Source organism: Lynx rufus, unplaced genomic scaffold (assembly GCF_022079265.1).
Source record: "Lynx rufus isolate CCGP_SWC_20201006 ecotype Redwood Valley unplaced genomic scaffold, mLynRuf1.p SCAF_3, whole genome shotgun sequence".
Classification (NCBI taxonomy): domain Eukaryota; kingdom Metazoa; phylum Chordata; class Mammalia; order Carnivora; family Felidae; genus Lynx; species Lynx rufus.
In genome coordinates, this window is record NW_025814845.1 from 63924812 (window position 1) to 64213169 (window position 288358).

Genomic DNA, 288358 nt, shown 5'->3' on the forward strand with positions numbered 1-288358 from the left:
AAACAGCTCTCAATATGCTACACTGAACCACTCCACCTGTAATCTTCCCATCAAATGTTTTCTTAATGATCCTCCTTCATCTTTATGTATTTGTATACATGAGCACCACGTTATGAAAGAGGGCCCAATATTTACTCTCAAATGCTTGATCCAGGAAGGTAAAGACCCAACAAGACTTGGTCATTGCTATAGCCCAATCACTAGCCCAGTGCCTGCCACAAAAAAAGGTATCCAATAATATGCACTGAATGGATGCAAAAAAAAAAAAAATTTGCAGTCCCTATCCCAAAACACTATTTTGGAAGCACAGTGCTGGAAAAGCAGCCTCACATATAAAAACATTACAAAGTGAAGCCGAGGGAGAAAGGAGAAAAAGAGATAAAAGACTCCCAAATAGTAGTAAAATACATTTTCTATTTTGTATATTTCTATCGTCTATTATCCACTTGGCTTGGCTATTGATTTTTCTAGAACATTTTGGGCTGGATAATTCTTTGTTGTGAAGGTGGGGGCATGCTGTGCTATGCAGCATCCCTGGCCTCTACTCACCAGATTTCAGCAGCACATCTCCTCAACCTCAGTCGTGACAACCAAAACATGTATCCAGACATTTCCAGGTGTCCCCTGGGGGAGGGGGGTAGGAAATTCACCCCCAGTTGAGAAGCAGTGGTCTAAACTCAAAGGGAGCTAGTCATTGAAATGACCCTGATTCCCTGGCTGGGGTAACTTATTTTTTTCCAGGAAACAGTCTAATGGTCAAAATCTGGAGAACCCAAATTCTAGCTTCCATGTGGAGGCAACTTGAGACATCTAATTGCATTTTTAAGTAAGTTTAAGATATACCAGTGGGGAAAATAAATTAAGGAACATGTCTAAGAACTCAGACATTAGTACGCTAGCCCCAGGGGAAATGATCTTTGAAATTAAACAATGCCATTCAACCTTCGAGAATAGTCTCAGGTGACCTGGGAAACATGTTTGGAGGAGAAATGAGAGTCAGAGATGGGTGAAATTGGCTTCACTAAAAAAAAAAAAAAAAAAAAAAAAAAAATACAAATAGCTCTACATTTATAGAAATGCTACATTTATAGAAAGGAACCACTTGAACTAAAGGACAAATGTACAGTGAAATCTCAGTACCTGGAATGAGTGTGGAAGAGGTAGGGCATGGGTCAATGAGAGTCTGTATCCTTAATTTGGCCATTTTCTAAGGGGATTTTACTTACACGCTCGGTTGGTCTCATTTTGTTCCCCTCGAAAGACTTGAACTGGCATTCCAGTTTCCTAATTACAGCTATTGTAAATGACTTTGGGTGGGCTTTCTAAACCTTCCAATAACATGTTCACTTTAATTACTGGAAATGAAAGGCTCAAAACATGGTGACTTACCCACACTGTGACCTTCTTGACTATTGCATCAATATTTTTGTACTAAAGAGGAAACCCCTAATGAGTCTCCTCCACCAACGTGTGCATGATGCTGCATTTGTCCCAGGAGCACAAGCACAATGGTACACAATGACTTTCTAGAGCATTGGCTTCTAACCCTGTTGGCAAGGTGACCAGCATGGGGTGAACAGTATTATACATAGAAGTTGTAGCAATTCGCCAAATGAATCTAGAAAGATGAGGCCCTACTTGTTATCCATTTATATACTGATACCTGAAATCTCACTTATTAGAGCTCTGTTTTTCCAATCAGGCTTTGAATCATCATAGACAAACTCTCAAGGGATGCTAGGGTGTAAGTGTCAATGCAAAGGGGCAAATTGAAAATTTCATGTATTATACTTGTTGGTCTGTTATACCTTAGAGGGAATGAGTTCACCAGATTCTTTCCTATGAGCAGATTTTTGATGATGGTTTTTTTTAATTTTCCTATAAATTTCAAAAGCAGATTTTGATAGGAGAGAAATGAAGACTTACATAATGAGGACACTGGACACTCACAGCGTTGGGAAAAGATCTAAAAAACATAGGTCACATCAGGCTCTCTAAAAAGCAGGCTGTGAGATGGAGATTAGCACACAGGAGGTTTACTTAAGAGGATGCTCTCGGGAACTCCACTTGTGGAAGGAAAGGGAAGGGTGCGGGGCCAAGCAGAGGAGGGAGTCAGGCCCCGGTACAAACACAACAAAGGTCTCAGCCCACCAAACGGGGAGCTCTGAACTGGGGTAGACTGGTCCCCATCTTGGGAGGAGCTAAGAGCTGCCCTGGAAAGGAGGTATGACCCTGGACAAGATGACTATTTTTAGCCAAGGGCAATTTCCTGAGAGGGCCGACAGCTGACAGTAGTCAGCCAGCTGCTCCCCTAGCAACCAGGACATCTGTGCAGAGCCCTGTGGTGTCCACTATAATATACTTTACTTTGATACACTTTGCCAAGGGCAGATACTGGTTGTGACTGACTTACTCTAGTTGAACATGATCCCTTATTAGAACTTAGAAGTTTGCTGGCCTTTTATGATAGAATCGCTAGACAGATAAACCAATGGGCCATTGCTCAGGAATCTAGGCATTTATTCTAGTGTCCCTCCTTAAATGACCTCCTTGTGAGCTTAAGATGGATGGCTGACCATAAGGTCTTGAATTCTTCATTTTGAAATGAGGAAACCCATATTCATGTCCTTTTAGGTCATGGGAACCCTGGCTAATTTAAAGAAAATGGGCCTGATTTTATTAGGCACATCATTTAGAAATCAATGAATATACTGCCTACTTCTTCCCTCCATCCTCTGAGGAAAGAACATTTGACTGAATAACATGGTCAGTTCTTGATTACCTAACAGAGGTAGAGAGAGTTTTACAGGTGATCTACAAAAGCATAACACAACATTTTATAAAATGGTCAATTTAGAAGACTGAGGTGGCTAAACACATCTTCCTTAAATTAACATTAACAGCCATTTATAGAAATATTCCAAATGGGCAGAAAGGCAAAAGCAACGCAGAAGGAAGAGTGACTTGTGATGAAAAACTGGCCCTCGTAAGGCCTTGGTCCAAGAACCCAAACGGAGAATCAGCGATTGATGGCTCATCCAGTCCAGCCTACAAAAACACGCCGGAAGGGCAGCTGTTCACCCCATTCTCAGTGATGGGAGGCTCCAGTTTGCAAAATGAGCACTGAAAAGAGACTCCATATGTTCTACACTCTTTTTTAAGAGAGAGTTTACCTCTGAGAGTTATTACAACGTTGTCTCAGTCCCACTAAAGTAGGTTTAGAAAAAACAAACAAACAGATACACTGTAACTCTACCGAGCTGATTTCTGCCATGTAATGTCTGTAACTAAGATTTATATTTTAAAAACAGCAAACATATGATGCTTACTTGATTAAACTGGCACAAAGCCAGGTGCAAGAGAATGGCTTAAGCATTGGATTGTAAAAGTTAAGGAATTCAGAAACCGAATCTCTGAGATAGATGGTAATGTTACAAAATTTTATTCCAAGCGCCAGTTGTTCCTGTATGTGTGTGTATGTGTGTTTCCCACTCAGCCAGGCACTACAAAACAGGCCAGCTAGTTTTGATAAATGGTCAAAAACAGTTGAAAGCTAAGCACCATTTAAAGGAATGACGCCTGCGTAAAGCATCTCCATTTGAAACCTGCCATTTGTACCACACAGGCACACTGGATGACTTCTTACTCAGTGATAGATGTCAGGACTAGACCTACTCATATTGCTAACAATTTGGAAGTCATTTACACGTGAATTGATGGGTCCCCAAAGTACACACTACTTGGATGCTTTCTTAGACATTACAGTCGGCCAATTTTAGGATTTCTAGACAAAGCATAAATTTCCATTTGGCCTTCATGCTTTAGTAAACTAGTATTGATACATGTACACTGAAAATAGTGGCATGCCCCCAGGCAAAGTGTGGCATTCATATTTTTAAGTGCATAATTATAAAACACGACCAGCTAAAGGAAAAAAAATTATACCCCTGAATAAATGATAAAATTACAGTGTTTTCTTGTAGTCCATGAATACTGAAAATTTCAATTAACCAAGTGAAAAGCCATTGAATGTGCCAGCAGGATTTATATCCCAGACTAATGACCATCATCTGCATCCTATTTAGCTAATGAAGGTTTGGAACACTTGTGGATAATTAAGGGAAAGCTGATGGGAGGAAATTCGAACCATGGAAAGATCAAATCTATTTATGTCTGCATTTAAAACTAAACATATCTAATAGTTCACTCAATCAAGCATAATGTCTGTTCATTTGGGATAAGATAGATGCTCTTAAGTTAAATAGGCAGGTTAGCTCCCAAAACACGAAATTCATTCCTCATTCATTCATTCAATACTTATTAAACACCTTCCATGTGCCTCTGCCCTTGTGGATCAACACAACAGCACCATGATTTCCCTAATGTTTTCCCCACCACCTTCCCCTCCTCCAGCTTAATTAAGTTTATAGCTCTGTTTTTCACTTCACCCAAGTAACTACCGACCACCTGTCATGACCGCCACGATATAGCTGCAATCCAGGGACATGATGGGAAAATACAGGGTGTACAATAGGGCACTTGGCTTTTTCTGAGACCTGGCAGAGCATCTCAGGGGTAGGGCCCAGACTCATTAATAGGTGAGTGTTCGTGTGAGGAAGACTAAAGACTGTTTGAGGGACGACAACACTTGATATTCAGAGGTAGCCAAAACAGGAATCAAGCTCAGTGCAGCTTTATTGAATCTCACTGAATAGTTTACAGCCCTCTCATTCAACTGTTACTATGCCACCTTAAATCCCTCACTGGGTCCCCGTCATAATCTGACAAGTTTGTGTTTAACAAAGGTAATGCTTCCAGAACCTCCAATCCTAGGATCTATGTCAATGCTGAAAATGGGACACCCAGTAGGCATGTTGCAGGAAGTCAACTAATGGTGGTAACTCAATCTTAGGTGCACACATTTGTATTTTTCAGATCCCTTCCATGTCTGAGAGGAAAGCCATATTAAGAAAAAAATCAGCAAATTCAGAACCTACACATACCCAATTGGGCATAACTTATCTAAGTCCGTGGGTCTCAAGTGTTAGTGGCATGAGAATCACCCAGAGGTCTTGTTAAACAGGTTGCACCTCCCAGAGGTTCTGATGTAGAGGGTATGGAAAAGGGCCCAAGAATTTGATTTCTAACACATTCTCAGGTTAGATTGATGCTCCTGGTCTGGGAACCATTCCTTGAGAATCAGTGGTCTCAGCTATACCCACAGCAAGTTAGCAACAATGATAACTATGCCTTTTTTGACTTCACAAAAAGGAAAAAGTGTCTTTGAATTTCCATAAGTATAATTTTAATTAGTGGCAATACCAATGCCTTCTGACATTTACATAAAAATTCCAATCTCTAAAGCACCTTGACACACATCGTTTCACTTCAACTTCCAAACAACACTATAAAGTAGTGTTATTAATCTCATTGTAAGACACCAAGAAACAGAAAGGTTAAGTGACTTGCCCGGGTTTTCTTAACTAGTAAGTAGTCAAATCGAGATTCAGGTCACTGACCTTCAGAAGTATTTCTAGGGTAGAACTGTGCTATGAGAATCGTACTCTGTAACCATCAGAGTACAATAAGAAATTCATTTAAAAACTAACAAAGTGAGGTTGCTCCAGTCTGACAATACCAATGTCAAAGGTTCTTTACTGATAAACACTAATTTCTTCTTACTCAGCATCATTTATAAAAGCTAATGAGCCTTTGCATTCATAGTGAATTATATACGAGATTTTTTTAAGCTCCCTTAAAAGGGCTAGGTGGAACATAAACTGAGAAATGTATATATAAAGTCCAAAAATAAAGTTAGGGTTGACAGCAACTGTGAACTCTAGGAACTCTAGGAAGAGAATACCATTGGGAGAAGAGGTATTACATTTTTAGTACCAGCTCCCCCCCTTCCTGCAGGGAGCGGACCTTCGATATTTCCACCAGGTTAGTATCTTTGAGGTAGATAACCAGTAGGAAGCTCTGAATATACAGCAAGCAGAAGGAATTCCATGGCTTACAAATAACATAGAGGTAAAATGATGGCACCTGAGGCTGTTGTCCACAAATAGCCCCCACTAGAATCACCATGAAGAGGCCAGACTCCCTTGGCTGCACCCTCACACCCCTGACCCTGGCCAGGAAGATCCTGTGAGACCAACAAGATGGTATGCTCTGGGGCAAAGGGAGGAGAAGCTGTCAGAACACATTTCATGCACTTCATGACAGTATTTGAACATAGCCAATTAGTGCCAGGAGGAGAGAGCAGAACAACAAAGAGCTTCAATGAAGACACAACAAAATACAACATATTGGGGCAAATGACACCCACTGAGTGATGTCGAGCTTCATCTCTCAAGGCTGCAGACCAAATCTCTCTAAAGCCATCAACTTAATATAACAAGGCCAAATGACCCTACTCAGGGTCATTCCATTGTTCTTCCCGGAGCAGAATATCCTAATCGGACCTGATACCTACTGAAAGGAAGAGAGATAGAAGGAACTGAAGCAAATGAGAGGAGCAGAATATTTCAGTACATTTTGATTTTAAAAGAACAGTAAGGGAAGTCTACATTAAAATTCTATGTCTATTAGCATCTATAATTTTTGAATCAGTAAGCTGTGATACTTTAAATATTTTAAATCAATTATTTAAATTTAAATACTTTAAATCAATTATTTTGAAATATTATTACTCAATATTGGGGAATTTAGATGCTTAAGATCCCTCCAAATCTTGACTGTAATATCTACTGTCCCTTATACAAACCCCTTGATAGAAGTTGACCCATACTGCTTATCAGAGGCCAACTCTTCATCAAGTTTGTACCCTATGCTTTAGCATAGTGATGGGTGTAAGGATGAGGACACAGTAGGGACATCATAAACGTTTGCTGAATGTATAGTGACTGAGGTAAGGGAGGCAAGAGGGAGGAAAAGGAAGAAGCAGGGAAGGAGGAACAAAGGGATTGAGGTAGGGAAAGAAGAAGACTAATGCTAACGTGGGGACAATACATTATAGTGAAAAAAGTGTTATCAGTTGAATTGTGTCCCCCAAAAAGAGATGCTAATGTCCTAACCCCTGGGATCTATGAATGTGAATTTATTTGGAAATAGAGTCTTTACAGATGATCCAGTTAAGATAAAGCCATTAGGGTGAGTCCTAATCCAATATGACTGCTATCCTTATAGAAAGGGGAAACTTTGGACACAGACACACACAGAAGGATGAGGAAGTGAAGACAGCCATGTGATGATGGAGGCAGAGACTGGATGGATGCAGATGCAAATAAAGGCACACCAAGGATTCGTGGCCACCACCGGAAGGCAGGGAGAGGCAAGGAAGGATTCTACCCAGTCTCAGAGAGATCATGGTCCTGCTGCCACCTTGATTTTGAACTTCTAGCCTCCAGAACTGTGAGACAATGAAATTCTGTTGTTTTAAGTCACCCAGTTTATGCTTTTTATGGTAATCCTAGCAATCTAATACCATAATATGTACCGGGATCTCTATTCACTAATCATCTATCACCATGGTTGACAAGCCTTTCCTATAGAAGGACAGATAGTAAATATTTTAGACTTTGTGAGCCATAAGGTCTCTGTCACAACTTGGCATGAAAAAGTCATAGGGAATATATAAATCAATAAGTGTGGCTGTATTCCAACACAACTTTATTTTACAGACACTGAAATTTGAATTACGTATAATTTTCATATGTCACAAAATATTATTCTTCTTTTACTTTTTTTCCCAACTATTTAAAAATGTGAAAACCACTTTTAGCTTGCAGGCTGTACAAAAACAGGCAGTGGGCCAGATTCATCCCCTAAGCTATAGTTTGTCTGCCTCTGGGTATGGACCTAGGAATCAAAAACACCTGACTTTAGTCCTGATTCCACTAATTACTATTTTCGTAACTGATTAAATCATGGGCTCCCATCTTCAAGAGAACATAATAGAGTTTTTTCTACCTACATAGAAGGTTATTATGCAGATGAAATGAAAACCATATACTTTAAAATACTTTGTACACATAACGGCATTGATACGTGGATAGATTTATTCTGTCTTACTCTTCAGAAATAAATATTAACACTAAGCTCAGGGTGATGATCAACTGACTGAGTCATGGGACAAGGGCAGGGTGGAAACAGACATAAGCCCCTTCAATCACCCACATCTTCAGATGTATCAGGGAAGTGGACAAGGAGACACATACCACACACAAAGCTATGAGCAAATGGACTTTCTGAGGTAAACAGCAAGTCCAAGGCAAATGTTCAACATCTCTGGTCATATTTGACCCTGGGTTACTGCTGAATCAAGAATTTCTTCTTCTAGGGAATGTTCTGGACTAGAATGTTCTGATGCTAAGAGGCTGTGCTGTAACTCAGTTCCCTAGATCATCATTCTAAACATTCATCATCCACTAAAGCTGCTCTAGCCATCTTGAGCCCATTTCTATAGTGCCAACAGCTGACAAGCCATAAATATTACCCTGCATGCAGAATCGTCTTCACACTCACCACCATAAGGAATTGGAACATTGCCACTGTGCTCTGCAGGGACTGGACTTGAGCTGACAGCTCCAGATTTCCAGATCTGCCACTAGGTAAACCCAAAGAGAACACCAAGGAACAAAGAAATTCACAGAAGGAAATACCATTTTGCTCACGCTGCATAGGTCTGTGGACTTCCCTGGAACTGTTATGCCCTTGAGGAGCTGGGAGTGTATCCTTCCAAATTATTAGCATAATTCACCATGGTCATGAATCTTTAGAAAGTCGGGATCTTTACTCCAAATTAATTATTCCAATTATCCTTCATCTCTAAGACTGCATTTCCTTAATGTAGAGAGAAGTGTTGTCACTAAACTTATTCTCATTTCCTGCCTACTCATACTCATGTTTGAACTAAACAGAAGAGAATCCACATCCTCAGCCAACTACTGGCTGCTACCAATATCTATACTCTCATCCTCCCTGTTGCATTCCTCCTCATTCCCACCTCGGCCCTGGCACATCACCACTTGCCTTCCCAAGAACAGAGAAGAAAGTCACTGTTGTTATGTATCTCTTAGCAACCTGACACCTTTTTCTAAAAGACACTCACATAAAAGCATGGCTAGGCCTAAAGTGTGCTTCCGAGGAGGCAGGGCAACTTAATGGAAAGGGAATGGGCCAAAATCCCAGCTCTGCCCCGTCGTTATGTGGACTGGGGTTCATCACTTAAATTCTCTGAGCTTCAATTCCTTATCTGTAAAATCAGAACAAGACCATTTACCTTAGACTATTTTGCAAGAATTTACGAGGATGTGTGCTCAATAAAAAGTAACTAACTATCTTTGGGGCACCTGGGTGGCTCAGTCGGTTGAGCGTCTGACTTTGGCTCAGCTCATGATCTCGCAGTTCGTGAATTCGAGCCCCATGTCAGGCTCTGTGCTGACAGCTTGGAGCCTGGAGCTTCTTCAGATTCTGTCTTTCTCTCTCTCTCTCTGCCCTTCCCCCACTTGCAATCTGTGTCTATCTTTCTCAAAAATAAACATTTTTTTAAAAAAGTAACTATTGCTATTATTTCTGGGAACTCTAGACTTCTTCTCCAGCTCTGTCTCCAGCCACACTTACTCTACGGACTTCGCCAATACCCACGGGCTATATCTGTGCCACTAAGCCCATTATGGTGAATGGGGAAGCAAGGAAAAAGTTACAAATTTACTTGAAGCCTGGGCTCAAGAAGAGCAAGTAGCTGGGAGCAGGGAGGAGGGATTGGCCTCCTTTGAATGATCTTCAGGTTATTATAAACTGGAAAATCTTCATGCTCTTGGCTAAACTACATGGATAATGACTTATGGTATGAAGTATATTCATCTCAAGCTTAGTTGTAGGTGCTTAATGATACGAGTCCTTCCTTCAAACTACACAGGAAAGATGGGGTTGAAACTGGTACCAGCCTTGAACAATGACATTGCAGGTGCTTAACTCTTGGAGGGGATCTGACTAATGAAGTGGTGGGAATATCTTCTATCATAAGGCTTTAACACAATGTCTTTCTCTTTTTCATAGTAATTTTGTTTACTAAGATATACCTAAATATATCTTTAGGAAAAAACAAAAAAAAGAAAGTCAAGGATGTTAATTTGTAATCCAAGCTGATAAAATACTAACATGTAAACTTAGAGGGTGGGGTAGGAGGGGAGGGAGAAGGTCAAGAAAGAAAGACATTTTCATAATTACTGATGATTACAAATCATTTAAATGGACACACAACAAGCATGGAGGATGGTTCCTGTTTAAAAGCCTGACGCTGTCATTAATAAATGAATGGTGATGGGGCGCCTGGGTGGCTCAGTCGGTTGAGTGTCTGACTTCGGTTCAGGTCACAATCTCGTGGTCTGTGAGTTCGAGCCCCGCGTCAGTCTCTGTGCTGACAGCTCAGAGCCTGGAGCCTGCTTCAGATTCTGTGTCTCCCTCTCTCTCTGCCCCTGCCCCGCTCATGCTCTGTCTCTCTCACTCTCAAGAATGAATAAATGCTAAAAAAAAAAAAAAAATTTAAATGAATGGTGATGCACCATATTATCTCAGACACTGTGACAGTTTGACAACAACAACAAAAAAACAATGGCTCCACAACTTTACTGTGCACCAGAAACAAAAATAAAAGATCTAGCTTGCCATAAGCACATTTCATAATTAGACCACTGCCAGACGCAGCCCTTGTCCTCATTGTAAATTGCTACATCTTCATTTCTTCAGAGAGTTTGAGTTGCACCTGCACAAGTTCCCCCAAAGTGAAAGGCTAATAAGAGATGATTAAAGTGTTCCCTAGGGCTTGAGGAAATCCCATGCTTTTTTTTTTTTTTTTTTTTCATTTATTTCCAACTGCCCTGGGCCCATTTATTCAACAAACATTACAGAGCACTTATGTTGCAAGCATTAGGCTGGGTTCTGCTGGGAGGATATTGATGAATGAGATGTGACATGTGCCTTGGGAGACAACAAGCAAATCTGTGAAGCTTCCCATATTCTTTGGAGAAGTTCTAGGAGTTGTTTCGATACTAGTTTGCTTCTCTTGCATGTCTTCCATCCTTCCTGTGTGATCTCTTTTTACTTTGTGCCACTTCTGTGCTTTGTAAATATTTCTACAATAACCTTTGCCACACTATATTCCATTTATTTGATTATGCCCCTTACCCCAGAGCAGTCTTTGGAAGCAGAGGCCAAGCCATATTCATATTCCTATTCTAAATGTCACAATGGCTGGTACATAGATTTTCTTTTAATTTATTGAATATGAACATAATCCATCTATTCTATGGCTTCAACTATTAGTATATGATGATCATTCTAAATATGGATGCTCATCCCTGACCTCCCTCCCAAGCTTCAGATTCATTATTTTATTAAATATCTTTGTCTATTAAATATCTGCACTGGAATGTCCCATAGGCATCTCCAACTTGTCCAAAACTGAACACATTGCATTCCCCTACTGAAAAACTGTCTCCAATTGTTCACATCTTATTTAATAGTGAGACCATTGTATTCCCTCTTTCGACCACAAATCTCAATCTCTTTTTTGATTCTTCTCTCTTCCTTACTCATCACAACCTATTGATTCAACTACAGAAAACTCTCAAGTCATAAAGCTCTTTTCAAAAGCCTAAGACTTGCTATAGTTAGGCACCAACTGTGTATAAGGGTAGTTGAAGCCACAGTTATAATTGAGAGTGCCTAGGAAAATGTGTGATTATAAGAAATAAGGAACTGGGACAAACCACTAGGGAGCACTAATATTTATTAAGATGAAGAGAAAGAACCAGCTAAAGAAATTAACAAAAAACAGAAGAGTAGAAACGCCAGAATGTCACAGAAAAGCACTTCCTAGAAGAAACCTAGGAGATAGCACTTCCTCAAAGAAATTCTCCCTGATCTTCCAAATCAGAACCATGCTATGTGCTCTCACCTCATACCACACTAATCCCTGTCAGACTGCTTATCACAGTGCACTGTAACTGTCTACTTGTCTGCACCCCTCATAGAATATTAGTTCCCCCAAAGGCAGGAACTATGTCAGTGACAGTACCATGAATGACACATAGCTGGTGCTCAATAAGTATTTGTTGAATTCCTTGTGTTTTGCCACATATATAACTCATCAATTTCACATGGGAAGATTCAAGAATCTGAGATAAAATGAAAAGCCTCATAGCTATCACTTGGCCTTCCTTCCCAGAGCAATCACTGCAATCACGGACAGATGGCTCTGAATAGGTGAAAACAGGTTTTATCCAATGTTACCCAGATAACATATAATAGAGTCATTACTTCCTTTGAGAGATGGAAAGTTAAATACATCATTTCAAAATTGCGTCAGCAAATGGTTTTCTCGTTTCTTTTTTTTTAAGGTTTATTTATTTTGAGAGAAAGCATGTGCATGCACAAGCATGTGGGAGTGGGCAGAGAAAGAATCTCCAGCAGGCTCCACACCATCAATGCAGAGCCCGATGCAGGGCTCAAACTCATGAACCACGAGATCATAACCGGAACTGAAGTCCGACACTTAACCGACTGAGCCACTCAGGTGCCCCATGCAAACAGTATTCTCTTTAAGTCAAGGGAACTTTAAGCAATTGTGATCAACTCATTTCTTAGCAATCTTGAATTTTTGGCTATTATACACTATACATGCTATCTTGGGCCCTCTATTTGGGAAATCATTGTAAAACAGGACAGAAGATTATTTATCATCGTAAGACCTCAAGTTGCTGATATAAAAGAAGTATTTTGACGATAAATCCCTAGACAGATGAATGGAACAGTACCTCCAACAGATTGCTAATGTTTTGTTTTTAGATTTAGAAATAAGAGAATTTGAAATAAAGAGGATTATAAACAGAAAACGTAAGTACAGGCTGTAGACAACAAATGGCCTTCAGGACATGAGGTGAGTAATTAGAAGAGAATGTTTTCCAGCAATTTCTGAGAGTTGCAGGGAATTGAAAATTTAGCTACCCCAGGCCTATGCAAACACAATGATGACCAGGAAACTGCCTTCTGTTCTCTCATCTTTTTTGACTTTACCCGTAAGTGCCATTTGCATACAAGGGATGGTCACAACAAAGACCTTTGAAAGAAATTTGCTCAGTTTCTCAGCCTTGCCCCTTGGGCACTTAAGGAAGAACAACTAAATCCTTCCCATTAACAACATACAGACTGGCTCTCCGTGAGGCTTGTAAACTCTGATTGAAACCATATCCTAAAGTAGATAAACCAGCTTTCTATAAGTTAGAAACTTTTTTTTTAATTCAAGGTATAATGAAAATGGTTTCCTAGAATGGTCTGCCAGAAGACGAAGGAAATCCAAATGCCCTGAACGAGCTGAGCTGTCTTGTGCCCCATGTTGCAAGGACACTGTTTACTCTGGGAAGCCCATGGAACAACAAACAATTCATATCTCAGGGACATCAAGTCTCACTGCATACTTCTGATCACAAAGATTGAGGCTAAAGTTCAGAAAAAACATTCCTATATTGTTTAATTGGACACCTCAACATTTTTAAAGGGCTCTCAGAAGACAGCTGTATGTTGTTCAAAGAGGGCTGAGTTGTATGGGCTGTTAAAGAGAAACTGTGCACCACAAAATATCAGTGTAATTAATATTGTTAAAAAAGTATAAGATTTGTAGGGGCGCCTGGGTGGCGCAGTCCGTTAAGCGTCCGACTTCAGCCAGGTCACGATCTCACGGTCCGTGAGTTCCAGCCCCGCGTCAGGCTCTGGGCTGATGGCTCAGAGCCTGGAGCCTGTTTCCGATTCTGTGTCTCCCTCTCTCTGCCCCTCCCCCGTTCATGCTCTGTCTCTCTCTGTCCCAAAAATAAATAAACGTTGAAAAAAAAAATTAAAAAAAAAAGTATAAGATTTGTAGCCAAAATACATAAAAATGCACTGCTTTGATTAGTGACCCATTGTAGCTGTATGACTTTGTACAAGTTACTGAACTTCCTGGGCCTCTTTGACTATAAAGTTTACTTGACTCTATAATGAAAACAAACAAAAAACCCCACTTCACAGCATGATGAAGATTAAATATAATCATATATGCACTTTATTGAATGGTGGACATTCAATAAATATTGTGCTCTCTTCCACTCTGAGACTGTTTTAAAAAAATCAGACTAGAAAAGGAAGTTTATCTATCAAACAACTTTTGACATAGCACTAAATTCTAATAAATTAAAATGGGTATCCCATAATAGCAGATATGATATTTTATCACATAAGACATCAATGATTATAAGACATCACTAAAAAAGAAAAAATACTAATTATATGTTCCCATTGATTATATAAAGCATTACAATTTGAGAAATGTTAAAATAAGTAAATATTAATGTTAAAATATGACATATTTTCATAAAATTAATGAAATAAAGTACCTAGGATTGCAGATAAGCTTGGAGATATAACAGAAGCGAGAACCAGGAAACAGAAAATTCCATAGTTCCTTCTGTAGCTTACTGTCTTTATCTTGAGAAGAAAGAAATCATGAACATATAGGCCAAAGTGTCAAGCAATTCCTCAGTTGGGAGTTCCTTTAAATACCAGTTTACCCAGTTTACGCAGAAACAGCCTTTGAGGGAAAAGGCAAATGGAAGAAGTAAAGGGCATTTTAGATGGTTTTACCATCTGCTTTTTAAAATCATAATTTCCATCTTAGTGTTTCCTTATGTTTGAATTTAAGTATTTCAAGTACATAGTTCCAAATCTATAAGCAAACTACATGGTAGCTCTTTGGCTTGTAGGCTGACACTTAGAGCTCTCCTGACCACTGTTAAGTAACCTATAGCGACATTTAGTGGTGGCTCCCTCAAATTACAACTAGGTGTCCCAAAGGGGCAGGACAATTGCTGGCACAGAATGACTAAGCAAAATTCTCCTTTATCTCAGTGTGAGTGATGTCTTCATAATCTTGCCTGACAGGTTATTAAGAGGTCTTCGGGAGGTCTTCTGCTAGAAGTGGTGGCCGTTAATATCATTACAATCTTATATTGTATACACTTCGGTATTCTCTGCATATCCTTCATTTCATTAATACAATTACAGAGCTAAACGATACCCTAGGGATTACCTAATTCAATTCTCTCATTTGCAGATTATAAAGCTGTGATCAAATATGCCAGCCCAAGGTCATACAGTTAGGTAGAGGCAGATCCAGGCCCTAAACCAGGCCTCCCAATTCTGAATGCATTGTCCTCTCAATTAAATTACTCTGCTGTTCATAAAGTACAATTAAAGTATTGGTTGTGCATATCTTTCAACAGTTATTCATTGAGCACTTAATATGTGGTGAAGTGTATTAAAAGGAGATTTATAATGGTCAGAAAGTGTGAGATGAGTTAGGGACTGAAAGATAAAAAACAAAGTCAATAGGGGCACATGGGTGGCTCAGTCGGTTAAGCATCCTACTCTAGGTTTCACCTCAGGTCATGAACTCATGGTTTTATAAGTTCCAGCCCCACACCAGGCTCTGCACTGACAGTGTAGAACCTGCTTGGTATTCTCTCTCTCGCTCGCTCTCTCTCTCTCTCCCTCTCTCTGCCCCACCCTTACTCACACTGTCTTTGAATCTCTCAAATAAATAAACTTTTAAAAAGTCAATGAAAATTAGTAATTAACACTTATATGGCTCTGACTACCCAAAGAAGTGGGTACAGTTATTATTCCCATTTTACAGTTGAAGAGATTGAAACAGAGAGAGTTTCTGATAATCACTGACTCTTAAAAAAAAAACACATAAAAGTTACATAGAAAAGTAAATGCAATCATAACATACTACATGGTTTAGCTGTAAATGATAGTAACATAGGCTCAATAATATCAACCACAACTTTAGAACATAACCACACTTGGAAGCCAAGGGGAGAGTGTGTGTTGAAGAAAGGGGCCAGGGAGACAAATACAGGAGATATAAGAAAACTAAATAATTAGTTTCTATAGCAGACATCAATGCAAACTACCTAAACTGAAAAATCAAGACAATAACAACAATATAAAATAGAGATATGTGTATGGAGGTAAATCCAGACCAAAAAAGTTGAAATAGTTGCCTATGGAGAGTAGGCTCAGAGGTGAGAAGGGGTGGGATAGAGTAGTGCTGTTTTAATTATAAGGTTTATAGAACTATGTGATATTTTAAAATAGATGTGCGTTTATGCAATGATAAAATATAAAGCAAATTTTAAAACAAAGGCGTAATAAAGGCAAATCAGTAAAAATACTGCTTTCAAAATATGTATAAAAATATGTTTCACAAGTATCTCTAAATTTTTTACACAATGATTTTATGTCACTTGTAAAAGATATATAACATCAACCAGACAGTCTACTCAAATAAAGGCCTTATTCCTATAATTAAAAATGGGCAAATAAATATACATTGATATGCTTTAAATTGAAATAAAGTATTTCTGGATATATATGTATTTTGATTCTCCTCTTTAGCTGAGTTCTTAAATTAACCAACCAGTGTCCTAGCCCTGTTAGTATAGAAATAGTGCCAAGATATGTCATTCGGATCCCCTCTTTAGAACTGAGGCATTCACTCCCCCAGCTCCTGGGAATGCTGGCAGCTGATAGCTCTCAGCCAAGTCACCATCTAGTCACTGCCTTCAGCAAAAAAAGTGTCATCTAGCCCAAGGTCACCTTTTCCAATAAAGGTCAACATGGTGGTATAAAGACTTGACCTTTTTGACTCAAAATCAAGACAGAACAACTTTGAGCTCACTCCAGAGCTCTCCAGGAGACCAGCTGAGGCCTATGTTGGAACTGCCCAGTCCTGCTTCCATCCTGCCTCCTTTCCACAGGTTCTGGTCCCATCCCACACTCCCCAGTAAATTCCCTCTACACAAATCTCCACGTCAGAGTGTGTCTCTAGGGAATGTGACATGATCTAGCTAAATGAGAGCCATCTTGCTCTAGGTACATTACCATCATAATTTGACTTAAAATACTTTCAAGAAAAAGTCCCTTATCAACACCCAAAAAACAAAGAATCCAATTAAAAAATGGGCAGAAGACATGAACAGACATTTCTCCAAAAAGGACATACAGATAGCCAACAGACATATGACAAGATGCTCAACAGCACTAATCATCGGGGAAATGCAAATCAAAACTTCAATGAGATATCACCTTATACCTGTCAGAATGGCTAAAATCAAAAACACAAGAAACAACAGTGTTGGCAAGGATGTAAAGAAAAAGGAACCCTCATTCACTGTTGGTGGGGATGCAAACTAGTACAGCCACTGTGGAAAACAGTATGGAGGGTCATCATACAATTAAAAGGCTGAATTACCATATGATCCAGTAATTCCACTACTGGATATTTACCCAAAGAATACAAAAACACTAATTCAAAAAGATATATGCAACCCTGCTTATTATATCATTATTTACAAAAGCCAAGTTACGGGAACAGCCCAATTGTCCATATGAAGGGACAAAGAAGGTGTGGTATGTATGTATGTATGTATGTATATGTATGTATATGTATACACACACACACACACACACACACACACACACACACACTCACACACAAGAATATTATTTAGCCAAAACAAAAAATCTTGCCATTTGCAGGGCACCTGGGTAGCTCAGTCGGTTAAGCGTCTGATTTCAGCTCAGGTCATGATCTCAAAGTCCATGAGTTCAAGCCCCGCATCGGGCTCTGTGCTAACAGCTCAGAGCCTGGAGCTGCTTTAGATTTTGTGTCTCCCTCTCTCTCTGCCCTTCCTCTCACTCATGCTCTCTCTAAAATAAATAAACACTAAACAATTTTTTTTTAATCTTGCCTTTTGCAACAACATGGATGAAGCTAGAGAGTAAAATCCTAAGCAAAATAAGTCAGTCAGAAAAAGACAAATACCATATGATTTCACTCATATGTGGAACTTAAGAAACAATACAAATGAGCAAAGGGGAAAAAGAAAGACAAATCAGGAAACAGACTCTTAACTATAGAGAACAAATTGGTGGCTACCAGAGGGGTGGTGAGTGGAAGAATGGTACCCTAGCCACCTAGGTGGCTCAGTTGGTTAAGCATCAGACTCTTGATTTTAGCTTAGATCATGATCTCAGAGTTCGTGGGATCAAGCCCTGGGTCAGGCTCTGTGCTGACAGCATGGAGCCTGCTGGGATTCTCTCTCTCTCTCTCTCTCTCTCTCTCTGCCCCTCCCCCACTGTTTTCTCTCTCTTTCTCTCTCTCTCTCTCTCTCTCAAAATAAATTTAAAAATTAAAAAAAAAGATAGGGCACCTGGGTGGCTCAGTCAGTTAAGCATCTGACTTCGGCTCAGGTCATGATCTCGCAGTTTGTGAGTTCGAGCCCCACGTTGGGCTCTGTGCTGACAGCTCAGAGCCTGGAGCCTGCTTCAGATTCTGTGTCTCATTCTCTCTCTCTCTGCCCCTCCCTTGCTCATGCTCTCTTTCTCAAAAATAAATAAAACATTAAAAAAAATTTTAATAAGAGTACAGTTATCATGATGACCACTGAATAATGTATAGAATAGTTGAATCACTCATTATATTGTACACCTGAAACTAATATAACACTGTATGTTAACTATATTAGAATTAAAATTTAAAACTTAATTAAAAAAAAGAAAAATTCCCTTGGCTCTTTTACCTTTTTATTTAACTGCCCTTTTCAGAGAATTTTAGATGGTGCATGCCATGTACATTGATCTTATCTCATCGTAATGACAGAATTTATCTTTAAGATACTTTAGTATTTGTTATAATATCCACTATATGCAAAGTACAGTGAAAAGTGAGGAGAGAGAAAGCAGAGAATACATAACGAAGAGGCGAATGAATAAAATACTTTTTTCTTCCTTTATGAGTTGATAATTTGGTAGAGATCAAAATGCACAATAATTGCTGTACAAACTAGAATGTAAGAAACAAGTAAACAGTGCTATGAAAGTTCAGAGAGAATTTGATTTTGTTGGTTTTGTGTTTGGTTGGTGGCAGAGGAGTGACAAGAGAGAAGAGGAGACAAATGAGGCAATGTTACAATTTTCTTTTTTACCTACTCAAGATCAGCTAGCCTTTCAACAGTGGGTTGAAGTAGAACAGATGAAAAAGTTAGAAAAGGAATTTTGGGCAGATGTAACAGACAAGAGTAAAGGCTCAGAGGTGCAAAGAATGGTGGCAGTGCTGGGATACAGCTACCAATCTAGTTTGACTGGAGCACTGGATGTACAAAAAGAATTAATGAAGTCCATGTTGGAGGGGGGAACCTACCTGTAAACATATCTTCTTATTCTGTCACACCCTCCAATTCAGACAAGAGAAGAAAAGTGGCTTTAACCACACTAGAGATCATCACACATCTTTGGAGATGTCATAAAGAATGCTGGTGACTGCCCTTTGGGCTCCAGGCCAACTAGGCAGCCATGAAGCCTTGAGCTACTACAGATGCATTTGTTTTTCCATTGATCCACTAAAGACATCCCAGAGGGATTCTCAGTCAAACCTCTTCCAAAGAGTTACTTTTAATATACTATTACACTATAATTTGCCAAAAAATAAAAACAAAACAAAACCTATAGCCTCTTCAGGGAGAAAAATGTTTTAAACTTCTTCAACTAAAGTTTTACAAAGTTATCTTTTAGTATTTCTAGACTTTGGTTTTTTGCTATCATGAAATGATTTTTTTTAATAGAGAGTACTTTGATGCTTGTTTATTTGTATTTCCAAGTAATTAACACTAATTTAAAGATGCCCACAATTTAACTGCACAAAAGCAGTTTAATTCTCTAGGTATGCATATGCTTCTTATTAGGTGCCCTTCTCATTTTATAATTCTACTTACTTTCGTCTAAATTCATAGACAATCAGAAATCCATGTTCCAATTTTTGTTTATGAGGTAATGAAGAAGAGGGTCGTACCCTCTACAGTTTCTGATCACTAGTCATCTAATCTCAGAAAATAATGTTTTTTTTTAATTTCAGACCATGTTTTTAATAGTCACAGCCACATTTCTTATATGAAGATGTCATATTTATAACTTTGAACCTTGATACACCTCACATTTCCATAAATATATCCAAAAAATTGTTTCTATCCTAAAGTAGACTTTTGAACATAAACTGCCTAGGGACCATTTCAGGCCATTGTATGGCAATGCTTTTAGCTGACCACTAGTTCAATTCCAGAAGTGACACCATCTTTACCTCTGTCATAGTATCTTTCATGTGCAATTATTTGCCATTATGTTCTATGTGCAATTATGTTCTATTTTTTACCCCATTTTGAACCAAAATGCAACAAAAGTCAATACATTCATATGCTAAAATTAATAACAAGTAATAAAGATCTCATCAAAATCATGATATAAAAGACAAAGACAAAGTGCCCACTGCAACTACTGTTTAATGTTATATTAAAAGCCCAAAAAAATGTTATATTAAAAGCCAATGCAATATGAAAAGAAATCAGAACAATAAATAACAGAAACAAAGACAAAAATGTCATTGATTGCAGATCACATGATTGTCTGCTTAGAAAAATCAAAGTAAGAAAGTCAATAGATTCTTTATAGCCCAGAAATTAAATTAATAAATTCCTAACAATAAGCTTAACAAGAAATGTGTCCAACCTATATAAATAATACTACTAAACTTCAATGAAATTCATAAAAGAAGAATCAATGGAGATAAAGATTATGCTTTTGGATTTTAAAAAAAGCAAACTTTAGCTTTATCAAATATGACAAACCCCAACTTCAGTCAGGAAATGATGAGACTTAAGCTTGTCAATTGTATGGTCTATAGAAACGAAAATAATTAAAGAATGTAACATGAAATAAGATAAATAGATCAATGAAGATAGTATCTAAAAGGGTAGGAGTAATCAGGATTTTGGAATATATTTCAGCTCTCTAGCACTAGCTCTCCATCCCACCCCATGGCATCTTAAAATTTTGAAGTCCATTGATCATCTTTCATGCACATTTTCAAGAATGCATTGTCTGAAAATAGGCAATCATACTAAATCAGAGATAACTGTATTTCAACATAGCAGTACAGGCAGATATTCAAATGAGGGCATAATTTAAAAGAATACACCTATGTCATAAAGCTCATGGCTAGTTATTTAAAAATAAAAGCTACTAGGGGCGCCTGGGTGGCGCAGTCGGTTAAGCGTCCGACATCAGCCAGGTCAAGATCTCGCGATCCGTGAGTTCGAGCCCCGCGTCGGGCTCTGGGCTGATGGCTCGGCGCCTGGAGCCTGTTTCCGATTCTGTGTCTCCCTCTCTCTCTGCCCCTCCCCCGTTCATGCTCTGTCTCTCTCTGTCCCAAAAATAAATAAAAAACGTTGAAAAAAAAAAATTAAAAAATAAAAAAATAAAAAAATAAAAGCTACTGGGGCGCCTGGGTGGCGCAGTCGGTTAAGCGTCCGACTTCAGCCAGGTCACGATCTCGCGGTCCGTGGGTTCGAGCCCCGCGTCGGGCTCTGGGCTGATGGCTCAGAGCCTGGAGCCTGTTTCCGATGCTGTGTCTCCCTCTCTCTCTGCCCCTCCCCCGTTCATGCTGTGTCTCTCTCTGTCCCAAAAATAAATAAACGTTGAAAAAAAAATTTTTTTTTTAAATAAATAAATAAAAGCTACTGTTATTTGAAATGTAGAGCAAAATTCATTGATCTCTGCTTGAGAGAACAGAATTTATAACTAGAGAAAAAATTAAATAAGACACATGAGAGTCATGTCTCCATATATCGCAACTCCATGAAAACCTGAAATAAACAAGACAAAAATGAAGACTTAAAGAGAGAAAGCCAAATGTGAGCAAAAGATTAAATAAATATGCACTCAAGAGAGACACTAACCCATTAAAACATGGAACAAGTAGCAAAAAGATTGGACCAGGTTGATCCCAGTGATGGAGCTGTCTAGCTTCCAACATTCCACGCCAACACTGCAAACTTTATTCTCTTGTTGGAAATCTCCTCCATTTCACCAAGGAAGGATCAAGACTTTTTAATTAATTACTTAAGTAAAGGGACCAACCTGTTGCTGTTCCAGTTTTCCACTTGTACAGAGAAGTTCACCACGGGGGCAAGAAACTTGTTATAAGATGGTAGATTTGGTCATTAATTTCACATTTTCACATCCAGTTACTCCTACCAGATTCTTTACTCCTAGTAACTTAGGAAGAGGTTTCCAAACCCCACCATCAGAAGTGTATGTAACGTCCTAAACTGCCCAAAGATACAGTTTAACTTCTTAAACTTAACTGAAAACAAAAAGAACACAATACCAATTCTCTCTTTAGAAATAACTGATAATTTCACTTGGTATAATAAAAAAGCAGATCAGATGAGCTGAATTCAAATGCAATTATTAATAGAGAAATATATAAATTATTCAATTATAATTATGAAAAGATACAAAAACAAGATAAGTAAAAACGGAAATTTAGATGTTCTCCAAAGACACACCTTAGCCTTGGATTACTATTAACTCTCATTGTCAGACTCTAGGCCAGTTTGTTCACAGGAGCTGGCCAAGAAGGCCTTCTTTGGTGCCAAATTCTCTGGCCAAATGTCAGCATGGGGACATCCCTGTGTTGGTAATCTCTAGCCAATTTACCAGCAGTCCAGAAACTCCACATTCAGTCAGAATGGCTCATGTCTGCTCTCAACAGAAAGCCACAAGTTTACCATCTCAGCTATGCACTGGCAGACCTTCAATACAAAGTTCTTCAGTATATGGTAGTGACCATGACTTACATCCTCAGAGGCCTCATAAGTCCCTAGTCTAAGAAAAGGTTTGGGTTTATTCCACAGCTCAGCATATGTCTGTCTGACTGCACAGTGGAACAGAAATCTTGCCAAATAACCTGGCACTCTTCACCCTGGCTTTCAGAAGACTAAAAACCATAGAGCCAGTTTAATCAAACTGCCAAGACAATAAATTGGTATGTCTCCAAACAACTTCTTACCTTGGAATGAAAATAGACCTGGATAATTTCCCAATCTTTAGTAATTAAATATATTAATAAATTATTTTAAAATATATAGAAGAAAAGGAGTAAAAGACTCTAACATTTCATAGGTTGGTGGTGTAGAAACTACCAATCCATATGTACATAACATTTGTTCATCAGGGAGATTATAAGAGTGATTGAGATTATTTTTTATTCCATATAAATCCAGAAACAATCAAAATTCCAATTTCTCTAAATCTCTTTCCCACTAGCCACACAGTGTGTAGAACAATAACTATATAAATAAGTACTCAATGAACATCAAAATGTGTTGAATGAACAAATAAACAAATGTTGATCTCCCAGAAGGAGCCCAAGTCTCTCCTCCATTTTCCTACTTCCACTCCAAGAAGAGCATGTGATGGCGATGGTGGAGACAACGATAGTATTGGGTCATACAAGGTGAAGTTTTGTGTATGACAAAGGTTAAAGGTCTGCCTTCAAGGTGATATGGTATTTGGAATCCTAACTTCTTTTAGGATTCTCTCTCCTGCCTTCTTCCTGTTGGATTCCCAAGGCTTGTCTCACAGCAGGGGTACCATTCTTCTCCTCCTTCATTTACTTGTCTTCCTCCATCACCTTCACATCTCCTCTTCAGAAAAGCAAGCATAAAGTAGTGTTAAATCCAAGATAAATGAGTTCTATAAAAGCTGCCTTAGTTCTTCTGTGCTAACCAGCCAGAGGCATGTCCTCCTTTTTCCTTGCTTCCCCTGACCATCAGGAGGGATGCAATAGTACAGAGTAAAACTCAAAAAGGAGGCTGCGGAAGTAGTAGACCATGTTTTCAGTCAGATCTACTTTGGGAAAAGGTGTCAGACATATTCCCATCCAGTAGACCTGGAGATTACAAGATGGTTTGTGACCTAAAACCTCAGGGAATAACAAGGAGAATGCATTTGTCTGGAGAATGCATTTATATGTATATATGTATCTTTACAGCTCTTTAATTTTTTATAAATGGCTGGTTAAGGATTTAAAGTGGTGATCATTGTGAAAATCATCTTGATATAATCAACACATAAATTTATAGATCATCAAGAATTGCTTTCAAAAATAGGATTAAACCATTACTGCTCCAAAAGAGTTCAAAGTGGTGAATACAATATAACATCTATGGGGCATTACTGTAAAACTGTGCTGAGTGAAGTAGGGAAGAGGGTGAAAGCCAGACCCTGTGTGAGGCCTGAGAACAAAACAAAAGCACATAGTCTATGAACAAGCCCAGTAGCATAAAGTTCCTTCACAATAATGTACCCAAGTCATCTATATGACCCAAGTGAACTTCACTACGAGTGGGAGCAGAACTTAGGAGAACTCTTCAGAAGACCTCAATCTTATCTATAGTTAAGCCATGTTCACACCTGCCTTGGTCAATTACCTTCCCTACATTGGGACACTTAACATTCACTATTGACAGCTAATATCAAGTATTTTCATTACATCACTGTTGGCAACTTATTTTGCACAGAAATAGATTTTATAGGTGTCAAATTATTTAACCTCAATCTTTCCTTTAAAGAGGTCTTTTTAAAAAGCCAAAGCTTATCATGAGTCTAAGAATAGCTACTTTCTACCAGGGACTAAGTTGTAGGAGAAATTAGGCAGGGCAGCTAGAAAAGAAGACATTCAGACCTCTAATCCAGTTCCCTTAATGCCCCTCATTATTTTATTTAAAAAGAATTCTGCAAACAGCAAAGTCATTTTCCAATGTGATTATAAAAGTGAAAATTTACCCTCTTTTACATCCTCTTAATTTCAATTTTCTCATCCTACAGTTTGTCATAAGCCAGGACTGCTCTACTTCTAAAATCCTAAACTGTTATATCATGCTCTATCATCACAATCATCTGCCCACTAATTATTATTCCATTTCTCCAAACAACTTCTGCTCTTTCAGTTGTCCAAAACTCTCAAATACATATTTCCATTCATAGACTATTATTCCAAATTCATACAAAATCCTCTTAAATCTTTTCACCTGAATGATTTACAGAATACAGACTCACCATGTCTAAATTAAATATCACTTTTCTCTATGACCCCTGCCTTCTCCTTGAACCCCATGCTTCACATAACCAAACTTCTTATTTATTTCCTGCTTTGCACCATATAAAGGAGGCTATGGGCATTTTTAAGGCATTTTTGAGACACTTAAAATTTTAAATTGTTTTGGCCCTTTACAGTGCAGGTATTTTGGGGGTTTTGCTTTGTTGGGGTTTGTTGTGGGTTTTTTGTTTGTTTGTTTTTTAAGTGACAAAGTGGAGAGATTAACTTAAAAATAGCTCAGACATTTGACTGTGGAGAGGCCTTCTTTTTTTTTTTAATTTTTTAATGTTTATTTATTTTTGAGGGGGGGTGAGACAGAGAGTGAGTGGGGAAGGGGCAGAGAGAGAGAGAGAGAGAGAGACAGACAGAATCCAAAGCAGGCTCTAGGCTCTGAGCTGTCAGGACAGAGCCTCATCTCACAAACTGCAAGATCATGACCTGGGTGGAAGTCAGATACTCAAGTGACTGAGCCACCCAGGTGCCCTGAGCCCTTCTAAACATTAAAAAATAAAGACTTTTCAGATTCCTCTTCCTACATCCCTTTCTGGTACCAAATTGAAAAGGAATGAGCAGGACCTCAAATAATAGCTAATTTTTTTTAATTCTTTGATCTATGTTTTCCAAATGAATTAATTTATTTCATTTTCACAACACACTCTATTTGATATAGTTTATTATCCAAGTAGATGTCTATTTTAATAGATACAGTTTATTATCACTAGTGAGGCAAAGAAGGATTAAATAATTGCCTAAGCTCACATAACCAATGAGTGGCAGAGCTGAGGTTCATATCCAGTCGGCTGGAATCCAGTGCCCATGTTGTTAACTGCCATATTCTGCTGACTCATGCTGTTAAGATACAGTACATGTTTTCCCTAAATGGAACCCATTATTCTTCCACATGAATGAAGCCAATCACACTATGTCTTTATGTAGTATACTTCCATTAGCAGATATATACCTAAATCCCTATGATAATGAGAAAACTAGTCACTCCAAAGCCAACTGATCACTGAAACCTCCACAGATAAAAAGAATACTATCAGACAAAGTGAGGACTGAATTTCCTGCAACTATAGGTATTTTATCCAAGAAACAAAAGAGCAAGTAAATGGAGTCAAGAAACACAGTTTAAATAATTCAGAGGAAAAGGTAAAGACTTAAAGACACTGGTGAGAAAGATTGAAGATGCTTTTCATTTTAACATTAAATTTGGCAAATATGCAAACTATGTAGGTCTGCATAAAGACAGAGAGAGAGAAGTTGTGATTATTTTCTCTTTCTTTAAGCATTATGTAAACACCTTCAGAAAATAAAAGTGAGGGTACTGAATGTGAATTTCACAATAATATGATTTTCTAGCTACTTTCAGAAAACTGAATTAACCACATATTCAAAAACAAAGTAAATATGATAGAAAATGCTGTGATTCTTTTATCATTATGGTCATTTAAAAATGGTATTTAAGTACCTTCTAGGGAAAGAGGGGCCAACATGGCTGAAACTAGGGGGATCAAAGTTCCCTCATCTCTCAAAGAAGTGTTGAAGCCAAAGGACTTTGAACCCCAAGAGTCCAGGAGGAAAAGAGACAGAGTCACTTCGAGGGACCCACCAGGACAACCTGACAGGCCATAAGGCTACTTCAATGAACAAATCACAGCACACCTGGTGGAGGGTCCAAAACATCACTATGAGTAGGAAGGTAAAGTAACCAAAGTCACAACAGAGAGCAAGTAACACTCTCCAATAAACACCTCCTGAAGGGTCAGGCCCTGGACAGTGCATGACTCCTCTTTAATATAGTAGTGCTCACAAGTGCAGGGCACATAACAAGCTTTTAAAACACATAAGGGACAGAAAACTAGCCAAAATGATGAAAAGGAAGAAATCTCCTCAAAGAAATTCCAAGAAGAAATGACAGCCAAAGAATTGCTCAAAACAGATATAAACAATACAACTGGGGGCGCCTGGGTGGCGCAGTCGGTTAAGCGTCCGACTTCAGCCAGGTCACGATCTCGCGGTCCGTGAGTTCGAGCCCCGCGTCAGGCTCTGGGCTGATAGCTCGGAGCCTGGAGCCTGTTTCCGATTCTGTGTCTCCCTCTCTCTCTGCCCCTCCCCCATTCATGCTCTGTCTCTCTCTGTCCCAAAAATAAATAAACGTTGAAAAAAAAAATTTAAAACAAACAAAAAAAAAAACAATACAACTGAACAAGAATTTAGAATAGTCATAAGATTAATTGCTGGCCTTGAAGATAGCATAGAAGACAGCAGAGAATCTATTGCTACAGAGAGCAAGGAACTAGAAAATAGTAATCATGAATTTAAAAATGTTATAAATCAGGCGCAACATAAAATAGAGGTGGTAACAGCAAAGAATGAAGAGGCAGAGGGGAGAATAGGTGAAAAAGAAGATGAAATTATGGAAAAATAGGAAGCTGAGAAAAAGAGAGGTAAAAAAAAAATTCTGGATCATAAGGGGGATAATTAGAGAACTAAGTGATTCAATGAAACAGAACAATATCTGTATCATAGGAGTTCCAGAAGAAGAGAGAGAGAAAAGGGCCAAATGTGTGCTTGAACAAATAATAGCTGAGAACTTCTCCAGTCTGGGGAAGGAAACAGACATTGAAATCCAGGAGGCACAGAAAACTTCCTTCAGACGTAACTTGAATTGATCTTCTGCATGACATATGATAGTGAAATTGGCAAAATACAAAGATAAAGAGAGAATTCTGAAATCAGCTAGGAATGAAGGGGCCTTAAACTACAAGGGTAGACACATAAGGGTAGTAGCAGACCTATCTACTGCAACTTGGCAGGCCAGAAAGGAGTGACAGGAAATTTTCAATATGATGAACAGGAAAAATATGCAGCCAAGAATCCTTTATCTAGCAAGCCTGTCATTCAGAATAGAAGGAGAGATAAAGGTTTTCCCAGAAAAACAAAAACTGCAGGAATTCATCACCACTAAACCAGCCCTACAAGAGATCCTAAGGGGGACTCTGTGAGTGAAATGTTGCAAGGACCACAAAGGACCAGAGACATCGCTACAAGCATGAAACCTACAGATAACACAATGACTGTAACTAAATCCATATCTTTCAATAATAACACTGAATGTAAATGGACTAAATGCTCCAATCAAAAGACATAGGGTATCAGAATGGATAAAAAAAAATAAGACCCATCTACTTGCTGTCTACAACACACCCATTTTAGAACGGAGGACACCTTCAGATTAAAAGTGAGGGGATGGAAAACTTTATCATGCTACTGGAAGTCAAAAGAAAGCTGGAGTAGCCATACTTATATCAGCCAAACTAGATTTTAAACAAGAGATGAAGAAGGTCATTATATAATAATTACGGGGTCTATCCATCAAGAAGAGCTAACAAATATAAATGTCTATGCACCGAATTTGGTAGCACCGAAATATATAAAACAATTAGTCCCAAACCTAAGTAACCTTATTGCTAACAATGTGGTAATTGCAGGGGACTTTCATACTCCACTTACAACAATGGACAGATCATCTAGACAGAAAATCAATAAACAACTGCCATGAGGGAGGGGCCAAGATGGCGGTACAGCATGGAAGTTTTGGGGGGGTTTTTTTTGTTTGTTTTTTTTGCGTCTCTCATCCCTGAAATGCAGCCAGATCAACACTAAACCATCCTGCACACCTAAAACTGCTTTGAGGATTCACACAACAATCTGCACAACCTGAACCACAGAAACTCAGCAGGTATGTAGCGCAGAGAGGTGAACTGGGAGAGAGAGAAGCTGCGGAGGGCAGGGAGCTGTTTTTGCTTGCAGAGAGAGGAAGGAGATGGGGGGGAGAGCATGAGAAAAGCACCCGCCCAAAAGCAGCTGGAGAGAAAGTGGAAAAGTGGAAACAGCCACAGGGACTGAACAAAAAAGGGAGAAAGGAAAAAGGAGAGGGTTTAAATTCCATTAAGACTCTATAAACAGGGGGAGCGCAGAGTCTGAAACTCCATAGCTCAATACCTGGGAGTGCTCTGGTGGGAAAGGTGAATCCCCAGGAGCAGTGAGAGAGGTCTGAGGGGTCCTCAGGACAAATGGGGAGAGGCAGTTCTCCTGCTGGGAGGACATTTGGTAGAGACTGTGTGGCCACCCCACAGGCAAAGATCCCAGCGGACCCCAGAGAACAACCACATTTGCTGGTGCTGGAACAAGGACGTTAAGTGGGAAGCCTGGTGCCAGATATGTGTTGTTATTTTCCATAATCCCTGAAACACTGCTGCTACATGATCGTATGAGCTTTTTCTGGGGTGGGCTGGCACCCAGGCACAGTCTCTGGGCATCAGCAGCAACATGGTCCTGCAAACATTCCTGGGGGTGGGTGAGCACCCAGCCATTGCTTGGTAAGACCCTCGCCCAGAAGATCTGAGGGGGTCAAAGCCACAGTTCCTCAGAAGTGAGGGGTTGGGAAACACAGCCAAATCTGAGACAAAACTCAGGAGGGAGGTGCTGCCTGGCAACCTGATGAATTGGTCATGAACAGTGTAAAAATGGGGAGTGGGCAGAAGCCAGAGACAAAGGACAGGTGTGCAACTGCTTGTCAGGGAGAACAGAGATCCAATGCTAGAGACTTGGGTAGCTGGGTGATGCCATTTCCACCCCTCCCACTCACGCACAACACACCTAGCAGCGCCATCTAGTGGAGAACGGAGCCATTACACTAAGCCTTGCCCGACAGGGCAAACCTCAATCTTCAGGAACACCAGTATTCTCTCAGCCTGCTTAGTTCAGGGACTATAAAGTGCTTCATAGTTTGACTTCTAGGGGAATCCGATGTAATTTCAATCATATTTCAGTATGTTCACTGGTCCATCTATTCAATTTTTTTTTCTTTTCTTATTCTTGAATACAGAAAGAGAAAAAAAATTATTTTTATTTTCAATTCATAATATTTTTCTTTAATGTTATCTATTATATTATTACTTTTTTGTAAATTTTTCAAATTCTATTTTACTTTCACCATTTCATTTTATTCTATTTCATTGTATTCATTTTTTCAAATTTTCAAATGTTTTCCTTTTTTTTGTTGTTTTCTTTTCTTATCATTCCCTTTTTCCCTAATCTATCAAGCTCCTTTCAACAACCAGACCAAACCACACCTAGGATCTAGCATCATTTATTTGATTTTTCTCTGTGTGTGTTGTTTTTAATTGTTTAACTTTAATTTTTTTTACTTACTAATTCCCTTTACTCCTTCAAAGTGATGAAACAAAGGAATTCACCCCAAAAGAAAGAGCAGGAAGAAATAACAGTCAGGGACGTAGTCAACACAGATACAAGCAAGATGTCTGAACCAGAATTTAGAATCATGATAATAAGAATACAAGCTGGGGTCAAAAATAGATCAGAATCCCTCTTTGCAGAGATAAAAGAAGTAAAAGCTTGTGGGGATGAAATAAAAAATGCTATAACTGAGTTGCAATCTCAAATGGATGCGACCTCAGCAAGGATGGATGAGGCAGAGCAGCGAATCAGCGATATAGAAGACAAACTTATGGAGAATAATGAAGCAGAAAAAAAGAGGGGGACTAAGTCAAAGAGCATGATTTAAGAATTAGAGAAATCGGTGGCTCATTAAAAAGGAACAACATCAGAATTATAGGGGTCCCAGAAGATGAAGACAGAGAAAAAAGGGTAGAAGGCTTATGTGAGCAAATGATACAGGAAAACTTTCCTAACCTGGGAAAAGACACAGACATCAAAATCCGGGAAGCACAGAAAACTCTCATTGGATTCAACAAAAACTGACCATCAACAAGGGATATCATAGTCAAATTCACAAAACACTCAGGCAAGGAAAGAATCATGAAAGCAGCAAGGGTAAAACAGTCCTTAACCTACAAGGGAAGACAGATCAGGTTTCCAGCAGACCCATCCACAGAAGTTTGGCAGGCCAGAAAGGAGTGGCAGGATATATTCAATGTGTTCAATCAGAAAAATATGCAGCCGAGAATTCTTTATTGAGCAAGGCGGTCATTCAAAATAGAAGGAGAAATTAAAAGTTTCCCAGACAAACAAAAATTAAAGGAGTTCGTGACCACTAAACCATCCCTGCAAGAAATTTTAAGGGGGACTCTCTGAGGGGAGAAAAGATGATAGATAATACATACATACATACATACAGCAACAAAGAATAGAAAAGACAAGAGAACACCACCAGACACTCCAACTCTACAAGAAACATAATGGCAATAAATTCCTATCTTTCAGTACTCACTCTAAATGTCAATGGACTAAATGCTCCAACCAAAAGACATAGGGTAACAGAATGGATAAGTAAACAGGATTTATCTGTATGCTGTTTTCAAGAGACCCACATTAGACCTAAAGACATCTTCAGATTGAAAGTAAAGGGATGGAGAACCATCTGTCATGCTAATGATCGATGAAAGAAAACCGGAGTAGTCATACTTATATCAGACAATCTAGACTTTAAAATAAAGACTGTAACAAGAGATGAAGGAGGGCATTATAACATAATTAAGGGATCTATCCACCCAGAAGACCTAACAATAGTAAACATTTATGCTCCAAATGTGAGAGCACCCAAATATATAAATCAATTAATCACAAACAAAGAACCTCATTGATAATAATAACATAACAGTAGGGGACTTCAACACCCCACTTAGAGCAAAGGAACAATCATCTAATCAGAAAATCAACAAGGAAACAATGACTTTAAATGACATACTGGACCAGATAGACTTAACAGATATTATCAGAACATTTCATCCCAAAGCAGAAGAATACACATTCTTCTCCAATGCACATTGAACGTTCTTTAGAATATATCACCTACTGGGACACAAATCTGTGCTCAACAAGTACAAGATTGAGATCATACCATGCATATTTTCAGAACACAACACTATGAAACTCAAAATCAACCACAAGAAAAAATTGGAAAGATAAGAAATACTTGGAGACTAAAGATCATCCTATGAAGAATGAATTGGCCAACGAGGAAGTTAAAGAGGAAATTAAAAAGTACATGGAACCCAATGAAAATAACACCACAACTCAAAACCTCTGGGATGCAGCAAAGGCGGTCTTAAGAGGGAAGTATATAGCAATTCAGGCCCTCCTAAAGAAGGATGAAAGGTCTCAGATACACAACCTAACCTTTCTGCATTGAGCAGAAATCAATGCTATTGCACCCAAAAAAAAAAGTAAAACAGATCAATGAAACCAGAAGCTGGTTCTTTGAAAGAATTAACAAAATTGATAAACCCCTAGCCAGTTTGATCAAAAAGAAAAAGGAAATGACCCAAATAAATAAAATCAGGACTGAAAGAGGAGAGATCACAAGAGCAGAAATACAAACAATAATAAGAGAATATTACCAGCAATTATACACCAATAAAATGGGCAATCTGGAAGAAATAGACAAATTCCTGCAAACATATAAACTCCTAAAACTGAAACAGGAAGAAATAGAAAATTTGAATAGACCCATAACCACTAAAGAAATCAAATTAGTAATAAAAAAAATCTCCCAAAATGCAAGAGTCCAGGGCCAGATGATCTTCCAGAGGAATTCTACCAAATATGTAAGGGAGAGTTAACACCTATTCTCTTGAAGCTGTTCCTAAAAATAGAAATGGAAGGAAAACTTCCAAACTCTTTCTATGAAGCCAGTATTACCTTGATTCCAAAACCAAAGACCCCACTAAAAAGGAGAACTATAGACCAATTTCCCTGATGAACATGGATGCAAAAATCCTAACAAGATATTAGCCAACTGGATCCAAAAATTCATTAAAACTATTATTCACCATGACCAAGTGGGATTTATACCTGGGATGCAGGGCTGGATCAATATCCACAAAACACTCAATGTGATTCATCACATCAATAAAAGAAAGGGCAAGAGCCACATGATCCTCTCAATAGATGCAGAGAAAGCATTTGACAAAGTACAGCATCCTTTCTTGATAAAACCCTCAAGAAAGTAGGGATACAAGGAGCATACCTCAAGATCAAAGAAGCCATATATGAATGACCCACCACTAATATCATCTTCAATGGGGAAAAATTGAGAGCTTTCCCCAAAAGGTCAGGAACAACACAATGATGTACACACTCACCACTGTTATTCAACATAGTATTGGATGTCATAGCCTCAGCACTCAGACAAGACAAAGAAAGAAAAGGCATCCAAATCGGCCAGGAGGAGGTCAAACTTTCACTCTTTGCAGATGACATGATACTCTATATGGAAAACCCAAAAGATTCCACCAAAAAACTGCAAGAATTGATTCATGAATTCAGAAAAGTTTCAGGATATAAAATCAATGCACAGAAATTGGTTGCATTCCTATACACCAACAATGAAGCAACAGAAAGAGAAATCAAGGAATCGATCCCATTTACAATTGCATCAAAAACCATAAGATACTGGGACGCTTGGGTGGCTCAGTTGGCTGAGCATCCGACTTTGGTTCAGGTCATGATCTCACAGCTCGTGAGTTCGAGCCCTGTGACGGCTGTGTGCTGACAGCTGAGAGCCTGAAGCCTGCTTCGGATTCTGTGTCTCCCTCTCTCTCTGCCCCTACCCCACTCATGCCATGTCTCTGTTTCTCAAAAATAAATAAACATTAAAAAAGAAAAAAAAAACATAAGATACTTAGGAATAAATCTAACCAAAGAGGTGAAAAATCCATGCACTGAAAACTATTGAAAGCTTATGAAGGAAATTGAAGAAGACACAAAAAAATGGAAAAAGATTTCATGCCGTTGCATAGGAAGAACTTATATTGTTAAAAAGTCAATACTACCCAAAGCAATCTACATATTCAATGCAATCCCTATCAAAATAACACCAGCATTCTTCACAGAGCTAGAACAAACAATCCTAAAATTTGTGTGGAACCAGAAAAGACACCGAATAGCCAAAGCAATCTTGAAAAAGAAAACCAAAGCAGGACACATCACAATCCCAGACTTTAAGTTGTACTACAAAGCTGTAATGATAAAGACAGTATGGTACTGGCACAAAAACAGACACTCATATGTATGGAACAGAATAGAGAACCCAGAAATGGACCCACAAATGTATGGCCAACTAATCTTTGACCACGCAGGAAAGAATATCCAATGGAATGAAGATAGTCTCTTCAGAAAGTGGTGCTGGGAAAACTGGACAGCAACGTGCAGAAAAATGAACCTGGACCACTTTCTTACACCATACACAAAAATAAACTCAAAATGGATGTAAGACCCAAACGTAAGACAGGAAACCATCAAAATCCTCGAGGAGAAAGCAGGCAAAAACCTCTTTGGCCTTGGCTGCAGCAACTTCTTACTCAAAATGTCTCCAGAGGCAAGGGAAAACAAAGCAAAAATTAACTACTGGGACCTCATCGAAATAAAAAGCTTCTGCACAGCGAAGGAAACCATCAGCAAAACTAAAAGGCAACCAACAGAATTGGAGAAGATATTTGCAAATGACATATCGGATAAAGGGTTAGTCTCCAAAATCTATAAAGAACTTATCAAACTCAACACCAAAAAACAAATAATCCAGTGAAGAAATAGGCAGAAGACATGAATAGACACTTCTCCAAAGAAGACATTCATATGGCCAACTGACACATGAAAAAATGCTCAATATCACTCATCATCAGGGAAATACAAATCAAAACCACAAAGAGATACCACCTCATACCTGTCAGAATGGCTAAAATTAACAACTCAAGCAACAACAGATGTTGGCAAGGATGTGAAGGAAGATTTCTTATGCACTGCTGGTGGGAATGCAAACTGGTGCAGCTACTCTGGAACACAGTATGGAGGTTCCTCAAAAAAAATAAAAACAGAACTAACCTAATACCCAGCAAATGCACTGCTAGGTATTCATCCAAGGGGTACAGGTATGCTTTTTCAAAGGGGCACATGCGCCCCAATGTTTATAGCAGCACTATTGACAATAGCCCAAGTATGGAAAGAGCCCAAATGTCCATCAATGGATGAATGAATAAAGAACAGGTGGTATACATATACAATGGAGTATTACTCGGCAATCAAGAAGAATGAAATCTTGCCATTTGCAACTACATGAATGGAACTAGGGGATATTATGCTAAGAGAAATTAGTCAGTCAGAAAAGACAAATATCATATGACCTCACTCATTGAGGACTCTAAGATACAAAACAGATGAACATAAGGGAAAGGAAGAAAAACTAATATAAAAACAGAGAGGGGACAAAACATAAGAAAGTCTTAAATATGGAGAACAAACAGAGGGTTGCTGGAAGGCGGAAGGGCTAAATGGGTAAGGGTCACTAAGAATCTACTCCTGAAATCATTGTTGCACTACATGCTAACTAACTTGGATGTAAACTTAAATAAATTATTTTTTAAAAAGAAAGAAAACAATGGCCTTGAATGATTCCCTGGATCAGATAGACTTGACAGATATATTTAGAATTTTTCATCCTAAAGCAGCAGAATACACATTCTTCTCAAGTGCCCATGGAACATTCTCCAAGATAGATCATATACTGGGTCACAAAACAGCCCTCAATAAATATAAAAAAGAACTGAGATCATACGATGCACACTTTCAGATTACCATGCTATGAACCTTGAAATCAATCTTAGGAAAACCTCCAAATGCATGGAGGTTAAAGAACATCCTACTAAATAATGAATGGGTCAACCAGGCAATTAAAGAAGAAATTTTAAAATATATGGAAACAAATGAAAACGAAAACACAACAATTGAACCCCTTGGGATACAGCAAAGGCAGTCCTAAGAGGAAAATACATTGCAGTCCAGGCCTATCTCAAGAAACAAGAGGGGCCCCTGGGTGGCTTAGTCAGTTAAGCATCCGACTTTGGCTCAGGTCATGATCTCATGGTTTGTGAGTTTGAGCCCCGCATCGGGCTCTGTGCTAACAGTTCAGAGCCTGGAGCTTGCTTCAGATTCCCCGTCTCCTCCTCTCTCTGCCCCTCCCATGCTCATGCTCTGTTTCTCTCTGTCTCTCAATAATAAATAAACGTTAAAAATTAAAAAACAGAAGAAGAAACAAGAAAAATCCCAACTACAAAATCTAACAGCACACCTAAAGGAACTAGAAGCAGAACAACAAAGAAACCCCAAACCCAGCAGAAGAAGAGAAATAATAAAGATCAGAGCAGAAATAAAAAATATAGAATAGGGGCGCCTGGGTGGCGCAGTCGGTTAAGCGTCCGACTTCAGCCAGGTCACGATCTCGCGGTCCGTGAGTTCGAGCCCCGCGTTGGGCTCTGGGCTGATGGCTCAGAGCCTGGAGCCTGTTTCCGATTCTGTGTCTCCTTCTCTCTCTGCCCCTCCCCCGTTCATGCTCTGTCTCTCTCTGTCCCAAAAATAAATAAACGTTGAAAAAAAAATTAAAAAAAAATATATATAGAATAAAAAAAAAAAGTAGAACAGATCAATGAAACTAAGAGTTGGTTTTTGAAAAAAAAAAATTGATAAACATCTAGCCAGACTTCTCAAAAGAAAAGAGAGAGAACCCAAAGAGATAAATTCATGAATGAAAATGGATTTATCATAACCATTCCCTCAGAAATACAAACAATTATCAGAGAATACTATGAAAAATTATATGCCATTAATTGGACAACCTGGAAGAAGTGGACAAATTCCTAAACACCCCACACTACCAAAACTCAAATGGGAAGAATAGAAAATTTGAACAGACCCATAACTAGTGAAGAAATTGAATCAGTTATCAAAAATCTCCCAACAAGAGTCCTGGACCAAATGGCTTCCCTTGGGAATTCTACCAGATATTTAAAGCAGAGTTAATACCTATCCTTCTCAAGCTGTTCCAAAAAATAGAAATGGAAGGAAAACTTTCGACTCACTCTATGAAGCCAGTATTACCTTGATTCCCAAACCAGACAGAGACCCCCCTCCCAAAAAAAGGAGAGCTACAGACCAATATCCCTGATGAACATGGATGTAAAAATTCTCAACAAGATACTAGCAAATCAAACCCAACAGCATTTAAAAAGAATTATTCAACATGATCAAATGGGATTCCTTCCTGGGCTACAGGACTGGTTCAATATTCACAAATCACTCAATGTGATACATCACATTAATAAAAGAAAGGACAAGAACCACATGATCCTCTCAATAGATGCAGAAAAAGCATTTGACAAAATACAACATTCTTTCTTAATAAAAACTCTCAAGAAAGTCAGGTTAGAAGGAACATAAACATCATAAAAGCCATATGTGAAAAGCCCACAGCTAATATCATCCTCAATGGGGAAAAACTGAGAGCTTTCCCCCTGGGATCAGGAACATGACAGGGATGTCCACTCTCATCCCTGTTGTTTAACACAGTGTTGGAAGTCCTAGCATCAGCAATGAGACAACAAAATGAAATAAAAGGCATCAAAATTGGCAAAGAAGAAGTCCTACTTTCACTCTTCACAGACGACATAATACTCTACATGGAAAACCTGAGACTCCACCAAAAGACTCCTAGAACTGATACATGATTTCACCAAAGTCGCTGGGTACAAAATCAATGTACAAAAATCGGTTGCATTTTTATACACCAATAATGAAGCAACAGAAGGAGAAAACAAGGAATCGATCCCATTTACAATTTCACCAAGAACCATAAAATATCTAGGAATAAATCTAACTAAAGATGTAAAAGATATGTATGCTGGAAACTATAGAAAGCTTATGAGGAAATTGAAGAAGACACAAAGAAATGGAAAAATATTCCATGCTCATGGATTGGAAGAATAAATATTGTTAAAATACCAATACTACCCAAAGAAATCTACACATTCAATGCAATCCCAATAAACATTGCACCAGCATTCTTCTCAAAGCTAGAACAAACAATCCTAAGATTTGTATGGAACCACAAAAGACCCTGAATAGCCAAAGTAATATTGAAGAAGAAAACCACAGCAGAGGCATCACAATCCCAGACTTTAACCTCTGCTACAAAGCTGTAATCAAGGCAGTATGGTATTGGCACAAAAACAGACACATAGACCAATGGAATAGAATACAGAACCCAGAATTGGACCCACAAATGTATAGCCAACTGATCTTTGACAAAGCAGGAAAGAATATCCAATGGAAAAAAAGACAGTCTCTTTAGCAAATGGTGCTAGGAGAACTGGACAGCAACATGCAGAAGAATAAAACTAGACCACTTTCTTACATCACACACAAAAATAAACTCAAAATGGATGAAAGACCTAAACATGAGACAGGAAACCATCAAAACCCTAGAGGAAAAAGCAGGCAACAATCTCTTTGACCTCAGCCACAGAAATTTCTTACTTGGCACATCTCCAAAGGCAAGGGAATTAAAAGCAAAAATGAACTATTGGGACCTCATCAAGATAAAAAGCTTCTGCACTGCAAAGGAAACAATCAACAAAACTAAAAGGCAATTGACAGAATGGGAAAAGATATTTGCAAATGACATATCAGACAAAGGCCTACTATCCAAAATCTATAAAGAACTCACCAAACTCCACTCCCAAAAAACAAATAATCCAGTGAAGGAATGGGCAAAAGACATGAATAGACACTTCTCCAAAGAAGACATCCAGATGGCCAACAGACACATGAAAAGATGCTCAACGTCACTCCTCATCAGGGAAATACAAATCAAAGCCACACTGAGACACCACCTCACACCGGTCAGAGTGGCTAAAATGAACAAATCAGGAAACTATAGAAGCTGGTGAGGATGTGGAGAAACAGGAACCCTCTTGTACTGCTGGTGGGAATGCAAACTGGTGCAATCTCTCTGGAAAACAGTGTGGAGGTTCCCCCCAAAATTAACAATAGATCTACCCTATGGCCCTGCAATAGCATTACTAGGAATTTACCCAAGAGATATAGGAGTGCTGATGCATAGGGGCACATGTTCCAATGTTTACAGCAGCACTTTCAACAATAGCCAAATTATGGAAAGAGACTAAATGTCCATCAACTGATAAATGGATAAAGAAGATGTGGTTTATATACACAATGGAATACTACTTGGCAATGAGAAAGAATGAAATCAGGCTATTTGCAGTAATGTGGATGGAACTGGAAGGTATTCTGCTGAGTGAAATAAGTCAGTCAGAGAAGGACAGACATCGTATGTTTTCACTCATATGTGGATCTTAAAACTTAACAGAATACCATCGGGGAAGGGAAGGGGAAAAAATAGTTACAAAGAGGGAAGGAGGGAGGCAAACCACAAGAGACTCTTAAATACAGATAACAAGCCGAGGGTGGATGGGGGGTGGTGGAGAGGGTAAAATGGGTGATGGGCATTGAGGAGGGCACTTATTGGAATGAGCACTGGGTGTTGTACATAAGCCAATTTGACAATAAATTCTATTTTTAAAAATAAGTACTTTCTAGAACTCTTGATTTCCAGACGTCTGCCTTCATACAGTATATCATCTTCCTTTTGCACTGGTACTGAAAGGTACAAGTATCACTTACATCAAAAGTCAAGTATGTTACATCAGAATTGGTATCATAAAGGTGAAAAGACTCAATCTGACCATGAATATATTCTAATCCAAATGCCAATAACTGAATTATTACAAACTCTAAAACACAGGATAAAATATTTCTAAGATTTAGTTCTCTGAGGTCCTTTGCACTGGATAATTCCTTTATTTAGGAACAACTATTTTGCCACCATATTATTCTGAATTTGAATGAAGAATATTATAATGAAAAGCCTACTCTTCAACGTAGTCTGGTGACACGAAACAGCTATTTTCCTGCATTTTCTGTTGAATCTACATGCCTTTGAGATAAATGAAAAAGAATGCTTCAAACTAAGAATAGAAAAGTAGATGCATAGAAAATATAATGAGCAAAGAGAAAGCCAATTAAAAGGGCCCCTGGAAATTTCTTCCAGTTAGTGCTTTAGAAAGAAAATTTACTACAGGATAGCAGAGATACAAAGATAAATAAAACATGATTTCTGCCTTCAATCTTCACAGATTTTTAAACTTTTATCTGGAAATGAAGTTTCCTATTTATCAAAGTGCAAACCATCCTAAAAGACACCTGGCAATTGTCTATTAATCAAAGTAAGCTCTCCTCTCCCCAGAAAATATAGCATGCCCTGTCCTTTGTTGGTAGAGCAGGGCAAGAGATATCTGGTTTCCTTTGCCACTTAAGCTCTCTTACTTGGCCTGGTAAGGAAGGAAACTAAATCCACTGGGTGATACCTATAAAATACCAGCACTGGAGGATACTTCAGAGAATCTATTCAGCTACCTCATTGGCTATATGAAGAAACAGAAGGAAACCAAGACCAAGAGAAGTTAAATGACTTTCTCAAAGTCACATAGTTATTTAGTAACAGTGGAAGGGACTAATACCTATTTTTTTTACTTATGCCAAAAAATTTTCATCCAAGGGCTTCAATTATTCACTTTTCCTAGACTTATATTATCATAAACGGTTGGCTGCTAACTGCATGTTTCATTAAAATTAGCAAGTAATATCTACTCATAGATGGCTTCCAGAGAGATCTTACCAAACATAATGCTAATCATGCTATTCCCCTGCTTTAAAAATCCTCTTATCTCCAAAAACAGAAAATTTAACACAGGACAAACACAGGTTCTTTCATGCATAACCCCCAAGCCTAGACTTCCAGATCTCCTACCTTAGACTTTATATTTCAAAAACATCAAATTGCTTGTATTCTCAAAATGAGAAAGATTGTTTGACACTGCCTTGCTTTGCACAGGCTCCTCCCCCCACCTGACATGCTCTTCTCCCACTTCTCTCACTTCTCTGAAGCTTTCAGAAAGAGCTTCTACTCATCCCTTAAAACACATCTCTTTCCTAAAAACTATCCAATCTAACCTTTCAAGATGGAGTTAATCACAGCCTCCCTTGTACTTCCAACAGTCTGTGTTGTTAAATTAATCACATTGCTTAGCAATTACCCTCTCTCCATCTCTCTCTCTTATGGACTGTGATGCCTCAAGGGGACAGCCTGTAGCCTTGAGTCTTTACATCCCCAGATGCAAGCACATAAGAAGTGTTCAGTTAATATTTCTTGAATAAATAAATGGGATGAGGCTAAAACAGGTGTCATTATTTCTTTTTGTCTATAACAGAGAGATCTAGTTCAAAATACAAATGATAACGATCAAGCTAAAGATTAACATTTGCAATTATTGTCCATTTTAAATTAGCAGAAAAAATATTTAAGACCTGATTTGTGGAAAAGGGGTTGCAGCAAAAACAACAATCTGTATACAATGTGCATTGATTTAAGCAGTTGTGTTGTTTTTTGTTTTTTGGTTTTTTTTTTAAAGAAAACCTTTCTTGGAACAGGTGACCTTTATTACCACTTTGCTCTAATTGCAAATACTTTTAGTACCTGATGCCTATTAATTTGTCATCCCTGCCAGGAGCAAAGCCAAGAAACCACAACAAAAGAAAAATAGACCTTTAAATGCCAGCAATAAAGAACTGGTTCTGAGTAACAATTACCTCGGGTAATGCAAGAACACTAAGTAGCCAGTACAGTTCACTAAATAAATTTCATTCTTAATTATGGAAAATAAGAAGGGTAAAATAAAAACTTCATCATTCATTGTACATTATAGGAATCCAAAGGGAAGTATAGATTACTTCATTTTATTTTATGGAACAGAACAGTCAGTTTCACAGAGGCAATCTCACCCAGCAGAAAGGGCCCTGTCTGCATATTCATTAAAATCTGTGTGCAATCAAGGGGCAGAGGATCCAAACATAATCTGCCAACAACTCTCTCCAGCCATTCTGGAGGTCACTCCAATGATGGCAAGTCAATGGAGCTAAAGAAATATCTAGCTAGTGCTTAATTCTTCCTGAAAATGGATGGGACGTTAAATTTGACAAATAAATAAAATATTTGTAAGTATCCATATTGCTTTGGTGATACAGTATACCAGAAGATAATATTCTATGCATGTAGTTATACTCCTGAAGTGAAAGTTCTTATGGGTTCTTGACTTGGGTGATTTCAAACCCACTGACTGGTCATGGGATCACTTACCCACTCCTAGAGCTAAGGACAAGGGGACTAGAGAGAGGCAGTGTTCAAACCCATCCCATTAAATAGCTCAGGCAGGAAAAAGGGGGTTTCCTGAAGAAAAATTAGAGGGCTGTTACCAGAAGAGAGAATGGATGAAAGGATGCTGGGCAGGTGAAAACACACAGTGTACATTTCACAATCTGAGAAAGTTAAGAACTGCTAAACATGGGCCAAGGAACAAGGAAATAACAACAAGCACCTCAGGTACTTCAAGTCTGCTGAAACAACATGTAGATTTATCCCATGAGTGTCAGGAGAACAGAACTAGGGCCGAAAGGTAGCACTTTAAAGAGGCAGCTTCAACTTAAAATAAGGAAGAAATTTATCACAAGAGATGTTTAAAAATAAGTAGGCTGCCCTGAGAAGTGGGTTTCCCATGCTGAAAGGGCCAAGCAGAGATGCTTCCTCCAAGGGCCTTGACCCCATCTCTCTCATCTTAGAGGGAAATCTTCTGCTCTGCCTTCTCTTCTCATCCTTTTATGTTGTTCCCCACGGACAGAGGACAGATTCAATGCTCATGTTTAGCCAAGGCTGTCTCTAGACTCTCTTTCAGAGCTGCCTATACACAGATGGCATGCATTCTTCTCCCTACTCCTGCTTCTCTGTGGGAGTTCTCCCAGAATAGATGCTGACCCTATGGGGTGAGAAGAAGTCCAGTTATCTGATTACATAGACTGCATCTGGGAAGTAAGCTCAATCCAGGAGATAAGAAACAGGAAGCCCACTTTGATCACATGATTCTGAACCAACTTTGCCAGTATTAGAGTTTGATTCTTCTCTGACTTCTATATATCTTTCTCAAGTGTTTCAGAATTTAAAAGGAAGAGGAATGTGGGGCTCCTGGATGGTTCAGTCAGTTAAGTATCTAACTCTTGATTTGGGCTCAGGTTGTGATCTCATAGTTCATGAAATCAAGCCCCACATTAGGCTCCATGCTGACAGCATGAAGCCTGCTTATGATTCTCTCCCCCCTTCTCTCTCTGCCCCTCCCCCATTCGTTCTCTCACTCTCTCTCTCAAAATAAATAAATAAACCTTAAAATTTTTAAATTAAATTAAAAACCAAAGGAAGGGGAATGTGATTAATTGGCTCCCTTAAATTCTAACATTTCTCAGAAGGGATTCCAACATGGACTAGGAATGGTTTTGGAAGGGGGATGTTGTTTGACATCAGTAGAATTCCTTCTACTCTTATATAAGTCAAGAAAGGTCACTGAAATAACCAACATTATTGGCACATATTTATTACTCAAAAATAGTCTAAGACTTCTACCTGATGACAGACCACTAGAAAATCTAGCATCCTTCTTTTATTAAGAACTGACACTATTTGCTGCAGGCAGCATGATTTAATGGAATTCACTGTCTCTGAATACAGAAAACCTGATTCCTACCTTACCTAACAGCCATACGGCAGTTATCAAGTAACCCTGTGCTCTACTTACCCTTTGCATGAAATAAAGTAATAATGACAATGTTTTACTACAGTGTTGGAGAATTGCTGATTGGTGCTTAGTATTTATAAAATATTCATAATATGTTAAATGCTTAATAGGAATTTTTAACTTCTAAAAGTGGACAGGTTATTATTAAAAAATGATTTGCTATGTTCTCAGACTAAAATTCGGGGAAAATATGATGCATGCAACGGATCTAGACTATCCAAAGTAATCTTAAAAAGAAGAATAAATTAGGAGGATTTACAGTACCTGACTTCAAGACTATTAAGCTACGGCAATCAAGACAATACCTAACTGGCATGATAATCAACCAATTAATCACTGGAACAGAATAGAGAAAAGAAACAGAAACATTCCTTTAATTTTTTTTTAATGTTTATTTATTTTTGAAGGAGAGAGAGAGAGCATGAGTGGGGAAAGAGCAGAGAGAGGGAGACACAGAATCCAAAGCAGGCTCCAGGCTCTGAGCTGTCAGCACAGGGCCCGACGCAGGGCTCGAACTCACAAACCGTGAGATCATGACCTGAGCCGAGTTGGATGCTTAACTGACTAAGCCACCCAGGAGCCCCTCCCTTAATTTTTGATAAAGACAATCTAATAGGGAAAGAAATGTCAGAGCAAATGTTGCTATAATAACTGGATATCCATATGCAAAAAAAAATGCACTTTGACCTCTACTTCACACCAAATACAAAAACTAATTTGAAACGGATTGCATGCTTATCATAAAAGTTAAATAATAAAGCTTTTACAACAAAAGGTAGGAAATATCTTCAACACTTGGAGGTAACTCGAGGTTTCTTAGGCAAATCCTTCCAATAAAAAATGGGTAAGATTTCAACAGATCCATCATTAAAGCAGTTTTATGAAAGGCCAGTAAACACGTCTGCATTCTCATTAGAGAAATACAAATTGAAAATCCCAATGAGATGCCATTTTACATCCATCAAGATGACTGAAACTAAAAAGACTGAAAACACCAAATGTTGGCCTGGATATGAAACAACCAAAATTCTTCTACAGTGCTGGTGGGAATATAAAATAGTACTTCCAGCGGTGTGCAGGAGAGGGCTTGCACTGGCCCCAAGAATCAATCGTGTACACTCTTCCCATCTTATCCCTCAACAACTTCACATTGGCAGCTTACAATTGGCCATGGTGGAAGTATTTACACCATGGAATTGGCAGTTTTGCACTTAGTGTTATGAGTGATCCTTTCTCCCCCTCCTCTTCCCCCTCCTCCTCCTCTCCCTCTCCCTCCTCTTCCTCTTTTTTCTTCTTGTTCCTCTTCTTCGTCTTCTCTTTCTCCTTCTTCTCCCCCTCCTCCTCTTTCTCATTTTTCTTTTTTGGAGAGCCAGTTGATAAAGCACACTACTAGATACAGCCATTTGGGGATGATTTATGGCAGTTTCCTATAAAACTAAATCTATAACTCCTCTCTGACCTAACAATTCCAGCAAAATAAAAATAAAATCTCTACAGGAATGTTCATAGCAGCTTTATTCATAATACCTAAAACCTACAAATAGTCCAGGTGTCCCTTAATAGGAGAATGGACAAACTATGGTATAGTCATACATAGACTAGTTCTCAACAAGACAAACAAAAGAACACTAACATGAATGAATCTCAAAAACATTATGTTGAGTGCCTCAAGTCTTATACAAGAGTATATGCTGTATGATTACCTTTATATAAAGTTACATTACAGGCAAACTTATCTAAGGTTTAAAAAAAAAAAAAACAGAGGTGGGGTGGGGGTGGGGGTGTGGGCAAGAACTGACTAGGAAGGAACATGAGGGTACTTTTTGGGTCATGATAATGTTCCATAATTTAATAAGGATTTGGGTTAAACAAGTACAAGCCTTTGTCAAAACTCAGTGACTATATACTTAAGATTTGGGCATTTCACTCTACGTCCATTACCTCAAAAGAAAAATATGTAAACAAATAATGAATTTTATGATTTACTTGCTGAAATGTTTAGGGGAAGTCACGGCTGCAACTGACTTTGAAATTCATCATAAGAATAAGATCGGTGGACAGATATAGAGGTTAGAGGGATAGAGAGATGGGTAGAAATATAATAAAGAAATATAATGAAATGTTAATGGGAGAATCTAAAACATGGGTATGGGTGTTCACTATAAAATTCTTTAACCGTTCTATGTGTTTGAAAATTTTCATAATAAAATATTGGAGAAAATCAGTAAAAGATAAAATTTACAGTTCTTATTTACTGTTTGCCATGGCCAAGTGCTATGCTAAAAGCTTTATAAGCATCATCTAATCCTGTAAGTTAGATGCCGTTATCAATTTCATTTTACTAGTAATTAAACTAAGTCGTAAAGAAATAAAGTTACTTGCCCAAGGTCACATAGCAAGTAAATGAAGAAGGACCCCAGCTCAGGCCTTCTCTTAACTGTACATTATAGAAATTTCCTTTCTGTGTAGAAGAAACAGAAGGAGAAAAACAGAACAAAAAAAAAAATCAAAAAGGAAAGCAATCCCAATTGGTAACAAACAAGAGACAGAAATATTTGGGCAGAGTCCCTGCTCTACCACTTTTTAAGATTAAACTATGAGCAGGACTGGCTACATAATTCGCAGAGCTTGGTGCAAAATAAACGAAAAGTATTCCTTGCTCAAACATTACTAAGAACTTCAAGAAGGTGACAGCAGGGCTCTGAAGCAAGCACCGGGCTCTTCTGAGACCCCATACTGTGTGACCACACAAGTCGCGCACCCACGCCGTGGGCACAGAGTCCAAGAACAAGAAGTGCTCGATCTGATTAGGATGACTACGAGTTCCTCAACTAATCCAACAGCCCTTTCTGTGGCCACATTCTTTTTCCTGTCTACCCCTCCTGGAGGGTTTTTATACCCAAAAAGCAGAAAAGGTGAGTTCAAACCTTAGTGGTCATGGTGTCTAAATACTGAAGCTGCCGTAAGGCTCCACAAAAGACTGTTTTGTGTGCTTGCTAAAATTGAGACACCTTAGTCATAGAAGGTACTGATCTTCCTCTTCAATTGGTCATCACAGACGCAGTGGGGAAATGGTGATGGATCATCCAACAGGAGTAAACAGGTTTCAAAGAGGTAGGCTTTGTCACCAGTGGAATGAATCGGTTATCCATCATTCCCGTCCAACTGCAAAACTGACCGGGCAGTCAGAGAATGTCTCCTCCATTTATGTAGCTGCCTTTTACCCTCAGGATTTCTAACCAAAGAGCTCATTTGTACTTTAGAAAAGGGAGACTATGGCACCAAGTGAAAGTACTTTAAAAAAAATAAAGCTCGCATCCATTTTCAGGCCACGACGATTCAGCAGTGGCTTAGCTGCTTCCTGCCTGGGCTGTCGCTGTAATCAGTAATTCTCAGACAGACATAAAACACAGTAGTTTCGCTATGGATAATAGGCTGTTCATCCACTGAAAAGACTTCTATATTTTTTCGTGTACTGTACAAAATGCTTCATTTCGACTAGAATCAAAATGACAAATCCTTTTACATTGGAGTTTTGCTGGCTGCCTCGGGAAGCTGAAAAAATACTGTCACCAGAGAATAACTGCAGGATTTTAAGAAGCCCCAGCTAAGGAAAGATGTGGGAGATGCGACTGGCCTTCCTTTTCATTCTAAACCAGACACTGCAAGGGTTATTCAAATTAGAATGATCACCCCATAAGCTTTGATAACTCTACATTCAAAAATGATTTCCCAAATTACTAAACTTAAGACTCCCTATTTAAGAAAGGCCACCAGAAGATGCAGCATAACAATGGGTTGTTTTGAGGATTTCCAGAAAGCCCTTAATTTTAAAAGAGAGAAACCACTTAAATTGGGAATGGGGGAAATCTGCTGATTCCCTAGCAATTTCTGGGGCTGTTGCCTCATTAAAGGCTACGAAAGCCACTTTGCAAAATGCAGAAAGCCACATGCTTCCATGGTGACTGAGAGGTTCGGCTGCATTCCTTTTGCAATGTGAAAAATACTCTGCATTTTTAGCAAAAAGAGATTCACCTCTCCTTTGCAGACTTTGCCTTCAACATGTCTAGAAATATGTCAAGAAATTTCCACCTCACAGGGATGGCTGGGCTGACCTGTTTGAATCAAAGTCTCTCATATCTTAGTAGGAGCTAAGAACAAGGATAGGTAAAATCAGCATGGGTTTTTAATTTGGAGACTCTGCCAGCATTAGGGTAACTGCATCCAGTGAATCAAATCACTAGAATGAAGACTAGGGTGGATTTCCTGCCAAGTGTGTTTACAGCACAGATCAATGCACACCAACTGTGGAGTGGCATGTTAAGATGGCTGGAGACATATGTACGTATTTATAACTTCAGCTACCTCCGAGCAAAGTCAACCTCTCCCCCCAAATAAAGTAAACGAATGGATAATTTAGCAGGACTGAGATGCAGTAGATAATGTGTCTGACTACACCAAAACCAGTTGTTCACTACTCTTGTTTTTAGTCAGAGACTCAGTGATGTCTTCAGAAACCACTTATCTTTTTTTTTTTAATTTACTGATATTACTATTGTCAATTAATCTATGCTGGAAGGCAGTGGGAATAGCATCATTTTACTAAGATGGGGAAATATCTATTTTTTAAATAAATATGTTGACCTCGGGGCACCTGGGTGGCTCAGTCGGTTGAGCGGCCGACTCTTGATTTTGGCTCAGGTCATGATCTCACAGTTCATGAGATGGGGCCCCACATCAGGCTCTGCACTGACAGCATGAAGCCTGCTTGGGATTCTCTCTCTCTCTCCTCTCTCTGCCCCTCCCCTGCTCACTCGCACGCTCTCTCTCGCTCTCTCAAAATAAATAAAGTCTTTTAAATAAATAAACAGATCTGAAATCCATACTTCTAATATTTTAAACATATCACCATATGCATCTCCCAGTTATTCTCCAAAGTGCTAAATGGAGATGAGCTTTGAGATCAACTAAACCAGGTTTGAATCCTGCCTCCATCAGTTAGCAGTTAGTGGTGAGATTCAGAGCAAGCAAGTACTTATAAGGCCAAAAACCTTGGTATTCCCTCTTGTACAATGGGAGGGAATGATACTATCTCATTGGTATGTTGTGAAGATTGAGTAGGAGAACGTATGTAAGACATCCAGCGCAGGCCTCACATAGAAGGTGTTAAACACACATGTGGGTCGCTTCTCACTGCCTCCTTCCCTTCCCCTCACCAAGTCGTGGACATGCACTTTAGCTGCCAGCACTTGCATGCTAATGACAGCCTGAAGGTGGCTTGAGAGCAGTTTTAACAACCTCAAGTTATTCTACTTGTTAGGAGTTACAGTGAATAATACATACAACTTGTTCATCATCCAGAAGGCTTTCGCATTGGAAAATCCCATTAGCAGCTTTGCATAACAAAAGGTTTACATAGGAGCCTCCAAAATAGGTTGATCACTCAGCTCAAAATACAGTATGTCATACTTCTGCCTTTCAAACAAGTCCCAATGAAGTGTCCAACTGCCTTTCACCAACATTTAATCCATATTTCTCTCTAATAGATATTACTAATTTGCAAGATTCCTCTTCAGAAAAAGTGAAGTGCTCAGGCCGGAAGGCCAGACTTCCTGGGTTGGAATCTGGGCTTCTCCACTCTGTGAAGTGTGTGAACTTGACAAAGATTTGACCCCTTTCTGACCTTGGTTTTCACGACTGTAAATGGAGACAACTGCAGTATTTTCACCTTATCAAGTTGTTGGATTATGTGAGTTTATGATGTAAATCACAAATGGCCTGACCCAAAGTACGAGTGCAAATACTACTGTTTTCAATCTAACTAACACATTGGGTAGTATTCTTTCTGGGGACCAGAACATTGGGCTGTTTTCCTCAAATAGAATATGGACATCATCTTTCTCAGAAAGTCAATGTCTCCATCTGATGCCCTACAGATCACTAGGAGGATAGAAATAGGAAGCGGGGAGTGGAAAGTGAAACTGAAGATATCCACAGATCTTCTCTGACTGAAAGGCATATCCCAATCTCTCTCTCTCTCTCTCTCTCTCTCTCTCTCTCTCTCACACACACACACACACACACAAATAACATTTAGACCAAATACCTCCTCCTAGAGAGAAAGCACTTGAAGACAGAGAGATTAAGTGACCAACCCAAATTCCCTATTTGTTTCAATTTAATGAGAAAAAAAATATGAAGTACTTAAAATGGCCCCTTTACTAATGACGATTTCCAAAACTAAGTGACCAAGTTCTAGAAGATCTACTTCTGAAACCTTAATTTTACATGGGATTCTACTGCATTAAACATAGATTGTGATTAAGCAGATTGGGTAGACCTTAAGATCCTGCATTTCTAACAAGCTTGGGGTGATACCAATGCTGCTGGGCAGCAGAGCAAATTTTGAGAAGAACAGATTTAAAGGCCCACTCCAATATAGTCTGTTAGTCACACCTGCAAGTTTCTTTCCTAAGAGAAAACAACCAATACCCATAGAAAACTGTCCTGTACAAATCTTTGGCTAGAAAGATTGCTTACTTTGGGCTTTCAATATCTGTATGGAATGTTGCTCACTTGGTGAGAATATACTGCTAATGGGGCTCTAGGGCTTGAACTTGACTTCATCAGCCATTACTCATTATAGTCCACTTTCTAAAATATTGACTGAGTGACTCTTTTGTGTGCAACGCTGTTCCAGGAATTCAGGAAAGAAGCCATATTCAAAACAAAGGTCTTACTCTCACAGAACTTGCACTCTAGTGAGGGAGGCAATAAACAAGGAGCCAAGTAAATAAACAGCATGCCAGGGAGTGATGATGCTATAGAGAAAAATAATACAGAGCAAAAGAGATGACTGCCATAGCAGGATATGTATTTAACACAAGATAGTCAGAAAAGGCCTCAATAGTAAGTTGGCATTTGTACAGACACCTTAAGGAAATGAGTGATGGAACTATGTGGGTATGTTGGGGAAGAGCATAAAAGGCAGGAACAGCAAGTTCAAAAATTGAAGCTGGCAATAAAGGAGTCAGGTCCTGGGAATTAGAAACAAGGGGCAGAGTAGTAGATGACGTAATGTTTTGAGTTGTGTTGCGTATTACTTTGAGTTAAAATCACACCAAAGTGAAAACAGGAACAAAACAATACTATAATAATTTTTCTAACATATGATGAAAATTAACTTTTGACAAGGAGAACACTTATTATCAGTGGGCTTTAGTTAGAACCCAATGGTAGATCACCCTCTCTACTAGAAAAACAGATAAACCAGTGCCCTCCCAACAGTGGTTACAAGAGGAAAAGTAATAAGGTCTTTAACATGAGAATAATTCCAAGCGGTTAGGTAATTACTGAGGTACTTTGGAGTATGGGAAAGTGAGTGCTTTTGTCATTTGGTCAATGGGGTATTACAAATTAGTTTGTCTATCAAAATTATCCCTTCTAATGGATGCACCTGACTAAATGCATATCCATCCAAATGTGCACCTGGAGAATTGTGAACAGAAAGCTTGCTATGCAGCCAGAGCTTCCGCCGTCAGTTCCAATAAGCACAGATGTGTCCCTGAGTGAACATTCAGATATTCATATTGGTGAGATCGCATATTCAAAAAGTATGTGGACCACTGTTCCTGGAATCCACGTTCTCCCAGAAGACTCAAATGAATACCAATGTGGATATACCACAAATCGCAAATGTATGACAAGCCTGCACGCACCATTTCTGCACTGTGCTACACTCTCCAGGGAACAGCCTGCACCAACAGGAGGGGGTCAGGGAGAAGAGAGGAGAGGAGGAGAGGAGGAGAGGAGGAGAGGAGGAGAGGAGGAGAGAGAAGAGAAGAGAAGAGAAGAGAAGAGAAGAGAAGAGAAGAGAAGAGAAGAGAAGAGAAGAGAAGAGAAGAAGCCCAGGGCAATGGCAGGACAAGAGCAAAGGGTGACCATAGTTACAGCCAAGTTCTGTGTACCACTTTAGTTGTGTGGAACTTGAACTTGATGCCCACCACTGATCAGGCATTATCTCATCTATGTATAGACAGATGCTCAAGGGTCTCCCATCTTAAAAAAAAAAAAAATCTTCTTTACTTGGTTTCCCATCACAATTAAAATAAAACCCAAATTCCTTTCCATAGCCTCAGAAGCCTACCTGACATGAACCTGGACCTTTCCCACCTTTTCCCTCAGGTACTTCATTCCAGCCACACTAGCCTCAGGCTCTTCTAGGAGCAAACCAAGAACATTCCTTCCTCAGGACTTTTGCAAGAGCTGTTCCAACAGCCAGCCAAGCTTCCAACAAACATCCACAGGGCTCGTTCCCTTGCTCCATGTTCAAATGTCACCTCTTCAGAGAGGCCATACTTGCCTTGCTATCTAGGATAGAACCCACATGACTCCATCACCCCCCTCCTACATTGTTCCTCATGCCACTGGCATAAGATATTACCAGATATTTGTTTACTGCCTGACTCCCCCATAGAATGTGGCTGGATGTTGGTTCTAGAGCATCCTTAGGATCTAGAAACACCAGACACACATTTGTTGTCCAAGAAGTATCTGATGAGTGAACAACTGAATGAATAAATGAATAAATTTAATTCCTTGATATACACTACACTGGATTTCTGTGTATGTTTTATCAAAATAGTGACTGCAGGTCTATGTTCACTCTCCAACCATATGCTTCCTTTATTGAGTGATACGTTTTTTCAAACTAAAAGAGAAAAAAGATGATACAGATATTAGTGCACAAAACAACACACTGGAAGAAAGAGAAGGAAATAGAGCAGAACCAGTTCCCCCAGGAATGTGGCCAAGATAGATAATCCGAAACAATAGACTAAATAAGCAACCTAAGAGGATCACCAAGAGGGACAAGACAAACAGATACCATGGTTGCAAAAATGTTTTCCAAGTTGCATAAATAATAACTTAGCAAGAGGAAGTGCTCAGTGGATGTTAGATGAAGAGGCTAGTGATAGCGTAGGATAGGAATTACTTGGTCAATCTTCATAATCTATATAGCCCAAAACAGAAATCCAAATAATTTTTTTCACAAGGACGATTACACTACAAATACAATTTTCATGACTGATGGCTAAATATTCTTAACATCATTGATTCTTTTCAGAGGACGCCATGTTCCAGTTCTAAGCAACAACTTTTATTTATTCAATCATAAGCTATTATGTGGTCGTAAATTTAAATGCTCACAGGAGTCAGGCAGCCAGTGTAAAGGAGGAAGTCTGGCTGGGACTTCCCGGAGGTGGCCTGCCACGTGCCTCCTGATGGGACAGCAGCTACTCTGTTTTAGCCAAGGTGAGCACCTGTGTTGTTGGGACACCTGGATTTTCCGGGAGCATTTCTTGATTTTTATTGTTGGCAATGAATTCATACATTTTATAAAAGCCATGCACACAAAACACAGTTGCAGGCTTCAGTGTGTGATCTCTGATGAATTATTCAAATATTAAAAACAACTGGAAGAACAGATATAATATATCTACTTTCCAGCCATCTGACCAAATTCCATAAAAATATTTGCTGTCAACACAAACCCAGGTCTTTGTTAGTTTTAAGGGAGGGAAACTTTGAGGGAAATCTGAGAGTCTCGCATGAGATAGCAAGTAAGGGATTTATAAATGAGACATTAGTGATAAAATGATTTCATTTTTATCCACAGACTCTTAAGGTCTCAATCACATTTGAATGACTAATAATTCAGTTATCAGGTATTCGTTAAATAATCACCAGATTCTGATTAACATATGAAGCACTTAAAAAGCAAAATAAAGATGTGGCTGGCCTACTTACTATCTAATCTGATGGTTTGACTAAGAAACAAGCTTACAACTAACATATAAAACATATAAGTATTTGTGGTTTCGCTATTTGCAAATAACTCCTAAAGGGCCATGGCACGCAGAGATCCATCAGCTCATTGACAATGAACATGGTGAGTGGACCCAGCAATGGCCTAGCATGGGCATCTCACTGCAGTTTACTGCATCATAATCACACACAAAAAAATCTTTACTAAGCGTCTAAAAGAGGTTCATTTAATTTTTCAGTCATACTTTATTGCGCTCTGTGATCAAATTTAAATGTCACTCCATTAACAGCACATTGGGAGATTTATGTAAGTATTAGTGTTTTCCTCATGGATACGAAGATGTACCTCACCTGTTTACACCCGGTGAAAGCAGCCCTTACCTCAATGAAGACCCCCTGTGCTGGGAGGCTTCCCCACCCTCCCAAAGTCTCAGTTTCCACCCGGCTTCACCATCTCAATCTGCATGTGGGTCCTGGCTTCTGCTTCCCTCTCAATCTAGTCCCTCACCATCATGCCTGCAAAATGCAGCCATCTCTTTCTTGACTTCCTAGCTCGGCCTGCAGGCCTGATGGGACACTGCATCAGGTTAGGTCTTATTGCAGACAATAGATACTGCTATAGCTTGTTTAAGCAAAAACATATTTCATTGCCAGGTATTAGGTGCTTAGCAAATTCAGTAGAAGCAATGGAGAGATAGACTAAGTTAAGCTTCCAAGAACAGCTCCCATAATCACATAGCCTCTGTTATGATCTAAAAAACTTCTGTCACCTGTGCTGAAGCACAGCCTATCAGAGACCTGCTGATGGGACCAAGCTTCCTCCATCAGCATGGGAGAGCCCAACGGCTGCAGAAGCCAATGTAATCAGGAAGGTGAGACCTCACACCTTGCCTCTTGTTCCTTTTCTACATCAAGTCACTTACTAGTGATCCCAGAGGAGAAATCCAGATCATACCTGGGAGAGAATCTCCAAAGTTATAACCTTCTGGCCTCTCCTGTAGTGGAGAGCATAGTAAAGGGAGCATGGAATAGACGTCCAAAGTAGCAGTCCACATAAAACGCTATAGGTTCCCTGCCAGGGATTATATTTCTGTGGTTCTCATTATAATTACTGTTTGTTTTTGGTTTTTGGTTTTTGGTTGTTGTTGTCGTTTTGGTGAGAACCTTTGTATCTCTGAAGAGAAAATCAAGGTAATCACCAGTAGAAAAATACTAATGCCTGGCATTGCAAACGTAATGGACATTTATTGGTCAACTAAGAGAAGGTACAGGACCACTTGAAGACTATCCTAGTAGCTTCCCTTGAAAAAGTGGGCAAGTGGAATGTTCTATTCCCTGAGATGGGATATAGAAAACCCTTATGTCTAAGGGTCAAAAAATTGGAGGTACCAGGGGCCTGGGAAAGAAGGGGAACTCTGGGTTCATAAAATGGTAGATTCCTAACCCTAATGTAAGAAATGACAAGCCCATGCAAGCTACTACCTTGATGTCAGCACTCGCCATCCTGCCCACAGCAGGAAAGGCCATTCATAATTCTCCTGGCCTTCATGAGATGGGGATCATTGTGGATGTCCCAAGACCCGGAAAAATGTCTATCCCCTCACTAGGGCATAGCACTCAGGTATACACTAAGCTGATACTCCTATGAAAGTGATGAAATTCACATAACTCTGCTTACTGAGACCATGGTATCAACTCTACCTGGTTCCACCACTGTCCTAAAATTTTCCCAGTATATTTCTGATAAGATTCTTTAGAGAGTTCTTTTGGAATGCTTTCATTCATCTTAATAGTCTTTTTTTTTTTTAATGTTTATTTATATTTGAGAGAGACAGACAGACAGTGTGTGAGCAGGGGAGGGGCAGAGAGAAACAGAGACAGAATCTGAAGCAGGCTCCAGACTCTGAGCTGTCAGCACAGAACCTGATGTGGGGCTCAAACTCATGAACCACAAGATCATGACCTGAGCCAAAGTCAGAAGCTTAACCAACTGAGCCACCCAAGCACCCTCCATTCTTCTTAAAACTCTGTTCCCACTTCTGCTCCATTCCTCTCTTAACATAGTCTTTCTTATGCAAACTACTTCCTTCAACTTCCCTCCCCTCCCCCATTTTCTCTAGCTCAGTTTCCTACACCTTCCTAGCTAGTGCCAGTTTCTCTTCCCCTTCTAGTTCTTCTAGCGCACGGGTCAAGGTCTGTTTTTATAAGCAAACCTTTACTGGAACACAGCTACACTCATTCTTTTATGTATCATGTACAGTTGCTTTCACACTGTGATGGCAGAGTTTAGTAACAGTACCTGGCCCCCAAAGCCTAAAATACTTGCTATCCAGCCCTGTACAGAAAAGTTTGCTGACCACCGTTTTGGAGGATCTATCCCCTTCTACCTTCTGAAAATTCCTCTTATCAATGTCTCCTTTCTCTCTTTATCTTCAACCTCTCTGTGTCCATGGTTTCCTTCTCTTCAACCTGCAACATTTACATCATCATTCAGTCACTCTGCAACAAACCCCAGTTGAACACCTACTAAGTGTCAGGTATGAGACACAATCCCAGTCTTCAAGCCACTTATGGTCTAGTAAGGAAAAGCAAATATGTAAGCAGCCAGGTTTCCTTGAGTATTTCAAAAGCCAAGAAGAAAGTCCAAGCAACACCCATTTCTACCTGGGGATTTCAGGAGAGTCAAACGTATCAGAGACGTCCAGCAGAACATACAAATAAATAGCAAACAGTTCATAAAGGTGGTGAACCATCCTCACAAATCTTTAGCATTCTAAAAAATACATCTTCTCATACCATCCTTTATCCTCTATCTACCATCCCACACTCTCCCCTTCCCTTTATAGCTGACATCCCTGACCTGCAAGCTACTCTAATTCCTTGCTGCCTGCTTCCACCGGCACCACTTGGCTGAAGCTGCTCCCTCCAGGGTTACCAGAGCCCTTGGCTAATCTGTTTACCACCTCACCTTACTTCTCATCTTACTCACCCTCTGTGCAATATTTGACTGCTGTTCACTCTTATCCTCATTCTCCTGCCTAAAAGCCTCCATGGTTCCACCTAAGTTTCAAATCCCTCAAACTATCATACAGAGCTTTTGACAATCTCTGTGTGCCTTTCTGCCCCTGGAATGCCTTTCAAATCCACAAACATGCCCCATTGTGTTGTATCCCCTTGCCTTATCATGCTCTGCCCTTTGTCTGGGGTGATCTTTGCTATATTTTCCTATCCTTTATCTCTACCATCCAAACTCTTCCAAACTCCTCCTTACTCTTTACAACCCAGTTCAAATGCCATTTCCACTGTGACCGTAGTATCCCAGCTTGATTTGGTTGGCTCTTCTCTCCTCCTTCCTGTCTACTCTCAGAGCACTTGGTACATAGCTCCAGTGAGGGTTCAGGGCACCAACTACTTGCTTACAGGTATTACTTGCTCATTTTACGATGTACAGGAATCATGGCTCATACCTTTTTAAATCCCAAGTACTTGGACTAAATCCACATAAAGCTATACTAAATAAATGATTACAGTAGGAGCCAGGCTTGGCAGTTTCAACCAGGAAAAAAAATGCAAATTCCTAAATATATCCAGACAAGTTATTTTTCAGGCACACATCTCTTAAAATTCAATAAACTTTCAGAATATGCAAATGAAAATAAAGTTTCCCTTTGGCACAGTAGAGTGACAGTTATAAGACAATGACATAAAAGTACTCCCTAAGGAACCATCACAGGATAGCATCAGATATTCAGGCTTGTCAGTAGGAAGGGCACCACCTCAGTCATATTTTTTTTCCAGTTTTAATACCAAAGATGGCACAGTTATCAGCTTATTTTCACCATCATCTCTGTCTTTAGAACTATGGGCAGAAAAGTATTTATTATGAATGAATGTTCAGCATGTGACAACAGAGGAGTAATGGGTTTTAGGTAAATAGGTCTGAGAGATGTGGATTTATGGTCCCATTGGGCTCCACCTTCCCCAGGATAGCAATGGAGATGCTCCATCCTTGAGAATACAGAATGAGCCACTTGCTCAAGTTGCAGGCAGAGTCCGTCCCAGATTCTGGGACCCATCAGAGATTTTGGAGTCGACAAGGACCCTAAGGCAGGAGGAAGAAGCACATGTCAGTCTGCATGCTTCCAGGGACAACTCTGGGTCAAATTAAGGCCCAAGTAAAGCACATTGCCAAATTCTGTGGGGCAGAAAAGCATTCATCATCTCCAAGTGAAAAATGCTTCACTTTCTGGCTCCTACATGTATTCAGCTAGTCAAGTGTCAGCACAGAGCCTGGAACTCATATGCTTTGTAGCTTTCACCGTGACAACCGCATTTCCAAGCCTATAGTTGCAGGAAAGACAACATTTGTAATTGTCTTGTTGGCTGAGGGTAAAACAAATACACATTTAGATCACAACGGATAAATGCTTCCTCTGAATTAATCACACATGAGAGGCAGAGCACACACTTCTATCAGGGAAATTGAATCTCATGGTGGCAAACCCACCCATGAAGAAAACAAAATCCTTTAAAACAGAGGAAAATTTTAGAATATTCACAGTATCCTTGAAGTGGGAGCTCTGTTATGGAATAAGTCCATAAAAAAGATAGCAAATGGAGAAGGCTGGGAATGCCTGAAGGTGCATGGCAGCCTCAGGGCCTTAGCTTTCCCAGGAATCCTTTTCACTGCAGCCAGTGAGGTCACACTGGTTACAGATTCCATGCAATTCATTTTAAAATGCTGGGGAGCCTGGGTGGCTCAATCCCTTAAGCATCAGACTTCAGCTCAGGTAATGATCTCACAGTCTGTGAGTTCGAGCCCCGCGTCAGGCTCTGTGCTGACAGCTCAGAGCCTGGAGACTGCTTCAGATTCTGTGTCTCCCTCTCTCTGACCCTCCCCCGTTCATGCTCTGTCTTTCTCTGTCTCAAAAATAAATAAACATTAAAAAAATTTTTTTAATGTATTTTACAGGCCCACTGTGTGCTTGGCACAGAAGACCATAAAACGTACTTTCATAGCCTATTGGCAGGAGTGAAAAGCAACATAAGCCCTCTGGGTGAAAGCCTTTCACTATAGAAGCCATAAATAAAATTTTCCTCTTTTCTTCTAACACGTGAACGTGGAAGGTACATGGTTGTTCTGTTCAGAGCAGAACTTGGTAAGTTAGACTATGTTTGGTGGCAAGCAGAAAAGCAGGGAGAAAACAGATTTTGTAAAAGGCACATTCTGCGTGCAGAATTACTATATAACACCAGCACTGGCCCTTAATAGTGGAAGGTGAACAGAGCAATCCATCATTAAACAAACTCACTGATAGCTGGGCAAGCATATCAAGGGTGTCCAGAAGAACGTACAGAGCCCTCCACTTGAAGCCGGAGTCATATTGTTTAACCTTGAGTTTTCCCAGAGGTAAACAAGAAGGAGGCCTTTCATACTGGCACCTTCAGGAAGTGCTGCCTAAGACCATCCAAAAGCAAAAGTTCCCTCTCCTGTAGGTCCTCTCCTCTTCCTTTGCTCTCCTTCTGAAAGAGCGGACCCAGGCCGGCCGACTCCATTTTGTTCTGTGTCTTCCATCTTGAGTGACTATGTCCCCGACATGGCCCCCTTTCCGGGAAAACCACAGAAAGAAATTCCAGCTCAAACCTCAGACCATGCCTCCTCCCCTTGAGCACCTTCCCGCTCACCCATTCAAACTTCCCGTTCAAACCACGCTTGGCAACCTGCGCAACGGGACTCTGACCCTTCCCCAGCCAATCGGCTAAGGCCACAACCATTACCCCACCAACCGCCCCTAGATCCCTATAAAACCTTTGTGCTTTTGAAACTCTCTCTCTCTCTCTCTCTCTCCGGCATCTCACCACTGCGTTGGTGCAGGTAGGGGACTGAGCTCGAGCTAGCTTGAATAAAGGCTCTTTGCTTTTGCATCGGACTTGGCTCCCTGGTGGTCTTTGGGGATCACGAATTCTGGGCATAACGCTTCTTTTCCCTTCCCTTCTCTTCTCTCATAGGTACAGTTCCCAGGAAACAGATTCTGAGATGGGGAGTCCTGTGCAGGAAACTTCCTGGAAGTGGGCTGGGAACCACAGCTGTTAAGGGTGTAGGAACCTGGCAGAACTGAGCAGAAGGAGAAGCTGAACTCAGTTGCAACCAAAGCCTCAGCCAACTCCGCTGGGAAGTGCAAATCTGGGATGGCTCTTCAGAGACTCTGCAATGGGTCTTGGTAATGCCACCTTGACTAGGAGGGGTTTGACCTTGGAGTAGGCACCTCCCTACAACCAAGGGCAATCTCTGGGAGAGGACCCGGCTATGAGCCTTCAGCAGCCAATACACTCCCACAGCTAGGAAATAAAGGAAGACCCAGGGGGCCCATCCCAGCTCTATTTCCCTTCTCTTACTCTCTGTACTTTTCCCTCTCCTTCCCTTCTCTTCTTTCTCCATGGCCCTGAGTCCTTACACTCCTTTGTTCTCCTTGGTCTATGGGATAAACTTGTAATAATCCCATTCCATCTAGCTCCACTAGAAAGGAGTGAGAATCTACAAAAGAATCATTTTTCACACTGACAATATCTAACTTCTCTTAGCACATCTGTAGTAAGTTTTGAAGGAAAAAAAAAATCCTCTTTTTATCTAAAGCCCACAGTACCAAACAGGCACCATATGTTACCCTAGCCTTAGTGTGTGCCATGGCCCCAGTAGGAGTTACTAATCTACAAATCTCCACCTCTTCCTCTAACTTAAGACCTGAGACTACATATTCTCTTGGGTTGCCCTCCTAGTTCTGTATGTGCTATGGTCATGGTTAAAGAAAAATGTTAACATGGTAAGTATCTTACTGGAATTGAAGTATGAAAAAGTAACATTTTTTAATTTTTATATTTTGAGAGAGAGAGAGTGCATGTGTACATGGGTGCACATGTGCAAGCAGGGAAGGGGCAGCGAGGGGATCTGTCAGCACAAAGTCCAACGAAGGGCTCGATCCCATGAACTGTAAGATCATGACTTGAGCTGAAGTCAAAAGTCAGGCACCAACTGAGTCCCCCAGGTGCCCCAAAATGTAACAATATTATAACATCTCTTATATATTAAGTACTACTACTAACTACTTCAAATATATGTACCATTTAATATTTACAACAATCACACAGGATAAATATATTATCCCCATTTACAAGTAAGGAACTGAGATCTAGAGAGGCTATGAACTTGCCTGAGGTCACAGAGCAGGTAGTGCTAAAGATCAGATGTGGTAGAGATGGCAAACTATCCACTAAAATCCATATTTTTCTCATCCATGATGATGGGTGTTGAGTCTCTTTGAGAAAGCTGCCCAGCCACAGACCACATGTCCTGCCCCCCTTGTTCCTAGGTAAGGTCATGTGGCTAATTCTAGTTAAATAAATGTGAACACAGTGATGTGTGTTGTTTGTGCCCTCCTTATACTCTCTTCCCGGTCTGCCCACCAGCTACAGTGGGCTCTGAAGCCCCAGTGGAAAGCAGAGCGATGAGCTGGAAGGAGCCCAGGCTCCTGAATCACCAAGTAGAGGAAGGCCACCCATCAGTCATGGACACCACATTAGACTATTATGAGTGATGACTAGAGTTCTGTTGTACAAAGTCACTGAAGTTTAGGGGCTTACTTATTATAGCAGCTATCATTATCTTAATTAGTACACAGGATGAAAGCTAGACTTCCCTTTATGTGCATTTATTCATTCAAATAAATGAATGGTAAAGTTTAAATAACCTCTCCCAGCTAGGTATATACTAGAGACTGGGGATATAAAGATGCATGTGACATAGTCTCTTCCTTCTAGGGGCTCATGGTGTAGTGAAGAAAAGAGATGATTTGCAACACTATGGCAATACTGAAGGGCAATGACTGGTTCTGCCTGCCTCATTTATGGAGGTTCTCCCCCTATGTAGGCACTGAGACATTTGCATGACAGTCCTATTCTTATTTGTCTTTTCTAAATTTGTTACAATAATACAAATTGTTTCCATATGGATATTTTTTTTTAATTTTTTTAACTTTTATTTATTTTTGAGACAGAGAGAGACAGAGCATGAACGGGGGAGGGGCAGAGAGAGAGGGAGATACAGAATCGGAAGCAGGCTCCAGGCTCTGGGCCATCAGCCCAGAGCCCGACGCGGGGCTCGAACCCACGGACCGTGAGATCGTGACCTGAGCTGAAGTCGGACGCTTAACCGACTGAGCCACCCAGGCGCCCCTCCATATGGATATTCTGATAAACATAGACAAGTGTTATGAAGAAGAAAAAAAAACCTCCTTCAAATCAATTCTGGGGAAGGAAGTGGCTAGAATTTAAAGTTAGACAATATACTCAATGAGTTATGCAGTCTTGTGAGAGAAAGAAAACCAAGTAGAAGAAATGAGACCAAAGAGATGTATATCTGCACATTCACACATTCCTCAAACTCTGAAGCTGGCCCAAGACATTCCCTTGCATATTCTAATTCTGTTTCCTTTGGTAGGAAAAACCTTTTCTTGCCCTTCTGGGCCTCAACCATCTTTCCATCCTTACCCATTCCTCCACATCTACTCACATGTCTCCACTGTCTCCATTCCCCAGGTAGTTCAGCCTCTGCCATGTCTTTCCCTTTTTTGAGCAGCTCCACATTTACCATTTAGTAGCAATTAAGAACTTAATTGTTCCCTAAGTATTTTGTTTACTTACCTTCCAACGTGACTGAAAATGTCTTAAAGACCTAAAACACGACCTGATTTTTTTTTCCATGTGCCTAGAAATGTAGTGAGGACTCATGTGATCAAAAAAGAAATGTCTAATGAGCAACTGACCGACTCTTCCTGGATGATCTCCTGGGACCTTGTGACAGGAATGATTTTAAAGCCTCGAAGAGCTATTGGCTTTAGCAAATGTTACACAACACGCAACTCAATAGGACACTGAGGAAAGACCCAGGATTATGAGCAAGTCAATCTTAGTTCTATGTCTGTTTCAACCTTGCATGGCCTTGGGCATAGCACTTACATAGACATCTCTGAGCCTCAGTCTCCTGATCTTAGAAAGGGAAAAATAACACCTTCCTCTTAGAAACAAAAACGGTTACATAGAAGAAAACCTTTTGAAAACTCTAAGGGATTTCCTTTTGTATTAAATTAGTGGGTAACAGAATCCAGCCATTCTTGTCCCAAGTAAGTCTAATAAGTATCTTAATATTGATTAAAGAGGGATTACATCTTAGAACAAAACAGCCCTCCCTTCTAAATCCATGCTTCTCCCATAAGCAATCGACTAAATAAATGAAAGATGTGATGCAGTTAACTCCGTGCCCTTTGCTTTCACAACCTAATTTTGCAAACTGCTGAAAAGGCACTTCTTCTCTAATGGAACCAGGAGGGCAATGGCAGACTGTCTGGTCACAAGCCCAAGCTTGAGCAATATGGAGAGGTGTCTCCTGTCATCACGCTGCTCATTAATTGTCCCATATAAGGCGAGTCATAGGGGGAGAGGGCTCTTCGAACATGCAGCAGGGAGGCTATCGAGTGAGGGGAGCCCAGTACTGGGGAGAGGGGGTCTCTTGCTGCTCAGTCAACAAGCTCCAGGCCTTACCAGGGCCTCAGGTCTCCCACTGAGAGCTTTATTTTTCTGTCAGCTGTGACTCCCCTCCTCTCATTAATGAGTGTCCTGGGGTCTTCTTTTCAGAATCTGAGGCAGCATCCTTGAAGACAGCTCTCCTAATTGGTGGAGGGGCGCTGGGAGGTACGCACTCAAACAGAAGCAAATGTTTACCCAGTTCCTTTCCTCACGCCCTCATTCCAGCAATATTCGCAAGACCCTGGGGCACGGTTTCCTTGCATGTTGTCAATACAGGCTGCCTCCCTTGCCCATACCAGAGGCCTCCTTTGTCTATACCCACTGCATCCCTTTTTTATATATCGTCTCCATGGCCTCTTTGCCACTGCAGACTACATTAGTAGCAGAGGCTCCAGGGGCAGGCTTCCAGGGATTGAATACTGGGTCTGTGTAAATTCAGTCAAGTCACTTCATCCTCTGCTTCTCAACCTGTGAAATAAAGGTAACGGTATTTTCCACATAGGGTTATTATAAGGATGGAAATGGAATGGAACCGAAAGCATTTCCAAGCCCAGTCCCCGCCACAAAGTGAATGTTCAATAGCAATTATCATCAACTGCCTTCTCTGACCACCTATAACCTAGTTCCTGTTTGTATCACTCCCACAAAACCACTCTCTCAGGAGACAATTTCGCATCCTGCTCCCAAATTAACCCAGCCATTAGACTCTTCATCTAATTTTCTCCATTACTTTAAACATGATACGTCAGTTCTATGACACCAGAATACTGAGCACTTTTCCCATAAGTTAAGATTGTACTTGGGATTTCTGTGCAAAGATGCAGAGCACTACGGACAGCCTGGACAATTCACAATTTCCTTCCATTGTATTCAAATCTTGGTGTGATCTGAAAATATGAATTTGTATGAAAAGAAAGGAAGAAATTCTCACACTATCAATGATGGGGGAAAAGCTGCAATATGATTTTTCAGCCATAATCAATCACTTTCATGGTCTCCCCATCCACTTTCACAAATTTAAGAAAAATGTTTTCATAAGATCAGTGTTTCAGCTTTTAGCAAAAGGGAAATTTAAGAGAAAAAAAAAGTCTTTCCATTCAGCAACTTATTTAGCCATTCCCAATTATTTTCCGTTATAATTAAAGTGATTACTGCTGGATTTTCAGTTTCAAGATGGTCCAACCTCTCCCACTTTAAAAATCACCCTAATACTCAAGGAAGTAAAAATCAGAAACAGGAATTGAATCTCTGATCAGACTCTGAGACAATTTTAATTCTGAACTAAATTATAAGACAGCAGAAAGCAATAGAGAAGTAAATGACTTGCCAGAAAGAAGGAAGAACACATCTAAATGCTTACAAAGGAAGATAATGAAGAGAAGCAAATTACAAATACCTACTGGATCCAGACAGGCTAGCACAGAAGGTAGGATAAAGCTGCGTCTGACCACCCCTCTACCACTGCTGCAGGAAGAAAGTGAGGGTCCACACTCAGAGACAAGAGGCAAGAGGGAGTGTGGAGGTGAGGTGTGCAAATTAAAACAGGGAGATTAAGTGAAAGTCTGCAGACCTAAACAGAGGCAACATCCAGAAGACTGGAGAAAACTTCTCTAGAAAATCTTAACCACCCCCAGACGAAACACTACAGATTCTGACATTTGAAGGTCCCCAGTGAAAAACCCATGTCATCGTAATGACCCTGCAACAAAGCCCATCATCTGAAAAGTCCAAAGAACAGACACAACTTCCAATCAGCTTTCTAAAGATTCACTCATAAACATGAATGGACAGCCACAGACTCCAGGCATCTGAGGAAAGTCTGTAACACTAAGTGAAACAAGCAAACAAATAATGAGGAAAAAAAAAAAAAAAACTCAGAAGAAACTAAAACAATGCAGGAAGAAAATCAAAACTACAAAGACACTTTTTCAATATTCTCAGGGGTTCTGAAACTCTTCTCCCAACATGCCCAAGGGATATGACATATTCATGGCAAAGAGGTTCAAAAGCGCCTTCCTCTCCTCCAAGGGTGCATATTAGCATCTCTACCGGTGGAGGGAGAGACTAGAGCCATGCAATGAAAACATACTGTAAAAATAAACATAAAAAAGAAAATTCTTCTAGATATTAAAAATACTGCTAAAATTTACAAATAAAAAACAGTGAAAGAACAGTAACATTAGGTCAAGGAATTCACCCAGAAAATAGGACAAAAGTACAAAAAGATGGTAAATAGGACAAAAAAACTTCAGAAGGTAGAGGTTTAATCTAGCCACTAGGAATTCTAAAAAGAGAGAACAGAGAAACCATTAATGAAGAAATTCTCAAAGAAACAATTCAAGGAAATTTGCCAGAACTGAAGGACATGAGTTTCTTGCTTAAAAGACACAGCAAAATGAGTCAACAAGAAACCCATACTGAAGATAGCATTGTAAAATTTGAGAATACCAGAGATAAAGAGATCTTAAAGGTTTGTAGCAAGGAAAAAGAGGTCACAGGAAAAGGATCAGAAATAAGAAAAGCATCCATCTTCTCAAAAGCAACATTATAAACTAGAAGTCAGCATAGTAATAGCTTCAAAGTTTCAAAAGAAAATAATTTGAAACGAAGGATTCTAGATTTAGCCAAACTATCAAGTGTCAAAGTCCAGCAAATATTGTCAAATATTAAAGTCTCAGAAAATTGACCTCCGATGGCTTTTCAGGAAGCCAAGGAGGATTAAAAAACAAACTAAGAAAGAAAAATGATATACATCCTGGTCACAGGAGAGAGAAGCAAAGTGAATTAGGCAAAGGACAGCAGTCCTACAGCAGGTCCAGGGAGCAACCACTCCAGGGCAGAGCAGAGTAACTGACCTCTTTAAAAACAGAGGACAGGGGACGTGTGTGTGGCTCAGTTGGTTAAGCTTCCGACTTAGGCTCAGGTCATGATCTCCTGGTTCGTGAGTTCCAGCCCAGCGGTGGGCTCTGTACTGACAGCTCAGAGCCTGGAGCCTGCTTTGGATTCTGTGTCTCCCTCTCGCTCTGCCCCTCCCCAGCTCGCTTGCTCTCGCTCGCTCTCTCTCTCTCTCAAAAATAAATAAACATTAAAAACAAAATTTTTTTAAAGAGGATAGAATAGGGGCGCCTGGGTGGCGCAGTCGGTTAAGCGTCCGACTTCAGCCAGGTCACGATCTCGCGGTCCGTGAGTTCGAGCCCCGCGTCAGGCTCTGGGCTGATGGCTTGGAGCCTGGAGCCTGTTTCCGATTCTGTGTCTCCCTCTCTCTCTGCCCCTCCCCCGTTCATGCTCTGTCTCTCTCTGTCCCAAAAATAAATAAAAAACGTTGAAAAAAAATTAAAAAAAATAAAAATAAAAAAATAAAGAGGATAGAATATAACAGATTGTTAGATAGGTTTGACCCTGAGAAAAATCTCAGGAAAGACATTTTACAAAGCTGCTGGAGGGTATTGGAAGAGTTGAACCAAAGATCCAAAGGCAGTGAAACAGATAAAAATAATGAATGAGGCAATTACTAATTTCAGGAAAAATAAAAGGTTATAAAATAAATAGGTGAAGAGGAGTAAGGGAACACTTATCTTGTTGAGCACTGTGTAGAGAATTGCTGAATCATGACATTGTACACCTGAAACTAATATAATACTGCATGTTAGTTATAGTTCACTTTTTTTAAAAAAGGAGAAAAGGTGGGGCGTCTAGGTGGCTCAGTCAATGGAGCGTCCGACTTTGGCTCAGGTCATGATCACAGTCTGTGAGTTCGAGCCCCGCATCGGGCTCTGTGCTGACAGTGCAGAGCCTGGAGCCTGCTTCAGATTCTGTGTCTCCCTCTCTCTCTGCCTCTCCCCTGCTTGTGCTCTCTGTCTCTCAAAAATAAATAAACTTAAATTTAAAAAAAAAAAGAAAAAAGGTTATAAAGTAAAGCAAATGGAATCATAGCCTATTTGGCTCAGTAAAAAATAATATTTACTTAGTAAAAATAATAAAAAACCAGGAACAGGAAGTTAACCCAAATTTGTGAAATAGCAGTCTTGAAAAGATATAGAAGGTAAGAAGACAGGGTATGAGACTGAAAATTCTGGCTTCATAAAATAGGAAGTCAGAGTACATGAAAAGAGTTGCAAACCGTTAACTGCCTCTGGAGAATGGCATTGAGGGAGGGCACAGATGACTGCTATTTTTTTATATGTAAGCCTTTTAGCATTATTTGACTTTTAAAACCATGTGCGTGTATTTCTGTGATGAATTTTTTAAAGCAAAAAAAAAAAAAGGATAAAATTACAATACAGTTAACCCTGTGCCCTTTCTTTTCACGACTTAAATATTTCCAAAATACACTGGAGAAATAAAAAACCTTTTCCATTCATGGAAGCAAGCAACGCAATTGTACTAAACTTATTTTATTTAAAAGATGTGGTTATAAAGTATTAAATCTTTCCCCTCATCCATTCTTACGGCCCACAAATCACCAAAATACAAAGCTCTTTGTGATCTTTTTTTTCACATCGTTATTACTCACTCATACTTGTAGGTGTTTAAAACCAACTTAGAACACTGGGAATGTTTTTATGACACAGTATCACAATAAACACATAGGAAACATCCTCCCTCTTATTCCATTTTCCATTGCTAAAACATGAAACAAATGCAGACATTTGTCCTGAACTATCTAGCATATGAGCCTAAGACTCTTAGCAGTGATATTTATGATTTTTATCATGCTATCATTAATTAGGATTAATTATAAACTGAGGGCTGTCATAAATAAACAAACACCAGGAGCTATCAATTTTCTAATGTCATGAAGAATATGAAATTAGAAAGGATTCTCCCAGAATTTATCAGAAGGGTAAGGCGAAAACAACAGTTAAATCAGGAGTTCTGAGCCCCTTTTCTCCCTAGCACGCTTAAGGGATAGGACATATTCTATTGTGGCTCACTAGTGACCTCACCTCTCCCACAGGGAAGTATTATTAACATTTATACTAGTGGAAGAAGAGCCATGGGTAGTTTGAAAAATGCCCCCTAAGTAATTCTAGCAGGGCCCTGTGTCCTGCTATCCCCACTCATGGGCATGTTTCCTCTTCTCTCTTTCTCCTCCCCACTTTGCTCCTTTCATCCAATGGAGATATCTAGTTTAGGGATCAAATTAAAAAGAAGATAGATGTCACCATAAGGCAAAAGATAAGAGCTCCAAGCAACAAGGAGACAGAGTATTTATAACTTGCCTCCAACACCACTCAGACCTCCCCTTTTCCAAGTCTTTGTTGATTTTCTAGGCTTAATGTTGAGACTGGAATAATTTCAGAAAAAGGGAACAGGGCGTGTCAGAGACAACTTGTGACAAACTTCCCATCACTAGGGATGCCCATATTTCCCTTCCCCAGTCGCCATCCAAGCAGGGACTCAACACATTCTTACCCCATTTCTCCCTCACATTTCCCCTAACCTGCTTCCAAAACATACTTGTTTGTGTGCTTTGGTTAATTGAAATAGTAAGACTAGCCAACATTGACTAGACTCTTATTAACACTCAATATTTTATGAAAAAAAAAAGTTCGCACATGTCATTTGAGATTCTGTGTCCATAACATTTTGATATCTGAAGAAAATAACAATAAGGAAAAAGGGCTTCAGACTCTCAAAGATTCTTGTTCTAGCCCAGGGTAAATCACACATGATTTCATACAACTATTCATTTCTTTACCTGGTAAACAAAAAGAGCAAGGGGGCATTTAGTTAGGTCTGAGGGCCTCTTCCCTTCAGACTCCTCTGACCCCATCATCTTCATTGCTTCAGAGTAGCTCTGACCGTACTAGACTATGTTGATGTCCATTGTAGGATTTCATTTGAAACACTTTCGAAAATGGCAGGAAAGGTTCCTTCCAGCTCCAGCCTTCTGGTAATGCTATGGCATAGGCTCTGAGAACTTCACTACAACACTGTCTTATCTACCCATTCACATCCCAGTTTAATGTTTCCACTGTGCTGACTGTATGGCCTATACACACATGTCTACATTGGAGATGTCAGGTCCAAATTCCTTCGAATACAATACAGGGCCTTTCCATTTGATCTGGTTAAACATTTCCTTTCTCCTCACATTCTGCCCCTCTCTGACTACCCCCTTCCCATCCCAACAACACATATCCTTTTCTTTAGTACCTAAAGCTCCTGTCATTACCATGTCGTGCCATGTTCCCTCATGTCTCAGTGCCTTTGTTCATGCTTGTTTCTCTACCCAGCATTCCTTCTGTCTACCAATGTCACTTGAAAACTCATATTCATCTTATAATCACCTCCTCTAAGAAGTCTTTCCAAACTTCTTCAGGCAAAATTACTCTCTTTCTTGTATTCACTATATTAAAAAGCATCAATTACAAAATATAGTTCACTATTTATATATCTATTTCCTGTACTAGGTGGTGAGTTTCCAAAGGACAGAAAATTACTCATATTTCTATCTCTAACATAGAACCTGGCACAGTTCTGGAAAAGTTACCCAGTATTTCCTGAGTGACTGTGTGAACAGGATAGAAGATAAGAGATAGCTAGTGTTAGTGCACTTCCTGGGTATAGTCGCTAGCCTAGCATCGCATGCAAGGAGGAACCTCACAAAAGATCTGTGATAGTAACTGTAGCAAACATACCTGGTGCCCTGACTGACCTTCTTTTGGGCTTGCCTCTGATCTCAGAGTTAGTTGGTTACGTGAGTTAGATTCGCTTTATGGTGACCACCTCTCTCCTAGAGAAGATGCAACAGTGGATACTTGACCCCCGAATCCACGGGTCCTATTGTATATTGCATCACCTAGAAGGACCCTGTCTGTTAGGATTGAGAATGGCCTCATTTTGGCTCAAATATGGCATCAGTCCATGTCTACAACTGGCAGGGTTGGGATGCCATTCCCCAGGATTCATTATATGCACTGAAACAATACTGTGCACCCCAAAGCTGGTGCTCTGTATCTCAAAGCTGGAAAACAAAGGTCTGGCCACCAAGGAGTGCAAGGTTGACTCTTGTCATCATTCCCAGTGACACAACTGTTTAACTGGGATTTCTCGTTTCTACAACTTTAACCTTTGCTAAAATAGAGGCTCTGGTTCTTGGAAGCCAATACTTCTCCATGAGACGCTGAGCTTAAAGCTGTAAACCCGCTGGTCACTCAGGCTCTTCATGCCACTGGATCACAGGTAAAGAATGGAGTTCCCATACTAGCAGAGAAACTGGCTGTGACAATCCTAAGGAGAGAGAGTCGCTGCTACACAATGGGTAAAAAGGAGGAGTAAGTGGGGCGCCTGGGTGGCTCAGTCAGTTAAGCATCCGACTTCAGCTCAGGTCACGATCTTACGGTCCGTGAGTTCGAGCCCCGCATCAGGCTCTGGGCTGATGGCTCAGAGCCTGGAGCCTGCTTCCGATTCTGTGTCTCCCTCTCTCTCTGCCCCTCCCCCGTTCATGCTCTGTCTCTCTCTGTCCCAAAAATAAATAAACGTTAAAAAAAAAATTAAAAAAAAAAAAAGGAGGAGTAAGTCTGGATATCTTGGGATACACTGGGGTGTTTCTACACCAACTGATCACAGAGAACAAGCAATTGTAGGAAGCCAGTCAACCCAGGCTTCGACCTCCCCACCAGGGGTGAGGGTCTGGGTCACCCACTGAGCAAGCATCCTCAGAAGTGTTGGTTTTGGATGAGGGAAGTCAAGAATGGATAGTGGAGGAGAGAGATGATGGCTATCCATTGCAGCCTCAAAATCAGCTGCAGCAAAAGGGCCTGTAGCTGGTTGCATTGATAAATCTTTTCTTAGAGACAGGGACAGCCTAGTCTTTGAAGAATCAGTGACAGAATAGAATTCATGAAGCAGATTTGTGGATCTGAGCAACACCAAGAGCGTGGTAGTAGCAGACAGAAGACTTTGGGCACTGGGGTGAACAGTGCCACTCGTGCCTTCGCTCCCTGCCTGCTAACAGCTTGCCCCCAGTATGCATGACTGAGCCCGCCCACACCACTGCAGGGACCTCAGTAGCACAGCTGTATATTGGATTACCCTCCGTCTCTGCCTCACAACCCCCACCCCCTCACTGCTGCCTGCTAGCATCATCTCCAGAATAAACTACGTTCACCCAAGTCCTCGTTTGGGGCTATGTTTTCAGAGGAATCCAAGGGAATACCCTGATCATGTTTAAAACTGGCATTTTCAAACCAGCTTTATAACCCTGCATTGTCTCCCCAATAGACTAGCTACTTAGGAAAATATTCCAGAGGTGCCTGAGCGGCTCAGTCAGTTAAGGCTCCAACTTTGGCTCAGGTCATGATCTCATGGTTCATGAGTTCAAGCCCTGCATCAGGCTGTATGCTGACAGCATGGAGCCTGCTTGTGATCTTCTCTCTTTCTCTCTCTCTCTCTGTCTCTCTCTCTCCCTCCCTCCCTCCCTCCCTCTCTCCCTCTCTCAAAAAAACACTTAAAAAATAAATATTCCAGAGTACTTCATTTCTTTCAAAGCACATTTATGAGTAATAGGAAAAGTGATAGAGTGGTTATCATTCCCTGTATTTTTCATTTTTTAAACAAATGCAGGAGACTTGGAGAGATTATATGTCTTGCCCACTGCCGAAGGGTTTATAAGTGGTGGAGACAGGGTGCTGTGTATTGATACCCATAGTAGCTATTGTGGGTGTCCGTACAAAGCTCCTTTATAGGTCAGTTTACCCATCCCTCAGAGGCTGCAGTGTTGCTGCTAGGAGCTCACAGCTACAACCTTTCTCCAGAGAATGCCCTCTGTGGAGGTTACATACTTATACCCCATGCAGGGGCCACCACAGTCAATGACTGAATGAACCAAAGTTCAGCCACCCTGTCTCAACATGGGGCTTCTCTGTGGTGTCATTCATGCTCCAGAGTTCCCCAGGCAATCAGGTCATGGCTAGAGGTGAGCTAAAACACATCTATGCTTATCTTCTCCCTCTGCCCTGTCCTGTGCCCTCACTTCTTATAGAGCCCTTGCTCAATACATCACTTGCCCATTCTTGTCTCTAGTGACCCTCACCTAGGGCAAGATTTGTGTTTTATAATTGCTAGTCCAGTGTATTCCCCATTGCAGAATTCCACACGGTTAAACAAATGATAGCCTCTAGGGGCACCTGGGTGGCTCAGTCGGTTAAGCATTAAGCACCAACTGCAGCACAGGTCGTGATTTCGCAGTTTGTGGGTTCGAACCCGAAATGGGCTCTGTGCTGACAGCTCAGAGCCTGGGCCTGCTTCGGATTCTGTGTCTCCCTCTCTCTCTGCTCCTTCCCCACTCGTGCTCTGTCTCTGTCTCTCACAAGTAAATAAACATTTAAAAATATATAAAGAAATGATAGCTCCTTACTTATCACTACATACTTGTTAATGCTGGATAGATATTTTCCCTCTGTCTTAGAAAACTCACATAAACTCATATCCCAGCCTATCTTGTAGTATGCTAATAAGGAGAATGTCTGTCTCACATAACCACAAAGATATTGTATTTTTAGGGATAAACTTTGAAATAACTCAATCGCTATATTACAGCAGTTTCATTTTATACTACATTATATCATTTGCTAATTATGAAATGTTACTAATCTAAGGTGGACAATAAAGAACCTCACAGGTCAACATAATTAACACGTCTCATTTTATAGCAGTATATAAAATAAACCATCAGCTCCGAAGGACCTGCCTAGAAAATGATAAGACTATTATCTCCATTTTCCCACTTTATTCTCTTCTTTAAGGTCTAAAATGAGGTAAATTTCATGGACTTTAACTGTCTGAAAATTCTCACAAAGACAATGGTTCGTTCTGTTGGCAGTCATCCCTGAGAACTGGCAACTGTATAACTCAAGGTCTAACTGGAAATCAGAAACCACCTATATATCTACATCAGAGACTTTAGTAACAGAGAATTGATGGCACAGTTAATGGAAGAGAGGCTGAGAAACCCAACAGAAAAGCAAGATAGCCCAGAGACTGGCAATAGCAGAAAGCCACCACCAGCCCTAAAGCTGGAGGAATCACAAAAGAAGGCAGGACTTGGGGTCTCCTGCAGGATCTGGGGTCCTGGCTTCTACCACCCTCTAACCCTAATGTCCCCTATAAGTTGACCCTTGCCAAAGACCAACAGACAAGGAGGAGCCTGGGAATCAATCCAGCGTGGCAGGTCCGATCCCCTGTCACAGGGAGCAAAGCAGAAGATGAGCAAGGAAGGTACACACAGACAACAGTTCCGGGGCCAGGGCATTGACATGCACACATTGCAACAAAGCTCTTCCACAACAATCAAAGGCCCCCATGTGAGAAGCAGCTCGTCAAGATCATTGCCTGGAATTCTAACACCAGAGAACAAAACAAGGGGGAATATAGTCTTTGATTTTTCAGCTAATCAAATTATTCATCAAAACCACAGGGAAAGCCTTCCAATTCAGTTTTGTAGCAGCCCTTACATATATTTCAGAAACGTTCTCACTAGCATCCTGTGGAGTAGCTTTAGGAACAGACCAGGCAGCTTTGCAAATGTAACTGGTTTGTTGTTGTTGTTTTAGTCACCTAGCCTTCAAGCCCTTCTATAAAATGTAAATACTTGAAGCCTATCTTCTATGCAGGCTTGAACTTAAGGGATTACTGAATTTAAAAAATATGTTTATACATTTTAGGATGAGAATTATAATGTGCAAACTAGGTATTATAATTAATGCTTGCAATAATACTCATCATTAAATAAAAGAAAAAGTTGATTCAAGCATAAAATCTTTGAAGCAAAAAATTAAATTTAACAAAGAAAATCTATTGTGCAAACTGAACAAGCACTCAATAATGTAATAAATCCAATGATTTCTTTGAATTATTTTTTCATTTTTTTTTATTTCAAAGGTGATATAATCAGAAACCAAAGTATAATCAGAAGCTGTACTATGAGTGAGTGGGATTTGCGGAAAGCAGAAAACTTGGAAAATACCAAAAATGTCATAATCCCACCAGCACAAATACTGTTAGCATATTCCTATCTGAGTCATGAATCATTTATTGAGAGCTCCAAATGGGAGGCATTATCAAGAGCTCTGTGCTAGACAATGGATGATATCCATTTGATTACAAGTTTAAATCAAGATCACAACTGTCACTTGTTCATAGCACAGAGAAGTGATGGGGAAGAAAAGTAGGAAAAAGAATGCATTTGTTACCCTTCCCACCATATTCAGTGACTCAGGAGTCTGGGTCCGTGGAAAGCTACCACTACTCAAAATATCACAGAATGCAAACCGATTTTCTGGATTCCCAATCATTTCCTATCCCCAGTTAGAATCACATTTCACAGACTCCATAAATAGCTCCTTAAGAGAAGGAAATTCCAAAGGAATGAAAACTAAAGTTCCATTAAAGAACATTTTTCTCACCTTGCTTCAGTCTACAGACTTGTCCTTAAAAATGTTTAAATCTAGGGTCAGACTTTGGTTCAGGTCATGATCTCACAATTCATGAGTTTGAGCCCCACATCAGGCTTTCTGCTGTCAGCACAGAGTCCTCTTTGTATCTTCTGCCCCCACCTGCCCCTCCCCCACTCACATACACTCCCTCTCAAAAAAAAAATAATAAACATTTTTTTAAATATTCAAATGTAGCAAAATTAAACTCTTACTGCTGAAACTGTAAGACCCAACAGGGTCCCCTCAAATCTAGAATCTGTACCACACAATTTAGCACCAGATAACTGTATACTGTTTCCATTTGATACTTTTATATGTGTTGTTCTCAGTTTCCATCAAGATTGTAAACTAGGTAGCCACCATCAGATCTCACATTTCCCTGCTATCCAACAACCCACCTCACCCACCAAGCACCTAGCACGTGCTCAATAAATACTTTTCATACAGCCCTTTCATAATGATGGCGCCAATAGTGAGGAAGGAAGGCCTTGACCCTCCCAAAGCTGAAGCCAAAGCAAAGGTTTTGAAAGCCAAGAAAGCAGTGCTGAAAAGTGTCCACAGTCACCAAAAAAAAAAAAAGAAAAGAAAAGAAAAATCCATACATCATCTACATTCTGAAGGCCCAAGACAATGAATCTCCAAAGGCAGTCCAAATATCTTCAAAAGAGCACCCCCAGGTGAAACAAGCTTGACCACTATGCCATCATCCAGTTCCCCTTGACTACCAAGTCAGCCATGAAGAAAATAAAAGACAAAAACACTCTTGTGTTCATTGTAGATGTCAAGGCCAACAAACACCAGATCAAACAGTTTGTGAAGAAGCCCTAAGATGTTGACGTGGCCAAGGTCAACACACTGATCAGGCCCAATGGAAAGAAGAAGGCATATATTTGATCAGCTCTTGACTATGATGCTTTGGATGTTGCCAACAAAATTGGGATCATCTAAACTGAGTCCAGGTGGCTAAATCTAAAGTATTTCACCATTAAAAAAAAAAGTAATATTCATATATTTAAGTCTGATTTCAAAATAAAACCCAAACTATTAGATAATAATTGCAAATTACATTCTGGAAGACATTTCACCAGATATTCACACAGCTTTCTCCCTTATTTCATTCAGCCTCATGCGCATATAACAGCCCCTCCGAGAAGCCTTCATTGACTACGTAATAGAGAACTTCCTACCACTTTCTATCACCTTATCCTGATTTCTTTCTCTTCTTAGTACTGTGACTGCCTGATGCAGTGTTGAATATACTCCCCACTATAGTGAGAGCTCCACTGTCTTTCTTAATACTCACTGTCTTATCCTCAGGGCCTAGAACACAACCTGGTTCATAGTGACACTCAGTAAGTAAGTATGGAACAATTTGTGAATGAATTAAATTTGTACCTATACACACACATACACACAAATATATATAATTGGCTTCGCAAAGGTTTAACTATAATACAAACTTCTATTTTTTAATTTTTATTTAGGCTTTATATATGAAAGCCAAATAAATTTGACTCCATTAACTGACCACTGTAAAAAGCCCAAATACCACAAATGTATAAAGTAAACCATTCATCCACTCTAAAGGGAAGCATCCTGAAGAGCTTGGGGCATAGTCTAGAAACTTCTGTTTATACATACAAGCCTAACAAATGATAACCAATGAGTAAAAAGCTGTAAACTTTTAATCTTTTTAAATATAATCCACTGAAATTTAATGTTTTGTAAATATAAAGAATTCTAAGAAAAAGAATCATTTTTTAATCTTTAGGTTTTAAATATTTACTCACTGAGTCTGTTTCCCCACCTGTAAAATAGGGATTAAAAAATAACCCATGGGATTGATACATGATTTAAATGACAAAATATATTCTAAAGTATTTAGCACAGTGTCTACATATTAAAATTTAAAAATAGATGATAGATAAAAGATAAATAAGTTCAGGGACCAATGAAAACCCAAGAGAAGGACCTACCCACGACAGTGGAGGATAAAGAAGCTGCTTAGAAATGATGGTACCAAATTCTGAAGGATCACCAGGCATCAGTCAAACCCAGGAACTGCAGGCTGAAGGTCATTTTAGGTTGAAGGAAGAGTATGTTCCTGACATAAGAATTTTAACAGCTGGCAGCCTAAGAGAGGGAACCATGTTTGCAGAAACATCTTGAAAGGCTACTCTGCAAAGGGAAGGTGAAATCACAAGGCAAGGAAACTCAAAACAAGGTGGAAGTTGAACAAAAGGTGAAGCAAAACTGCAAATGGGTGAGAGCAGAGACCTAAAGAGTGAGAAAACAGAAAACCTGGCAACACAGTGAAAACCCTGTTTATAATTAGTTCAGTCTACAAGCGAGCTCCATTTTACATATAACCACAAAATACTGTCACCCACTTTGACTATTCAATAAATTTCCCAGGAAGAAAGCTATCATATAAATCTTATAAAGACTGAACTTCGGGGGCGCCTGGGTGGCTCAGTCGGTTAAGCGGCCGACTTCAGCTCAGGTCATGATCTCGCGGTCCGTGAGTTCGAGCCCCGCGTCGGGCTCTGGGCTGATGGCTCAGAGCCTGGAGCCTGTTTCCGATTCTGTGTCTCCCTCTCTCTCTGCCCCTCCCCCGTTCATGCTCTGTCTCTCTCTGTCTCAAAAATAAATAAAACGTTAAAAAAAAAAATTTAAAAAAAAAAAAAAGACTGAACTTCGATAATTTGGAATGTTGCAAGAGTCAGTCACTAGGTTAGTTTTCTTTTGCTGCTGTAAGAAATCACCATAAACTTAGTGGCTTAAAACCATACAATTTATTATCTGACAGTTTTAGGGATCAGAAGTCTGAAATGGGTCATCAAGCTTACGTACTTTCTGAAGGTTTTGGAGAGAATCCCTTTCCTTGACTTTTGTGACTTCCAGAGGCTGCCCGCATTCTCTGGCTCATGGCCCTGCACCGTTCCAACCTCCTCTTCCATTGTCACATCTTCTCAGACTCTGACACTGCTGTCTTTCTCTTAGAAGGACCTTGGTGATCACATTGGGCCCACCAGGATAATATAGTGTAACCTCTCCATCTCAAGATCCTTCACTTAATCATATCCACAAAATCTTTATGCCATGTAAGGTAACATATTCAGTTTCCAGAAATTGGGATATAAGCATCCTCGGAAAAGCCATTACTCTGCTTACCATAGTTTCCATTTTGGGAAATCATGTCACTGACAATAACATTCTTCATGGGTTTTGAGTGGCTAATATAAAAGCTCTGTATCAGACTGCACTATTCGCCATCCCATTCTCAATGATTCTAAAAAGAGGTAAACATATCCAACAGCTTTTTATGTGTCTGGTGTGGTCCTGCCCAAGAATTTACATTTGCTTCATTTATTAATTCACTTTCCTTTTATTTCTTCTTATACAATTAGAGAATTTTATTTAAAGTGTGTGTAAGTAGGTCATATTGTCCATACAAATAGTAAAGGAGTCATTACAAAATGTTAAATATTTACTGCCAGAGGGGGTTATTGGATTTGGTAGGACTGAGAGCCCCTGAGTTAGAGGGTTGATCATTATTTTTAGTGCACTGAGTGCTCCTGGAAAATCTACCAGCTGTATTACAAGTCTGGTTGCAGCATTAGCAGCAAGTCTGCAGCTGAAGGTAATATTCCATCAGAATTAGGCCACTAAAGTAAGCAGATGTGCTTAGAGTGTAGTGCAAATCTAACTAACCGATTTTTCCCTCTCTTTCTTACCTCTCAGACACTGGACACTTCTTGGCCGACCCTCTTGGCTCCTGACCCTCTGCCCTCAGCCCCAGGGGCATGAAGAAACTGACTGGAGAGTCAGTGAAGGATCACAGACCACTGGGGTCTTTACAGTTTCACTAAACATCACAGAAGGAAAAACATGGCTCCACTGATGAGAACCCTTCCATTAAAGCAAGAGGAGGCAACATGGCCAGGAAGAGGGTAAAAACAGAGAAAGGACAGGAGGACAGGGCAACTGAGGCTGGGAAGAGAGACCCACGAAACTGGGAATAAGGGCCTGTCAGTCTATTTCAGGTTACGGGGTACACCTGAGGCTATCTGTTAAGCTACGGATGTGTAGAGAATTATGGGGAAGAACACACAGTAAGGAAGCAGAAAACAGGCTGGAGTGACCTCAGATGAACTCCCAGAGACTGAAGCAGCATTTCACTACAGCTCTAGCACTGAGATACATGGGTCCACTGCAGCAGCAGGGAGCCCTTGCTCTCCATTTTGAGCTTGAACTTCATGCAGAAACAGTCTCTTCCTCTTTACTCTTACCTCTACAATAGTTCATTATCCTGGTCTCACAGTCTTTAGGTTTCTGCCTCTCCCTGTATGCATACATATTTCCTGATTCTCTCTCTCTCTCTCCCCCCTGCCTACACTCTTCCTTCTTCTCCCCCGCCTCCTAACACTGGCTGGGACAGAAACCATGTAGCATAGGAAAACCAACAAGCTATATCTTGCCATCAAATTAATTCAGCTCCCCCAAGTCAGTCTATACATGGCTGCTCTGAGGTCATGAACCTATCCCTACCCAGTAGGAATACCAGGATAGTAGAGTCATCTCAACATCCACAGCACTTGATGATCTAACTGTAGGCTGAGCCATCCCATAGTACTATGAACACAAGCAGTTTCTGGATACAAGTGCCTGGATCCTGACTCTATCCTTTAATAGCTCTAACTTGAACAAGTCACTCAACTTTAAGCCTCAGTTTTCTCACCTATAAAATGGGAAGAAGGATGGGAAATAATAGAATTTATCTCATAAAGTTGTTTTATATATTAAACTTTTTTAAAAAGCATGAAAGGTACTTAGCTCCATACCTGGCATAGGGTAAGTATTCCTAAGTGCTGGCCAAATTTCACCCTGTTGGCCAACAAGACCATTTTATACATCATCAATTTTTTTGCATTAATTTTATTTATAAAATATTGTATTAAATGTTTTAAATCATGCATTAAAGTACTTATCATGATTGCTAAGTTTTTTGGCACCCTCTTAAACTTTGTATCTACCTTACTTCTCACATCCTAGATCTAGACCTGGTCATGGCAGTGATGCTGTGGTCCTGGAACCATCAGCTCAGGCAGCAGCCCCCAGGAACCCTACAATTTGCATATTAATGTCTAGATTTTCCTTGCCACTCCTCCTTTTGTGGCCTATCATATTTCTCCCTCCTGTTTTATCCCTATGTTGGTTTGTCTTGTGATCACATTTTTGATGTTTGAGAATATTTTTGTTTGCAGCATTCATGTTTTGAATAATGTCTGGACTTGGACTTCCATCATTATGTAGGAAGCTAGGATATTCATGTATCAGATTCCTAACTTTGGTTCCATTTTAAAGGATAATTATTCTTAGTTTAAACAGAATGCAGAACTACTGTAAGTCAAGGATCTGATGGGAAATGCAAGACTTATGAAACCAAATTATTTTACCAGAAAGCCTTAAATATCATAATACATAAGAAAATCTGTTTCAACCAAAAAAAAAAAGTTTAAAATTATTCTTTACTAAAGGTTAGCATGTTACTAAAACAAATTGAACCCTAATTAATTGCCAAATAGAATGTGTTTGCAAGAAGACATCTGGAGTTGATCTCAACTGAAATATCTATATGAGGACTTAAAATGCCTCAAAAATAGAAGAAGCATGATATCCAATAGACTAGAGGCCAAAAACTGAAATATCTCTCAGGGTCATGAAAACATAAAGAGCATAAGTTGGAGGGTATCAGGACAACAATGGGACAAAGTGAGGAGGAATGTGGTGAACTGGAGGTGCCTTGCCCTGTTCAGAGGAGAGTGGCTGCTCAGCTAGGGTTGATTATTGTCATTTGGAAATCATGCTAACTTTCCAGATATTCCAATATTTCAGGACAAGCTCCAAATCTAGGTATTTATGTAAAAACACTCACATTTAAATATATTGGCTCAGTATTTTTAAAAGTCACTCAAATGGAGTTCCAGTTCAAGATAGAAACATAGGAAGATTCTAAACTCGCCTCTTCCATGGAACACAACAAATTACACCTATTAATAGAACAATTCCTTCTGAAGAAGAACAGAGGGCTGACTGAACAGCTACTGAACAACCCAAAGACAAAGAGAATGGCAAGAGAATAGCAAGAGGGACTGAGACACGATAACAAAGGGAACCCCACCCCTACTACCAATGGCAATGAGGAGAGACAGAACTGAGGGACCAGGAATAGACCCCTCTGTCCTCAGGCACAGGAAAAAAAAAAAAAAACCCATGATTTGAAAGAGCAACTAGCACATAAGAGACAACACAAACTCTGACAAGGAACGGAGGAGCCGCGGGAAAGTTTTCCAGGTCAAAAGGACTGGAGAACAACATGGTTTATGTTCCCACCCCTGCCTTAAAAGCCTAGACCAGAGTAGGGTCCTGACACCATAACAGGTGGGTCCAGTCCTCTCAGTGAGCTTTCAACTTCAGCGAGCCTGGGGTCCACAAGCCCATACCAGCCCTAAACATGCTGAGGCACAGAAAAAAGGCCATGGCTTAAAAGGGTCAAGGAACCGAGAACATTCTCTCCCCTTCCACCTCAAAAGCCCAGACTGGAGCAGGATCTGGCCACCATAAGGGGCAGGTTACAGGTGCCATAATTTCAGGGTCCTGAGGCCATAACTGGTGGGTCAGATTGTCACAGAAAGTTTGTGACCTCAGAAAGCCCAGAGTCCACAAGCCCACATCAGCTATACTGTGGTGCTGGGACACAGAAAACAAGCCATGGTTTTATGGGACTTTTTTGTGGGTTTTTTTTAGTTTTTAGTTTTTAATTTTTTTTAATTTTTAATTTTTTTTCTTTTTGGTTTTGTGCTTTTCTTGTTCTTTTCTTTTATTATCTTTTTAATTTTATTATTTTTTTCTTTATTCTTTCTATAAGAAGCCACTGTTTAAAACAGTAACTAGCCTATAAGCCACAGCTCCAACCAGCCAGCAAAAGTCACCAAGCACACACAGTCTGCATAGGGGACCATACATGACACCACTCCTTCAACTTTAAGAGAAGTAGCCGTTTCGCTTACTCCATTGAAACAAACACATGAAGTCAAACGAAATAGGGAAACAGAGAAATATGCTGCAAAGGAAAGAATAAAAAAAAACCTCAGAAAAAGAACTAAATGAAACAGAGATATGCAATATACCTGATAAAGAATTTAAAGTAATAATTATAAAGATACTCACTTGGCTAGACAAAAGAATGAAAAAAACTCAATGAGACCTTTAATAAAGAGATAGAAAATATTAAAAAGAACCAATGAGAGTTGAAAAATACAATAACTGAAATAAAAAAACAACACCAGAGGGAATCAACAATAGATTAGAGGATGCAGAAGAACATATCAATCATCTGGAAAACAGGGTAATGGAAAGCACATAAGCTGAACAACAAAAAGAATAAAGAAATTTTTTTAAGGAAGATAGATTAAGAGATCTCTTGGACAATACTAAACAAACAAACATTCACATTATAGGGGTCCCAGAAGAAGAAGAAGAGAGAGAGTAAAATGTGTAGGAAACTTTTTTGAAGAAAAAAATAACTGAAAACTTCCTAACCTAGACAGGAAAACAGACATCCAAGTCCAAGAAGCACAGAGAGTTCCCAACAAGATGAACCCAAGGAGATACACCATGGCACAAAATAAGTGTCAAAGGTTCAGATAAAAAGAGAATCTTAGAAGCAACAAAAGACAAACGAAAAGTTACCTAGATGGAAACATCTATAAGACTATCAGCTGATTTCTCAGCAGAAACTTTGCAAGCCAGAAGGGAGTGGCATGATATAGTCAAAGTGCTGAAACAAAAACACCTACAACCAAAAATACTCTATCTAGCAAGGTTATCATTCAGATTTGAAGTAAAGGTAAAGAGTTTCCCAGATAAACAAAAGATAAAGGAGTTTATCACCACTAAACCAGCATTACAAGAATGTTAAAGGCACTTAAGGGGAAAAGAAATGGCCATAATTAAACATAAATATGAATTAAAAGGTATAAAATATGACAATATACACATAAAGCGTGGAGAAGGGAGTAAAAAGGAATTAAAAAAAGTAAAAAGAAAGAAGATTTTTTTCCCTATTTCTGTTTTTTTAAGAATGTATTTGCACTTGAACAGTCATCAAATTAATATGCACTGCTACTTAGGATATTATATATGAACTTCATGGTAACCACAAACCCAAAACCTATGACAGCACACAAAAAAATAAAGAGAAAGGGGGCACCTGAGTGGCTCACTTGGTTGGGCAGCTGACTCCAGCCCAGGTCATGATCCTGTGCTTTGTGGGTTCAAGCCCCATGTCAGGCTCTGTGCTGACAGCTTAGGGCCTAGAGCCTGCTTCAGATTCTATGTCTCCCTCTCTCTCTGCTGCTCCTCCACTCACACTCTGTCTCTCTCCCTTTCTCAAGAAAAAACATTTTTTAAAAATAAATAAATAAATAGAAAGAAAGTAAAACAAAATAGTATAGATACTTGTCAATCACAAAGAAAGAGACCAAGAGAAGAAGAAAGGAACAAAGATGGACTAAAAAAACCAACCAGAAAACAAATTTTTAAATGGCAATATGTACATACCTATACATAATTACTTTGACTGTAAACGGCCTAATTGCTCCAATCAAAAGACATAGGAGGGGGCGCCTGGGTGGCGCAGTCGGTTAAGCGTCCGACTTCAGCCAGGTCACGATCTCGCGGTCCGTGAGTTCGAGCCCCGCATCGGGCTCTGGGCTGATGGCTCGGAGCCTGGAGCCTGTTTCCGATTCTGTGTCTCCCTCTCTCTCTGCCCCTCCCCCGTTCATGCTCTGTCTCTCTCTGTCCCAAAAATAAATAAACGTTGAAAAAAAAAAATTAAAAAAAAAAATAAAAAAAAAAGACATAGGAGTAAAATGGATTAAAAAACAAGACCCATCCATATGCTGCCTACAAGAGACTCACCTCAGACCTAAAAGGCACAGACAGAAAGTAAAAGGATAGAAAAACATTCACCACACAAATGGAAGTGGAAAAAAAAAAAAAAAAGCCAGGGTAGTAAAAGTTATATCAGACAAAATAGACTTTAAAATAAATGCTGTAACAAGAGACAAAAATGAGCATCACATAATGATAAAGGTATCAATCCAACAAGAGGATATAACAATTGTAAATATCTATGCACCAAACATTGGAGCAACTAAATACAAAAAGCAGATATTAACAGACATAAAGAGAGAAAATGATGGCAATAATAATACAATAGGGGACTTTAACAGTCCACTTACATCAATGGATAGATTATCCAGACAGAAAATCAGTAAGGAAACAATGTATTTGAATGACCCATTGGACCAAATGGACATAATGATATATACAGAACATTCTATCCAAAACAACAGAATACACATTCTTTCCAAGAGTACCTGGAAAACTCTCCAGAATAGATCACGTATTAGGCCATAAAACAAGCCTCAATAAATTTAAGAAGACTAAAATAATACTATGCCATTTTTTCTGAACACAATGGTATTAAACTATAAATAAATCACAAGAACAAAATTGGAAAACCTTGAATAGCCAAAGCACTCCTAAGAAAGAAGAACAAAGCTGAAGATACCACAATTCCAGATTTGAAGATACACTACAAAGCTGTTGTAATCAAAACAGAATTGTACTGGCACAAAAATAGACACAGATCAATAGAACAAACCAGAGACCCCAGAAATAAACCCACATTTACATGGTCAATTAATCTATGACAAAGGAGGCAAGAATATACAATGGGGAGAAGACAGTCTCTTCAGTAAATGGTGCTGAGAAAACTGGGCAGCTCACTGTAAAGGAATGAAACTGAACTACTTGTTAACACCATACACAAAAATAAACTCAAAATTGATAAAAGACCTAAATGTGAGACATGAAACCATAAAAACCCTAGAAGAAAACAGAGGCAGTAATTTCTCTGACATCAGTCATAGCAGTATTTTTCTAGATATATTTCCTGAAGCAAGGGAAACAAAAGCAAAAATAAACTATTGGGTGTCTCTGTCTCTCTGTCTGTCTAGATATAGATATAGATATAGATATAGATATAGATATAGATAGATATATACACACACAGACATACATATATACACACACACAAAGCTTTTGCACAGCAAAGAAAACTATCAATAAAACACAAAGGCAACCTACTGCATGAGAGAAGATATTTGCAAGTGATAAATGATATATCTGATAAGGGGTTAATATCCAAAATATATAAAGGACTTCTACAACTCAACACCAAAAAAGCAAACAACCTGATTTGAAAATGGGCAGAGGATGTGAATAGACATTTTTTCCAAAGAAGACACACAGATGGCCAACAAACAACCTGAAAAGATGCTCAACATCACGAATCATCAGGGAAATGCAAGTCAAAACCACAATGAAATATCACCTCATACCTGTTAGGATAGCTACAATCAAAATAAGAAAAAAATAACAAATGTTAGGATGTGGACATGAAGAAACCCTGGTACACTGTTGGTGGGAATGGAAGCTGGTGCAGCCACTATGGAACATAGTATGAAGGTACCTCAAAAATTTAAAAATAGAAATACCATATCATCCAATAATTCCACAATTGGGTATTTGCCCAGGGAAAATCAAAACACTAATTCAAAAAGATACATGCACCCTTATGTTTATTTCAGTATTATTTATAGTAGCCAAGACATGGAAGCATCCTAAGTGTCCATCAACAGATGAATGGATAAGGGAGATGTGGTGTATATACACGATAGAATATTACTGAGCCATAAAAAAAAAAGGATGAGATTGTACTATTTGCAACAACACGAATGGACCTAGAGGGTATAATGCTAAGTGAAATAAGTCAGACTGAGAATGACAAATACCATATGATTCCATTCATAAATGGAATCTTAAAACATGAATAAACAAACAAAAAGCAAAATCAGAACTAAAAATACAGAGAACTGATGGTTACCAGAGGTGAGGGTTGGGCAAAATTGGTTAAAGAGAGAGGGAGGTATAGGCATCCAGTTATGGAATGAGTAAGTCATGGGAATAAAAAGCAGAGCATAAGGAATATAGTCAATGATAGTGTAGTAGCAATGTAATGGGACAGATGGTAGCTATATTTGTGGTGAGCACAGCATAATGTATAAACTTATCAAATCACTAAATTGTACACCTGAAACTAATATAACATAGTGTGTCAACTATGCTCAAATTTAAAAAAAATCACTCAAATGGGCAAAACATACTAAGCTGTTAATGCCAAATCTCTGCATAGAGATTGTCTATGAATGAAATGTATATATTTTCATTTTTCCTTCTGAAATCCTACCTAAAGCATTTCTGAAAGATGGAAGATTTTAATTTATGCAAATTTAAATACCTTCTTTTTGTTAACCTAAAATAAAAGGCCACTTAGAGAAAGCTATGGACACAAAATCAAAGTTTTGACTTCAGAACTGTCTGACACAAGGGTATCTAGATCAATTCTGAGTTGAAGTGCCATGAATTTTTCAGAGCTCATATTCCCTTCAATTACAAGAAGAAATTGCATTGGGGCACCTCAGCGGCTCAGTCAGTTAAGTGTCCGACTCTTGGTTTCAGCCCAGGTCGTGATCTCCCGGTCATGAGATCGAGTCCCATATCGGGCTTCACGTTAACAGCGTGGAGCCTGCTTGGGATTCTCTCTCTCCCCCTTCTCCGCCCCTGCTCCCTCCTCTATCTCTCTCAAAATAAATAAACATTAAAAGGAGAGAGAGAGAGAAGAAATTGCATTGCACTTGGATTGCTTTATGGACCCTTTGTGACATTTCCTGGTATCACCTCACCTAGTCTCCTCCTACTACCAAGTTTAAGCTCATTAGCTCTCCTTGTAGACAGACTGTCATTCTGAAACACTGGATTGAATTCAGGTTAGAAAAGCCCATTAAAGGACCAGCTTGAAGAAATACCACAGGAGGATTGGGTAGTGACCATATATAATATTTAATAAGGAGAGCTGTACTCAGAGGCATTATTATTTTTCATTTGCTCCAGATATATATGGCAGATGCTTTGAGCAATCCAGCTCAGGCCTCACTCCCACAGAATTTATACAAATATCATTTGCTCTTCGATAAAAGGGATTCTTAGAACTGCTGGCCTACACCACCCTTGAAGCCAACTCTTTTGAGTTGGAGATACTAGGCTTAAACTTAAGTAAGTCTGAGTACACATTGTGTCTTTGAAATGTCTCAGGGTATTGGAAAATTAAGGAAGAGAAGACAGGAATGAAGGAGACCTTTGACCTGACAGGACAATGAGACACAGAGGGACTACAAGCTTTGGTTAGACTTAGATTGCTCTTCACCAAGGCAAGGGAAAAGAATAGGAATAAAATGAAAAGTGAAATGACTCCAATACCCATTTAATAAATGCCATCACATTAAAAACCCACGACACTCTTCCCGAGCCTCAGCCTAAGGCTCCTATTTTCCAAATACCATTCAGTATAACCCAAGTTCAGGAGGGGGGAAAGAAAGCACTGGACAGCCCGTCCCCTGGAGCTCATGGCAATAGAATTTGACCTACATTGCTGAAATGCCTGGTTTGTCCTTCCGGGTTTTTTAAGGATACAATTCACAAATGAGATAACTGTAAAGGTTACTGCCAGTGTGTCTGACACACAGTTACTGATCCTTTGAACAATATTCAACTGAAAAACTTCCCTCTTTCTAGAAAAGTAAAATAGCATTTTTAAAAACCAAAACATAGAAATGCGAATTCAGGTGTCTTTTATTTTTAATTTTGTTTTTCTGGAAAAAAATAGTAGGCTCTCCTAGAGTCCCCCATTGTTGTGAGTCTGTAGAGATGATCTCCATCTCTTTTAAATTCATCTTGCTTGCTTTGTCATTTTTTATTTGGGCTGCATCTTCCAGAAAGCCACTTGGTATCTTTCATAGGCCATGGAAAGATAACACAGATGAAAGATAATATGGGCTCCACTTCAGGGATTCTGATTTCCTTCCCATCTCCTGTCAGGACCTTCAAGGGGAATTGCCACTACCAGAAAGCAGTGACTTTCAATTTCCCTTAAGCTAGATTCAGTGTTCAGATCCTCGCAGCTACGTAAAAGGCCCAAATGACTCTCTCTGATGCCTGTGGGAACACATGAGCAGACAGAATTTTAACTCTTGGGTGCTCATCTTCTGGTTTTTACTTAACTTGCCCAAATCTAGCTGCTTCATTAAAAATTTCTCTGTACTGTTGTTACATAGTGTGTCTCTCTTTCCTTATATCCTCCCAAGTGGGGCATAAATCATTCTCAGGGACTCTAGAGGCTCCATGCATGAAATACACAGCCAGGAACAGGAAGGACACTTGAGAAAATACACAAGTTGAAGCAGGTACTCAAAGACAATTGAGCAAAGGCTGTGAGTCATTTTGGGGAAGAAAAGAAAAAAGAAAAATTGATCCAGCAATCACACGCCTTGGTATTTACCCAAATGAATGAAAGACGTATGTTCACGTAAAAACCCACACATGAATATTTATAGACGCTTTATTCATAATTGCCAAACCTTGGAAGCAACCAAGATGTCCTTCAGTAGGTGAGTGGATAAACGAACTGTGGTACATCCAGACAATAGACTACTGTTCAGCACTAGAATGAAATAAGCTACCAAGCTGTGAAAAGACATGGAAGAACATTAAATGCGTATTATAAAGTGAAAGAAGCCAGCCTGAAAAGGCTACGTATTGTATGATTCCAACAATATGATATTCTGGAAAGGGCAAAACAGTGGAGACTAAAAAGATCAGCGGCTGCCAGAGGCTGGGGATGGAGACCAGAACAGGTGAAGCACAGAGGACTTTTAGGGCAGGGAAACTATTCTGTAGAACACTATAATGGCAGATACACGTCATACACTTTTTGAAATGCATAGAATGTACAACACCAAGAGTGAACCCTAATGTACACTATGGGCTTTGGGTGATAATGAAGCATCACTGTGGGGTCATCCATCATAACAAATGTACCATGCTGTGTGTGAGGGGTGGGGATTGAATGGAGGGCACAGAAGGGCAAAAGAACACTGCTGATGGAGCATAAAGATAGAATTAGAAAATGAAAATAATACCACAGGAAATGTTCAAGAGTCTTTTTTAGTCTTTACCAGGAAAACCTAAAAGCTACTTCTCCAGGGACCCGAGACTAACACAGGGCTCCATTATTGTCCATAACATGGTTTACTTAAATATACTCAGGTTTACTCAGATATAAACATTTAGAAAGCTCTCAGACACTAGGCACCATAGAGAAGGAGGTAGAGGAAAGGTACAAATACTAACAAAACACAATTTTTGTTTGGAGGAAAGTAATAGTTCTGTGGGAAGGATGGACTTTATGCTCATAAATAAGGAGGCGGGTGGGGAATGGGGTGGGAGGAAGAGATGATCATGGGCTGAGTAACAAAATGCCAACCTCGATGCTCCAAATTAGAGTACCGACTCACCACCCACTGTATACATTTGTGACCCTAGGTCATCTAATCAGTTAATATATCCTCCAGAATCCATCTTACAGGTAAACAATGTAATTTTAGAAGCAAGGATAAGATCTTTCTACCAACCCAAAATTGTTCCCTCCTTGCTAATACCAGAAAATTCTACCCCTTCAACTCCATTTCATTAGTTCTATCACCTATTAAAATGCAAATACTCTTAGGAGAGATTAGACTTTAAACCACATAATTCAAGTGTAACTTACTGTGAATTTATTTATCAGATCTGCAGAGATGGTTTTAATAGAAAAAAGGATATATGTAGTAAACTCAAGATCCCTGAACACCAGAGAAATGTTTGGGCAGGAGACAAAATATTTAAAACACTCTGTTAACCTTAGGCTTTGGCAGTTCAATTTTCTTTCTGATTAAAATCGAATGAAAACAGTGCAACCACGGAATGTTTGCAAAGCAACCAGAACATTGATTGTATGCTATTTCTATTACTAATATTGTTATTAATCTTGAAAAGATAATTGGGGAGTAGGAAAGTAAGTTTTGTGGGAAAGAGACAAAAGAGTCTTCTATTTATTTCAGCCTCGCTCACTGACGTTCCACACTGGGGTAACAGAGCATTTACTTGCCGAATGAATGGCTACCATGCTAGCCTCCATGACAGCTTCGCCTTAAAATTCTGGCCAAAGCTCATATATAAAGCCCTTCCCTTAGTTCCTTAGGGATACCAGGATATATGGCACTTTTAGGCAGACAGAAAGTAAACACAGAGAGGAAATAAAGCATAAAAACAACCCAATTTTTATGGGAGAGGTTCCTGATACTATCTCAGCTGCTTCCAGGGCTCTGAGGCCTTGCCTGTTCCCAGGTCCTGTCTCCCAGTCTATCGATCATGCAAGGACAAAAGGGCCCATACAGCATCACAGCACCAGGCCTGGAGCCCTTAACTCTCCTATCCCTGCACACAAACATCGTATGACCTCCCACCAGAAGCCCAAGAGCTTTCCAGTGCTGCTGCCTCCCAGCCTCTCCCACTCAGCCCCTGAGTCTGCTCTGAGACTCACCTCTTCCCCAGTTATTGAACGACTGTCCTTTGGAAGAGGCAGTTGCTCTCCCTAACACCTCTCTACCACCACACAATCTCCACTGGGTACTAGTCAACTCTGTAGTAGGCCCAATAGATATTTTACCCACATGATAGCATGATAGCAAGAAAGATACACCCATATACACCTGTCAAAAACAAGGAGTGAGAATAAGCATCTGGGTTGATGCATCACATGCCCCCCCCCCCCAGATTGGAAGAAACAGTCTCTAGGGCAGGGTCTGTTCTCTGTTTATATCACTCCTGGATACCACTCCTAGATAATGTTTGGTGCAATTAGGTACCCAATGAATAACTGTTGTGTCAAAGAATGAATAAATAAATCCAGTGATTTCCCCCACCTCTTAAAATCTGAATTGAAAGACTAATTCAGTGCCTTGTTGCACCCCTAATAAATTCTGATTTTTAAGGACATCATCAATAAAGCCTCCATTGATCAAGCTCCAGTATTAAATTCTCTCTGCTGTTAAATTTCTGACATAAACACTTAGACATGCTAACCTGGAGCGATAATCAACTAAATGAACAACTCACTGTAGATGGGATTGCCCCAAGGCCAAGAGCAATCCTTTCGAAACTGCACATAGAGTCACTGAGGCAAAATGAGGTCCCTCTACTCAAAACAAGAGAAATGCCATATTTAGCAAGAGCTAATATTAGGAACCTACTATGTACTAGAAATACAATAAGCACATCATTTATATTATTTAATCCCTAGAACAACCCCAGAAGTTGGGAATTATAATTCTCATTTTGTAGATTTTTTTTCCAAACATTTATTTATTTTTGAGAAAGAGACAGAGTGCAAGCAGGGGAGGGGCAGAGAGCGAGAGGGAGAGACAGAATCCCAAGCAGGCTCCATCCACACTCTCAGTGCAGAGCCTGACACGGGGCTCAGACCCGTGAACCATGAGATCGTGACCTGAGCTGAAGTTGGACGTTTAACCGACTGAGCCACCCAGGCGCCCCTCATTTTGTAGATTTTAAAAATAAGACTTGGAGTGTTTTTGCCCATGGTTACTTGTACAAGAACTTAAAAAGCATAAATTTTGGAGCCAGGTTGGCTAGGTTTAATTTCTGATCGGCCTCATTCTAGATGGATGTCTTAGTACATTCAGGTGGCTATAACAAAATATCACAGGCTGGGTAGCTTTTGAACAACAGAAATTTATTTCTCATGGTTCTGGAGGCTGGAAGCTTGACATCAGGGTGCCCGTGTGCTCACATCTCACTGTGTTGCACACATCTTGCTGTGAGGAGGGGCTAAGGAAGCTCTGTGGGGTCTCTTCTATAAGAGCATTAATCCTACTCATGAGGGCAGAGCCCTCATGACCCATGCACTTCCCAAAGGTCCCCCATCCTAATATCATCACCTAATATCATCAAATTCCGATTTGAATCTGAGGGGGGCACAAATACTCAGAGCACAACACCGGGCAAACAGAGCTTAACACATCTCTGCCTCTGTTTCGTCATCTACAAAAAGGAACTAATAATGGTACCAGTTGCTAAATTATTATCTCTCATCTCCAAACCCTTCTTTCTGTAACCCAGTTTGTGATCTAGGCCTGGGGCTCTGAGAAACACATTCCTGCACAGTCAGCTGGCTTCTTGTTAGTTCTGCCAGTGAGAAGCACTAGACGGGGTGCAGAGGGGGAGAAGCGAGAAGGAACTTGCTCCCTCAGCTGTGCTTCCTCTGGGCCTCACACCAGCAGCATTATCCTTCTGTGCTTCCTACACAGCCACTGAGTCCAGTCTGGCCACATGTGCAGACTCCGCCTCACAGCATGCTGGCCAGCACCCGCTCCTCAGAGGTCTGAACCTCAACTCTGTGGGGCCCTTCCTCTAAAGATCTAAGAAGTTTTCATAATCCCATCTCTTCGCCTTATTCCCTTCACCCTGGGGGTGATACCTGCTTCCTGGAATTGCTCCCCACCCCCACCCCTATAGTCTTCTTTTTGTTTATTTAAACTTTTTTTAATGTGTATTCATTTTTTAGAGAGAGGGAGAAAGAGCACAGCAGGGGGTGGGCAAAGAGATTGGGAGACACAGAATCCGAAGCAGGCTCCAGGCTCTGAGCTGTCAGCCCAGAGCCCAACGCAGGGCTCAAACTCACAAACTGTGAGATCATGACCTGAACCAAAGTCGGACACTTAACCAACTGAGCCACCCAGACGCCCCTTTGTTAATTTATTTAAATTCAAGTCAAGGGCAAAAATGCTCTATGCCATGTAGTAATGGTTTCAGGAGTAGAACCCAGTGATTCATCACTTACATATAACACCCAGTGCCCCTCCCAACAAGTGCCCTCCTTAATGCCCATCACCCATTTAGCCCATTTCCCCACCCACCTCCCCTCCAGCAACCCTCAGTTTGTTCTCTATATTTAAGAGTCTCCTATGATTTGTCTCCCTTTCTGTTTTTCTCTTATTTTTCTTTCCTTCCCCTACGTTTTGTACTCTTCCCATTACCTACTTAACAACTTTACAACCGGGTAACAGTTCTTCATATTAAATTTTCTCTGTTCAAATTACTGGTGTAATTTCATTCTGCCAACAGACCCTGGGGATACAAGAACACCTATGTCAGAGGGCTGTAGAGAGTATTAAATAAGTTGATCGTTGGAAAGTGCTCAGAACTGTACCTGGAGCACAGTGTTTGCTCTATCAGTGTTAGCTGTTATTAGCAGGTAAGTGTTGAGGCTGGGCTGGAACCCCTGTCTGCCTGTCTTCTTCCCAAGCAACATGATGTTCTGCTAATAAAAACAGTTACTATGTACTTAGGCACTGGGTTTAGTGCTTTCACAGATGTTACCTCTTTTAATCTCCTTAAGCACCTCTTAGATGCTTTGCATTCTTGAAGTGTTTTTTCTCTAACAATTAACATCAAGAAAGGTATTCTGAGTTAACTCTCCATTATCCTCAAAGGTTCAGCAAGTACTCCAACAAGTTCAAACATCGACATTAGAATAATAATTTTTTAACATGGACTTCTCCAAATTCTAATAAATCTATTTATATCATCGCCCTATGTATCACCAGGAATTAACATAATTTAAATTTATGTAAATGTGTATGTCTGTGTGTCTGAGGATTAAGATTTTGGAATTTCAAATTTTCTATTGTTTTGATCTAAAGTATCAATGAAAGAATATTAGGATTTTAAAAATTAAATGCCTATTTTGTGCTAGGCACTAGGATATAAGTGTTTTCACATATGTTATCTCATTTTATCCTTAGAATATACTTCACTAGTAGGTACAATCATCTTCTTTGTACAAATGTGTCCAAGGTCACATAGCTAATAAAGTAACAGAACCAGGGATTGAAAGCAATTCTTTCTAACTCAGAGCTCATGTTTTAGCCAATTCGCCACAGGTCATAGGTGAGGGTCATTTTCCATAGCAGATCCTGAGAGAATAAAGTTTAGTGGACACATGAACTGAGATAGAAACAAATTCCTTCACTGCCAAGGGCTTAAAAAATAAGAGAACTGAATCTGGCACATTATCTTCTGACCTTGCTTTCAGAATTGCTTGTAAGCCATGAGAAATTCTCAGCTTCTGTCACTGGGTTTCCAGAATCTCTCTTGTTCCATTTCATTTCAAGGACTTCTTCTCCCATTTCAGGTTTGCTATTGTAGAAGCAAAGTAAATGAAAATTCCAAAATACCTTGTTTCTGGGAGTATCCTTACCTTCAAAAAAGAAATCATTCTCTTTTAAAAAAAATAAATAAAAGCATCCACCAAAATAATTATTTTTTACAGAATGATGCAGAGGGGAAAAAAACATACCTTTTGCTTCGTGCTTGATTTCAGGCCGACTCGGGAGTGACTTTTGGACTAGAGGAAAAATGAGAAAGAAATCTATGAAGCACACAGTGAAACAGCAGGACTTATTCTGAGGTCATTTCTTTTAGAAGGTATAAGTCTTAAGTTAAAATCCTCTTCCCTATCCTTCCCTCACAGACTCTAGAAATCTAAGAACGGAAGTACAGCATAGAGTCCCATGTTGAATTATAGTCCCATGTTGAACAGAAGACTGTGGAAGGTCTGGAGCTGAGAATGTGAAGGTGTACCTACGCTTTGTCAGTGCCTTGCTCATAGTGACTGATTCAGCATCTTTCCTAGAGGATGCTGCAGAAACCACAAAGTGCAGCATGTGAGGAAATAACCCCAGCTGTAATAAGGCAAAAGGCAAAAGGCGGTGGTGGGGGGGGGGATGAATAAAAGAAGAGGTGTGAAAGAAAGATGAGGAGGGGAAGGGCACAAATGCTCTGTAAAATGGAAACGGACAAAACAGGAGCAGAATGAGGAAAATAGTACATTGATGGCAAGATTTCCAAGTGCATTTCTATAGGGCAGAATTTACTCTCTACTAATTTAAACACATTTTCATTACATTGAAACAAAACTCTCACAAACATTAGTTCTTAGAGAAGACTTTTTGTTTTCCAGTTGGTTCATGATTATCTAATCTTATTTGGAATTAGGAAAGGTAAAACAAGCATTAATCTATGCATGAGAATACTTTGGTATGGAATACCAATTTTTTCTCCCAATGAGAAAAAAGCAAAAGTCAACCTTACTATGTTTAGCATTCAGATAGTGAATATATTTGGCTCTAAGTGCACCAGGAATCAAAGTTAACTCTAAACCAATTACCACAATATAGCTAGAAAAATGTCTAATTTGGTAGTCCTCACACTGTTGGATCTCAGGATCCCTTCACATTCTTAAAAATTATTGGGGCTCCCAAAGAGCCTTTGTTTATTGGGTTATATGCATAGGTAGTCACTGTATTAGAAATTGAAACTGAGAATTTTTTTTAAATATGTATTTATCAATTTGTTTTAAAATAGCAATGAAAAACCCATTACATGTTAAATAAATAAAATTTATTTATGTATTTTGTGTCTATCCCTAAATACAAAAACAATTAGTCAGAAAATGGCATGTCTTTATATTTTTGCAAATCTGTAATGTTTAGCTTAAATAGAAGACAGCTAGATCCTCATATTTGCTTCTGCATTTAATCTACTTTGATAAGAATATATTTTTGGTTGCATTAAATGAAGAAACTTCAGCCTCACTCAGATATGTGGTTGAAAAAGGAAAGAGCATTTGTAATAATCCATTCAGATAATAGTGAATATTCTTCTCTGATAATATGCAAAAACTTGACAATTATAGTTTCTTAAAGGTTGGTTGCAATGAGAATCTGAAATCATATAACGAACTGCTACATAAGAATTTGCTGGTCTATCTTGCACTTTTTTTAACGTTTATTAATTTTTGATAGAGAGAGACAGAGTGCAAGTGGGGGAGGGGCAGAGAGAGAGGGAGACACAGAATCTAAAGCAGGCGCCAAGCTCTGAGTTGACAGCAGAGTCCGATGCAGAGCTCAAACCCACGAACCCCAAGATCACAACCTGAGCCAAAGGAGGATGCTTAACCGCCTGAGCCACCCAGGTGCCCCTATCTTGAACCCACACATAGATCTTTCACCCACACATGATTTTGTAGCATCATGTATTATTTCATTTGGAAAAGAATGGTTCCATGAATTATGTAGGTTTCCCAAATATTGACACATTTCATTACGTAATATGAAAGAAATCACATTTGTTAATCACCAACCTCAGTAGAAAATCTTCAAATGTTGGTAAGCTATCAAGCTCACAGTAACAGATACAAGTGTTCCAAAATTCCAATTTTCACTTGAAAGCTTGAATTCTATCCTGGGCAACAAACACTGTCAGTCGCTTTTCATGAAGTGACAGGCTCACTTCATTCATTTCTGTGAACACGTCTGCCAGCCACAGGAGTCTGAATATAACCAGAGTTCATCACTTGTTCTTTGAAGTTAAAATGGTGTTTCATGAAAAAAAGAGGCTACTTTGGCTCACAATTCAATCATACCAGTGCTTTTCTTCAAAACAGCCACTGGAAGTTGTATGCAGCAGAGTACTTTTATGCATACCTCCCATTTTGTCACCTATCATCCTAAAAACAGGTAGACTCAAAGGCTGAAATATAGCAAACCTAATAATTTTTACTATTTCAACAAGGGCATTTTTAAGTGAAACTGGCATTTTATTTCCTGCAATGCAAATGCACTGTGGTGAAATTATATAATGACTACTAGTACAGCTTTGGTGCTACTGCCTCAATTCATGTGGAAGCACCAGCAGTTCTGGTCAGCCCTGCTCTTGCACAATCAGTGCAGATGTCATCCAGTTTAACAAAAAAAAAAAAAGGAAAGATCTTAATATTACTTATGAGGGGAGTTTGGCTTCTCAGATTTCCTTTGAGAACCACCATTCTTAGTCATTTAAGGAGTTGAGTCTAAGTAATTAGACTCTCCCACACTCAAAGAAATGGAGCTTAGGAAGAACAGAGCCAATGAAAATCAAGGTCTCATTGTCCCTTCCTCCTTCCTGCTGTCTTAGAGGAGAGAGAAAAAGAGACCAACCAGGAGTAAGCATCCCTTCAATGGACAGAAGCCAGAATGGGGAGGGAACCTGATCAAAAATCTGCAGTGTTCATCTTGCACTTATTTACACAGCGGTTTGAAATCTAGACTATTATGGGGTGAGTTGCTTCCCCCCAAATTCATTTGTGGAAGTCCTAACTCTCAATGCCTTAGAATGTGACTGTATTTGGAGATAGAGCCTTTAAAGAGGTAAGTCAGATAAAATGAGGTTCAGTGGGTGGGCCCTAATCCTATATGATTGATGTACTTGTAAGAATATGAGATTAAGACATAGACAACATGCACCAACAGAGGAAACCATGCAAAGACAAGGAAGACGGCCATCTGCAAGCCAAGGAGAGAGATCTCACCAGAAACCAGCCCTTGCTAACACCCTGATCTGGAACTCCTAGCCTCCAGGACTGTGAGAAAACAAATTTGTGTTCTTTAAGCCACTCTGTTTATGGTATTTTATTATGGCAGCCCAACAAACTAATATTACATAGACCCTGACAAATCCTCCTCAAAAAGTCAAGAATCTAAAATGTGGAGGTCCAGCAAAACCAAATCCTGAGTAAAAAGGGGCCATTAACATCACATTCATTGTCAACCACTTAACATCCTAAGGCAGAATGTCTGCATCAGCGGTCCTCAAACTTCAGAGTTCATAAAGATCATTTGCGGGGCTGTTAGCCATGCAATTTGCCAAACCCCAACTCCAGAAATTCCAAATCAGAAATTCTGGGTGGTCCCCAGGAATGTGCATGTTAATGAGCACCCCAGGGAATTCAAATAGATACATGGTACACAAACTACAATTTGAGGAAGACTTGCCTGCCAAGGACAGCAGTAACTTGGGATGAGAAGTAAGAAAATACAGAAACTGGCACAAATTCCCTCTCACTTTCTCTTTGAAGAATCCAAATACATGAATCTCTTTTTCCTTTCCCTTTTAAATGCCTGGTGTTAAAATTCTTAATTTGGTTGAACAAGTGGGTGGGCAAGGATAATTGAAACGGGCTGAATGTTGGTAAATTACTCAAACAAGTCCAAAAGTAGCTTTGCAACAGTTTTTCAACCTTTCCAACTTAAAAACATAAGCAAACAAATTCTGAGTTTGTTTATATTTTTAGAAATTTAGAAATTGGGTTTTTATATCATATTCTATCCATCATCCATGGATTCAGACTTTGTATTTCATTTAGCCATGAGAATAAACCTGAGCTAAAGGACAGGCTTCCATTTATAAAGGGGATTAAAAGTTGTGATGGTTAATTTTATGTGTCAATTTGACAGGGCTAAAGGACACCCAGATAGCTGGTAAAATATTATTTCTGGGTGTATCTGTGTGGTGTTTCTGAAAGAGATTAGCATTTCATTCAGTTGACTGAGTAAAGAGATCCACCCTCACCAGTGGGGGTGTAGTGGGGGGGGGGATGGTAGCTGGGGGCACATCTTCCAATCCCTTGGGCTTCTGAATGGAGCACAAAGGAGAAGGAAGGACAAATGATCTCTCTCTTTTCTTCTGCTGGGATATCCAGCTTTTCCTGTCTTCAGACACAGGAGCCATGGTTCTCAAACCTTTGGACTCCAGAACTTATACCACTGACCCCCTAGTTCTCAGGCCTTCAGACTTGAACTGAATTATATCACCAACTTTCTTGGTTTTCCAGCTTACAGATAGCAAACTGTGGGACTTTTTGGTCTCCAAAACTGCATGAGCCAAGTCTTTTAATAAATTAATTTCTTTCTTTCTTTCTTTCTTTCTCTCTCTCTCTCTCTCTCTCTCTCTGTGTGTGTGTGTGTGTGTGTGTGTGTGTGTGTGTGTGTGTATCCTACTAATTCTATTTCTCTGGAGAACTTTGACTAATACAAAATCCAATCCAATTCCAGAGAAATAACATTTTCATTTGATATTAAATGAGTTCTTGGGTCTCTCCTGGTCAATGTCTTATCTAGACAGAATGGAGGTTGGACCTTGTAAAAGTTGACCTGCATTGTACATATCATACTATACATTCAGTCCCCCATTTACAAACCTGTAGCCTTCTAAAGATTTCTTTCATTAGTTAGATATTAAGGCCTTAGAGCTTATTTTCCCCATAGAAATAATTCTACAGGCTACAACACAAAGGCCTATTTAATGTTGAACATAACTAAGATGCTACACAATTTCAATAAAAAATAGTATACTATTTTGTAACAGTCATACAAAGCAGAAAAATGATCAAGTCAATTAAGAAACCATTTTGTTTTTCCCACTAACAGTATGTTCAAAAACTGAATGAATCAAAAAGCATATTTAATTTGAAGAGGATAGAGACTAAGGTAGAAATTCTGGAATTCTGAAGAGGCCTTGTTAGAAATGTCAAGATATGTTATTTACTACTAATACGTCTGATGCCCTCACCCTCCCCTCCCAAGCAGATAGTTTTGCTTTTCTTGATGCAAGTGCATCCCCAGCACTACTCTGATCTTTAGGAGCCGTAGGGTCACTCAGGACTAAAAACTGGCGAAGACTAGCAGAAAAACAAAGTAGGGTGTCAGGTAGCTCCCTGTAGCAGACGACACTGAGCCCAGGCCAGCCCTCACTAGGGAATGACTACTGCCTATTGTCACCTGTACCTCAGCTTGAAGAACACAGAAATGGGGGAAGATCATCAAAAGAGGGAAAAAATTGGGACACCTTGGTAGCTCAGTCAGTTAAGCATCTGACTTCAACTCAGGCCATGATCTCACAGTCGTGAGTTCGAGCCCCATGTCGGGGCTGTGCTGACAGCTCAGAGCCTGGAGCCCACTTCAGTTTCTGTGTCTCCCTCTCTCTCTGTCCCTCCCCTGCTCATGCTCCGTTTGTCTCTCTCTGTCTCTCTCAAAAATAAATAAGCATTAAAAAAAAAGAAAGGAAAAAAGGAAAAAAAATTTTTCTCAAACACTTGAGGAAAATTAGAAAAGAGAGGATAGAGCAAGGAAGAAAAAGAAGAAACAAAATAAAGATAATAGCAGACATCAGCAAATCATGTTTTTAAGCACTTACAATGTGTTCCTGCCACACCATCCAACTTACATTGTTTTACATGATATTCATAACATGGCTAAGAAATGAGTATAATTATGTTATTATCTCAATTTTATCAATCGGAAGACTGAGGCACAGAAAGCAAAATAATTTGCCCAAAGTCATAATGCTAGTAAGTGGTAGAACCAAGACTTGAACCTGTCTGTCTGATTCATGGTCTTAAACACTACCATTTATATGAGAGAATTGCCCAAGGAATAATGAGCAGAGTTCAGAGTAATGAAAATCACAAAATACACAGAAACTGTATAGCATGCATAATTACTTCAAGAGGACGAAAGGATATTATGGAAAAGCGGTAGTGGATCAGAAATTTACCCAAGTCAGACTTGAGTTGCTATCAATGGCCAAGGACCCCAAGATTGTGTTTTGGAGCCAGCAAATGACAAGAAGGGAGGGAGAGAAGAGAAGCTTGGTGGTGAGGAAGGTTGGGGGAGGGTGATTACGTAACTGGTACCACAGATACAAGACGCATTCACAAATTGGGTGTGCCTACCTTGGGGACCATCTGCATGGTATTTTAGTGTAAACTGCAAGACATTTAAGTGAAAATAGTCTACGTACTGAGGCTTACCCTCCACCCCCACATACACATACACACACACACACACACACACACACACACACGAGGCACCAACAGGAAAAAAAAAATCCAGGATTTTCTTCTACCATCCAATTATACCAACCTATCCTGGACTTCTGACCTTAACTCGTGTAAGTCAGTGGTAATTAAAATGGTGTGCTCTATAAAGTTACTCCAAAGTTGAAAACAGCAAGGGGTGAATGTGACTGTTTTCCAGACCCATTTATGAAAATGAGTATTCTGACATCTAAGTTCGCTGTTGTGACTGAGTACATTGTGTGCAGGACTTTAATGGAAAACAAAAGGGAATTTAAGTGATCTCCCCCAGCAGATATGACCCATTTTCCCCGCCCACATTGGAAAGGGGACTCCTGTGCATGATTCCTCTGCTACATCTAGCAGAATTAGGAAATGTTTCGGTTTGCCCTACCCACATTAAGAATTCAATTTAAACCCCAGGATAAAACTGACAAGGGAGCACTCTTAAATATGGACTCTGGTCTGAGTTCCCTTAATTGGAGCTACAGGGTAATTTAATGGGATCACTCTGCAAATGGGGTGCTTAGCAACCCAATAACTCATGGGAGTGCTTGCCTGCTCTCTTAGCAGGCTGTACTCCGAAGTGTCACCCCATGTTCAGAGGCTGGAACAAAGGACACCTCTGAGCTGATCTGACATTAAGAAAGCCTACTCCATGTCCTTGTCTCTGCTTGCTTCCCAGAACAACACAAGAAGGAGTGGCTGAAAGGGAAAGTTTCCAGAAATAAGAATGTCTGCCACTTATGATTTGTCCAGTGTTAATGGTATAGTCAAGACTGCACAGTCTTGAAAGACGATAATGCCGTGACCTTTGGGTTGTTTTATTATTTGATTGTCTTTGGAAGAAATCACAAGGACAGTTTCATTCAAAAGGCCCAGGACATTGTGAACTGTGATTCTTTCATAAGGTAAGGAGGGATACCACCTCCTTGACTGAAGGCAAGGGGCAAGTATCTGACTCTCCCACATAAATTTAAGGAGTCTTTCCTTTTAGAGGACTATCTGTATACATGACTGGGACAAAATTCCTCTCTGGTCACTGAGCTGCTGCTCTGATGTTGTTCTCTTTCCACACCCCGGGTCACTTGACATCTGGGGGCCCAATCCTATCTATAGGGGAGATGACTGGACGTTCTAATCTAGGAGCAATGGCGGGTCAGCATCAGTTGCCGTGGACATCTGCTGTTACCGTTTGCCCTTCCTTCTGCTAATAATACTATAACGCTGTATTAGTCAGGCTCCCAGCAGGAAACAGGGAGCGCCCTGAAGAGGGTTTAACGAAGGGATGTTATACAGAGGTGAAGACAGGATTAAGGGAAATCGGTAAAGAATGGGGACTCACTCCAGCTAACAACAGTGGCAAATGATTATCACTGCTGGCCCCACAGTGCCCAGGGGAGGGTTTTGTGCCAGGAGTGAGAGCTGAAGATGTCAGAGAAGGCTCACTGCTGAAGCTCAGGACTGCCATACTGCAGCCCAGCCAGCAAGGAGCCAGACAACTTAGCCCTTTACCCTCTCATCACCTGGTGCCACTGTCCATCGGCCAAACCCAAGTAGAAACCAGAGGACAAGGGAGTGAAGGTCAGTAGAGGCCAGCCTCCCTGGGAGGAGCAGAAAGAAGACGTCACAAGTGGACCTGGAGGGACTGTGGGACACCTCCAATACCAGCACTTCAGTCTTTTATTAGGAGACGTCACCTCCACATTCCTTTCCCATTGTAATTAGTACATACATTAGTACATAGTTTGCAATGATAGTACATACATATCCGTTTTTCACAGCCATCAACTTTCAATTTGTGTCAATTTCAACTCAGGCTTCCCTGATTTTACTCAGTGGGCATTAACCTGTTGCTATCATTATTTATTTTGAAGCTCAAGTTGTCCCATGTGTGGCCAGTGGGAGCCCTTTACACTGCTCCTGAGTCATTTTAACGTATGTCTCGCATTCTTTAGCCCTTCCTTGCTTTCATGAACAAAATGTTCCAGGCTCAACTTGGGTCTTCCCTGCCCCAGCCCTTCACTCAACTATTTCCCCAGGAATCCCTGGCTTCTTTTAGTAAATAATAGTATCTAGAAACATAGGTACATAGATACACACACACCACTACCGCATATACATACACATTTACATTTGTTTCTACATCTATTTATCTATATCTACCTACTGATCAGAGAGTGAAAAATAAAATTTCAATCCAATCTAACAGGGTTGCGTTTATTTTTCTCCCTTTCATATCTGAAACACGTTTCTCTCACAGTGAGAACCTGGCTCCCCTGTGAAAGCCCTTCACACTACGCCTGGACTTGCACACCTCTTCCCAAGCCACTCCACCCTACAGGGAGAGCCCCCTCACCCTTCTCAGGCTCTGACACCTTGTTCTGGGATATCCCCTTTCACAGGCACCCTCCTCACCCCACATGGGCTCCATGCCAGGCCTTCCATTGTGAGCATGCTCCTCGTCCTTCCTGATCTCCAACAACTTGCACTGACTACTATCCTCACCTCACACGGGCTTTGACACAAAACACTGAACAGCCCTTCTCCCAGGACGCGCTGCCAAGATCACCCTCTGCTGGAATGCTCTCCTTACCCAACATGGGCTTCATCACTCCCACGTGGGCACCCTTCTCACCCCTGCTGGGCTCGAACACCCTGCTCTGTGCCACCACAGCTTCCCACCCCTCCCCCCAGCAAAGACTCTTAGCTTGCTCAGTCCCACTTAATGGCTTTTTGGATGGAATAGTTCAGAAGAGAGAAGAAAAAAAGGGAAAAAGAAAAGGAAAAGAAAGAGGAAGAACAGGAGGGTTAAGTTGGCAGAATAGAGACCAAGCAGCATTACTGGCTGTGTTACCACCATCATGATGAACTGCCTAAGGATGATGCCAATACTGGGAAAAGCAGAGTGAAGACTCGCTAAGAGATAGATTTCCAACATCATTAGAACACCTGGGTCCAGCCACGCCTGAAGTCAGGTATACTACCAGATTTTCCATTTGTAAAGCGGTACGTTAAAATTTGTGCTCAAGCTGTGTTGACTTGCGATTTCTGTCCGTGGCAAATGGAAAAATCTCAATACGTAAAGTTACTCTAGTTGTAAATCCAATCCTTGTCTTGCAGTGCCATAATTCTAATAACTGACCAGGCTTCTGTAATATACCTAATACTAAGTGCCTATCATGTATCCAGATAAAATAACTGGATTTTCACCCTAAAAACTTGACAACATACCCACCATACTGTGAGTGAGATCACGTTATTGTCTCCCTACCCTTCAAGCAGCACCTGGCCGCTAGTATGTACTCCATAAGTATTTGTTGACCCTGGCATGGGGCTACACCTTGCTTTTTATAGGTCACACTACAAACTGAAGTCATGTCCCTCAATCTGAATCTGAACTCCATGCCCATAGAATGCTCACAGACATCCTAAAGCAAACCACCTGCTTGTATACTTGAACTGTTATACATTCTCCTGATAATCATGGTGAAAACTAACACCATTGCGCTCTTTTAAGTGCCATGGACTTTACATACGGTATCTCATTTAATCCTCGCAAGAAGCCGAAAGAATAGGTACTATAACTGTCACCCCTATATTAAAAAGAAAACCAAAGCCCAAAGAAGTTACCTGATTTGCCCAAAGGCACTCATCTAGTCAGTGTCTGTGCCAGGATTTGGACTCAGTTTGTGTTCAAAGACACCTTTCTTGTTTTCTTTACTTTATCTCTGATTTTTTTTAAGTTTTCAGTTATGGTAAAATACACATAACATAAAATTTACCATACCACCCATTTTTAAGTGTACAGTTCAATAATGTTAACTGCATTCACAATATTGTTCAACCAATCTCCAGAACTTTGTCATCTTGCAAATCTGAAACTCTGCACCCATCAAACAGTTCCCCATTCCCCAACTCCCCTAGCCGCTGGCAGCCACAATTCTACTTTCTGTCTCCGAATTTGACTAGTTGAGGAACCTCATGTAAGTGGAATCATACAGTATTTGTCTTTTTGTTACCACCTTATTTCATTACCATGATGTCCTCAAGGTTCATCTATGCTGTGGCACATACGAGGATTTTCTCCCTCTCTAAGGTTGAATAATAGTACATGGTATGTACGCACCACATTTTGCTTATCCATTCATCCACTGAGAGACACTTGGGTTGCTTTCAAAAGCTGCCCTTCTCAACCACTACATTTAATCATCTCCCATATGCTTTCCTATCTGCTTTCTACATTCAGAGCCTCTGCTAGGACTGCCCTGTGATCACCTGGGTTCCCTGGTCCACCGATCTGCCTTGTTCTTTCTTCCCACAGCCAGCTGGTGCCTCTACCAGGCAACCCCCCTTAGCACCTGTTCAGCCCCGGGATAGGGGAGGGCTTTAGCTCTAGGCTCCAGTTTTTCCCTGTCTACTCTGGTTGCCGTGGCTCACTGCTCCACGCCAGCCCTCTCGTGAACCGTGTCAGCTACAGAGAACAGGATTTCTAAGGAGTGGTACTCCCTGGCATACAAATTACTTGGGAGATGAATCCTTCCTATCTCTTTTGAACATCCCTTTCAGCATGCCGCTGACTGACGCCGGGAAGCTCCGATTACTATTAATAACTCTACAGTAGAGAGGGGAAGAAGGAGCTGTGCTCAAAATAAAACAATGATGAACCCAGTGCACGAATAAGGCCGAGACAAATGATTATAATGTATTCTGGATCCGTATGTCTCCAAAGCTAATTAAGGTGTAGAATTCACACACTGAGCATTCCTTGAAAACACAGCACCCCAAGGAAAACACTAATAAAGACCAGATATTTTTACATGATAAATTCCAAGGCAAAGGCTGTGTCTTACAGGTCTTCACTTACAGCTCTCTGAAGGCACACAGTAGGCCCTTATTCATTCATTTGACACACGTTTTCAAGTTTCTACTCTAAAATAGGCATAAGCTTAGTGCAGAGGATACACTGATGAATCAAACGGACAAAGGCCTGCCTTCTGGAAGGAACTCAGACAAGCAAACAAGGCGTTACTATAGTGCAACGAGTCTATTTATTGATCCCTGTATTCAAGCAGTTATAAAACCAACAAAAATCCAGAAGAAGGAATTCTTTTTTCAGTTTGCAGCCCTCTATTAGCTATTTTGTACATAGAGAAAGACATGATGCAGGAGAGGCAATCATTTTATTTGTCGCCACAAAAGAGGAAGAGGATTGAGATCACTTAAAGAGCATTTAGAAATTCACTAAGTCTCCCCCTCAACCCACTCCCTATCCTATATCCTTGAGAGAGCTTTATTTTTTCTCTATGGTTCCAGGATCTCCTCCTTGTCTGCACCTTCATCCCACTGAACAAGAACAGCACAGCCCTCAAGCAGCAGAAGTGGTGCCTGATGGCCCTGTGGGGTCTTTTCATCTCCTCTCTTCAGGGTTCAGAGAGCCAAGACGAGAACAAGCACACAGAGAACTCTCACACTTTATCAGATGGAAGGGTCTACACATTGCCTCAAACATCCATGTACACCCACATTCTGCAAGCTTTTACTGAACCTACTATGTGCCAGATGCTGTTAGGGACACGGTGCTGGACAGAGTCAGTACAATTACTACAGGCCTCAATGTGCTATGAAGTCACCATTAAGCCCCTGCCTAAACCCCAAGCTTGTAAAATATATATCCCTTCTAGAGTTTGATTAACTCTTGAAATCACTTTCTTCATGCTGGACTATGGTTCGATTTTTATGTGTTTCATTTGGTATTTATCTTATTAGATGGTTTGCACTGATTTTCCCTCCAAATTGCTACTTGGTCATTTCAACAATATTTACAGGGAAAAAAATCTGGCCTTTTCCACTGTTTTTATGTTATCTCTGGAATCATATAGTTAAAATTTTTTTTATGTGAAAGGGCCATGGTTTTGTGGCACACTTCCCAATGCCTTTATTTCGGGATAATCCAGTTTCTTTTCCTACTGCCTCTGGGAAGGGGAGAAGGAAAGGCATATGCAAGCCTTTTTCCACTGCTAGCTCCAAGAAAGACTAGGAGCAGGGTGGTACTGGTTATAGGCATTTTTTACATATACATTATATGAAACATACACACAGACATCAAATCAACAAAAGAGTAATTTATTTTCCAATCTGTGGATGAGTACTAAAATATTTTAATTATTACAACTTTTTTTGCTTTAAAATCTGATAGAAATAGCCTCTCAAATACACTTTTTTTTTTTAATTTTTTTTTTTCAACGTTTATTTATTTTTGGGACAGAGAGAGACAGAGCATGAACGGGGGAGGGGCAGAGAAAGAGGGAGACACAGAATTGGAAACAGGCTCCAGGCTCTGAGCCATCAGCCCAGAGCCCGACGCGGGGCTCGAACTCACGGACCGCGAGATCGTGACCTGGCTGAAGTCGGACGCTTAACCGACTGCGCCACCCAGGCGCCCCTCAAATACACTTTTATTGAAACTCCATGGGCGCCTGGGTGGCGCAGTCGGTTAAGCGTCCGACTTCGGCTCAGGTCGCGATCTCACTGTCTGTGAGTTTGAGCCCCGCGTCGGGCTCTGTACTGACAGCTCAGAGCCTGGAGCCTGTTTCAGATTCTGTGTCTCTCTGTCTCTCTGACCCTCCCCCGTTCATGCTCTGTCTCTGCCTCAAAAATAAATAAACGTTAAAAAAAATTTTTTTTAATAAAAAAAAAAAGAAACTCCTTTGTAAATTTTATTTATTCTCTCAGATAAACTCTTCTCTCTATCCCAGATTTTATTTTTTTTTTAATTTTTTTTTTCAATGTTTATTTATTTTTGGGACAGAGAGAGACAGAGCATGAATGGGAGAGGGGCAGAGAGAGAGGGAGACACAGAATCGGAAACAGGCTCCAGGCTCTGAGCCATCAGCCCAGAGCCCGACGCGGGGCTCGAACTCACGGACCGCGAGATCGTGACCTCGCTGAAGTCGGGCGCTTAACCGACTGCGCCACCCAGGCGCCCCACTCTATCCCAGATTTTAATTGCTATTGTATTAATTCTATAAATCACTGTACTTTGAGGAAATCTTTACATGATCTAGTCTTCCCATCTGGGAGATTTACTTTTAATGAACTCAGACAATTATGCTTCCAAAAGTCACTCTTCAATTCCAGAATCCCTGACCACAGCCATCCGGACCTGCCTCCTTGCATAACATCATCACAAACACACTCAGGTGATTCCAGTAGCAAAATCATAGGGTCTAAATGAATAAAGAAAATGTGGTGTGCGTGTGTTACGCATACATACGTGTGTGTGTGTATATATATATATATATATATATATATATATATATATATACACACACACACACATACACACACACACACACACACACACGTAATGTGATTCAGCCATAAAAAAGAAGGAAACCCTGACATTTGCAACAACAGGGATGGACCTTGGGGGTATAATGCTAAGTGAAAGAAGCCATACACAGAAAGACAAATACTATTTGCCTCACTAAATATTCTCACTAGTATATGTGGAATCTAAACAAAAGGAAACAAAACAAAATAAAAGCCCGAGCTCACAGATACAGAGAATAGATTAGTGGTTGCCGCAGTCTGTGGGGGGAACGGGTGAAGGTGGTTCAAAAGTACAAACTTCCAGGGTACCTGGGTGGCTCAGTTGGTTAAGCGTCTGGCTTTTTATTATTATTATTATTATTATTATTATTATTATTATTATTTTAATGTCTGTTTTTGAGAGAGAGAGAGTGCAAGCATGCAAGCAGGGGAGGAGCAGAGAGAGCGGGGGAGACAGAATCTGAAGCAGGCTCTAGGCTCTGAGTTGTCAGCACAGAGCTTGACACAGGGCTCAAACTCACGGACCGTGAGATCATGACCTGAGCTGAAATCAGACACTTAACAGACTGAGCCACCCAGGCACCCCAAGCGTCTGACTCTTGATTTCGGCTCAGGTCATGACCTCAGGGTTCATGAGTTCGAGCCCCATGTCAGGCTCTGTGCTGATGGCATAGAGCTTGCTCAGGATTCTCTCTCCCTCTCTCTCTGCCCCTCCCCTGTGCACACTCACATTCTCTCTCAAAATAAATAAACTTTTAAAAAAGAAGAAAGAAAAAAAAGAAGAAGTATAAACTTCCAACTATAAAATAAATAATTCATGGGGATGTAGTGGACAGCATAATGCCTATAGTTAATAATACTATATTGCAGATTTGAAAGTTGCTTAGAGAGTAGAAGACACATAGTAGGCACTTATTCACTGAAAGTTTTCATCATAAGAAAAAAATTTCGTAGCCATGTATGGTGATACATATTAACTAGACTTACTGCAGTGATTATTTCATAATATATACAAATATCAAATCATTGTTGTACACCTGAAACAAATACAATGTAATTTATCAATTACATCTCAATAAAAATAGATCTTAGAGAGTGCTGGGTACTCGATGAAAAAATACTGACCGATACTAGACTATCCTTTGCTGGAATCTATGTAGCAAAAGAAACATTCAAGCAAAATACTCAAAATATAAAATAAAAGCTACATTGAAAAAAAATTACAGAGTTTCACTAGAAAATAGTTCCCTTAGTCCTCTCAACCATTGGCCAACAACTATCAAGGTGATTCATAAAATTAGGAGCTGAAGATACAGTTCTTACCTTCAAGAGTCATATTTTAGTTGGGTAGGTCAATATGCCCGGAATGAAAAAACCAAAGAAGGTAGTACATATTATCACATGTCAAATACGCAGTATCTATAGGAAGTGCTAACATAGTAAAGAGGGCTGAGACCATTGGTCAGAAGACACAAGTGTAAGACTTGGATAGCCTGAATAGTAGAGTCCTACTTGGACAGGTAAAAAGACCAGTACAATATCAGACATACAGGTAGTCAGTAACTTCTAAATAAGCAAGGAGGATGGGCTTGCCAAGCAGGGTCAATACCACTTACCAGGGCATGGGGAAGCAATAAATGCAGACAGTATCCCTGGGGAACAGCAACTCAACCAAACTCTCTGTAAGGTTATAGACAATAGATGGAAGAGGTGGACAAAGTAGGGCAGTTTCAAATGTAAGGGCTCACAGATAATCTTACCTAAATTTTCTACTAGGGGGTCACAACTATCTGAATGTGTTGTTGCTGTTGTTTGATTCAATTCCATAAGCATTTACTGAGCACCTAGACATTCCAGGCATTGGGCACTCAGAATGTAAACATGGTAAGATATTCTCTCTGAACTCAAGGATTCCCTAGTGCAATGGTCATACATACAAGTAAATAATGGTCCATGTGGCATGTATTCTAACAGAAATGCAAAATCCTAGAAAGGGAACACAAAGGGAGAAGGTGTGGGAAGGCTCCTGGGAGGTAGTGGTGCTTAGGTTGAGTCTGGAAGATAAACGGGCAATGTGAAGCACTGGAAGAAGGTTAAGAATCTCAGGCAGTGACTGTGAAAAAGTATGAGGCTATGATTCTGTGACTGCACATGGATGCTAAGTCTGAAAGGCAGAGCTTGAAGGGCAGGAGGTAGTTACATTGGACCATAGAAATAGGTAGGGTTCTGGCTATTATTCAAAAGAGTCTGGACCTTGCCCCATAGGCAGTGGAGAGCCATTGAAGACTTTTACATAAGTAGGAATTGCATAATTGGATTTCTTTTTGGAAAGAAAACTCTGGCAGGGTTAGAGATATTTATCTAGAGAGGAGTTAGAAGAGTTGGTAGGATTGTGCTTTTTTATTGCTAACATTAGTAGTAATGTGGTTTCTGCCCTATAGCAAGTACCCTAAACTCAGTTCTTTTCCTAGCTCTGGCATTAAAACAGGCACCTTGGACAAGTCATTTCTCCTCTGTTAGCCATCCCCCTGGTTGCTTCACTGCAAAGTGGAGAAGCTGTACAAGATGATCTCTAAGCTCCAGATGGCAATAATTCTTCAGGCCCTCTCTCTTACGCTCAAAGAAAGACTGAGTATGTACAAGGGGTGGAGGGGTTCAGTCAATAGTCGTTACCTTGATTTCCACAGAAAGTAAACTAATTTAAATGAACATGCTATCAAATTCATCACAGATGTGCTTTTAAGTTTTACCCAAGTTATAGGGAGGCTTAAAATTCCCAGAATATTCTGTTTATGTGCTGCATGTGTTCACATGGACTTTAAACTGCATTTATGAAAACGCTGTGTTCTCTTTGGATTAAATACTGTATTTCAATCCTAAGAATTATGCCAGTGCACAGAGTGCACCCAGAGGAACGTTCACTCTCCAATCACTTATGCAATTTCCCAGTCCTAGCTCAGCCCAGTTTTATTAAAATCTGTATTAGTGCAACGCAGTTATGATTAAATATTCTTCCTACTTTTTCAAGAAGAAAAGAATGCAGCTAACTCTTAATAGTCTGTGTCAACTGGGGACATGGATCACAGGGATAAATTAAATCCATAAATAATCCAGAACCTTCATTTAAGCCAAGAGCTTCAACCTCCTTCTTCAACAAACCCTTTCCAAGAGCTGCTAACAAAGTATTCAAACAGACCTAAATGAGACTCCTTTGTGCAGGATCAGCTCTAGGTGAAATCGGAGGTAACTGCCTACTACTCTGTATCTCAGACCCCCCCCCAACTGCCACCTTGCTCTATACCCCAGTCATCATGATCTTCTTAAACGCCAAATTTCAGTCCTCATTTACCTGACCATTCTGCAGCTCCTGACACTAACACCTCTGTTCTCCTGAATCTCTTCCCTTGGCCTCTACCTCTACTCTCCCCTTGTTCTCTTCTTACTTTGTCAATCATGGCATTTGGGGATATCTTGTATGTCTCACTGGCTTCCCAGTTCCTATTTCTCTGAGATCGAGTTCCTATCCTCGGTTACCCATTATCTAATCTCCTCTTTCTTGGCCTTTCCTGAATGGATTTCTGCCCCTTACAGAAGCTGAAATAAAGTCTTCAGGAAAGGAAGTATAAAGATGCTGAAGACAAACTTTCTCAGTTTCATAACTGAGCTTACAGCTAAATCTGTATGTAAGAAAGTGAGAGCAAATCATTCCTTCTCCTTTTCCTGAATCCCACTGCATAGCCCCTGCTATGAATCCATAGAACCCATAACTCAGGCTGCTAATCCCAGAGCCATGGATAAATTACATCCTTGAAATAAGTAAGCTTTTATGGGGTGCCTGGGAAATCAACTATTATTTTCAAATTTTCTGTGGGGCAGTGAATTCTAAGATGATTCTCTCAACAAGTACTTACTGGTTACCTACTGTGTGCAAGACCTGGGCAAGGAACTTGTTTACAAGTAATTGTCTCTGTTCTATGGAGTTTACATATGGAATGGGAAGAAAGAAATACATAAGCAAACAGATAAACAATAATTACAAATTTGTATTATGTATTATAAATGAAATAAGAAACTGAGAAAGAAAATAACAAGAGAAACCTATGAGGCAAGGACCCTATGAAGAAGTGACATTTGAGCCAAGACCTACAGGATGGAAAATGGGAGAGCTATGTGAATACTGGGCACTCAGAGGTGCAGCAGAGCCCTATGGCAGAGAGTACACAATGTGTTCAACAAACAGATCAGTGCTGGCTAAAGAACAGAAACCGAGTGGTTGAAGAAGGAGGCAGAAGGCATATCATACAAGACTTTGTAGCCCTTTATGTAGACATTATATGGATTTTAGCCCTTTGTGTAGACTTTATATGGATTTTAGATTTTGCTCCAAGTACAATGGGAAGGTATTGATGAATTATAACCAGGGAGCAAAAATGGTCTGATGGTTTTTTTTTAAATCCTTCCTATCTCTGGGTGGATAATAGATAGGAGGATACACAAGTCAAAGACAAGAGGCCAGTTAGCATACTAATACAGTAGTTCAGGTGAACAAAAGAATGTCTTGTACTAAGAAAATGGCAATGGGGGCACCTGGGTGGCTCGGGTGCTTAAGTGTCTGACTTTGGCCCACGTCATGATCTCATGGTTCATGGGTTTGAACCCCACATCAGGCTCTGCACTGACAGCAAGGAGCCTGGAGCCTGCTTCAGATTCTGTGTCTCCCTCTCTTTCTCTCTGCCCCTCCCCTACTTGTGCTCTGTCTCTCCAAAATAAATAAACATTAAAAAAAAAAAAAGAAAGAAAATGGCCATGTCTGTGGATAAAGTGGATGGACTAAAGACATTTCAGAATCAGTAGGACTTGCTTGTACGTATGTGTCAACAGAACTTGCTTGTAAAATGAGTGTCAGGTGTATCAGGAGAAATTCATAGAGTTCCAGCCTGAACACTTGTGGAAATTGGGGAAACTGGAGATGGGGGGGAGGGGGACAGGTTCAGAGAAGAAAATGTAGAGCTCCATTTAGAATACAGACTTTTGAAAAGTTTGTAAGGCATCTCAGGAGAGAAGTCAAGCAGGCAGATTGCCTTTTGAATGTAATATTTCGTAAATCAATGAGTACTTACCTTAATGTTTAGTTATTTCACCTATTTTTCAGTTAAAAATATTTCCACCTTCATGTTTCATTTTTCATGTCTTCTTTTGTGACACTTAATAAGCAAAGGGGGTTCAAAAATGTGGGGACTAATTCCATTTCTCATTCCACAGTCATATATTATAGTGGTCTAAAGAAGGATGGTTGTGATAAAAAGAAATAAGATCCTGGATAGCCTTTGTATTATTTATAAATGAATAAAATACAAGAAATACAAAGTTCCAGACACAACGCTGCACTTGTCTATACAGCATCCTATGCAGAGATTTCACAAACAGAGATTATATATAATCAGGGCACCATTATTTTTCTATGACACAGGTTGTCAATACTGAATGCTGATTTGAAATTATAAAAAAATATAACTGATCTATGACTATCTTAGGGGCAAGCCTTTCTATTCAAGAAAGAGATCCTTATAGTATGGTCACTGAAAGCTGACTTCCTATTCTTGACAACAACAGTTTGTGGAATCAGCCATATAGAAACACCAAGATGAATAGAGGTGGTCAGCAACAGCATTATACAAAACCAGCACAAGTATGCTTGAGAAGCTATGCCTGTGAATAGAATGTCTGTAAATAAAATCCAGCTTTCCTCTTGACTCATATTTTGCCTTAGAGATATGTATCTTTATTTCTGACTGATCTCCAATTGATAGTGACTCCGAACTCTTCACATCTATGTTCCTTTCTCCCTAGTCATTTTGAATTAATTAATGCCATATAAATGTGTACTTTAATGCCCAGGGAGTAACTCTATGTAAAAAAATTGTACTGTGAATTTTTTCTTTAAATTACAGGATTCTTTGGAATGTAGATACTGATCTTCTAATTTTCCTGTTTAATTAGTTGGAGAATATAAGATGAATCCCAAATGATAAAACCTATGTTTCCTTAAAATGACAGATGACATGAAATGCTATGACAAGTAGCACTCCCATTGCTTTGATTTCCCCTCCTAACTCTCAAGATGATAGAAATATACAGGAAGTGTAGACTCCCAAAGTTTCTAGTAACAACAACCCCATGTTCTTCACAAGAGGGTCTTTCCCTAAGTGAGAGTCATCCCTATATACTTCAGAAGAAGGGCTGGGAGACCCCCAAAGTATAATAAATTCCTGATGGTCTGAAATACAAACCCTGCTCTGCTACCTACTCTTATAAAACTTCAATCTGGGTTTCTCCAACCATAAGCCTCAGTATCAGGAGACCTCCACTCCCACCTACCTGCAGTTTCTGAGGACTGATAAATGTCTCTCACTTCCTACAAATTCTGCTTGTTGATCTATTCCAAAGGTCTAAGAGATGATTCTACTTTTCCTAGATTAAAAATACTTTGACTTGGCTTTGGGGTCACAACTGTCCTTCATTGTTCTCCACTTAGACTTCAGCTTTTCAAAGGACTCCCAGAGGAATTTTAGCCACTAAATGAAAATTCCCCAATTATATATTTAAAACCTCCCCTTTCCCAGAAGACCCACTTGGTACTTCTCCAACACCACTGAAAACATGCTAGGAGCTTAGGGATCCTATTGAACATTGCCAAATTACTTTTTAGGGTTTATTTGTTCATTTTGAGAGTGAGAGAGAGAGAGAGAGAGAATGAGTAGGGAAGGGGCAAAAAGAAAGGGGGGGGGGTGAAAGAGAATCCCAAGCAGGTTCCATGCTGTCAGCACAGATCCCAATGTGGGGCTTGATCTCAAGAACCATGAGATCATGACCTGACCTGAAATTACGAGTTGGACACTTAACTGACTGAGCCACCCAGGCACCCCTACCATGCAAAACTACTGACATTCACTTTCAGGTCTCATAGAGGCTTCTCCCGCAATTACTTACACGCTTAAATTGTTATTGTATTAAAATACCTTACTGAGTCAGAGAAACCTGTCTTCAAACATGAGTATTACCGTATTTCTGTTTGTACATCCTTGAACATGCTACCTAAGCTTTCCAAGCTCAGCTTCTAAGTTTTCAGGCTTAATTTCTTCATCTGTAAAATAAGGGTACTATTAAGAGCCATTTCATAGGATTGTTATAAGGGTTAAAGGAGAAATGCCATAATCACTTAGCACATTTCCCGGCATAGAGCAAGTAGACAAGAAATGACCACTGTTGGCTAAGAGGTAATCTTCATATGTCCTCATGATATTCCTTCAGCCAACTCTTAAGTCCACAAGGTTCTCTAGCTATAACTCAACCCAAGATACTTTCATCTAAGACCACATCAAAATATAGCCAAATACTCTTAGGTAGGTCAAAGATTGCTTTATGTGAGCTATGTCCTAACAAACAGAATTGCTGTCCCAAGGCCTTAGTTTTCTTTCTACGATTCAATGCTGCATTGTGAAAACATCTTATATCTTCCCATATTCTTCACTTGATCTCTCTTTTCCCTCCTGTAGGAGTGCTGACAACACTGACTCCATCTTTGGCCCCCCACCTTGTTTGTGTCCATGCAATGACCTCCCTCAGGGCTATGTGTTCCAGGACCCTTGGAGGTTAGTGTATGCCCTAACCAGAATGCAGGAAGGATTGTTGTGAGCTTCCCTCCAACACACAGAAGGCATCGTTTCAGATAACTACCTTTTGACATCACCACAATGCCCCTAGATCTATAAAAGCTGAGGCTGAAAGCCCAGACTTTGCAGAGACACCGCTGTATAGTCCCTGGATCATTATCTGCCTGATCCCTCTCGTCAGTGAGTTACCCTGAATAACACTCTGTGTAAATGGTATGGAGTAGCTTGCTTTGTTTTTCAGTTTTAAAGTGCCTTCTTAATCTAGAGGATACTTTACTGTCCCTCCTCCACCTTCTAACAACCGGTGAGCCAGCCAGGAGACCAAAAATGAAACAAGCATGGGCAAAAGAACCGTGTTAGGGGAAAGAAAGTTCACCATCCTCAGGAGAAATCCCATTGTCCGTAGAGGGAAGCCCATTGTCTATGGAGGAAATCCCCAGCTGGTCAGCCACCTCCATGTGGGGAGATTTGACCAGGTTTTTTGAGCATTTTGGACCAGCGTCTGAGTGTAAGGATGCCACCTAAATGCCTAAGGAATTGCTAGATATCCTGTCCAAAACTGTGGGGGAAACAAAAGAACTGAGAAAGTTTAGCAGCTTAGGTGTTACAGCTGTGGGATACCAGAGGATGAAAGACCCTTTCTCATAGGCAGCCTGGTATGGGACTTAAGTATCTATCCTTGCACCTATGATTATTCAGCCCATTGCTACAGTAGCTGCTATCATGGCTGACTTAAATGAAACCAAAAGACTCCATCATAAGAGAAATCAGTTATAGTTATTTGCATAAGTTCAATAAGAATCTCTTCCTCTTGTAACATGATACCATTAAAAACACTGGTTATATTACCAACGCTTTGACTGGAATGTTACATTTGAGACATATGTACATAGGCTCAGATATGACAAGACAGATTTAAGGAACCAAGATTTACTTTATGAAGCCAGTGAAGCCCCTTGGAAAAAATCATCCTGGTATCTTGCTTACAAAGTTCCCAGAAGGCTTACCAGGGGAGCAAAGGTCACTTCCTGCCAGGCTCAGGAACCTCAGGATATTTGGAGGACCTTGAGAAGAGAAGAAGTAACCCAAATCTGTAGGTATTCTAAGTGACTCTGATGATAAGTGTTTGGCTTGGCACCTAGCCTTCAAAGGCTCTTAAAAGCTCAATTTGAACTTTGTTATGAAAAGTTCCAGCAAGGCAGACTTAAAAAAGCCTAAACGCCCAGTCACTGTTTTTGCTTCACTTATGTAAATAATTGTGCCAAGCTTGTTAAAATTGGACTTGTTTTACAACCAACTTAGTCTCAATTTGGCTACTTTTGATGGAAATGAAAGTGGCTTTAGACAGAAAAAAAAAATTTGTTTTGGTGACATACTATTATAGGTATTAGATTCTAGTTCTGATTAACTGTCGTTGAATGTTGTTTACCTACAAACCCAGGCAGGATCCTGAATTTTCTACCTAATGGCTTGCACACCATAGACCCGACTCTGAGCACCCTCCTGCAAGACCGCCTCCTGAAATGAGACAACTGTTCAACTGAACTGATGTAATTCCCCTCATTATGAAATGTGGAATAAGCTGTGAAGACTATACATGAGAGTTCTAAAAACACTGGCACTAGAAGGATGGGGTCTCAGCTTGGTACTAGGGAATAACTGCGGTTGGATGCAAGGCAGTTTCGTTCCTCAAATCCTGATCTGTGGCCCTTTTCAGCAAGAAGTAGCTAGAGTGGCCATTGCCCCCATCATCCAAGAATGAGGAATGGTGAACAGCCAGGGGTGGTATTAGCTCATGGGGACCAAACCACTACCGTGTTGTTGCTAAATGAATATTTGTCACATTTTTTGTGTGTGGTGGGTAATCAATAGATTCAGTTTATTACTTTTTTAATGTTTGTTTATTTTTGAGAGAGAGTGTGTGTGTGAGCAGAAGAGGGGCAGAGAGAGAGACAGAGAGAGAGAATCTGACGCAGGCTCTATGCTGACAGCAGAGTGCCTGATGTGGGGCTCGAACTCACAAACCATGAGATCATGACCTGAACCGAAGTCGGACGCTTAACCAACTGAAGCACCCAGGCACCCTCATCTTTGTCATATTTATTGCCTGTAAAATATCTCTTATTGCCCCTAGCCTCACATTGCTCATGTCCCTTCCTGTTGTGTCAGAAAACATCTTCCTGTCATAGGCCACGTCTTACCCGAAATTAACAATCGTTCTGACTGCTGGGTCTACAGAAAGGACCTCTTTACTGGGTCACTGAGAAACCATAGTTCTACACATTGCTGCTTGCTTTATAAGTATGGTAATCTCATGCTGCTGTTTATATTGCTGCTCGTGGCATAGGGATACAAGTCATCTCCTGATATCTGGCTCGAGGGTCCCTGCAGAAGAATGGCATGTAAAGATTACACGAGCCATAGGATGCCAGGGGTGGAATGTAGGAGAGCTGATAACACCCACTCCATCTTTGGCCCTCCATCTTGTTCATGTCTGCGCAATAACCTTACTCAGGGCTATGTGCTCCAAGCCCCTTGGAGGTTAATGTATACGCTAACTGGGAAATGGAAAAGTTGCTCTGAGCTTCCCTCTGGCACAAGGACGGCACCACTTTACATGACTGGTAGAGATAACGCAGTTTCTTCCCTCTGGCACAAAGATGGTGCCACTTTAGGAAAGTACCCTTGACTTCACCACATTGTCCCTCACTCTATAAAAGCTATGGATTAAGGTTTGAACTTTTCAGGGAGGAGAATAACTGCATAGCTCCTAGATCATTGTCAGCTGATCCACACCCCGCCCCTCAGTAAGTTACCCTGAACAAACTGTGTAAACAGTATGGAGCAGCTGCTTCACTCTTCTGTCTCAAAGTGCCTTCTCAGTCGGGGCGGGGGGGGGGGGGGAGCGGCGGTCCTTTTACTGTCCCTCCTCCACCTTCTAACACCTCCCCTACTATCGATTCCATTTCCCAAATAATGAGCAACATGTATATGAATACCCATACAGCTTCACAGGGCACAGACCCACACAAGTATTCTCCAGGATTCTGAACTACTTGGGCAACCAGATGTTCACAAAGGGGATTGGGAAAGGAACATGTATCAGAGTCACAAAGCAGTAGAAATACTCATGAGGGATCTTGCATTAGGTGTAGGGTTCACTGGCTATACTAATTATTTCCAGTATGATAAAAAAGGAAAAACAAGGTCTTAGACAATTATTTTGCAACATATGCAATGCCTGACATATTTCAAAAAGCCCCAAATTAATTGAAAGCATAAATGAATTCTCAAGGGAAAAAAATATTTTATTTTCTGGGAATGTATTCACTGCTTAGACAGATAGTTGTGGTTTATTAAGTTGGTGTGTATTTGGAAGCTGTCTCCCTTTCACAGATTTTACACATATGACATGTTAGCTTTTTTTTTTTTTTAATTTTGCTTCAGACCTATCTAATTCCCTTGATACTACAAATTTCACTGTGTGATGCTTAACTCTACCTTATGGATAGCACTTAAATGTTACAATACTATTTGGTAACTCTTTAGGAGTACCTTGGCTAAAAGCATACCATTGTGCAGCCCCCAAAGACTAGTATTGTATTTGTGGAAGAAAAGCCTACTGACTACTTCCCATAACTCAACAGGAACATCTTACTTTTATGAACTAATGCTTGCTTTCAGGATTGTCCCTAACATCACCCAAGGCCCATTCTGACCCATCAGTTTGTACTCTAGGAGAAACTGTGCCCTAAGGAGAAAAAGTGAGCCCTAATATAAGAACTAAAATCATAACTGCTCAGGGAAATTCTTGATTGCTTTCTTTTTTTTTAACTTTTTTTTTCAATATATGAAATTTATTGTCAAATTGGTTTCCATACAACACCCAGTGCTCATCCCAAAAGGTGCCCTCCTCAATACCCATCACCCACCCCCCCCTCCCTCCCACCCCCCATCAACCCTCAGTTTGTTCTCAGTTTTTAACAGTCTCTTATGCTTTGGCTCTCTCCCACTCTAACCTCTTTTTTTTTTTCCTTCCCCTCCCCCATGGGTTTCTGTTAAGTTTCTCAGGATCCACGTAAGAGTGAAAACATATGGTATCTGTCTTTCTCTGTATGGCTTATTTCACTTAGCATCACACTCTCCAGTTCCATCCACGTTGCTACAAAGGGCCATATTTCATTCTTTCTCATTGCCATGTAGTACTCCATTGTGTATATAAACCACAATTTCTTTTTTTTTTAATATTTATTTATTTTTGAGACAGAGAGAGACAGAGCATGAATGGGGGAGGGGAAGAGAGAGAGGGAGACACAGAATCCGAAACAGGCTCCAGGCTCTGAGCTGTCAGCACAGAGCCTGACGCGGGGCTCGAACTCACGGACCGAGAGATCATGACCTGAGCCGAAGTCGGCCGCTTAGCTGACTGAGCCACCCAGGCGCCCCAACCACAATTTCTTTATCCATTCATCAGTTGATGGACATTTAGGTTCCTTCCACAATTTGGCTATTGTTGAGAGTGCTGCTATAAACATTGGGGTACAAGTGCCCCTATGCTTGATTGCTTTCTTCTATTCTCAACCGTCTTCATATCATGCTTTAAAAGAAGCTATGAAAATAAGAAGCCTAGATGCGATGGTTCAGAGATTTGCAGGAAAGTTAGACAATAGTACCAAGAGTATAGAACAAATTGTACAGAGTGGTTCAGAAGAGAGCCACCTGAAATATAATATTGGCCTCTGGAGGGGGACTTGTGCCATTCTAGAGTAAGAATTTTGTATTTACATGGCCACAGACCTCTCTTGAATCTTTAATAGCACTAAAAAATCCAGGAAGCAAACAAAGAAAATAGGTAATGTGGCTAATAACCCCACCCAGTTCTGTGGGCTCTTAATATTTGGTATGGGATCTAATCTCTTGGTTTAATCTGGGCATTCTGGACTTCTGGTTGAGAAGCAGACTACAAAGTCTGATCACAGTCCTTCTCTTAGTATTTGTGTCAAGGTATTCAGATATGTGGTCTTCAGAGTTTTAAGTGCTGCTGTCCCATCAAATGTTTTAACAAATGATCATCGAGCAAAAAGAGTAGGAAAACTTGATATTTACTGAGGTAGAAACAACAACTCCCTGATACTTGATATACAATTGTGACATCTCAAACACTGGTAAAGATCCAGATTGATCACACTCCCAGATATAAGTGATCTATCCTTTAGTTCAGGCTGAAGATACCTATGCAATCATGTGCAACTATGAAACTAGTTATTACTAGTTAGTTATTACTACTAGTTATTACTGCTATTAAGCAGAATATTCATTGAACTGGCTGCCACCAGGTTAATGTGACTACCATATGTCTCACGACCAGATGTAGACTCCTGATTAACCTGAGGCTCCCTATTCCCTACAAAGAATACCTTGCTCTGGTCAAAACACCATCACAATATGAACCCATCTTAACATATAAAGTATTCATTATACTTTTTTCAACCATAGAAAAATAAAAAGCATTGTAACTGATAAAGTCTAATACATTTCCAAAATATATCTTGTGGCAGGTGAATATGAAAATGGAAAACTGAATCTATTAACTTTTATTTAAGGCACTGCACATCAATGAGTTTAGAAAGAAAAATGTGAAATATTTGAATAAGAAGTTAGAAATTTATCATACCATTGCTATATATAATTCAAATGGCTTTGGAAAACACAACTATATAATTAATCCTTATGAATCAGGTATCTATGGAAATAACCACATTTCAGTTTAAAAATAGATAACATTTATTCATTTACCTGCCTGTTCACAAGGAGGATTATTTTCTCCAGACAATTTGGCTTTTTGACACGTACACTAAAAGGCAATTTTCTTGTCTTTTTTAGAAACAGATACTTTCTTGACACTGCAAAATACGTCCAAATCTACCTGGCTTAAAGATCACTTTAAGATAAGAACTTACTCTTCTCAGCTAAAATAATTATTGGAGAATCATTTCCAAAAATAAAAGAACACTCCACACAGGGTTAGTGAAATAACAAAACACATAGTCATTGAGAGCCAAAGATAAATCTGAACTTCATGCAATCCAGGGAAAGAAAGATGTTCTTCCAGAACTATGTAATACTAGAGAGTTTAATGAAATTTTAAGTGAATAATAAAGAATGAGTAAATGATGTTTGGGGCTGCTAAGACATTTCTATGGATTTTTTTAAAATCTTAGATTCATTCTGAAAGGCAACCTGAAGTCACAAGGCAATAGTTAGGAGCCCTGGTGTTGAAATTAGATGATAGTCCTTCCAACTCTGTGCCCCAGAAGTCTAGGCCATTGGGGCTGTATCATTTTTGCCCTCTGGTTCCCAGTGGGATTCAGCCAATGGAAGGCACCAGCAGGATATCCAAGAGCAGAAGGAGAGTGAGGTTGGGTATCTATTCTCCAGCTCCCTTCCTGCGGAGTCTTTGAGCCTAACAACACCTCTCTCCCCAAATCCACAGATCCTTTCAGGAAATCCCCTTCATATAGCTTTGGATCCATGAACTATTCCATGGCCCCATCCCCTCAGTCCTAGGAGTGGAAATGCTAACTCTATGTTGGTTGCTCTAAACCCTGCCAATACTCTTGTAAATAACCCTTTTAATAAATTCTCCTCCAGTTACTCAGTTTGAATGTATTTCTTGCCAGGACCTTGACTGATACTCAGAAAAGTTATCAAACATTTCTGTGCTTCAGTGTCTGCATCTGTATAACCAGTCTAGTAACAGAATCTACCTTATAGGATTGTTGCCAGTGCCCTGCTCACAGGAAACACTCAATTACTGTTAACTGCAAGCACCGTTAACTCCCATCTCTATCATTATTGAAATAGTGTTCGTTCTTTTTTCAAGACAAAAAAAAATGCACTTTACATAATAATATTTTGCAGAATGCCTATGGTCCTAAAAGAAATGAGATTTTATAGTTATTGACACCTGTAGCCTTGCCAACTTGGTAGCTCCTTAATGATCCTCTTCTATCTCTTGCTTTAGCAGTGAATAAGCTAGCCTTAATTCAAATGTAAGATATCAACAGAAATCAACATGAAATAAAACAAGGCTCAAGATTAAATAATCAATCTCTTAAAGGGACTTTGGGGAGAGGGAAGAGAGAAAACAGATTTTAGCAATGCCTAAATGTGTTCCCTGAGGGACACATGTCCACCCATTTGAAAGGTTTTATTGGCAGTGTGAAAGGTTCATCCATGAAAAATAATGATCATTAGCTTTTCCATGACAACTGTGGTTGCCCTACAATATCCATCATGCTCCTGGGGTTCATAGCTTTTTCACAATTCTGATCCCTCGATGCAAGACATTAGTGAGTATTGATGCAATTTTAATTGTTTCTCACATAAAGTCCATTCCACTTGTCACAAAGTCCACATACCCTAAAGATCATTATTGAACTTTTGGGAGTTCTGTATGTATGAAGCAATTCTGAACTTGCCCTGCAATTTTAACCAAGGTCACACCAGTGAAAGCCTTGGCAATTTGGTTTGATTAACAGGGTCAATCAGAGCAAGACCTCAGATCAAATAAGATTTTAAAAAGCAGCAGATCTGTACCAAAATGTCTAGGGAAAAAAATTCAAGATAGCATGAAGACATATCATAGAGTATATATTTCATATGAATAACCAAATAGCTTTTATTTGAATTATAACTAGAGATCCTTAATTTCACAGGGCAAAATAGGCATTATTTTTAAAGCTTGCAATAGCTTAAGCCCTAGGAACATTACAGAGGGACTCTATTTCAATCATTCCCAACATTTAAAATAAGCTTAAGGGGCACTTGGCTGGTTCAGTTGGTAGAACATGCAATTCTTGATCTCACGGTTGTGAGTTCAAGCCCCACATTGGGCATGGGTCCTACTTTAAATGAATGAATGAATGAATGAACGAACAAACAAACGGGCTTAAAAGTATCACTAGTGGTCTCATATTCTAGCTCAGAGGAAACATATTTTCCGTACATTTTACATAGAGTATCTGTAGCCTCCCATTTACAGTTTGGTCTTCAACATATCAGAGGCATACCTTTTAATATTGCGTATATATCTAAGTGTATAAATAAGTATGTGCATTTATTTATATATCCATACATACACACATGTATACATGTGTGTATTTCAGAAATCCTAAAATATGCATTTTTCACATGTTGACACCTCTGATATTGGTATGCATATTAAAATCTACTAATGTCACATTATTATAACATAATAATATGTTTTAGTGTATTTTTTTAATTTTTCCAGTGCATACATTAGCGATATTTATAAATCAACAGCATCTTAGACTGTATGTATATGTCTATTTGTATATCTTACCCCTACTGTCTCCCTTTGCTGTTGTTTTAGCGCTTCTCTTTTGTAAGTGCCTCCTGAGGTTATTTTAACCCAAGGAGTCACAGATTCACGAATCTGGTAGATATACCTTAGTTACTAGAAAAAAACAAAGTCAATGATGAAACATGTTGTCAACACTCACCATACAAAAATCAAACTCTGAATTGTTGAGCTGACTATATTGTCACCAAACTTCAGGAGCAAAGTTCCAAGAGGGAAACACCACCAATGGGCTACACGATGTCCACAGCAGAAAATAATGACCCATGAAACTACTCAGGGTTATCAGGCTCAAACTTCATGGATACATTATCATCCTTGCAGATGATTATAATGACTTTTGGTGCATGAATGCACAGAACTAAAATTTAAATAATGTTAAGATACACAGGCAGTGTGTAGTTTCAAATCTATGCTATTAAAACCACAAGTGCTAAAACTAATTTCATCTTTACTATGCATAACCACTAATAGATTCCATTGGTTCCAATCAGTCTCATTAATCTTACTTTCCATTTCCTAGATGTTAGCTCTTACAATTTGTCATTTTTCTGATTTTCTTTTCTCTTTTCTCTTAATTTAGGTCAAATTTGGACTACATTGAAGTTGAAATTACAGCTTTCAAAATCACGTCTTATCACCATTTCCTTGAATTTCTTTTTAGAGAATCTTTCACCTGGTAAGAAAACTTAATTCAAAATAGTCAAAAGAAATGTTCTGGGTGCCTACTCCATATTAGAGACCCAGGATAGAAAGGTGAGCGTGACAGTCTTGTCTTTGCTTCTCAAAACGTGGTCCACTGCCTGGGAGCATCAGCATTATCTAGAAACTTGTTAGAAATGCACAATCTCAGTTCCCGCCCCAGACCTACTGTCTTAGTTAGGGCTCTTCAGATAAACAGATACAATAGGAGATAAAGATAAAGGGGCTATGGATATAGATACACACACACACACACACACAGGAACTTATTTTAAGGAATTGGCTTACACAATTATGGACATTGACAAGTTCCAATACCTACAGCATGAGCTGGCAAACTGGAGAGCCAATGGTTTAGTTCTAGTCCAAGGGTGGCAGTTTCGAGGTCCAAGAAGAGCTGATATTTCAGTTCCAGTCTAAAGGCAGGAGGAGGCCAAGTTTAAAGGCAGTTAGGCAGGAAGAATTCTCTCTTGCTTAGGGAAGGGTCAGCCTTTTCATTCTATTTAGGCCTTCAACTGATTGGATGAGGCCCACCTGCATTAGGGAGGGCATTCTGTTACACACAGTCTATCGATTTAAATGTTAATCACACCCTCACAGACACACCCACAAATAGTGCTTGACCACATATCCGTGCATCCAATGGCCCAGTCAAGTTGACACATGAAATTAACTATCACACCTACTGTATTGGAATCTGCATTTTAACAAGAGCCCCTGGCAATTCATTGGCACTTTGAAGTTTGAGAAGCACTAGTCTAGTCAACGTGCACAAGGGTCTCACAGAAGCATGAACAAATAACTACAACACAGCATGGTTCCCGCTGCAACCAAAACAGTCCGAGATATTATGGTGGCTGGCATAAAAAACAGTGAACAACCCCCTGAACAGACCTGGAAAGACTTCACAAAAGAGTGAAGTGCTAAAAACCCTTGACTAGGTGATAAATATGAGCAGGACCCACACATGGCTTCTGCAGCCAGACTAACAGGATTTGAAGCAACAACTCTGCCACTTACTAGTTGTGTGACCTGCAGTGAGCAATTTAACCTTGCTGTGCCTCAACTTTCCCATCTGTAAAATAGGGAAAATGATCGTACCTACCTCACAGGGTCACTGTGATGATTCAATGAGCTAATATATGTGAAGTTAAAACAATGCCTGACACATAGTAAGCACTATAAAGTATAAAACTATCATCATCATGTTTTTAGATTTCTAATGCACAAGGTCACTAAGTGCTTGCAGTCATTTTATTGAGTGTTAGATTTATCTCTGTCCCATTAACAGTGGCATCATCCATTTATGTAAAAGCTGCCTGGATTCTCCCGATGTTAACATGAAAGAACTAAACACAAATGCAAAGGTTCTTGGGAGTCCTAGGCTAAACCACAACAATAAGTCCTGAAAATTATAAGAAATGACATTTATTGTGTGCTTACTACAAGCCAGAAAATACTCCAAGTGCTTAGCTGTACCACAGTAGTCCCCCCTGCTCCCTTACCTGCAATTTCAGTTACCCACAGTCTACCATGGTCTGAAAGCAGATGATCCTCCTTTTGACTTACCATCAGAAGGTCAATAGTAGCTTAATGCTATGTCACAGTATCTACATCATTCGCCTCACTCATCTCATCACATAGTTATTTTATCATCTCACATCATCACAAGAAGAGGGGTAAGTACAGTGCAATAAGATATTTTGAGAGAAAGACAGGGAGAGAGACCATATTCACATAACTTTATTACCCTACATTGTTATAACTGTTCTATTTTATTATTGGTTATTAGTGCTAATCTCTTATTGTGCCAAATTTATAAATTAAATTTGTACATATAGGAAAAAATATAGCATATATAGGACTCAGTACACTCTGCAGTTTCAGGCATCTAGTAGGGATCTTAGGATGTATATATAAAAGAGGATTACTGTAATTCATTGAATTCTCATAACCCTCTGAGGTAGGTAGTATTATTATCCCTATTTTTCAGATTCAGAGACAGAGACAAGAAAGGTTAAGTAACTGGGGCGCCTGGGTGGCGCAGTCGGTTAAGCGTCCGACTTCAGCCAGGTCACGATCTCGCAGTCCGTGAGTTCGAGCCCCGCGTCGGGCTCTGGGCTGATGGCTCAGAGCCTGGAGCCTGTTTCCGATTCTGTGTCTCCCTCTCTCTCTGCCCCTCCCCCGTTCATGCTCTGTCTCTCTCTGTCGCAAAAATAAATAAATGTTGAAAAAAAAAATAAAAAAAAAATAAAAAAAAATAAAAAAAAAAAAAGAAAGGTTAAGTAACTTGCCCAAGTTCACAGAAATAGTAAGCAACAGAAGCAATATTTACATCCAAACATTCTGGCTCCATAGTCTACACACTTAACCACTATGCCATACTGTCTCTCAAAGGGTGGAAATTGGGGTAGAAGAAGTTAGGAAGATGATTTATAAATCTTGAGGGTGTCAATTTTTTAATCATATATTTGTGTCCTCTTATAGGTATGATAAGTACAGGAAATGTAGACTGGTCTTCTCTTTCCAGTATGAGTTCAGACAGACAATGGGTTTTGAAGATACAACAAACATAGAATAATAAGATCAGAGATTAGCCAAAGGAACCTATTTCCTATAAGATAATGCTGGTTGATGTAACAAATAGATCTATATATGTACAAAAATTCAAGCATAATAAAATTTTATTTCTACCCAGGTAAGAATACAAGGTGGATGTTCCTGAAACTCCTCCCAGTGGTTCATCCTTTGATACCACCATGTCCAGGTGTAGTCATCTGCATCAGCCAGCAGAGGAGGAAAGAAACATGGAGGCAGCATCCCTGCTTCTGAAACACTATGGCCAGGAAGTAACATACATCATTTCCATTCAGGTTCTGTTAGTTAGAAATGGTAACATGGCCACACCTATATGCAAGAAGGGCTGGGAAACTTAGCCCCAGCTGGGTAACTACTTAGCAGAGACAAGTATTTACTGTAGAAATGGGAGCAAGAACTATGCCTCTAAGAACCCACCAAGGCTGACCACGTTCACCACTGTGGCAGGCACTCCTGCTCCACAGACTTCAGTCACACCTGTTCTGTTCCTGTCCTTTTCCAGCCTGGGTCTCAAGCCTTTGCATGTTCCATGAGCAGCCCAGCACCTTCCAAACGATCCTCTTCTGCTTAAGGTGGTGACAGCTAGTTTCTGCTCCTTGAGGACAAAGAAATCGAACAGAAAGACCCATTCTTATACCTAATGATGTTGAGGCTTAGAACGGTTCTATGAATTGGCCAAGGTTACCCAATCAGTTATTAACAGCAAAGATTGGAATCCTAGTCCAGTATTCTTTCCGCTTTCCTGAGTCACTTTATAAGGATTCCCAGTCAGAGATTTATTTCTGAATTTCAAAGGCCGTTGAACTAATCTGGCGTGCTTCCTCAGAGGCAATGTTCTCACTTCTCCCTTTGCCCCTCATTGGTCGCTGCTCTCAGGGGAACCTGGACACTCTGAGTTGTAGAAACCAATAGCACCACATTTTAGGGCTTCCTTGATCATAGACATGATTCCTTAAAGCCCCCTTCTGTGCTACCCACAAAGTAGAATTTTGTCAGCCATTTTGATTTGGATTGAAAAGCCACAAAATCTAGAGTGATCTGGAGGATACAGCTGAAGATTACTAGAACAATCTTTTCTTGACAAGCGTTCAGCCATGATTGAGAGTTGAAATAAAGAATTTGCATACTAGAAGTGTATAAGTAAATGCCACCAAGTGGTTCTTCCTGAGCAAGAATTTTTCCAACCTTACTTTTTCCTTTCAGAACAGATGAACCCCAAACTGTAGAATGGAAGCCAAGCAGCAGGGTAACCACGAGAAATGCAGGTAATGAAGAGAGTCCCATGCAACAAAGCACTGTCTCATGGGATGAAAGAGGCCAGTCCCATTCAAAGGTCTAAGTCCTCCTCTCCCAGGAAGTCTTCTGCCAAATTGAAATGAACGCTTTTCAGTATTTTCTGTTTTATCAGTACAAGAAAGAACTAAAAGGTACTCTTAGATAATAAAGCAACAGAAAAGAAAAACACCAGTGTGCTCCCTCATATATCAGAAAGACTCATTTCTTCAAGCAAGCAAAGATTTTGCTTAAAATAAAGAAATCCTATATCCAGGAGGGTAAGACCTATTCTGGTAGGTTTCCAGGAATATTATCTTCTCTAAAGTAAGGCTTCTTACAAAGCTGGATGTGACTCCCAAGAAAACTATTTCTCTGCAGAATGATTCACAAAATTATGAGGCAATTCTCTGAAAATCTGCTGCTACTGGCCTGTATAATTAATAGGTTATACTATGAAAAAACACATCAGTCCTGACATCCAAGAGTAAATAATGTATCTCCCAAGGGGCTGTTCTTGCCTGAATTTATGCTCCTGGACTTGGAGACACTCCAGGAAAGTGGCACCTACCTAGATAGGGAATTTTTTTTAACAAAAATGTATTACCTCATAGTTTAAAAATTTTTTTTTCAACGTTTATTTTTTTGGGGGACAGAGAGAGACAGAGCATGAACGGGGGAGGGGCAGAGAGAGAGGGAGACACAGAATCGGAAACAGGCTCCAGGCTCTGAGCCATCAGCCCAGAGCCCGACGCGGGGCTCGAACTCACGGACCGCGAGATCGTGACCTGGTTGAAGTCGGACGCTTAACCGACTGCGCCACCCAGGCACCCCATAGTTTATGTTACAAGTCTAGGCAGAGCCTAACTGGGTTCTCATCAGGTCTTGGGGTGTCAGCTGGGCTTGTGGTTTTATCAGGAGCTTGGGGTCTTCTTCCAAGCTCATTCAGGTGGTGAGCAAAATTCACTTCCTTGAATTATAGGACTAAAGTCCCTGTTTTCTTGCTGGCTGCAGCCAGAGGTCGCTCTCAGCTCCTAAAGGAGCTGTCCCAAGTTCTAGCCATGTTGGTCTCTCACAGCACAGAGGCTTACTTCAAAGCCAGCAGGACAATCTCTGTTACTATGACTCTCTGTGTCTTCTGAATAACTCTCACTGAGTAAGTCAGGACTATCCAGGATAATATCCCTCTGACTCACTCAAAATCAGCTGATTTGAGGTTACATCTGCAAAATTCTTTCATCTTTGTCATGTAATGTAACCTAATCATAGGAGTGAATTCCATCACATTCACAGACCTGTCCATACTCAAGGGAGAGGAGATTATAAAGAGTATATAAAGGGGGGTTGGGAATCTTGGGGGCCATCTTAGTATTCTGCCTACTACCTACACCATGTCCTTTCAGAATGAGTTTCTATTTTCTGCACTGGTTCAGGATTAAGGTGTGGAGTTGAAGGTGTATGAGTGAGTGCTATGTCTAAAGATCTTATGGGTCCATAGCTACAATAACCCCCTGGCTACTATCTGCCATTATTATCCAGCAGCTAGATAGTTAAAATTTTTGTTGGTCCTTCTCTTTCCATAGCAATCCTTCTCTTTCCATAGACCTACTAGAACTTTCACCTCCATTAAAACTCAACAATCAACTTATATAGAAAATTTTCCCTGTTGAAAGTCAACTCTGCCCTCTTACTCTCCTCAGTTTATTTCATGCAGTCCTCCACACTAGCCACCTCTGTGATATTGGACAAGTCACTTTCCCTCTCTGGGTCTTAGTTTCCTCATTTATAAAGTTATAAGGAGGTAATTCTAGGTGATATTGAAGCTGTTTCCCAGGTCTATTCAATAAGTCGAGGTAAATCCAAATATCTAGACTTATATCATCTAAACAAAGTAGAACCACGTGAAAAGTCACTAAATTGAATGTTTGTTCAAAGCCATTGTTCTGGAACATCATCAAAGCTCAGAACTGAGATAATCTAGAGGAACACCACATGACAGAACACCACAACCATCCCCCTGGTGATGGCAGTTGCTGAACTCTCCACCTCAAACATCTCCATTCATTATTCTCATTATTCTCCAGTCATTATTCTCCATTCAAACATCTCATCAGTGTTCCTCCTCATCTCAACCCTTATACCTTGTCACAGGCATGCATAACAGTCACCACGTGGATTGTACTTTAGGTTTTTTCCAGTACTAAATTAGCTGTTAGTCCTGGCTCCCACATTCCCCTTAGCCCCTCTGACACTTAGTTATTCCATCTATAACGGAGCTATCCTCCTCAGGAGTTAGAGTGGAGAGCAAATAAGAACATGGATTTAATAGTACATTATGCAAATTAAGACATTTGTCAGTATTGAGGAGTGCCTGGGTGGCTCAGTTGGTTAAGCATCCTACTTCAGCTCAGGTCATGATCTCACCATTTGTGAGTTTGAGCCCCGTGTCAGGCTCTGCACTAACAGCACTGAGCCTGCTTCAGATTCTCTGTCTCCCTCTCTCTCTCTCTCTCTCTCTCTGCCCCTCCCCCACTCGTGCTATCTCTCAAATAAACATTTTTTAAAAAGTGATAAATTTTTAAAAAGACATTATCAGTATTGTTATCAATAATAACAATTTTAAAACAACCAGAGATCTGTTGCTTCTCCTAGATCACAAGTGAATTACCTTGGATAAATGCAACATAAAATTCACCAAGAGACAAGTGCCTTTTTTTTTTTTTTTTTTTTTCTATAACAAAGCTCCAAGAGACTCACAGATGTGTACCTCCATCTTCAGGAAACCTGGACCAAAATGTTTCCTTTCAAATTTCTTGGGACCTTGAGAGAGTGGACTGGACATGACTAAATGCACACACATACCTATATATATGTGTGTGTGTGTGTGTGTGTGTGTATGTATGTGTATATATATATATATGTATATATATATATATATATATATATATATATATATATATAATACTTCAATAAAAAGCTACTAAGAATTCAGGTCCTCATGAAGTTTACATTCTAGCATAGCCAAGGATATACTACTTACAGAAGTAGATGCTGACCAGAGAAATGAGCAAATACATCATTCTTGGCATGTATTTTTAGGGCCCTGGGACACTGCATGGGGACGATCTCACAACTGATAAGAACCTGGATCCTGGCTATACTGCTGCCTTCTCATAGTCAGGCTTACAACACCACTCCACTAGATCTTAACACCCTCGCACTTTTATTTAAGGCAAGTATTCTTGACCCTGAGTCTCCAGACCCCTAAGAAACCCTTGGATAGAATTCAGATGTCTGTGAACTTAGATGGAGAAAATTATATATTGATCTGTATTACTAAACTCTACTCAACTGAAATTTAGCACTTTCCTCAACTATGAATGTAGACAACCAAGTATGGTAGTATTAGAAGAACCTAAGATTTTAGCATCAATAAAAACATCACAGATATTTCCGTATTCATTGCAGCAGTTGCAGTTGTCTTGAAATATCATTTACATTTATCATTATTTAGAAAGCTTGGCAATTGTTAGATCTACCACCAGATATTTTTAGTCTCATGTGTTAATAAATCAGCATATATATTATTGTATCACAATTTATTTTTAGTATTTTGATAGCTGTATTTCAATATAATTGGTTTCCTTTTTCATCCTATGTATTCTGTGTTTTGTATTTAGAAACATTATTTTGAAAAAGGGCTGTTAGCTTTCCAGACTGCCAGAGGGGTTCACAGAACAAACGGAATGTTCATATGCTGGCTATTTTTGATTTACTCCCTACTGCAACCTCCCCTACATTCCTGCCCACAGATCCTGTACTCTCCACAGCTTCTCTGCCTTGCTCTGTGCCCCAGAAGTGTGCCCTCTATGGACTCCGACTTCCAGGCTTCCTTCTGCCTCTTTCATCTTGGAGGATAGACGACTTTCCCCTACCCCCTCCCTGCCTCACTAGGCTTCAAGTAGAGGCTGCGTTTCTCTGCGGCCACAGCTCCCGTGGGTCAGCCCTGTTGTGCAGTACCATCTCGCTCAAGGCCCCACTAGCTTTATTTCTGAGCCTTGTCCCTTCCTGCTGTCACTCGTTCTTCAGTATTTTACCCCTTGCTGGTTCTTTAACTCACCCACCCTACTGGAAATAGTTCCTTCATTAAACTCTTCTCAGCTAAAAGCCTTTTGAGGACTTCCATGTTCTGCAAGCCTAATTCCACTCACAGACACTGGGCTTGCCTGATTTATGAACTAAACCAGCAAAGATATGAGCACATTCTCTTTGGGGGGCAGAGAAAGATAGAGAAAAAGAGAAAGTGTGTGTGTGTGTGTGTGTGTGTGTGTGTGTGTGTGTGCGTGCACACATGCACACTACGGACTTGTGCTGGGAGTGGGGGAAGATATCTGAGCCAATGCCCAAGCACCCCGAACAACAGCTCTTTCTCCAGCTTCCCAGTGCCTGAAAAACTCACTGCACAGTCTAAGATGGGTAACTGGGCAAGCGGTGCTGAGAAAAGGTCATGCCTGAACTGAATGTGTGAATAACCAGCAGAAGTTAGTCAAGAGTAAAGGGGGGGGGCAAGATTCTTAACAGAGGGAGCACCATTTTCTGAAGCACAAATGGAGGAGAGTGGCTGCCAGAGGTTCTCCTGCAACTTTCATGTGTTAGCATCACCAGGAACAAGCCCAAGCAGCAGAAAGAAAGGAAGGAGGCCTTTCTGAAGGCAGAGAAGATGAGAGAGGGGCTGCTTGAATGAGATCACTGCCAGAGAGAAGCATAGTCCCACCCTCCTTGCACCTGCTAGGAGCTTGAGCTCTGAGGCATCTGATTTCCCAAGGCCTGACAGGAAAAAAAAGAAACTAGATCAAGTTCTGCTTGCAAAGAAGATCATTTCTCCTAAGATATTTCCAGGCACTTGCCCTCCCCTCTAATTCCCCAGGACCACGCTGGCTGACAGCCCTCTGATATGGAAGGATGAACGGAGGAGACCAGCCAGCCAGGAAAGGAAGAAAGCAAGGAAGCCTGCCAGGAGCACACTTCCATATATCAGTGTGTGCTCAAGATAAATAATCCCAGCCAGCCCAGGCAGCTATCACACCAAAGGGCATGTTGCAGGTAGCAAGATAAATCGCCATTGTCAAGGATGTCTTTGTTTGTTCCCGACAGCCTCTTACTATATCTCCCTCTCCTGACAAAGCAGCCCCAAGAACAGGTTTCTAACACGCACTGCCCTCTGGAAATGATAGTGCTTTTAGGGAGAGAAAAATGAGCTTGGGCTCCTAGTACAGAAACCAATATACAATTGGCTGTGGGCACTACTCACTAAATACAGGTTAGAAGCAAAATCTATTGGAAACAATAGCTACGTGCTGTTTTCACCAAGTCATTTCTGTCAATCCAGCCTAGCAAATCTGAATTACCAGCACCCTGTCAACTGTCTCATATCATGAATCTTATCGATACTGGCCTTTCACAGAATTCTTCTGGACCCCATTATAGGCATTATATTCACTAGCAAACATAGGACACCAGAAGAGCTCCATGTGGGAAAGCTTATAAGAGAAATCTGCCATCAGTTTTTTAAATGTAAACATAGACATTGTTTTAATATCTTACTAGAAATACACAAATGTGTTCTTTGGGGTAATCATTACAACTATGTCTGCTAAATCTTTGCATCAAAGTTTTGTCTAGGTAATTTGGAGAAGGAAACCTCATACTATCTCTGCACCAGACTCTGCTCATTACCATTCCAGACACCTTAAAATTATTTGGGTAGTGGCTGTCAGGGGCTGGAGGAGGGAGCAAGAGGGAGATGCTGTTCAATGGGCATGAAGTGTCAGTTACACAAGATGAACAAGTTCTAGGGATGTGCTGCACAACACTGTACCTGTGGTTAACAATACTGCACCATACACTTAAAGATTTAAGACGGCAGATCTCATGCTAAGTGTTCTTACCACAATACAGTTTTTTACAAATGTATTTGGAGATTCTGAATGTGTCTGGAGCAATGAAAAACAAAAGTAACAGTCAGACTTCATAAATAAGCAGATTTGGGCACACAGGAGGAAGCTTTGGCAGTGATCACCTTCTAGAAATGAACAGAGTCTAAATACCCAAAACGCTGAACTAGAATTCCCCCCACTTATTCTCTGTCTTTCCCCCTCCCAGCCCCCCATGCCTCCTCTTCACATACAATAGCAAAGGTCAGAAAGGTTAAGAACTTTTTAAATGCAACAGAAATGTAGATTCCTGTATTATCGCAAAGTTGTCTGTGTTGATACAGAAAGCCTCCTTCCCCTTGTATAAAGATAGCCTCTAGGTGCCTGTCCTGTCTTGAAAGACCCTGTGTCTGATCAACTTTTTTTGCTCATCAGCAAGAGTTAGCATGGTGATGGGGTTAGGAAAATGAGCCCTGATGGGAAATACCACTGAGTGATGAAAAAGGATGAAACTTTGCCATTTTCAACAACATGGATAGAACTGGAGGGTATTGTGCTAAGCGAAATAAGTCAGTCAGAGAAAGACAGATATCATATGATTTCACTCATAAGTGGACTTTGAGAAACCTCACAGATAACCATTGGGGAAGGGAAGAAAAAATAAGATACAGAGAAGGAGGCAAACCATAAGAGACTCTTAAACACAGAAAACAGAGGTTTGATGAAGCTGGGGGGTTCAGGGGGTAGGGACAATGGGAGATGGGCATTGAGGAGGGCAGTCATTGGGATGAGCAATGGGTGTTGTATGTAAGAGATAAATCATGGGAATCTACTCCTGAAGCCAAGATTACACTGTATTTAGCTAACTTGACAATAAATAGAGGGAAGAAGAGAGAGAGAGAGAGAGAGAGAGAGAAAGAAAGAAAGAAAGAAAGAAAGAAGGAAGGAAGGAAGGAAGGAAGGAAGGAAGGAAGGAAGGAAGGGAGGGAGGGAGGAAGGAAGAAAATGGGCTGCCTGGGTTTGGATCCTGGCTCTATCTACCACTTACCATATGACCTTGGGTAAGTTATTAAACTTCTTTGTGCCTCAGTTTCCCATGTGTAAGATGGGAACAATACTTTTGTTACAAAGATGAATTTATAAAGCATACAGAATAGTGTTAACAAGTGCCAGCACAGGGGTACCTGGGTGGCTCAGTAGGTTGAGCGTCCGACGTCGGCTAAGGTCATGATCTCACTGTTTGTGAGTTCGAGCCCCGCGTCGGGCTCTGTGCTAACAGCTCAGAGCCTGGAGCCTGTTTCAGATTCTGTGTCTCCCTCTCTCTGACCCTCCCCCACTTGTGCCCTATCTCTCTCTGTCTCTCAAAAACAAATAAATACATGTAAAAAAAATTTTTTTAAGTGCCAGCACATAGTTAATGCTAGTACGTATTTGTTGAATAAGCAAACAAAAAATGGATCAAGCTATCTGTTTCCCCATGTCCGCTGCTATTCTTGTGCTGCCAATCTCTCTTATTCTGAAGTGTCTCTCTGTGCCTGGATGTGCCCATCCTTGCCCCCTTCTGTCCACTCTCATGATGAGGGCTCTGGAGAAAACTGCACTGCTGGATTCAGATCCACAAAAACATATTTCTTACTTCATGCCTAATGTCTACTTGCCCTTCATCTCTTCTAATGTATCTCTTCCTCCCAGAGTCATCTCTGAGGAATTAAGTCTGCCTCTTACATGCTCCCATAGCATAGTGCTTTTCCTCCACTCATTCATTCATTCATTCAACAGAAAATTATCATGTAAGGCACCATGTTGATATTGGGAGCTTACCTTCTAGAGAGGAATACATAGGAGGCCTTAATAACTTTTTTTATGTTTAAGAGAGGGTGGGGACAGGGGTAGAGAGAGGGAGACAGAGAATCCCAGGCAGGCTCTGCACTGTCAGCGCAGAGCCCAATGCAGGGCTCGAACTCACAACCATGAGATCATGACCTAAGCCGAAATCAAGAGTCTCAATGGACTGAGCCACCCAAGAACCCCAATAATTTTTTGATAAACAGGTGAATATATGAATGACTCATTATAGATCTGACCCTTAGCATTTTTTCTCCATGAGAACTGACTAGATATGTCCAGATTACTAAATAGTTGTCTGATTTCAGCCTATGGCAAGGGGATATGAGGGATTAAGCCCATCCCTCTCATGGAGCCCCCTTCAGGCTGCTGCATTTCCATAGCCAGTGTAATCATGCAGCATGCAGCCTAGTGCACACAAGCTTTGACTGTTGCTGGACCTGTTTGGGGCTCTACAGTATTCAAGTAGATCATAGGAGACCCCAAGGTAACCATTAGAGCAGATGAAGCAGTGCCCTGGCAAAGGGGAAAAGGCAAGAATGAAAGTGAAACCAGGCCAAAAATCAAACAAAACTAAGCTTTCATTTTGTAAAGAAACATTATATAATTCACTCTTTTACAACCAATTGGCCAACTTGGCAAATTTTCATTCACTGATTGAAGCACACATATAAGCACTATGATGCTCTGAGTCTCTCTCACAGATGGTAGGTACGGCCACCACTTCTGAATTTATCTTCCTCTTAATATGACCATGTTCAAGTTGCTCAGCATAAATCCCGAAGATTACTCAATGTAGCCATCATTCAATTCTTTAATGAGATATAGGAGGTAGAACACTGAATTTGTGGATTTGGGAAACTGGAGGACAGGAAATTTTAAATGCAAAAAAAAAAAAAAATTTTTTTAAGCATTAAAAGTCTTTGTAAAGCAAGAAAGTGAAAGCCAGCCCTGAAGACTCCAAGCAAAGGAATTTGGGTTGCCACAATGCCAAACTAGAATTCAGGGAAAGCATGGTATTCAGCAGAGATGGGCAAAAGCAGATCAGGGGAGAGCAACACCATGCGATTATAGAGAAAGCATTACGTTTTAAGTAAAAAAAACCTGGATTTCAGTCTGATTCGCCTTTTATTAGCTGAATGACTTTGAAAATCACTTATTTTCTCTGAGCCTTAGTTTCCACATACAACAAATGGGAATAATATTAGTTTCTGCCCTAGCAGTACATGGGCCTCACACCAGGATCAAGTCAGTGATGAGTAGGTAAACTCCCAGCAGATGGTCTGATGTACAGAAAGGCTCAATAAATGTTTCGTTTATATATTTTGATATATACCAGCCAAAAGATCTTACCATCGCTTTTTAAAACAACGATGATAATGATAGCTAACACTTTTTGAGCCTTTGTAACAGACATGTAAGGAACTATGCTAAATGCTTGGCATACACTCATTTATTCCTCACATTATTCCTTTTTCTTTTAAGTTTATTTATTTACTTTGAAAGAGAGAGAGAGCATGAGTGGGGAGTGGGGCAGAGAGAGAGGAGAAAGAGAGAATCCCAAGCAGACTCCACACTACCAGCATGAGCTCTATGCAGGGCTCGATCTCATGGACCATGAGATTATGACCTGAGCTGAAATCAAGAATCAGATGCTTAACTGACTGAGCCACCCAAGCGCCCCTCCTTTTTTTAATTTTAAGTAAGCTCTATGCCAGCATGGGGCTTGGACTCACAACCCAAGATCAAGAGTTGCATTCTCTACTGACTGAGCCAACCAGGCAACCCCCTCACACTATGCATGATGTGATCTACCATTACAGTGGGGCAACAGCCATTGTGAGACTAGGCCACAGCCATAATTACAGCAAGTAAGTGATGGAACCATATTTGTGTATTTATTCACTCATTTAAAAAGCAAAGTGGAAAATTTGATCAGGAAGAAAAAGATACGGATGATATGCAAATTAACCAGAGGACATATATCCATTATACCTCTCATCACATTTCCTACCAAAATGAGAAACATGCCCCTCTCAGGGCCACCCCTCCACTCCTGTTACCTAAGCCTTCTCCTACTGCTGGAGACTTCCCAGTGCTTGGGGAGCCAGCCGGGGGCCCTGAAAAAGGTGCCCAGCCTTTACCTTTTAAATCATAAACAGATTTCTTGGAGCACCTGGGTGACTCAGTTAAGTGGCTGCCTTCAGCTCAGGTCATGATCTTACAGTTTGTGGGTTCAAGCACTGTGTAAGGCTCTCTGCTGTCAGTGCAGAGCTGACTCTGGATGCTCTGTCTCCCTCTCTCTCTGCCCTTCCGCCGCTCATGTGCTTGCTCTCTCTCTCTCAAAAAATAAACATTAAAAAAGAATATTTTTAAATCATAAAGAGATTTCTTAAAAACAGTATATTCTTATTAAAAGGATGCTGTGCCTGCGACTCAGGTTGACAAATTTTTGTTATGCAGTATGCTCTCTAAACCTCAGTTTCCTCAACTGTAGATCTAATGATTACAACAATAGCTGTCATTTAGCATTCCTATGATGTGTCAGGCATTATTTAGGTACCTTATCTACATTTTTTCATTAAAACCTCACCAGAACTGTGCAAGCTAAGTAGTGTTATCCCCATTTTAGAGATGAACAAACAGGCTTTGAGGATTTAAGTAACTTACTCAGGGAAACACAGTAAGACTGGAATTCATAGGTATGATATTATCATGGGGAAGATGCTGTCTGCTGTGCCTGCCATCTAAGACCCAGGTGAGGCTAAAATGAGATTGTGTTCATGAATATCTTATTTAAATGGCAAAGTACCACATCACTTCTTATATGTGCATCCCTTTCTTTTAGAAGTGAGTGGTAATGAGCACAATATTTCAGTGCTACAATTAATTAGGTGAATCAACCCAAATCAAGGGGCACCTGGGTGACTCAGTGGGTTAAGCGTCTGACTTCAGCTCAGGTCATGATCTCACAGTCAGTGAGTTCGAGCCCCATGTCAGGCTCTGTACTGACAGCTCAGAGCCTGGAGCCTGCTTCGGATTCTGTGTCTCCCTCTTTCTCTGTCCCTCCCCTACTCATGCTCTCTCTCTCTCTCTCTCTCTCTCTCTCTCTCTCTCGCTCTCAAAAATAAATAAACATTAAAAAATTTTTTTTAAATCAGCCCAAATTGAATGCATGGATCTGGATGAAGTCAAAGCCTCAGATTTTCAGATTACCATACTGGGTTCTGTTTCTGTGCCATTACTGAAACAGCTCTCCACCTTCAGCACAATTTCCCTCTGTGCTCAATTTTTATGGGGGTTTGTAATAGAACTCCCAGAAGGATAAGGAAGTCCGGGGCCATGGCTACCCAGAAAAAAGATGGTAGTTTCCTAGCAGAGCTCTTACGAAGGGGAGGGGGACAGCACTGTAGCAAAAGATCTAACCCTGCATTGACACTCCCATATACACTTACGTGTAGATATGTTGATGTTGCTTTTCTTTTTTACTTATTTTTTTTAACTCTCTCCCTCCTAACTAGAATATAAGTTCAATAAGGACAGAGATTCCTTAGTCTGTTTTTAGCAGAGTGTTGAGTGAAGAGATAGGCCATGAAATGTAGCCTGGGTAGATGAAGCAGTGGAGACCAGAGTGGCAGAAAGCCCAGAGCAATGCCATCTCAGTGAGATAAAAGATCTCAACATAGTGATATCTGCAGCAATGCAAAGAGAGTGGGTAAGAGTGAAAGGCACAGTATCTGGACCTCACAGACAGACCAGTCCTTGCCGAAGCCTGTGCCAAGGGTCAAGCCTAGAAGTAGGTTGCATGTCTCAAAATCCAAGAATGTTTTCACTGCTGTGCAGAGCACTGTGTAAAACATCTTACTGAGAAAAGAAGTGCACATTAAAAATGGATACAATATGGGGCAACCTGGGTGGCTCAGTCAGTTGAGTGTCTGACTTCAGCTCAGGTCATGATCTTGCGGTTCATGAGTTGGAGCCCCGCGTCGGGCTCTGTGCTGACAGCTCAGAGCCTGGAGCCTGCTTCAAATTCTGTGTCTCCTTCTCTCTCCATCCCTCCCCGACTCGTGCTCTGATTCTCTCTCTCTCGATCTCTTAAAAAAAATAAACATCAAAAAAAATTTTTAATAAAAAAATGGATACAATACAAAGATGATTTCTACTGAAACATGGTCTGTAGAAGACTTAGAACTTAGTGGATGTGAATTTGGACACAGTGTAAAGACAGCCCTTGAGGTTAGGCTTTTTCACCTGTGATTCTGTGAATAATCAGTGAACCATGGCACACTGACATTAAGGACCAACCAGCCTCAGAAATAATGACACAAACCTCTCCTCCATGACCCAGAGTCATAACATTTTTCCAAGCTCTTAGATGTTGGCAAGAGCCATCAGCATAAGAGGTCCACCAGGAGTCCCCTCACTTGGACTGTTCAGTCTAACCTTTCCACACACTGGACCAAGAACACGTCCCATTCTCCTCTTCAAAAGTCCAACCATGTAATCTTCCCTCCCAGCACCCTGAGTGAGAAACACACAGAGATGAGGAAATAAATCAGAAAATGAAGAGAGAGCTTCATCAAGGTCAAGAACATGGCTAAACCCTACAGGGTGTCCTATATGTGACAGAACACAAAAAGAAATGGAAATTAACTTTGGCATATCACACTTGCCATGCAGTACAAAGCACTGCTCTGTAAGCCTTCCGGCTCTGTCTGGAAAGAGAACTTTATTAAACATGTCTTTGTTGCTATCCAGGGCACCTGCCACAAAGATACTACAAAATACAGATTATTCCCAGGTTCATAAAAGCTCTGGGACAGGAACAATTAAAGCTATCTATGCCTCTGGGGACATCCCATTTTACATCAACAAATGTTATGTCATCTGTAACCATGCCAATTTCCATTTAAGAACTTCCAATTATTCATATTGCTGGGGGGTGAATTCTGGTTTTCTTGCTGATGGTTCCATTACCTCTTCTCCAACCCCCTCCCCAAAAAAGACAGATTGTACGCTTTTTGTGAGAGGGACAAAAAAGCCATACACAAACTGCAAGGTCAACTTTCCATTTCTGCAAAGCTGGGTGTTACTTTCCATGGTTCCAAATGGCCTCTTCAAAACCACATGAAATGAACCTATTTCTTTTTCACACACTCACTGTTTCCTTGCAGGTTGCAGAAAAGCATTTTCAGTCAGTCACCAATTGTTCTACGTGGATGCAAAGTTTTCCTTATTGTACTACCACCAGAGCTTCTCAGGCCTGTACAGGGAGAAGGAAGAAAGAAATAGTGGGGAGTGAGGGGAGGGAACTGGTCTGCTCATGTCATAGGTGGCCACTGCCATGGAGCTGTCTGCACTTGACTGGAACCCAAAGATTACAGAGAGGCAGCTCTGTCGGTTTGAGAATCAGGCAGATTACAAAACTTGCTTCCCAGCCTCCTGATGGCAATGCACATAAATTAACATCTCATTCCCTGAAGTCCCTGCAGTGGCTGGAAGTGATTGATCTAACATTTGGCCTCCCTAGGAGGGATGTGCTAATTCTTTCTTCCAGCACTCTCCACTTCCTTATGAGCTCAGCTTTTCATCTCCAGACAAATATCTGGGCTTGAGAGCTGTGACCATCAAGCCTCAGGCAACCTGCTGTGGTGGCTCCTCCACCTTCTGTCTTGTGCAGCACCATTTACCAGGCAAGGCTGGTGGTCCCATACTGGTGGACTCAACAGCATCAGCCAGTCCTGGACTCACAGCCAGTCCACTTCCAAATTGCAAGCTTTCCTCACCCTTGAAGGGCTCTGTTAATATTTTTCTATGTAAAATTGCCCATGTCTGAGCAAAAGTGTATTTGGTTGGCAGGAATGACCAAATTTAAACAAATTCATTTGGCTCGCTCCCCTTAAAATAATTCTTAGCATTTGGTTTGTTTCTTTTCATAACATCATCCTTTAACCAGCCAGAGTTTCCAAGAGTTTTTCCTATTATCAGCCATCTGATTTTCTGGCTTGTCTGAATGTGAGCCCACAACAGTGCCAGGTGGAGAAGGGAATAGGGCTACCAAGAGGACAGAAACGGGGAGGATCTAAAAGCCTGCCAGCCAGGGCCCCTTTTCCTACTTTGCACAAGGACTTCTCTTACACCAGTAGCAGCCTGAGTAGAACCACCATACAACTGCTGTCACATCTATGCCATGTCCTCTGAAGGTTCTGGGAGAGGGCTCTGTAGTTTGTGCCTTGTGCAGATTCAATATGTTTTAGCTGGCATTGAGAGAATTCTATATATGTTAAACACAAGTTGGTTTCCTTTTTTTGAAGAGTAGGTGGAAGAGAGGAAGGCTTGAAGTAATTCTTGCTGTGTTTTTGGCTTATCAAAAAAGATGGACCAGTTCCTGAGAGACTGAAGGATTTGGAAACAAAGGTTGTGTTTTCACCTTTTATTCTAATGAGAACTGAGATTCAAGAAGAGAATATGGGAGATAATGAAGAAAATTTGTTTTTGTAGGCTAAGGCTTACAATACTAGATAAATATGCTGCAGGATTGATTAGGCTATGCTTACCCACTTAGCAAGTATATAGTAAGCCCTCATTATGTCCCCAGCACTGAAGGAATATATTTCAGGAACATTGTGAAGAATGGGTTTGCCTGGACCCACCACTGAAGATAGTCAGGTGCAAACCAAGCAAAGGAAGTGACCGTGTTTGGAAAGAGTGAATTAGCTTAAGAAACTGGGAGGTGGGGCACCTGGGTGGCTTAGTCAGTTGAGTGTCTGACTCTTGATTTTGGCTCAGGTCATGATTTCACAGTACATGGGATTGAGCCAGTATCAGGCTCTGCACTAACAGCGTGGAATCTGCTTGTAATTCTCTCTCTCTGCCGCTTTCCTGCTTGCTCTCTCTTTCTCTCTCTCAAAATAAATATCTAAACTTAAAAAAAAAAAAAGGAAACTGGAAGGGGAGCACTAGAGGGTTGAGAAAAGAGGAATGGCAACTGTGTTCAAACGTGTGAGGAGCTGTTCCAAGAGATTAGATTAGCTCTGTACAGCCCTTAAGTGTAAGACCCTTGGGCAGACATGTTGAGGACACAGGGTTCACAACAGAGAGACACGGGCAAGGTGAATCGTTGACGTACAGATGCTATCAAAAGAAGCAAACATGAATTCCAAAATGCAAATATTGAGGATGTCTCCCTACTTCAGCCCCATCTCTGTCAGGTTCTTTCTTCAAAATTGTAGGGTTGGGTCTCAAAGGAAATAAGAACCTTCATACCATTATTACTGAAGCCGTGCATGCTAATGATTTTCTTCACCACAAGAGGTATTCAAGCAAGAGTTGAACAAATACTTGTCCTGGATGTTCTAGTGAGAATTTGAGCAGAACAACAGAGGGTGAATGAATGTAAAGATGTTTATATTCCATGAGATTCTGAAGGGATCCTCATGCTTTTCATGTCAGTTCTAGGGCACCAATTCCTTCTCTGGCTTCTATGAAGCATGTTTAATTTGAACAGTGAATAAGTTGTAATAAGACCTTAAAGTTTGGTCTAGCCTTGTGCCCTAATATTTACAAAGTGTTTGATTCATGCCTTTTCTCTATCTCATTTGAGTTAACTAAAACAACAATCAAGGATTTGTTGTGCTAATAATGTTCTGTTTCTTGAGTTGGATGGTGAATATAGATGTATCTATCCATTTATCTATCTAATTAGAATGCTGCAACTAAATTTGTAAAGAAAGAAAAATAGCTAACATTAGAATGCCTGGACTCTTACTTTCTACTTTAGAGCCTGTAAGTTAAACTATCCATGTGTAAGATTGATAAAGTACAACCTTAAATTAAAGGATGTTTTAGTTGGTTTTTAGATGACTGACCTCACAAAATTTCATTAACTACCACTCAAATTGTCATCAGACCTACCCACATCTTTCATTGCCTCCCCTGGTTAGTGACTATGCCTACTGCTCCCTTCAATTCCTGAAGGGCATTTAGTCAGGGCAAACAACTGTCAGATCTCAAATGTAATCAAATATATCATCCTTCTCAAGTTGCCTTCTTTTTGCCTCTCTCTTCCCCCACACGATCTACCCAACCCTCTTCAATGAGTGCACGCATGCACACACACACTCATACTCTTCTAGAAAATTCATTGCCTGATTCCTGGCAGCTCTGAGCACTGGCAAATTGCAAAGCACCAGAAAATCCATAGATATTCCAGTAGACTGTGAAAAAGAATTTCGCCTGGAATTTTATTAGATGACCACCCAGAATCACAATAATACTTATTCAAGACATTTAAAACAGACTGGACAAAGCACTAGAGATTATGATGTAAAGATCAATTCTCCTGTCCCGTAGCAAATAAATGGAGTAGGTGATTTAATGTACCTTTCCCATTGTTAATTTCTATGATCTTGAAATTAATTTGAATGCAGACCGAATCCATTTGAATAATGGCTCAAGAAAAGAACTGGCTTGCTAATTTAATAGGTGCTGGGGTGTGAAAAATTATTGTCATGATTATAGTAACTGGAACTGAGCTTGTAAAAATATTTTTGCAGAATATTAAACAGTTCTATAGTGACTAGGGCCACACACACATACATACAACATAGCAAGTTCCATTTTATCATGAGTTTATGTTTCCTTAACTTAAAAATGTGTACCAAGATGTTAATGGGTTATAACTGCCTTAGTACATCTCACTGATCTGCCACGAGTGCCTAAGATATGTAAAAAACAGCTCCTAAATAAGAATATCACTTAGGATCCAAAGATGAATGAAAGCTAGAACAATCCCAGAACTACAATTTTGAAGAAAGAACCTGACAGACATGGGGCTGAAGTAGGGAGACATCCTCAATATTTGCATTTTGGAATTCATGTTTGCTTCTTTCGATAGCATCTGTACATCAAAGATTCACCTTGCCCTTGTCTCTCTGTTGTGAATTTCCTAACAGTCTGGATTAAATGCTCTAACTATAAGCAGGTACTTCATGTTTTTGCACTTGCACACGCATTCTGGTATGTGACCTGAGTGACAAAATAATAAATGATAAATACTTCCATATCCAATGAGTAAAAGATACTAAAAGAAAAAAAAAGTGATGCATCACAATGACTTTACATTTTATTGGATGGTTGGCTTGTTTATTGGCTTGTTATTGGATAAAGGAGAAGTCAGAAAAGAATAAAAACAGATAAGAATGGTTCATCCCCTATTTTCCAAAAACCAACCAAAAGTTTAGTAATAACATCCACACTTTATTGGGTATCTACTACATGCTGCACAGTTTGCGAACATTCTCCAAAATCTTTATAAAAAAGTGTACATTCAGGCATTGTTACCCTTATCTTAGAGATGTAGAAACCATGAGTCAGAGAATTTTATTATCTTGCCCAAACAAGTAAGTGACAAAATAAAAACACTACCCCCCCCGCCCCAACAAAGCCCATGTTACTTTACCTGCATGTCTCAGCTCCACCACAAATACCTAAAGGAAGGTGGCCCATGTTGAGAAAGGTTGATTGGGCCTGTCTTTTAGGGTTGCTTTTTACTTGGACACAAGTTTCCTCTCAAATTATTTTGCCATTCCAAGCTTAACCTGACAGCCCTAATAGAGCGCCATAATCTTGATTTTGCAAAACAGAGGATACTGGCTTAATTTGAATCTTCCAGACACTGGCTGTATTTTAACACACACTCTCTTGGGCTTGACTTAGAGACACAAGTAAGTGCTATCGGAATGTCGGACAGCACAAAAGGCAAGCTGAGGTGAACAGAGAGTATGGGAGGCATATCCTGAGACTCGTAAAGTCCCAGCCTAGAGAGGCTGGAAGAATTCAGCACTGTGTTTCCTTTCTGGCTTTCATAGCTGTTAGCCCAGACTCTTCCTCACATAGAGGTTCGATGTGGAAAGCAATCCACTGAGTGAATTCTGACCAATCACTTACAACATTTAGATCCAGACTTCATTTCTTACTGTTGTTACCTGCTCACTCAGTGACCACAAGACCACAGTGCAAGGACAATTGAGATTGGTCTCACAGAGATCTGCTCTGAGACACAGTCCCCAGAAATATGTTTCCTCTAAAGTAGGTTCTGCGTGTACCAGGATATAGCAATCAATTAACAAATATTTACTGAGTCCTACCTACGGCAAGTAGCACCCTGGAGAGAATACAAAGCAGCAATAGGTCCCATGTCTTCCCTCAAGAGCTTAAAATCTAGTTGGGGATTTTAAAAGACAAGTAATCAGAGTAGGGGGCAAGTGAAGGCTCTGGCCTGATCCAGCAGCTCAGCCTGGATCCAGCCCAGGAATAAACCTAGGCAAAAGGGATGATTATAGAAGCTGCCTCTGAAATAAGATCAGGTCAGTAAAGCATCAAACCATCCCTGGCACACAGCAGGTGCCCAATAAAGATTGTTTTTCCGTCTCTCCTTTCTGTCCCATTATTCCGGGGAACAACATCAAGCTCTCTTGGCAGTTAACTCAGCTCCAACCTTGTTCCCCAGTCCTGATAAAATGACTTTTCTTCCTTCTTGAGCACAAGTCCCCACTTGATAGTCTAGTTCTAGGATTCTGTCCTGTTCCCCATCTCAGTCCCTTCACAACTGAGTGGTTCATGCTTTGCTTGTCACTCTTCAAAAGACTGGAGTTCCAGGCCAGTTAGTAGCTAACAGCTTGCTCCAACAATGCCTATGGCCTGTTTGACTGCTATTCTAGATACTGCCTTATCTGATTTGTTATCCACCAGATGAGTGACCCAATTAGATCACACATAGCATTCATTTAAGTGTACTAGTTGCCTAGAACACTTTGTTGAAAAGAAGTCCAAGGCCACATCCAGTTTCTAGAGGAAAGGATGTCATGATCAATTACTGATACCTATCAGTATCAGGCATGGAAGAGTAGGCCTGGTGGATACAAGGGCCTTCTTATCCCTGTTTCATGGGCCCTCCTCATCAGGTACCATGTTTAACTTGTCACACATAATTCCCAGCACTTGCACTTGGACCTATCTTTCTAAACCCACCACAAAGACCCAGAATGGATCCAGATCCAAATCCAAGTCTCCTCCCTGGCTTCACTTACCTATAGTTGAAGAAATACCAGATTTAGCACCAAAGGAAAAAAAAAAACAACAAACAAACGAAAACAAACAAAAGAAACAATATAGTTCAGAATGGAGAAGTCAGGGAGAGAGCAAGGATAAGACAATACAGACAGGTGGAAATATACTCAAAGATGTGGAAGCCAGAAAGTGTAGAATTATTCCAGGCATAAGCACTCCACAATGAAAGATAGTAACCCATTCATTCAAATCCTTCTTTAAAATATTGCACATCAAATTTTGAACCCTCTTCTCTAGGACACAAATATCAACAAAAATCATCACTTCATATCTAGACCCTCTTAAGGAACTTGACATAAGATTTTTATCATTGAGTTATTAGAGATCCCAATTAGGATCTACCCCAAACAATGTAAAAATCCAGATGTATTTGCAATCCTAATTTTCAAGTGGCCTTTCATAAACTCATTTTTCCATGGCCCCTGGCTAATTAAGAACCCTAGTTTCCATGAATATTTCATTTTGCAGGTTGGTTAGGAAGGTTAATTGTCTATTCTCTTTATTTGTCTTTTTCACCTTAATGGGACAAGCCATCAATCTGTCTGAATTGACACACAAAATTACCAGAAAAAAAAAAAAAAAACAGACTTAATGGTAGGCAGAGTTTCAAGTTACTACACATTTCATTTGGTCTTCAAGTCATGAGCAATATTTACCACACTGAATTTCAAAGAAATGAAAAACAAGGAACTACATAGAGGATGCCGGGGATTTATTTTCTACATTTTTCTAGCATTTCTTTCAGTTCATTTTTTAGGGAAACAAAGTTTACATGGCAGAAAAATGGATATCTATCCTTTTAGGAAGTTCTATATTTTAACTCATCACAATAACTGAAAGTATATTTCTATCAAACCAGACTGTCTCCATTCATGTCTATTTACAACAGTGCATTCTGCCCTTGTTTGTAATCTTGTACCACAGAGAAAAGAAAGCTATGGTTTTGTCTCTGCAGTCTTGGAGACAGTCCTTAGAGGAGAGGAATAATGATGCCCTATGATTAGAAAGAACATTCAAAATACTTAAATATCTTGAGACAAAGGATATGCCCCTCACAACTCGTATTTGGTTTCACCATGGTATTATATGTTGTTTGTTTAAACCACATGGTAACTACAGTTGCCCTAAGTGGAAATTCATTCTCCAGGGGTTGTCAGCCACCAATTATTTAATCAGAGGCAACTACTACAAGCCTTCAGCTATCCTTATCTCTGATCAACACCAGAGGTTTTCACAATTGGCTTAATAAATGTTGACAGTGGTTTTCATTGGTGAAATTAGTGGCTTTTAATTGGCATAACAGATGCTAGAAATGGATTACCATTGGTGAAATTAGATATATTCAAAATAGAAGACTGAGACACTCTCCCACACGTATGTGAAAACAGTATAATAATATAATCAACACTGTGATTATAACCTAATCTCTAAACATCCTTTGCCCAACCAGTGGGTCAGACACTATCAGTCCCTGCTGATAGAGTCTTAGCCCATCATCACCATCCATCCACAGGGTCTCCCCATATTTCTATGGGGATGTTTTTCACTTAGTCTTAAAGATATTTCCACATGTGGGCACTACTTTAGCCCCCAACTGATGGTCCCTCATAGCCATTATCTTTTTTTTTTTTTCATAGCCATTATCTTAAGTAATTTACAGAGATGAACTTACATAGATATAAACTTAGAGATTAATCCAGTATTTTCCACTTTACAATTTTCACACTCAACAACCTCATATTCTAAACAATACTCCCACCAAATTTCCAAACTGCAGATGAAACTACTACATGGGCTGCAGTTAATATGGAATTGTGGTTAAGAGCACAGGCTCTGGAGCTAGATTACTATGAGCACATCCTAGCTATCCTACTTACCAGCCATGTAACATGGGTAAGTTAATTTACCTCTCGGTGCTTCAGCATTCTCATCTTTGAAATGAGGCTGTTACAACACCTAAATCATAGAGTTGTTATGAAAGTTCAGTACATATAAAACACTCAGCCAGTGGTATGCTGAAGTTCACTCCTATTAGTTCACAAGAGTCAACCGGTAGCATCTCTTCCCAACTCCCCTTTCAACCCTTTCAATAACATCACATTCATGGCTTGCAGTTAGCCATAGTGGGAATATTTACACCACAGAAAATTGGCAGATACCAAAAATGAAAACAGTTTGGGCTTTTTAAAATTTTTGTTAAATGATTGTTTAACATTTACCAGTATACCACTGCATTTAGCACAAGGGCTAGCCTAAAGTCAGCTCTCAAAAAATATAAGGATTTTCCCCCCAACTTTTGCTCACCACAAGTCTTTGCAATTACACAAAGAAAACTGAGACAAACCACCCTTTGGTGACCCTTCCAAATTAAACCTAAACCAAATTCCTCCATCCCTGGCTAGCTTTAACCATCTGTATGTTCTTGGCCAGAATCACCTTGCCCATTTTGATCTAAGACATGGCACTAAGGTGCCTTATGAGAAAATATATTGTACATAACGTATGAGCACTTTTTCAGTAAGTCCTGCCAAACTCAAGGACGTGTAGGTTACATATTTCTACTGAAGTCTGTAAATGAGTCCCTGCTTGGCAATCAGTTCAAGAACTAAACTCTTAAGTACACCATGAACACCACAAATATCTCAAATACACAATTTTAAAGAAATGACTGATGAACTCCTTCATCATCCCAACCAAGAGAGAAATCAATGAAACAGAATCCTGTCATTGTTTCCAGTTTGTTTGTAAAGGAGATGGATGCAGAGTGGAAGAAATCAATCAAACATGGGTTTTCTTTTTCTTTTCACATTTATTTACAGAATTTAAAATTGAGTTAAGTTTCCTGGAGTATTTACTATATAGTTTCCTTGAACAGTGTGGAAATGAAGAAAAATGGATTTTCATTGCTCTTTTTTTATTTATTTTGCTTTTTAGTACAAGGAGGAGAAATGAGTAAATCTACAAATGCCAATTAGAATTATCAATGTACCAGATATCAAGTTTCAGCAAATATTTAGTCATTCACACACCACAGGCTTGGGTTTTTTGCCCATAGTTCTGGGTGAGATGTTCATATTCTTATTAGGTATCCAGATAAGGGAGGGGAGAAAAAAAAACTAGCCATTATAAATACACCAGCACAGCAACCCTGAGCTTTAACACTTGCAAGTTTCTTGAATCAAAAAGTTGCTATGCATGTGGTACAGTCAATCTGATGACAATTTCTAGTGCTCTGTTATAGGTAGATGGAATTTGAATGACTAGTTATCTTAATATTTACACTAGTGGCTTCGGAGTGGGGGCACACACTATGGCATTATCCACCAAGAAGAAAGTGAAGGTAAACATTCTGCTCCAGAGACAAAGGTGGTCAAAAAACCATAGATCTTCAGAAACAAGTATGCATGGACATAGCTGCCCATTCCTCAAGGGAAAAAAATAGAATATACACTTTCTTTTTCTCTCTCCTCTACCAACAACAGAGAAGTTCTTGTTGACCATGGAGCCACAAGAGTTCTTAGCAGTGCAGGTTGCCATGCACTCCACTCCTGCCAGTTTCCTGTATTGGAGAAAGAGGAGGAAAGGGAAGAGGGGTTTTAAGAGAAAGGATGCCTTCAGGGGCCAATGGGTGAGAACAGGTACCTGAGAACAGTAGATCAAGAAACTGCTCAACTGTATACACACCTGACCATCTCTCCACCACAGGGCTCCCCCCTGCCAAAGGGAAATCAAGCCTTTCCCCAGTTCATGTCTATGTGTGCAAGAAAGCTAGAAAAATTAACCCTGCAGCCTACCCAGCTTTAACTTCTCTCCATGTAGAGTCAGGCTAGGACAGATGCCTATATTAAAAATGTAAGTGGAGCACCTGGCTGGCTCAGGAGTGTGCAACTCTTAATCTCGGGCTTGTGGCTTCAGAGCCCCATGTTGGGTGTAGAAATTACTTAAAAATAAAATCATTGGGGCGCCTGGGTGGCGCAGTCGGTTAAGCGTCTGACTTCAGCCAGGTCACGATCTCGAGGTCCGTGAGTTCGAGCCCCGCGTCGGGCTCTGGGCTGATGGCTCAGAGCCTGGAGCCTGTTTCCGATTCTGTGTCTCCCTCTCTCTCTGCCCCTCCCCCGTTCATGCTCTGTCTCTCTCTGTCCCAAAAATAAATAAACGTTGAAAAAAAAAATTTTTTTTTTAAAAAAATAAAATCATAAAAAAATGTAAGTTAGTCTTCTCTTACCTTCCCTCCACATTTTCAGAGAGTTCAGTGTCCAACTATGCTCTTAACCAGAACCACCTCTATCAAAGACCTATGTGAACTTTCTCATTTCACAGGTCAGGGTGGGTACAGTTAGTTCATCTCCAATTCAAACCTATTCTTCACCACTGCTGAGACTTGGAGAAATATGTGCTTGGAGTTATCAGTTTTTCTCAGCTTTAAGGGGTAGAGACACAGGTTTGATTCCTATTTTCACTATTTACGCTCTTTTTAGCCTTGGATGAATTACCCTCTCTGAGAATCTCCACATCTAGAAATGAGAATAAATCCTATTCCCCAGGTTTGTTGTAGATTAAATGGGATAATGAATATAAAATGACTGGTACATGACAAGCTACAAACCTACTGAGTAGGATTAAATATGAGATTTAGTATAATTAAATAATTTAAATAAATATAAAGGAGGACCTCAAGAAGCCTGAGCCCAGGGGCCAGATTTAGTCTATGAGGAGGAGGATGGGATAGAAGAGAGGATGATAGAAGATAAAAATTCTATGGTTGTTTAGAACCCAAGACCTTGCCTCTAGTTGACAGCATAGTTTGTCAGTATATAGAGAATTAAACTTCATAAAATATCTAGAAAAATTATTTACACAAAGGGAATACTTCTCTACTCTTGATAAAGGGAGCTCATTTAGTGTAACACCCATGACCTCTCTATGGGATTAACCTATTTGATGGATGAATTTGGAGGAATAAACTGGACATGATCAGCTCAACTCTTCCCTTCTATCTCTTGGGTTTTTTTGGCTGTTTCTCCAGGGCAGCCCCGAGTCATCTCCTAAAATCCCCTATGAGATCCCCTCCCCCACCCACAGAGAGTCTGCCTTGGTCCAGCACAGACAATAACTGGGTAAGAAAGTATGATTAAATATATCCACCAACTGAGCCTTTTTGAGTAATAAAGGTAGTATTTTGAACCCTCATCAGTTTTATTCAGTTCTCTTACTTATTCGGTTCTCTCACCTTTCTTAGCCCTCAGGGAAGACAGAGAGTTTTATTTAACAGGTCCTCTCCAAGGATCCCAACAAGCCTTACTGCTACTTATGGATACTGAAAACTAACAAAGCAAAGGGAAAATGCAAAATTGGTCCAGCTATGTCAAACTAATACTAATTAGAATAACTGGCAGAACATATCATTGTGACTAATTGTCATATGTATAACTACTAAAAATACCATTAATGTCATCTTAGTTTTCTCTGAAATTTATTTGATTATAACACCAAATGTGTTTCCATATAATTAGGCTTCCTCTGTTCTTCCAGCACTGAACCATTACAAATGGAGAGAAAATGGCAACCACGTGAGTGGATACAGTTTAAGCACCTTGGTTTAACTCCAGTTCTTGCCCCTAGTCTAGACCCTTGCCCTTTGGGATTTCCTGTACTGACCTACAGGAAGTCAATTCATGACTTCAGTAAGTTTTGTATGCACCAAGGGATCTGCACCTTCCACCCTAGGGAGGTAGTTATTTAGAGAGAAAGCAGTTAAAATGTGAAGTTCATCATCAGTGGAAGCTCTCAGGATGACCCAGAGGACCTACTTCTTGCAGAGAAAATAGGATTTTAATTGACAGATTCGATCCCAGATTCCTCTCTAGGGCCTCCCAATAGAGGTTACGAACTGTGATGTAACTGCATGGTTTCAAACCACTTTCAATTCAGTTCACACCAAGCCTCCAAAGCAGGCACTTCAGGATACCACCTCATTCTATATTCCACTCCCAAACACTTTGTCCCACCTCCCAGCCACCCCATGTTTATGACTTTAATATGAGAAGTTTAAGTTGTGTCAATCTCCATTACTGACTATGCACCTTTCATCCATATTACTTGATTCTTTTCCAAAATTGCTCCCTCTGGGATGAGTGGGTTCTTTATAGTCATGTACAGATATGAACACTTAACTTTGACACAATAAAAATCATACTAAGAATCTGATATGAATTAACCCTTGAAACTAAGGATCCTGGAAGTTCAGAGACTCTAGTGGTAAGATCCTTAAAGTTTGGGGCTCTGTTTTCTTCATTTCTGAATCCCCAGGGCTTAGAAGAGCATCTGGCTTGAGTAAGTTTGATAAATCCTTGTAAATAAATGAAGTATTTAGCGCTTTAAAAGCAAATCTCTGCATCAAAATCTTTAAGAAATGCTCCATAAATTAACAAGATGATGACCAAGAAGGATGATTAAGGAGACCTGCTGATAAAGTTATAAAGGACTAGGACCCCCAACTCAGCCAGATTTCACAACCTAGAAGAGTTTCTTTTATGCCCCCAGATGCTCTGAGTTGTTTTCATATTTGCTGTGTTTGGCCACTCAGAATCCACCTCCTCTCACCATGCAACTTGAGTACTTCATCTCCCATGGTCACTATAATTGGTTCAGGGATGACTAAAGAGGCTGAGACTCCATCTAAGCAAATGAGATGTGGGAACTGAACTTCTTGGAGGCTTCTAAGAAAGATAGTTCTTTACTCTTCTGTGACTACTATTGAGAGTTCTACTGTCTCCTCCTGCAGGACATAAGCAAGGGAGCATGGAGCCCCTAGAAACTGATAGCAGCTGTCTTATGACCACAAAGGAGGCCAGCCTTAGGCTAAAGCAGTCTTAGCAAAAACAGAGAAGAGAAAGGTGGAGACAAAATGATGGTTATCAGTGAACCACTGGCTCCAGCCTGACCTACCTCTGTGACTTCTGTTACGTGAGCTAATAAACACCTCACTGATTTAGCCAATTTGAGACCAGTTTTCTGTTACCTGCACATGGTTAAAGCCAAATTCACTGAATTGGTCAAGTCAGCTCTTAATAAGTTGCCATGTCCTCACTGAGTTGAAAAGATTTAAACACATCAAAATTAAGGGACACAGTAGGAGACTTTCAATGCAGCAAAAAAAGTAAGAGAATGCAAAAGCATCACCATTTCCCAGACCATGCCCTCACCTTTAGCCATTTCAGCCTCCTTGGATTCCTTCAGGCATTTACTTGCACTCATTCTTGCTATTTATGTTCAAGAAGAAACAAAATCATTGTCCCTCCTCTCTAGAAGTTTATAAGTAACTACAGAATGTGTAAAGGTAAAAACCTAGACATATTTAAATATTAAATAATTATGATGAGGTATTAATATGGTGGATTTGCCCCAAAGTTTCCTTTAATTTTAAGCTATTGTTTTAACAATTACAGCTTTGATTTAAAATAAGTTCACAATAAACTGGAAATATATTAACAATAAGTGCCACAGCATGGTTTGAAATCTAACAAGAATAACTGTGAAACTTTTGTGTAACACAAAGCACCACGCATGCATGTGATGTTTTATAAATAATAATAGCCAATATTCATTGGATGTCTACTGTATGCAGTGCACTGGCACATACTGAGCACTTTGTATACATCATCTCAATCTCCACAACAAATTTTTATTCTTGTTTTATAGATGAGGATGCCAAGGCACAGAGAATGCACTCGACTTGCCCTAAAGCATACAGTGAGAAAGTAGTGGGTTAAGACTTAAATCAGGCAATCTGATTTCAAATGCTGGGTCACTCACAAGTGTATTATTCTGTTAAAAGATTTCATATGGTAGGCAGAATAATGGTCCCTCAAAAATGTTCATGTCCTACTCCCCTGAACCTGTGACTATGTCGGGTTACAGAGCAAAGAGGAATTAAAGTTGCTGATGGAATTAAGGTTGCTAATCAGTTGACCTCGAGATATGAAGATTATCCTGAATTATCTAGTTGGGCCCAGTATAATCACAGCAGTGACAGAAACAGAAGTCAGAATAATGCAATGTAACAAAGACTTAACCCGCCACTGCCAGCTTTGAAAATGAAGGAAGGATCCATGTACCAAGGCATGAGGGCAGCTTCGAGAGCTGGAAAAGGTAAGAAAGCAGGTTCTCTCTTACAGCCTCCAGAAAGGAATGCAAGCCTGCCAGCACCTTGATTTTAGAGCCCTGAGAGACACATTTTTTGGACTTCCGATATCCAGAATTGAAATATAATAAATTTTTTTAAAGCCACTAAGTTTATGGCAATTTGTTATAGCAGCAATAGGAAACTAATACACAGAGTATGTGTACATTTTTGCATCATTCAGATAGAAAGATGCCTAAAAGGAGCTATCCCTGAGATACCACTTTAAAAACTGCTATCAAAATCTAACCCTATACAAAAAGAAGCACTGGCCTTGGAGACACCACAATCTGGTTCACATAGATAAGCAACTAAATTACCTGAGGCAAGTTATCCAAGCTCTCTGAGTTTCTTCCTCTGTAAATCAAGGATTATTACTTCTCGTAGAGCTGGAGTAAGAACTAAGAGTGAGGTGTTAGAAAGAGGCTAACACAATGCTGAGCTCTCACAGCAGAGTTTTCTGCCCATTTCTTCCCTTAAACCCCCAAGGGAACACGGAGAGAAAAAACAAGCTCATCTAAACAAAAAGCTGTCTTTTATTAATATTAAGGATATCAAATAATTTAAACATCAGTGTAATTTGCTAAATGGAAATGGTGTGCCATTTAAAAAAATCTACATAATCAAAATTTTAAGCTCATCCTAGTCTCATTCTGGACTTTGGGTCTTCTCTTTCTCTCTCTCTCTCTCTCTCTCTGTCTCTCTGCAGGGATCAAGTTAAAGTAAAAAGTAGGGCAATAAAAAGGAGGATGCAAGCAGATTGATTTACGTTCATTTTGCTGAGCAAATAGCTAGCACTGCTTTCGTTACATAGGCTCCTTCTCAGGAGGAATATACATTTTTAAAAACGCCTTCTCTGGGGCTTCGATTCCTATCTGCATATCAAGGTTTTCCCCTTTCCCCCGGTGACCCATTTGTCTGAGGGAGGCATTCAATTAGACTGCCAGAGCAAATTGATTCAGTATTGACCAGAAGAGGCTTCTCACTTGAAAGACATATTACACAGAGGTGGAGGTGTCACTGCCACAGGTCAATACTCCAAGTGCAAGGGCCCAGATGATTCAGGAATATGAAATGAGGAAGGGTCCTCCCTGGGCATTTGGAGCAGAAAAGCCCCCTCTCTCTCTTACAGAATAAATAGCATGGGAGTGAGAAGCTCAATAACTTGTGTTTTCATAAAGACGGGAAACTGATGCCCATTCTCTGATGGTAGGGAATAAGCAAATTCCCTTAGTGGGAATAAGGAAAAGGAGAATAAAGGAATAAGGCAAAGGTTTCTTTGCCTCAAGAACCAAAACTGGGATTTGAGGTTTCGGTAGCCTCATCCTCAAGGTCATTGCTTTTTAGTGAAATACCTCTGCTCTTTTCAAGTGCCCTGGCCTCTCCTCCCTCCACAGACTACAGCCATAAAGCCCAGGCCTGACCAATTCATCAAAACTCTGTCTCCACACCCTTCACACATTGTGTTCATCTTTATAAACAGAAGATACTCAGTTATTTTAGACGAGAAGTTGAGTCCCTTTACATCTAAAGCATGAAAAAGCGCTGTACACCCAATGAGACAGAAATAAATGCTAATCAAGGATAAGTATGCTTTATTTAATACAAAACAGGCACTCAGATGAAAGGGCAAGAAGGACACAAGCGTATGGTAGCCAATGCTGCCTTTTAATCTTTGTTATTCCTCAAATGATGGCTTTGATTTGTTGAAATGTTTTATAGCCTTGAATATCTGACAGAATAAATTAAATCCCTTCCAACAGCCTTCCCTTGATTATCCCAAGTACCCATTATCGATAAGATTGTCCTTATATCCAGCTTGAAAAATCATGAAATTGGCTCCATTAAAATAATTAGGACCCCCCCCAACATACACTTTTGTTTTAAGAGGTGGCCTCTACATATTGACAGCACTCCATTTTTATTTACATTTTCACATCTTTAGACAGGGTGACCATTTTTATTGTGTGGCACACATATTATATAAGACATGTAGTTTCCAAATGTCACTGGTGAAAGCTGAAATCCATTATCATTTACTCGCAGAAATGAAGCCCATCATGCTGTGCACTTGCAGAAAAGAATAAAGAGGTTTAAACCAAAATCTGCATAATCCCAGGTAGAGGCAGCAGCAGTAGGGGGAGAGAGAAAAAAAAGGCATCATCTCTGATATGCAAAGCATGGAAAAGAATGGCATATATTACAAATCAGGCCGTCTGAATGCAGAGGACCCAAGAATATGCTTAAATAAGTACACACACAATAATGAATCAGTTCAAGGCATTAGTGATCATTTTCTGTTTCAAAAAGTTCCTCAGACCTATGTATGCACAACTCTGTCATTAAAATACAGCTGCAGTTCCTTCTATTTTCATTTGGAATTGAATGTCAGATAAAAGGGAAAACCCTGCCTTCAATCCCATCCAAAAAGATTTTCCTGAGAAAATACTTCTTTAACTATTTCTTTCCAAATAAATTTCTAGTATTACTCATATGCCTAGATGAATATATATATATATATATATATATATATATATATATATATATATGTCAAGCATTGGAGGGAAAACAGGAATGTTAAGGAATAGGTGAGCACATGCCCCAGGTGCAGAGGAGAATGACCTATACATTCCAGAACTCTGCTCAAACAAAAAGGATAGAAAGGGAAACGGTTCTCAAAGAATCTGTTTCTCCTAACAATAATTCAATTTCAAATAATGATATGTCAACTCAGTAAACCATTCAACAGCCACTAAAATGATAAATATACAGATTATGTTAAAAGCATGGAAAACAGTCTATAAAACATAACAGCAAAGAAAACATGGAATTGTGTCTATACTATTATTGCAGCCTTGAGAAATTATTTATGCCTGTATTAAAAAGGTCATAAAAGACCATAATACAGATCTGATGACAGTGGTTATTTCTGTGTAGGAGAGTGGTAGCAGCTAAACGAAGATTTTCTTTTTCTTTATCTGTCATTTCTAATATTATTACAGCAAGCACCTATTGCTTTTAAATTTAATTTAAATTATTAAAATGTTTTTATTTTAAAGATCCAAAAGACTGAGGACTCTAAACCCCATCTCCAGCTTCTTTGTAGGAAAAATTATTTTCTCGCAGCCCTGGATTCAGGTGCCCGGAGAAACTACTATCAATAGGGGTTTAGTATATCTGCTGCCCAGTATTTGTTCATTATCAATTTCTTAAATTGGAAAAGGCCAGTGGGAAGAAAAAGTAAGAGCACCTAAAAAGGAAAAGTCTTGGGTGCAGTTGGAGCCACTGAACTTCCTAGTATGTTTACTCACAGCATTGATGCAGTTCAGAACATGCATCTCAAAATATTTTAGGCTAGGGGCGCCTGGGTGGCGCAGTCGGTTAAGCGTCCGACTTCAGCCAGGTCACGATCTCGCGGTCCGTGAGTTCGAGCCCCGCGTCAGGCTCTGGGCTGATGGCTCGGAGCCTGGAGCCTGTTTCCGATTTTGTGTCTCCCTCTCTCTCCGCCCCTCCCCCGTTCATGCTCTGTCTCTCTCTGTCCCCAAAATAAAAAAAAATAAAAAAAAAAAAAACGTTGAAAAATGAAAAAAAAATATTTTAGGCTAAAGAAACTTGACAAACATCATGTTCAGGAAGGACTTTCTGACCTTCCCCTCAAGCAGGTCATAAAACCCTCATGTGGGTGGTGGGCTCCCTATACTGGGAGGAAAAGAACATCCTTATTTCCAAGATGGAGGGACGTGAGAGGAATCTGAAAAAACAGGGCTTGCTGTTTCTCCCAGTTTATTACACTTAGTTCATACCCTTTTTTGTCCTATCACCTTTTTCCGTAACTTTCCACTGTTCATCAAACCTCGCATAAAAACACTCAGGTTTAACAACTTCTTCTGGTCTTCATTTCATTATCAATTGAGGCTGTCATGTCAAAAGTTCTACTAATTACATTTGTATGCTTTTCTATTGTTAACGTGTTTGTCATAAGGGCCCGAACAAAAAAACTTAAAAGGGTAGAAGGAAAAGATATTTTTCCTCCCCTATAGCATTATGAAAAAGAAAATTATACTAGTGGGCCCCATTAAGTCCAAATCATTCTGGAAAAATATTTAAGTAATGAGTATAAAGGGCTCATTTCTTCCCTTCTCAAGGCATCCTTCAGCACTGGTCATACCAGGTTAAGGTCACTCTTTTCTTAACAATAAAGTGTTCAAATGCAGGAAGATTATCCAGCGTCTTGAGAGGCAAAGGCAACACTGGGGGCTTTATGAACATCTGAACAAATGTGAGTGGATGTGCTACTCACAACAATGAAAAATTAGTAACAATTGATTTAGACCAGGCACCACAGGATACTCTATTCAGCTGCTCTTGTGAAGTTCGGTCCCTGATAATATCTTTTGCACTATCCTCTTGACAACAAAGACAAGAAGATCTCTTCAACAGAGACTGTCAGTTGTGATAAAATCAAGAGAGATTTCTCACTCGGCAAGTGTCTTTTAGGAAATAATCGTGATAAAAGACTTGTTTAGAAAACAAATGTAGAGTTCTTAAAGATCTACACCCAAATTAACTAAATAGACACCAGAATAAGTAAAACTAAAATGAACAACATCAATATATAAACAAAGTGACAAAAAGCAGAGAAATCTGATAACCAAACTCTCAATTCTGTATGTTTACAGCGTAGGTTGTATATTTTAAAACTTGAGCTAAATACTTAATCATGCAATGATAAAAATGGTATATACTCTAAGCATGAGCTAAGAAAGACTATGGATACTTTTTAATGGCAAATCTGAAGAATGGTAAAAACAACTTTTGGAAGAAGGCAAAAACATGTAGCTTTTTATTTATTTGCCAAAATAAAAATGAAGGAAAATCAACATATTGAACTACATAATCCTGACTTTTGCAATACAGTTTCGGTGAAGAGAGTAAAGCCCACCAAACATTCCATCTGCTCCCCATTATAAGGAAAAAACAGCCCAAATACTGGGCCACTACTGGAAGGGCAGTGTCTCAACCTACAGAAACTTTTACGCAAACAACTGTTGTGTTAAACCACCGAGATTCAGGAGTTACACATTCCTACACATGACCTAACCTAGCCTGACTAAAACGATAGTCAAATCTAACTTTTCTTCTGTCTTGCCAGAACCCTGATAATTCAAAGAGTGAATAATGCTAATTTTTTTAACGTATATGAGGAGAAGCAAGGACTATTCTAAATATTTAGGATTTTAGTACACATTGTTATCAATTGATATCAGTTGGTGTCCCATAGGGGGAAAGAAGGGTTCTTCAGTCAAATAAGTTTGAGAAATAGAGATATCCCTTTCCTAGAGACTTAACATGTAAAGTAATATATTAACAGCTTTGAAAAGTCCTACATCAAGAAATAGGCACAACTTTGTTCAATGTAACATTTTGCAAGTGAATGAAAAAATATTTCCATGAACGAGAGCTTGAGAAATGCTACATTCTATCCCCCTTACTATAAGCATCTCCCCTATATGCTTACTCATAAAATCTGCATCCAGCTAATATTGACATTTATTTGCACTCCCTAAGCAAAAATCACCTGGTGAGTAGAGAAGGGCAATATCAAGATATTTAATAACAGTGTATCCTAGACATTGACTAATCAGAATGGACTATGAACCCTGAAGACCTCCACCCTCCACCTCCAACCTCTCAACTCCAATCCCCACCCCACCCCCATTGTCCAGGTTTTAACTTTTCAATTGCTGCATTGTAGGGAGGTCCAGGGTGCTGAGGGCACCCAGAAGAGGAGGTAGTCAGGGCAACAGCAATATTCCAACAGGTATAGTTTATATTTTTATTGGATACTAATTAAATATCAACTCTGTGGGTTAAGTCACAGGTAATGTATTTATTTCAAGACTATGATTCGAACATTTCTTCATCTTCAATTGCTTAAAGACTTAAGTCCTGTTTAATACTTTAGTTTTGAAGAACTTTTAAGTGAGTGGTCAAAAAGTTTAACAGGTAATGAAGTCCAGAAAATGTTCATTAGGCATCTACCACGTGATAGGAACTGTGGTAGGTGCTTTCATAAAATTAAATAAGAAAACATGTTTTCTGTAGCCCAGGACATGTTAAGACATTTAATACATACTTGTAGACTGAAATACTGACAATAGTCTAGCTGGATATTTGGCAAAGGTAGTTTGAGAAAATAATTTGTAAGTCTCTTTCATTGTATTTAAACTAAAGACACAGCATGACAACCTATCTTTCCTTGTATGGAAAACTTTTTGGCTTTGTTGAAAGAGTGTCTAAATATAAATCTTATTTTACAGGTAAAAGCAGCTTACTGAAAGGATATTTTTAAAGGTTATCTTAGTCATCAAAACATAAATGTGCCAGAAGATTCTTTAGAAATTGATTCTCCTCACCACCTGGCATCAAGTTATTGAACTATGCTTTTAATAAGAAGCATTTTTTAAAATTTGGGAAGGTTCTGGAACATTATAACATGAGTTTGGAATGAAGTGAAGTGGGAGTCAATTCAGCTAATCTTCCACATCTCCTTGACAGCCAAAAATTCATATCTATCTACTAACAAGATATTTTAAACCCTGTGTTGGATCCAAACATCTAAGAAAATGTACTGTTCATATGATACTTGAGGACCCTACTCTAAACAGAGTCCTTTGATCAGCTGAGTTGATCAATAATGACCTAAAAACATTTCTCAAAAACCTCAGCCACTACCAAATTTATGTAAATGAAGAACATGACCAAGATTGATCCAAGAATCATTCCTGGCTCTGGAAAAAAGCTGTCATCAATGTTTGCTTTTACATCCTTTAAAAGGAGGGCAGAGCTTTGAAGCATTATTCCAGAGAAATAGGAGTCCTAGATTCTACCAAACAGGATTTCATTATATTCCTCCATATTTACTCCTGATCTTTCTTTATTTTGCTTACATCTCCTTAAATTCCAATCAAGTTTTTATTTTTCATTCAAATGCCCTGGACAAACAAAGGAAATATCCAGTCTTAATGGCTTAGTTCCATGGAATAGTTCTGTTGTCATTTATTAATTCTGAGTTTGTCTGGAGCTTTATTCTACTTGGATTAGCCTTAAATATCCCAGTTTATAACTCCTTGTTCTAAAACACAAGGCCAGACCCTGCCATGATAAAAAAAAATGATGAAAAAGTTCTTAATCAGTTCATGTGGGATAAACTACTCAGATTTGTTGTTTTGCTGAGTTCTGTAATTTTTTTTTTCTGTTTAAATTACAACTCAGAGTTCAGGAAGTACTTTCAGATTACACAGAATTAAATTTAAAATTCTAACTTGGGGGCACATCCCTGACATAATTAGCAGTTAAAATCAATATGGACCCCTATTGTTAAGTGATTACTGAGATAATCTTCAGCTCTAATGCAATATGGTGGGTAAGGTAGTTTCCACTTATGTAATTTATTCTCCATTGTGAATTCTTTTCCTTCAATTGGATTTATTTAATATAGTGCTGCTTTATGCCTTTTAAAAAGTGTCAAGCAAACATAGTATACCTATTTACATAATAAATCAATAGTTCCATCACCATTTATTAATTCTGAATTTGCTGGGAGGGACTTGGATGTTAACATGAATTGAATTTCTTGCTGACTGAGAGGAAACTAGAAGATAATTATCTTGAAAACCTTTCTAAAATGTACACATTTACTTCCAGTTAAACATGATGCACTGAACACCTTCTCATACTCCACTTTGAGAAAAGACCAAAAAAAAAAAAAAATTAGGAAACAACAGAAACGAAATATTGTTTCTGGTGGTACTGACTTAGCAGACCTAAAAAAAAACTTAACCCTAAACCAGCAGTGAAATAAACCAAGAAACCAAGCAATTACTTCCTCAGAATGCTGAAAAGACTTGGTAATTAGAGTTACTAAGTACCTCCAAGAGTGGGCAATTGGGCAGGGTTAAAACAGGAAGATTAGCTAGGAGTCTGCCTAAGATTGTATGAGACCTCTACATATCTTCCCCACTCTGAGAAGACTCTAGATTCAGGAGGTGTGGACTAGGAGTCACCAGGGAGATGAAGAATAAGGGATAGGACACAAAAATAGGTGGGGTACCTAAAAACCACATATTGAAAGATGAGATTCCTAGTTTCTCACTCACCTTTGCTTCCAGAACTCACATAGCTAGCTTTCTGCTTCTCTCTCTCCCAACAGGCAAGGAGAGCTTGGGAAATTTCCCTCCAAACACCAGCCCCAGAGAAAGGAGCCATGCTATCCATGGGGAATTGCTTCAGGAAGGCACAGAGGCAATGAAATGGCCTGGCCCAGCTATCTTACACCAAAGCCCTTCAGTTCACAAGTCACACACAGGACTTCCAATCAGAATTTTAGTGCCTCATTCTTCAATGTGAAAAACAGAAAAAAAAAAGAAAAAAGAAAAAAGAAAAAAAAACTCAAAAAAAATCTAAAGTTATAGAAAAAAATGCAGAGAAAAGTTAAAAAAAAAATAAACACCACTAATGTTCTCTGATAAGATACTGAACTGACTGAGAACAAACTGAGGGTTGATGGGGGGTGGGAGGGAGGGGAGGGTGGGTGATGGGTATTGAGGAGGGCACCTTTTGGGATGAGCACTGGGTGTTGTATGGAAACCAATTTGTCAATAAATTTCATATATATATATAAAAAAAAAAGATACTGAACTGAAAAAAAATAAGAAAAAGAGTCTATATAAAAGAAGCATTGTCCAAGAGAAACTGCACTGAACAAGTTTAACAGGCAAGGAAGACTATTCAAAATTATTGCAGTACTGATTCAAACTATTAGCAGTAAGGGAGAGAGACTGAGCTCAACTCTGAAAGCCACAGGGACAGCTGGGGATTTGTGGCCAACAGGCTGAATTGAGGGAGTCATCAGATGGAAATTTGAGATGGAATACTAAGGAAGTTTGTGAGGTCTCAAAGGGAGGAGGATGAAGAACTCGATGGGGTATCATGGGTTGAGGGTGGGTAGAATTCTCGATAAACTGGCTTAGCAGGATTCCTGCTAAAATTGGGCTAGCAGACCAAAGGGAGGCACAGTCAAAAAGAGTCAGCAGAGCCTGACTAAAGTTTGGTCAAGGAGGGAGTCCTTATCATCATTCAAAAATCAAAAATTAATTCTTGGGAATTAAAAATGATAGAAAATGAGAAGATTTCAATATGAAAATTGGGAGATAATAAGTACAATTAAAAAATACAATAGAAAATGGAAAAGATAAGAAAGATAATCAGACACATGTGCTCCTGCTCTTTGCCCAGCCTCCTTTACCTGCACAGCAATGGGCTAACAGGTTCCCAGAGACACAAAAGAACAAGTTCTCTATGGAGATATCATCCCTGGGGGTTGGCCTGCCATTCACTGAAAGTCGGCTACATCCTAGACAGTCAAGCCCTGGCTTAGAATGGGTCCAATAGTGCACCACAGGTTCCCAGTTCTCACTCTCAGTGTGCAATTTGCTCCCATGCCAACATCATAATTAAAATATCAAAAAGTCATGATGTCACCCATTATAGCTCCAAAGGAGTGAATTAAATTTTCAAACATTCAGACATGGCAATTACAGCCTTTCCTTACTTCAAGGGTTTGCAGAGTAAGTGACCCCAGTTAAAGTATTGATTTACTATTTGAAACCTCCCTCCCCTTATTTCCCTTAACCCTTCAGATCAGTTTTCTATTGTTGTTGTGATACAATACCATCAATTTAGTGGCTTAAAACAATATAAATGTATCACTCTATATTTCTGTAGGTCAGAAGTCCAACATGGGTTTCACTGAGCTAAAATTCAGGTGTCAAAAGGGTTGTGCTCTTTCCCAGAAGCTTTAGGGGAGAATCCATTTCCTTTACCAGCTTCTAGAGGAAGTCTTCAATCCTTGACTCCATCTTCAAAGCCGACAACAGGTCTAGTCTCTCTCAGATCACGTTGCTCTGATTTCTGCTTCCCTTTTCTACCCCTGTGATTACATTAACACCACTCAGATGTTCCAGGATAATCTCGGCCTATCTAGGTCATGTGATTAGCAACTTTAATTTCATCTACAACCTTAATTCCTCTTTGGCAAGTAACCTAACACATTCACTAGGGTTCCAGGGATTAGGACATGGACATTTTTGGTGGACCATTATTAAGCCTGCCACATCTCCATTAAAAGTAACTCCAGGGGTGCCTGGGTGGCTCAGTCGGTTGAGCGTCCGACTTCAGCTCAGGTCATGATCTCACCACTCATGACTTCAAGCCCCGTGTCAGGCTCTGTGCTGACAGCTCAGAGCCTGGAGCCTGCTTTGGATTCTGTGTCTCCCTCTCTTTCTCTGCCCCCTCTCTTGCTCATGCTCTGTCTCTGTCTCTGTCTCTGTCTCTGTCTCTCTCTCTCTGTCTCTCTCTCTCTCTCAAGAATAAGTAAAACATCAAAAATTTTTTTAAAAAAGTAACTCCAAAAATCTCCCTTTAAAAAAGTATTCTACAAAGCATGTACAGTAATAGTTATTTCAAACATTGTTTGTTGAAGTATTAACAACAAATGGTATTAAGCCAACAATTACCTTGTATAGATACTGGCAAGCCATGTCTATAATCTCAAGAAAAGTATAAAAAAAAAAAAACCATGCATAGGAGATTTGTATGGGAGTCAAAAATATCAATTCACTTAAAAGAATTAAGCCAACTTTGAAAGAAAATACAAGAAAACACAAATGCTCTGTGCATAGTATGAACACAGTATTTTTCAATTACTGAAACCTAAAGAACTTTGCCAATTTGAACTCAGTAAGCCTTCTAGGCTGGCAAAATGGTTAAATCCCTAGAGGTTGGGCCTCACTCAAAACTTGGTTTCTTCTTCCTAAATAGATGTTAGACTTCTGTTAAATCTAAATCTTTAGTGAGCACTAGAATCATCAGAGATGCTTGTTAAAAATGCAGAATCCCAAATGCTGCCACCACCAGAAATTGTGATTCAGTAAGTCTAGTAAGGGTCCAAGGAATCTATATTTTTAATACATTTATGTAACAGGATGTTAAAATGACAGCATCACAAAATCAGTTTCAACTAGGGTGTCTTATCAAATAGGATCCCAGCAGGAAACAGACTGCACACTGAAGCTGGTTAATGTGAGGGAAGCTTAATAAAGGAAGTATTCACAAAAGTTGTGGGCAGAGTGTACAGTATGCACAAGGGGAAGGGAAATGACGAGAGATAATGCAGTGCCCCAGGTCTCACAGCAGTAAGGCAACAGTCAACATCATTAGATCCAAAAGGACAAGAGAAGGAAATTGACACCAGAATCAGAAGGTGGAATGCGAAGAGGACTGCTTGACAAATGCTATGGCCTTTGTTGAGGAATGCAGGCAGCCCAAAAGAAAATCCAGTAGAGAGGGAGTCAAGGAATTACTAAGCCAACATCATGCTCCTCCCTTCTTCCTGGCTTCTCAGACTCACCATTGACCAAACTCAATAGGAAGCCAGAAGGCAACAGAGCCCATTGGTAAATGGCTCCATATATGTCACCCTCTTGGGTCACACAAGAGGATGGATAAGAATAGGGAGTGGGTCTAGAGGGGCAAAATGAAGATAGTCTGCACAGGCACAATATGATAGATATCAAAGTGAGTGCAAAACACACCAAGTTACCCTCCCCTTCCATATGCGAAAATTTACAAAAGAAATGCTTCAAACCAGTTCCACAACATTGAACATCTCATCTGTACAAGGAAAGAAAAAACAGTCCTAAAGCAAGAATTGGTATGGAGTGGACCTCTGACTAAAACCAGGATAGTGGGAGAAAAATCTAAAGCTGATCTTAGATTATATCCCACATGCCATGCTTAGCCAATGAATTGGTTATAGGATAGTAGTGACTCTGATGCAGGTTGTCTGGAACAAGTTTTTGTAAAAACACTGTTCTGGATCATTTAAATCTACGCGGGTATGATAAAAATGGACAAGGAAAAAAGATGCTTCGTCTGGTGTTCTTATTCTTGGCATTAAGAGCTGAATGGGGGGTTAAAAACAAAAGTTCTAGATGCAGACTGCCTGTAATAAAACCACATCTCTGCCATTTATTACCTAGGTGATCTTGGACAATTTATCTAGCTTCTTTAAGCATCAAGGTTACCACTCATAAAATAAGTATCATAATAGTACCTATCTCCAAGTATTGGGAGAACTAGACAAGATAATCGAGTTTCCTCAGTAGAGTGCCTGGTACACAGTAATACATAATAGCTATTTTGCTAAAAATAATTCTGTAAATTCATCTAAACTCACCCTCTTTTGTTTCCATAAATCATTTCGTTTACCTTCAAACACTCAAAACCTGAATAAATACAGAATCTTACATGAGGCTTATTTAATAGTTCTCCTACAAGAACAGGTGATAGGTTAGTTAATAATCATTTATTAACACCTCAGTTTGTATTGGAAGTTATATTAAGTTAGTGGGAAACATTATTGTTAAAATCAAATATATATGTGCTGAGGGCATGTTGCCCAATGGCACCATTAGAGGGAATAAATAGCATTTAATAGGAGGAGGCTTCCTGTAGGAATTGAGTTTTGAGCAAAATAAGAATGGAAAGATTAATTCTTACTAACACAGCTGATGTTTGGAGGCTTTTCAGAGAGGAGACAATAGCTGGGGAATTGGGGATTAAACAGTCCTAAAGTGGGTACCACACTCGGTAAACCTCAAGAGAGGAGCAGAGGGGCAGTACTAGGGACCAAGAGATGAAATCAGATGAGAAGAAAACCTCTTCTTGGGGCACCTGGGTGACTCAGTTGGTTAAGCATTTGACTTTGGCTCAGGTCACGATCTCACACTTCTTGAGTTGGAGCCCTGCATCAGGCTTTACGCTGACAGCTCAGAGCCTGGAGCCTGCTTCTGATTCTGTGTCTCCCTCTCTCTCTGCCCCTCCCCCACTCACACTCTGTCTCTCACTCTCTCAAAAATAAATAAACATTAAAAAAGAATTTTTTAAAGAAAGAAAACCTCTTCTTACTGTAAATCATCCAAGTATATTGAAGTCTACTTGTATACAAAAATGTATGTGATCAGTAGTTTCCAACAGGAGAGCTTTCTCAATCTCTCTGAAAACTAAATGAAAATGGTTATTGTAAAGGCAAAGTAAGTCATTAGTGATTAATGCTATTAAAAGTTCAGCTTTTTCTACAGTAGAACATAGAACACAAGGAGGAAGTTTGGGAATTAATTATATTTTCCATGACTTTAAAAAAATCCTCAGATTCCAATTTTCTTCTCCTGTGAATCAGGTAAAATTGCTAATACACTCACCTTTCATGGTCCAACAATACACTCACAATAATGATTCTGCAGAAAATGCCCTTGGAGTGTGATAGATTTGGGGAGATAATTAATTCTGCTTCCTTCCTCTCTCACTCACCCCAGACCACTACCAGCACTGCTTCTACTAATCAATTTTAAACTTGAACAAAAATCCATAAGGTTGCAAATGACCAGATGACATGTTTATTTCTGCAGTGATTAATTTCCTCAAAAAAAAAGGGGGGGATGGGGGGGGGCAAAGTTCCAAAAGAAATTGGATTGGTTTAATTGACACACTCTGGGTTTGAAGCCAATGAAAACCCTAAAAAAAACCTTTTCATCTCCTACATTTCCAATCCAAATGATTTTTAAGATAAAGAAAAATAAGAAATCAGGGAAAGAAAAGAAAGCAACCTCGGCTCACCACAAAGACTTTTTTAAAAAGTGTTCAACGTGGCAAAAGTAAAATCCCTTTATAATTCTGGTGGTATTGAGTAAAACCAATACCTGAATTTTAAGTAATGGTGCTATATCAGAGATTTTTGAGCAATTCTCATATTTATAGGGCAGGAGAATATAAATTGATACATGGCATATCTGAAATGCATAAAAATGATAAATACATTATCATATTTGCAAATTAAATAATAAGGAAGTATTGTATCCTAAGTCACAGACAGACACATCCAGAAAAATTAAATGCCTGCATTAAAAGAATCCCACCAGCAAGCCACCTCCAGCTAGGCTAGTTTCTTTTATCACAATCTAGTTTCCATTTCATTAACCTTTGGGTCAAAGCTTCCAGAAAACTGTTGGCTATATCTCAAATAAAGAGATAAATGTGAAAAATAAGACTGATGAGGGAGGAATTCTGGGAATATGATGGCAGCCACAATGTAGTTTTTAAATCTCCACAAATGCCCCCCATAAAAACAGAGCAACTAGGATACCAAAACCAAAATCCATGAGCAATATTTACATCAAATGGTGACAATTAAATAATAAGATTTCCCCAGGAACCTGAAATTTGAGTCGATGGGGTAAATCACCAGCAGCCACAAGACCCATTTGTTATGCCATGAAGGAGGAAAGAGAAAAAAGCAAAGGGTATACCTAATGAATCTGAGAACAGGAAAACCCAAAAATTGTCAACAAGTGCTTACTGGAAAGCACAGTCGACCAATATGGGAACAGTGGCTACAAAATCTACAAACTATAAAAAGTTGGGAAGAGAAGCACACGCAAACAGAATTAACACAGTCAAGGTCATCTGGTCAATCCAGCATGGCTATTAAGATGAACCCAGTCATCCACATTCAATGCTTTTTCAATTTTTTCCCACATGTCTGTTATCATGTAGACAAAGACTGAGAATACTAAATAAAATGAAGCTTACAAGACGAATAGAGGAATATTACACTTGAGTATAGTTTTATCAGCTATATGAGTCAATGAGGAAAAAACAAAAGGATAGTTTTATGTCAGAAGGTTTAATGCCACAAGATAGCTTCATGCAACTGTCATTCTGCCTTCATAGTATAACATATAGTGGCAACAGTCATTTATTGAGTGGTTCAGTCATTGCCAGGCTCTGTTCCAAATACTTTATATGAATGATCTCACTTAACCCTGATAACAACCATCATTATCCCCATTTTTAAACTTTTTTTTTAATGCTTATTTTTTTTTGAGAGAGAGAAAGAGAGACACAGAGCATGAGCAGGCAAGGGGCAGAGAGCAAGAGAGACACAGAATCTGAAGCAGGTTCCAGGCTCTGAGCTGTCAGCACAGAGCCCAACACAGAGCTTGAACTCACAAACCATGAGATCATGACCTGAGCCAAAGTAAGACACTTAACTGACTGCACCACCCAGGCACCCCCTTTATCCCCATTTTAAAGATGAAGAAACTGAAACTAAGAGAAGTAACTGATCTAAAGACACGGTTCATAATGACAGAGCCAGAATTCAAATCCAGACCTACTTGATTCAAAGCCTATTTAACATTTATTATTTATAATGAAAACTCAAACAATAAAATAAGTTGATGTTGAAAATTAAAACCTGGTATTATATTAACAAACAATCTATTCTCAAATGACCAACTTTTATATTTCACTAAATCTCTTAATACTTTCCATTGAAAAGACATGGATAAGCAAAAAGAATTCCTTGAGGTAAATATGTAGACCGGTAGCTTAAAATAGTCAACAATAGAGGTTTTGTTCGTTCATGGCTTCATAGCTTTTCTGTGACAAGAGAAGGACTCTCTTTGACCACAGGGATATGATACTTCCACTGTATATATCCAAATCCTACTTAACCTTCAAATACCAGTTCATTCCCTTTTTCCATGTACCTTTCTCCTATCACTCTAGAAATTACTTCTATTTTTTATTGAATTCCTACAGCTATATTTATTGCATCTGGCACATGGCGTAGCATATAATTACTTCCCTGAGAGTATCTGAAGTAACAGAGACCAGATTTACCTTCCAGCCTGAAACCACAGAACCAAACAAATGAAATATGTAAAACAAAGGTTTTCAAGACACTGGATAGCAGGCAACAAAGAACCATGATCCCTGAGAGACAAGAAACAAGTAAGATGAGGCCTCCATTTGGCCAGTATACTGCCTTGAGAGAGTTTCCAGGCTGCAACCCAGAGAAAGGGAATCAAGAGGAAATCCAGTTGATTCCCTGAGACGAAACGGCAGCACTCAGAGTCTGGGGAGACCAGGCAACTGAAATTCGTACAATGGAATACCAAAAAGGAAAAACTTTCACAGAAACAGAACTCCAAAGTTCTGCAGAAGATCTCTCTAAAACAATTTAGCAGGGAATTGATTTGCATATAAATGTGAGAAAAAGAGCTGAGGCTGGGGAAAGCACCTGAAAGGATTAGAAAGAACAGTACCTACAGTTCACCTAGGACTGGGAACAGGGCCTGTTCCCACAAAGCAGGCAAAGAACCATCAGAATGCAGGAGTCATCAGGTAGGGTGTTTGGAAGAATGATACCTCAGAAGTGAGGAATAATCAGCCCTAGACTAAACACGCTTCTAGGTGACCCTAACAATTTTTTTTTAAATAATAAAGCACAAAAATATTTATGGAAATACAAAAATGTCCAGCACTCAAATAGGCAAAACTTACAATGTCTGGCATCCAATCAAAGATTATCAAGCATGCAAGGAAGCTGGAAAATACAAAGCTTAACAGGGGGAAAAAAATTAAAACGGCCCACAACTTATAAAATAACTGACCCAGAACTGACAAAATGTTAGAATTAACATACAGAGACATTACAGTAGTTTTTAACTATATTTCATATTTTCAAAAACTTAGTAGAGATAGGGAAGATATGAAAAAGACCCAAACTGAACTTCTAGAAATGAAAATTGCAATGTCTAAAAAGAAAAATACACTAGAAGGAATTAATGGCAGATTAACTATGTAGAAGAATATATTATTAAATTGAGGACAAACTAATAGAAAGTTTCCAAAATTAAACACAAAGAGAAAAAAGAATTTTAAAAACAGAGAATCAATGAGCTGTGAAACAATTTCAAGAGCTCTAATATGCATATATTGGTGTCCTGAAGAAGAGGAGGTAGGAAGTAAAGAATTTTTCTGAATAAATATTTGACAAAAATATTAACCCACAGAACCAAAAAGCTCATTAACTCAAGCACAAGAAACATGAGAAAATGATACCAATACACACCACAATCAAATTACACTAACCAATGATAAAAAAAATTTTAAAGCAGCAAGGGTAAAAAAGACACCTTACATACACAAGAAAATAGAAGGATGACAGCAGATTTCTCATGGGCAACAAGGTAGAGAAGAAGACAATGAAGAAACATCTTTAAAATAATAAAAGAAAAATATGGCAATATGCTTACATAGAAAATAAAATAGAATGTACAGAAAAGCAACTAGAACTAAGAAGTGAGGTTTGCAATGTTGCAGGATCAAAGATCAACATACAGGGTTGCCTGGGTGGCTCAGTCAGTTAAGCATCCAACTTCATGCCATGATCTAATGGTTCGTGAGTTCCAGCCCCACGTGGGGCTCTGTGCTGTCAGCTCAGAGCCTGGCACCTGCTTCAGATTCTGTGTCTCCCTCTCTCTCTGCCCCTCCCTCATTTTCACTCTGTCTCTCTCAAAACTAAACATTAAAAAAAAAAGCAAAGATCAGCACACAAAAACCAATTGTATTTTTCTATACTCCCAATGAACAATTAGAAATTAAAATTCAAAAAACAATACAATTTACAATAACATTAAACATACGAAATACTTGGATAAATATGACAAAAGATGTGTAAAACCTATCCACTGAAAACTATAAAATATCACTGAGAAAAAATTTAAAAGACCTAAATGAACTGGAAAGATACATTGTGCTTATGGGGCGCCTGGGTGGCTCAGTCACTTAAGCATCCAACTTAGCCTCAGGTCATGATCTTGTGGTCTGTGGGTTCAAGCCTTGTGTCAGGCTCAGTGCTGGCAGCTCAGAGCCTGGGGCCTGCTTCGGATTCTGTGTCTCCTCTCTCTCTCTAGCCCTCCCCCACTCACACTCTGTCTCTCAAACATGAATAAACGTTAAAAAAAAAAAAGTGAAAGATACATTATGTTTATTATCAGAAGATACAATATTGTTGTGTCCCAGCATGTTATTTTGTAGAAATTTGTAAGTTGATTCTAAAACTTACATGGAAATGTAAGAAACCTAAAATGGCCAAAAACAACTTTGAAAAAGAATATCAAAGTTAAAGGATCTGACTTCAAGACTTAGTATAGAACTACTGCAATCAAGACAATGTGGCATTAGTGCAAAGATAGACAAATAAATCCATGAAACAGAGAGTCTAGAAATAGATTCACATTATGTAAACAACTCATTTTTTTTTTGCTTTTGCCTCTTCCTTTTTTAAAATAGGGTTTATTTTTTAGAGCAGATTTAGGTTCCCAGTAACATTTAAGAGAAAGTACAGAATGCTGGGGTGCTTGGGTGGCTCAATCAGTTAATTGCCTGATTCTTGGTTTCAGCCCAGGTCATGATCTCATGGTTCAAGAGTTTGAGCCCCATGGCAGGCTCCCTGCTGACGGTGCAGAGCCTATTTAGGATTCTCTCTGTCTTCTTTCTCTCTGCCCCTCCACTGCTCACTCTCTCTCAAAATAAATAAATTAAAAAAAAATTTTTTAATCTTAAATTTAAAAACAAAGTACAGAATGTTTCCACAGACAACTGATTTTTAACAAAGATAGAAAAGCAATTTGGTGGAGAAAGGATCATCTTTCAATAAATAGTGGGAATAACTCCATATCTGTATGCAAAAAAAAGGGGGGAACTTTGATCCATATCTCACACTATGTGCAAAAATTAATTCAAAATGGATCAATGGCATAAATGTAAAATGTAAAACTAGGAAATTTCTACAAGAAAATATAGGAGAAAATCTTTGTGCCTTTGGATTAAGTATTTCTTAAATACATCAAATGATCAATTAAAGGAAAAATGGCAAATTGAACTTCATAAAAATTGAAAACAACTTCTTGTCAAAAGACACTGTTAAGAGGATGAAAAGAAAAGCCACAGAGTGGGAGAAAATACTTGCAAATCACTTATAAAGTACTTGTCTCCAGAATAAAGAACTCTCAAAATGCAATAATAAGAAAAAAAAAAATCAAAATGGGCAAACGATTTGAATAGACAGTTGACCAAAGAAGATATATGAATAGCAAATAAACTCATGATAGGGTGTTCAACGTCATTAGTCATTAGGGAAATATAAATTAAAGCCACAATGAGATACCTCTTCATATCTATTAGAATAGCTAAAAGTACAAGGGCTAACCATACCAATTGCTAGTGAGGATGTGGAGAACTAAAACACTCATACACTGCTAATGGAAATGTAAAATCAGTTTATTGTTTCTTAATAAACATACACCTATCATATGATTCAGCCATTCCACTTCTAAGCATTATCCAAAAGAAATAAAAGTATATGTCTACTTGTTCATGAATATTCATAGCAACTTTGTCAGAGCCAAAAACAACAAACAATCTAAATTTCCAACAAGTGAATAAATAAACCAGTTTTGGCATATCCACATAAAAAAGTACTCTCAAAAAAAATAAAGAATTAACTATAGATACAATAACATGGATTGATCACAAAATAGCAAGAGACAAGCAAGACAAAAATGAGTAAAACTCCCAACACAGAAGAAACACACAGAAATACCCATCTCCTGGGTTTCCCCTGAAAGAGGTATATTTGCATACTTTAAAAGCTGCTGCCTGAGCATCTGGTTTCCAATCAGCCTGAATCTAGATGCTGCCTGAGATCTTCCCCTTTGGGATAATAACAAGTCTTGACACACCTTTAACTACTGGGAGCCACTAAAAATAAAGCAGACTGTTTGGACCATCACAAAGGTTTGAGAGACAACCAAGAGGTAGGAAAGAATTGAATAAGTTTCATCTCCTACATGAGGCCACCCCTTCAAGACAGAGAGTTGGCTGTTTTATCTAATGCACAGAAACCAATGCAGAGAGTCAAAGCAAACTAAAAAACAGAGGACTATGAATGACATAAAGGAATAAGATAAAACTCCAGAAAAATGAGTATAAACTGTATGGCTCCATGGATATAAAATTCTGGAAAATGCAAACTAACCCTTAATGATAGAAGACAAATCAGTAGTTGCTGGGGACAGGGAGGGAGATTATAAAGGGGCATAAGAAAACTTTTGGGAATGATGGATATGTTCATTACCTTGATTATGATCATTTCACATGTATATTTACATGTAAAAACCTGCAAATTGTATACTTTACAGCAATTGTAAAGTACACTTTCCTAGCAAATTACTGTATGTCAATTACACCCCAATAAAGATTTATAAAAATAATGAGTGTTAATTTTTAAACAATCTAAAGTACAAGATAAGAAGGATAAGCCAGGGCAATGTCATGAATTAAATTTTTCCTAATACAGTTAGGAGTAAATACTATGCACTTACATAGTACAGTGAATACACAGGTTTAATTTAAAGGGTGTTTTGTTTTGTTGCTTTTTTTCCCCCACTAGATACATTTGGAAGACAAATGTCTATATTATTTTTAATTTCCCTATATTCTAAAAGTAATCTTATTGGGGCACCTGGGTGGCTCAGTTGGTTAAGCATCCAACTCTTTATTTCAGCTCAGGTCATTATCTCATGGTCATGAGACCAAGGCCTGTATCAGGCTCCACGCTGGGCATGGAGCTTAAGATTCTCTTCTTCCTCTTCCTCTTCCTCCTCCTCTTCCTCCTCCTCCTCCTCCTCCTCCTCCTCCTCCCTCTGCCCCTCCCCCTCCCCTGCGCTTGCACACATGCACGCACACTCTCTCTCAGAAAGAAAAAAAAAATTTAGACGTGATCTTATAGAGGTGCCTGGATGGTTCAGTCAATTGAGTGTCTGACTCTGGCTCAGTTCATGATCTCATGGTTTATGAATTTGAGCCCCATATCAGGCTCTGTGCTGGTAGCTCAGAGCCTGGAGCCTGCTTTGGATTCTGTGTCTCCCTCTCTCTCTGCCCCTCCACTGCTCATGCTCGCTCTCTCTCTCTCTCTCTCTCTCTCTCTCTTTCAAAAATAAATAAAACATTTAAAAATTTTTCAAAAAAGAAGTGATCTTATTAATTTTTTCAAAGGAGGTACCAAAACAGATTTTGTGTTTCCTAAAGACAGCCAAACAAAAACAAAAATTATGGGGAAAATAAAATTAGCAATCCAACATGCAAGAACAAACTTGCTACAGACAAGTAGCATCTCAAACTATTGGGGAAGGAAATAAAGCCTTACCAGATAAAATTCTTCTAGGAATAATTTTTAAGGGTGGCTCATATTTTATCTCAGATTTTTAACCTAGCAGTATCAAGATTTATTCCTCTAAATCTTGCCACCTTTCCCAAATGATTATTTAAAACCATGGGTGGACACTGAGTTTAAATAAATTATCATTATTTCATTATCCTAAGATAATGAGGCAGTTGTTCACATTTGGAGTGTATTCCAAAATCAGATCTTATTGTTTTTAATGTTTTTATTTATTTTTGAGAGACAGGGAGAGAGAAGGCACAAGCTGGGGAAGAACAGAAATAGACAGAGAATTCAAAGCAGGCTCCAGGCTCTGAGTTGTCAGCACAAAGCCCGACGCAGGGCTCAAACCCATGAACCGTGAGATCATGACCTGAGCTGAAGTCAGATGCTTAACTGACTGAGCCACCCAGGCACCTCCAAAATCAGTCAGATTTTTAAGAAGGTCTTCAAAAGACTCAGAGCTGAGGAATAATTCAGAATGTTTTGTTTTTTTCAAACAGGATTTAGAGCCCTAATAGGGTTGTTACAAGCTGATGAAATCTCATCAGTGTATACAACAAGGGGAAAAAAAACTTACATATTTGTCCACATCCAAAAGGTTTATGAAGACTCACAATACAGAAACTGCTTTTTCAAACTGAACCCTAGAGTTTTGTGCATTTAACTCTACTACGAGTTCTCTAGGTTTGAAGCCAGGTTTTCCAGTATGGTGAAGTGGAGAAAACACAAGGATATTTATCCCGATCAGTCATTACAATCTGTAGCAAACTGGGTAAGTGAGTTCTGCTTTCTAGAATTTTCACTGAAAATGGAAGGATTAGTTTAGAAATTTCTCACATCACCATCATTTTGCGACTATGGCTAAAACAAGACAGTATGCTTTCAGCACCATGGACAGTCACAAGAAGTAGGAAAAAGACTGGCTCAAGCAGAAAAGCCAATTATCTTGTTTTAAAAATTGTTATAGCAAAAGTCCATATATAGCTTAATATTTCAAGTTAATGTGGTATTTATGATAAGTAAATTTTCCATTTTTATTTTTTGTTACCACCTTTCAAAATTATGAACATCGTAGAATATAACAGAAACATATGCCTTGTGAAGAAAATCTCTATATTTATTATCTAAATGTTCCAATTAATTGTGATTAAAGATTTATTTTTTAAAAAATTCAAGAGATCTAAATGGACAAACAAAACAATTACCAAATATGTAAGTAAAACTACATTATATTTCACACTTCTCTACTCTTCAATTGAATACCAGGAACTTAAAAAGAATAAAATTTCAGTTTTATAAATTAAAAATGTCAGACATATACCAATATTTTTAATCAATTTAAACAACATTGAAGTTTCTATCATAATATATCTTAGAATTTAAAACCAATGTTATAAAATATTTTAGGGTAGAGTGCCTTCACATTAAGTAATGCTAACATCCTTTCTATCCAACCTCAATATTTGAAAGCAAATTAAGTCAGGTTAATATGAAAGTCAAATCTACAAGTCTTCAAGGTCAAAGAGAAAGGAGGAAGGAGTCCATCAAAGAAATATTCTATATTTTTTAGTATGTACACTCATGGAGTAGAATATTTTTTAAGTTTCCCTGATTATGGGGAGAAAGGAAGGTCTCCATGGTGTAGTGTGGTTTTATAAATGTATTCATTTGTGTATTAATTATATAAGACTGCTATTTGGAAAACATTGCTATGTTCTGGGGGATACAACAGTGAAGAAATAAATATAGTTCTTCTCACTGTCTAATATTGATCTTCTTGTTAGGACAGTAACTCCACATTTGTTGTAGTGTGTAATGAAAAGAGTGAATCTAGAGATAGCAAGAAAGCTTGCTGGACCTCTTCTGAGGAACAGATTTCTACTCTCGCAATACAGAAGGGAAACAGAGAAAAAGAGAAAAGAGAGAATTGGCTGTGTGTTTTCACAAGTGAGAGTTTTCCCTGGTTCTTACCATTTTAGAAGGAAGAAAGGAAGAAGGAAAAAGAGAGACATATGCATACTATGAATCCACCCACTCACAGACATGGCTCAATGTGAGTCCTGCAACCTGTCAGATTTGTATTCCTCCACCTTGGGGTCAAATGAGGAAGAAAACTAATTTAATGGAATGAGTAATAAAAGAGCAATGAGGTCCTCTCTCTAGGGGAGCACTGTATAACTTTCTATTTAACTTTCTTTTGGGGGGAAATGTCAGTATCAAAATCTAATTTTCATGTCTGGGTAAGCACATAGTTGACCATTATCTTTTCAGCAGATCTGTCTCTCTGAAAGCTCCACCTTTCAAAAGATAATTGAGCCAATCTTGATATTAAATAAAACAAGGACCCATTTATGTTTTGAAGGGAATGGCATCTATTGGCATTACACAGAGGCAAAATTGATAGTTCAAAATTCTAAAATGTGCATGTAATACAGTAATGTGCAGTATTAAGGAAAGCAGAATTGGAGCAAAGACCATCTTACTGCGATTCAAAAGTACAAGGAAAAGGAACACATCTGTCTGGTGTTAGTCACTATTTTCATGGTATCAAAGCACAAAAACTAAAAAGCCAATAAACTGCTTATATTTATTAATTTTCAAGATTTCATGTATAAGAAAATTGATGATGTTTCATAGTAAAATTGATTTAAATCAACCTGTTGATTCATTTACCTAAACAGTTTCACTTTTTAATTTATTAGATAGTATTGAATTGACAATCTAATTTTTCTATATGCAAACCTAAATAGAAAAAAAAAATCATCACACCCACACACAATGTATAGTAAAGTAATTCTCTCAATGTGTGAACCACCTAGTCTTACAACTATGAACTGGATAAAAAAGCAGATGAGACCAAATGCCCTTCTTACACCTTAAATACTACAAGAACATCTTTTGTGATCTCATTTATTTATTTGTCAAATATGTACTAAGTATCATTTTTCCTGTCTACCATGGAGACAGGTAGAAGAAATGTCAGTTTTCACCCTTGACTTCAGGGGCTTACACTTTAAATGAAAGGGTCATCTTATAGGTCCTGCTAACAGGTGACTTAGGCAGAAATTTTATCCCATTTATTTTCCAATTGGGATATAATCTCTATCCCATATCCCTTGCAATAGGTTGTGATGATCTTAAGGGCAGAAACATTGACACCTTCCATGTAACAACTACTCCAATTCTCAGGGTACATACACCACATATGCAATCGAAAATCAAATATTTTTCTGGTATAAAAACAGTGAAAGACCAGTTTACCCAAAACTCTTTTAATAATAAAATATATTTTGGGATTAGTATTGCTGAGTATTCACCCAGAAATAGTATAAATCATATATTCTGAAACTAAAAGTACTATACAACAAAAATTACCTTATGAATAAACAAATTCTAAAAAAAATGTTAACATCTTTGTAACATTGTTCTATTTGGCTAAGCTGATGTGACAGATGGGTGATGGTAAACTGAAATTTCGTATTTGCACCTAATTTCCTGTTTAAAAACAAATCAAAACCCACACCACCACACTGAAGTACATTTTTAGTTTATTGCAAGCTGACCAATTTAAGTCAAATCCATGTATTTTGCCTAATGAAACTAAATTTAACTCTATTTCACAATTTGGAGCACGAAAACAACCACTAGTTTTAGAGTCACATGATGTGGTTCAAGACCCAGCTTTGCCACATATTAATTGTCTGACCTTGGGCAACTCCTCTAACTTCTTGATGATTCAGATTCCTCACATGCAAGTTAAAAAGTTAAGATGCAATGCATTCAGCATCTACTCCGTCTCTAAAAGGCCCTACTCTTTTACGACACTGGCATTTACTGAAGCTTTAACACTATCCTCATTCAACCCAAATAATATTCCATTTAATCACAAAACACAACCAACACAAGCCACATCATTATATATCATTCTTGTGAATTCATCCACTTTTACTTGAATATGTAACATGGCACACAGCACTTTTATGAATTGGCAGAATTTTTTAAAAACCAGTATTTAATTCAGACGGTCACTTTGACCTTTCAAGAGGAAGTTGCTATTGTTCCTCTATCATTTGAAGTTCTAATAGGAAACAGATGACATATTCAAATTGGGTAATTTAAAGGGAAGTTCAGTAAAACTCTATTTACCAAGATACAAGAAGGGTATAAGAAAAACCACAAGGCACGGTACAATATCTTGGGGCTAGTAACATACCTCATTACCCACCCACCCCTCCCCCCAGAAAGTAGTAAGAGAAGGGAGTGTTGCAGGAAGTTGGAAACAGAGAGGCTATATGGAGAAGACCACCTTACAGGAGCTGTGATCTTAGTTAGAGGGACACAGCCAGCTCAAGGTGACCTTGTAAATAGGAAGATGAAGTAATAAATGCCTTGCCCTCACAATCTCCACTCCCTCCAGTCTCTGGCCAATGCTATCCATTGGCCAAACCCAATTAGAAACTGAGGCCAAGAGAACCCTGTGGATATATTTCATACAGGTTGGCTTCCTAGAGTACAGACTAGAGAAAGATGAAGAACTAGAGGTGCAAAGGGAAATACCTAACACAAACCGGTTCCCTCTAATTAGGCTAGGTTCTCAAAGAGTTATACTGTCCCCCAACTTGATATGAGGCTTCTTTAATGGTGTCATGAGTAAAAGCTACTTGTCTAGTGAGTTCATGCAATATGCTGGATCCCTTCCAAATTCTATGTATTTAATGTTCAAATAATCTTTATTCTGATACTAAGAACCTATTAGAACTCTCTAATGTAGTCATCTGGGATAATTTTAGATCTCAACAGGTTTTCACAAAGAATGTAAGCAAACCAATTGCTTAAATTGGAAGAAATGTCAATGTTAGTAAAGATTGATTTTCTATACTCCTTCTTTCTAATTAGTTGCTTTGGACATCAGTGAGTTGCATGAAAAGAACCACAATGATTTCTCTGATTAAGTAGCTCCAGCAAACTAGAAAGGTTGGAGCACAGCATTATTAACTCTTTGATGGGCTATGTATGTAAAGTCATGCTGAGCTGCACACATTATGAAATGCTCCAGGGGATAGGAAAATAAAAGTGGATAAAAGGAGGAGGAGCTTCAAAAGGAGGACTTAATTTAAGCCTCTAGTTTAGAAAAGACAAGGAGCATATCTGCCAATGTAGAAAGAAAACTATTGCTAATTGGATACTTGCTGCCATGTACCAGGTGCTATGCTAAGTGTTTTTACATCATATCTCATATAATCTGCATAACAGCCCAGTGAGATATTTTTATTTGGAGCATTTTACATATGTGGAAATTAACTTGCCTAAGGCACTACAAAACAAAATCAAAAAATACAATAATGAGACACTGTTTCAAAAAGGTTTTGATGTCACCTCAGGCATAACACCACCTTTTTACCATTTTTAATCATTGCTGTGTCTTAAAAAGCTATAAAACACAAATAACTTATTCTCCCTATTTATAGCATCAATCTGGAAAAGCAGAATTGACTGCTTCTTTTCACAAATATTTTAAGTGGTTGTCACAGCATTTGGAAGCACACTGGAAAGAGTTAGTCTGTGAAATCTTTTCCCCAGAATAGGCAGACTGGTTTTCTACCACACACTCAGTTCAGAATAGCCCTCTGTTTTCATGCTTAGAAATCAAGCCTCCTCAAGTACACTTGGGGCAGAGGCTACGTCTTGTTCCTTTTGTAATCCTTATAGCACCAAGCACACATATAGGACACATAATTGGGGTTAAATGAATACTCATTCAGTGAGTAATCAGCATAGCACAGAATGTTGTAAGCAAGAGACTTCAGAAAGAAAGTACACACTGGTTTATTTGCCCAGGAAAAAAAATTAAAATTAAACCAATCTTTTATCATCACTAGTGCTGTGGCATCTAACCTGCTTTTCATGTGGGCCACAGACAAAGTATACAATAGGTGCCATCTATAATGGAGCCTTCCCCACACCCATCACAAGTCCACTCAAAACAGACCCCACCTCCAAAGAATTAATACAGGAGGAACAGTGCTAAAATGTTATGAACTGGAAAAAGAAGAAGAAAGGTAACATTTGATGTTAATTATGTGTCAGGCATAGTATGTAACACTTTACATGTATTTTCTCATTTATAAGGATAACAATCACTGTCCTCACTTCATAGATGAAGACATTGAGCTTAGAGAAGTGATTTGCCTGTGGTCACACAAATAATAAATGATGAGTGACAGAGTAAAGATTTAGCTTAAACTCTAGAAGATAATCATTAAAGGGCAGCCTTATTATCAAAAAAAAAAAAAAAAAAGAAAGAAAAGACAAGAGATAGGTGCAGCCACTATGGAAAACAGTATGGAGGTTTCTCAAAAAATGTTTAAAAAAGAACTACCATATGATCCAGCAATACCGGTTTTGGGTATTTATCCAAAGAAAACAAAAATACTAACTCAAAACATTTGCACCCCCCCATGTTCACTGTAGCATTATGTACACTAGCCAAAATATGGAAACAAGTGTCCATCAACAGACTAGTGGATAAAGACATCATAGTGTGTATATATACAATGGAGTATTATTCAACCATAAAAAAAGAATTAAATTGTGCTATTTGCGACAATATAGATGGACCTTGAAGACACTATACTAAGTGAAATAGGTCAAAGACAGAGAAAGGCAAATATCATATCATCCCACTTACACATAGAATCTTAAAAATAAAAAAGCTCATGGATACGGAGAACAGACTGGTGGTTGCCAGAGGTGGGATGGACAAAACGGATGAAGGTGATCAAAAAGTACAAACTTCCAGTTATAAAATAATAAATTCTGGGATGTAATGTACAGCATGGTGACCATAGTCAATAATATCATACTGCATATTTGAACGTTGCTAAGAGAGTAAATCTTACAAGTTCTCATCACAAGACAAAATATATTCTGTAACTTTGTATGGTGACAGATGTTAACTAGACTTAATTGTGGTAATCGTTTCACAATATATACAAATTTGAAATTACCCTGTTGTGCACCTGAAATTAATATAATGTTGTATGCATCTCTATTTAAAAAAAAAAGCAGGCTTTAATATCACTAACGATATAGGGAGTGGGGAACACCAACTTTTGCCTTGGTGACACTGGAGTCATTATTGAGACAACTAATGTATATGAAGCTTGGTTGCTCCCTTACATTGGTGAGGGCATCACAATTAACACCTAGGTTGCCCTAGAAAGACTGGGAGAACATGGAAACAGAAGTCCTAGCTCCATTGCTCTCTGGCTGTGGTTATCTGGGGACATTCATGTTACCTCTCTGAACCTCAGCTTCTAAGTCTGTCAAATGAGGATGACAATACTTTAAGAAACATTCAGGGGATTCAGTCAAAGTGCTTCAAAATCTATAAAGCACTGTGCCACAAAATCGTTGATTATTGTCTACTATTGATAACACTCTCAGCCACCAGCAGGATAGGAGATGCTGCAACATAAAATCCTGAGCAATCACCCCAACATGTTGTACCTTAGGAATGGTTTGTCAAGAGAAAAATCTAATTATTCTTTATAGGTCACAGCTTGGGGACTCTTCATCCAATGATATAAGGAACCTGAAGGAAGAGATGGGGATAGTTAGAAATGGCAGGTGGGATTTATGCTAATTTTGTTGAACAAAGAAGGGCTTGAAAATAATTTTGGAAAGAGATAATGAAAGTTTCTCTCAATTGTTATCATATTCCTCTTCAAGGCCAGAAAAGGGAAGAACATTTACTAACGATGAAATTAATTATTTTTTTTTATTTTGTTATTTTTTTAAAGTAAATTCTATGCCCAAAGTGGGGCTCGAACTCATGGCCCTGAGATTAAGAGTCACATGCTCTGATGACTGAGCCAGCCAGGTCCCCCTAATTTTTCATTTAAATAATAACACTTTATAGTATTCAAGTATACCTTGCACTGTTCCAAACTGTATTTGAGATAAGATACCTTACATTTTTTGGTACTACTTTGTGATTTTTCAAAGAATTTCATAGTAATGGTTTCAACTGGTGGTATTTTTATAGTGGTATCCTCTTAATTCTACTAAGGAGGAAGACATATATAGAAAAGGTGATAAATTATTTTTATTATGTGCAAGGTTGACTGGATAATTTTAGACCCAAGCTGTTTTCCAAAGCTAGTATTTCTTAACCCTGTCCCCTAATTTTTCCATCTGTAAATAGAGTCAAATAATTCCCCACTGTTTTTCCATTTCTAATAAAATTATGTATGCAAGGTGTTTTGGTAAATTCTAAAGAACTGTTATTATTGCCTATTATCCATCAACTCTGGTAACTGAGAGTATATTTCTTAGTCACTCTAACCCACAGCAATTCCAATCAAGATGCAGCCCTAAAGAAACCCCTTTATTTATCTAGGAAGTTTTCACATATAAGGGAAGTCCACACAATGTGCAGACAGGGAGCTGAATTAACTAGAACTCCAGAGGGTCCGCCCAGCTGCTTGGACATCCAAACCTGGCACTGAGCAAATGAACTCCTAAAAATCACAGGAGGTATCAGGGTAAACTCACCCAGCCATCTGACTCACTCACAGCATCTGGGCATGAGAAAATTTTATTTCCCAAATCCCACTTCCCTGCCCCCATCTTCCCTAGCCACACATACAAACAATCTGGACAGTCCATAAGGTAGAGGATAATTTTAGGGGGTTCCCCAGGGCCTGGCTGGCTGCTTTCCAATCATTTCTTTCTGGCCTGTGAAATCAGATGCACTATTTCCTTAGACATGAGAAAAAATGAAATCAGTTTCTATTTGCAGAGTGAGATAGAAAAAATGAAAATCGCACACAGCTATGTCACAGAAAGGACCTTCCTTAAGCTGGAGGAGAGGAAGGAAGCAAAAGAGAAATTCAAAGGAAAAAGTAGTTTGATTTGTTAACCCCTGAAAATCAGGGTCCCACGCACTTGGTCTCATGTACATAGCACATTTAAGGTTTTGGAACAAAGCTGGTAAATAAAATCAATGAGATTTGTGAATTCATGTTAAACAATGGTCATGTGGTTTAATCATCATGGCCCTTCTAGAAGCAAATCACTGTGTGTTTTCCTGTCTGTGTGTAGCTCTGTACATGCATCTGACCACTCCCGTACCATCCTTCTTTCTCCTAACAGACACACAACACATTTTAACATATATGAAATTTGGCTAAAATGAACATCAAGAATAAGCTGTTGGACCAAAAAAAAAAAAAGGCAAAGGCCTAGGGCATTAGATTTCACAAATGGCCTACACTGATTCAAAAATGCAATATGAAAGGACGCTGATTAAGGATTATATAGACCAATATTCTGTACCTAAATGTGATTACAAATGAAATCATCTTATCACATACCCAAATTTTGCTGGCCACATAAACCCACCTCCACCCTGAGAACATCAGATTCTCTTCCAAGGATCCCTCCTTCCTTGGTATTGGTAGGTGTCCTCCAGGGGAAATTACATCATCTGAGCTCTCGAACCAGTCCAGGCACCCACAGGATGCACTGGCTCTAGGTTGTCCATGTGCCTGAATTACTACTGCAGGAGACTACTTACTGCTGCTCTGCCCAGGCCATCAGAGCTCCCCTTGCACTGAAAGGGTTCCCTCCTCTGAGTTCTACTCTCTGAATGGCATATGATGACTCTGTTGTGGGGTCAAGTTCTTTTTTCTGACACAGGGTAGCTAGGCTCAGGGGACAGACAGAAAGGGGAGGGAGTTCAAATAACAGCCACTATATATTTCTGCAGCATACAATCCTGGACTCTCAGACTTTCTTCAGAGCCCCGCAATCCCTCCTTGCAATTTGCCTCATGCCACTGAAATCTGCTCATGCCCTGCCCCCGATGTTGATAGAATTTCATTCATAAACTCATTTAAGCTTAGTCCTTAAATGAGTCCTTAGAAAGTAGAGATTTCCTTAAGTAAATCCCTAGATACAAGTGGAGTCCAGGGCTTACTGCACAGGGGTTGAAGCTCGAGTTATAAATTATGACTGCTTCATATTTCCTTCTCTACCTTTGAAACACAAGTATTTCTATTCTTGACCATCCATACTATCCTTGACAGTCCATTCACCAACAGATTCTTGCATGCCCAGGATGCTAAGTAGGCACCTCCTTTTTCTGTGCTCTCCATCACAGCATCAGTAACAGCAATTCACATTTGTATAATGCTTGACATTTTATGAAGGACTTTCACATTTATTACCACACTGGAGCCTCACATCATTTCTGGGAGTAGAGCAAATCGAATATTGTTACTTTCATTTCAGAGCTATAAAAATTGACACTCAGTGAGGTAAGGAGATTTCCCCCAGGAGCATTCGGCCAGTGAGGAAAGGAGCCAGGCTCAGAATCCAGATCTTAAGACTCCCATTGTAGGTTCTTTGCGATGCATAATGCTGCCACCCTTTAGTTTTCAGTCCCGTGTGCGTCTCTGTAGGCACCCTCCCTTGACTTCTAGCCGAGTTCAAATAATCTCCATGAAAGTAAATTTCCATGCTTTCAGGCCATCCAACAGCTTCCTGAGAAGCAGGGCATCATTACTCCCTCTTTCCCACTGGAAATATGATAAGAAAGCCCACTGGGTAAGTGTTCTTGGAGTAAATTAATTTTGGAATAATCTAACCTGACCTCCAGCCAGAATTCTCTACCAACAGCATGCAACATAAAAGTCTGATGAATAAAATCTTGACTTATAGCATGGATTTGCTTCACTTGACTTATTTTGAGGACACATGTTTGCAAACCAATTGCAAAATACTGTGTTTAATTATATTGCAATCTATGGTTGAATTTCATTCAAATAGCATTTATAATTGGTACATTTTTCAAGTACTGCTTCTGCCAGAGTTGTATGTAAAAGTACATTATCGTCATTGGTACAACTGCAGCCCAACTTAGCATCAATATACATCCCATAGATTAGGGGGTAAGTCACTAAAGGACAGTGGCTGTCACATTTCCATAAAATACAATTAAATATATTCAGAAATAAATTGGTTCCCAGATTTTGCTAAAACAGCATATGGCATATTTTCAAAATTAATGAGCACTGATTGAGCACCTAGGTTGTGCTCAGCACTGTGGAGAATTCAGAAAAGCATAAAGTATGTCCTAAGATAGTCAAAGGAGAGAGAGACCCCAGGGTATTGGGATCAAGGTGAAAGTATATTTTGGAAACAAAAGGTGAAAGTATATAATTATCATCATTTTCTCATTTGTCAATTACTACATGCCAAACACTATGCTTAGTATTTTGTTTGAATTACCTTATTTAATCCTCATTAACAACTCAATGAGATAGCTACTGTTATTATCCCAATCTTATAAAAAATAAAAGTGAGATGCAAGGATGTATTTTATTTAAGGTCACATAGCTCAGAAGTGGAGGAGCCCAGACTGGAAACCAAGTATCTGATTCTCCAGCCTGCGTACTCTTAGCCTCTTTCCTGTAATTGGAGAAGGCTCGTGAAGGGCTGGATCCTTACTATGGAATTAGGTAGGGTTTGCTTAGGAAAAATGGAAAAAATTAAGATAGGTCATCATACTAAAGGATAGGACAAGTAGCCTAAACAAAGGCACAGGGTCAAGAATTTGTATATGACCTATGAGGATCCCTGAAGAAAATTAATGGCAGGAAGTAAAGTTAGCTAGGCAGAGTAAGACATTTAACAACAGCACCTTAAAAATATCCTAGGTAGAACTTAAAGACTTGAGCCTTTGGATACAGAAAGTCACACAGGCAGACTCTTACATAGGAAAGTGACAATGAAAAGGAATTGCGGTATACTAGCAGCATATTCAGGAAAAGGGGAGAAGAGGGAAACTTGAAAGAAGCAAACTGATCATTACTTATTGTGAAATCCCCTACAGACCCTACAACTCCTTGGTCATAGTACATAATCAATAAATGTTTGTCAGGAGTGCCTGGGCAGCTCAGTCAGCTAAGCGTCCAACTCTTGATTTCAGCTCAGGTCGTGATTCCATGGTTCATGAGTTCAAGCCCCAAGTCGGGCTCTACACTGACAGCACAGATTCTCTTTCTCTCCCTCTATCTCTCTCTCTGCCCCTCTCCCACCCATGCATGCTCACTCACTAGCTCTCTAAATTAAATAAATAAATAAATAAATAAATAAATAAATAAATATTATTTTAAATGTCTTTCTAAAAATAAGTAAATGCTTGTCATATCAGTATACAAAGGCTAGTAGGGATAAAAAGAAAGGTGTAAGTCCAAGAAAGAATCTGTGGGAGTCACTGACAGATTGTTCATGAAATAAAAAGAAAGCAAAAAATGGCACCAAAGTGCTACTCTAGGAAAATATGTGGTGCTTTTGGCTGACAATCAAGTTGGAAACGAGAAGTGGGTTCCAGCCGGGTACAGGGGAATGATGGGTCCTCCATTTTGGTTTGAAAGTGTAGAGGTTTGAAAGGGATATAGAATAATTAATATATTATAGGTATGTAGAGAAATAGGCCTAGAATACACTTAAGATTCTCCAAGGGTAGAAAGCATAGTCCTTACTCATCACAAAATTCAGATAGATAAAAGCTGTCATTTTATTTATGGGACACTTCGATAGGCAACTCCAAGTAGGTAGAACTTTTTAAATACAAATGTCACTACTAGACCTATTGTATTTTATCAAAGACTTGTGAAGTAAAGAAATTCATAACGTACAAGAATACTATTACAAATTGAAAAGAACTAAGCAAAAGGAAATAAATCAAAGAGTGAAGCTCCTATCCCTGCTCCTCTTGACATGCAGACAGCACTGGCCATTTGAACACCAGCCTTTACTTATCAAAATACAAAAAGGAAAAAATCATGTAATGGTCTCTCAGCAAGAAGCCATTAGACAGATCTAATCATAATGGGACCAAATATTCCTATAAATGAAATGCATGCATTTAGGACCACAAGCAGAGTTTAAAAGCAGCTAACACAAAAGGTAAGTAGAGTTGCCTGTGCGTACACAATGGCTCAGATGTGATAGAGCAATCCAATTGGCCCTCAAACAAACTGAATTGTGAATTTACAAGACAAACTCAGTATCCATTAGCTTAAAATTCAAATGACCCTCATCGAAAGCCCAGCTGTGGCAACAGGAGCTATTATTCTCAAACTTCTCTCTTATGATCAAGCACCAACATCCAATCACTGAAGCTACAGCCTTATCCAAATTAGTTGCTTTCAAAACAACCTGACCACATGGTTCATTCTTTAGATGCTTGAAGCCCACCAGAATGACCAAGTGGATGAGAGCATGTAAGATTCATTTAAACAAAAGAGCTCATTGTAATGAACAAAATCAAAATCCTTACCAGGCAAATTAGAGGGGGAAAAAAGACTGCTTGAAAATTTAAGTTCTTTCAAGAGGGAAGGATTGGGGTCAATTAAAATATAAAAAATGGAAAGATCCGTAAATGTAACCTAGGGAGTAATTCAGCTAGTGGGACATGTTTGTCGTTAGTAGATGCAAAGAGAAATAAATTGAAATCCAACTACAGTGTTCTAAATAAAAAGCACATCATAAAATATGCTCAGGTAACATGCCAAACCTATAACCCAATTTAGAGGCAGAATATTTATCAAAGGTTATTTGGTAAATTAGTTGTTTGAAACCCTGAAAATATTTTCTCCCAAGAAATAAGGTTATTCATGGTGATTGGCTTCCCATGGTAGACCACAAAACTCTCTTAATGTATAGTGTAATAATGTGTAAGTATAGTACTGGAATAATGAGGGAACACAAATTGTTCTGTAAAAATAGAATCTTACCATCCTCTATAGCAGTGCTTTTCAAATTATAAGTCACAACTCATGAAATCAGTTCAGTAGGTCTTTCCCTGTTTAATTCTTAATAGAATGGAAGAAATGGAATGGAAAGGACAGAACTGCAAAGATCAAAGTACAACAAATAATCAAAGTACAAAATAACAAGTAAAAGTGTTATTCTTGAAACTTAATTTCAATGTTATAGGTATAAATAGCTATGTGCATTCAGGATTGCAATGTAAAATATATTTCTTACTGTGGCTCACAGTTAAAACAGTTTGAATGTCTTTTAGGAAGGCTTCCATGGGGTGCCTACCACAAAGCTAGGGTTTAATAAATAACATTTGTTAAATGAGTGAGTGAGTGAGTGAGTGAGTGAGTGAACCGGTAAACACATGAAGAGTGAATAAACAGGACGCCAGTGATACACCTCTCTCAGTCACAGACCTGACACTTGCAGAGGAAAGCTTGCTCACTCCATCATTTCCATACTAGTGAGGCAGTGGGGACAGATAGCTGTCCAACTTCAATTCCCTATGGGTGTCTCCCTTGGCCTGGGACAGGATCTCTGCCACAATAGGGACCATTAAGCAGGAAAGATGGGGGACAAGGCTTCTACAATTGAGTGGGATTGGAGTCTAGGGGCTGGGTTATGATGGGAAGAGGGGAATGGTAAGATAGGGTTGCCAGATTTAGCAAATAAAGATACAGGGTGCTGGTTAAATTGGAACTTCAGAGACATCACAAATAGTTTAAGGGCAAAGAAAATCATGAACCTCCAGAATGAGATCAGTTTGATCCATCATGTGATGTAAAATGATGTGTACAATACTCTGGTGGGTGCTGTGGAAAGAAAAATTACTTAGTTCTTGATCCTGAAGAGGTCAGAGATGCATAGGCAAGGACCTCAGCAATGACCATGCATGGAATACTATTCTAAGTACTTTCCAGGCACCAACCCATTTAACCCTCACCACCTGCATTCGACAATGCTATTATCTCCATTGAAGACAGACAACTGAAGCATGGAGAAGTTACAAGAGAAAGATGTCCTAGGTCTCCTATAGAAACAAACAGTATTCAGGGGGCCTGCAGTCGAGGGCTGGTTATTGTCCAAGGGGCTGGATCTGGAGGCGAAATTTGAGAGGAACCTTGCAGAGAGAGGAAACATCAATAGACGAATTGGTGGAAGAAAACTCCAGGCAGAGCAACAGCTTAGTGGTGAGAGGACATGACCAAGAAATGGATGTAGACAAAGGTTTCTAGTGTGCTAGGAATACAGTAAGAAGGAAAGACTGGACAAGAAAATTTAGGTAGTGACCACACTGTCAAGGGGAAACTGCATCCCCTATGGCATCTGCATGCAGTGGGAACCACCAAAGAATTGGGGGTATATAAATGGACACTGTGTTCAGTCGGGCTATTAAAGAAAATGACTTTGGCAATGGTCCAAAAGGTCGAGCGGATGAGCCAGAACTCAGAGGCCAGGAAAAGATCAGGTGAGTCAATGCAGCTGGCTGGCAAAGCACTGTGGAATCAGAGTCCAGGATCAGATCCACGGTAGGAAGTAACCTTGGACAATTCAGGTAATGACCCTGAGCCCTGGCCTCCTCACTTCTAAACAGGGATGACAACACAACTTACCTCATAATGTCATTGGGGAATAAAACAGGACGTGGAGGAAATGCCTCATAAGTGGAAACTAGCTATAAAGGGTTATGGTGATTGAACTGAATCTTTCCCTTAACAATTCCTCTGAGTTCAACCAGCCTTTGATCGAACATTTCCAAGAGTAAGGTACTCGTGCCATCCCAGTGGTAACACAGTGATGATGAAAGAATGGAAGAATGAAAGAATGAGGGTGTTTACCTTTCCTATTTCCAAAGAGAAAGAGTATGGCTAGGAATAAAACTGAGGTAGAAAACAAAAAACAAAAACACCAAATACCAAGTAACCATAGTTGAAGAAGGTAGGTGAACTTTGAGATCCTCACTCTAGCACATACTAAAGTGACCTTAACCAAATTATTCAAACTCTATAAACTTTGACTTTTCTCATCTGTAAAGTATATGGTTGTAAACACCTATATCGCAAACCTATTAGGGAAGATAGCTGAGATTGTGTATATTATGCCCTTAGAACAATGCCCACCAGAGTAGACAATAAATGACAGTTATTATGTATTATGTATAAATTAAAATAAAGCTATAGTCACAGTTAGGCAGCAATACCAGTGGAAATAAGAAAACAGAATGTGGAAATAAGTAGAACATACATGAGGTATGACAATTCTAGAGATCACATTCAGAAACAGTGGCATGGAATTGAACACCCCTTTTCTGTAGAGCCAGATGTGTTCTCCCCAGTGGATGTGGCTCCTGAAAGGTACCCCTCCGGTTTAGATGATGAAGGATCGCAGCATTAAAAATGCAGGTTTGCAGGGGCACCTGTGTGGTTCAGTTGGCTAAGCATCTGACTTTGGCTCAGGTCATAATCTCACAGCCTGTGGGTTCAAGCCCCGCGTTGGGCTCTGTGCTGACAGCCAGAGCCTGGAGCCTGTTTTGAATTCTGTGTCTCCCTTTCTGTGTCTCCTTTGCCCCTACCCCACTAACATTCTGTCAAAAATATTAAACATTAAAAAAAATTTTTTTTCAATGCAGGTTTGCTGACTGAGGGAAGGGGGTCCAGAAGGAGAAAAAGCAGTTGCCTCTGACTTTATAATTCTCCTGCCACTTTCTGCTCTTAAACCAGACTCCATCATTGACTATCATGAAGGCACAATGCAAAGGTTCATAATATGTCAGAGCCAACAGGGGCAGGAATGGAGGTCAGGGCCAGACATCCATCCATCTAAGCCTACAGGACACACATAAGTAGGATGTGCTAGGTCTGAAACCACCATTCTATGCTTACAATGTCCTACTTTTCTAGACATCAGAATATCCAGCAAGCCACTCTTTCTGCAGAAGCTATGCAAGTATGGTGAGGCATACAAACATTATCCCAAAAATCTAACCAGTGCTCAGGGCACTGCTGTGACCGAGGTAAACTTCTTACCCTTTCGGGGGGTTTTTTCTTGAAATTTTAAAAATTCTTTCTTAAAGACTTGGTTCGTAAACTTAAATACTTGACTAAGAAAAAGTAAAGGGAAGATGAACAACATGATCATGAAGACACTGTGTTCCAAATACACACCATTGGTCCTTAGCCTCTGCCAATGACACAACAAGGTATGCATTCGACTTGTTTTCCAGCCACAGTGACTTTCTGCCTCTGTGTTCTCCATACCAGTCACCTGTTCGCCCTTGTCAGACACCTGCAAACACACACGAGGTCCTGTCGGGATCCAGTACCCTTTCAGGTACTGTGCAGAATCTCCTCTGTGCAAACCAAACTGGTCTGGGTAGGAAGAGCCTACATTCATGGCCACCTCCTAACCAAAATGGAACCAAAGGCCATTCCTTATGAAAACATCCACCTCCTCTCGTGACCCCCCTGACACTAAAGGTAGCCTCCAAAGTTAGAATGAGAGCATTTGGTGGAAATGAAAAGTTGCCTAAATTTTCTCATGTCCTAGCACTTTCGCTTTTAGGAAATGAATATTTAGAAAGGCTTAAGAATATCTTTCTTACACATTTCTCTCCCTCCCAAATATAGAGGCCTCAACAAATGCCTCTTCATTTATGAGTAAGAATGTGTTGCCTGAGAAGAAAGCAACCTCAAAACACATTCCATACTCAGTCATTCACCTCTTTGAGCAAATGTACTCTTATAGGTGGGGAAGGGATGATCTCTTAACTCTTCTAGCAACACTGATTAAAAGTGATACCTGCTGGGGTGATTCAGCTAACACTGGATCAATCATTTGTAGAAAGAGGGAGAGAGCAGATACAACTCTGGCTCCTGCCCCCAGCAAATAGCACAAAGCAAGATATATGGAGTTAGCAAGGACAGAGGGAATTCCCTTTCCCCAGAGCTCTTCAAAGACAAAAGAGCCGGGCACCTGGGTGGCTCAGTCGGTTGAGCGTCCGAAGTCAGCTCAGGTCATGATCTCGAGGTCCATGAGTTCAAGCCCCACGTCGGGCTCTGTGCTAACAGCTCAGAGCCTGGAGCCTGTTTCAGATTCTGTGTCTCCCTCTTTCTCTGACCCTCCCCCCATTCATGCTCTGTCTCTCTCTGTCTCAAAAATAAATAAACGTTAAAAAAAAAAAAACAAAGACAAAACAGCCACTCATTTTCTTAATTGTCTAAGTATGTCTCTGATTACTTTTTAAGTCTCCCTCAAACCAGCCATGATTGAGAGCCATTTATTCCAAGAAATCAAGGTGGGGCATCTATTGGCTAGAAGATAAAACAGGAATAAACAACCAAAGACAACAAAATTGCTTTATGTGGGTTGGTAATTTAAGAACAAAAATCTGGGGCGCCTGAGTGGCGCAGTCGGTTAAGCGTCCGACTTCAGCCAGGTCACGATCTCGCGGTCCGTGAGTTCGAGCCCCGCGTCAGGCTCTGGGCTGATGGCTTGGAGCCTGGAGCCTGTTTCCGATTCTGTGTCTCCCTCTCTCTCTCTCTGCCCCTCCCCCGTTCATGCTCTGTCTCTCTCTGTCCCAAAAATAAATAAACGTTGAAAAAAAAAATTTTTTTTTAAATAAAAAAAAAAAAGAACAAAAATCCATAGGGTACCTGGCTGGCTCAGTTGGTGGAGTGTGAGACTCTCGATCTCCAGGTTGTGAGTTCGAGCCCACGTTGGGTGTAGAGATTCCTTAAAAGTAAAATCTTTAAAAATAAATAAATAAAAACAAAAATCTAGGGGTGCCTGGGTGGCTCAGTCGGTTAAGCATCCAACTTCGGCTCACACTCTGTGAGTTCGAGCCCTACATTGGGGCTCTCTGCTGCCAGCTCAGAGCCTGGACCTGCTTTGGATTCTGCCCCTCCCCCACTCACACTCTGTATCTCTCTCTCTCTCAAAAATAAATATTTTTTAAAAATTAAAAAACAAAAATCTAAATACAGTAAAGGACAAGTCAGAGAGAAAAGTAATTCTAAAGGAGCATCTCACCTCTCTGGAATGACCCCCAAACACTACCTAACATTGACATCACAGAGGGGGAAATGGGCAGAGATGTAACAGGCCAAAGGAGATGGCTAATTTTAGCTGCAGGCCTGAAAAACTTTACTTTTTCAGGCTTTTCATTATTTTCTTTTTAGAGTTCAGGCCACCAAGCACCCAAGCATTTCAGTCTGGTTTCTCTCAGTCTGCTGTTGTGTTCCCAGCTCCTCTCCATCACCTCTTATTGAGATCTCCCTGCTTAAAAACCAATCTGTCACACAGCAGAGATCATGGGTTGGGCAATCTGAGCTCTAAGATCGAAGGAACGTGGCCATAGAAGATGGAACACCAACAGTAGCCAAAGGTGAGAAGAGACGCACTAGAAGCCAGGGAAGAGTCTGAGAGTTCGCAGCCTCAAGAGTTGCCTTGCTGAAGGACGAGCTTTCACATCCATGACAGAGGACCCCAAGTTCTGCTTTCTCTGGCCAGCTAGGAAACTGCAGACAGAGAGGTAGCTCCTGGAGGAGCCCCAAGGCTGTCCGGAGGACCAGTCAGGCCCTAGGACTGAGTGAGGAGTACCGAGCAAGAACTCAGGACACTGGCCACTGCCACTGCCCTCTGGTCCAGGCTTAGTTGTCAGGCAGTCTGTTGGGGGAGGGTGGTAGATAGAGACAAAGGATACACTCTGTTCCCACTGTAGAGGGAAGGGGGGGGGGTTACCGTGCACAGTGTGAGGCTGTCCCTAGGAGCAGCCAATATAGGTTTCCCATAAAACAGTGGCTGCCACCATTTCCCTCAGTAGGACCAGCCAGCCAGCCTTCTCATAAACGGTTCCTCGCAGAGATGCTTACAGCAGCACCATTGCCACCTCAGGCAGGTGTGAGCAATTAGATGTACCTGCCTTCAGAATTGCGATTTGTTCACCTGATCTGGCAAACCCCACTTTAACTCTTCTCATCCCCGATGTATCTCACTCACAGAAGAAATGAGTTAACTTCAATGGAGTTTGCAGCGTGCTGGGGGTTTGGGGAAGGGGGCAGGAGGAGGCAAAAAGGCGGAAACCTCCTGACCTAAAGATTTTTTACCGTTAACTTTTTTTTTTTTCAGATTAAAAGGTTAAAAAAAACACCACCACTACAACAAAGTAAGCAGCAAAGAGGGACTGCAGGATCCTGCTTATTTTCAGGCATTCCTAGCATTTTAGGTAAAGAGCAACTGGCAAAACTCAGTCCAGACTGACAGAAAACGTGCTCGCCTGTCAACGAAGGAAGGAAAAACAGGTTCACTGAGGTCCAGGAGGCGAGGATTCAGCCTCCCGGGCTTCAGGTCTCCTCCTCGCCCTGCCCCACCCCAGACTTGCAGGTGGAAAGCACGCATGTGAGACCGCACACACTTGTCAACTCCTGGGGACCCCAGGGCCCCCGCTCGGGGCCCGCCGCCGCGCCACCGCGGACGCCCGTCGCTGCGGGGACACACCCTCCACCTACCTCGAACATGGGAGAGGCGCCCTTGCTCGGCAACGTGCAGCCCAGGAGCTCGGCGAGAAACTTTGCCATATACGAGCGCGGAGGCAGGCTCCCTCCCGAAGCGCCGGATGCGTCCTCGCCCCGCGCGGGAGCCGGGGCGGCCGGGGCTCGCGCGCAGCCCGCGGGGCCAGCGAGGCCGGGGCTCTGGGGCTAGCCCCGCGGCGGTCGGGGGCCGGAGGGCCGGAGGGCCGGGGGGCCGGGGCCCGGGCGAGCGCGCCTGCTGCCCGGCCGCCGCAGCCCGCTCCGCCGACCGAGCCTCCCGCGGCGCGGGAGCCGGGCGCTGCGGTCCGCGCTAGCCTTTCCCGCTGAATGTCACCATTACCATAGTAAAGGGAAGGGCCCCGCCGAGGGGGTGGCGGGAGGGCCAACGGCGCCGCAGGACGGGCGGAGCGCGCGGGCAAGGGCAGCGGGCGGGCACAGCACCGCGGCGCAGGCACCTGCCCGGCCACTCCGGCGGCCCCGCGCGGCTGGAGACCGGCAGGCGACGGCAGGGAGGGTCGACTTCGGGAGGAGGACCAGGATGACCTAGTTCTCCAGTTTCCCCCTCCTCGACGCGAACCGGGGTGGGAAAGGCGGCTGCCTCGGGCCGCTGACTGACCGGGCGAGTGGCTGCTGCAAGGCGCGAGCTGCCCAGAGGGGCTCCCCCACCGGCACGCGCCAGCCCCACCCTCCCTTTGGGGAAGGGAAGGGCTCCAGAGCCTGGGAGGAGGGACGCCCACTCCTCACATTAACCCCTGTTATTGAATGGAGCAGGCAGGGGTAGCCCAGAAGGGGAAAAGTGACTTTGTAGGCACGGGGGCTGGGCTAGATCCGCTCCATAATCACAGTCACAGCTCCTTCCCTGGCCTTGGCTGGGGTGAGGGGTTAGGGTGAAAAAGGATGGTCAAGGCAGGAGACACACAGACAGGTGTGATCCTGTTTTGGTTCCCCCCCCCCCAAACCTATAAGGCTTGTTGTCTTTTAATAAGGGAGATACTTTTAGGACACAAGGCCTGTGTTGCATCCTTATAGCTGTACATCTCAAACTTTAGTGTGCATAGCAATAACCTGGAGGACTTGTTTAAAACCAAAAGTCCTGGGCCCCCACTCCCGGTGTTTCTGATTCAGAAGGTTTGGGGCAACCTCAGGACCTGCTTTTTTATTAGGCACCCCAGGAGATTCTGATGCAGGTGGTGCCCAGGATGGATTTTGAAAAGCACTGCCCTACCTTAACAAATCCAGAAGTCGGGGCACACCCAAACTGTAAACGCAACAGATTGATTGGCCATAGACAGAGACCCTAAGGAAAGTTTGTCAAATCACCTAATGTTCTACGCAAGGAAGCAGAACTAGAAAAGTTTGTATTACTTCACAAGTCACATTTTATTAGAGACACTTCAGGCATTATAGAAGGACTCTGTAAATCTTGTTTGACTGAATGAATAGAAGATGGATAGCTGGGTGGATGGTGATGAATAGCTAGATGTAGATTTCCTGATTCAGATTCCAGAACTCTAGCTGGTACAGCAAAGTCACTGGATTTAGGAAATGAAACGGGAAGGAAAGGTGTTAAACTAAATTAGTTTGAATGCATCAGTTCAGTGCTTCTCCAACTTTTGCAGTCAACTATTTTTCACAGTAAAGAGATTATCAAAAACAAATTTTCTTTGAAATCTCTAGTTTTATCTTTTTTCATTTTAGCCTATGAAATATTCAGTCAGGTTTGTTACAATATAAAAAGACCTACTCCAATGAGTAAAACTAATGCTCCAAGTATTCTATATCCAGAATCCCATTGGCACAGCACCAGCTAACCCACATCAGCAAAATTAAGAAATGTGGCAGCTAGGTGCCCTGTGGGCTACACTAAAAAGAAAAGGGAAGGGAAACTAATATGCATTGAGTACCTACAAATGGCTCAGGCACTGTGTCGCTGGGTTGGAGCATGGGCTCTGGGGATAGATTACTAAATCCCACTTCTGATATTTAATAGCTGTGAGACTTCGGACAAGTGACTTCACTTCTCTGTGCTTTGCTTTGGGCATCTGCAAATTAGGCAAATAATAAAGGTAGCTACTGCATATGGTTTGTGTTTGTTTTCTATTGCTCTCACAACTTAGCATCTTAAAACAACACCCATGGATCATCTCATAGTTCTGGGAGTGGGTTCAACTGCGTTCTCTGCTGCATAGGATCTCACAAGGCTGAAACCAATATGCAGCCAGCTGGACTCTTATCTCTGGGCCCTGGGAAGAATCCACTTCCAAACCCAGTTCCTTGTGGCGTAGGTCTGAGGTCCTTGCCTCCTGGTTGGTTGTCAGCCCGGCTGCCCCCTGCTCCTTGAGGCTGTCCAGGCTTCTTTTTATGTGACCCCTCCCATCTTTAAAGCAGCAATCAAGCTGAGCCCGTCTCATACTTTAAATCTCTCTGATTTCTTTTACCAACAGCCAGAGAAAACTTTTTGCTTTAAAGGGCCCATGGGATTATGTGATTATAATATCCAGGCCTACCTAGATAATCCTATCTCCAGGTCAACTGCTTAGTCATGTAATCACATCTTCAAAGTCCCTTTTATCACATCGTGTAACATAATCACAGAAGTAACACCAGGGATGAAAACCATGAGAGCTTTCTAGAATCCAGTTTATCACAGATTATTTTGAAGAATAAGTAAATGTATGCACTTTAAACCCTTAGAACAGTGTTTTGTTTTGTTATACTTGTAGTAAGAACTCAGTGAAGGTTAGCTGTTTTTTTTTTCTTCTGCTCATGGCACTACATTTGCCTGTCATAACAACCCTGTATTATTTTTTTTAATTTTTTAATGTTCTGTTTATTTTTGAGACAGAGGGAGAGTGTGAGGGGGGAGGGGCAGAGAGAGAGGGGAACAGAGGATCCAAAGCAGGCTCTGCACTGACAACAGTGAGCCTGACACAGGGCTCAAACCCATGAACCCTAGATCATGACTTGAGCTAAAGTCAGACACTCAACCAACTGAGCCACCCAGGCATCCCCAACTCTGTATTATTTTAAAGGTAAGAAACTAAGAATCAAAAAGTCAGTCAATGTTGGTGAGGTTGTGGGGAAAAAAAGGAATCCCTGTGCACTGTTGGTGGGAATGTAAATTGGGGCAGCCTCTGGAAAACAGTGTGGAAATTCCTCAAAAAATTAAAAATAGAAATATCATATGATCCAGTATTGGATGTTTACCCAAAGAAAATGAAAACACCAATTCAAAAAAATATATGCACACCTATATTTATTGCAGCATTATTTACAATAGCCAAGATATGGAAGCAACCCAAGTGTCCATTGATAGATAAATGGATAAAGGAGATGTGACACGCACACACACACTGGAATATTATTCAACCATAACAAAGAATAAGATCTTGCCATTTGGGACCACATGGATGGACCTTAGGGGTACTGTGCTAAGTAAAATAAGACAGAGAAAGAAAATATCACATGATTTCACTTATATGCAGAATCTAAAAAAAAAAAAAATGAATGAACTGACAAAAAGCACAAACAGATCAAGAACAAACTGATGGTTGCCAGAGGATGGCAAAATGAACGAAGAGGAGTGGGATATGCAGGCTTCCAGTTATGGAGTGAATAAGCCATAGGAATAAAAGGTAAAATACAGGGGATATAGTCAATGGTATTGAAGCAGTGTTACATGGTAACACACGGTAGCTACACTTGTGGTAAACATAGTATAACATATACACATGTCAAATCACTGCGTTGTACACATGAAACTAACGTAGCATTGTGTGTCAAAGATACTTCAATTTTAAGAAGAAAAGATTGTCCAACCTACAGGGCACAGACAGGAATCAGACTAGGACAGTGGCCAATCAAGTCTGTGCTTTTGCTATTATGTGATACTGCATCACAGAAAGCTGGCAAAGGACAGGTAATGTTCATCTGGGGAAGGGGGACTTGAGGGAGAATGTGGCAGTAATGAGGGGGCAGAAGGAATATTTACAGATAGTCATTTGCTGTATGTGAGTAACTTACAGTGTAGCGCAAGGGAAGCTACACTACATCAAGAAAGTCTTTAGCTGAACTGGTGGTTTTTAGTGAGCAGAGGCATTTTCTTGTGATGATATTCGTCTTAAAAGGCTATACATTTCACTTGTGGTCTAGACTCATTCCTTTGATGAACTCTTCCTCTCCATGTCGCTTCCCCTCTGCCACACTGCATCAAGAGGAAATAAACATTTCTAAAGGGCAGTCCCACCGACCCTGCCTCGATAGCAAGAGCACTGCCCAGCCTTTCTCCAGGGCCTGCCCAGGCCCTGAATCATTACCACACCTATTACCTGCTGTCTACCTAGCTAGTAGCATGACAGCAGACACCCAGGACAAAAAATAAATAAATAAATAAATAAATAAATAAATAAATAAATAAATAAATAAATTACCAGCTCTGGTCCTCCCCCATTTAGGACCTTGAAGGGTTGTTCATACTCTTGGACTCAGTATTTCAATTTCTAGAATTTATCCTAAAAAATAACCAGAGAATCACTCAGAGAGTATTGCATTTAAAATCGTTTCATGGCCATTGGAGCAATTGTCGTTTTTACTGACACAGTCCCTGTCATGCTTAAAAGAGCAGGACTTGAGTCAGCCTGCCTAAGTTTGAACCCTAGCTCTGTCAAGGACCAGCTGAGTGATTACCAGCAAGTACTTCCATTCTTTAAGCCTCCATTTCCTTATCTGGAAAATAGGGATGATAACACCCACCTCATAAGAATTTAATTCATTACTACTACTATACTAACTTATTACAATGATTATTATACTAACATACATTCATATAATTAATGGTTCTACATAGTTTCACTGTAAGCAACTTTACCACAAGCATTTTTGCTGCATAACCAAGTGGCCATGAGGCAATATTGCCATAAAGATAAAAATCATGAAAAATACAAGAGGAGCATTCATTAAAGAAGATATAATAAAACACGGAAAAGGATAACAAAATTAAAAAGACTTCACTGAAGGGGCACCTGGGTGGCTCAGTCAGTTAGGTGTCCAACTTTCACTCGGGTCATGATCTCACAGTTCGTGGGTTCGAGCCCCGCATCAGGCTCTGTGCTGACAGCTTAGAGCCTAGAGCCTGCTTCAGATTCTGTGTCTCCCTCTCTCTCTACCCCTCCCCTTTTCTTGCTCTCTCTCTCTCTCTCTCAAATATAAACATTTTTTAAAAATTAAGAAAAAAGACTTAATTGCAAAATACAAAATATTTTAATACATTCAAAATGTATAGTGTAGATTCATGGCAATACCATGCAAATAATTAATTTTTCTTTGTGGATTGTATCTAACCACTTTCTCCAAAGTATTTCATTCACAATATTATACACTTTTTTTGCTTATTGATTCATCTTCTCATTCAGCATCACACTCTTTCTTCATTTGCTAAAATTTCTTCTTTCACTGAGAGAGATGCCAGTTTTCCAAATACTAGGATGCACATTGGTAACTAGGCTTTGTATTTGGTTGTTTATTCTTGGTTTATTATCACATGTCCGCTGATAGATGCTCCTAAACTGTGGGACATATGGGTTCAAAACTCCACACCACTGTATAGACCATTATGAAGGCTAAGGTTTATATAATATAAACATGAGAGTACTGTGTCAATGAAGAAATCAAACCAAGCTGTCAACCAGTTTTTTTTTTTTATCTTTTATGGCAAAATTGCCTTATGGCCAATTAGTTATATGGCAAAAAATGTTTTCAGTGATGATGCTTGCAGCAAAGACATCTACAGCAAAGATGCTTACAGCGAAAATTCCAGACACAATAATTAACATACTAATATTAATAAAGTACCTGGTCAATAGTTAGTAATAGTAATAAACATTATCAGAAAGGTTATGATTAATGATATATCCTCAACTCATGGCCCACAGCCTGGCACCCACTACTTAATAAAAGTTGATTGAATGAATGGATGGATGGACAAATAAATGAGTAAAGATATTTGTTGCAGCATTATAAAGCCAAAATTTGTAAACCTGCTAAACCTAACAACAGGAGATTGGTTTGACAGATTATGGTTCATAAATATATAGTCAGCATAAAGTATATTTTTAGAAAATATTTACTGACTTAGAAAATGTCCTTTATATAATGTGGATGGGGGACAGCATTCAGTACATGCAGTATGTGCTAACTTAGTAAAATGTTTACATGTATACATCAGAAGAAAATGGAAGGAGATATACCAAAAGGCAATAATAGTTCTCTCAGGGTGATAAAATAATAGATTATGTTTATTTTCTTCTTTATACATTCCTGAATTGTTCATTCTTTGCAGTGAACCTGAGTACAACATCAATTCTAATACTTTTTTTTTTTTTAAGATCTCATCATGAAGAACTTGGACATTTAAAAAAATTTTCAAGTTAATCTTAACTGATTTAAGATCTTACCCCTTTAAGGGGCACCTGGGTGGCTGTTGGTTAAGTGTCCTACTCTTTATTTTGGCTCAGTCATGATTTCACAGTTCATGAGATCCAGCCTGGCATTGGGCTCTGAGCTAACAGCATCAAGGCTGCCTGGAATTCTCTCTCCCTCTCTCTCTGCCCCTCTCCCCCCCCCTCAAAATAAATAAACTTAAAAACAATATCTTATTCCTTTAATAAAACATTTGCAGTGGACCAATTAGCTAAATACACTGCATTGATACTTTGCTTAAGGAATTTGTGAAGAGGCTCTACAAAATATCATCCAAAATTCAATTTTTTTAAAAAAAATTTTTAATGTTTATTTATTTTTGACACAGAGACAGAGCACGAGCGGGGGAGCGGCAGAGAGAGAGGGAGATACAGAATCCGAAGCAGGCTCCAGGCTCTGAGCTGTCAGCACAGAGCCCAATGCAGGGCTTCAACTCAGGAGCAGTGAGATCATGACCTAAGCCGAAGTCGGACGCTTAACTGACTGAGCCACCTGGGTGCCCCTAAAATTCAATTTTAAAGACACTCACTTTTAATGTAAGAGCTAACAGTCTAGTTATCAATAATAGCCATGACCCTAAGGATGGCAAAGTCATAAGCAGCACAAATAATCTATTTTTATAACTTCTCTATTTTCTCTTCTCATTTAGTTTAGAAACTAATGTAGAAGTCGAAGAATAAAGCACACACACAGAGGGATATTATTTAGCCATAAAAAAAGAATGAAATCTTGGGGTGCCTGGGTGGCTCAGGTGGTTAAGCATACGACTCTTGATTTCAGTTCACATGATCTCATGGTTCATGAGATCCAGCCCCTATTTGAGCTTTGTGCTAACAGCACAGAGCCTGCTTGGGATTCTCTATCTCACCCTCTCTCTCTCTGCTCCTCCCTGGTTTGTGCACACGTGCGTTTTCTCTCTCTTAAATAAATAAAAAGCATTAAAAAAAAAAAAAAGAATGAAATCTTGCCATTTCAGACAACATGGATAAACCTTGAGGGCATTATGCTAAATGAAATAAGACAGAGAAAGACAAATACTGTATGATCCACTTACATGTAGAATCTTAAAAAAAAAAAAAAAAGTTCATAGGTACAGAGAACAGATTGGTAGTTGCCAGAGGGCATGGGGTGGGGCAGTTGGAAAAATGGTGAAGGGGGTCAAAATGTACAAAATTACAGCTATAAAGAAAACAAGTCATGAGGATGTAATGTACAGCATGGCAACTATGGTTGAGAATACTGTATTGAACATTTGAAAGTTGCTAAGAGAGAATAAATTTTAAAGGTTCTCATCACAAGGGAAAAAATTTCTGTACCTAGTGTGGTGCTGAATGTTAACTAGACTTATCGTGGTGATCATTTCACAATATAGACAAATATCGAATCATTATGTTGTACACCTGAAACTAACATAATGCTGTATATCAGCTATACTTCAATTAAACAAATAATAATAAAAGAAAGAATGCTACTTTAATTCATCCTGCTTCCTTCATGGCTCTCAGGGAGAGCCGGTATTGCAGTTACTGTAAATACTGTACTTCAGTATGGTCAAAAAACAGAGCAGTCTGATTAATCAACTATTCTGACTAATTATCATCTATGCAACACATGAATTACCACTTTTCAAAAAATTAGGCTGTCATCAATTGCAATTAACACTGAAACACTACTGAAGGTTTCATAATTCTTTGATGATGCAGAAGGCACTTCAGTGTCTCTCGGGGTGTCAGCCTCGCCAGCATAAAAATCATTTATCCCAGTAGGATGGATGAGGGGAGATGCTGTCTAATAGGAATTTTCAGTCGAGAGAAATGCAAGCAAGCCAGGTTTCACTGTGTTTACAAGGCTGACTGAAGGTCTACTGAGCTCTTTAAGCACCTCCTGAGAAAGACGCTCTATTTGTCTGAGATGTTATAATTATTATTCCACAGGAATACAATGGTAACATTCTATTTTACAACAAAGAAAATTAGATTACAAGTTTTCCTACAATCCTCCCTCCTCGCACTAAGATCACACACCGTACAGAGTTACAATGGTGCCAATTACAACATCTTTTCATGCACTGTATGCTCCTTGGGTTTTTGATGATCTGAATGGATTTCATACCAAACAGCAGGTACTGGCCGCAATCAAAACAATTTGGAAGAAAATAGTTCCATCTTCTGTGCTCAAGTAATGTTATTGATTTAAACTTCGTATTTGCCTCACTTCTTTCTTGGTACAACAAGCAAGTATGTGGCTTCTGTCCGGGCCCCCATTCCGCCAACAAGAAGGGGAGGAAAAGCCTGATACACACTAGGCCTTTTCCCTCACTAGCTGCTAGAAGCTCATTTCCCTCAAAAAGAGAGTGTTTTTAAGAATTTAGTCCAATCCACCACTTCTCCTTCCCCCCACTCCACTCTACAGAATCAGAGGCACAGAGAGGTTAAGGCTTTTGCCCCAGTTTACACAGGTAGTATATTGGCAGAGCAGGGCCCAGATTCTAAATCTCCCCTGATAGGGGCGCCTGGGTGGCGCAGTCGGTTAAGCGTCCGACTTCAGCCAGGTCACGATCTCGCAGTCTGTGAGTTCGAGCCCCGCGTCAGGCTCTGGGCTGATGGCTCAGAGCCTGGAGCCTGTTTCCGATTCTGTGTCTCCCTCTCTCTCTGCCCCTCCCTCGTTCATGCTCTGTCTCTCTCTGTCCCAAAAATAAATAAACGTTGAAAAAAAAAAAAATTTAAATCTCCCCTGATAGCCCACAAGCTCCACTAAGTCATTTACTCAGTGCCCATTGTGTGAAACTCTACACCTTCTCTAAATCATGCCAGGGAGGAGATTTTCCCTGAAAAACAGCATTTTTCTTTGAGCTAGGTACAAAACAGAAGAAAAGAAAAGGGAGAGAGAGATTGTATGTATGTGTTGGAGGAGGGGAAAAGAGCTCAGCATCATGTCCTTGAAGTACCACTCCCACATCACAGCCAAGCCTACTCTCCTGATGCAGGAATTTGGGGTTTTAGTCCTGGCTCAGCTGCTAGGGTTTATTTGTTTACAAAGCTGTAATGGGACTCCCTGAGAGAATCTCTGCAGAATACTTGAAGCTGGTGGCCAGAGGCTCTTCAATGAGCAAAGAAATACTCTGGCTTTCCCAGCCCTGCCCTGGGTGTCTAAGATGGGAGGGTGGCATATTCTAACACAGGAAAGATTCAAGGTTTAGGTCAATATATTTGGCTGATGATCAACACAAAAGGAAGTTAAGCTGTTGAAGGGGTGAAGTCATTCAGTGTGATATCAATCAGCTTCCAACCCAGCCCTGCAGGGAACTTGTACTATGACTCTTGAGAGAGGTGTAGCCTGGAGAAATTGAATCAATAAATGGGAAAATTACAATATTATAGGTATGATAAGAAACTAAGAGAATAAGCTACACTCCCCCCCCCAACCCCCTTCAGTTTGGGGCTTAATATAAGAGTCACTGTGCTTGTGGGAAAGGTCTAGCTCATCATGGTGCCAGTGACAGTGGTAATGCCCCAAACAACACCAGTGACAATAAGAAGACTGATATTGCACAACAGTGACAAAACCCGCAGTACATCAAGGCTACACCATACCCTTAAGAACCACTTGGCTCAAGGGTAGAGAACCAAAGTTCACTTCAGAAAGAAGTGGGGCACCAATATGGAGCCTGGGTGCCAAGTGCATCAATGGGCAGCAGCAAGTAGCATTGTAGCTAACACTAGGCAGAGGAACATCAGGGCCAGGACCATGGCACCACCCAGGAGCATAGTGGCCACAAAGCCCACAAACAATGGAGAAGAGAAAGGGAGCCGATGCTAAAGAGCAGGGCTGCTGTAGGGATAGAGCTATACCTGTGATCACCTGGTTCTTCCACGGGGAAAGTACCCTCTATGGGATTCGCTAGAAAGCTGAAGATCCAAATGGAGGTAAATGCTATTTTGGCATTTCATCGCTTCACACCCTCCCAGGACTGGTCCACCATCTTAACCAGTGTGGCCTACATCTATGAAAGTCCCCATGAAAGACAGATGGGACAAAGGAACAGACAGGCTGTCAGCTCTGGCCAGAAGCACACCATCCCACTAAAGGCTGGTTCAGTTCTAACTATCCACAGAGGCCCAGATCTGCTCTACATTAGACACTAAGCAAGAGTAAAGAGCTCTGGACAGGGTCATCCCTAGGATTCCATCAGTCCCACAAGTTCAAAAACAACTCAAAGTCAGACCAAATCTTAACACCTGGGGTTTGAGAGGAAGAAGGACAAGACTAATCCTGTGCCAACCTGAAAGGAAGGGATGGTTCCCATCCAACCGCACGCTTCCATGAGTTCTATAGCAGCCACAAATTTAAACCAAAGCTTTTTGAAAAAATATCATTTCTATCTTCTTTGTTTGTTCCCCTATCAGCCCCAACTTCTCAATTCTCCGTGGGCAGAGGTGTGTTTCAGACATTTTCCACAGCCAAGCAGCACAAGTCATGATGTGGAATCCACACGCCCATTTTTCTCCAACTTCCATTTCCGTGGTAATAACAGTAACAATAACCAATGTGGCAATATAGGAGAGGCATTGTGCTGAGCACTTTGCATATATTCTTATACATTTTTATATTTGATCATCTTATCAACTCCTTTGGGTAACACAATCATAGTCCCTACTTTACAAATGAGGAAACTACAGCAGCGATGTTTATTACCTTCCCAAGGTCACGTAGCTAGAAAGAGATGGAGCCTGGCCAGGCATCCAGGCAGCCCTCCAGAGCCCACAACCTTCCCTACATCCCATCATCATTAGACTAGAAGAGCGGCAAGGGATTGGCCTCTTTCAGCTCCCCCTGTAGGAAAAGCCAAATGTGAAATGAGTTTAAAGAGGAAGGAGTTTTTAAATATACACTGTCTCATCCAAAAACATGCACATTTTTCTGACTAAATAAAAATGAGCATAACTGAAGAATTTTGACCCCAGTGCCCTCAAGCCTGCACAAGAGAATATTCCAAGTTCACTTTCTGTTAGTCACCCCTGCCTGACATTTGCTTGCTGGGCAAAGCAAGGAGAGTCCCAGTAGGTTTCCTACCCAACTTGCATATAAATTAAAAACCTTTCTAAATCTCCCACTAAATTTCTCCAATTTAAGTGAGATTTTAAGTTAAGAACTTGCTTTGATTGGATTAACTTATTTTCATCCATTTCAGAGTTTAAGATTCCCATTTGTCAATTACCTTAAATGACACAAGGGTTCTGGGTCAAAGACACCCAATCGCCAAATAACTTTAGTCCTGCAATGAGCTACAGCTACTAGGACAGGCCCATCAACAGTCACAAGATTTCCCGCAAAGGAGGAAAAAGGTTAAAGTTTCATCCCTCAGGAAAACAGCATTCAGATTTAGCCAGGGAAGAATCTGTAGATGTCAAGGGTCTAATCTGCACCCATTGGGAATGGCTACAGTTTAACCCCAGCCACCTCATGCAGGCATCAGAAGATTTCACAGATCCTTATTAATTTCAAGGATACAGTTCTGTAGAGGGTACATGGTGATCAGGAAAAGGTAAACCATTTATTAAAACATGCCAGGGGCATCAAAAAACAAAGGAAAAGTAAATATAATTGTAGAGAGGGTGACCTTAGTAACTTACCGTAAAAGAGAAGGAAAACACAAATGATCCAAACTGAAAAAAGTCTGAAAGAGGTGGGGGGCAAAGAGGGAAAAAAGCAAGCTTTGTGTTTTATTCTGGAAACATATATTATGCTCACACTGAGAGCTGACGGGCAGATGGTTGAAGCTCATACAAGGAATATTAAATCTATTGGAACCCTCTTGCCCTCCTGATACAACACAGCTCATGCCTAGAGGGCAAGACAATCAGCACACAAACGCCTACAAATCACTCAGAGTCTGTCACTAGCTGGGAAATCCTCACTGCATCCCTGAGCACACACACGTAGCCTGAATGATTTGCCGTATCCCTCACAACAGGTCTGGTAGAGAGGGTCAGGAGAGAAGGCCAAGTCAGTCTGTCTGTCTGTCTGTCTCTCTCTCTCCCTCACACCCACGCACACATGCACACATAGTGAATGTCTTTGTATTCAGACAGGCTTCTGCCATTAAAGACACATACGAATTGAAATGGCACATGAAAAGCATCCAGCAGGGAGCCTGTTTATGGGCTCGTTTTTGCCATGTCTTTGCAGGAACAGGAACAGATAATTAGATTTTAAAGGCCAGGAGAAATAAAGTCAACAAACTTTTACCTTGCCCAGTAGCCTTTTACTCTTTGTATTTTCTGATGGGCAATCATTCAACAATGCAGTGAAGGTCACACACGTTCCGCTGATTCTGCCTGGAAATAGCAAAGCATGAGACAAGAAAATCATTCCAAAATAACAGAATATGTCACATTCCTCTTTTAACCTGGGCATCTAAAGCTCAGTGGCTTATGAATATTTGGATGACAAGATGCTTTAGAGCCAGGTTACTCAAAGTATGGTTCACAAACCAAGTCCACTGACATCATCTGGGAGCTAGTTGGAAATGCAGCATCCCAGGCCCCACCCAGGCCTACCATATCAGACTCTGCTCAGGAAAGCACTGTGCTAGAGCAGTAATTTCCACTGAGAGGTGGGTGCACCTCAGGGCCCACACAAAATGACCTATAGGGTGTGCAAAGAAATTTTACAACTTCTATTTTTAAATTTTTATCTCTATGTTTGTTTGTTTTGTTTTGTTTATGATTATGTCAAAAAGAAGAAATTTAGCTTCTCTACCATTTGACATTTAGCTTGACAGTGTTACGTGTATAAACCTATCAATAAATATACTTATATTAAAAGAATGGCCTCAATTTCTTTTTTTTTTTTTTTAATGGACAGGGCTTTCCATTTAAAAATTGGGCTGAGAGTTCTAAGCTCTGGTGTAATTAGGCCATCTCTCTGTCCAGGAAGCTTCCCCTGTCACACGTTGACTAGATGTCCCCTGTCTCCTCCAAGTTACCTTGTAAATATGTACAGTGATAAAGAGCAGGGCCCTTCTCCTAGAGCACTTACCATGATTTGTCCAGCTATGCCTCACCCAGAACACATCAGCTAGCTGGCCAGAGGACAGGGACACATGTACGACACTGACACTTCTTCCTGTGATCCCCCCACAAGCCCTACCTTACATCCACACCGTATAATCTTAGTGGGCTCGAGTCCTTTGCAAGACCCACATAAACAAATAATCATCCTCCAATAAAATAATGAACTCATTTTATCTGTAGTAAGTGCCATGAGGGAAAAGTGCAGGAGGGTCAGGGAGAACATGCATCGTCTGGAGAGCCAGGGAAACTTCCATGAGGAAGTGACATTTGATTGAGGACCTAAAGAATGAACACAACTTTGGCGGAGCATTCAAGCAGGAGGAGCTAGTGCAAATGACCTATGTGAGGAAGGAATTTGTAACAGATTAGATTCTGATTACTGGCTAATGTGGTTGGATATGGGTGAGCAAGAGCGAGGGCAGCAGGGATGAAGCTAGAGGGGAAGACAGAGTCCAGATGTTTGGGACCATGTGAAGGATTTGGGACTTTATCACATAAGATGATTGAGCCTAGGGTAATGTTCCAGTTTGAGCTCATCCAAAAGGAGATCCTGAGGCAAGGACTGGGTATAAAAAGTTTATTTGGGAAATAGTCCAGGAAGCTTGGTGAGGGCTGAAGATAAGGTAGCAAGACAAGTCAATAAGAGTGTCACTAATGAGCACAGTAGGCAATTCAGGCTCAATCCCAGAGGGGGCCCTCTAGGTGATTGCATGAAATATGCCTCGGAATGTTGCCACAGACAGGCAGGGAAGCTGGACACATATCCATCAATTCTCACCCCTTGTTATTTGTAGGATGCTTCTGTAGTGTTAATTTCTACCATGTATGAAGATAAGGAGGGGCCTATGGCCAAAGAATGTCTTCAACACATGCAGGTAGACATCCCATGTAGAGGTAGAGTGAACAACCCATCTGCCTTGCACAGGAATGTCCTGGCTTTAGCACTGAAAGTCTTGTGTCCTGGGAATCCCCTAAGTCCTAGCAAACTGAGATGACTGGTCATTCTAATATAAGAACTATCTATAGCTGACATCTGGAGTAGGTCAAAGGGATATGGGTGGAACACTGACAATATCTGTGAAATGGCATCAAAAGATCCAACAACTGCACCCTGTCTAGATCCTGAAATATCAATGACATTGTCTTACCAGAAAGACAGAGTCCGTGGCATACGTTTAGCAATGCCCAAGAAGATTACAAAGCTGGACATCAAAAATTTCCAGAATGTAATACATGTTATTGTCTATAATAACATGCCTGTATTGGTTTCCAATGGCTGCTAGAGCAAGTCAACACAAGTTTAGTGGCTTAAAACAATACAAATCTCTTATCTTATGGTTCTGGAGATGGAAGTATAAAATGGTTGGCAGGGCTGTGTTCCTTCTGGAGGCTCTAGGAGAATCCCTTGCCTTGCCTTTTCCTTTTCTGCATTCCTACTTGAGGTCCTGTAAGCACTAAAACTGCTGCTTCCATAGTGAAATCTTCCTCTCTGACTTTGACCTTCCTGCCTCCCTCTCATAAAGATGATTATGATTCCATTGGGCCTACCTGGATAATCCAGGATAATCTATGTTAAAATCCTTCACTGAATCACATCTGCAAAGTCCCTTTTGCCATGTAAGGTAGCATATTCACAGGCTTCAGGGATTAAGACATGGACATCTCTGGGGTGCAGCATGGGGTGGTGAGGGGTGCATTCTGTCTACAACAGTTTCCTTGATTCTAAGGCACATTTAGTTACAAGATGTACATTAATTTAGTAGTAACTTTGATGGGTGGCAACCACTAATTAAGTGTAAATTTTTAATGTGTATCCTGATTTCAGAAATGTTATGATGTGGGGGAGCCTGGGTGGCTCAGTTGGTTAAGCATCCGACTTGATTTTGGCTCAGGTCATGACCTCATGGTTTGTGAGTTTGAGCCCCGCATTGGGCTCTGTGCTGACAGAGCAGAGCCTGCTTGGGATTCTGTCTCTCTCTCTCTCTCTCCCCACCCCCCCACCCCCCGCCGGCTCATGCATGCTCGCTCTCTCTCTCTCAAAATAAATAAATAAATAACTTTTTTTTAAAAAAAGGAAATGTAACGTGAACAGCTGTATAGCACAGAATTCAGCACCTATGATAATGCCACAAGCAAGGCAGAGCTGTGTTTTTATAGGCCCAGGTTGTACATGCAGAGCCTAAGATGAAGCTCCACCGGGTAGGATGTAGCAGTAGGAGATAGGCCCTGCCCTCCTAGAGCTTTCTTTCTTGAAGGAGAGGCAGACAATAAGCAGTTACCCAGGGGGTGATGAGGGCCACGAGGAAGAAGGAAGCAGGGCAGGGAGGGGAGGATCTTATTCAGATGGACCAGGTCAGGGAAAGTAGGCAAGGAGGTCATGTTTAAGCAGAGACCTCGGTGATGGCACAGAGAACAGGATTGGGGTCAAAGGGCAGCCCACGCACAAGAACTATGAGGCAGAAGGAAGCTTGACACTGGAACATTCATCAGTTTCACAGGAAAGACACTTCCCAACTACCACTTTCCCCACTCAGGCATAATGCTGCTCAGGTAACATCAACTATAAAACTTGACGGTAAATTCCTTTTTTTTTTCTTTTCTTCTTATTTTATAGAGAGAGAGAGGGAGCACAAGCTAGGGAGAGGGGCAGAAAGAGAGAGAAAGAATCCCAATTAGGTTCCACGCTGTCAGCTCAGAGCCCCACACAGGGCTCAATCTCACACCTATGGGATCATGACCTGAGCAGAAACCAAGAGTCCGACGCTCAACTGACTGAGCCACCTAGGCAGCCCTTTTTTTTTCTTAAGGTTGGGTGGGAGCTGTGGTTGGACAAGAAGGAGAACAAAGTAAGAGCTAAGAAGGTTACCTGCTATAAAACTTCATAGCAGAAACTACCAGTTTTGTTCCAAATTTAAACTTGTCTTGGAGTTCCTGGGATTGAGCCCCACATCGGGCTCTGTGCTGACAGCAAGGAGCCTGATTGGGATTCTGTCTCTCCCTCTCTCTCTTCCCCTTCTCTGCTCAGGCATGTGCAAGATAAATAAATAGACATTCAAAAAAAAAATTTGTCTCAAGTACCTTGCCTGCGAGTAGTGTAAAGATAGACCCAAAAGAAATATGATATTCTCATCTTCCTACTTTTTGTTCCCTCAACAACTGGTTTCATCATTTTAAAAAATAAAATGGGCATTTCTTTCCTTCTTTTTTTCCTTTTCAACTTTACAATCGCAACACCCCAATAGTTCTACCACCTCCACCCTAATACACCTTACTCCCACCCTCCTGAAGTTGTCCCTTTATCAGAAAGCCAGAGCTCTGAGAAGCATGTGAGCCTGTCCCCTGACCAGAGATGAGACAGCCAGGTCCTGTCCCTACCAGGGTCAAGGGCCAAGACCAATGTCTGTTTGATTAAAACCCCATCAAAAAGAATAAACAGAAGTCTTAGTCCCTCTCAAGAGAAAGGGAAAAGCCATCTGGAAAATCCCCTGCATCATTATGACAGCTACAAATTGCCAATTATTAATGGCTCCCAATCTAACAGCCAGAGTACAACAGGGACTCTATTTGTTAGGAAATGCTGGTGAGGACCAGTTCCCCAAACAAAAGGGCAAACACGCAAGCACAAAGAATCTGTCCACCCCCTCCCCAGAAGTTCAAAGGTTTAGAACCTTACAGCTTTAGAGGATAATCGAGAGAAGACTCATTAGCAGTAGAAGGGTGAGCCCTCAAGCTGTGGCTCATGGCTAAACCACATAAAAGAACACCTTCTTATTGACCTTGACTTACACATCTCAACAATGTTTCCTAACATCACATTTACAATCAAGATAGGTACAATTAATATAAACACTATTCAAAATTATGTAGGAAATAGAAATTTGATGTGTGTGTGTGTGTGTGTGTGTGTGTGTGTGTGTGTGTTCCCTTGGGTTTTTCATGAAAGTATTTGAAGAATTGCTCGCCCACATGCCTGTGAATCTGATGGTTATTTTACAAATCATTATAATGACAAAAATATACAGTCTGGCAACTCAATTGTCATGGATGTTTAACTTAAACCTCTAGCTTTCAGAAGTACATTTACATGATGCTATTATTGTTACAACAGTCATTTTAAAGCTGTATTATTACACATGTAAAGTATCTTGACCCAAGTCCTACAGGAAACAAGAAGGGCCTGGAAATTTATAATTGTATTTGACCAAAACATGAAACCGTAACCAAGAAACCGGGAAATTTTCAATAACAGCCTGGACTAAGCTGAATATTTTCCAAACCATAAATCATAGGTTTGTTGGACACCTTTACAGGTTAAATGATGCAAGCAATTTCAGTGCAGGCTGGTGTGATGCCCACTGAAATGAAATGTGAACCAATATCTTCAGGGAGATGTTCAGCAGGGTCCACGAGGATTTAACCATAAGTCACTCATTAGTGTTAACGGACCATGGCTCTCAAGGTCCAGGTGACACCTTGGGATGTTACTTCCTGTAGAAAAGGTAGATCAAGGCAGTACCCACTGTGGTCTGGGAAAACTGAAGGTAAATTAAATGTTGTCACCTATTAGAGGTGGAGGGAGCTAAAGGCTCAATCTCTATTTTTACTAACCTGTCAACACAGAATATTTTTTATAGAAACTCATCTGCCATTCCTCATCAAAAACTACCTTCTACTGTGGCTATTCTGTCCTTTCTATTTATAACTAAGCTGCCCGCACAGATATGGAGGGCAGCAATTCTGTCTCATACTTTTGACTCTCTCAAAATCTAGCTCAGTGTTTTGGTCATCATCAATGCTCAGTAAATAATTCTTGATGAGAATGAAAAAGGAGAAAGAGGAAGAAAAGGCTATAAAATATCCTCAGTTGTCATCTTGAGCAGGAAGAATAATCACAAGTCATAAACGCGCCCAAATGAAGGAGTAACTTTAAACGGGTTACTCTTGCGATTTCAGGTAAGAATGCCCAACACCCCTAATTAAATCCAGGTCTAAGTTTAGAAGGTTCCCTTTTGTCATTTAAAATCGGCTGTTCCTCAGCATAGATGGAGTACTTCTTGGCCTTCTTGTCGCTCATTCAGCTGAGGTTAGTGTAATACATTTAACCTTAATGGTGTTTACACTTGCTCTGCTAACAGCAACACATGACAACTGGATTTTTATTTAAGTGTTCTCTTGGATGGCATCCTAGTGAGATAAGATAGAGCAAAAGAAATAATGTCCGCAGGCACACATTACTAATGAGGGGTGAAGTTAATTGGTGTTTGGGCAACAGTACTCATTCCTTGCTTGCAGAACCATTCAATGTCATTAACAAGATTCTAAATCCCAATAGTGCTTTGTAATACTTCCTGTATTACCAAAGTTCCTAACTTCCTGTCAGAGTTGACAATTAATCTCGAGAAAGGTTGATTTTGTCAAATTAGGTAATCAGGGATATTAAGCCATCTGAGGACTTTTCCACCTATAGGCATCTTTCTTCCGTTCCAAAAATAGCTATGTGTGCCAAGCACAATGGTAAACGTTTTATGCACATTACTGACGCAAAGCAACCTTGAAAGGTGAAATTGCCTTCCATATTTCATAGGTTAGGAAGCTCAGAAAGGTTAAATAATTTGTCAAAGGTCGCACAGCTATTCAGTGAGGGAGCTAGGAACTGAAACCAGCTCTTAGATTCTAAATCCCATCCCCTTCTCAGGCACACACCTTATGGCCTGAACCTTTATCCCGCTTTCATGAAGCCAGACCCGAACTCTCTCATTTCACCTGGAACAACTTACCAAGTTTCTCCTATTTCTGGAGTGGGGAGTGGAGCTGAAAGTTACACTGACAGGTAGAAATCTGATTTCCCTCAAAACTCCCCCATGTCTATGATTCAACACCTTGTAAAGACATTTATTATTGTTGTTCCTATTGCTATTAGCATCAAATCAATATTACAACCAAAATCATCAAATCAATATTACAATCAAAATCAATCAAATCATCAAATCAATATTACACTAAATCACAAGGCAGCACTATATTTTTCAAAGTTGGACTAAATTAGGGAGATGAAGCTAAGCTCTCCCTTATTCAATCAAACTAGCTCTGTAGAGCCTGACGAGTTAGTGCTCTAAATTAATAAATAAAACAATTTATAAAACAAATTGAGGGGCGCCTGGGTGGCGCAGTCGGTTAAGCGTCCGACTTCAGCCAGGTCACGATCTCGCGGTCTGTGAGTTCGAGCCCCGCGTCGGGCTCTGGGCTGATGGCTCAGAGCCTGGAGCCTGTTTCCGATTCTGTGTCTCCCTCTCTCTCTGCCCCTCACCCGTTCATGCTCTGTCTCTCTCTGTCCGAAAAATAAATAAACGTTGAAAAAAAAAAAAATTGAGCCAGAGGATGCCTCCATCTCAAGTTGTTTGAAAGGAAGTTGAGACCTGCCTTTGAAGAAAAGTCCTACATTTGGCAGCAATCTCAATCCATGAAAGTGGTTAGAAGTTGCTATCATTACTCTTCCCCAAATATCCCATATGGTAAAACTGAGACACAGAAATATAAAAAGATGCAAATAAATAAACAAAAACCTCATGATCTCATCACCCAGAGACAGTCTCTATTAGTAGTTTGTATGATTTCTTTCTTCCTGTCTATCTTCTGGGTACTTTTGATGTATCTGATTTTATATCACAAATACAGCTTTTCATTCCTGAGGAAATTTGGGGAACTCTATGGAAACTCAGTTCTAACCTTACCATATTAAGATAATAAACATTGGTCAGAAAACCTATCAGCTTAAACTCATTGATTTAAAGGAATGACCCAAAGGAACCTAAATTTATTCAAATATTACTGATATATAATTCCCTCAGGTTTGCTGAACTATATAACTTCATAAATTTCCCTAATGACAGGACAACTCCAGTGAGGATTACAAAATTCTGCAAAGTCAGGAGTAAGCAAAAAGGAAATTAAAAATTGTGAGAAAGGGACATTAAACAGATTTTGTTCACTTGTTTTAATTAGTATAGCTGAATTTTAATTATCACAATTCTTCACCAGACACTAGAAAATGTGCTCAAACCATTTTGGAAAATTAACAAAGCTTTAATAGTACCAGGCCTTGTTTAATTTTATTCTATTCTGCATTTGCAAAACAAAAAGTGACTTAAGCAAGAAGGTAGGGCATTTGGAGCAAGCAAGTAAAATAGAAGTTTTGCATCACTTAAGTAATTCATTAGACTATAATCTTCATGAAGGCAAGGATGTTTCTACTCATTTATTGTTGTAGATGTGGCATTCAGCATAGTGAGTGAGTGAGTGTAAAAATTAATAAATGATTGTATCTCTTGGCCCCTCAAAAGGGCTATAAAATTCCCAAAGGCAGAGGTCGTAACTTTTATTTCTTCTTCATACACAAAACATCAGTAGAGGGTTGAGTAATTAGGAATCAGTCAATAGATACCCCTCAGCAAACACATTTTCTAGAAAGGAATAGCTTTCACCATCCCCCAATGAGAAGGACAAAACAGTCTAGACTCTAAATGAACAACACAACCCAGGTAAATTAGTGTGATCCAAGAGGTGCAAAACTCTTCTGCTTCTCCTCTCCTGAGGTTAACAGCAGGCCCTATTAATGCAAAGAGAGTCAAGGTCTGTACTCCCTGAGCCACCCACATGTTTCCACTGCCTCCTCTTATGTACATTTGAGTACGTTTCTCTCTGTTATGGGCAATATTTTACCTAAAGATATGAAATTTGGGGGGGGGGGGGTAGTGAGGTGGAAAGCTGTCTTATGTAAGAGGGTCTCCTGACTCCAGCACTGCACCATCTGACTCCTGATTCATTTCACTTCAGCTCTCATGGACCACCATCAGACAAGATCCAGATTACGCTACATGCCCAACACCTCAATTTTATCATCACTTGATTCTTCGTGTGTTCAATTAATTTGACCCGTCCCTTGGCTGAATTTGCTGCTGGGTTTGCTCTGACACACATATGAGTTTCAGATCCCAACTGTGCTCTGGTCCCTAACATCTCCCTGGGCTACCACTTAACAGCTGTGGTTGTCCCCTTTTGCCTCTCTCAACCACCTCTCATTCAGAGCCACAAACCACAGACATTAGGTTCTCCACAGAAGTGAATTTACATTCCTGAAAATGAAAGACTTTGAATCATTATGAGAGCAACCCCCCCCCAACACACACACTTTAACAAAATTTATACAATACAGAAAACTACAGAATAGGATATAAAGCTTCCTTCTAATCAATCAGATGCCCAGGAAACAATCACTAGTATCAACTTACTGCGTATTCTTGTGCATTCCTTCCTAAATCAACATCCAAGTTTCGGCAGAAGAATTTTGTTTCATCTGTGTTATCCATCAATTTGGATTGAGAGTCACAAGAAGAAAAATCCTTAGTGTTATGAGCACATGATGTCATCAATAAATAGCTTTTGACACTAATTATGGAGTAAATCAGTTGCCAGGAACAAAGGTATGAGAGATCTGTCACAATTCCACACCTGTTTGTTTCCCTGGTTGAATGCTTTGACTTCAATAACATTTTCATTTAGAGTGTTTATTGGTGACATATGAAGAATATAAGAGAGATGTAAGTAAGAATGGTTTGGTGTAATGGTTCAAATCAAGTTTTGCTTTGCTCCAGTCATTTTTTTTAACCTACTGGGCTTCCTTCCACAATGCAAATTTGATTCTTTCTATAACCTACTTGAATTACAGGCCTTGGCTTCTGCAAGTCAAGTGTTATATGGATTTTAAACCTTATAACCATGGGTATGTCTGAAGTCAGATTAGTCTTTAGGGTACAAAAAAAAAAAATAGACTTAAGAGAATCTGTTCTATCCAAGTGCTTGCATTTCACCAGCAAGGGTGAATTTTTACATCTATGTGTGAATACCTATAAGTCTTAACAGAATTTGGACGTAACCAATAGTTTCATTTCACCTCTGTATATGCATCTCTAATCAAACTTAAAACTTTGTTATATTGCTAATTAACTCTAAACACATAAGGGGAGATAGAAACATTATTAACAGGTATAGGTGTTAGTCTCTCTTGCTAGGGAGCAAAGAGTAGCATTAAATCTCTTGTGTATATATCTAGATGTCTAGGGATGTGTGTGGGGATGTGTTATAAACACTTATATGCACTGTATATAACATTCCAGGAAAATAAATACCCCCCCATCTAAAATCAACATATATTAAGAGGTTTGGAGTGTAATCAACTCACCACCCCCTTTCAGAGAATCACTGTAGGATATAAAATAAAAGCACAAAGCTGTACCATTTTGCCTTTTTCTTTCAGGAGCTAAATTTGCATTATCCTTCTGCCATATGTTCAGGTAGCTTTCAATGATACCTCATGCAGCTGTGTCATTGAATTCCCCAACCTTAATGAATAAACTAATTACAGTCTGAAATGAACTCTTGCAGACTAGCTATCTCCTGCCATAGATCAAGAAGAGAACTTTATTCCCACAACTATCTACTCATTTGCATGAGCCATAAAAAGTGCACCAGACCATCATTCCCTACTCCAGCTGGGCAACCAGAGCTGCATCAATAGGACAATATGCCATCATTATTAATTCTCCATAGTTCAAGTTCGCAGCAGTAAATTTGCCACTGCCATGATTCTCAAGTACAAATGCAACTAGGACACTATTGATTAACTTGAGTTAGATGACAGTGTTGCTATAATTGTTAGTTTCACTGCATTAAATTTTACAATTGAGCACAGTATTCATTTGGGTCCTAGAGTTGTTTGTTTACAAATCTTTTCCAAATAAAAGTCAAAATAAAGGTTTGACCATTTGAAGAATTTTGGAGTAGTAAGAATCACTTTATCAAACATAAATATGGCTGAGTTGATGGTGAAAATTACCAAGAAAACAAGCTAAAGAGAGAGGGACAGGAGATGTAAGTCAGCCTTCATTCTCGGAATTCAACATTCATCCTCTGCTCTGAATTCAACATCTATCCTGCCCCTCAGATAAGGATCCTGCTGTATCTGTTAATTATAACACTAGGTTGGATTCCAATTACATGGTTCTCGGATGAATGTAACCTTATGGTGGCTTTGTTGACAAATTAACTCTTTCCCACCAGCAGCAAGTAACAAAATTTAAAGAGACTGACCGCAGAGCACCCCAGGCTCTCTGGCTTCTTTCTCCCTCAACGTAGCTGCAAACATTACCATCGGAGTTGTAGAATTCCAGAATGAAAGGTGGGATAACATATCATGAAAGTGAAAGTTAGGAGGCCTAAATTTCCAGTCCCAGTTTTGTGCATTCTAGCCCTGGGACTCAGACTCATACAGTTTCCACTTCCTTTTCCGCCATGTAAGGTGTAATGACGCTCCACTAGAACATGTATAGGAGTGGACATGTCTTTGAGGTCTACATGCATTTAAGATCCTAGTGGGATCATTTTTACATGACCCTTTCTACCCAGGTCAGACCTCTGTTGCTTATTCTATTCACAATATGTTCAGATACTCTCATCCAGAACAAAAAAAAAATTATTATCATCATCAAATGTGATGTTTAGAATATATTTCAGATTTCCTCTCAAAAACTATGGTTCTGTGGTATGTTTCACACTCACAAAAGCACAAGACTGTAAGGTAACTCAGGAGATCATAAAGTGTTTGCAACAAATAAGATTAAATTTAAACCATCCTGATCAAAAAATGGTCCTCATATTTTTCCTTAAAAGAATTACAGTTGGAAAGTAGGGCTAGAGACAGAGTATCCTAATAATGATATAACACTGAAAAGTAGGATTACTATTGTAATAACTTGTATTTATATAGGATGGCACAGGGGCACCTGAGTGGCTCAGTCAGTTAAGCATATGTGACCGTATACACTGGAGCCAATAACACGGGGGAGTAGTTTGAGAGGGAAGAGATTACCACCCAGGGCCTGAAAAGGCAAGGATAAGGCATGGGTTTATCAGAACCCAGGGAGAAGAGCTCTGGGAAAGTCCATGCCTGACTCTGGAGCTATGGCCTTCAAGAGAGGGAAGCAGCCAACCTGTGGTAGCCCAGCAGGGAGGAAGCAGGACTCCCCAATCCTCCCTCTCTCCAACATCCTGTTAGTTCCCCCCATTGGGCAAACCCAACCAAGAAGCCAGAAGGCAAGGGGATCTCCTTATGGCAGTCCTTTCAGGTCATCTTCCTGGGCCTAGAGGAGAACAAAGAGAGGATCTGGAGGAGCAAATAGTCAGATATCCAGCAAAGTGGATTTGCTGAGTGAGTTCCATCAACACCGGGAGCACATCTCCTCTGATGCCACTGAGAAATAGCCAAAGTCCTTATACCTTGAAGTATTCTGAATTGGTATTAGACCATAATATTTCCCATATAATTTTTTTTCTTGTTTTATGCACAATAATTCAGAATTTCAGAAGCTGGAGCATCATGTAAATAAAATGGACTCTTGGAGAATATCAGCTTGAAGGCAACTTAGAGCATTTGAATTACATTCTGTAGCAAACACCACATCCAAACCGCCACAGAGAAGAGGTTGTCAATGTTGCTTTCAAAAATGGCCCATGACTAGTATCCAAAATCTATAAAGAGCTCACCAAACTCCACACCCAAAAAACAAATAATCCAGTGAGGAAACGGGCAGAAAACATGAATAGACACTTCTCTAAAGAAGACATCCAGATGGCCAACAGGCACATGAAAAGGTGCTCAACATCGCTCCTCATCAGGGAAACACAAATCAAAACCACACTGAGATATCACCTCACACCAGTCAGAGTGGCCAAAATGAACAAATCAGGAGACTATAGATGCTGGTGAGGATGTGGAGAAACGGGAACACTCTTGCACTGTTGGTGGGAATGCAAACTGGTGCAGCCACTCTGGAAAACAGTGTGGAGGTTCCTCAAAAAATTAAAAATAGACCTACCCTATGACCCAGCAGTAGCACTGCTAGGAGTTTACCCAAGGGATACAGGAGTGCTGATGCATAGGGGCACTTGTATCCCAATGTTTATGGCGGCACTCTCAACAATAGCCAAATTATGGAAAGAGCCTAAATGTCCATCAACTGATGAATGGATAAAGAAATTGTGGTTTGTATACACAATGGAGTACTACGTGGCAATGAGAAAGAGTGAAGTATGGCCCTTTGTAGCAACGTCGATGGAACTGGAGAGTGTGATGCTAAGTGAAATAAGCCATACAGAGAAAGACAGATACCATATGTGTTCACTCTTATGTGGATCCTGAGAAACTTAACAGAAACCCATGGGGGAGGGGAAGGAAAAAAAAAAGAGGTTAGAGTGGGAGAGAGCCAAAGCATAAGAGACTGTTAAAAACTGAGAACAAACTGAGGGTTGAGGAGGGGTGGGAGGGAGGGGAGGGTGGGTGATGGGTATTGAAGAGGGCATCTTTTGGGATGAGCACTGGGTGTTGTATGGAAACCAATTTGACAATAAATTTCATATATTAAAAAAAAAAACAAAAAAACAAAAAAAACAAAAACAAAAATGGCCCATGAAAGCTGAAGTTTTTTTTTAAGGAAATAAAAATGTCCCAGTTGTCCATCCCAATGGCATCATCTCTTTTGGACATACTATTTAACCCTGTTGAGGAACCCATTGTCCTCCATACTATCTCATGCCATGTTTTCCATAATGTTGCCATTTCTCGTTTCTCCTTGCTCTGTGACTGCCCTTTTTATTCTCTTTTTCTGTCTTCTCTCATCCTACCCCCAAACTAAATGTCAATGTCCCCAGGACTTGAGACCTCCCCCTCCCCTTGTCTGCATACTCTCCTGAGCAAATTCAGCCATTCCCAAGACCCACCTGCATGTCCACGCCACAGCTGTCCTTTCCAAATGCATGACCCATAGCCTTTCCTCTCCAGTCTGTCTCACTGCTTCTAGAGCTATGTTTTAAAACACATCTCTGATCATGCCACTTCTCCATTTTAAAATCTTCAGTGGCTTCCAGTTGTCCAGGGTAAGTTTTCTGAATACAGCATTGAAGTCCTTGTGGCCATATCCCACTCCACAGTGATCACCCACTATCAGGCAGAGCATGTGGACCTTACCTTAAAAAAATTATTCCACCATGAACTTTCACATAACTTTGCCTTTTCTCATATTGTTTCCTTCCCACCAATAGTTTCTTTCCCTGATGAACTCTTACTCATCCTTCAAGGACCAATTCAAATGTTCCCTACACTAAGATGCTTTCCCCAAACTTCCTACGAGATTGTACAGCTCATATTCCAACAAAGCTACTAGTATATAGTAATAGGATTAGCTTTTTACATACCCATCTCATCTACTGGGTTGTGAGTTCTTTTAGGGGCAAAACCATGCCTTATTAATCTTTGACACAATGCTGAACATAGAGTGAATTAAAAGTATATGTTTGCTAACTTACATATTCTCACTAATATAGATAATAAGTCCTACTTCTAGAAAGAAGACCATTCTTGAACAACGAAAGCTTGAGTAGATATAAAAAAGAATTGACCTAAGATGTGCAAAGTCAACACTCATCAGTTAAGCCTGGGTTTTAGGCAGAATTAGCATGAAGGTTAAGAACATGGGCTCTGAAGCTAGGTAATTTAGGTTTAGGTTTGCCAGATAAAACAAAGAACATTTATTTAAATTTGAATTTCAGGGGCGCCTGGGTGGCGCAGTCGGTTAAGCGTCCGACTTCAGCCAGGTCACGATCTCGCAGTCTGTGAGTTCGAGCCCCGCGTCGGGCTCTGGGCTGATGGCTCAGAGCCTGGAGCCTGTTTCCGATTCTGTGTCTCCCTCTCTCTCTGCCCCTCCCCCGTTCATGCTCTGTCTCTCTCTGTCCCAAAAATAAATAAACGTTGAAAAAAAAAATTTTTTTAAATAAAAAATAAATAAATAAAAAAAATAAAAAATAAAAAAAAAATAAATTTGAATTTCAGATAAACAATGAATAATTTTAGTGTAATTATGTCCCAATATTGCAAAAAGAAAGCAAGTATGGCATGAGTGTCGTGTGTGTGTGTGTGTGTGTGCGTGTGTGTGTGTTTCCCTCTGAATCTGGCAATTCTACAATCCTTGGTTCTGTGGCTTCCTTGACCTCAGACAAGTTAATTAACCTCTCTGTTCTTCGGGTTCTCGTTTTTAAACTGGGATAATAAAAATCTACCTCATAGAGTTGTTGGGCAGATTAAATGAGTTCATACATACATAAAGCAGTTACATCACTGACTGTCACATAATAAGTTCTCAGTATTAACTATTTGCTACATAATGGCCATTATTATTATTAGAAGTTTCATCCTTATTTTAATGCTTATCTCATTAAGATAGGTTTTATGCCCATCTTAATGCTCATCAGTAATAATGAATGTTAGAAATGTCTTCCATCTTCATTACTAACAAAAAAGACACATCCCTATGTACAGGATCATACTACTGCTAATTCATTTTACCACCAAAATGGCTCAAATTGAAAAAAAGAAAAAAGAAAGTAACTATGTGAGGTGAAAGATAGGAATTAGCTTGCTTGCAATAATCATTTCATGAAGTATATGTATATTAAATCATCACATTGCATACCATTAAAAAATCACATTGTACAACCTAAATATATATAATTTTTGTCAATATAATGCCTCAATGAAGGTGAAAAAATAAAGTTGGTTATAAAATAAATGTAACTTAAATTAAACTAATTTAAAAAATGGCTTAAGTCTAACTGCAGTAAGAAATACCCTAAAGATCTCTATTTAAACAGAGAGATGCTAGCTGAGGACAATAATTACTAATAACACAAGCCAGGCAGTTCTGTCTTAAATAATCTTACATGTTTGTAGCACAATTCATTTTTTCATGTCTCTCAAAAAAGTCAAAAATTAAGCAGTGAGAAATTCAACCCTGTACAATATAGAATATTATTTTAGTGACAGAGAAAAGGAACAAATGATAGAAAGATCATATTCTAATATCAGGGAATGAGAATCTCGCTTTCAGTCATGAAAAAGAAAAAGAATTTTAAAAACCACTCGTTTTCACCCATATGTAAATCTATCAGCTCCCTTACTGCAACATGTTAGGATTATTACGCTAGACTTCAACCCCACCTTAACGGTGATTACTAACAATCATATCACAGAATTATCAGCCAAGTGCAATGCTGTACAGACTGTTAGAGCATGTGTATATTTCTACACCGTCCCTATTGTTTTGGCATTGCTTATCCAGTCAGAGCCCAGGTCCCCTTCACAAAAAGCACAACCAAGTGAAGAGAGAAATATGCCAAGTAAGAAATGGCTCCACGAGCTCGTATGAATCTGCTCCAGTGGGAAATACTGTCTCATGTATTACGATTAAAAACATGCACGCACACACACATACAAACAGAAAGAGAGAGAGAGAGAGAGACGTCTCAAAGCAATAAAGGGCCTGCAGAGAAGGAAGGTAAAATATGCTTGCTGAGCAATCATTATCAAACAGGGGGGGAGGCCTGAAATCAACAAAGGACCAGTCACAGGAAATTTATAAGTTAATATCAGTCACACCTGCAAATTACTACAGTGAGACCCCTGACCAAATCCAGAATACCATTTAAATGGATTTGGTGAGATATTTATATATCCCTTGGAGTTACTGAATGCTCTGAATCTGAATTTGTCAGTTATCCCAATTAAGTGCAGGGGAAGTAATATCTACGGCAGTGCAGATGAAGCAGATTTAACTATACGATTCAAGAACAGGGTTTTTTTGTGGGAATCTGTAATGCAGTCATTCACACAGCTTGTGACCCAGGTTGTAAATTTACTGTTTGTATTTAACGGCTAATCAGGATTTTTTTTTCTCCTTGCTTAAAAACTGCAAGACTCTCTGATGCCTTAGAAAACCCCAAACACAAAACAGTCTACTGGTACCTTCTGTGAGTTTAGCAAAGCATGTATTTCGAGCTGTTAACCAAAATAACCCCATTTGAGTGACAATTTACACACATGTCACAGCATTTCATCTCCCTTGTTTTCGTGGAAAAGGTCAAAGCCATCAAGCCGACATGCTTAGCCAGAGTCAGGGAGAGTCATCATTTCACAGCCGTGAAGTGGAACTCACACAGCAAATGAGGCTAATCATTCAGCAAGTACAAGGAAAAGAGATTATGAGATCATAATTTTCTCACCAATTGAGAATCACTGTGCATAAAAATAGAAATTAATAGGAAAAAATTCAGAATACTTACCAAGAAAATAAGAGCACTAAATAAAATGATCTCTCATCTGGGAAATGACTTTCCATTTCGAGTAAAACAGAAAGCTCTCAGACATACAAAAGATAAGATGGAAAGATAGCACACTGTCCTGTAAACAATTTGACTCTGTTGCTTTATTCTCAAAATACAATTTATGACACAGAATGCCCTGAGTGGCCCTGTAGATGCCACTCACCTGGCAATGGTATCGCTCTTTCTGGGGGCAAGTGGGAAATGATTCTGCTTTCATTTATTTGGCTACAAACAGAAATGGTCTATTCCCAAACATGTTAGCAGAAGTGTTGTAAAGACTGATGCGGCTCACTAACGGGAGTGCACTGATGTGCACCTGCCTTTTAAAACCTTATAAAAATCCTGCTTAACGTTTTCTGGATGAGCATCTCCCAACAAAAAAAGATTCTTTAATGATGTAGGAAGGAAAGATTCTTTCTCAGCTTTTATGCGTTCAGGAGAGCCTAGACAGAATTAATGTTTCCATGGAAGAAATATATAATAGACTTTAGGAAAAGTCTAGTTAATCCCAAAATTGTATTCTAAGGAGGATGAATTCTTTTAAGGAAAAGACTGGGTGGCCCTTTTGCTCAGCCAAGCACCTCAGTTGGTATTGGGTATGCAAAAGCTGTCCTGGGTTGTGAATTTGGGAGTGGGGGCTCTAGACTGTTAACATCTTGTGAATGAGAGAGTAAGAATTTGGAGTTCCTGAGAGCAAGTGTGGAGATATGGCTGAGACAAAGCAGGCAGAGAAGCAGCAAGGCGGAGAGAGACTAGGATACAATAGGAAGTGGCTAGACCGGGAAGACTTACCCTTGTGGTGGTGTAGCCAATTCCCTTTAAGGACAGGAATGTTTAACCCATGACTGTAAGTTATATTCTGTGACACGTGATGTGGCAAGCTGACTCCTACCTTCGGTTCCACAATCTTCCATAAAGATTCTGACTAATGAAACAACTCTTGGTGGCTGCAGGGATCAAGAAGAAAGGGCCTACCATACCAGAGATAAAGGACCATTCCAAGACACAAAACAGAAAAAGGGGATTCTCCCAGAAGTAACCCTGGGAGCCAAGACCCCCAAGATTTTCAGGAATCTTGGGAAAGGCATTAGACACTCCAGGGGATGGCTCCAGGGTTTGAACCCTCTTATCCAAATCTCCAAGAGCAGAATAACCAGCTGATGCCTGGACACAGATGTTTAAACCACTCTCGTCCCTTCACCTTCTAGTTGAATAACCCCGTTCTGCGCTTTAACTCTGGCAGCAATGCTGTCTTTGTATAGTCTCCACTCCATACCTTAGAACTTAATTAAGCTGAATACTCTGAGCCATAATCTACTCACCAGTTGCTAGCTTGACACTTTTTTTTTTTAATGTTTATTCATTTTTGAGAGACTGAGTGTGAGCAGGGGAAGGACGGGGTGGGGGGTGGACAGAAGATCTGAAGTAGGTTCTGTGCTGACAGCAGCGAGCCCGACACGGGGCGCGAACTCACGAATTATGAGGTCATGAGCTGAGCCAAAGTCGGACACCCAACCAACTGAGCCACCCAGGTGCCCCTAGTGACACCTTTGACACTTTTACAATGTGAATGTCACGCAGACCACTGACTTCACACACGTGCCAGCCCCAACGTACCCACACGCTACATTCCAAAGCTACACTTTGAAGCCGACTGGTTGGAAGTAGGAGTACATTTTTCCCATAAAAGTAATGCTATAAATCAAATGTTCTCAAACTTTAATGCACAAAGGAATCACAGAGGTGGCTTAAAAATAGATCCCTGAGCTCCGCCACCAGAGATTCTGACTCTGGGATGGAATCCAACAAGCAGCATTTTAATTAAATACCAGGTGATTCTGATGCAACCACACTTTGGAAAATATCATCATTAGTAATAATAAGATTTTCTTGATACCCCCCACAAAGGTTAACTTAACCCATAATATAACTGAAATAGTAGTAAGGATAATTTTCAGCTTTGGATTATCCCTCCCCCTGGTCTCAGATCCTCAGGCTAAGAGCCCAGCAGCTCTGAGCATCCAAGAGCATGCAGCCCCTCTAGCAGGGGCTAAGTGGAGCGAGACAGCAGCAACTGTCGTGTAGAACGATTGCCCATAATTCACATCCCCCCCCCGAACTTGTCACCCCATACAGAATTCTAATTAAGATCCTAGTGGCTTAAAAGAATGAAGGTAGTTCCTTAACTTACTTCACTGATAAAACTGAGAAAATCTAGCTCCAATAATTTCTGTGTGGTGATAAAATTTCCAGAAGAGCACAGCTTATTTGGAGTTTTTTTCTCATGGAAATTAATTGAAATTACAGAATTTCAAGTAATTTCTTTTTTTTTAATTTTTTTTTAACATTTATTTATTTTTGAGACAGCACGAGCAGGGGAGGGCAGAGAGAGATGGAAACACAGAATCTGAAGCAGGCTCCAGGCTCTGAGCTGTCAGCACAGAGACAGAAGCAGGGTTCGAACCCAGGAACCGTTAGATCATAACCTGAACCGAAGTCAGACGCTTAACTGACTAAGCCACCCAGACGCCCCGTCAAGTAATTTCAATTATAGAAGCCAAGCCCCCAAACAAAAACTGAATGGAATATTGTTTTCCTTGTGAATAGGAATATACACCAAAGAGCTTATGATGATACACATGTCCTCTGCAGCATAGTGTCCAAAGTGATAAAGAAAAATAATATAAAGGACAAGAATTGTTCTAAGTGGCTGAAAGATTTCCTAGGTCTTTTGCATGATGGCCTGCCAGAATCTCCATCCAGCAAAGACTGCCAAGAGACCCTAGACGTGAACAGGCAACTTTCAAGTTTAAAAAAAAAAAATCCATCAAGCTTACAGCAGAGTAACTTCTAGACCTTGAGTGACACAACATGACAATTTCATTGGCTGACCTTTCAAGAGAGAGATCTAATTAGACACTCTGATGTTCAAGTTCTGAATTATGATGAGCAGGCAGGGGTCTCTAATCCCCCCACTGTTGCAGCTAAACATTTGGGAGTAATATTGCTAATTAAAATGCAGCATTCCAACCCCAAAGCAGAGCTCCCTGCTCTAGTCCATACTGGAAGAGCCTGCTGTTTCTGCTACCTCTTCTCAACATGCTGCCGATCATTTTCCACCATAGAGATTCCCATTATTACAGTTTTTAATGTATTCCTATAACAGATGCAACGTGTTTACCTGGGTGCCTGGAGACTGAATCTCTTCAGGTGGGTAATCATTTGAATGAGGAAAGTCAAGAAATCACTATAATCCCCACCTCACCTCTTGCACAAAACAAATTCCATGTGGATTAAAGATTTAAGGCTAAAAAGTAAATCCACAACATACTAAGACAACAAATGAGCATGTTGGCCACAGAGTTTAGAATCGTAAAAACCTGGCAAAATTTTTTCTAAGCCTGAGTATCCATCAGTAAGGGAATACACAAACATAAATGATGGATTATTCATGTAGTGGAATCATAGGTACCCACTAAAGAAGCTCTTTAAAAGAAGGAGGTGGAATTCTACATTCTGTCATAGAAAGATGTCTCTGACATTGATAAGTGGAAAAGGAAATTAGAGTAAAGTGTGTGTTAAAAAAAAATGTGTGTGAGTGCATGCATAAAAGAAATCCTGGAGGTTGGTGGGGGGGGGGGGGGCAGAAATAAAGAAATCCTGGGGGGAAATGCACAAGCTGTTAACATTCGTTCTGTCTAAGGGCGAGAACGCAGAGCATCATCTCTTTGTATACATGATGCCTTGCAGTATAGCTTGATTTTTGCTACAACAAGAAAGTGCAATGGAGTCACACCATTAAAAACATTTAAATTGGTAAATTCCACCCTGCCCAGAGTGAAAAGAGAGAGAGAAAAGATCATTTGAGTTGTGCAATCATGGTTAAAAGTATAAAGCAAAGCAATTAAGAGCAAGATCACGAGAGCCAGACTGCCTAAGTTTAGATGCCAGCTCCGTCTCTCTCTAAATGTGCAGGTCACCTGACCTCCCTGGGCCTCAGTTTAACTTTTTAAAAAATGGGTATAATGAAAACCACATTTTCCCTTAGTCCACTTCAGTTTTAACCTCTCAGAGCATGAATATCTTACTGGATTCCATAGGCTTTTAGTATTTAAAGATCCATATTTCTGATACAACATGGCCTCTAAACACAGGTCAACTACTTTTAGCAGTCAAAGAAATAATGGTTTGTTTCAATGTCAGTGGGAAAACCAGCTGTGTCTGATTAATCAGAAGATAATATATCGATCTTCAGTGTAGCATGTAAATGTGCCCATTTATACGTAGTCTAGGAGAAATTTAAGGGAATTTCGAGGGTGACTTTGGGTATTTTCAAATTGTTTTACACACCGGCTTTCGAACTGAACCATAGTATAGAACACAATTAGTTGTTTTTTTTTTTTTTTTAACAGGCTTCACACACAGCGCAGAGCCCAATGTCTTGAACTCATGACCCTTAGATCAAGACCTAATCTCTTGTACATTTTTATGTTACAAGTGTCTCTGAATCTTCTTCTATCTTGAATCATTTTGTACTTCAGTTTGATTTAAAGAGGAAGGATGATTTAAAGAGGAAGGATTACAACCACAGTTGTAATCTCTGAAATAGGGCATCCCAGCCTTGGTGCTCGTAGCTTTGTGGCCTGGGAAGCAGCCCTCCTGGTACAGATAACAGGGCCCCACCACCAGGCACTGGCATCCTGGGAATTGGTATTGGCTGGCATCAACAACAGAGGTACTAGCTTCAGCAGTGGTTTCAATGGACAAGAGCCATACAGAAGCCACTCTCAGGCCAAGCAGCAAAAGGAACACGGCCACAGTAGGCCACTGCAGTTGCCACCAGATGGGAAAAGTGCCATCTTGTAGCATCAGAGGAAATACAGCAAGATGAATGAAAGAAACCTAGTACTTGGAGCATAATTTGAAATTCCCTGGGGATTCTTCAGAGCTATGAGAACAAGTCTTGAATTCCCGTGGGAATTTTGGATACATGAAAGGGCAGAATGCTAAATTTGGCAATGAACTTGGATCTAGGACTTAAAAGAGTCTACAATATGCTCTATATGAAAACAGTGGGGAAAGGAATCCTGAAACTATTTTGGTGACTTCTCCAGCCAGTGTAAAAAAAACAAAAAAAACAAAAAAAAACAAAAAAACAAACAAACAAAAAAACACATCCTGTGGGGGACTTACACACTACAGAGGTGTTTGCAAATCTGGGGATTCTTGAATATCTCTGGGGATGACCCTCAGAGATGTTAAGGGTCTTCAGAGAACCTTGGCGTCCAAGCCTTTGATCACCCAACAAATACTTAGGCCAGAAATTGTAAAACTCTATGAAGAGATCCTGGAAGAAGTTCCCTTGGGGGACATCAGGGAGAAACTGGATAAGCAGATGCCCTGATGGAGGAAAGCTGGGACTGCAAAAGCACCCCATCATGCTGTCTGGTCAGCAGATCCAGACAGAACACGAACTTCAGTGAACTTTTCAGTCTTCACCCTCAGCCAAAAACCTTCCTCCAGACCCTCAAAGGATGCATTTTTAAAATTTGTCTATGTGGAAAAGCCCTTGTAAGGACATAAGCAAGCTTTTATTTTGAGTTTTATTTTTTAGTATTGAGTTTTACTGAATCATTGAGGCAAGAGAAAACACACAAATTCTGAAATAGTGTCTCATTAGGGAAATTCAATTTTTTATGGCTTACAGGTTGGGCTCAGAGTTCTTAGATAAGGTATGAAAAGTAGGTGCACCTTTGGATTAGCGGATTTCTTAAGCAGAGGGTCAGTGCAAGCAAAGAGAAGTTCTAAGAGGCAAGGCATTCTGAGTCTGTCACTACAGAACTGGTGAGATAGTTGTTCCATGTCTCACTCTTAATAACAACAACAACAACATCATAAAGTCTGTGCATCGTAGATGAGAACTAGAATAGTCAGTCCCATCCATTACTCTATATACTTCATCTTTCATCTTAGATTTTAAGTATCCAGAAGACAGATCTCCTCCTCTTTCTTTGTAAATTTAGCTTGCAAGGAATGTATTAGGATCAGCCCTGCCAAAGTCTCTTTACTCAACTAAAGACATCGTTCCTCTCTGCAGGGATCTTTCAAAAGAGAAGGCAAGAAATTCTAGACTAAGTTACTTCTTTAGGGCTAATCTAACTTTAGGGATCTGTAGTAAAACATGGTACAACTTACAGCTGTGCTACATGTGTATAAAATGAAGAGCCTCCCCTGCAGACCTAATAAAGAAGGCAATTGTGGGAACCAGAAATGGAGGCTCTGAATTTACTGCAACTTCGAAAAAGCAGAGGGAAAAAAAGTGAAGAAGCAAGTGGCAATCAACACTGACACGGAGATCCAAGGTGCTTGCCCATCGTCAACATGTACTCTTCCTTCCACAACCACCCAGGCAGGGACCCCTCGTCCTGCACACATCTCAACTTATATGTTACTTGTTCAGGATGTTTTCTCCATTTCTTTTTTCCTTCCAGTTTTAGTGAATCTATTTCTTCCATATTAAAATATTTTGGAAGTAGCAGGATATGAGCTTGATGTTGGGACATCTAGACCATGGAATTTGTTTAATCTTTTTTTTTAATGAGATATTAAAAGAACCTCAGACATCTATATCCCATTCAACTGGATCTTAAATCCAAGACAAGAATTTTTCTAAATCAATAAATAGTGGATTGCTTATCCAGTGTGTAGTTAAAGAGAAATATGTAATGATCTGTTTCCCTGGCTCGCCACCCTGGAAAGTCATCTGTCTCCAAAGATGAGGTGAGGATACTGGACAGAAGTCCCAGCAGGAGTAAAGTATCAAACACTCAGCCAATTCTAAGTCATTTAAAAAGAAAATGGGCTGTGTTTTTAATGCTTCTGTGTTAATCACTCTTCAAGGTTGGAGGGATGGATCCCCCAGCCGTACCACAGGCTTACCCTTTAATAGCTCAGGGTTTCAAGCTCATAAAAACCAATGGACTAGATGCCAATGGACTAGTACTGTGTACTAGACACAGTACAGTGAAGAAAATGCTTACTATACTCGAAAGAGGGGAAAATATGTAAATATGCCAGTGTACCGGTATCTTTGTTTCTGGAGTCAGAAAAACTCAGGTGGCTTCAGTAACCGCAACTCCATTTGACAAAAGGTTTGTGTATTTTCCAAACACCTTTTTATCTTAAAATATTTCCCCAGGTTATGCTTTAAATGCAGTAACATACATAACTCATTTTAAGGAGACATGTTATACAATAAGCAAGTCCTACTAGAGACCAAAACAAATTAGAAGAGTCATTTAGTACACTTTGCACTCCCACTGAGCCTGCAAAAATTATTTAGCTTGTCCTTCCTACTGAACCCTCTGCCAGCTTCAAAGCATTTAAAATAATCAATTAGCTAATCCTTGCAACACCTCTCTAGGCTTAGCCAGTGTTCTCATAACATTTTAGAGATATAGTTTAAAACAGATAGAAACAAAACCCAGTTATCTTGTAAAGCACTTGGATTACCCAAGGATGCATAGCACCTGAGCAGTCTGCAGCCAACACTCAGGGCTAAGATGCCCACCCTTGATCAGATTTTCACTTCACCAGGGACCCCCTGTGTCTAGCACTCACCACTTGAATGAGAGTCTTCTGAAAATTCCACAGACTGGAGGTGAGAGCAGCCAGAACCACCCGTGGGAAACAAAGTGTCATTTAGATCAGCAGAAACTCCAGGGGCACAAGGGAAGAGGAGGTCCACATAACTTGAAACTGGAAGATCAGCAGCACAGAGTGTAGAGGAACTAAAATCCACTGCTTTGTAACTGCTCAGGCTTCCCCAGTGAGGAAGTTACTCAGTGTAAATTGAGAGGAAACTAAAACATTGTATCTATACATATATATGTATGTATGTATTTAATATGATACTTAACATTTTTGAATACTCATACATATTCTTTTTTTTTCAACGTTTTTTTTTTTTTCTTTTTTTTTTGGGACAGAGAGAGACAGAGCATGAACGGGGAGGGGCAGAGAGAGAGGGAGACACAGAATCAGAAACAGGCTCCAGGCTCCGAGCCATCAGCCCAGAGCCTGACGCGGGGCTCGAACTCCCGGACCGCGAGATCGTGACCCGGCTGAAGTCGGACGCTTAACCGACTGCGCCCCTCATACATATTCTTATAGCAATTCTGTGAGGTAGGTAATATTATCCCCACTTTAAATTTGAAAAAAGTGAGGCTCAGAGTGGTAAAATAATCCCCACTCCAAGTTAGCAAGTGATGGGAATGTATTCGAACCCAAATCGGTCTGGTGTCAAATGGAAGATAACCATTAGACCATACTACCTCTCAGTAATACAGGCATTTATTATAGTATACTCTCCGTCAGGGCCCCAACAAGACACGGATGGCACGTTCCAGTGTAATAACTTGAGGAAAGTTTTACAAAGAGCCTGTCTACGATGGGGTGAGCTAGAGGCAGGGAACCTCAAGAGACAATGCAGTTGGTTATTGGTGGTCCTTGTTAATATCCGTAAGCTTGAAAGGACAAAGAGGGCTGCTGGAATTTGGAAACAAAGTAGCGGTGTGGCCGGGGACAGTTTACAGAAAACATAAGACTGTCCAGAAATGCAGCCAATGCCCTGGATGCTACAAAGAGAGGGGAGGGGCCATGGATGCACAGGCCCCGCCCTCTTCCCTCCCTCTAATCCCCACCAATACCTCCGCTGGCCAAGCCAACCAAGAGCCAGAGGATGAGGCAGCCCGCTGAAGTTGTCCCACTGCCAGGGCACAGAACAAGGTAGAAAAAAACTAACGAGTGTCTCTGAAAAAGGAAATAGATTGACCAAACATGAATTTAAAGGAGAATCATAGGGTCATGAAATTTCATCAAGAGTCACAAGAAGAGGCATAAAAAGGTATATTATTCTAAAGGATAATGGCGGCAGGTAGGGAGAGATAAAAATTTAGCTAAAAACACAATAAAAAGCACACTTTAAGGCTATAGAAAAATATAATATTCTATCCTTACATTTTTACTTTCTAATAAATTAAGAATAATCAAATATGATCATAAGTATGCTTTTTTTCTTTGCTTGACCTGATGGTTTGATGACTTAAAGAAAGAGCAAAGAACTGAATTAAATTATCCAGGGGGGAAAAATGGGCTGAAAAAGCAGCCAATTTCTGCCAATCTTTCTTCCCCATATGTTCCAGGGAATAGAAGGCTCAGGAAGTATTGAAGCACATGGCCTAAACTGCTCCCTTTTGGAGATGAACAAAACCTTGCAAACTGAAGAAGGGAAAGCAGAGAGAGAAACAACCAGTAGAATATATTAACAAATGAACAAATGACAAAGTCCTTTTATTGAAATATCAGCAAAGGTCTGCAATTCCTTGAATTCAGTCAACAGGTACCAAAAATTGAATAAATACCTACACCTATAGATTCTTCTTTTAAGTTTCACTATATTGAATTTCTGTGTAATGGGAGTAACTATCATTAAAGAAGAAATGAACACTAAAACAAAAAAAAATTATAAAATAATATTTAAATTGAGAGTAAATACAGACATCAATACCAGCTCATTATTCCATCTAAAACAACTCTCAATATTCAGAGGCAGAGTCTGCTGCCTTGAACAAATTATGCCACCTGCATAGAGGGCAAAACTCAATTTAAAAGCAAACATGGGAAGACTGTCACACTCTTCATGTTTTTTTGATTAATGATTGCATAAAAATTGAAGGAAGCCAGTTGAATTCCATGGATTCTCCCTCTGATGTACCCCCTGGCCTAAAGGATACCTCACCTATGGCAGAATCTTGGCACAATCACCATACACGTCCACTAGTCATTACAGGAACAGAGCTGGCTGGATTATCACTTAGCAATGTCCAGAGTTCTCTGATTCACCGTCATAAAGGAGAATACCTACACCCAAGTCAGCGTCTGGGTGGCTCAGTCTGTTGAGCATCTCACTCTGGATTTTGGCTTTGGTCATAATCCCAGGCTCATGTGATCGAGCCCTGTGTTGGGCTCCATGCTGAGCATGGAGCCTGCTTAAGATTCTCTCTTTCCCTCTGCCTCTCTCCCCAGCTTATGCTCGCTGTCTCTCTCTCTAAAAAATAATAATAACAATAATAATAATAAAATATAATGCAGACCCTGTTCCACGGCTTTGCCTCACAGGCGGCTGCAGACTTAGCCTAAGGTGTAACTGCTAGGGCAAGGAAGACCATCTCTGATGATCGGAGCTCACAGGGAAGGTTCAAGGCCCTCATTTCACAGGTGAAAAGGAAGCAGTGCCCTAAAGGACCAAAGTGTAAGCCATTCCACACCAGGGAGAAATTTGTAAATATTTTTCTTTTTTGGCAGAGCTTTACGTCTTTAAGGCCAAAACATTGTGCCTAGCACAACAGCGATAGTACATAAAGTAACTTAAATGGTCACTCAAAAAAGTAATGATGCTTTTTCATAGACTTAGGTGTAAAAAGAGAACTGTCATCATGAGTAATACTGGGGCTGGAACTGAGCTAGAAATGGAAATATGTGGCCAAAGGCAAAATCTGTATGAATATAGAAAGATAGAAATAAAACGGAGAGCAACTGAGTTTAAGGGCTTCATAGGTCCTTCCAGTTAAATGTCTATGATTTACTTTAAAATCTTTAGTAAAGACAATGGAACACAATAATGTGTTCGTTGGCTTAAGCTTTACTCAAGGAGCAGTGAGTTGTCCTAATCAGGAACCCACAGTCTTGGGGTGAAAGTCCACACACCAGAGGGACTTTGCTATTGCACTCAGGTATACATATCTCAGTCCTCACCTGTGCTTTTGCTAATGAGTATAGAGTTCAGAAATAGAGCTCCACTGGTGAAATTAGCATCTTAATCAGCACCATGGATGTAGAAACAGGCTCTCGCTGGGGAAGAGCGGTATTCTAGATAATGTGGGAGGGTTAAAATATCTGCCACACTTCCCACCCTTGCATGAACAGAATAAAAGAATGGATTGAGGCCTGCAAACTGCAAGTTTAAGGACAAGGCTTCCTCCCTAAATGCTCCTATGCCCTTCCCCTACACCCACAGAAATGCAAATAAAAAGGGAGAAGGCTGTTAAGGAGAGAAAGACAAACACTTCAGAACAGAAATGATGTAGATGCTTTGCTTTTGAAGCAGAAGTTCTTACATAGGCAAACATCAATTTTTAAGATCTTGAATGCATTTCTTTCAAACATACATTGTATAGAGTGACTCTTGGTTATCCTAAAGCCTACATTGTCCTGAAAAAATTAAAGGAGACCACATGCTTATCCACCCTCACCCCTTACCCCACACGGAAATAAACTACCTAGCCACAAACATAAGATCCCCCTGTTTATGCTATGACTTTCTTCTCTGCATTTCCCTGGATAGTTTACTTTAAAATAACCAAAACTCTTTCACTGTCCAATTTCATGTTAGTACATTGTAGCAATCTGTTGATAAATACCTGCCCTGCAGTGCTTCTAGATTAAATTTTTTAAACATTCCTCTTGAGATTTTTAAACATTTCCATTTAAATAATTTTGCAAACCCCCTTTTTAAGCACCTCCAACATATGGGGTTAGTCCAACACCTCACCTCAAATATCTTAATGAATTATTTTAAATTATTAAATTATATGTCCACTTTTCATACAGTATGTCCACTTTTCATAAGCTCCCCAGCTAACCGCTTTTCCAACTCTATACTAAACAATGAGGAAGAAGACATTACAAATCAATGGACAATAACATTGGTAACTGCTGGGGTCCTGCAATATTAAATACCAAAGATGAAGCAGCCAATTGTGGGACCCAGCTGAGGTTTCTTTGCATAATCCTTTAATGAAATGAGACTGCTGAATTAGAAGAAGTTGGGCAAACCTGACCCAGATTCTTAAAGTAAGGGTAGTTGCCCTAGATGTCTGTCAAGATTGTGCATTAGAGTGTATTCTTAATCAGTGAGCAATCAAAACAAATATTTCACTCCGCTTCATAAATCCATGCCGTGTGATTGCATCTGACACATCTAGGAGAGGATAATCCCTTACAGTTCACTTCCTCTCGTTTCTAAATGCAAGTTGCGTTGACTTAAACAGACCTCTGCGGTCTGCTCTGAGCTAGAGAGATATGTGGAGAGTTCAGAGGAACTGATGAAGCAGGAATTCCTACCTGGTCACTGGAACCAGGACCAAGACTCCCAGGGTTGGTAGGGTTCTCCCAAATTCGCACAGGAAGAAATTCACATGGGGTTCTTTTTAACAGATAAGAAGAGTATCAGTATGTATATTTCAGTGTTGTTTATTTCAACATTGTTGGAAGTAGCAAAATAAGAAGAGGAACAAAAGGAAACCCCTTCACATCTCCATCTATAGGGAGATGATTGAGTAAATTATTGCCCATTCATTCTGAACTATTTTGCAATGAGAGAAGCGATACAGCACAGTTTAGGAGCATAGAGTGTAGACTCAGACCACCTGGGTTTCTCATTCTGCCACTTCTTAATCTGTGTGACTCTCACAAATTACTCAGTTTATCTAGGCCTCCACTTTCTCGTATGGAAAATGCTTATGATAACAGCACCTACCTTCCCAGGGTTGACAAAGGGATCAACTAAAGTATTTGCAAGAGTTATTTGGACATAGTAAGCACTCAATAAAAGAAGCTAATAATCAAAGAAGCTAATATTAAAAGAATCATTTGTCTAGTTAGAGCTAATAACTGAATTGAATGGATATTCATGGCAGAGTAATGTTCATAGTAGGATAACATTAAAAAGTGACCCTATATATCTATATATATTTGCCAAGCACTGAAAAAAGTATGGAAAGATACACCCACTAGGAGAGAAAAAGAGAATAAACATTTTCTTTGTATTCTTTGTGTTGACTTCTTATAATAAGCATGACTTACTGATGTAATTTGTTACATCAGGTAAAGTAAAAAATGTGTTAATGTCCAAGTATTTTTTGGATACCTGAAGTCAGCAGATACTTGGCCTTGGGTCTACATATGGAAACCAACACTGAGTGTTGGGGGTTGGGGGGAAGCATAGCAGTATAGCAGTCCAGGCCTGACTTGGTATCTCTTTCTTAACCGTTCATTCATATAGCTGAACTGGGAACACCTACAGGATACTGACTGTTGGTCATTAATTGTCGGTGCCCACAGATGTTACATTAATGGATGGCTCCATCCCAGAGACACTGATTTTGCATGTCAGTGGAGATAGACTAGGTTGTACTGCAGAGGCTTCAACAATGAAGGTTTTTTCCTCATTCACATTACGTCTCCATATGGCATCTCCTGCCACAGCTCCATGCCAGGCTTCACCGGGAACACAAGATGATGGACCTAAGCCTTCATCTGGAACACTGCTGATCTCATGGCAGAAGAAAGAGAAAATGGAGAGCTACCCGTTGCCTCTTAAAGCTTTGCCTGAAAATGACTCATCTCTTCTGCTCACATTTCATTTGCCAAAGAAAATCAATCAATCATGTGGGTGTGCATGAATTTAACGGTATGAAGATGTACAATCTTCCATCAGGGAGGCCACTAATGTGAATGAAAAGTACTGTAGTCACTGCTTGTGTTTCTCCATTATTCTATGTTATTCACAGAATGCCTCTCTTCTCTTCTTTAGAAGAAGTTTACAACCCCTTACCTAAAACCCTTGGGGCTAGATGCATTTCAGAATTCAGAATTTTTCAGATTTTATGCAACCACTATTAGGAATACACTATATAGGATCTGGGGAGCTCCTTATATTACTATTCCTGAAGCAAACACATAAATATCCACATTAAATGGAATAAATAAGGCCTAAACTTCTGTCAGTTAAAATCTGGGTGTTTTCACCAAATAAGTTTGCATAACTTATTTAAAAAAATAGGATTTTCAAAGTTTTTTATAATTCGGAATTTCAGATAATGGATTGCAGATGGGTATAATCAAGAATCAGCTATGGGATAAATCTGTTTTAATGTCTTTTCCTTCCACAGAAAAGAATCAAAACTAACAACCAGTGAGAAATTTAAAAGGAAAACCAAACATTTTGGTAATGCCATGAGGTTTCCACTCTACACTCTGTCAGAGACAGCACAATTTATGGCACTATTTAAACCCAACAACCTAGGTCTAAAAGCAACCAAATAATGAAAACCAAACCCTATGAACATGCTTCAAATTTCTCTTTATGATAGCTTTGACTTATGTTTATATCAAAAATATTAGTGTATTTGAACAAACTCCAAGTAGGTAAAATTCTAATATTTATTGAGGAATTTGGACCTAATCAGCAATAGTATGCTGGGGAAAGCATTTTGAAAAAGAAAGCAAGAAAGAAAGAAAGAAAGAAAGAAAGAAAGAAAGAAAGAAAGAAAGAAAGAAAGAAAGAAAGGGAGAGAGAGAAAGAAAGAAAGAAAGAAAGAAAGAAAGAAAGAAAGAAATCATCCGAAATAAATAAATATCCTGAAGAAACCAAAACCAAAGCTACGTGAAAAGCAAGTATCTCACATCAACCCCAGTCCAGGCAATGCGCAATAGAGTAGACTAGTTGACCTGTTGTTAGCTCCTGAAGAACATACAGTAGTCACTATTCCAGAAGGTGATGTTGGAAAGGAGCAAGAATCATGGTCAAAAGACTTAGGTTTGATCCTCAACTCTGCCACTTACTTGCTGAATGAGGTTTAGCAACATTCTGTACATCCATTTATTTTTTTCCTTAATTTTTATTGAAGACAACATCTATTTCTTATGTAGAAGAGGAGGTTAATGAATGATCTTGCCTATCCAACTACATTGTAAGACTGCTGAGAGATTCAGAGGAGGACACACTTGAAAACCTATAGCTCTGTACCCATACCAATCACCACCATGCTGTTGATCCCTTGGTGCTGTCCTTAGGTCAGATATTAGAAACCCCTTTCTGTCCATCTTTCCCCTTCACACACACACACCATGGACCAATTTCACTGGGCTCTTCACATCTTGAGGTACATTCTGCTCTTTTAAATTTTATGCAAAAACATATGTTCTTATCCAGAGTTTGGCTTTGCCTCAAGGGTCTGTTTGTTTTTTCTAGTTCTTTCATTTAGGAAAAATACAATTTTCTAAGGGAATGGTCAGTGCAAATTTTTCATAGTGATATCAGCCCCAGGAGGTCATTTGACAAACTGCAATGATTGCCAAGAAGACAAGCCAAGTCAGAGTTTACAAAAATAAATAAAAGGATGAATTAGAAACATGCTGGTTCATCTCAGGCTTTAATTCAGAGAAGACACTAATATGCCAATTCTTATTTTACAACAAATAAAAGTTGGGACGAGAAAAAATGCATTTATTCCATTCTGGTTCAATACCATTTATTAAGAATTTTTGGATATGACACAGCAATTCTACTTCGGGGTATTTATCCAAAGAAAACAAAAAAGCTAACTCAGAAATATATATGCACCCCCATGGTCATTGCAGCATATTTGTAATAGCCAAGATATGGAAACAAACAGTGTCCATCGATGGATGAACAGATAAAGAAAATATGGCATATATACACAATGGAATATTATTCAGCAATTTAAAAAAAAAAAAAAAAGGAAGGCTTGCCATTTGCAACAATGTGGATGGACCAGGAGGGCATTATACTAAGACAAATACCATATCAGATCACTTATATGTGGAATCTAAAAACAAACATGGGGCGCCTGGGTGGCTCAGTCGGTTGGGCGTCTGACTTCAGCTCGGGTCACGATCTCGCGGTCCGTGAGTTCAAGCCCCACGTCGGGCCCTGGGCTGATGGCTCAGAGCCTGGAGCCTGCTTCCGATTCTGTGTCTCCCTCTCTCTCTGCCCCTCCCCCATTCATGCTCTGTCTCTCTCTGTCTCAAAAATAAATAAACATTAAAAAAAAATTTTTAAACAAACAAACTCATAGATACAGGGAACAGGTTGGTGGTTGTAAGGGTGGGGATAGGGATTTGGGGTGGTCAAAGGGGGGTCAAAAGGTACAAACTTCCAAATATAAAATAAATAAGTCCTAGGGATATACTGTACAGCATGGTGACTATAGTTTAGAACACTGTATTGCATATTTGCACATTGAGAAGATGGTAATCTTAAAAGTTCTCACTACAAGAAAAAAATTTGTGCAACTATATTGGCAATGGATTTTAACTAGACTTATTGTGGTGACCATATCACAATCTATACAAACACTGAATCATTATGGCATACACTTAAAACTAATATAATGTTATATGCCAATTGTACCTCAATTTTTAAAAAAGCATTTTTTGGCAGAAAAGTTGGTTCATATGCTATTTGAGTTTAACATGGAGAGAGAAGAAAAATGTTTGTTTCAGGGTCAGGAACATTAATTACAGTGGTCTCTCTTAGATTTTAGGCCCCAGAACTATTCAGTTTAAGTCCCTGACTTGGAGAAGTTTTTTTGCCTTCTTCTCTGTACTGTGTACAGTTCAGATTACAGAGGGGAAATCCTATTAGGTCAGTATTTTGGAATGGCAAAGCAATTTTTGCCTGTTATTGCTGAGAACTGAGAAGAATACAGAAAAGATCTCTTGATAACAGAGGGAACTACAGGAATTATTGTAAACATGAGAAAGAGAATCACAGTTTTTATGTTCTTCTATTCAAATAATTTTCCTTCTTTGTTCCCAATCCTATAACATATATTTACTACTTCAAGTGCAAAGTCTATTCACAGCTTCATTCAACATTTGGCCAGCATTTATTGAGTGCCAGCTACACAGGAAATGTAAGAGTGAGCAGATCAACATAGTACCTGCCCACACAGAGCTTAGGTCCAGGTCTGGCTAAGTTCTAGATTCTGGTGGAAACAGAATCCAAAGAGCCAGGCAGAGTCGTTACTCCGGGCCTGCTTTGCCTGGTGGGATCTGACAGCTACTGCTGGTGAGAGAGGCAAAAGTAGGCTACAAGAATTAGTCTTACAAGGGGTGCGTCCCAGAGAGGTCAGCTAAGGCAGGGAACCACCGGTAGGTGTGACAGCTCTAGACTCACAAGACCCAGAATCTGGAAGGTCAGAGATTAAAGCAAGAAGCCAGGAATAAATGGGTATGACTATCAGAAACTCTGAGTTAGAAGACCTTTACTCTCTGCCTTTCTTTCTCCTCCCTCTCAGTATTTACCCAAAGAAAATGAAAACACTAATTTGTAAAGATCTATGCATCTCTATATTTACTGTGGCGCTGCTTACAATAGCCAAGATATGGAAGCAAACTAGGCGTCCATCAACAGACAAATGGATAAGGAAAATGTGGCATATACACACTGGAATATTATGCAGCCATAAAAAATATGAGATCATGTCATTTGCAACAATATGGGTATGATGTTAAGTAAAATAAGTCAGACTGAGAAAGACAAACACCGTATGATTCACTCATAAGTGGAATCTAAAAAAAAATGAATAAACAAACAAAAAAGAACCCAGGAACCAATGGGTAAGACTATAAAAAACTCTGAGTTAGAGGATCTTTGCTGTCTTTCTTTCTCCTCTCTCTCAGCTAAGTGTGGGCACCCCTGCTGGCATCCATAGAAATGTGTTATAAGCATGACAGTCCTGAGGTCTGTAGGGAGGTTCTAACCTAGACGGATGCAGGGGCAGAGCTGTGAGGCTCTCTGTGAGGTCAGAATGGTAACATTTTCAAGTCCTTAGGGGCACTGCAAATGTTGTACCTTGTAGCCCAACAGGAACATTCAGACCCAAAACAAGTGAGCCATAACCCCTCAGTCTGATAATGATGAATCTGGATGGTATAATAGAGAAGCAACAGCTTTTAGAATTAGTAGTGAATGTTCACATACTCCAGATGCTAGAGTAACCTGAAAAATTCTTGGAACAAATCCAATATCTTTTTCTAAGATGTCATGTGAGTATATCACAGACACTAATGCTTCTATTAAATAAAATAGAGGGTGCATTTTCAATGACATTCTTTATTAGGAATTATATTGCTAGAGACAGAAATAATATAACAGGTATAGCAATATTCTAGGTTATCAGAGTGGGAGTGGATCAAGGCAGGAAAATATGTTTAAATTTCTGGGCTATCATCAAATGGGTTGAAAGCCATTAAGAAGGATCATGATATGACTTTCTGTTCCATGCACTAAGATACAGTGGACCCGCTGCCCATGCATCTGGCCCTGAAGCTTTCCTGCAGGCCTGCTTTGCCGCAGTGGCAGAAGGGCTGGCTGGCTGAAGGCTCGGGAGCTGTACAGAGCAGCAGATGAATTTGGCGGTGGCTTGGATGCAATTCACAGCCTACAAAAACATACCACTTCCCCGTGCGGTTTTGCTCAAGGTCAGGATCACACCCTCCGGAAAACCTCCCATGCATGAGTCAGGCAGCCAAACACAACTGTGGTTAATACCCCCCGGCAGGGCCCCCTCCAAGGTCACAGGCACTGCTCCAACCACTGCTTTGTCATCTCACCAGGAAAGGGTCTCCCATTGCCACCCGGGAGTCCTTGACCACCATTAAGTCAGCCCCTCAAAACTCACCAGCTTTGCCATGTGTGAAACATGAATGGTATGGCCTACAGTTTCTGACCCCAGTGCAATCTCTGACAGCTAACCACATCTTCCACCCAATGTGACTGTGAGCTTACATGATGTTTCAATCTCTTCAGTCCATGCTGCTTGGGTATGAACAACACTTTCAGAACACAGCATGCTGCAGACAGTGGGCACTAATGTCTTCTCACCAAACTGCAGAGCCCTAGCACCCACTCCCTGGTATTCTGCCCTTGTCAACCTGAGGGTGAGTCTAGGAATCTGGACCAAAACAAGCACCTCAGGTGCTTATTCTAATACAGGTCAAAGGCCCACACTGTGAGGAACAAGTAGTAGAGAGGCTGGAATGATGTCCTGACCTGCGCACATAATTTGAACTAAGCACAGAAAACAACTCCTTCAAGCAAAAACACCATAAATCCAAGAGCATAGAAGATCTGCTATCGTCTTATCCTAACACTGGTGGCTTTTACCTATGATATAAATACTCAGATGCACAGTATTCATCTTGAGCTTCTCAAACTATTCATAAGAAGTTGTAAATATTGTATGCAAATTCTGACCCACAAGTGACCAAAAATATTCAATACCTTATGCATGATTGACAGGCCTGAGGGAGATTAAGCTTTGTGCCATATCACCTAACACTATATATTTTCCTATTTTGGTCCTTAACCCAGCATTTTGAGCTTGCACTTTATTTTAGCAGCAATAACGTTACAAGATTTATGCACCAAGGCCATATGCCTTGCATAACGCAAGTACTTGATTTACAACTGATTTTAAGCTGGTGATGCCCAGCTTAATGAATGAACCACTTTACTTGTCATCTCTTTAATTTCAACCCTCCTTTTGAGCCCAAATTTATTTTATACTTCCACAGATTTTTCTCTACCTTTTTTCTCTTTGTGTGCTACTACTTTTGAAAGGTCATTTGGGACATAAAATATAATATGTCTGCCAAAACTAAAGGAAAGAGGCAGAAGAAGCAGAATGAGAAGTAAAAAGAGAAGTGAATGAGAGAAAAGAATGGAAAAGAAAAAGGAAGAAGAGGAAGAGGAAGATGTCTTCTGATCAGTCCCTTCCATGCAAAATTTCCTATTGCTTTTGTGCATTCCTGCAATACTCTGTGACATCTTGTCCCATCTACCATATCCACATTTCCCTTCCACTTGCCGAATGACATGAAGTCCACACTCTTTCCCAACTCCAGTGATCTCGCTTGTGGACATGAAGTCCACACTCTTTCTCAACTCCAGTGTTTTGAGAGCCCATGAGGCTCTCAAAAGTTCAACAAAGACTCAAAACACACCTGGTGCCCAGCCCTCTGCCTCTTTCTTAAAGAGAAGACCACTTCAGGTGATGTGCCTGTGTTCAAGATGCCCCAGCTAGTATCACTGATGTTCCATCAAGCTCTATGTGGTCCACACACTGCTTAGGTCTGGTCACCCACCTGGTGTTCTGAATAGTAGGTCAACCTCTTTCCCAGCTAAACTGATCTCATACTCAACCAAAATTTATAAGCATTGACTAAGTACAGGTACTATGTGTGATGTTAGAATGCAGAGTTTAATAGGATTTGGAGTTCACACCAGAATAGGAGGCACAGACGTAAAAACAGATAGCTGTGCTAAAAGAAAGTGTCAAGATTTCCTCAAGGAGAAAACAGGAATGTGGAATCTTGAAGTATGAGTAGGAGTTAGTCAAATGAAGTGGTAGGAACAAGGATCATATTTCAAGAGGTATGATCGAAGGCACAGAGGTAGGAAATACTGGTGCGGGGATATACAGTCAGTTTGGCATTACTGGAATACGAATCATGAAGCCTGGAGAGGTGCTTCATGAAGCCAAAAGCCAGAGGCCAGGATGGCGAGAGCTTTAATGCCTCACAGAGGTGCTTGAATTTATTTTATGAGCAGTGGGGAACTGCCAGTGAGTTGGGGTTTTTTGTTGTTGTTTTTAAGAAGGAAAGGTATGCCTGGGACATCTGGGTGGCTCAGTCCGTTAAGTGTCCAACTCCTGATTTTGCTCAGGTCATGATCTCAAGCCCCACATGGAACTCTGTGCTAACAGCATGGAGCCTGCTTGGAATTCTCTCTCGATCTCTCTCTCTCTCTCTCTCTCTCTCTCTCAAAATAAATAAAATAAATATTTTAAAAAGGGAAGGGAGGCTCTCTCCCTCTGTCTCTAAATAAAATAAATATTAAAAAAAGACAACTGAGTGGCTCAGTCAGTTGGGCCTTCAACTTCAGCTCAGGTCGTGATCTCACAGCTCGTGGGTTTGAGCCCCACTTCAGGCTCTGTGCTGACAGCTCAGAGCCTGGAGCCTGCTTCAGATTCCATGTCTCCCTCTCTCTCTCTGACCCTCCCTTGCTTGCTTTCTTCCCCTCTCTCTCTCTCTCAAAAATTAATAAACAAAAAAAATGTTTTTAAAGGCAGGGGAGCAGGCACATGGGTGGCTCAGTCATTTAAGCATCCCATTTCTACTCAGTCATGATCCCAGGGTTCGTGAGTTCGAGCCCTGCATGGGGCTCTCAGTTGACAGCATGGAGCCTGCTTTGGATCCTCTGTCCCCCTCTCTCTCTGACCCTCTCTCTCACTTCTGAAAATACATACATACATACATACACAAACAAACATTTTAAAAAGTTAAAAAAAAGAAAGAAAGATATGCCAGATTTGCATTTTAGGAAGACCCACACTGCTGGCGATGCAAATCCTGCACGGGAGGTGGGATAGAGTAGTGGCAAGGGAGCAAGATTAAGGGTATCAAGACCAGCTGGTCAACTTGTATTGTTATCCAACCCAGAACTGATGAGATTCCAAATCAGACAGAAGCAAGCATAAAGAGGAAGGAATGGATTTGAACAATCCTTTAGAAGGTTAAATCAATTGTGTGTGTCAGGTAAGGAGAATTCAAGGAGATTTCCAGGCTTCTGACTCATGTGACTCAGCAGATTTACTGGAACAGGGAAGGTGGAGGAGAAACATGTTTGGGAATATCAGGAGTTTTTATGAATTCACCATGAATTCCAAACCCTTTACACAAGCCATTCAATCTACACTTTTTTTAATGAAGAATTTTAAATGCTTCTGTCTTATAGGAGAAGCGATTTTCCCAAAGGGTTTGTTCACTGAAGTTTTATCCTCTGCAATTCAATTTGTACCTTCCTGACTCCATTAGGGTGCCTATCCACACACAGGTGCTACCCAGTGACACTTCGACATGGCTCCTGCCTACGTTCACCCTTTTGGTGTTGCTGGGATCAAAGATTGGCCGCTGTGACTGGTGACTCAAACAAGCACCAAGAACAGGGAGGACCAGGGGCCATACCATGTTGTTAAGAGAAATCCCCAGGTCACTAGGGTGCCTGGGGGGCTCAGTCAGTTAAGGTCTTACTTCAACTCAGGTCATGATCTCATAGTTCATGAGTTCAAGCCCAGCATCAGGCTCATTGCTGTCAGCATGAAGCCTGCTTTGGATCTTCTGTCCCCACCCCCACCCCTCCCCTATGCTCTCTCTAAAAAATAAATAAACATTAAAAAAAATTTTTTTGAGAGAAATCTTCATTGTTGTATCTGTAGCATTTTATTTCATATTTCAAAAGATTAAATATAATAATTTGTTAACAAATATGAATTCAGGGTAATAGATACATGGCCATTTGTTTGTTTGTTTTTTATTTTTATTTATTTTTGAGACAGAGAAAGAGCATGAACAGGGGAGGGTCAGAGAGAGGGAGACACAGAATCCGAAGCAGGCTCCAGGCTCCGAGCTGTCAGCACAGAACCCGATGCGGGGCTTGAAGTCATGGATGGCGAGATCATGACCTGAGCTGAAGTCAGACACTTAACTGACTGAGCCACCCAGGCGCCCCGGCCATTTGTTATTTTATTTCTGTATGTTTTCTTTTACTTTTAAATCCTCAGATTTAATTTCCATAAAATTAGCTCACAGATATCTTTCATTTCCTTATTTCCACCAATCATCCCTCCCTTTTTCCCAAACACAAAACCTGGGAAATTTTCTTCTCCCTTGAATCATGACTGTGAATATGTTGAATATGTTGGATGTGAAGGGAAGGAATGAAAAAAATTAATAAATGAGGTACATCTTTTTCCAAAATTAAAAAAAAAATTTAATGTTTATTTCCTTTTGAGAGAGATAGACAGAATGCGAGTCGGGGAGGGGCAGACAGAGAGGGAGACACAGAATCTGAAACAGGCTCCAGGCTCTGAGCTGTCAGCACAGAGCCCGACGTGGGGCTCAAACTCATGAAATGTGAGATCATGACCTGAGCCAAAGTCGAACACTTAACTGACTGAGCCACCCAGGCACCCCATCCAAATTTAAGTCCTTATTGAGATGCTGCAAAATTACCAGAAATACATGTGTTTTCATATTATGTACACTGTATACAATACATACTTATTTGTATACATATATATTCAAACTTGAGCTAACAGAACCACTTTGAATACCTCTGTTTACTCTCTAAGAAAATATATAAAGAGTATTAAAAAAAATTAAGACATCAACATAAAATTCATGATAAAATATTTTTTAGAGACTCAATGATCCAGGTGTCCCTGGGTGGCGCAGTCAGTTGAGCAACTGATTCTTTTTTTTTTTTTTTTTTAATTTTTTTTTCAACTTTTTTATTTATTTTTGGGACAGAGAGAGACAGAGCATGAATGGGGGAGGGGCAGAGAGAGAGGGAGACACAGAACCGGAAACAGGCTCCAGGCTCTGAGCCATCAGCCCAGAGCCCGACGCGGGGCTCGAACTCACGGACCGCGAGATCGTGACCTGGCTGGAGTCGGACGCTTAACCGACTGCGCCACCCAGGCGCCCCTGAGCAACTGATTCTTGATTTCAGCTCATGTCATGATCCGGGGTTCGCATTGGGCTCCATGCAGAGTGTGGAACCTATTTGGGATTCTCTCTCTCTCTCTCTCTCTCTCTCTCTCTCTCTCTCTTTCTCTCTCTCTCTCCCTCCCTCTGCCCCTCTCCCTTACTTGTGTACACTCTCTCTCTAAAATTAAAAATTAAATAAATAAAAATAAAGACTCAATGATGCAAAATATCCCCCAGTGATTTGTCTAATGTCGCAGTTCAGTTCCCTAGGAAGCAAATGCTGAACTGAAATTTGCCTGCAGGACATTTAGTAGGAGGTGGGAAGAAAGCAGCATTGTGCAGAGGGAGAAATTGGGCCACAAAGGTTTCAGCTGATCCTCCTGGTTCTTCAGAGTTGTCTCTGTTGGGGTTGAGGGGGCCAGGCCTTTATACCTCCTCATCAACCAGACAGCCCAAGATTCAGATGCAAGCTGCCCCTTGAAACAAGACTGTGACCTTTGGGAAAAAGAATTTCTGCCACCAAGGGCAAGTCCCCGTAGGGGGACCCAGCTGGGAGCTACCTGCCGCCAACATTCCTAGTATTTGGGGTAACAAGTGTTTCTGCCCTCAAGTGGGGTCCTGATAAGCCCACCACACTATCTGCTTACTGTATCTGAGTTTTAAAAAGAGAAGCAAAACTTCATTAATTACATGTTAAATTAATGTAAGCACAGTGCCCTTTAGCAAATCACTGAATACTGTGGGACTCATTTTCCTTACCTCTCAAATGAGGTGGGATAGGCCTTTCTCAAGTTTCTCCAGCCCTGAAGATGTAAATGTGGGACAAATTTATTACATTGTAGAACCGTGGGGTTTTTTTTTTAATGTTTATTTGTTTATTTTGAGAAAGAGAGAGCAGGAGAGGGGCAGAGAGAGGGGGAGACAGAGAATCCCAAACAGGCTCTGCAGAGCAGAGCCCGACATAGGGCTGGAACTCACAAACCATGAGATCATGACCTGAGGCAAAACCAAGAGTAGGAAGCTTAACAGACTGAGCCACCCACGCACCCCCTAAAACTGTGTTTTTATAGTCTATCTGTATATTTTCTATGTCCATGTGGGGCCCTTTGAATAAATAATACATGCCATGCTTTCATGCTCACTTTATATGACTTGAATTTGTGGAAACACTTTTTGATTTTTTTTAATGTTTCTTTTATTCTTGAGAGAGAGCGAGACAGAGTGTGAGCAGAGGAGGGGCAGAGAGAGAGGGAAACACAGAATCTGAAGCAGGCTCCAGGCTCTGAGAGTGTGGGAATCAAACTCACGAACCATGAGATTATGACCTGAGTCGAAGTCAGACGCTTAACTAACTGAGCCACCCAGGCAGCCCTGTGGAAACACTTTTTGAATGTCTCTGGTTGCTATAAGAAAAATTTAGAAAATTTATAGAAAGATGTTTCTTTTTCTAATGACATATTATTTACCATACCTATGATTTGTTTGATTCCAAGTTAACTGGTCAGAATATGTAGGCTTCCAATTGTGGTGTTATCCTCATTAGAAAATAGGATTTTTAAAAATATCATAACATACTGTAATGCTTTTGTCCCTACAATAAGAAGTGAAGAAATGTTCATAAAATAAGAAATAAAGAAATGTCCTGAGGAAATACAGACTATTTCAGAAAATGTACTGTTCTGATCATCTAACAGCTCACAAAACAAATAAACAATGGCATTAGATGTACATTTTGAGAGTATGGTTGTTTGTTAGAGAGATATTGCCAACAGTTCCACTAATCGGGACCATGAACAGAGAGAGAAAAAAAGAGTATCCTGAACATCTTAGAACCCTGGCAAATGAAATTGGCAATAGTGCTGTTGAGTTTGTTCTGAGTTCGCTGATGTCATTGTGAGTGCCCATTTACGCTTCAACTTAATTCAAAGGGAAGGTGCTTTCTTTACACTCCCTTTTATCAAAATTTGTCTCTATGTTGTCAACTCACTTCCCTGTGGTGTCAGGGCCATCTGTGATAAAACAGACCTTCTTATACATCTTTTCAAAAATAACATTTAAAAATAGCATCATTTTCACATATATATGTACTGAGATGTTCATAAAAGTTCACAATAGCCAGAAAGGAAAGTGTCTACATTTTCAACAATAAAGGAATTTTTTTTAATTTTTTTTTAACATTTATATATTTTTGAGACAGAGAGAGATAGAGCATGAATGGGGGGGGGGGGGGGCAGAGAAAGAGGGAAACACAGAATCGGAAGCAGCCTCCAGGCTCTGAGCCATCAGCCCAGAGCCTGATGCGGGGCTCGAACTCACGGACCACGAGATCGTGACCTGAGCTGAAGTCGGACGTTCAACCGACTGAGCCACCCAGGCGCCCCGACAATAAAGGAATTTTTGAATGAAATATAGTATATCCATATTATGCCATGAATATTATTATTGAAAGTTACACAGTGAAACAATACTTAGTAGTATAGGACAATTACACAATCTTTTAAGCCAATGAGTAGACTAAGACAGTATCTGTGTTATAATCTTATAGTAGTGTGTTTTTCTTCACTTTCCAAGTTCTCTGCTTTGAGCATGTATTTGCTTTTATAATTAAAAAGAATACCACTTTTGGGGTACCTGGGTGGCTCAGTCAGTTACGCATCCGACTTCAGCTCAGGTCATGGTCTCACAGTTTGTGGGTTTGAGCCCCACGTTGGGCTCTGTGCTGACAGCTCAGAGCCTGGAGCCTGCTTCAGATTCCGTATGTCCCTCTCTCTCTGCCCCACCCCCATTCATGCTGTCTCTCTCTCAAAAATACATAAACATTAAAAAAAAAAAAAGTACCACTTTTTTTAAATGGCTATGTTCAGGGACACAGAGAAGATAGTTTGAGAATGGATTACAGCACCAAACAAAAGTGTTCCACCTCCTTCCTTCCCAGTGGCAGCTAAGCCTTGCATTAGAGGTCGGGGTTACAGTAGGAACCCAGACAAATGCCTCACTCGGGTACAACTCTGAGGCCACGCCTGGGTCCTGAGTGATTAAAGCTGCCTAATCATTCCCAAGAAATACCTCCAGAGAGCCCAAGACTGAAAGATGGAATAAAGATGAAAGATGGGAAAAAATGGCTCACCTAAGTGCCTAACTGAATCACTACCTGGAGAGTCTGCACCGTACAGAATGTCTCCTGCAATATTCCACTATGGTAGAAACATTTACATCTTCTTCCCAGGGAGGATAAAACAAAGGCTGGTGTAAATGTGAAAGGAGGGCTTGTCTTAAAATGACTTGATTTATTGAACGAAAATGTTACTGGGTTTAAAAAGTCTCCCACTTTAACAAAACAAGCAGCCATCCAAGAACAAAGTATGTGTGAAACCTAAAAGATGGGAAAGGTTTCTCTGTATTCCAGGAGCCCATCCTGTCTTTTTTGCAAAGGTCAAGAAAATCTCTCTTGATAACCAACAAGAAGATGTGGCCACTCTAAAGCACAGAGGGAAGTCACCAAGGACCCAGGTGGGTGGAGAGGTCTGAGCATTATACTGAGCTGAGCCACCGGCTTCACTCGGCCTCCAGGCTGGTTGCTCCTTTCCCCCCCTGCAAGAGGGACCTGAGGTAAGAAGGGGCAGGTGGGCCCCACCCAAGAATTAAGAAATGTGTTTAATGGAATGTTATAAAAGAAATGCCACCTCACACCCATTAGGATGGTTACTATTTGTTGTTAAAAACAAACAAAATAACAAATGTTGAGGAGGATATAGAGAAATTGAACCCTTGTACACTGCTGGTAGGAATGTAAAATGGTGTAGGCATTATGGAAAATAGTATGACAGTTCCTCAACAAATTAAAATTACGGGCACCTGTGTGGCTCAGTCAATTAAGCATCTGACTTTGGCCCAGGTTATGATCTCATGGTTTGTGGGTTCAAGTCCCATATCAGGCTCTGTGCGGACAGCTCAGAGCCTGGAGCCTGCTTCAGATTCTGTGTCTACCTCTCTCTATGCCCCTCCCCGCTTGCTCTCTCTCTCTCTCTCTCTCTTTCTCTCTCTCAAAAATAAACATTAAAAAAATTTTTTGAGAAAAAATTAAAAATAGAACTACATATGATCAAGCAATTCCACTTTGGGGTATATACCAAAAACAATTGAAAGTAGACATAGAAACAGGTATTAGTGCACCTATGTTCATAGCAGCATTATTTTCACAATAACCAAAGATAGAAACAACCCAAGTGCCTCCCAGCAGATGAATGAATAGACATGATATGGTATACACATAACAGAATGTGATTCAGCCTTAAAAAGTAATGAAATTCAGATACATACAACAACATGGATGAACTTTAATGACACTATGCTACACGAAACAACCAATCACAGAAAGAGAACTAGTACCCTTCCACTTATATTAGCTACCTAGAGTAGTCAAACTCATAGAGACAGAAAGTAGAATAGAGGTTACTAGGAGCTGGGGAAGCAGGGATAGGCAGTTATGGTTTAAGAGGTAAAGCTTCAGCTTAAAATTCTGGAGACTGGCTTCACTATAATGTCAATGTACTTAATGTCACTGACGTATATACTCAGAAATAGTTAAGATGATATATTTATGCATTATATATATTTGACTGCAATTTTTTCGAAATCATTACTTCATGAAAAAAAAAAAGAAAGAAAAAGAAATGCCAATGGATGCAGAGCTGAGTAAGTTCCCTAACTGTTGCCTGGAGTCTGTGGGTCGAAGGCAGCACCACACTGAGCCCCCAGGGAGCCTGTGCAAATCAGCAGGAAGTGTGGAGAGTCCACAGCAGCAGGGCAGGGCAGCCCAGCCTAACGATCAAGATCACAGCTGATCAAGCTGGACAGTCAGGGTTATCCTGGCTCCACCACCCTGCTATGTTGCCCCTAAGCAAGTTACGCAGCTACAGCTGAATTCTAATTGTAAAATCAGGTAATAACAACCAGCTCATTCCACATAGGACTGCTGTGAGGATTGAATAAAAACAACATATGAAGTACAGAACAATGTATAATGTGTCACTGCTTGTGTCATGAAATGGGGGGAAATATATGTGTTCCTATTTTCCTTCTTATGCATAAAAACCTCAGAGAGGATATACAATAAATGGATAATATTTATTTCTTTGGCAGGTGATAACTCAGTGGAGGGGAGAGGGTACATTTTTACTAAGTATCTCTTTTAATTTTTTCATTGTGAATCATGAAGACATATTACCTATTAAAAAATTAACTAAAATGTCAAAAGACAAGGTATACGGAGTATGCATTATACAATGCATATTAATTATTATGATAATAATTATCATTAGAACCATCACCCTTGGGGCGCCTGGGTGGCGCAGTCGGTTAAGCGTCCGACTTCAGCCAGGTCACGATCTCGCGGTCCGTGAGTTCGAGCCCCGCGTCGGGCTCTGGGCTGATGGCTCAGAGCCTGGAGCCTGTTTCCGATTCTGTGTCTCCCTCTCTCTCTGCCCCTCCCCCGTTCATGCTCTGTCTCTCTCTGTCCCAAAAATAAATAAAAACGTGGAGAAAAAAAAAAATTTAAAAAAAAAAAAAAGAACCATCACCCTTACATCTAAGCCATATAGCACTCCTAGATTCATGTAACAAAAAGTCAAGCCCCTAGGAGAAACCCTGAAATCCTTCCAGAATCTTTAAGATTCACGACTCTCTGTGGCTGGTCCAGAACCCCGAAGACAACCTCCCAGATCTGAAATGTTATAATGCTGAGGCATGATGCTGTTACTCTCACAGCTGCAATCTAAGCAAGGCAATACTCACACCAACAACTACAACAAAAATGCACAAGCAGACAAGGGGACAATGGGAAAGACAGAGATAGGGAAAGGAGGAGGAAGGAAAGGGAATGGGATGCAGTGAAAGGAAAGAGCAGGACCATTTTCGCTCACCTGACTCCACCCGTCATCCTCCCCCTCTACCGCTCCTGGCTAAACACCTGTCCAATCCAGCTTTGGCAGCCAACAACCTAGACCCCCACAGACTTAAACAGCCTCCACCAAATAAGCAAAATCGTGATGCCAGGCCCTGGAGGCAGGATACATCCCAGCAATGGGTCTCCTGCTTCCCCAGCTGCTCAGCCTCTCAAGGGCAAAATAGCAGTGGGGGCATATTGGATTGTCCCCATCTAGACAGCGTGGCATATTGGATTGTCCATTGGGGTGGGCCAGCTCTGTCACACCCCACAAGCTCATCATGGAAGAATATGACCGTCTGATTAAATGCATTCTTTCCATGCCTTGGCTTTCAAGATCTTGCCAGCATCCGTTATCAGGTCTCAATGTCGCCACCAGCACAAAAAGACACAAAAGTTACTAAACAGCACCACAATCCTAACCCAGAGGGCGATACGAGGCAGACAGCTGCTTGCGGCATATTTTCGTGCACAACACAGACTGCCTTGTTGGGCAATAAGTTATTTAAGCGAATCTGCATTTTTATATCTTACCCTGTGCAGAAACAATTGGTTCCACTTGGGTGCACGAGAATATGGAGAAAAGAAGAAACACATCATGATGTTAGTCCAGGAGCATTCAGATCATCAAGGATTGATCAATAGACACACCGTATTAGATGCAAAGTTCTTCCCTCACTGCCAAGTTGTTGCTCACGGTGTTTTCAGTCCATATACCATGCTACCCTATTACTAATTTGCAGAGATTTATTTAATTATAAAGGATCAAGCCTTTCAAAAAATAATTAATTACAAAAGCTACTTAATATTCAGAAGTGTCACGCAAGCAGATAACTGGCATTCTCTGTTGGTGGTTTAATTAGACAAGAAGATGCAAAAAGCTGTCACTTGAGGGTGGGTGGCTGCAGGGGAGGGAAGCCCTGGTAAGCACTACCAGTTGGCCATCTGTACCAGACACAAAAGCACGACTCTTCAGCTGGCCTCCCTGAGAGAAAGCCCCCCATTTTTACCATCTCATCCATTGGCAATTTCTTTCTGCAGCACATAGCTGGAAGGCAGGAGATATTCATGAACCATACTTTCAGATTTGATGTTTCATAGATGCGGAAGGTTGGGGAAAACAATTAACCACTTGGTGCCTCAGTTTCTCCATCTAAAAACTATAATTCATAAATGTCATCCATCCATCTGCCTCCCAGATCAACAGCTGCTGAACATTTTCCTTACAAATGGCCAGGAACATGCCAAGTAATAAAACTGGCCCCCTGTTACACATTTGATATAAATATGCTGGCAAGAAATAGGAAAGCTTCTTAATTCTACTGAACAATTGATTGCTGATTATTTCAGACTTTGTCAAGTTGTGATTTTCTGTGCCACTCCCCCTCCTCGCATTTTTAAAAATCATCTTTGACCATCTGCTCTCCAGATAATTCTTTCTTTAGTATCTTTATTAGACAGTAAGTAATAATACTACCAACAATTGCTGCTATAGTTCATTGTATATTCACATTTAGTCTCACCAGCTCACTGAGACAGGTATTATTGTTATTATTATTTCTATTTTATGGATGAAATTTAGAGAGTTTAGGTGACTCCACCAATGCCCCAGAATTAAGTAGGAAATTAGGACTAAAACTCAGGTCAATTTGATTCCAAATCACATAAGATTGCTTCTGCCATTCTGCCACAGAGGACAAGAAAAATACATAAACACATACACACAGAATTTCTACTCTTCAGAAATTATTATAAAATATAGGAACAACAGAAATCATTCGATACAATAAAATGAATACAATATGGTATCTTGAACTGGCTCCTGGAACAACAACAAAAAAAGAACATGTGTGAAAAAGCTGATGAAATCTGAATAAAATCTGAGTTGGGGGGAAAAAAAAGGTATTTATAAGGAATTCTTGCCATCTGTAGCCAAAACTGTAAATACTATCACCATTACTAAGGTTAAAAATTGATCATTGTTTACAAGTAATTTAAACCATTTTTGAGTATCTGTTTTGAGATTTATTTCAAATAATATCTAACCCATAAACCTTTCCTTGAGAGTCTTTTTGAAAAAAAAAAACATTAGTTTTGTATATTCATGATTTTTCTTACTTATGTAGTACAGACAACTAAAGGTCAATAAAGTGACATAAAACTAAATGGTACATCAAAAGAGTTTTCATATTTGGGAAAGGAAATTAAAATATTAGTACTGATATTGTTTTAATTCATCCAAATACAGGATCTCTAAATTTCTTTCTTAAACAAGTTTGCTTTTTAAAAACAATAATAAATAGGAAGTGCCTGGGTGGCTCAGTCAGTTAGGCATCCAACTTTTGATTTCCACTCAGGATATGATCTCAGGGTCATGACATCAAGCCCTATATCAGGGCTCTGTGCTGAGCATGGAGCCTGCTTAAGATTCTCTCTCTCTGTCTCCCTCTGCCCCTACCTGCTCATGCAGGTTCTCTCTCTCTCTCTCTCTCTCTCCTCTCTCAAAAATAAATAAATTAATTAATTAAATATATATATAAATAAATAAATAATAAATATACAAGTTTGTTTTATATATTCATAGGTTTATTTCATATTACTGAATCAGTATTTTAAGCAAAATTATATTTTGTTAACAATCTTTAGTATGTCAGTTAATTTCCAATAAAAATATATTTGTAACAATATAGTTTCAAAACTGCATAATTTTGCAAATGAATAAAAGGACAAAGAAAATAAAATGCACTTATGAGAAACTAGAGAAACATTACAATTTTATAATTAAAGAATTTTTGGTAGATTAGTTTTTTTTCCTTCACTATATTTTTGGCTTGCGTACAGACTTTCAGTGTAGCTATATAATATGGAATTTTGTGTGATTCCCAGTTTCACAGTATTCTTGAATAAGCATTTTGAATTTTGTTTTGATAATGGACTTAAATCAAATTTAGATGAACTGCAAAACAAAAGCTAGAAAGAACTACTTAATGTTTCAGAAACAGAATAAACCCAAATACCAATTTCCTTCCTGACACAAACCATGACAAAGTGCCATGCTAACAACATAAAAGCTAGTAACTGGCCTCAGACTGATACATTTATATAATGTACCAGAAAAAAACAGGATTGTTAAAATATTCTCTGCAAGGGGTCTAAGCATTTACTCAAGTCCATGCATTCTATAGAAAGCTCTATACACCTGGCATAGAACTCATTTCTATAAATGCTGGCTTGGTTTTTTCCCTTTTCTTTATTCACAAATGATAACACTACCAAAGGTACATAATCCTTGTCATTTTTAGGGACTGGTTAGAGGCCTAGCTCTTGGACTTCTGACTCAGCCTCGAGTAATATTAAGTTCCTTTAGAGTCTCAAGTTCCAGAGGAGTTCAGGTTCTAGATGGGAATAATCCCCAAGGAGAAAATCAACCCAATAAATCTACGATCCTCCTATCCACTGATTAGCCAAAACCAGACCATACCTCTGCAGGAAGCACCCCACAGAGGCAGGGGAGCCCACACCCAGGGACTGCTTAAAAGCAGGCCTGGCTTCCCTTACTGAGGATCTGCGCTTAAAATCTGGTATCAGGAGACCTTTTTGGAAATGAAGAGAACTGCCCCAGTTACTCAGGAGACCTCTCAGCGTGCACTTGGGAGCTGATTTTGCTACAGTGAGGATTTTATGGAGCTACTTTCATTTCCCTGAATTGTCAACTTTATAGCCAACGGACTATAAACATTTAGGTGAAAGATCTAAAATTGTAATTAGTACTGGTGAACCTTCCTAAGTTTTGTGACCTTCAGACAACTCGTCTGATGGATTTGATCACTGAATTCCCTGGCTTCATGGTTTTAATAGCATCTGGACCTCGGGGTCCATAGGTAGGGTGAGGAGGTAGTTGATGTGAAATTGAGTGTGCATATGCATTTCTCTGGGTAGAGGGGCCCTGGTTTTCATTCTCAAAGGAGTCCTTAACTCAGAGAAGTTAAAAAAAAAAAAACTCAAAAGTTAAATACCATTGACATGAGCCACTGTGTAGTTATAGAACCAAAGAGCATCTGAATAGATAGGCACATTTTTGTCCTTATGGACTGAATTGTGTCCCCCGCAAAAACTAATATGTTGAAGAACCCTCTGTATCGCAGAATGTGACTTCATATTGAGAGGACCGTTACAAAGGCAAATCAGACAATCAGTTAAAATGATTCCTTAGGGTGGGCCCTAATCCAATATGACTAGTGTCCTTCTGAGAAGAGGACATTTAGACAAAGGGAAAAACATGTGAAGACACAGGAAGATGGTCTTCAGAAGGATACAACTCTGCTGATCACAACCGTGATCTCTGACTTGTAGCCTCCAGAACTGTGAGAAGATAAATTTGTTGTTTGAACCCTCTGGTCTGTGTATTCATTCTGGCAACTCTAGCAAACTTATATGGATGCTTAGTATATTCATTTCAGATTGCAAACATAAATGGAAAAACCGAAAAGACTTTTTGCAAGTAGAAAGTCTCCAGCACTCACATTTCTTTTTCATATAAAAGGTCATAAATATTAAAAATTTAAATATTATTCACCTGCTTAAATAATGCATTCCTAGAAAATGTGAAGAACATAAAAATTACTTTTGCTCAGCTCCCTTAAGAATCAGGGAAGGAGCAGAATTGCAAACTGCAAACTACAATCTTGTACTCCACACTCCCTTCTTTATCTCTTTTATTGTGGGCACCCTCTGAGCTCTGTTGAAAAAAAAACACAATGTTTAAAATGTTATTTTTTTAAACAAGGCAGTAGGTGGTTATTAAAAAATAAATTTTTAAACACAGGTAAGCAAACACAGATAAACAAAACTTCCCACAACCCAGAAGTACCAACTTCAGTAATATTTGTTAATATAATTGAACTGCTGCTAAGTCTCATCATATTTTCCATAAAACTGTAAAATAATGTTGTCTTCTCCAAATAAAGAAGCGCATTATATAGATTATTCAATAATATGTGAAATGTGACCCTGTCAAAATTAACTTGAAAAATTACTGAATGCCCATCAGTGAAATATGTGAACAATAATGTATTACAGACATTATATCTATCTACCTATCTATCTACATATATAGATATATATTAATATTTATTTATTTTTGAGAGAGAGAGCACAAGTAGTGAAGGAACAGAGATAGAGGGAGACAGAGGACCTGAAGCGGGCTCTGTACTGCCAGCAGACAGCCTGATGCAGGACTTAAACTCACAAACCGTGAGATCATGACCTAAGCAGAAGTCGGATGCTTAACCGACTGAGCCACCCAGGTGCCCCCAGAGATTATATTTTATCAAACAAAAGTTACATAACGTTACATCCAAGCTGAGATACATATTATTTACATTCATCACAGAAATAACAATCACATCAGTTCTTAATTATTACTTTAATAACTAATCTCACATGTGCATTAAGCTTTACTGACCAAAGAAAGTAATGAGACATTTCAAGATAATGACAAGCAGTACTATCGTTACTAACGCAGCACATATAAAAACATGTAGGAGGGGCGCCTGGGTGGCGCAGTCGGTTAAGTGTCCGACTTCAGCCAGGTCACGATCTCACGGTCCGTGGGTTCGAGCCCCGCGTCGGGCTCTGGGCTGATGGCTCAGAGCCTGGAGCCTGTTTCCGATTCTGTGTCTCCCTCTCTCTCTGCCCCTCCCCCGTTCATGCTCTGTCTCTCTCTGTCCCAAAAATAAATAAACATTGAAAAAAAAAAAAACAAAACATGTAGGCATGAAGCACACATACACTCAGGAAATAACTAGGTAGTATCTAAGAAATGGAGAAAACAAAATAACTTTTAAAAGGAAATAAGCGAAATTATTTAATATAATTAAAAGGGAAATGAATCAAGAAAAATAGCAGTAACCCAAAAGAGGAAAATGGAAAACCAACAAAATGTTCCAAATATTAAGAATGATTGAAATATTAGAAATAATCTCCTAAAGAAAATTACATAAGAGCTACAACTCAAAACTAGAAATCTTATGGAATTTCTCCTAATGCTATTTTCTGAAATAATTCTAATTTTTCCAGCATTTCTGAATTATTCCCTCATATGCCTCTGCTTTGAGGAGACTGGCATAGCACTCTGGTCTGAAACTAGGTAAATCTGATCTATTTTTACTACAATATACATTTTAGATTTCCCCATACATGTTTTTTCTTTAGTATAATTTTTTTTTAATTGGGGATAAGAGCATCAAAAGATGTCCCAATGGAACACTTGAGAGTGAAACATCCTTCCTTGCCTCCACTGAGTAACAGCAGCCCTATTGTCTCCTGGTGATCAGGTGTCAGTGTGGTGACACCTTTCCCGACCTGTCAGTCACAGTGATTTGAAAAGATTTTTAAAGAATTGTTCTATGAGATAGCCAAATGTTTTCTGAAGCTACAGTAATCAAAACAGTGTTGAATTTACTCCCTTACTAGGAATAGGTAGAATTAGGCAGTCATTTCATTGGAAGTCCATAGTGAAGTTCAGAAAGAGTCCAAATTTAGGATAAAGAAAGCATTTTAAATCAATGAGGAAAAGATATGATATGTGTCAGGGTAATCTGACCATATGAGGAAAAAAATTCTATTTCATCCAGGTCCAATATTCAACAAGAACAATCAATGTGGCTATACTCAGTTTTTAAGGCTGGCATTCACTCGGATTGGTCAGCACCCATAGCATGCTCGTTGTTAAATATTTTGAATATCACTCCAGGTTTCATCTTTCCACAAAATGAAATTCCTAATGGAACTAAAGTGTAAACACTTAAAATGAAACTTTAAAAGTGTGGGAAAATTGGAGTGCCTGGGTGGCTCAGTCTGTCGACTTCAGCTCAGGTCATGATCTCACGGTTTGGGGGTTTGAGCCCCACATTGGGCTCTGTGCTGACAGCTCAGAGCCTGAAGCTGGCTTCTGTGTCTCCCTCTCTCTCTCTGTTCCTTCCCTACTCAAGCTGTTTCTCTCTGTCTCTCAAAAATAAACATTGAAAAAAAATTTTTTAAATAAAATAAAAGTGTGGGAAAAAATAATGGAATATTTATATAATATTAGATGAAAGACTTTCTAAGCATACCCTCAAGAGCAAACAACATTTTAAAAAGGATTGAAATTTTGATGAAATAAAAATTTTAAACTCTTTAGGCTTTATAAAAGATGAAAAACAAAAAGGCAAACAGCAGTTTGAGACAAATATTTCTGACATATCTAAGAGAGAAGTGATTTTACCCTTAATATATAAAGAGCTACTGCAAATCAACTTTTAAAGTCTAACAACCCAACAGAAAAGAAAATAGGCTAAAGGTGTGACTTCATCAGGAGAGTACGTGTAAATAGTTGACAACATATGAACAAAGGTTCAACCTCTCTAAGTCATCATGGAAAATCAAATTAAGACAATTAAATACAATTTTTAACTATCAAGTTAGCATTTTTAAAAATTATTATTATTGTTTTTTTTTTTTAGAAAGAGAGAGCGTGAGCAGGGAAGAAGGGCAGAGGGTGAGAGAGAGAATCTTAAGCAGGCTCCACACTCAGCGCAGAGCCAGACACAGGGCTCGATTCCATGATGCTGGGATCATGATGGGAGCTGAAACCAAGAGTCAGTCACTCAACCAACTGAGTCACCCAGGTACCCCAGCACAGCTTTTCTAAATATAATAAGAACCAATCTTGGTGAGGGTTCAGAAAATTGGGAACTGCCATTCACATCTGGTAAGAGATTAAAAGTGTCCTAATCTTTATGAAAGTTAATTTATAACTTCAAGTATCTCCAAAAAGTACAGTATTTTAGGTACTAAAATATCTACTTCTAGCAATTTATCTAAGGATATTGCTTGTTGTAGGATGCATGTATCAGAGTATTTATATCACCATTGGTAATTAAAGTCAAAAACAAAACCTGGAACCTACTAAATTTCTAATAAAAAGATATTAAACAAATATATACTTACTTATATTTTGTAAAATATTATATTTTTCCCTGTTTTATACAATGGTTATGTATTAATTAGGTATGTTTTTTTAATTTTTTGGATAAAAATAAAAACTTTTCATTGAAGCTTTTCTAGTGGTAAAACTTCTTTCCTAATCATGCAGAGAGAGAAAAATATAATTAATGGAAGTTTGTGCTTTAGCAAGATTCCCATGAATTAAGGTTTTACTATAAATAAAAATGTAATCAATAATAAGTCATTAATACCTGTCAGGCAAAATCAAATCCAGACCCTGTGAATGCAGTGAGACTTCACGGCTTAGAGGTTTGGTAATGAGATGTGAGGACTTATACTTCCAGAGAGACTCCATGGATCCACCCCTAGTTGGTAATTTGAGGAAGAGACCCAGCCATATCTGTGTGTGACCCAAACCTTACTTTCCAAAGTGGATCCTGTTAAACAAGTTAAATCTGAAGAGATTGCGCCTCTGCAAGATTCGAAAGGTGGAAGAGAGGACGCAGACAATCCTCCTTCTCTGGCGGCATTGGCAGATGGATGTGTGAGTTTCCCGGATATGCCTTTCCAACAGCCTCTTTGCTTTCCTGTCATTTTAGCCACTCGCTGCTGAGGGAAGCTGTGGGGCCACCTTTTCTGAAGTGGGTGGGAGTGATTCTGGGCGGAAGTGGCTCTACACTTCCTCGTGGCAGTAAACCAGGAGCTGGTGGTAGTATCCACGATTCCCACTCCTCCAGCTTTTCCCATGGCTTCATAAGCACCATCATGTATTAAATCTCTTCTAAATCTCTGTATTAATGTTTTATTTTTTTTTTAATTTTTTCAACGTTTTTATTTTTTTTTTGGGACAGAGAGAGACAGAGCATGAACGGGGGAGGGGCAGAGAGAGAGGGAGACACAGAATCGGAAACAGGCTCCAGGCTCTGAGCCATCAGCCCAGAGCCTGACGCGGGGCTCGAACTCACGGATGGCGAGGTCATGACCTGGCTGAAGTCGGACGCTTAACCGACTGCGCCACCCAGGCGCCCCTGTATTAATGTTTTAAATACCTACAGTGGCTTTGTTTTCCTGACTGAATCCGGCTGATACAACCTGGTTATAGCCTAAGAAACTAATGTCATTTCTCTGCATTATAGTCTCGAAATGAAAGGACATGGCGGAATCCCAGAATTTTACCTTAGATGGCTTTAGACATTCTTTCTTAGGAGGCTTCATCATAATTCTGTAATTAATTCAGTAAGGCGCTAGGACAAAAAGGCTCACAGAAAATCACTTACAGAGACGGAAAATGGCCATATATATATATGAACAGAATAGATTTTTCTTAGACATTCCAAGCCTGGAAGTAGAATGCTTGTTCAGTTAGAAGAGACCATTGCAAAGAAAAGCAACATCAAGTCAAAGTCAATACAAGCAATGCAGATTAATTTCGCAGGGAAATGTTCCCAAAATACCAGCTTCCTTCTCATCTATGAAATCTCATGCTTTCCCACTCTTTCATGGTTTTTTTTTTTTATTAACATTTATTTATTTTTGAGACAGAGAGAGACAGAGCATGAACGGGGGAGGGGCAGAGAGAGAGGGAGACACAGAATCGGAAGCAGGCTCCAGGCTCTGAGCCATCAGCCCAGAGCCTGACACGGGGCTCGAACTCACGGACCGTGAGATCGTGACCTGAGCCGAAGTCGGACGCTCAACCAACTGAGCCACCCAGGCGCCCCACATGGTTCTTTTCCAAAGGATTTGCACCTGCCCCAGTCAATCCAAAAACCCACTTCCTTGTATTCCTTTTTTATCCACTCATCCTAATTTCTTAGCATTTATTTAAATATTCTAAATGTAGGGCACCTGGGTGGCTCAGTTGGTTGAGCATCAGATTCTTGATTTTGGCTCAGGTCATCATCTCACGGTTCATGAGATCAAGCCCCGCATCAGGCTCTGCACTGATAGCTCAGAGCCTGATTGGAATTCTCTCTTTCCCTCTCTCTGTTTCTCTGTCTCTCAAAAATAAATAAACAAAGCTTAAAATGTCCTAAGTGGAATGGAGGCTGGACATACCAAAAAGCCCATGCAACACTGTCAAGGAAGAATATATGCCATAATACATAAACTTTATGATAAAATACAATGGCAATGTTTCCCCCAGCTTTATTGAGATATAACTAGCACATAACATTATATAGATTAAGGTACACAACATGATGATTTGATCCTTATATATTGTGAAATGCTTACCACAATAATGTTAGTTAACACATCCATCATCTCACACAATTATCTGTGTGTGTATGGGTGTGTGTGTGTGTTGAGAACATTTAAGATCTCCTCTCATATAATACAGTATAAATGTAATATATATATAAATACATAATCTCACATCTCACATCTTCTTTATCCATTAATTCAATGATAGACACTTAGATTGTTTCCATCACTTGGCTATTGTGAATAATGCTGCAATGAATATGGGGGTGCAGATATATCTTGGAGATCCTGATTTTATTTCCTTTGGGTACATACCCAGAAGTGGGACTGCTGGATCACCAAGTAGTTCTATTTTAAATCTTTTGAGGAACTTCCACAGTTTTCCACAATGGCTGTACTAATTTACATCCCTACCAACAGTGCACCAAGGTTCCCTTTTCTCCACATATTCACCATTACCTATTCTTGTCTTTTTGATAATAGCCAGAATAGCAATGTTTTTAATTCTAAGCATTTTGATGAAAATCTAAAATGTACTAAACCTTCTCTTAATTCTTAAGGAAAAAATCTGAGACAACAGCACATAGTTCAAAAAACACGTGGCTTATTCTCAGGACACTTAAACTCTGCCACCTTTGTGGCCTTGGTTAAGTACTTGGCTTCTCTGAAACCCTATTTCCTCTCCTTGGAAAATAGAGACAATAGTAATACAAGAGGCCAAACATACCCCATAGGGTGATGGCCCTGAACCAGCAACATCATCAACATACGGGAATTTGTTAGGCAGATTTGGGGGCCCCACCCCAGACCTACTGAATCAGAAACTCTAGGGCTGGGCTCTAGCAACCTATTCTAACAAACCCTCTGGGTGATTCTCATACGTGCTGCCATAGGGAGGTTGCCTTTGACTCAATAAGACCATGTAATGTAAAGAATAGTGTTAAAAAAAAAAAAAGCTACGCAAATATGAACTGGTACCATTACGAACATCAAGTGTGGGGCTATTTAATGCAGTACTGAGCTCAAAAGTTTCTTGTGGTCCTTGTGGTTGCTTACTCCTAATGGCCTCGGACCACTGTGCCGAAGAACAAGGGAGAATTCAAAAGAAATGCTTCTGCTCTCGAGAGTTCTATCTCCTCCCGCTGCTGTCAGTTATCATTTCTCAGGAGGTCAGTGAGTCCTGCTGCTATCATCTGCTGCCTTACACACGTAGTTGTTCTGAGCCACTGCCTGAGGGCAATTCTGTCTTTTCTAAGGAATCAAGTCCTCAGCAGTTTGCAGCTTCAAGCCTCTCTTGTTGCCTTTTTCCAACTTACATTCTGAATGGTTGAGGCTGCCACCAGTCTGACCTCTGGATAAGAGGTGATATTATGGCATAATAAACATATAGATATATCTTTTACATAGAAATATTTGTACGTCTATAGCACCAAAGCAGTGCCTGCTACCTAATGGATGCACAAGAATGTTCAGTTGAATAAGTAAATGAGTGTGTGTGCATACCACAGAAGTGTGTATGTAGACAATACATGGTTTCACTCTGACAATTCTAACTCCTGACTCCTCAGAAGTGGGTCTAATAAACCCAAGTCCATAAACACTTTAGGGAAAACAATGCCAAGGACAAGAGTTAATGGGAAGCCATTAGAATCCTCTTCATAGGAAAAGGACAGCATTTATACTTGTGTGGTAAAACAAGAGATAACACTGTGAAGCATTAAATATAGATGCAATTATTAATATGATTCTGTCCTCCAGGGCGCCTGGGTGGCTTAGTAGGTTAAGTGAGTCTTGATTTCGGCTCAGGTCATGATCTCACAGTTCATGGGTTCGAGCCCTGTATTGGGCTCTGCACTGACAACGCAGAGCCTGACTGGGATTCTTTCTCTCCCTCTCTCTGCCCCTCCTCCTCTGCTCATTTTCATTCTCTCTCTCTCTCTCACTCTCTCTCTCTCTCTCTCTCTCTATATATATATATATATATATACTGCTGTACACAGCAGGGACAGAATCATACATATATATCTGTCCCTGCTGTGTGTGTGTGGGTGTGTATATATATAATTCTGTCCCTGCCTTGTACAGCAGTTTTGCTTATAGAGTGCTGAGCCTATTAGCTACAGGCACAGAATCTCTTTGACCTGAGGATAGGGTCCCTTTAAGATGAGGGGCCACTGCTCAGTGGTTGACTCCTGGAGATGTCTAGGACTGCCCTTTGAAAAATGTGCACTATACCCCACACTCTGTCAGCACAACCCATCTCTCAAGAGAAATGCTGGCTATTTGCCTCTGACCTTGGCCTAACTCCTGCCCCACCATCTGCTCAGCCTCTACAGCTTTCAACCAAGGCTTTAGGACTACAGGACTGCCTCTTCTTGCTCTGTTGGCCACAGCACCAAATTTCATTCTCTGTTCTCCAAAAGAGAATCCCAACTTCACTCCTGCTCCCTAACTCGGTTTCCCCGTAATGACTCTTCCCTCAGTGAACCAACACTCCTTGGTAGTTGAGCACTGACCAACCCACCTTCCTTGGCTCTCTAAGTGGACCAGTCAGGCCCATGTCCCCAGAGTGTAGCCGGGCCTAACCCAGACACCCAGCCTGGGACAGGCCACCACTGGGCCTTCTACTGACTTTTAACTCCATTGCACAGTGCTCAGTATTCAGTGGGTGCTCAATTAATGCTGCTGTCTGCATGAAATTTCAAAAGTTTAGAATGCTGATTCTCAACTAAAATCAGAAATCCGCTCAGGGAAAGCAAGTCAACGCTGTCCTGAAATAGTGATGCTATCAGCAGAAATTTCCACAACATCAATCAAAAGGGTTCATGGCAAGTAGTCAGTGAACCAAGTAAAGTGACCTTCAGGCCCCCTCCCACTCCTGCCCCACTCCATATTCTTGTTAGCTGCTGTTGATTGATGGCTTCCTAGAAAAGATGATCCATCACTGTTCAGATGAGTGAAACTTCTACCACGACTTGCAGGTTATTCCAGCATTTTGTCAAAATGAGACAAAATGTAAAGTCTAAAAAAATGCCAACTCATGGAAACAGAGAAAAAGCACAAAGCAGCATGGTATTGCCAAGCATGGATGAAATTAACATGGATAGAAGGTGGATGGATTTCTTTTTTTAGACAGATATGTGATGTAGGAGATACCTATGTTTCAAACACACAGAAGGCCGGTGATATGGTTTTTAATTCCATACTGGAAAATTGTTCACAACCCGGATACTTACTGGGAAAATTAAGTGACTCCACCTAGTATCAGCTACCATGGAAACTGAGCTCTTATTCGTGCCAGGCACTGTGCTAGCTGCTTTACATATGTTATCTCTTTCCATCTTTATTACAGTAAAAGGTAAAAATCTCTAAATTTCCAAGAAGGACTTGCTCACAATTACAGAGCTGATAAATGATAGAACCAAATTGAAACCAAAGGCAGCCTAACTCCAAAGCCCATATTCCTTCTATATGCAATTCATCTCCCTACCTCCCAAGTTTTCAGAAAGGTAGAATCAGGTTTCAATGATCATGACAACAAAAATGAAAAGATGAGTCTCAAAACGTGTGTGCCCTGTGAGTGAAATGGGAGAAGGAGGCCCTTCCTCTTTGAGTTGTATGATGACCAAGATGTTTACAGACTATAAAACACTCCTGCAAGACATAGAAGTGGGCTTGAATAAATGGACAGACATGTCATAATTTTGGATAGAAAAACTCAGCATTATGAAAATGTCAGTTCTCCCTAAGTTGTTTTGTGAATTTAACAACAACAACAACAACAAATAGTGGGGCAGGAAAGATAGCCCTACCAGGCACATATTATAAAGCCTTTGGTATAGGCACATGCATTGATAGACTAATAGAAAAAGAAATGAAAATCCAAAACTATGTCAAACTGAATATGGAAGTTTAGGATGTTATAAAGGCACAATCTCAAATCAGTATGGAAGAAATCATCTATCTAATGGGTGGCTGGTTAGCTATATAGAAAAATATAAAATTGAAACTATTCCTTATACCATAAACCAGAATAAATTCCAAACGGATCTAAATTTTAAACCTAGACATATGTAAGTAGTAGGAGAAAACATAGGTCATTCTTTTATAATATGAAAATGGAGAAAACGTTCTTTGACTTAAAATCTAAAGCCAATGTCTCTTAAACATACGAACAAAATTCCAAATATGTAACATGCTCTATGGTGAGGCTATAGAAAAACATGCACTCCCACACCTTGCTGTAGGGAATGAAAAATAGTACAACTATTTTTCGAGGTGGGGAATTCGAGATAGATCACACACACATGTTTACCCATTGACCTAGCAATCCTACTTCTCGGAATCCTATCACAAATACACTAGTGAAAACATAAAATGATGTAGGCATAACACCATTCACTGTAGTACATTTTGTAATAGTGAAACACTGTTAACAACCTAAATGCTCATCCATAGGTTGTTACTTAATAAACTATGGTACAGTCACAAGATGGAGTATAGTGCTGTCTTAAAAAGGAATGAGAAAGCTCTCAACATTGTTACAAAGCACTGGTTCTCAGCTAGGGATGGTTTTGGCTCCCCCCACCCCAAGAGATATTTGGCAATGTCTGGAGACATTGCTGATTGTCTAATGGCAGATAGAGGTGCTCCTGGTGTCAGGTGGGTGGAAGCCAGGGATGCTACATATCCTTCAATACACAGAACAGTTCTCTACAACAAAGAATCATCTGGTCCATAGTGCTGCTATTGATAAACCCTGCTATAGAGTATTCTTCAAGATATATTGTTAAGTGAAAAAAGCAAATGAAGAACATATATTGCTGAGACCCCCCACCCCTCTCCTGCTTTTGGAACCTGACAAGATTGATGAAAGCCTGCAAACCTGAGTGGTGTCTCCCTGGGAGACATTTTTATACAATATGATGATGGACTGGATAATGATTAAATGGATTCTAGTAATGTGCTAGTATCTTTTGACTTGTACAAGCAGTTTACTGTAAGGCATCTGTGTCCAAAGGCCAGGGGATGGAGCATGATCTTGTAAAATAATGAAATATATAATTGGCTTTTATCCCCAATTCCTGGCACAGAACATACATCTAAAACCCTTACAATTTTGTCAGTGATAAAGAGTGGAAAGAGCATCTTTTGTTATTCATGATAAACCCCTTTTAACCACACCTGATTTTATGCTAACAGTGACTCTTGGAGGGCGGGGGCTGGTTGGCTGATGAACCAACCATGTGATTAGAGGACTGGAATTTTCAGCCCAACCAACAACCTCCAAGGGGAGAGGGACTAGGGGTTGAGCTCAATCAGAATACTCAATGATTTAATTGATATAATGGAACTTCCATAAAAACCCTGAACAACAGGGTTCAGAGAGCTCCCAGATAGGTGAACACATCTTGGGACAGTGGCATGCCCAGAGAGTATGGAAGCTCTGTGCCCCTTCCCAATACCTTGCCCTATGTGTCTCTTCCATTTGACTATTCCTGAGTGTACCCTTTATAATAAACCGGTGATCTAGTAAGTAAAGTGTTTCCCTGAGTTCTGTGCACTTCTCTAGCAAGTTACTGAACCCAAGGAGGGGGTCATAAGACCCCCCGATTTATAGCCGATTGGTCCAAAGTATAGGTAACAATCTGGGACTTGCAACTGGCATCAGAGGTAGGGGGCAATCTTGTGAGACTGAACCCTTAACCTGCAGGTAGAAGATTACTTGGTGAAAAATCCACATAGTTAGTGTCAGAAATGTTGTGAGTAGAGGAATAGTGTTTCTTCATTTACAGTGTAATCAAATCATTGATAAGGAAACATTTTTCTTTATACTAGAATCCCAGCTAATAAATGTAGAAAGAATGATAAAACTGTAAAATCCCCATTTTGCAATCCCTAATAAAACAATCATCAATGGCTATTAAAATTCTTGGGTGAAAAACAAATGAGAAACTTTAGCATGGAAATCAGGTAGACAATACATGGAATCATTAATCAAAAAGAGATAAACAATTATTTTATGCTTTGTGATATGATGCAACAACAAATATACAATACCAACTGTGAACTATTTTCGCCAGAAATTTAAACATGAATGCTAGATCAGTGGCTTCTCAACTAAGGCAATTTTACTCCTACAGGACATTGGGCAATATTTAGAGACATTTCTGGTTGACGCATTGAGGGCCGGTGCTATTGGCATTTGGAAGCCAAAGGTGAAGGATGCTACTAAGTATCCTGTAATGCATGGGACTGTCCCCTATTGCAAATAACTATCCAGTCCAGTGTCAATAGCGTTGACATTTGGAAACTCTGTTCGGGACCCAAGGTGCATATCAATCAAATGTAATCTCTGGGCCTTGTTTGAACCCAGAATCAAACAAGCCAATTATAGACATTTATGATTCAGAGAAATCTGAACACTGAATATTGAGGAACTGTTCATTTTTTAGATGAATTAATAGTATTATGCTTATGTTAATAAGAATTCTTATCTGCTTTTAGAAAAATACACTGAAGTATTTACAGATGACATGACATGATACCTGGGACTTACTTTAAAATCAGGCAGCTGGATGGAAAGCAGGGAGAATAAAGAAGAGATTAAACAGTTTGGTCATATATTGATAGTCATGGAAGCTAGGTGATGGGTACAGCTTCTACACTTGTATATGTTTAAAATAGTTATAATAAGTAAAATACTTTTATAAAATTTTCACATATCATGGAATTTTCATATGTGCACAAAACTCAGTTTTAGAAAGAGTTACCGGAGCACGTGAGTGGCTCAGTTGATTAAGCATCCGCCTTCAGCTCAGGTCATGATCTCACAGTTTGTGGGTTCGAGCCCCACGTCAGGCTATGTGCGGACAGCTCAGAGCCTGGAGCCTGCTTCAGATTCTGTGTCTCCCTCTCTCTGTGCCCCTCCCCCAATCTCTCTCTCTCTCTCTCTCTCTCTCTCTCTCTCAAAAATAAGTAAACATTTTTAAAAAAATGTTTTTAGAAACAGTTACCTGAGAACTAGGATGTTGCTGTTTCCAAAAGCAATGAATCCACAAAGCATAATCCTCAAGGTCCCAATTTCCTATACGCTGGTGAAGGCTTCTCAAATTTTTCCACCAAAGCAAGCACCCTTTAAGGTACACGCTACAGTACCTATTCTTTAATATTCCCTAGTATAGATAGTGTGTGTCAGTTACAATTACACTGTTGGGATAAGATGTTGCCCTGGTCAGAAATCCACAGTCTGGAGATTATTAGCTAAATTTTATTAGAAAAGTCATACACTAGAGGTAATGACTAAAAAGCCTTCAGACATTGTTTTCTCCCTCCACTACCAGAGCTTTCCTAGTCAGAATAATGTTAGAAGTGGATTTTCATTGGTGGAATTAGTGGCTTGTTAATTGATACAAATGAGGCTTTCATTTGGGAAGTCAGTGGCAGTGGAGAAATACAAATTGGCTACAATATTTTATAGACACTATCTATGACTGAAAAAAAAAAAAAAACGAAAGGAAGGTAAGACTCTTGGGAGCCCTGGAATCTTTGTCCTTAGGAATGGAGTCCTGGGTGAGATCCCTAAATAATTTAGGATTATTTTGTGCCTGCCTATAGAAATGTCTATGTGAATGGCAGAATTTGATCTGAGACTTGCTTTCCCTAATAACCTGATACAAAGTTATAAAAGAGCAGTTGACCCTCTTTACCTCTAACCATTAATATCTCCGAGGATATACCAAAAAGAACCTAATAGATGGGCATGCCAAACTGGCCTGGGTCAGTTCTCAGCAACAGAGAAGAGTAAATGCATTATCCAGAGTACATGAGTCTTGGCCCACCATAAAGACAATCTTGAAATCTTGAAATTACCTGTTTCATTGCTAAAATTCAGGTAATTCCTCCATGTGGTAGGCAACCCCTAATGAATCATGCCTTTAGACTTCAATCCCTCTCCACACTGATTCTAGGCTGGGCCACGTGACTTACTTTGGTCAATGGGACATTAGCAACTATGATGCAAGCAGAAACTTGATAAGTGATTTCACAGTTTGGCCTTGAGTCACCATATAAAAGGTCTCACTCCCCAAATGGAGAGACCATGTGGAAAGAGGGAGAGCTGCCTGGCTGGCTAACCCCACTTCTTACAGCCCTCACACCTGAGGCACCAAACATGTGAGTAAAGAAGCTACCTTAAATATTCTAGTTCAAGCAGTCACATGCAGAGCATCAGAATCACCCCAGTGAGCCCAACCTAAATTGTAGAGCTTTAAGAAAAAATACTTTGACCTTTGGGGAACTGTACCACATTTATTTTGTGGTTTTTATATATCCCTTGGAACAATGTTAAACGTTTTCCCCATACTGCTGCACCAACCACCTACAGCATCATAGATCCATTACTCTGATACTGTGGAGAACTTCAGGAGCTGAGGAAAAGTTATGAAAAAAAGAGACAGTGAATGCAAGGTGCAAACTCTCTCCCCAGTCAGGCTTCTCATTGTCTAGGAGCCATAAGAGTTATAAGGAAAACTGCCAGAATCCAGAGTGAGTGGACAGGAGTTAGGCCACACCAGAAAAATTTCCCCAGATGCTCTAGAGATGTTCTTTACTACTTTCTAGACAATTGGATTTCTTCTATCTTATTTTTATGTCCCAGCAACTTAAGTGTCTTGAAAGTAGGTCTGGAAGGCCAAGGGAGAACATTCAGAAAAGTGGTCAAGAAGAGGACAATTCCATATGGTAGTATTAGGATGAGTCATCATGCAAAAGAAATAATCATCTTGATAAGGCATCATATGTATATTGAAGCATGAATATGCCCAAAGTACCTCTGCCTGACAACCCTAGCATTATTCCAAGCACCCTGGATACAGAACATAGCACTGCACCAGTAATTCTATGCCCACCAATTCATGAGGCCAAGTCTACCATAATAAAGCCCACTGTGTTCAAGATCAATCAAGGATTGTCTTAGGAATTAGAGAGACCAAACCTATATGTTGTAAGTGCTAGAGTACAAATACTGACATGGTCTGAAAAAGAGAAAGCATCAACTATTCCACAGCCTACCCACTAGCAGATCTCTCTGGAGGAAAAAAAAGACTGCAGTAAGAGATTTTCATACTTAACAAAAACCCACTTAAAGACAAATATTCTGTAATTCCGTAGAGAATGTATGAATGGTTCATTGACATTTCCATCCGCCACAAGAAAAATCAGCCAAAATTCATATTAAGTTATTGATTTCTCCTTTGGGTTTTTGAAAGTAGATTTTACATGGTATGATCCAAATCAGTAGTTTTCTAGATAAACAGGCTGTCTGGACTAGGTTCTCTTACCTTTTTGCATGTTAATAAATATTTTACTAACCTGAGGGACAATAGGATGAGACAAGTATATTTGGCTTTAAAGTTCAGGAAGGCAGGACTAGAAATATAGATGGAATCTGACCCATGAAACGACACACCCCTCTAGGGGTGATCGCCAATGGTCTCAGAAGTACTGTTTATGTAATATGTCATATAGCAGACTGTGACCTCCCTCACCTCCACAGATGGTGATTTGGGCAAACACTCCTATATAGGTGTGCATATGCACGTAGCAAAGTCAACAAACAAACCTTGCATTTATTTCAATTGTATCTCTCCAGACTACTCTGTTCTAAGTCTAACTAGGAAAACTGAGGCAACTGAACAGACTTCTACCATTATTTCAGTACTCTGATTTTCTTTTAGGAAATCCTTGTTTCCACTTATTTTCAAAGTATTATATTATCTATTCAAGGATAGATTTCTTTTTTTAATTTTTTAATCTTTATTTATTTTTGAGAGACAGAGAGCATAAATGAGAGATGGGCAGAAAGAGAGGGAGACACAGAACCCAAAGTAGGCTCCAGGCTCTGAACTGTCAGCGCAGAGCCTGATGCGGGGCTCAAACTCACAAGTAGTGAGATCATGACCTGAGCCGAAGTTGGATGCTTAACCGACTGAGCCACCCAGGCACCCCAAGATCAGATTTCTTAATAGCAGCAGACAACAAATGGTGGTTAAAACCATTAAAATGTAATAAAACAAAGGAATAATACCAACAGTCTTCATCCTGCTAAAATTATATACCAATAAAAATACATCACACTAAAAGCATATGGACCAGAAAATAGGAATAGAAACATAGGTATAGGCTAATATTTTATTAGCAAACTACATATTTGCTGTTGGTAAATGATGATCCTGACAGGAAAAATCACGCAATGAACATAATCTAATAACTATGTATATCTAGAAAAGGAATGTGAACAACTATGGAACTCAAGAAGTAACGTATTCTCTTACCCTGAGATATTGAAGGTTGTGTACATTCTAATTAGTGATAGATGGTAATGCTAATACACAAGAATTAGATCATACAAAAATACAGTAGTATCCTGTTCTCTTCCAGTATTAGGCTTCTAGAAGATGAATTATTGTAACCATATTAAAAAAAAAAAGATAGTGACCTATTTGAGACCACACATCAAGTTCTTGTGTATTCCCAGAGGGTTTACCCTGACAGGAAAATAGCATGGCTTTCACACAATGAAGGTGTCACATGAATAGAGATATACACATAAGTAAACAAAAGGAATTAAAAGGCAAATAGGACAGAGTTACAATCTACTCTAAGATTGGCTTTCGTCAATTTTCTGTTTATCTTAGAAACTCCTCCTGCTCTCTAATTATATGCCTGAAGAGAATCGTCAGGTATAGTTATTTTCAGCTACACTCTAAAACAAAAAAGAAAGCCATTATGTGCATATTTCTGTGAAGAAGGGTCATAATGGGTTTAAATGTTCAACTGAGTTAGTTTTGATCTTCCTCCAATGAGCTTAGAAACCAAATGAATAAGTAAACAAGCTGTAAACATATGCAAGATGCGAGAAATACACAGAGAAGCGAGGATATGTGAAGATAAAGATATAAACTGAGTTGGGTTGATACACTGTTTAAAAAAAAGATAGCCACAAAAGTCCATGAATCACATTCACTTTAACAGACATGACAGGAAAGTAGGAATATGAGCAAGTGGCCCGTTCTCAAATACGTACTATTATTTTCCAGAATCATTAAAATTAGATTGAATTGTTATGGATTTTTCATGAGGCAGCATTAGACTGCTGCTAGAGGTGCCATCTAATAAAATCAGTGATTTGCAACACAGGAATACTTCACGCCAAAGGAGGCGTCTGTGAATTCATCACACCAGCAAGCTCATTGTTTTACTTGGGAGAAAAGCTTTATGAAACACCAAGGGAGCTCAGAGATAAAAATGTACATTTTGTTGGCCCTAATTTTTTTAACATAATGTAAAAGCTTTTTCTCTGTCTACTTTTGTAGTGTTTGCACAACCACGTGGTTTGTTCATTTGCTTGTTTGTGCCCCTGTTGTTACTTCTGGAGATGGAAAACCGAGGTCTTAGGCAACAGCCATGTGGCTCTGGTAGATGTGACCTTATAATGCGGCGGATTTGCTCTGTCCACATAGCATCTTTGGGACAGAAGGGTCCCACTAGTACTCATTCCTCTACTCACTGGCCCCCTTTGTAAACCTTGATGGGTTGGGGTACAGGACCTCCCAACCACATTGTAATTCTCCTGGGTGCTTGGATATGACCACTTTGCTCTGGGCAGTGCCCAGCATAATAACACAGGATAAATAATATTCAGAAATGTTATTTTGATGATGACCTTATTTAGCAAAAGCTACCTCTTCTTGAGGTTTTTACTTCCAAGCCAGATGGGCCTGCATAAACACACGTCCCTGAATTTTCCTCTCTATAGTTACACTTAAAAACTATTTGGATTTGCACTTAGAAATAAATTTCCTCTCCAACATTGGGGATATACTCTAGAGGTTCCCACGAATTATTTGAAAACAGTGTATACTCCTCTGTTGGGTAGAGAAAAGTCTCCAACCAGAAACCACACTACAAAATGTTAACAAGAACAATTGACACTTTGCGCTGGGTATCCAGACGTTTGGCTGCCTGCAGTTTCGACTGCAGAGGAACACTTCAAAGTTAGAAACTGTGTAAATGCAACTTGAAAGGGGTTTCAACCTTCAATCCTTGAGGAATACCACTAATATAAGGGAAAGAGGTGTGGCTATATACAAAAAATTCATTTATATTTCCTATTGACTGAAGTTCTAAGATGCCCTACGACTCAGAGTTTTCAAGAATAGTAATCACATCTATCGTGTGTTGGAAAGGGCAGAGGTGGGTGGGAGTGAGCATTCGATGGAGGAGAGTGAAAGGACAGGGCAGGTAAGTGAGAGCTAGACATTGGCTTGTAAATGGGGCACCTGGGTGGCTCAGTCGGTTAAGCAACCGACTCTTGACTTCGGCTCAGGCCATGATCTCACGGTTCATGAGATCCAGCCCCACATCAAGCTCTGCACTGACAGTGTGAAGCCTGTTTGGTATTCTCTGTCTCCCTCTCTCTGCCCCTCCCTGACTTGCTATCTCTCTCTCAAAATAAATAAAAATAAACAGAAAAAACATTGACTTGTAAAATTGAGAAATACCAGGAAGGTACCAGGGAAAAAACTGGGATTCAGAGAGAGCCCAATGATGGGCTGCAAAGATAAGCCAAACATTTTGAGATAAATACTCTAAACTTGGACTTAGTGTGACAGGAAAAAAATCCAGGGCAGGTGTGATGTAATTTAACAGTCGTACATGTTTTTAAAATGCTCTGGAATAGCTGCTAATTACACACCCAATGAGTCATCTGTGCCATTTGGCAGATCTAAGTCTGCATTGACTGAAGCATGGAGTCCAAAGCAAAAGCATCTTTCTTGGTTATGAGACCTGAACCCTGCCGTCAGCCAGAGACGCGCTTTGGATGTGGGGTTCCACATGTCCAGACTGAGTTAGCAAGGAGGCTGTCTATGGAAGCTGGGGTTGGAGTAAGCACTGTAATCTGCTGCTTTCATTTTCTCTTCCACTCCCAAGTGATCTTTCTCTGACCTAGCAGTTCATGCCATCATAGTTATTCATTTAGTTACAATAATATGCGTTACAACAACAGTGTTTGTCTAATTATCATCTTCCCCCTTGTAATTCTTCATCTTGACTAGGTACAGGCTAAGGATTAGGTATAAAGACCATGGGAATCAACACAGCCCCTTGGAGACCATAGTGTCAGAGAGTGTGAGAGCGGTACAGGGTTCAGGTAGGCACTAAATGGTGCTGTTAAATGTTGAGTGAATAATTCAGAGACCATGCTTCCAGTGCCATTCAGTGAACAAAACAGAAAAATCCCCGTCTTCATGAAGTTTACATTACAGTAGGAGATAGACAATAAAAATAAACAAATATACAGTCCAGTAGAGAGTAACAAATCCTCTAGCAGATGCGATCAGTGCCCTCTCAGATTCCCTTGGACTCTGTTCCCACCTCCTATTGGGAGCCTCTGCAAAGCAGAGGGCTTTCTCTGGCAGCTGGAGGACACCTGTCCAAGCTCAGAGACCGGAACCACTGGGAAGTTAAAGTCGCAACCACCACCAGCAACCCCAGCCCCCACAGCAGCTCTCAACACCCACTGATGAGAATTGATGGATAAACACGCCAACTTCCTGATGCTTCAGACATCCTCCAAGGCATGTCCGTGCAGTTTCCCAGAGGCCCTGGCAGAACTGAGTCCCAGCTGCCCACAGCAGTAAACTGCTGACTGCCGCACCCTGAACTAGCTTCCTACCCACTCCTGTTTCAGTCTCCCACACGCCACTGGCCTTCTGAGGATCACCCCCATGCCAACTACTTGCACTCGAATCCTTCTCTAAGATGCTACTTCTGGGCAAGACGAGTGTTACAGAAACATGATGCAGAGAAAGAGGATGTGAAATGTTAGATGGAGTGATCAGGAAAGGCTTCCCTGAGGTCATTTTTTAAAAAAGACTAGGATGGGGCGCCTGGGTGACTCAGTTCAGCTTCTGACTCTTGATTTTGGCTCAGGTCATGATCTCACGGTTTGTGAGTTCAAGCTCCACATTGGGATTCTCTCTTCCTCTTTCTCTCTGCCCCTGCCCTGCTTTCTCTCTCTCTCTCTCTCTCTCTCTCTCTCTCTCTCTCTCTCTCTCAAAATAAATAAATAAACTTAACAGAAAAAAGGCTTGGATGGAAGGAGGAATGAGGTCATTGTGGTTCCAAACTAAGGTCACTGCCAAGCCTACCACACTGTTATACCCAGAGTCATGGTAAAGGATTTGTTCAGCTTGGTGGGGGAGGTTATCCCCCTCTCTGGTGTTTGAAAATAAAGTGTTCATCCCTAGTAATTTGGTGAGGTTTGGATTTTCACTGCTAGAAGCAAAACATTGATTTTCCTTCACAGCATTTTGATATAAATGTATGTGAAGCCCTTAGGGCATCTTGCCCTCTTATTCTTATTATAAGATGTCTTGTCAACTGTCTTAGCTCAAGGCCACAAAACTGACTCAATACTGAGACATTCTCTCTCACAGGAATTCTCAAAAAAATTTCATGAGTACAGATATGAACGTGGTGGGGATTTATGTCACTTTCACTTAGACCCTCCAAAGAATAAAATGCCATTCTTTGTAGTCACCCTAAGCTTACTATATGACACAGTGGCCCTTTATGTGTAGTGACCTGCAATACATGTATTAAATATGTATATACAGAGAGAAAGACAGTTTCACAGAACCACTGGCTTCTAAATTAGAAGCTGGAGTGCCTGGGTGGCTCAGTCAGTTGAGTGTCTAGATCTTGATTTTGGCTCAGGTCACGATCCCAGGGTCATGGGATCAAGCCCAGAGTCAGCGAGAAGCCTGCATTGGATTCTCTCTCTCCCTCTCCACCCCCCCCTCCACCGCCAACTCTGACCCTCTCCCCTGCTCTCTCTCTCTCACTCTCTAAAAAAAAATAAAAGTAAATAAATAAAATTAGAAGCTACCTCAATAAGTAAATCTCTTACTCAGGACAGTGATCCCTGCCCCATCATTCCTGATTGGGGGGTCACCAGCTCCTGCCCACTTTCTCCTGGTTTTGATTTGACAGTTCTATTTAAACAAAAGTGCAAAACTTATCTGATTGCAGGCTCACAATATTCTACACAATGCACATCAAAGATGCTTCACTGTAAGTTTGTATTATAGAGTAGCCCCCACAATAGATATTTTACCCCAGGAATGCAAGCCAGCTATTCTTACTGGGCTTAGAGATCATCTAGGATTCCAGTTTTATTTTCACACCTGACAAAGCCTTTCTATTGTCAAATTACCTCTATCACAGTAGCTTCTACTTTTAGTTGACAAGCATTCAATAGGTCTTCCCAAAACTGATTGTGTGCCTGGACCAAAATTAGTTTAAAAACTAAATTTGCATTGGTAAATTAGAGAAGCCAGGCATGAGAATGAATTTCCCACAGACAAATATTTTCATTAGACATTTTTGTTGGAGCTGGTGGACTACCAGAGAGAAGAATCTTTTGACATTTCTCCACAGCCTGGAGTGACCGTGGCAGGCACTTGTGCGCCAAAGTTGAGGGATCTGGATCAGACTGCATCCAGAAGATCTACCCCAGCAAAGGTGGCCTTTGTAGGAGGGCTCTAGGCTTACAAACCAGAGAAGTTTGGAGAGCATGACCACGACATGAAAAATTTGAAAATAGGTCTGGAGCAGAGGAGAGCATCTCTGTGACCCTCCTTGTTAGATCAAATTGGCCAAGGGATACCTGAAGCAGACCCTGTGAGTGGTTCTCTGGATTAGGAACCACTGGGGCTTGAAGTGAACCTCATTTCTCTATCAGTAGGAATAATCTTGGCTGCAAGAAATGGCTCACTTAAATTTCATGAACAATTAAGGAAATTTTTACTTCACAGCTCTCCAAGTAGTGATCAGAGATGACTGGGTCAGGGTCCTGGTTCGTTTCTCTTTGATTCTCTCTATTCTCTTTCCATGTCTCTGCTTCAAGTTGGCTGTAGTAGTTCCAGGACTAACATCGTAAATGTGCCCAGAGGAAGAGATGTCTGGTGCCCACTCTTAAAGCTAAAGAAAATACTCTACCCAAGGTCCCCAGCAAGCATCTGTTATTATGACACATGTCTATTCCAGAACCAATCGCTATGACAGTAGGGACAGAATTACCCTTACACCAATCAGAACCCCCTGGAACTGAAGATGGGCCCATCTGCCACCAGAGTCCATGAGCCATGTTGGCAAAGGTGGATTCCTAGATTATAGGGAAGTTACTTTGGGGAAAGGGAAGAAAAATAGAATTTTTTTTTTTTTTCTGAGAGAAAACTGACAATATCCTCCGCATTCATGTAGCAGCTTAGTGCTCTCTGGTCTTTCCTTTTCCTTGATCAAAATTCCTGGGTCCAAGAAGCATAACAATAACCACAGCAAGAGTCCAGAGAAGTCTTGGATTCTGGCGTTGTAGCCGAGGCTGTGGGCTTGCAGTTTACATAGAATTGAAAATCACTGACCCATTCCATTTCCTCCAGTAATGTGCCAAACTGTCAGTTCTGTATGCTGACAGAGGCTTTTAAAAGCTCTATACTCAATTTTTGCAATTGAGAATACTGAGTGATACCAATAATGAAGTCATATCTTTACAACACCTATCTTCATTCTTCATTGTCATTAAGCTGGAAAATTCAACTATTCAGTATGATGATCATTTCTAGCCTTTGATAAGATTTTTCCATTTTCTCTCTTTTTTAATGCTTTTAAATTGTAATAAAGCTTTAAAGACTGAGCTACCAATAGTTTCATTTGTCTATCTTTCAACTATAATGAATACAGATGGGCAGAGAGGAAAAGAAATCCTGGATTTGGTCTAATCCTATAATCTTTCTCATTTGCTTCTGAAAGGTTGAATAATTCCAGATGAATACCTTGTAATGCCAGTGTTTTCTCATACCAATGATTTATTTTCTCATCGACACTAAAGAAATATTCAATATAATGTGCATATATAAACTACAAAATGATAATAACCCACATATGAAAAGTCATAAGTAACCAGTGTAATCAGAAGTAATGTGTAAGTCTGTATGCACATATATACACACATTATTAATACAGAAATACATCCTAGGAAAGAGACCACAGATATCACTAAATGGAAGAAAAAAAAAAAACACTGAGTGTATTTTCTGCCTCATAAAATAAGAAATCATGGTGTTTTTCTTTCTAACCATATTTGTCCAAATATCATAGTTGATATATCCATATTGTGATAAGCTGTGACATTAAAAATTCTTCTACTGGAGTCCACTTCGAAAATTTCATTTTACTTTACTGTCATTTACCGAGTCATTTGTCAGTCTAGTTATGTATGTGGAAAAAAAAATTGACTCTGGGTTCTTCATATATCTCCAGAGAATTGACGCTATCTACACATAAATTTTACTATTTTCCTAGTCAAAAAAAAATGAAAGCCCAAGTGCGCTAGGTCCAGAAAGTCAGGAAAAATAAAATCAGCTCAATTTCCCTTGGGTTGGTATCACACTGTGGTAAGTGATAATAATATAGTAATATGATAAAACAATGATAAGTAATGATTTTCTGATCCACAGTGAGCTCTGTGTACTAAATGAGAGAAATTGCATGAAAATGAACAACCTTTCCAATGAGGGAGAAAAAAATAAGCTCTGGGGGCACCTGGGTGGCTTAGTCAGTTAAGCATCTAACTTGGTTTCAGCTCAGCTCATGACCTCACAATTTCGTGAGTTCAAGCCCTGTGCTGGACTCTGCACTGGATTCTCTCTTCCTCTCTCTCTGCCCCTCCCCCATTCACACTGTCGCTGTCTCTCTCAAAATAGGTAAATAAACTTTAAAAAAGAATAAGCTCTGGAAGGAAAATTTCTGAGTGAGCAGTGGTAGGTATGTAAGTAGTCTGTTTATTTCCTCTTCAGTTTCATCTATCTCTTGCTGAGTCTCTTACTCCAATTCTACCTTGTTGTCAACATTCCGACTCTCAGGGCAATACTCTTCCCTCTTCGATATTCTGACTCGAGTATATATAAAACCAAAATCCATTTCATTCATCCCCAGATCAAAGAAGTTTGAGCTAATTTCCAAATGAGATGAAAAAATACAAGATTTAAACTTACAAAGCATAGTGTCCTCATCCCAGCTTATTCAGTTCATAAGCCCTGTTTCATTTAACATCCAATCTCAGATGTGTTAGAAAGGACTACCAAAAAGAATTTGGGGTTATTTTGCCTATGATTGGCACAAATTTGAAAGGGAAATGGGGATCTAAAAAGGTGATATATAGTTCAATCATGAAAATTCATTATTTTATAGATAGGCATATCCTTTTAATCAAACTCAAGCAAATTTAAAGTAATAATCTCACCTTAATTTAAAGCATTCACTTGTGTTTCTACAGAAATTCTTGAGTGGTAAGAATACAATTCTTTGAGTATTAAAGGCATATTTAAAAAGGCTTTTACTTTCATTAATACAGATTGGATGCTTTAGACCAAACTTATTGCTGAGAATGACTTGAAAAATTGATCAAATATTTTTTGAATGTTTGAAGGCACAGATAGTAAGACAGTAAACAATTACACAATCTTGGCCCAGAAAAATAAGGAAACCCAAGAAGAAAGCCCGGAATTTGAAGCCACTTTTCTACCAGAGAATTGTGCCAATGTTCCACTAGTAGCAGCTGAGAGGCTGAGAAGCTGATCAGAGGTGGTTTTGTTTTGTTTTGTTTTGTTGGCAAGGTTTATTTTATTTTTGAGAGAAAAAGAGAGAGAGAGTATGGGGGGATGGCAGAGAGAGATGGGGACAGGGGATCCAAAGTGGGCTCTACACTGACAGCAACAAGCCTGATGCAGGGTGTGAACTCATGAACTATGAGATCATGACCTGAGCAGAAGTCGGATACTCAACTGACTGAGCCATCCAGTCAGGTGGCCCCAATTAAGAGGTTTTAACAGACTCACAGGGCTAGGAGGACAAAAATTGGAATTCAGGGCCAACTAGGAAATGAGTAGTGGCTGATAAAGCCTCCCCCAACCCTCTAAACATACAATTTGAGATCCTTGAGGACCTACCCACTATGACTAAGGGTAAACTGAAAACAGATCAGCCCCTATACAGGTTGAAGCTCAACTTCTTTGCATTTCAAACACTGATTGGATTAGGAAGATCTGGGATTTCCAGCATACCTAGCCTACATAAATGAAAATATAAATTCTCCCTGAGGGGAAGGTAATATCCAGAGCTGCAAATTATCTCTAGTTTTTCATAATCTTCAGCATTTAATCAAAATAGCTAAGGGACCTGAGATGACAAGACAATATGACTAAAGACAAAAGTAAATAGCAATCAAATACAGACCTACTAGAGAGGGTCTCCAGACTCCCCACAGAGTTAATAGGCACAGACTTTAATATAACTATACTTAATATGTTCAAGGCTATAAAAGACAAGATTCTTAATTTGGGAAGAGAACCAGAAATTGTGACAGAGAACCAAAGGAGAATTACAAAGTTTTTAAATAAAATAATTAAAATTCAAGATTTTATGTGTTATATGTAGAATTTAAGAAACAAAGCAAATGAACAAAGAAAAAAAGAGACACATGAAAAAACAGACTCTTAAATATAGAGAACAAACTGGTGGTTATCAGAAAGGAGGTGGGGGGGGATGGATAAAATAGGTGAAGGGGATTAAGAGTACACTTGTTTTGTTGTGTGCTGTTTTTTTTTTTTTAAGTTTATTTATTTATTTTGAGAGAGAGAGAGAGAGAGAATCCTAGGCAGGCTCTGCACTGTCAGCTCAGAGACAGATGCAGGGCTCAGTCTCATAAACTGTGAGATCATAACCTGAGCAGAAGTCAAGAGTTAGACGCTTAACCAACTGAGCCCCCTAGGAACCCAAGGGTACACTTACTGTGATGAGCACTAAGTTATGTATAGAATTGTTGAATCACTATATTGTACACCTGAAACACTGTATATGGTACTGTACATAATTCTACTGAAATTAAATAAAAATAAAAGGCAAACTTAAAAAAAAAGCTTTTATGTGTTAAACAACATTCAAGACACAGTCAAAAAGAGAATTAATGAATTGGAAGATAAGTCAAAAATTGCTCAAACTATAAATCCACACTGATGTGATCAATTAATCTATGGCAAAAGAGGCAAGAATATACAATGGAGAAAAGCCAGCCTCTTTAATAAACGGTGCTGGGAAAACTGGACAGCTACATGCAAAAGAGTGAAACTGGCCACTTTCTTACATTTAGGTCTTAGATTAAAGACCTAAATGTGAGACCTGAAACCATAAAACTCCTAGAAGATAACATAGTAGTAATTCCTTTGACATAAGCCATAGAAACATCTTTCTAGATATGTCTCCTAAGGCAAAAGAAACAAAAGCAAAAATAAATTACTGGGACTACATAAAAATTAAAAGCTTCTGCACAGCTAAGGAAATCATCAACAAAACAAAGAGGCAGCCTACTGGATGGCAGAACACATTTGCAAATGATATATCCAATAAGGGGTTAATATCCAAAATATGTGGACTAATGCAACCCAGCAACCAAAAACCGAATAATCTGATTTAAAAATGGGCAGAGACCTGAATAGACATTTCTCCAAAGAAGACATACCAATGGCCAACAGACACATGACAAGATGCTCAACATCACTAATCCTCAAGGAAATACAAAGCAAAACCACCATCAGATATTACCTTACACCTGTCAGAATGGCCAGAATCAAAAAGACAAGAAACAAGTGTTGGTGAGGATGTGGAGGATGTGTACTATTGGTGGAAATGTAAATTGGTGCAGACACTATGGAAAAGAGTATGGAAGTTTCTCAAAAAAATTAAAAATAGAAATACCATAGGATCCAATAATTACACTACTAGGTACTTACCCAAAGAAAACAAAACACTAATTCAAAAAGATATATCCACCCCTATGTTTATTGCCCCATTATTTACAATAGCTAAGATATGGAAGGAACCCAAGTGTCCACTGATAATTAATGGTTAAAGAAGGCATGGGGTGTGTGTGTGTGTGTGTGTGTGTGTGTGTGTGTGTATACACAATAGAATATTACTTGGCCATAAGAAAGGATGAGATTTTGCCATTTACAACAACATGGATGGCCCTAGATGGTATTATGCTAAGTGAAATAAGTCAGACAGAGAAAGACAAATACCATAAAATCATTTCACTTATACATGGAATCTAAAAAACATAACAAATGAATAAACACACAGAAAGCAGAATCAGACTTATAAATACAGAGAACAAATGATGGCTGTCAGAGGGAAGGGGAGTGGGATGATGGGCAAAATGGGTGAAGGGGAAGGAGATATAGGCTTCCAGTTATGGAATGGATAAGTCATAGAGATGAAAGGTACCACATACAGTTAATGGTACTGTAATAGTGCTGTACGGTGACAGATGGTAGCTACACTTGTGAACACAGCATAACAGAGTTGTTGAATCAGGTGAATATGTTGTTCACCTGAAAGTGCTGTAACATTGTAGTCAACTATAGTCAAAAAATTTAAAAAAAAGAAAAGAAAAGAAAAGAAAGAAAGAAACAAGAGGACTGACAGGATAAAAATTGAGTAAGACAGGGCACCTGGGTGGCTCAGTCAGTTAAGCATCTGACTGTTGGTTTTGGTCAGGTCATGATCTCACAGTGACAGCATGGAGCTTCCTTGGGATTCTCTCTCTCCCTCTCTCTGCCCCTCTCCCACTCATGCTGTTTCTGTCTCTCTCAAAATAAATAAATAAACTGGAAAAAAAAGTGAGTAATACACACAGGAGATACAGTGAAAGGGTAAGTATAATCTAAAAGGAAGAGAATAGAAAGAATAGGTAAATAATGACCGAGAATTTTCCCAAATTGGTGAAAGATACTGTGTCACAGCTCCAAAATACCCTATGACCCCAAGCAAGATGAATGCAAAGTAAAACACACTTGTGCAAACCATAGTAAAACTTCTGAAAGAGGCAAAGAGAAAAATCTTGAAAGCACTC

At 39.9% G+C, this 288358-nt stretch overlaps 1 pseudogene; it reads left to right on the plus strand.

Moving 5' to 3' along the window:
• Window positions 1-74979: 74979 nt before the first annotated feature.
• LOC124520651 (60S ribosomal protein L23a-like) lies at window positions 74980-75467 on the plus strand (annotated as a pseudogene).
• Window positions 75468-288358: the final 212891 nt, after the last annotated feature.